The 288358-nt window shown below is 38.5% G+C and overlaps 3 protein-coding genes and 2 pseudogenes across 3 annotated transcripts; 3 read left to right on the forward strand and 2 right to left on the reverse strand.

Annotated features, from left to right (window-relative positions):
• Positions 1-599: 599 nt before the first annotated feature.
• LOC129410753 (5S ribosomal RNA) lies at positions 600-717 on the forward strand (annotated as a pseudogene).
• A 1380-nt stretch (positions 718-2097) lies between these two features.
• Positions 2098-3393, forward strand: LOC129410734 (trichohyalin-like). Its single transcript, XM_055159628.1, has one exon. The coding sequence runs from the start codon at positions 2098-2100 to the stop codon at positions 3391-3393; it is 1296 nt and encodes a 431-aa protein (XP_055015603.1).
• A 39422-nt stretch (positions 3394-42815) lies between these two features.
• Positions 42816-44856, forward strand: phox2bb (paired like homeobox 2Bb). The gene is made up of 3 exons (XM_020917666.2): positions 42816-43056; positions 43575-43762; positions 44425-44856. The coding sequence occupies exons 1-3, from the start codon at positions 42816-42818 to the stop codon at positions 44854-44856; spliced, it is 861 nt and encodes a 286-aa protein (XP_020773325.1).
• Positions 44857-46535: 1679 nt separating this feature from the next.
• On the reverse strand, positions 46536-166301 carry LOC110153694 (LIM and calponin homology domains-containing protein 1-like). Its single transcript, XM_055159514.1, has 27 exons — positions 166214-166301; positions 164981-165263; positions 123403-123473; positions 115001-115070; positions 105781-105887; positions 97653-97683; positions 90872-90982; positions 86358-86556; positions 79653-79911; positions 71423-71458; positions 70180-70294; positions 69406-69563; positions 68710-69172; positions 62937-63242; positions 62426-62492; positions 62277-62335; positions 61791-61893; positions 60877-60905; positions 60256-60366; positions 59181-59273; positions 57853-58014; positions 56855-56943; positions 56623-56769; positions 54469-54570; positions 52740-52848; positions 51578-51680; positions 46536-48284 (listed from the first exon to the last, which is right to left on the reverse strand). The coding sequence occupies exons 2-27, from the start codon at positions 165101-165103 to the stop codon at positions 48259-48261; spliced, it is 3249 nt and encodes a 1082-aa protein (XP_055015489.1). The 5' UTR covers positions 165104-165263; positions 166214-166301; the 3' UTR covers positions 46536-48258.
• Positions 163057-163174, reverse strand: LOC129410775 (5S ribosomal RNA; annotated as a pseudogene).
• Positions 166302-288358: the final 122057 nt, after the last annotated feature.

Below are 288358 nucleotides of genomic sequence, written 5' to 3' on the forward strand. Positions count from 1 at the left end.
CTTCATGGATTAACATAGGTGTACACCAGTTGGCAAGCTTGTATGTGAGCTTGAATATTGAAATATGGAATGAATGTGGCATAGAGAACATGCTATAAAAAGATTCTGAGGAAAACATGAGAAAAACTGATATTAGCGCACAGTTTTGATCATGTTACAGTGTTAAGGTAGTCAATCATCTATAGGCGGAATGGACAGAGGAAACCACAACCTTAGATACAATAATTGTAGTAGTAATTGTAGCATAACATTGTTAAGTTATAATTTTCTGGTTACATGCAAAATCAAATATGAACATGGTTAGTTTTATTTCAAACATTATTCTGTCAACACAGACATTTACATCATCAGTCTGGCGTAATAACAGATTTGCTTCAGGTGCTTTGTGGAGTGGGTAAAACTGTTTTTAGTGTCATTACCATTGACATGCACTAGCCTAGCACCAGCGATCTCTGCAAATACAAGGACTGGATGGAATATTTACATCTCCAACACTCCGGGTAACAAGGAATTGAGTTCCTATGTCCAGAATTCCAGACTGTCCCTTTAACTTTATTAATACACAACTTTTAAAATAAATAAATAAAAGAAATAAAAGAAATTGTGACCATACCGGCTTGTCAAAGCTGGATCCCGTCAGATCTCAGAAGCTAAGCAGGGCCGGGTCTGGTTAGTACTTGGATGGGAGACCTCTGGGAAAATCAGGTGTCACAGTGGGATGCCAGTTGTAAAAACTGTCATTGTATCCTTAGGCAAGGAACTTCACCCCATTGCCTAGTATGAAAGTCCTGGGTGAGTGATGGTGGTGATCGGAGGGGCATGTGGCACAGATTGGCAGCCTTGCTTCTGTCAGTTTGCCCCAGGGCAGCTGTGGCTACAATGTACCACCACCAGGTATGGAGTGAAAGAATAATGCTCTGTAAAAAAGCATCTTTTAGTGTCCAAAAAAGCTCCATATAAAATTGATGCATTATTATTCATTATTATTAAATAAGTCTCAGTGCTTTACAGTGAGCAGTTGGCCAACAAGCTTAAAAAAGTTTGACATCAAGGAGCAGAACACTGAGACCCCTTTGCTGGAGCAGGGGTGTCGTGGATAAGTGCATTGAATGTGAAGTTAAGAATGAATTTAAAAAAAAAAAAAAAAAGAAAAGAAAAGAAATCACCAGGACTGTCACTGAATTTTAAAGTTTTGTTTTCAAAATGTGTCTCTTGAATATATGTAATATCAGTATTATGAGTATTATGAGACTTAAGATAGCTAAGGGCATTCTTTTAATTGGTGAGCCACAACCTTTTATGTTCCATGACACAATATTAACATCAAAATGATTCATGGCCATTGAATACACTATAGTTACAAGAGAACCCTATATCTCCACGTCTACAACTCATCTCACTGGTAGAATGTTCCCCTAAATAACACGAGAGAAAAAAGAAACAGTGCTCCAAAAAAGACCCTGGCAGTGTTAATGTCTATCCAACATAGTCCTCCCCTTCTGTGTGAATCCGGGGGTTGACCTCCTCACTTCTCATCAGCACTGGACAGCTCCTGGTGAGTATGAACAAGATAGGCCGGACAAGATCTGTCGTCAATGTTTTCAGTGGGTCTCCTCTGGCTAAAGTCAGCCTTTTCCTTCAGGGACGGCCAGAGTAAAACGCAAAGTAGAATAAATGCACCAACACTTGGAATAACTTTGAAAGGGGATGCTAAAAACAAACTTAAACCATGATCAGTGACAATTTTGCATAAGTAGTCTGGCAACCATCACATCACATTCTATAGCATGGCTCTGCTGACATCACCATAGCAACAGGTAAACTCTTGTTTGATGCGTCCCCTTTGTATGTAATGTAATGTGGGTAACCATGGCAACAGAATGTGTTTTCTTCAGAATGTTCCGTGGCTTTGATGTTGTCATAAAGCTTGCTTTGCAAAGCTTCTTGCTTTGACTCAGGCATATCAGGGTGTAGAAGACGAAGTGTGTGACACAAGCGAGTTAGCAATTGAGCCGGAAGCAAGCAGGCAAGTTTGTTTGTACCTTTATTAACATACGTCGTAAAACTTCTACATCTACGGTGTTTTACAGGAAGCAAATGGCTAACAAACCTGGTAACAACTGTGAGGTGGAGGAGCAGTGGCCCCCTTTGCTGAGTCGCAAACAGCGACGAACGCAAAGGAGAGCCCTCCTCCAAGAGGAAGAGGATCAGACTACCAACAAGGACAATCTTCTGCAGGTCTCCCAGGAAGATCTGCTGAAAGAAATACAGATGTTGAGAGCTCAATTAAGAGAGGAACAGGAGGAGAATGAAAAAGAGAGAGCTCTCCATCAGGAACAATATGAACGCAAGTATGTCTATGCAGAAAATCTCCAGAAACAAATACACCGCCTGAAAAGGGAGAAGTCCACTGCATATGACAAACAAATGAAAGACGTCAGGGCAGAGGTAAAGGATGAGCTCAAGGGACAAACCACTGCCAACGCTTTACTTCGAGGGCAACTTGGTCAAGTTAAGTTGCAGGAGAAAGAGCTAAAGGACCAGATCGCCACTCTCACCCAGCACCTGGAAAAGGAGCAGGTGGAGAAGCAGGACCTCATGCGTCTTGTGGCCGAACTTCAGTCCTCCCTTAAGGAAAAGGACCAGACCGCCGCAGCAGCTCAGACCAGAGTGGACATTCTGGTCCAAACCGAACTTCAAATCCTACTGGATGAGAAGGTGAGCCTGGAGTCAACTGTGGCAGAGCTTAGGTCCGCTCTCTGTGTGGAGAAACAGTCTGTTGAAGTCCTCCACGGCAGAGAGAAAGAGCAGAGCCAAATAATCCGAGAGGAGAAGGCAAAGTCACAAGCCTTAAATCAGACTCTCGAAACCGAACTTCAAATCCTACTGGATGAGAAGGTGAGCCTGGAGTCAACTGTGGCAGAGCTTAGATCCGCTCTCTGTGTGGAGAAACAGTCTGTTGAAGTCCTCCACGGCAGAGAGAAAGAGCAGAGCCAAATAATCCGAGAGGAGAAGGCAAAGTCACAAGCCTTAAATCAGACTCTCGAAACAGAGAGAAAAACTTTTAGCGCTGTGATTGAGCGGTGCCACACTACTTATGCTTCCCTTCTGCATCTAAAAGACCAGCTCGCCCAGAAACTAAACAACTCCAAGCAGGAGACGGAGCAGCTGAAGGTGCAGCACCAGGATGAGCTCAGTGCTCTGCAGAGCACTGAGGAGAACAAGAGGGCCCTGCTGCAGGACAAGATCCGGGAGCTTTCTGAGGCTCTGACCTCTTCAGAACAGACTAACCAGGAGCTCCAGGACAAGATTATGACCAAGGAGGAATGCAGGGAGAACATCAATCAAAAGAAGAGGCGAGGATGGTTCACGCGGTTCTTCTGTCGCACTTAGACCATCTGGAGAATTTAATGTACTTTGAGAACTAAAAAGTTCTCATCGTCCATTCAACTGAATTGAAAATGTTTTGATGGAACAATTAGCTCACGTATGAATTCTTAAATTTGTATTGGAGCTAAGGCCAAATATTTTCCATTCTTAACTTTTCATTAATGTTTATTATATATATATTATATATATATATATATATATATATATATATATATATATATATATATATATATATATATATATATATATATATATATATATATATATATATATATATATATATATGTTCATGTAATGTTTATATAAAATATCAAATAAAAATATTAACACTATATGTTGGTGTGACTGCACTATTATTTGCCTTTCTTGTAAATGCACATTCACATAATGACACTAAAGAACAACATATTTTCATTTAAATACATTTGAACATTTCCTTCAATGACACTGGAATGACTGCAGCACTGATTCAGCCGTTGACACACTGACTACAGTCTAATAGAGACTTGAGAATACATGGAGAATGAGTCAGAAGATCAGCCATTAAAATTAAAGAAGAAATGTTGAGCACTAGGCAGTAAATATATTTTCTGAGCACCCAAGCCTCAAATGCAGGACAAAACACAGATACAACTTTGAGCAACGACTCACAAGTCCATTTCACATGTGTCTCCATTAAGGTTTGGTTTTTCATCAAATTCAAACTGCATTGTAAAGTAGGACTCCAAGATGTGTTTTTTGAAATACCATAATTTCTTCCAGAAAGAACAAAATAGCAACAATAATAGAATAATTTTATTAAAACCAATCGTCAAAAGTCAAATTGAAAAGCTTTGTCAGGAAAATCACAATCAAACAACCATTTTTAAGTTAATAATTCCATTTGAAAAACAAACAAAATTTGCACAGAAAGGCTTGACTGCTCCGGGAGTTGAACCTGGAACACTCTTGCTGTGAGGTGAGTGTGCTAAATCTTTAGCTGATTAATTAAATGTAGTTATCTTAAAAGTTGATTGTCAACTTTTATTAGAATTTGGAATATTTAAAATTATTTGATGGCTTCTCACTTCTTTGACAAAATAAAAAAACAAGCATATAAACAATTTGTTGCCGTTTGTTTGTTATTACATTTGTGTATAGTATTTCTTGTCCTAACCTGCCAGGGACTACAGATTGAAATGAGCCATTTGACTTCTACTGACATTGGAATATGCACTGTGTCTTTAAAGGGACAGTTCGGAATTTTGGACATAGGGCCTCATTTCCTAGTGAGCCAGAGTGCTGGAAACGTGTGGAGACACTTTTTAAAATATTCCATCATTCTTGTATTTGCAGAGGTCGCTGGTGCTAGGCTAGTGCATGTCAATGGCCATAATTATCCTGCCACTGAAAACAGTCTTACCCACTCCACAAAACACCCGAAGCAAATCTATTTTATGCTGCAAGATTACTTTTATTTCAAATGTTATTCTGTGGATTTTAATGGACAATGCAATCACGTCCCTAGATACAGTAACACTGGTTTGAAATGTAAGACATAACATAGCTCTATATTGTCAGACTTGGTCTTATAGTACCAACAAAATCTATACCCTAATTTTTTAACTAGTTAAGACATTTTGCTCATGTACCGAAAATGCTGGCAATTCAGTCTCCTTCAGCAGAAACTGTTCTTTTGCCTTTGGGTAAGACACGTCATCCAGTATACCTGCAAACATGTGGTGATCAAAGAGGTTGGAGGCAAAGATTAGCAGCTACACCTCTGCAACTTTAATTTCTCAAAACAAAAGGCTGCTGCAGATATCAATGCACAGTTTTGATCATGTTGCAGTGTGAAGGTATTCAATCATCTCTATAGGCATAATGGACAGATGCAATCACAATTGTAGATACAATAACAACGGTTTGAAATGTAAGACATAATGTAGGTTCTCAAGACGAATATCCAATCAGAAAGCAAAACAAACTTCAAATGAGTCTGTGATTTGGCTCTCCAAGCATATTTCCAGCATAAAACGAGTGTCCAATAAGAACTTTTTTTTTTTTCCATCAAATGCATGCGCTACATCCATTTTGATTGGCCCAAAGTTTGCCAAAGAGTGTAGTGAGTCAAAATGGTCGACTGCTCTGAACATCTGTGTTTGTAACAGTTGAAAAATCCAGTCCAAGCGCAAATATTTCTCAAATAAATGGCAAATTATGGATCTTGGTCTGTGAAATTGCGCAGAGGCAATTGCACTTTTTTTGTTTTGAAGGCAATAAGGACCTTTTTAGTTTACTTACAGACTTGATATTTTGCACTTTCATAGCTAAGGCCCTAAACTAAACATTTTTTTTTTTATGTCCAAAAAGTTGTTTATACATGTTTGCTGTGTGTCTTGTATGAAAGAGTGTGAATTTTATTTTCTGTTTTACTTGTCCTATAGCTTTTATTACAGCCATATGACACAACTACAGCATGAAAATTGTGAAATAACAGATTGTACTGAAAAAACTTCACTTCACACACTTCATTAGGGAGTAAAAGGAGGAGTTTTAATAGCAAAATTAAGAAAAAAATCCAGGCGAGGACAAATGTACCAAAATTGTCTGGAAGGGTTAACCAGTTGATTTAGGTTATGGTCCCATTTAGGGCTTTCTGCTGATTTTTTTTGTATGCACCTTTAAGTAAGTGAAGCAATGAGAATGAGAATAAGTAGTTAAAAACAGCACCTGCTAAATAATCAGTATAGGTTTGTGTGGTACAGACTTTAAAAATATGGAGAAGCTTCATAGATTGTCACAGATCTGATCTGAAATTTGGTCTGGTGGTGTCCCCTGTTCGTCTCCATGGAAATATATACGTTTTAATACCATACTCTCGAATATTCTGAGCAAAGCAATAACTCCACGAGAAATGTTCCGCAGTGCAACTTTAATTAAATAAAGCCTACACTACCCTAACTTTTTTTTCCCTTATTCAAATGCTTAGTCAACATTTCCAAACTTACCAGAGAAGTTGCTGCTGCCGCCGTGCCTGTGCGATTGTGTGAGTGACAGTGACAGGTGCAGACAGGTGCAGGATTAGACTTTCAGATGCCCCGTCATGAGGCAGCAGATCCGCAGTGCTTTGCATCCTCTAGCAGATGCTCCAATACTGATGACACGCGGAGTCAGGGAGCGAGGAAGAGACCTTAATCCGATCAACCAACTCCAAACATAAACACACGAGAGCCGTCCCAGAATGCAGTGAGAGGAGGAGCCTGCAGGGGGCTAGGGAGCAGACAGGCAACTGCAGGTCGTGTAAGGAGACTGGATCTGAGGCATGTTTGTGATGGATTTAAAGTGTATTATGTCACTTTTCTCCTGAGAGTCCGCCACCTGTTTGTCTCCATGGAGATGCTTTGCCTTGAATGTTCCAAAGTACAGCGCTTAACGTGTCTATCCTGTTTTTATTCCATTACATTTGTCTTTATTGTCTAAAAACAAACTTAAAAACCATGCATGTGAGCTGTGAGCAGGGTCACCTCTCCATAGATCAGACCTGTAACTTGGCTTGGGGACATAATGTGTTTGACTCTATATGCTTAATGCCATGCTGTGGAACAATCCAGGCAAAGCAATGTCATCTGCATGGAGATAAGAATGTGTCAGTTATACTCCAGAAAAGCTACATAGTCTTCTGAATCCATGTATCAGTCGTTCATTTGTTTTTCAATATAAAACCAAAAATAAGAAAACTAAAAAACATTCATTATTTGTCTCCAAAACCAAAATAAAAAAAAAAAAAAAGATAATGGCTGTTTCCCGTTCACGTGACTTCTGTGACCAGGACTAAACCAGGACTAAACCAGGTCTGGGATCAGACCAGAACTGAGACCAGGATCAGACCAGAACTGAGACCAGGATTGAGACCAAAAACAGGACCAGGATTGAGACCGGGAACAGGACCAGGACTGAGACCGGGACCAGACCAGGACTGAGACTGGGACCAGACCAGGACTGAAAACGGTTTAGTCCTGGTGTAGTCCTGTTTTATTTCTGATTCAGTCCTGGTTCAGTCCGTATGCGGCATGAAAGTCTGCCATCGCATTCATGAAAGTGACGTAAACAGGAAAGGGCAGTTATCAATTTTTTCATTTTGGTTGGAGGCAAATAATGAAGAAAAACTGTTGGTTTTTCATTTTCTTATTTTTGGTTTTATATTGAAAAACGAATGAACGAATGATACACAGATTCTTCTGTCTTTTATCTATTTGTATTGGATTTGGATTAAAGTTGATGTCAGTCCAAGACATTAGTGTAGACTATATCTAAATATTTGTTGTTTTGAAATTTATTATAGAAATAAAAAATATATAGTATCTAAGATAAACAAATCCAAGCATTTTCAATTTATTGATTTTCTCTACCAGTATTTTAGGCCGTGTAGAGACTATTTGTCAAATAAAAGTAACAAACAAAAGCAGTAAGCAAACTCAGAACTAAACATAACTCAAATAATCACTTTTGAGCACCATGGGTTTGTGGTTTACGCAGTGACAAAAAACAAATCAATGTCCATGACCAGAGCTGTGTTTCCAGATTTATTTCCAGTTTTAGGCAAACAACAAGGATACAGTCCCTGACAAAAGTCTTGTCGCTTATCCATTTTGTAGAAACAAAAGCTTATAACCTGACTTTAAATTAATCGATTGGTTTTAGAAATGTCTCATATGAAAGCTAAAACCCTCCCAAATTATGCTCAATAAACTAAAATAAATTAGCTTCACTGAAAAAAGATTGATCATTTAATGAACACAGAAAGGTCAGATTTTGGCAAGACAAAAGTTTTGTCACCTACAGAAAATTGAACAAATAATTTACTTCAAATACAAAAATATGTTGCATAACATCAGTGAATTAAGTAGTGGTGCTGTGAGATCCATATTTAATATCTTGTATGACTTCCATGAGCTTGAAGGACGCATCCATGCGGTTCAACAATGATTCATACAATTTGTTGATGAAGTCATCAGGAATAGCAAAGAAAGCGTCTTACATTCCTCCCAGAGTTCATCAAGATTCTTTGGTTTTGCCTTCCATGCTTCCTCTTTCATTCTACCCCAGACATGCTCAATGATGTTCATGTCTGGTGACTGGGCTGGCCAGTCCTGGAGCACCTTGATCTTCTTCACCTTGAGAAACTTTGATGTCGAGATAGAATTATGCGATGGAGCACCATCCTGCTGCAAAATTTGACCCCTTTTATGGTTGGGAATGTAAGAGGTAGCTAATACTTCTTGATATTTTAGGTTATTGATATTGCCTTCCACCCTGCAAATGTCTTGCACAGCCCCATACTGGATGGAACCCCAGACCATGATTTTTCCGCCACCAAACTTAACTGTTTTCTGGGTGAATCTTGGATCCATGCGGGCTCCAGTAGGTCTCCTGCAATATTTGCGGCGGCTGTGATGTAATTCAACCCAGGATTCATCTGAGAAATCCACCTTCTGCCACTTTTCCAGTGTCCATCCTTTTAGCAGGCTGTGGGCCTTGGCAAATGCCACATGGTTTTTTAATTGCCTTTTGTTTAGTGCTGGTTTCTGTGCACTGATTCGACCATGGAGGCCATTTCGAGACAGAATTCTACAAACTGTTCAGGTTGACACAGGGACTTGAGGTGACCAGGCCTGGTGGAGTCTGCTGCAGTGGAAAAGGGGCTGGCCTTGGATTTTCGAATCAACAAACGATCCTCCCGAGCAGTTGTCTTGCGGGGTCTGCCGGACCTGGGCTTGTCAAAAACATCTCCAGTCATTTCAGATCTTTTTCTTATTCTTTGTACTTGACGCTGAGACACATTGAAGGTGTCACCACCTCAGCAGTGGATCTGGTCTTCAGCCTCTTGATAATTAACGCTTTGGTCTCAGGGTGGATCTTAGGCATGCTGTCAGAGGTCAAGTTGCAGCTGATGTGAAGGTCTGGTGTGCTGGGGTTCTTTTTATACACACCCACTAATTGATTGATCAGTAACTGATCACAGGTGAGGCTGTAATCTAGGATTGGGTGCATCATATGACAAGGCGACAAGACTTTTGTCTTGCCAAAATCTGACCTTTCTGTGTTCATTAAATTATCAGTCTTTTTTCAGTGAAGCAAATTTTTTTTAGTATATTGAGCATAATTTGGGAGGGTTTTAGCTTTCATATGAGACATTTCTAAAACCAATCGATTAATTTAAAGTCAAGTTATAAGCTTTTGTTTCTACAAAATGGATAAGCGACAAGACTTTTGTCAGGGACTGTACATGTTTAAGGCCTACTCTTGCTGTTTCTCCTATCCGCTGGTAAAAAAAACCATAGGCCCACCCAGGTGCACTTTGCTCTACATGTACCACCCTCCTTTATCCCCAAGTGACCCAGATAAAACCAAAAAACAGAAAAGGTACTAACGTAAATAATAAGAATTTAGAGTAAAATTAACAAACATAATATTAACATAGCAAAAATATATTATGCAAATTAACAAAACTAAATTAGTAAACTAATTAACAAACAAAAATAATAAACTAAAGTAAGCAAATAGCTCCGACAGGCAGAACAATATAAAATCCAGATTATTTGCTTTGCATAAATAAATAATTATGAAATGGAAAATTAGGCGTTTTCTTACAGGACCCATATTACACAGTTTTATGATCTATGTTAAAGTAATGTTGTTTTCTCATCACAAATAAAAATGTATTTCCATTGAACTTGTCATTTTGGATTAAAATTTGCATGTGATTCAACTAAACATTTCAGTGGGTTTTGATCTGCAGCTTTAATTCTCCACTAATTATTAAATACTTCTTGTGAATTCCTCATTGCAGCCAGTTTAATCCAGTCACTCACCTTAAAGCTTTGGTGACAGGAAATTAAACCACTAAAATTAACATCACCCTTGTGATTCCATCTTCTCTTGATAAGACAGTCTGTTTAACCTTACGAAAGATTTTCTATTCATGTGGATCCTAGATGAACACTGTTATAAACATTGTGCACAGAGAGTCCCATGACATCTTGGGAGGATGTGCAGATAACATTGGGAGCTTATGGATTCCCCCTGCAGTGGTATTGACAGCTCAGTCAATAAGGCAGCGGGCTAACCTTACTATTCACTTAACATTGACCAGAAGTGCGTTTCCAGGACAACGCAGCGAGAAGAGCAATGGGCATCCCGATACACGCCATAACGTCACATCGTTACAGCTGATTCTGAGGAGGCCAACAAAAGGGAGTCAGTGGTTCAACATCTGCTCCTTTCTAACGCTGTTATGAGCAGAAAAGAATATTTTTAAAAGAACAGTTTCATTTACAAAGTGTTTTTCCATGTTATTGTCGATATTATGCAAAATGTGCTTTTAAAAATGTGTTTAAAACCACTGTTATAGTGTTGTTTGTGTATGTTTTTTAACATACCTGGGTGTGATGTGAAATTTGGAAAGTACTCTTCTGTGTAAAGTCTGCACATCTACATCACAATTGTTCTGATCATTTCAATAAACAACTGCCAAGACTAATACACATCTCATTGTGGAAGTTGACTTATATACTGTATCTGGAAATGTATATCCACGTTTTCAAACATCTTTTTGTTCTCCTTCAGCAACCATGATAACCTGTTTTTATAATTTTACTTTTTTTTTTTACTGTTAACCATAAAACATAGATACTAATGTGTGTTTAATAAAATACTTTAGACTTGTCTATTTAATTATGTGGTGTGGATACATGCTCTCTTAATGATATCTAATAATATCTAATATCTGACTGCATACTCCATTAAAAAAATTATTGAGAAACAAAAACATAGAAATAATTCGAGAGAACCTTTGGAACAACAGGAGTTGAATTAAACAGAAAAAATGCAAGCTTAAAGAAAAGTAAAATCTACAAAAAATATTATGTACAGTAAGTAAATATGACTAGGGCTGGGTATCATTCAGAAGTTGCCGATATGATACATAACCTGATACACAGGACATGATACTATACATATCTCGATACAGTGAGCTTTTGATTCGATACGATATATTTCAAATCGATTCAATAAAAGTAAAGGCTAAAAAGTCTTTGTTAAACCACTTCTTGTGCAAAGTGAATATGAAACCATTTTAATCAAATCAAATCAATTTAATCAAAACTGCAAATATGTCAAATGTGTTGCATGCACTGCAAAAAATAAAATCTAGCCAAGTTAAGATGACTTGAATTAAGAAAGTTTCATCATGATTTGAGTAAATTTCACTTGACAAGTAAAATTATCTATCAGCGGAATAAGACTTTTTGTACTTAAAACATGAAAATACACCTTGCTACACTTTAAATAAGAAAAACAGCAACTCTTTGCCCTTAAAATAAGAAACAAAATCAATATTATACTTATTCCATTGGTAGAATCTACTCAAATAAAGTCAAATGTTCTCAATTTAAGTCATTTAAACTAACCTAGATATCACTTTTTGCAGTGTGAATGAGTTTTCTTCATCTGAACAAGCAACAAAACTGTAGCGCTGTAACAAAATAATTTTGTAAAATATACAAAAAAATACTCTTAGAGATCGAATACAAGTAGCTGATACAGCAGCCCATGATATCGATACTGTATCATCACATTAATATGGCTATGTCTGTACCCACACACACACACGCACACACGCACAAGCACACACACATACACACACACACACACACACACACACACACACACACACACACACACACACACACACACACACACACACACACACACACACACACATACACACATACACACACACACACACACTCATTTTTAGTTTTCAGAACAAACTTATTTATCTCCTTTATCCTTTAAATCTACCCCATAGCCCCTTTACACTCCTCCTATGCCCACCCTTTGAAATCACACTCCACACAGTTAGCTGACACAGGACCTCCTTTCTCTGCAGTCCACCCAAAACACACACACACACACACACACATTGACACACACTGCCTCGCATTCTGTCCACTGCTCCGTGCCAAAGGTTCAAGCACGCCCTGACCTCCTCCTCTGACCAGACCTCCACAGCGCCCCCCATCTCCCCTCTCTCCCCTCTCCATAGTGCTGAGGCATCACCAGGCCCCGCCACACCCCTGACCCGGAGCTGTCCCCCATTACAACAGCGCTCGCAGTCGGAAAGCTTTTAGGGGCTCCGGTAACGCTGAAAGATGGATGGCGTAAAATGGTCGCGGAGGAGAGGGGAGGAGGAGGGGGGAGAGCAGGTGGTTAAGAAGAGAATGTGCTCCTTAATGGGTTGCCAGGAATGTAATTTAATAATTATGAAAAGTGAGTCAGAGGAGTTGGTCGGACGGACGGATGGCGAGCGCGTCTGTGGAGGGAGGGGAGACGAGTGCAGGGTGAAGGGAGAAGAGAGGAGGGGGGTGCGCATGCTCGAGTGCAAGCAGGATCCCTCGCGATGGAGAACAGGTAAACAGAAGCGGCAGAGGCACGCGAGCAAGGTCAATGGGAATAGTCTGAAAATCATATCATTTCTAGCTGCTTATTTATATTAACATGAGATTTTAGATTTTCACTTGTTATGTAGCCACAGTCGCCTTGGGGCAGACTAAGATGTGATGTCCATCAGTTACATAATCACACTATACACTACATAATCAACATATTGACAAAGACAAGTTTGACGAGGTGTCAGGCCGAAGGACACAGGCCTTATGCAATGTCATAGTTGGAATTAAACCACATCCCTTGTGTTATTAGTTAATATAATAATAATTAAATTCAAGTTTATTTATATATAGCACATTTAAAACAACTTCAGCTGACCAAAGTGCTTCACATACAAGTCAACAAAATAGAAGAAACAACCGATATATATATATATATATATATATATATATATATATATATATATATATATATATATATATATATATATATATATATATATATATAATATATATATATATATCTGACAGGAAGAGGAAGGTTGTTCCACAGTCTGGGCGCTGCCACAGAAAAGGCTCTGTCACCTCCCGTCTTGAGCCTAGTTCTGGGCATGACCAACAGGAGCTGGTCAGCTGATCTCAGGGCTCTGGGCAGAGTACAGGGCTCCCTCAAATAGACTGGACCCATAGAGTGCAAACATTTGAAAACAATTAATAACATTTTAAACTGCACCCTATATGAGACAGGGAGGACAGAGGACCAAGCACTCTGAGAACTGTACTACTATCACTTGTATACTATATTTTATGCAATCAATATTTACCATTTATTAAGGTGCACCTCAGTACCTTTATTCAGTCACAATATGTCACAATGTGTAATCTCAAAAATTCAAGGCTCAAAACAGTTCTGTTCAGTTGTGCATATGACTGAAAGATTTTCATTTTCCATTTTGCACTCTTCTCTCTAATTTAATGTCTCTCTCTCTTTTAATTTTATGATGATTATTTATGTTTTGATTTGTTTTTATTGTGATTTTAATGTATTTCTTATTCTGTAAAGCACTTTTTAAAAGATTTACACTCTTATACAATGGAACATATAACATAAGTGAAATCATCATGGAAATGAAAATAACCACAACAAAAAAATTGCCCAAAAAGGAGTGGGAAAAAGAAAACTTATTTAATCCCACCCTTACTCTTCTATTTTAACACAATGAGCTTCCTTTTGCATTTTTCAGACATTTTGCATTAAACTCTATGAACTATTTACAAGTGCGGACAAAGAGTAACAATTATAGCTTGGTAGTGTAACATAAGAAGACCAACAATGGTAATGTTAAGGATACAGACAATGGTAACAGATAACAGATACAAGTAATGTAATGGACTGCACTACAGAAGAAAGTATTATTCTAATATTATGACCCACTCTCAATATACTGTCACCAGACCATATGTTTATATAACAACTTGAATTTATGGATATTTTGGCATTGCTTGAGATGTGTATCCAGACTGTTCCAAAGTTTTACACCACATATAGACACACAGAAACTTTTACGGGTATTATACTTTGAATTACTTTGTGTATGAATTGCGCTAAACTTGCCTTGCCTTAATAGCAAATTATTCAAATAAAATCTAAATTAAAAACATGCGTTCAGGCTTGTCTCTCCACAGATCTGAGCTGTACCTTAGCTTGGTGACATCAGAAAGATTGAACATTGGGGCCATACCGGCTTAACAAAGCCTGATCAAGTCAGATCTCAGAAGCTAGTAGTGGGCCTGGTTAGTACTTGGATGGGAGACCGCAGAGAAAATCAGGTGCCACAGTGGGGTGCCAGTCACAAAACTGTTGTTGTGTCCTTAGGCAAGACACTTCACCCACATTGCCTACTATGAATTTGGTGTGTGAGTGATGGTGGTGGTCGGAGGGATCGATAGCGCCGACTGGCATGGCAGCCGCACTTCCGTCAGCATGCCCCAGGGCAGCTGTGGCTACAATAGTAGCTTATCATCACTGGGTGTGGAGAGAAAAGATTAATGAATCTATAATGCTCTCTAAAGTGTCTTTGTGACATATGTCTGTGAAAAGCGTTATATAAATAAAGACTTAGTTACACTTAGTTACACTGGAAAAACAATATCTAGTTAAGATAAAATGGCTCAAATTAAGAACATTTTACTTTATATAAGTAAATTCAACTTGACAAGTAAAATTATCTACCAATGGAATAAGTGTGTTCTTCTTAATTCAAGCAATATTAGATTTGCAAGTGCAAAAAGTTATTTTTCTTATTTTAAGTATAGCAAGATGTATTTTCACAGTTTAAGTACAAAAAGTCTTGTTCCACTGGAAAATCATTTTACTTGTCAAGTGAAATTTTGTGAAATTATGATAAAACTCTCTTAATTCAAGTCATGTTACCTTTTTTAAGGTGAAGATGTAAGTTCTTCATCGTTAAAAAAATATGTAAAATAATTTTGCCTGTACAATAGTGTCTCCCCTTATATAAAAATGAGTTCTTTTTTTCCTCTTACTGTAGTGTATGCTTTCATAAACACTAGGGCTGCTGGCCTTTAATTATTTAGCCAATTAATCAGTTGATGGTGTCTTAGTTGTACAAAATATGTATTAGTTAAGTAATCATCTTAGTTAGATTCTAAAGATTTATATGGAACAACAGCAGGAAGTAGGTTAGTGAGTGAGTTGGCTGAAGATTTGGTATTTCTTGGTACTAATGATTCACAAGTTTAACCTCTTGTTATATAAATACATAGTTCCCTAGTACGTGTTTTCTGCATAAATGGTTGTTTTTGCATGAACTCCAGTGCAGGTGTAGTGTTGTGAGTGCAGTTTAGGTCATGTCTTTAGTCGATCACAGCCCTAATATAAACCAGTGAATGAGAACACTATAATTCTCCCTCTGTCCTCACACGTTTAGCTTCCTGTATGCTGTGCTTATTGCTGTTGTTGTTGTTGTTGTTGTTGTTTACTGGTGCACAGGCAGATGGAGTGTGGCTCTCTCCTCACAGCAGAGGCTCATTACCTAATGCTCTGCTCCCTGCACAGATCACTCATCCCTGACAGCTCCTGCACAAACTAATACATCTCTGCTCAGAACGCTAAAACTCAGGTAAACACTGGGTTTGATCTGAGCATAAGAACGGTTTGGGTGATGTTTACATGGATTATTTAGGTTCTGTCTAAAAATGTGTTTTAGTTTTTTCCTGTTATATGCAGTGTATATAAATGGACATACCTAACTTACTAGCCATGGTGTTCCAAAAAGAGGGATTATCAAACTATGTCACTTCGCGCATGTCTCCTGCAGAAAGAGCAAGAGACATGCACGAGTCTTGCATGTCCTGTCTGGTATCATGTCAGTGTTTTGTAGGATTTCAGCAGATTTTAGACTCTCCCGGGGGCAGGACTAGACCATAAACTCTTTTAGTGCGCTGACAACAGACCGCGGCGCTTTCTACACTTAAGAACAACACACATAAACAAATAATCAGTCTATGGGAAGTTAGCATGGGCGTGCTTCCAGGTCCATTGACTCCAGTTCCAATTCACTTCGTATGGAAAAAACGCTGCCCCTCTTCCAGTAACTGTTGCAGTGAGCCTCCTCATTTTGGTGTTAAAATCTTTGTATTAGCCCACTCAACACGATCCTGGTGTTTTTATTTCACTATTTTATCTGTTAATAAATTCCATTCCTAATATGGAACACCGCTCCGAATTTACCGTCTAACTGTAGCCTCGTGAGCTTCATTTGACAGGAGCCGAAAGCTCTGGGTGATGACTCAACATCACACTCCATTTGGCCTCTTCTTTATACAGTCTAAACATTTTGAGGACTTTTTCCTATTCAAAAGATATTATATCTTGTTTTAAAAATGTTTTTTTTTAATCATTCTAAACCCCATGGATTGTGAGAAGAGTGGCTTATAAGGTAGTAAGTAAAAAAATCTGTGACATTCTCATAATATTTAGAAATCTTAGAATATTTAGAAATGTAGTGTTGTGGTGTAGTATCAGAAGCAGTTCTTTTGAATTGTATAACTTTTATATGAAAAAGATTTATCTATTTAATAAACAAAGCTAATTCTGAACTGTGGTGTCTGGACAGAGATGCCAGCAACAGAGAAACTAAAACTGCCATATCAGAAAGAGTGAGGTCAGAATTGTATCAAATGAGCAACATTTTTTACTGCTGAAAACTTGTCTTCTAATTTATGAGCTTCATCCTGATGAGAAGGATGTTGCACGACAAAAAAAAAATATATATATATTTTGAATGAGGAAGCGTCCTTACAAAATCCTACAAATCAGAAGTGAATCATTTGCCTGAACCTTCTGAATATCTAGGAGGACATGTTTTCATTGGTAAAAGTGTGATTATTTTATAATGATCTTTGCCTGCAAATTGTTGTACATACACATCAAAAATAGTGTACATTGTTAAAATATCACTCTGACAAATAAGTTTTCAGGTTGGGAGTCTGCCACCATGGAAATGCTATTGCTTTGCTTGTGATGTTCTACTTATATAAATGTCTTTATTTAATTGTGTGTGTTTTTATTGCTCAAAAATACCTTTAAAAACATGCATTCTGACTGTGAGTGGAGTCGCCTCTTCACAGATCTCACCTGTAAATTGGCTTGGTGGCGTCTCCTGCTTGTCTATGGAGATTGATAAGTTTAATATCATATTTTGGAACATTAAAGGCAAAGAAATAACATCTCCAGGGAAACAAGCATTTGGCAGAAACGCTTTAGTTACACAGTGCACCCTCAACTCCTATGGAATAAACCGTTGCTGTGGTGTTTACATTACACTGACATTACTCCCGATTACTGCCCACTCATCTCCATATAAACATAGTTAGCCAAGTAAAGTTTGCATCTAGTCCCGGGGCCGTTCAGTTAGCGCTGACCTTGCAGGACTCTCCTCTCCTCCATCTGCCTCCTACTCACCGGAGAGGCCCTGTGTGTAATGAGGCAACGCCACCTCACCTCCCCTTTAACGTCCTCCTCCCCTTTAACATCCTCCAAATGTGATTAGCGTGCGGGCGGCTAATGGCTCCCCTTCTGCTCCCCCCCAGACACCCGGCCCTCACCAAGGAAAACATACACACGGATATATAGGCCATGTTTTAAATAGTGAGGTGTAGGGATGTGACAATAACTGATATATTGTGATATCGTACCATCAAAAGTCTCACAGTAACATCGTGGGCCATCACAATATATCATTATAAGTTTATTTTCTTTAATTCATTGTTATGGTGCAGGATTTACTAAAAAAACAGAGAGAACTACATTACCCATAATCCTTTGCTTTGTTTCAGTCCAATCTACATGATTAAAAAACTGTTATTAAGCACTTTTAAATCGCACAATCACTGGACTTTGACAGAAAAGTAGCATATTCACAGTTCTGTAAGCCTCCTTAAAATATCGCAATAAACATCGTAGCGTGGCATGCATATTGTAGAAATATCGTATCGAGAGAATTGGACATCGTTACGTCCCTAGTGAGGTATGGAAACAAGAATGATGACAGAGATAAGAAGATGTTACAAATTAAGTGTGTGTGAAAACTGTGTGTGATTTCTGTCTTTGTTTGGCTGAGTTCTGATCGCAAACAAAACACTCCTTGTAATGTCATGTGGTAATACAGGAAGTGCTCCACTGTGTTTTTAAACTCCATACAGCTTCACTAGAATCATTAGGATAAATTGAACCATACCATTTCCAATTACTACTCAATGAAATGTGCAAGATAGCGGTGAACTTGTAAACTACCGCTTCAGGACATCACAAGTAGGGCTGGATATAGTTAAGAAGTTGCTGATATGATACATACCTCAATACATGGGCCACGATACGATACATATCTTGATACAGTGAGTTTTCGATATGATACAATTTGATATGATATATTTGAAATCGATTCAATATGGTTCAATAAAAAATAATGCTAAATTGTGGCTGTGATACTAAAAGTCTTTATTAAACCACTTCTTGGGCAAAGTTAATATGAAACACAAACATTTTACTCATTAAAACAGTGAAAATGTGAAATGTGTTGCATAAATTAGTTTCCTTCCTCTGAACAAGCAACAAAACTGTAGCGCTGTAACAAAATAATTTAGTCAAATTTACCAAAAAATACTCAATATATCAATATATTGCAATATATCGATACAGCAGCGCACAATTTTGATACTATACCATCACATTAAATGATACAATATATTGATATTTGAATATTTTTGCACACCCCTAATCACAAGATGGAACAGAGCATTTTGAGCTTTGGAGATGTAGACAAGACTAATAATAAAAATCATTTATTATTTTCCTTTACACTCAAACATTTGTGACAAAAACCCCCAAAGAAACAAAAAATACATCTCCAGGTTTGTTTTTGACGAGGTGAAAACATTCTAACATGGCTTAAAGCTCAAAACAGACAATTTCAAGTGATATGGGCTCTTAAAAATAAAATAATGTTTACAGTATTCTCCTTTGCTCTCTCTTCCCCTCCTCTTTTTCTCTACATTACTCCTCCATCTGGGCTTTTAGCAGGCTTGAATGTAATCCACCCTCTCTCCTCTTCTCTAATCCTCTTCTTCTTCCATTCACTGCTCCTCCCTCTTCCTCTCCTCCTTTCCTTTGCTCTTCTTCTCTCCTCTCTTCCTATCCTCCTTCACTCTCCCCTCTCCCCTCCTTCACACACTCCAGTTTCGGCTATCAACCCAAAATCTATAAACAATAGGACAAACTCTCCAGTTAAGGTAGTTCTGACCTATAGCCGAACTCAAGATCTGGAGACTGGTCCTCAAGCACTGTATGGCCATAGTCATTGATTTGAAGATTACTTTGAAAATGTATTTAGCTGCAGAAAACAAATACCTGCATTAAAATGTATTTTGTAACGTTTTCTGATACATAGTTCAATCAGAATACTGTATTCTGAATAGTTAGAATACTTTCACATGAAGTTGCATTTAAATTATAGTGTAAAGACACAACATAGAATTAAAAACAGCTTCATATTAGTTTCACTCTTTGTTGACTGATTGGAGAAGGAAGAATAACACATGCACACATTGTAAGAGAGTTTTTTTGATTTTTTTTTTCTATTTTTCTCTCTGATTCTGTGCAGTTTAAAGCCAACATTGTGTGATCAAGTACTGCAATGTATTCCAAAATTTGTGTACACATGTATTCAGTTACTGAGAAGTTCACTTCTCCTGACAGTTTGCTCCAGGGACTTTGGTTGAAAGATGAATCAAATGCAGAGAATTATAATCGCTCACGGGGGATTAGTAAAGCATACCTTAGAACAAAAAATGCAAATTCCACCTTGTGATGTCATGAGGTGATCCAGGAAATGCTCCTTTTGCCAGCAATCATAACATTTGGTATTCTTGGCAACTTGATCTGAATGCCTTTTGCTTGATAATCCTAACATATACATTTAAACTAAGTTATCATGACATGCAGAAGTTATTTCTTGGCAGGTTTGCATATGATACTCCCTTCTCCCTGTCCGCTTCTTTGCTTTTTTCCACTCTCCCTCTCTCCCAGCTTGCCTATGTTTGCAGGTTTGCATGTGAATCTGCGGGCCACGTGGAGGAGCGGCCTGGATTGATGTCATTGTCCCGGCACACTGACCTTTGCTGTAATACCCGCGGCAGACATCACAAACTCTCACATCAATTTGGACCGATTGGATGCGGCATGTCTCGGCTAACTCGATTTGCGGAGAAATGCACCTGTCTCTGCTCTCCCCTCCCTATGGATTTGCACAGGGGAGGGGGGAGGGGGGTCCGTGGAGTGTTTACTTTCTGCTGAAGAGTCCACTCTCTGCCCCTCCCTCCTTTTCTCTCTCCGTACAGTCTTTCAGTCCAAACATATGGACTAGTAAGTAAGCCCTGGCAGAGGAGAGATGGTAGTAGCTGAAAGGTTTACCTAAGCAAGAGACAGACATTTTTATTCAGTCACTTTAAATTATTTTTGTATAGACCAAAATCATAACAGTGGTCACCTCGTCACGTTTAACAAAATTGTTGATTTAACCAACAGAAAATTAAAATCAAACAGTGAAACAGCCATTGGTCAATAGACTTTTTTCACAACGACTGGAAGTGTCAGAGGGTTTGGGTTTGTAGAACTTCTGGTTAATGCTTTTCTATGGCAAATTGTCTGTGGAAATGTCTAATGTATTCTCCATTGGGTACATAAATCTGCCAGCCCCATCACCAAATCTTCAACCAACAAGGTCGACAAAGGATAAACATTCTTCCATGAAAAATTTATCCACAATTATCAAGGTAAGAAAGATGAAAACTTAAAGGTGAACAACGACTAGTATTAGCGAACTATTGAGCAAAACTGTTGTTATGGACATGAATAAAACTTAAATAACTTGTTAACTCAAACTGTTCAAACTAGTTAAAATTAAAATTGATTTCATGATATTGATATTAGCATAAATAGATTTTTTCAAATGCTAGACATTGCTAGTTTAGTTTAGTTTAGTTTCTAGACGTTAGTTTTGCTCAGGAGTAGTTCACTAATGCTAGCCGTTGTTCGCCTTTGAGTTTTCATCTTTCTTACCTTGATAGATGTGGATAAATTCTTCATGGAAGAATATTTAATCTTTCTGGACCTTGTTGGTTGAAGATTTGGTGACGGGGCAGATTTATGAAGCTGGTGGAGAGTAGGCGAAACGTTTCCACAGACATTTTTCCATAGACAACCATTAACTGGAAGTTCCATAAACCTAAAGTGGGGCACTTCTGGCTATTGTGAAAAAGGTCTATAACCAACATTCACAGTAAACAAGCAAATGGATAACGGTAACGACAACAGAGCGCCCCCTGTCCTGCTTCTCGGCAAGGAAAAACAAAAAAAAAGCAAAAAATAAAAAAAAAAATTATATAAAAGAAGCTTACTTGGTCCAATCTTATTGCTCACTTCTTATATTTCACAATGATAAGTTTTTGAGAGCTTTTCATAACTTTCAGGGGACAGAGCAGAGGTTTGCCACCAAGCTAATGACAACAATAAGTAGCATGCTTTCTCCAGCCTTTCTGAAGCCTCTGAATTTCCTTTGGGATCAGTAAAGTATCTATTTATCTTCTGTACAGAGTCTGCATGTTCTTTCCATGTCTGAGTGTGTTTCCTTTGGGCACTCTGGTTCCCCAAAGCATGCACCACAGGTCAGATCCTCTAGTTAAAGAAGTCCTGACCAAGTGCAACTCAAGATCTGAAGATGGGTCCTTGAGTGCTGCACAGCCATAGTTTACCTCCCTGACAGGTTGCCCCAGTGATTGTGTATACCTTAGCCCTAAAAATGCAAATTCCACCTTGCGATGTCATGAGGTGTTCTGGGAAGTGCTCCACGCATCTTCCCTACACTCATTTTGGCGATACAAAACTCAAATTGCATCAGCTTGCAGATCTTACAATTCTTGCACTTTCTGCCAACGATCATTACATTTGGTTTTCTTGGCAATTGGGCTGAATCGCTTTTACTTGCTAATTCTTACATATACATTCAAATCTGGTTGCCTTAAAATACAAAAGTTATTGTGTAAAAGTTTAAAAAGTCTGAATAAATCATAACAGATCATAGATTTTCTGCTCTCTTTGCCAAACTTGTTTATGTTTGCATTGTCCCGATGTTAAGCCTTGAGTAGTTTTTGGCCGGACTGTGCTGACAAAGCGTTCTTTATAAAGATGTCGCACTCAATAAGCACAAGGCTCAAAGGGACGATGATTCAACTAGAAATGGGTTTGGCTTGTGCATTTCACTATAAATCATCAGATGTTTTGGGATGAGCCAATTTCTATCTTTTTGTGAATAAAGTGGAAATTAACATGCATTATTTATATTTGTGCAGTATTTTCTAGAAGATTCAGATGTTTATTATGTAATTGCAAAAAGCAGCAACAAGTAGCGAGTACATGGTCTTTCATTGCCACTGTGTTAAAGGTGCACTGTGTAACTTTTCTGGTGGATTTGGATGTTACTGCTTTGTCTGAAATGTTTCACAGTACAGCTTTAAACTTATCTATGTGCTTGGTAACAAATAGGTGATGCCAAGTTAGTTTTAGAGCAGTACAAACACATAAATTGAATAAATGCAATTGCAGGGAGAATTATGACGTCGCCACGGAGACAAACAGATAGACTATCCACCAGAAAAGTTACACAGAGCACCTTTATTGTGCTAAATGGACTCGTGTGAGCTTTTAGCCATGTTATAATGCTGTTATCCCTTCAAAAACATACCTGGAGTTGTGTTTTGTTTCATTAACAAATGTCTGTCCACATCTCCAAAGCTCAACATGCTCTGTTCCACCTTATGATGTCATGAAGTGGTAGTCATGTCCCTGCGCCTTCGGGTCGGGGACAGGTCTCTCACTGTGGTGTCGGCCTAAGGGCCGAACAGCAGTGCAGAGTACCCGGCCTTCTTGGAGTCCCTGGGAGGGGTACTAGACAGTGCACCGACCGGGGACTCCGTTGTTCTACTGGGGGACTTCAACGCCCACGTGGGCAACGACGGTGAGAGGGGTGATTGGGAGGAACGGCCTCCCTGATCTGAACCCGAGCGGTGTTTTGTTATTGGACTTCTGTGCTAGTCACAGTTCGTCCATAACGAACACCATGTTCGAGCACAAGGGTGTCCATAAGTGCACGTGGCACCAGGACACCCTAGGCCGGAGGTCGATGATCGACTTTGTAGTCGTGTCATCTGACCTCCGGCCGCGTGTCTTGGACACTCGGGTGAAAGAGAGGGCTGCGCTGTCAACTGATCACCACCTGGTTGTGAGTTGGGTTCGCTGGAGGAGGAGGAAGCCGGAAAGACCTGGCAGGCCCAAGCGTGTAGTGAGGGTCTGCTGGGAACGTCTGGCAGAGCCCTCTGTCAGAGGGACTTTCAACTCGCACCTCCGGGAGGACTTCTCCCGGATTCCGGGGGAGGCTGGAGATATGGAGTCCGAGTGGGCTTCATTCTTGGCCTCTATTGTCAATGCGGCTGCTCGTAGCTGTGGGCGTAAGGTCTGTGGTGCCTGTCGCGGCGGCAATCCCTGAACCTGGTGGTGGACACCGGAAGTAAGGGTTGTTGTCAAGCTGAAGAAGGAGTCCTATCGGGTCTTGTTGGCTCATGGGACTCCTGAGGCAGCTGACGGGTACCGGCGGGCCAAGCGTGCTGCAGCTCGTGTGGTTGCGGAGGCAAAAACTCGGAGCTGGGAGGAGTTCGGGGAGGCCATGGAGGAGGACTATCGGACGGCCTCAAAGAGATTCTGGCAAACTGTCCGGCGCCTCAGGAGGGGGAAGCAGTCCTTCACCAACATTGTTTACAGTGCGGGGGGAGAGCTGCTGACCTCGACTGGGGACGTTGTCTGGCGGTGGAAGGAATACTTTGAGGATCTCCTCAATCCCAACGTCACATCTTCCGAGGAGGAAGCCGAGGCTCGGAGGCGGACTCGTCCATCACCCTGGCTGAAGTCACTGAGGTGGTTGGCAAGCTCCTTGGTGGCAAGGTTCCGGGGTGGACGAGATCCGTCCTGGGTACCTTAAATCTCTGGATGTTGCAGGGCTGTCTTGGCTGACACGCCTCTTCAACATCGCGTGGCGGTCGGGGACAGTACCTCTGGACTGGCAAACCGGGGTGGTGGTCCCTCTGTATAAGAAGGGGGACCGGAGGGTGTGTTCCAACTATAGGGGGATCACACTCCTCAGTTTTCCCGGTAAGGTCTTTGCCAGGGTACTGGAGAGGAGAATCCGGCCGATAGTCGAACCTCGGATCCAGGAGGAGCAGTGTGGTTTTCGTCCTGGCCGTGGAACACTGGACCAGCTCTACACTCTCCATCGGGTGCTCGAGGGTTCATGGGAGTTTGCCCAACCAGTCCACATGTGTTTTGTGGACTTGGAGAAGGCATTCGACCGTGTCCCTCATGGTGTCCTGTGGGGGGTGCTCTGGGAGTATGGGGTTCGGGGCCCTTTGCTAAGGGCTGTCCGGTCCCTGTATGACCGGAGCAGGAGCTGTGTTCGCATTGCCGGCAGTAAGTCAGACCTGTTCCCGGTGCATGTTGGACTCCGCCAGGGCTGCCCTTTGTCACCGGTTCTGTTCATTGTATTTATGAACAGAATTTCTAGGCGCAGTCAGGGGCCGGAGGGGGTCCGGTTTGGGGACCACAGGATCTCATCTCTGTTGTTCGCAGATGTTGTCTTGTTGGATCCATCGAACCAGGACCTACAGTGTGCACTGGGGCAGTTTGCAGCCGAGTGTGAAGCTGCTGGGATGAAGATCAGCTTGTCCAAGTCCGAGGCCATGGTTCTCGACCGGAAAAAGGTGGCTTGCCCTCTCCGGGTAGGTGGGGAGTCTTTGCCTCAAGTGGAGGAGTTCAAGTATCTTGGGGTCTTGTTCACGAGTTTGGGAAGGATGGAACGTGAGATTGACAGGCGGATCGGTGCAGCGTCTGCAGTGATGCGGTTGCTGTATCGGACCGTTGTGGTGAAGAGGGAGCTGAGTCGAAAGGCGAAGCTCTCGATTTACTGGTCAGTCTTCTTTCCTACTCTCACCTATGGTCATGAGCTCTGGGTAATGACTGAAAGGACAAGATCGCGGATACAAGTGAAATGAGTTTCCTTCGCAGGGTGGCTGGGCGCTCCCTTAGAGATAGGGTGAGGAGCTCAGTCACATGGGAGGAGCTCGGAGTAGAGCCGCTGCTCCTCCACGTCGAGAGGAGCCAGCTGAGGTGGCTCGGGCATCTGTTCCGGATGCCTCCTGGGCGCCTCCCTCGGGAGGTGTTCCGGGCATGTCCCACCGGGAGGAGGCCCCGGCGAAGACCCAGGACATGCTGGAGGGACTATGTCTCTCGGCTGGCCTGGGAACGCCTCGGGGCTCCCCCGGAGGAGCTGGAAGACGTGTCTGGGGTGAAGGAAGTCTGGGAGTCCCTGCTTAGACTGCTGACCTGGCCCCAGATAAGCGGAAGAAAATGGATGGATGGACAAAGAGAATGTTTGGTGAATTTTAACAAGGGGAAAGACGTTATTGCCCTTCTTCCTACGGGATTTGGGAAAAGCTTAATATACCAGTTAGCCCCGTTAGCAGCGCATTACATACATCACAACCAAATAGCAGAGATTGGTTAAATAAAACAAAGTACCCGTCTACCGTCGAGCGAACGAATTCTAACGCTGCGAGGTCAGACGGTTTCTACGAAGTGAAACTGACTGATGTCCTCCGTTTGGCCACTCAAACAAAAAAAAAACAACAAGTGTAAGTAAATAATTCAGACTTAAATTAACTAAAATGTGTGCATCCAAATTAGAATATAAGTCTAAATAAAGGAATTAAATCATGTTTGCTGTAATTATCTTAATGTAAAGGAAATTAAATGAAATAATACTAACACTGTGTAAGTAAAAATATACGTAGTACAAGTTGTAGTGGTAATGGAAGGCTACGTACAACATATTCTAAGTAATTGTCAGTAGTATTTTCCTTTACCACATTGAAGTGCATTATATAATAGCCCATTTCTATGCCAATACCCAGCCTATATAGTTTATTAATTCATCAAACCTATATGTATTTTACCTCCTTTCTCGTAGCCCAGCTCTCCGGCAGAACCCGATACTCCCTACTACCACTGCAGCTCCTATACCAACCAATGCAATTTTCCCCATGAACATATTGCCTATCAATTTCATATCCAACATGCGAGCGCGAGTGATTAAGGGCTACTTTGCGTCTACGCCGGCAAATCCAATCAAAACTTCATCATGCTGTCACCTCTGCCTCTCCTCCTCCTCCCTCCCTCCCTCCCTCCCTCCTCCTCCTCCTCCTCCTCTCCTCCCTCCTCCTCCTCCATTTTCTTTTGATCACATTAGAGATATTGCTCCTCTTAGGGTTCGCTCAGTCTTCTGTCGACTCTATATCAGCCCGGAGCGATTGGTTTTCACTCCAGCAATATGGGCCGGGATGGGCTTGGCTAGCTCACAGAGGCTAACTCTAACTTATATTGAACCTATATATACGGAGAGCTAACTCTGCAATATACGGCCACGCTACATCAATGCACATCTGATCGGATTGGAAGTTAACCGTCCAGAAATTATGTCATAACACTTTCGATAAAGAAGTCATAGGAGTTGTGTTAAGGCTAGAGGTGCAGTCTGTATGTTTGCACTTTATATGCTTTATTATTAATTATTACTTTTAATCAGGCCTATTCTACTCACTTAATTCTGCTTTAGACTTGCTTTAATTCTGGTTTATCTCTGTGTTTTCCCTGGTTCAGACCCAGGTCAGACTAGACTAAACCTATTTTGAAAGAATGAATGAATGTTTATTTGGGGAGTAATGCATAGAACTTGATTAGAAAACATGAGTACATAGATATGAAACAAAAAATAAATACTTCTTTTCTCTAACAATAAACAAAAATAAATGTCACGCAGATTTTACTTGTGTCCGAAAAGAAGTGGGAGGAAGTAAACCGCTTTTCTACTATCCCAAATTAACAAAGAACATGTAGACTTCTCAAGCTATAATTGCACTGTACACACATTTCATTTCAAAACAAACTAAATGTAAATATACAACAAAATATTTTAATACTGGTTAAGAATTAGGTCACAAAGCTATTCTGATGAAGCCTTCTGTATTTTATTTTCACAAAAATTCTATATGCAACTGGGACTCGAAGAAAAAAAAGTGTATTGCAATATATATTTTGTGTGTGTTGACTTTTTATCTATTTGGAGGTAAATAAATGCCTTAGCATTTAGAGTTTGTTCATTTTAATTTTATTTATAATTTTATAACATGTCCTCTGTAATGGACACTGGGGACATTTTGGTGTTAAATCCATGTGAAGTTAAGAACCTAACAAAAACAACTTTTATCATGACCAACATCTCTGACAAGCCTCTACAGTCGCCTCAAAAAGTTTTTAGACTCCCTTTTGATTTCATCTTCTTTTATCATAGTGCACCCACAAACGAACACCTATTGAGTTTTTTTTATTTTTATCCTGGACATGCCCTATAATCCCCCAGCCCCATTTAGGCAGAGGAGCCTAGTCCCCCCATAAAGAGTCTATCTCAAAACACTTAAAAGATAGACTGATTAACTCAATGTCCACTATAAAGGACACAAATGAATGGGCCAGGTCTCAGGAGGATATTACAGTTGTTGTTATTGTGAAACAGATTTAATGTTGGGGATATTTTGTGTTGAAAGTGGTGATAAGTTGTTCACCTGTCTGGCCCAGTGGACATAGCCTGATTCATCAGCCGGATTCACTTTGTGGAAACTGTCTGTCCTCGCAGCATTAGGATTCTTTCACTCGACGGTAGGCAGGTACTTTTTTAAATTTAACCAATCGCTGCTATTTGGTTGAGACGTATGTAATGCAGCACTAATGGGGCTAACTGGAATATTAAGCTTTTCCCAAATCCCATAAGCAGAAGGGCAATAACGTCCTTCCCGTTGATAAAATTCACCAAACATTCTCTTTATTCCAGCTTTAAATCCTTGATCTCGGGAATTGTTGCCAAAACATGTACGTAAACAAACAAACAATGTATAGCTCTTTGTTGATTGGATGGTGCTCGAACTCGCACTTCCGGGGTTTTTGCGAACTGTCAACTGTATTCCGATTCCTGACCTAGTCGCTGGAGAGAAATGAAATTGAGCTGGTGATGCCAGCCTGGCTACAGCGCAAATTCCTGAATAAGGGCAATAGTGACAGTGGGTAGTGTAGGTGAAGTGATTTTAACCAAGTACATCCTGGATAATGGGCAAAAACTCAACCCACTGCACCGCTGTTGACCAAATGATTGAGCAAAAATGATCGTACTTATTATCGTGCACCCGCTGTCGCTCTGAGCCAGCGTATACAGCAGTGAGCCTTTGCAAAACTTGACAACAATATTCTAGAGGGCGTCACCTTGAAAAACTATCTTCTCACATTATTTATTTCAGTGAAGCTGCAGGTTAAAACAACAAAATGCACAAAGTTGGCTGAATCTAGAAAGCCTACTCCAGGGCCCGACGTGGCAGTTAGGGCCAACTTATCATCCAGTCTCCTTGACAAGATTTCCTGGAACCCAAGGGATCACGGTGCTTCAATTCCTCCCCACAGCCAGGAGGATAGCAGCCCTGAGATTTGTCTGGGAGGCAATTTACTGTCATTTGCAGGAGAGCGCTGGCCTGATGCATAAACATTGGGCCTAATATGCCAATTCATCATGAGGCGGCCGGGGGTTTGTGCGCGTGTTCTGATTGGATTTGCACCCGGCGATGATGAGGGCCGTGTTGCTTTTTTTGCTCCAGAAAAGTGCAGATCCAGCTATTTGTCACGTCAGGCTTCCACGGGGAAGAGAGGAGGGGAGGAGAAGGGAGGAGAGGAGGGAGAAGAGGGGAGGAGCGAAGGGTGGTAGAGGAAGATGGGAGGAAGAAGAAGGGATGGGTGGGTGAGCAGCATAAAAAAAATCATATTACGTTATGTTAAATTTTACATATTCAATTTCCAATCTTTTTTTTTTTTTTTTTTTTTTTTAATAGAATAATTGTAGTTATTTTATTTTATGTATTTTTATTAAATCTGATTTCAAAAAATCTGATGTTGGCACACTAATATGGGGAATGGAAGCAGTATTGTTTACATATCAAATCCATACATAAACAAAAAACAATTGTACACTACAAAAATTATAGATCAATTGTGGATTGAATTAACTTGAATCAGTATTTTGAGTTAGAATGATTAGATTTAGACTTTATTGATCCACAAGGGAAATTATTTGGAAGTTATTTTAAATGAATCCTTGTATCATTCATTAATTCGTTTTTCAAATTAAAACCAAAAATAAGAAAACAATAAAAACAACTGTTTTCTTCATTATTTGTCTCCAAAACCAAAATGAGAAAACAAATAACGATTTGTTTTTTCATTTTTCGATAACAGCCAGAGTTTTGCGCCACATACGGACTGAACCAGGACTGAATCAGGTCCGACCAGACCAGAGCCAGACCGGAACCGAGACCAGGACTTAGACTGGGACCAGATCAAGACTAAGCCTGGGACCAAGACCAGGACTGAGACCAGGACTGAGTCCGGGAGCAGGACCAGGACTGAGACCGGGACTAAGACTGGGACCAGACCAGGACTGAGACCGGGACTAGACCAGTTTTGTATTGAAAAACGAACAAATGAATGATACACAGATTTAAGTGGCCTGCACAGATTTTTTCTCCATATATTTAAACTAAAATTGCCCCAGTGCAGATATATTGTATGAACAGCTCTTGAAGCCGAAATAAACCCATTGTGTACTGTCTGCATCTAATTACAGTGCATTTTATTGTTGGCCTCTGAGACTTGTAAAAAGAGCTTATAAACTCATTGTGGTGAATAAGTAGAATGCTCAAAAATCATAATGTAAGTGAGGGATAACTTTGGACGACTGTAAACGGTTTAAAATGAACTAGTTCTGTTTTCATGTTCTTAAAAATCAGGTATGCCACTTCTAACTTTGTGGATTTTTAATTTCAAGGTAGCTTCAATATTAGTATGTATATTCACCTCTCCATGGAGATTTATATTTATTATAGATTTATTTTTGTGTATCATTTCAGTGTATGTTTCAATCCACTGGTTTAATGAAACAAATAAATACAAAATTATAAAACATTCAAAATTATATATTAAAAAAAACAAAACAACAAGATTAAAGTCGATCATCTGAATCATGTATAGGTGGATTTTGCCCTACAAAGAGGCTGTAACTCATGTTTGGTCAAAAATGAGTTCATGTCATTTTGTTTGTATTTGAGACCTCCTTTATCATGTGAATAAATATTGTGAAAAATTTACCTTTGATCCTTATTTGCCAGTTCCTGTACTCTGCCTTTGTATCATGAGCCAAAAATAAGAAGTGGTGCAAAGACAACAGGCAGTGACTGTGTGTGTTTTGTTTGTGATTTAGGTCATAAATAGATTTTATTTTAAAAACTAACCTCTCGCCTCTTTCTTTTTGTTGCGACCTTGGCACAGGGTCTTAACACATTAAATAAATAAACCTTTTTATTCAATTATACGTAAATTATCTTTAATGTGAAAGTATTTGATGTATTTACTCATACTGTACACACTATACTGCAAAGAAACTCATCTGTCAAACTGTTTAACTGTGTAATTGTCACCGCACGATCCTGATCAGCACTAAATATGAAATCCAAAGGTCTTCTATATCATTTCAAACGAACACCATGATGGCTCGACCTTGGCGAGGTTTTCTTAAAATGGAGAAAAAGTCTGGAGAAAATCAAGCAAATAATGATCATGTCAGTTCCTGCCTTTTGCCTTTTGCACGACTCCTTATTTTTGGCTCATGATACAAAGGCAGAGAACAGGAACTGACAAATAAGGGTCAAAGGTCAATTTTGAGCTGAATATTTTTCGCATACAAATATGGGTGTATTTGAGGAGGCCATGATGGACGAGTACGACAGAGATGTTTGTTACTGTTTATTCTACAGCTTTATTTGCAGGCTGAACAAATTGGACAAGGAAATAATAATGATGTCACTCACAAATTTGTTGTTTGTTGTTTTGTAATGTCACTGTCTTTATCTGTTTTAAACATTTTGGGAGCCTATTATACTTTTGTGTGGACAAAACAGAAACTTTGAAGTCATTTTTCTCAGTTTCACACTCTGACGAGTTAAGGTCTTTTGCTTTTGTAGGGCAGTATGTTATAATGTAAGCTACAAAAACAGTAATAAAGTTGTCTAATCAAGGGAAGGTTGGTCTTTTCTTACTTTCCTATAGCGCAAATAACTGTCAAAACTCTAAATCGCTGAGTTAAAATGTAAAATTGGACACATCTATGGGAAAACTCTCATCACTTCTTTTATACAAGTCAATAAGAAGTATCCTACAGCCCTGAGTGAAAATGAGTCCAGTCTATATGCTCCGGCTCTGGCACAGTCATCCTTCAGAGGTGCAGAGCGGCCTTCTGGGAAACAGGAAGTGAATCACGGACTGCACTGGGGGGCTCTGATGGCTCCCATCTGGCTCTTCTTTAAGATTCACTCCAATTGGATTATGGGTGATTGATCAACAGGCCGGCCCACTGGATGGTCGCCATGGTTACATAAATCACTGCGCGCTGTCGTTGTGGATGAGTGTAGAGGCAGGGCACTGGTGACAGAGTGAGAGGAGGAGAGGAGTTTGCTTTCTGTGTTGACACGATGCAATTTGGCTTATGATGAAGATGAGGATTAACTATATTGTGTGTGTCTATTTAGATTAACATTGTATCTCTTGCTTCAGAATAAGTTTATGTCCTCTTTTTGATCTGCCAAAATCTTGTAGTGTACTAAAGCTGTGTTATGTAACTTTTAGTAGAGATCCACTTACTTGTTGCTTTACTTGGACATTATAGCATTAAATGTGTGTATCTGCATGGACACAAACAGGCCAGGTTACAGGTCAGATCTATGGACAGGCATCATGCAAATGCTTATTTTTCAGAGCAATAAAAACACTGCAATTAACAAATAAAATACTCATAAATTTAATGCCGTTGTGGCCATGCAGACAAGCAGGTTGTCCAAGTTAAAACATTTTCTTTGGAAATATAAGTGTTATGCCATACTGTGCAACATTATAGCTAAAGGTACAACATTTCCATTAAAACAAGCAGCAAGAGGCCCTGCTCCAGGCCAAGTAAGAGTCAGGTTTATGAAAATCCAAGACCAGGCACAGTAAAAATGTAGTACAAATGTACAGGGAAAAAAGAAAGCACTTTCTATTTTTTTTATTTTTTTTTGACTAAGCATCATGATGTGGCCACACTAGCTTGTCAAAGCCTGATCCCGTTAGATCTCAGAAGCTCAGCAGAGCCAGGCCTGGTTAGTTCTTGGATGGCAGATCACTGGGAACACCAGGTGGGGCACCAATCACAAAAACTGTTATTGTGTCCTTAGGCAAGACACTTCACCCACATTGCCTAGTATGAAAGTCGTGGGTAAGTGATGGTGGTGATCGGAGGGACCAGTGGCACAGATTGTCTGCCCCAGGGCAGCTGTGGCTACAATAGTAGCTTACCACCACCAGTGAGGGATGAATGAATAATGCTCTGTGAAGTGCTATATAAAACTGATCCATTATTCTTAACATTTAGGATTAAATTGTATAATACAACAGCCTCTTTGAACATCACCAGTCTCCACACAGTGTTTTCACACAGGCAAAAGTTGGTGAAGTGTCTTGCCCAAGTGCACCACAAGAGTATGAGGTGGGAATGAACCACCAGCCTACTATTAACAAGATGCCCACTGTACCACTATGGGCAGTGTTCAACGTCCTCATTGCTGTTTATTACACATGTATTTAAACATTAAATTGCCCAAAGTTCCTGACAGGTTGACCCAATGACAGAAAAATGGGTCAAATGTAGAAGACAGACCAACTCAGCCAATATGAACACATGCAGAATTATACATAGCAAGTAAAAAAGGCCAACGTGTAACTAAATACAATGAAACCCCGGAAGCATTATGTTTCGTGAAGGCCAGTTTGCAGGTACAGTGTGATATTATTGGACTTGTGTTGACAGAGTGGCTCTTCCTCGTGCTCCTAAATCGCATCAGTGAGCCTGTAACACAGTTAGATGTTGTAAAGACTTTGATCATTAAATACATGACATCTCTCCAATATGAACCTGAATGTAATGAGAGTAAACATGATTAAGAATTAGTGAGATCAAATCAGCAGCATTACGCTTATTATGCATATGGATAATTGCTCTCATTAGTGGATACCTTCTAATTACGGCACATTGTGAAAGCATGTATGTTACAAAGATGATGCGGTTTTGAATTTTTGAGCTATGATTTATATGTATGAAGTTAGTCCAAGTTTGGGTAAAGGGAAAATTGCTAGTTTCTCTATTTTTCTCTGTTGTTTCCTCATCACAAACAGACCTGGAGTTGTGTTTTGTTTCATTCACATATATTTACACATATTTATACTTCTCCTAAAGAGAAAACACTCTGTTCCAACTTGTGATGTCCTGTGGTAATACAGGAAGTGCTCCACTGCGTTGTTAAACTCCACACACCTTCACTAGAATCATCTGGATAATTTGAGCCCCGGAATTGGTGAACTAAAGCTGTTAACTTGAAAGACTGAAAAGAGCATTTTGAGCTTTGGAAATTTAAAAAAAACACACAACCCTGGTTATGTTTTTGAAGAGGTAAGAACATTTTAAGAAAGTTTAAAGGTCACAAGAATCTATTTTGTGTAATATAGGACCTTTAAGTTATAAAGACTGCCCTTGTAAGAAAATAAAGGTGTAACTTTTCTGGTATAGAGAATTTACTCCACTCATTGAGATATTATCACTTTGCATGGAAAGTTTCACAATTAGGCATTAAACTGACATCTCCAGGCAAACTTAGATTTCAGATCTGAGGAAAGGCAAGCCAGTGCACAGTAAAATACATATTTCTCACGGTATTTTGTAAAAACGCTTGAATGTTGAACATGTAAAGCAAACAAAATCATCTCCTCTGCAGCTCCACCTGAAAAGTTGCATAGTTTACCCTTAATCTTGGAGCTCCCAGGTGCTATTATATTGCACCTTTAAGACTACCACGACAGAGGAGTGTTGTTGTTTTTGAGGGAATACATACCTGGTAAGTGCACCCAGTCAGACACATGAAAACACCCTGCCCAACATGGCCCATTCATGAATCAACAATTTTACCACCGTGCTCCATAAAAAAAAATATATATATTTCCGTAAATTCATAACAGGTTTCCTCGCACCGTGCGCAGGACGTCGTCCATTCTGCGCGCACGCTGTGAAGCTCATAACGTCGCATGAATTATTATGTCTGCAGTTTTGCCCTTTCGCACGTGTCTCAGCGTGTTGCATATTATAAACTGGTGCTCCTTTGCTTAAATGTAAATAATCCCTGGTTTGGAACAACAGCGGAGCGCAGACTGGTGCCTTTATGCAGATGGAGGCTGCAGGCGATCACCCTGTGCCACGCGCGTCATAACGCACTCAAAGGAATATGACACTGGGGTTGTGTGAAAAAGCGAGACAAATTAGCAGCTTTAGAAATGTATAGCAGGTGTTTACATGCGTACTTTTGCATATTCTAATGCGCCACTCAACATCACAATGCGTTTCTTAATATATAATAACCATAATAATCAATAACGCGCACAATGACTTTGACGTTTTATGATGGATCGGGGGGACAGGGGATACTGTAATTGCCGCCCACCCTTCTCTTCCTCTCGGAGCTCGCGGACATTAAAAAACGCTCTATCATCCGAAATCCGCGCGCCGCCGTCTTGTCGCCTGCCGCTCACATCGCCATCAATCGCTTCATTCCAGTAACGCCTGGCGCGCACAATGGCCCGCTGTCCGCCGCTTAATGCACGGTGATTAAGCTTTTAGCCCGAGCGCGCCGCGTTATTAGCCAGCAGGTCCTTGTATACAGGGGCCAAATGCCTTCAGGGAGCCCGTGGGTGGGTGGTGGGTGGGTGGATGGGGTAACTTGGGTGCGCTGCCGCAAGAAGAGCAACGAGGGAGGGGGCAGAGTTAATGACACTGACCCTCACTTCCCCAACAGCTATTCAATTCAACAATAATAACGGGTCACGCAGCTGATTTATGAGGCAAGGGGCTAATCATTGTCAATTGCTAATGTGCGCGGTGGTTGTGCGGAGGTGGGGGGAGATAGAGTATAGACTGCTGCATGCTGGGTAAAAAAAAAAAAAAAATATGAGTTGACCCCGCGGGGTGAAAGGCAGGAGGAGGCCGGGCATGGAGCGGAGAGAAGAGGGCAGTCTGACAGATGAGGGCCCGGGCAGTTCACTGGTGTGAGGGTGCGTGAACTTGTGGAAGGGCAGTGGACACGAACTTTTCAGCAGAGTGGGGAAGTATGCCAAAGGTTGCACTGCGCTCTCAGATGAATGGAAGTGCCATGCATGCATAAATATAATAATGACTTGTGTTATGAAGCAGCTAGTCACATTTTGTCTAATGGTACATCGAAATTGCAGTACAGTAGTTTGAGATCAAGGTAAGGTTAAGCATATAGTTTGTTGTCATTGTATGAAACTGAGTCCTCTACATGGAAGAGCAGGTGACGCATGCAACAGTCAGAGGACTCAATATTTTAGGGTCAGGTGGTTGACCAAGTTAAAGTGAAAGCCTACTGTGCATGTTGACCAGTGGGCGCACTGCAAAAAACTACATCTAGTCAAGTTAAGATGACTTGAATTAAGAAAGTTTTATCATTAGTTGACAAATTTTCACGTGACAAGTATAATGATCCGCCGGAACAAGAGTTTTTGTACTTAAAATATGAAAATACATAGTGCTGCACTTAAAATAAGAAAAACAATAACTTTTTGCACCTAAAATAAGAAACAAAATCGAATGTTGCTGGTAGATCATTTGAACTGTCAAGTTGAATCTACTCAAATAAAGTCAAATGTTCTTAATTTAAGTCATTTACTCGAATCATGACAAACCCTTCTTCATTTAAGTTGTCTTTATTTGGCTAGATTTTGCTTTTTGCGGTGATCGGAGTGTCAGTCGGAAATAGACACAAACTGATGACTTTAGCGTCAGATTTCTTGGAGTGAGGAGTGAGCGTCCGTTTGGATTTTTACATAAACGCACTGACAGCGCTTGGATAAATTGCCCATGGTTCTTGACACTTCCACAAATCTGTTACAAAATTCCAATCTAAAATACTAACCTCTGAATTTGTGCGTCTTGTGCCATATCAGCTAATCTGTATGTAAACTCAAGATGCTTATGCAAAATGATAAAATGTTGGTTTATGTTGTTAAGAGGAGGCTGCAATACCCCAGCTCAACAACACTGTATCTTATTATTTCTTGGAAGCACCAAATCATCAAATTGTGTAATATTCTCCCTCCAGATTCAAGGGTCTAAATCCCACCGAAGGGGAAAAAAAAAATGATTTGCACAAAATAAATGTATTGATCAGTTATAAAACACACACATAAGACTAAAGAATCAAAACTGCATAGCCCTTATTCGCCTACATATCCCAGCAGCCTTAGCTTTCCGCCGCAATAAATTAATAACAAGCCAACAATGTGTCGTGGAGAGGCAGATTGAATTACTAAGTTTATTTACAGGGGAAATCTCATGAAGGCCATTGACCAACGTTAAACAGCGCGGGATGAAACGATGACAAGAGCTCCGATAAGAATTTAATTCCATCTCATTTCAGACGATTTTATGAATCAAATTCTTGAACACTGGCAAGAGATTTAATGATCACATCTTTGCGAAATCTTATTTCACGAGCGGTCGATGGCATTTCTCTGCGTTAATGTCGACTTAGAGGTTGAAGTAATTTAGTAATTGATTCCTTGCCTGGCTCGCGCTCGTGCCAAGGCCGCGTTTGAGGGTAATATGTTTCCTAATCTTATCCGCCGGAATAAGATTTTTATGTTAATCCACGGGCTGCTCTTTGGTCACTGGGGAAGAGCAGATAAAGGCAGCGGGCCGCAGTCAAAGCACACTGTACAATTTGTAAATGAATCCTATTATTCCCTAATAGACTAAAGAAAGCTTGTTAAAGTGCCAGCAAAAATCTAACGCTTTAACTTTTGGTAAATTGATGATGGACATATGCTCTGATCATACTTGACCAGAGCAGAAAGTATGGATATGGCTACACGGTCCTGGGCAGCCATTACGCGCCAGGTGAAAGCTGCAGCGGACCGCGTGGAGAGCAAGGCGCGCGCGCACACACACACGTGACCTGTGTGTGGGTTTTCGGGCAGCAGACTGAGAGAGACACCAGTTCATAATTGAATTTCTTTTTTCTCCAGATGTCACTTTCCATCTGCGCGCTGGGGAAAAGCAACTTACCTTTTGACGCAGCGTCCCGGAACAGTGTCTAGATTTACCCAGCTCCCTTTCACCTTAGTTCATATGTTTCAGCTGTTTTGTTTTCTATATGGGGCTTTAAGGACTGTTCTCTACTGGATTTCTACCTACAAATAAAACACAGATAAATATTCAGTTAATACTGGTTACATTTTAGATAGTAGACATTATAAATTGAAGTTTGATTAATTAAAGTTTTCAAGATGTTAATGTAAACAAAAAAAAAAACAAAAAAAAAAAACTTCTTCTCTAACTCAGTTTACAGATTTTTGAATTGTAGCCTATTTTGCAAAAACATATGATACAGAATATGACAATAGTGACAGATATTATGATAACTGTGTGATCTATATGTGCACATTTACAAGTATTGTGTAATGTTTTAACTATCACTGTTGACTTATAGCTGCTGTAATAAGGCAAAGTTACGTTTTCTTTCTACTCCTTTTGACTCAATTATTATCTTTTTAACGTACCAATTTATGATATGGCTGATGACTCTGTGAATTAAATAAAAAATATAAACAAATTAAATAAAAAATAAACATAACATCAGCTACAGTTTGCGCATATAATTACGCTAAATCATATTCTATTCTATGCGCTAAAGTAGAAAATATGAAAATAGCTAATAGTTTTTTGGGGGAAATGGAACAAATAACCACCCAGCATGGAAACTGTGTGCGAATACTAACGCTCCTCCACACGATATAGACTGTTTATGTTGTGATTTGTAAAAACTGAATTGTCGCATGAATTATTAAATTGGAATTGTATTTGAGGTCTCCCGCCAGATTGAGACATCAGACTAACCCGCCACGAGAGCATCCCCTAAAATGAATTTTTGATGCGCTCCCTCCCTCCCTCCTCCCTTCTCTTCTTCTCTCGGCCTTATTAATACCCGTTTTGATAACCGTACTATAGGATTTCCTCGGGCTATACGCAGCGACTGAGAAAGACGTCGGTGTTGAAACGTGACAGCGGGACCCTCCCCATCCATCCTCCTCCTCTCCTCCCCTTTTATACGTCTCTTTTTGGGGGGCAGCGTATTTACCCAATCCATCCAGAGACAATGGCATTTTGTTCCTCCGTTTTGTCCGCGCTGTCGAGCCGCATTCCGACAGCGCCGAGCAACCACAGCGCGGGCTAAATGGAGAGGAGTAGCCGCAGTACCGCGCCTTTTGTGCGGCCACTTGCAAAGGGGAGTCTCGGGGTCTCGCACCGCAGCACATTTGCTCTGATTTATTTAAGTGACTGCGTATGGTTGGAGCCTTTTATTCGCCACATAATTAGGGATTAACAAGCGCTTAAGGTGAATTAGGGGGCCATTATGTTACTGTAAATCACGCCATAGGTGAAGTTTTACGCACAGGAGGAGAGAGCAAAGGCCAGAGCTGAAGTAAAAGCAGAGGTGTCAGGTCGTGAAAAAAAGCAAGAAAATGTCCAATATTATATTTTAGAGTGCGTTTTCCAATTATAGAAGTAGAAAACACAGACTAAATGTTTTTTACTAATTAATAAAAAATAAATAAATAAAGAAACATTTGCAAAAAAAAACACCACTATCCTGTTTTTCTTGTTGTCAATGCTTAAACGCTTTTTATTAATTAGTTTTGTTCATTTATTATTCTTTTTGTATATATATAAAATAGGCTTATTAGAAAACGACTGAGCTATATTATATGAATAATTCATTGTGTCGCTGTAGCCTATTAGGGTTATGCGTAATAATCTTTCTTTCTTGCTATTGGACAATTTCAACCAGAGAACTGATTAATTACAGTGACCTTTAAAAGCATATTTTTTTCTTGATTAAAAAAATCTGCCTCAACTTGCAGCCTATGTATTTTTATAGTGTAAACATACTAACTTGATTCTTCTTGCTTCCCATTGTTTTACAGGCTAAACAAAAAGTCTCCAGATGTGACCAGCTGGATTGCGCCGCAGTATTACGCACGCACACACATGGCACAAACATGACGCAGAGAGCAGGTGAAATGAATAAGATGTAGAGAGTAAAAGGCGCCCGTGTGAATAGCTGGTACGCTTTAGAGAAGACGCTATAGAGCACCAGAACACAGAGTGAAAGAGGCCGGTGGCTAAAAGCTTTAATTGTATTTGCCTCGGCGAAATATCCGAAAAGGCCGCTCGTTCCTTTGAGCGTTATTAGATTATTGGTCAGAGATGTGGCTTTTTTCGCCGCCAGACGCGTGGAGGGAGGACGCTGCGCCATTTGGCTCTTTGGTTTCAATAATCAAATTAAGCATTTGCTACAACTTTTGGGTCCCAGCTCGTGTGTGTGTTTAGAAGAAAACCCCAAAAAGAAAGCATTTACATAATAGGGAGCAGGTTGATCCGTGCGAAGACAATGTACACAGAAAAGAAAGGGAGAGACACACTACGCCACGGCAGCGATTGTGCAGGGAAATTGATGGAGGTTGTGGTTTATTTTAACAAATCATTTAGAGGCGCACCTGACGGCTCCCAGCACAAAACCTATGGGTGTAATAAATGCGTTCGGCCACGTTTTAAATCCGAATGTATCAATCAACTAAATATTTGGCTACAGCATCAAGGTCGATAGCTATGACATGAGAACTGCAATCATACAAGCGTGAGAAAATGGAATAAAGAATACATTTTCCATTTTCAACTTAAAATAATGATCATTTTATAACTGGCTACTGTACTACGTCATTTCTAATGACCTAAGCAACTATTTGTAGATGAATTCGTAAAGAAATGTCTCGAAATTATTAAAATGTAAAATGTAAAATGTAAAAGACATTCTTATTAAAAAAAAAAAAAAAAAAATGTATTAATTACATTTATATAATATAGTAGTTCCAATATGATCGAACTTGGCAACGTGAGTTTTTTGAGCATGGTATTGATTTCTTGCCCAATTCCTGTGAAAATATGACATTATAAAAATTGATAGGGTCTTTCATATTAACATTAATAGGCTAATTAGAGGTATGGAGAAATAAATATATTGCAAAGCCATACACTATCATAATGTAATCGAATTTTTGACCAATAAACAAGGTTTCTGAATTGTGTTGTCGTTAATTCATTTTTAATTATGTAATACTGGACATAGTTTTTGATATGAAAAGAAAATAGTCTAATTACTCTCACCATAACTGCACTTTTATTGAGTGTTATCTTATAATTGTGATAAAATGCCATTAGATCCATCACTCCAGTGGGACAAACAAGGCACAGACATAACTCTGAGCTCTCCTGATAAACGTCATTACGCACTATTATTCCTATTACGCCTTTTCGTGTCGTCTCTAATGGAGGCGGCTCGGAGTGTGCAGGACTTGAACTCGGCGTGTGGAAGTGTGCGAGCGCCCGCGTAAAAAGCCGTGCGCCGCGCTTCACCTGATTACAACCCAAACCGAATTACGCACTGAGCCAATACAGAGCCTGAGAGGTCCGACCAGTGCCTTGCCACTTCGTTACTTTCATTACCGAGATGTTATTTGGCAAATAAACGGAATAATGAACGTAATAAAGAAGATTACGCACTCATTTGAATCATAAAAACACACACACACGAGGAAGTTTGGAGAGGAATGTGCTGGAGCAGGGTGCAGCGTAGGCTGGGTCGTTGGAAAGCTACCACAGTTGGAGAAATACCGCAGTTTGGAATAGTTTAGAAACCCACGCAATAAACCAACAATAGAAGGATTTATTAGTATGCAAATTAGCAATTCAAATCACAAAATTGTCAAAATATAAAATTTATAATAGCATCCCGACTCACTGAATCGAAACATTATTGGGGAATTGGTTTTTACGCACAATAAACTTACGATAAATACAAACATACTGTGCGTAATTATGTCATTTTAAAACGTAAAAAAGCTATTTAGTTTTAACTGTGTAAAAGTGACATTACCAGTCCGTCTGTTTCCGTTATTTGCCCACCAAACCAAATGAAGTGCTGCATTATAACATCTGTGCGTAAAATTGTGTGTGTGTGTGTTATTAAATGCGTATTATTAAATCTCTCTCTGCTTTGGAAAAACACTGCTTTGAAGGCGAAAATCTGACAAGTTGCATCGGTGCCCAAACGTTACTGCCCACATTCTTTACCCACTATTTGTCCGCCATACTGGATTCTCTTTAGCTCCACAGACTATGGGATAAGCGCAGTAATAGCATTGACAAGTCTGTATTTTGATTCAGAGCCGAGTGCGCAGAGCCAAGAAGAAGCGATAGTAGCGGCATAGCATAGTGCACCGTGAACGCATCTGGAGCAGAAAGGGGCAGAGAGCGCACGGCAGCGGGGGGAATACTCTGTGAAACCCTGCCCAAGGTATACGCTCGCTTAAAAGGCTTAAAAGCTCGGAGCAAATTGGATCAGGGAGAATCGTCACCCAACTTTCATTATTTCCAAGTGGTGTGATTGAATTAAAGGGCAAGATGGTGGTTGGAGAGGAGCGGGGTGCGCGGGGGGAGACTGGGAGAGAGGAGAAGGGGGGCTGCGTAATGGCGTGGTATTAAATTCTAATTAGAGATGCAGGGGGATCAATGATAGGGAGGTTGGACAGCCCGAGCCCCCAGTGCCAGCCCAATAGACTGATGAGTTATTGTCATGTAAAAAAGCGCTAGCAATAAGACCAAACGCTTTGCTATTGTCCAAGCGGAAAGAGCCAAGTTTATTATGAGGACTATATGCTCTAGAGACCTCGGGCTAGGCGGCTCTTAGGGGGCTTTTCATAAAACAGGGCTAGGTTCCTATAAAGCAGGCCAGTTTTGGAGCAGGCGCTGAGCAGTGCACATCTCGCCACGGTCCAGCCTCCTTTTCAAAGTCCACAGCAAATACGCCAAAGCTCCTTCCACTTCCGAGGCAGCAGCAGCAGGGAGCGTCCACTCGCGTCTCCTGCTCGTGTTTTTCTCCTCCGAGTCGGGTGTTTTTCTTTCTATTTGTTTTTGAGGTGCAGTTTTCGGTCTCCACTTGGCTTCTCCAATGTATAAGATGGAGTATTCTTACCTGAACTCCTCTGCCTACGAGTCATGTATGGCCGGGATGGACACGTCGAGCCTCGCGTCGGCCTATGCGGACTTCAGCTCGTGCAGCCAGGCCAGCGGCTTCCAGTACAACCCCATCCGGACCACGTTCGGCGCCACCTCGGGCTGCCCCTCGCTCACGCCGGGCTCATGCAGCCTGGGGACCCTGCGAGACCACCAGAGCAGCCCGTACGCCGCAGGTAAGCCACTCCGCAGCAGTATTATAGCGTGCCTTGATTGCATTTGAAAATGGAAATGTGTTTAGTATTTACCAAACGAAATTTGCTTACACAAATGAAAGAATTTATCACGTTAGAAGCGATTGCAGGCAAGAGGTAATTCGGTTACAGGGTTATAGTATCCCAGTCACACCCAAAACCGCCAACAGAATTATCTTAAGCTGCCAAAATGATAGGCGTAATTTATTTACTTTGCGATGAGACATAAAGCTTGGCGAATAATTAGATAACCAAAGACTAAAGCTCATTATTGAATTGGAGTTACAGTAGCGACACACGACAGCAGCATTATGACAAGTTTGCGAAGTTGAGCCCCAGTCTGAGCAACAATTAGTTTAACTTCAACAATTAAACTCATCACGGGTCAACGCTGATCCACTCTACAGCCAATCAGCGCAAAACTCAATCCGGACCTGGTGCATTTTCACACGGATTCACTTAAGCCCCCTGCCCCGCTAAAGCCTCCTCTTTCCCCGCAGTGCCCTACAAGCTCTTCACGGACCACGGGGGCCTCAACGAGAAGCGGAAGCAACGACGCATCCGCACCACGTTCACGAGCGCGCAGCTGAAGGAGCTGGAGCGCGTGTTTGCAGAGACGCACTACCCGGACATTTACACGCGCGAGGAGCTGGCTCTGAAGATCGACCTGACAGAGGCACGAGTCCAGGTACGGCCCACCTCCGGGAGAGACACACACGAATGAGCATGAGATGAAACGACTAATGCCACCAACAGCTGTCGAGGACAGTTTACAGTATTTTCACAATTTTGATTTTACACAAAATAATAAGAATTAAAACAGCAAAGTACATTTTCAGTTTAGATGATGCTGTTTACATGTAATCATAACCAATCAATATCAATCAATATCTACGAACGACAATAACAATTTATTGACTTTGCCTTTCTAGATTTTAAAACTCTTTTAAAACTTTTAAAACCAAAATCTAAATGTGTTTTATCTGGCTTTTGTCACCAAATGTATGCGCATTACAGCTGATATCAAACTTCAAACTAATTTTCACTTTGTGACAGTGGTGTTTTAGGCTTTCAGCCACTGAAATAATCTAATATTTTCATGTTTCATCACTCTGAAACCTTTTATTACAAAGGCCGTTGTACACATAATGCAAAAAAAAAAGGAAAAAAAAAAAAAAAAAAGATTAATCAAACCGAAAGCAAAAGCAGCCTATTATAGCCTGCAAGCTGAACGAATATGTTGAATGCATTTGTTTATTTACTTATTTATTTACAAGTTTACTGTGACACCGCTATCGAATGATTCTTACCTCTTTAATCTAACTTATTGTCATATTTTTATTCGGTCAGGTGTGGTTCCAAAACAGACGCGCTAAGTTCCGTAAGCAAGAGCGCGCTGCTGCTGCAGCTGCCGCAGCGGCCAAGTCCAACTCCGGCAAGAAATCTGACTCCAGAGACGAGGACAGTAAAGACAACAAAGCCACAGACCCGGACAGCACGGGGGGCCCCGGCCCTAACCCTGTGCCCACGTCTAACTGCGGGGGCCCCAGCCCTACCGGTGGACAGGTCAACACGTCCGGCAGCGGGCAGGTGGACCCGGTCAAGACCGTGTCCAGCGGCGGCATGGTTGGGGTGACGGCCCCGAGCCAGGGCTGGGCCACCGCTCCGGGGACCATCACCTCTATCCCGGACTCGTTGGGCGGCCCCTTCGCCAGTGTGCTCTCCTCTTTGCAAAGACAGAACGGAGCCAAAGCCACACTAGTAAAGACCAGCATGTTCTGAAGGCCGTGTCTGGACAATAACTCTACAATATGACTCCCGTGTTCTTTCATTTGTCCACCTATCAGCCGCCTCTGTACACACACCGCTCCTGCACTGACGGGATACGCGTAAGGACCTTGTGTGGAGCAGTGACTGTGACTGGCCCGTCCTGTGCGGGCAGAGGACTGCTGACGCCTGTGGACGCTGTGTTTGTCTCCAGAGTTTAGTTTCTTTCAATTGTCTGTAGATCCTTCATGGCATGTACCCCAAGACACGGTGCGCATTTTTGACCCGTTTCCATATTTCATTTTTGAGAAAAAGACTGCTAAGCCTATACAAAATAGTCGTTGTGGATTTTTACTACTTAACAGTTAGTCATCGATCTGCAATAGTTAGTTTTATAGTTATGCAACATATTACACGCTGTGTTATACTTATTACAGTTCTCCCTCAAATGTGCGCACAGTCGGTGACATGGTCTAATGGAGTACGCAGAAGGACAATGACTTTCTGATAAAAGGCACAAACCCCTGCTGTTCCTGACAGGATTCTCTGTTTTGTGTGTCTTTCTACGGCTGTGTTTCGTGGCTCCGATTGTATAGTGTTAATACGTATTCTCGTCTCTAGTTGATCCATATAGGCCATACCCTGTAGACCCACACCGGAGCCGTCCGTGGATGTTCTGACTCTAGATTCCCTCCGAAGATTTTATTTTGTCTAAAAGAAGGGAATGGATGCAAACATATTGTATTTATTTGGGATATAATTTGCATGTTGTCTTTTTGTCTGATTTGACAACTCCTCATTTCGTGAGCATTATGTAACATGTTTTGTCCAGGATTTGAAAGTTATTTATATGTAGCTAATGAATGCTTATATTTAAGAAGGAAATATTTCTACATGTGCACATAGTTTTCCAGGTGTACCATTCGAATGGTTGTTGATGATAAAAAATGAATAGTACAAAACATGTCTTTTGTCACGTTTTCATTGATGTTTAAGTAAGAGCATAGCAGTAAGGTCATCTAAAAATACAGTACAGGTGGAGCCGTCAAACTGGGAGCGCGTCACGGGCCTAGTTTCAGCACCACGGACAGCGCCAACGAAGATTCTGGTTCTCTCAGGATTTCAATTTTACTATAAACTCACAAAATCTTGATCTCTCCGCGTACGTACTAACTTTGAGTAAAATATGAAGTTAGAAATATTTTTAGTTACATTATTAAATTACATTATTTAAGCTTTTTGTTACTTTTGTTAATATACACATACATTATCCTACAGTCCACGTTATTTTTAATCATTTTTTTTCCCACTACATTATTTTAAAAGCTATAATCGGTTTCATTTACATGGTTAACACCAATTTTCGGCTATATTTCTCTGGTGGAGAGTCTGTCTTGAAAATGTTATTGCTTTCCATGGAATGTTCCACAGTATGGCATTAGCTTTCTATCAGTCATTCAGTAACAGAAGTTATGTTGCCCCAAAAAAAAAAAAAAAAAAAAAGACTGCTAAATTTATGCCATTTTGTGGAACATTCCAGGCAAAACATCTCCAAATAGACTGTCCACCAGAAAAGTTCCACAATCCCTCTTTAAGTTTCAGTTCATCCCTAAGGACATCACCACGATTAAAACAAAGACAAACCCCAATGTTCAATACAATATTTTATTTATAAACAGTACAGTACAGTACATTATGCTATAAATGCCTTTTGCATTTAAACATCAGCCCCATCTATGTTTGGGATAGTGTTCATAACAGTATGGATACAATAAATACAGAAGGAGACCAGCCCAAGTTTATTCTTCTGCCATGAAAAGAAAACTCCAATATAACGCTTTTTTATAGAAGCTAAGTACTGTGGATGAGAGCTATGGGGACTTGCTAGTAGCTTCCATACAGCAAATCATTTGGTTTTCAACATGCATTTTACATCCACAATACGCAAAAATAAAAGCAAGTGAGTCAAATGTCCAGCCACACCGCACATCCGCAGATAAACCCAACAATGCAATGCTGTTTCTTGTTCATAATATGTTTTTTTTTAGCAGTTTATAAAGCAATCTTAATGTTGAGCGGTAAGTTGACCTCATAAGAACAGCATAGCATAGTGCTTAAAACATTCGGGATTCAAACGTTTTCAGGGTTTCCATACCACTGCAAACATGGAATAGGAATTTAAAATCGTAAAAATTAAAAGGTAAGGTAACTTTTTATAATAATGCCTTAATTAGCCTTAATAAAGCATGAACAAAGACTTAATTCATAATGAACAAATAGTTTATTAAGAATAAATTAGGTCTCGGAACTACTTGACACTCTGAATCTTAAAGCTACAGTATGAAGATTTCTGGAAGTGGCATGTCATGATTCCATGTCAACAGAAAGTTAAAACCATACTCTGGAACATTCTCCACAGCCAAAGGAACAACATTTCCACGGAAACAAGCAGGAGGCCAAATAAGAGACAGGTCTGTGGAGATGCAAGCCCGCTTATAGCAAGGAGGCATTGTTTTTTACAAGTGAAGTTGCATTTTTGTCTATTTTTTGGCTTAAAAGTTACCGAGTGTGGCTTTAATAAACAATTTGCTCATTACGAATTAAGTTTTTGTTCATGTTTTAATAAGACTGTAAATGGAGCAGTTATTATAAAGTATTATAACAGTACATGAGCAAGCATCAATGGAGAAATCGCCATATTTCTCCCTCACAGCTAAGCACCACAAAGCCGGTGGTTAGCCTGCAATGTCTCGCTTCTAAGGCACATTACAAACTTTTCTGAGTCATCTTATTGCCCTAAATACTCAACTTTACATCCATATCGTTTACATAATAGAATAAAATAATAATAAAAAAAAAAGAAAAAACAAGAATCTCGTTTGTTGCTGAGGCTCTAAATCATAGTTTTTATAGTGACCATTATTGCACTTCTTTACATAAACATATCAATTTTTTCAAGGGTAAAATATATTTCTAGCCTGTTGAACGATGAACTAATCCAATTCAAGCTGCCTGTTTTTCCAAATTAAAAAGCTAAAAATGTTCCACGTTGATGAATTAAGACTTGGTGACATACTGCATTCCTGTAACATGGAACTGAATGGTGATAAAATTGTTTTCAGCAGTAAAAACACAGGCTCCTTTTATGTATGTCATTGTTTTGGAACACCGTATCCAACATGGCCGACGCTGCGGCAGCCCAGCCTTCCCTCGACGGAGCGATCGACCAATCAAATCCGTCCTGATTGATTTCACGGACAAATCAGATGACATATACATAGAGGATATTATTTTGACTGTCTCCAGAATCTGCACGGCGATGGATCCTGATTGGTTCCCGAGGAGGATGCGGAGATGGTTTGTGGGTAATTGTGTTAAAATGGATGAGAGCTCTTCCGCATGCTTCGCTGTGCTGCATCACAACATGGTGGGCTGTCCGGCCGCTGGAGCACAACAACAAAAAGGGAAAAGGATGCAATTATTTGTTAAGTTGAAAATATTTTCGTATTTCAGATCAAGGTCAGAATTGCAGAATGTCGATATGTTGAATAAAAGATGTTACTGCAGTTGTATATTTCATAAGCATGTTCTCAAATACTTGATTTTATAATAATATAATATACAATAAATATCCTTAAAGGGCCCATATTACGCTATTTTGTGATCTATGTTATATTTCCTCGTCAAAAATATACCTGGAGTTGTGTTGTTTCATTCACGAAAAAATCCTGCACATGTTGGTTCTTCTCTCAAACAGAAAACACTCCGACCCAACTTGGGATGATATATGGTAGTACAGGAAGCGCTCCACTATGTTTTTAAACTCCATACACCTTCACTAGAATCATCTGGACATTATCAGCCCTGGAATTCTCAATACCCAAGCTTTGGAGATGTAGATAGACTAATAATAAAAGAATGGCTCAAACAAGTGTGAATGAGACAAAACACAACTCCAGGTATGTTTTTCATCACGTAACAATGCCTGGTAACTACTTAAATAATACCCAAATCCTAAGTCTAACTCCCAACCCTAACATTAAGTAGTTGCAAAGGCTACGTTTATATGATGATGGTCTGAACAGAAGACGCAAAAGTGGCATTGCGTCTTCACTTTTTATTCCACGTTTAGACGAGCGTTTTCAGGAGGAAATCTGCATGCATACAGTGATGCAAAAGTGTGTGGAATTCGATTGGGTATGCATGCCAGGCGGCTCGGTGGGGACACTAGGTGGTGATGTATGTGATGTAAACGTGTACACAATGTGAGCAGATGTGACCATAGTTTTGCGTCTTAGGCAGTGTAGATGGAAACGCTATGGTGGAGCATATTCAACTTTTCCACTCTGGAGGGTGGTTTCAGATTTTTATGTTTTTAAGCCCCAAAAATGCTGTCACTGTCTAAATGAAAGGTACTTCCGATAAAATATTCTGTCGTTTTTATCCGCAAGCGTTCTTATGTAAACAGGCCCTAAGCTTAAGTCATTCTTAATGAACAATTTGTTCTTTATGAGTTAAGTCTTTCTAAAGGCTGTAAATTGTGTGGTTATTATAGAGTCACTAATGTTGTCTGAAAAAATGCTGGTGGTGATGCTGCCTAAAGTATAGGATTAGAATCCTGAGGGTATAGTACATAAATCAAACGCACAGAATTATACGGTTTATAAAGGAATTGTGTCTGAATCGTGATCCACACATCTATAGTAAAAATGTGTACAATTCGCTTGGTGAGAACAAAATGAAAACGTGTTTGTAATGACAACAAGCAAAAATGCAGTGCTTCTATTTTTGTAGTCTACAAATATCCTGACTGAACTTTCCCCATCTTTTGGCACAAGCAGAGAACAACTTTAGCCATTTTAGCCCAAACAAAACTAAGAGCAACTTCCTCAGCTGCTCGACCAGTCCAGGTCAATCAGTCAAAACAGATTTGACAGAAGGCTGACTCAGTTTACATCTGAACACCTTTTACAGAATTTTAATGTCTTATTACATGTTTTAAAAGAAAAACTGCTGCACACTGTCTCACTCTTGATTTTTCTTTTATTAGTATGACGTTTCAGGTTAAAAAAAGAAAATTCAACAGTGAGACAGTGCGCGGGAGTTTTTCTTTAAAAACAGCTAAGTGTCTCTCCTCCAATGCACCTGTCACCCAGTCAGGTATGCAGAGTCTACACAGAAACGAATATCTTATTACATGTATTATCTAGTGTATAGTAATGTATAGTAATAGATCACAATTGTACTAGTGTCTAAACAAAATTGTTAGTTGAGGTGTGACAGCACATTCCTGATTTCCATTAATATGAAATGATGCACAGTCACTTTGCACATACAATATGTTATGTGACATCTGACAAACCAGTTTTATGTTTTGTTTGGTATAGACACATGTCTGTTATACCCTACAAGTTCAATACCATGGGCTTAAAGTGTATAAATAGAAGAAAAGAAATAGAATTTAAAAATAATAACTTTTATGACAAACACAATCGTTATCTCAGAGTAACTATTGCTCCAAACGTACACTTTGCAATCGAGAAAATCTGTAAAAACATGTGGCTGCTTTTACCGCACCTTAACTTCTTTGAGCTCATAACAGTCTTTTCTTTCTCTCCTCTTCTGTAGCAGACACGTCTTTATTAAAGCAGCACTAGCTTGAGTCTTATATTAAAATCACCAGCTTAGGAGCAGGCCCGCAATAAAGATCGTAACTTCAGAAATGCGCCCTACATCTTTATTACAAAACACTGTCACTGCGCCTTTCACAGCTATAAATCTAACAGACTTTTGTTTTTCGCCAGCATATGCCACCATTAAAAGTGCACTTATTAGCCAAGATATGATAAACGACCAGCATTAGCAGACAATAAGGGATGAAACTGCTCAATACTTTGTCATATTTAAGTCGAGTTTTATGAAAAGTTGTTGTGTTCACATTTTGGGATTTGGAAATGGCTCACTGGTTGGAATTCGCTGACGTAATTGATACGAAGTAGGCCAATAATTTTAAAATATTAGTTTTCGATATGGAATAATAATCTTGAATTTAGCTGAAAAAAAAAAAAATTGAGAAAAATCTAGGAGAAATCTTTTTGTCTGAGCCCTTACTGTTGTAAGGTCCTTGAGCAAGACACTTCGCACAGTGAAGTCATGGTATGTAGCTGGTTGGAAATAAGCAATTACTATGGAAATTTGGACTTTTGCATTTATAAAAAATCTGACATAATATCTAGTGTAATTATTGTTTAAATTAATGTTGGAAATAGATTTGTCTAATTTTGTCATCTTATTTCTGCGAGCAAAATTGCACTTGGAAGCATTTCACTTGACGAAAAAAATAAAAAATAAACAAGCTAATGAAAAGCAAAAAAAAAACCCCAAAACAAACAAAACACCTTATTTTTATAGAAAGAAGAGTTTTTGTTGAAATAAATGACAGAAATATATTTGTTAAAAATAGACAAAGACAAATAACATTCTAGGCTTATATCAATGCTAGCTAAACCTTGACAAATCAAGATTAACTTTCTGAATTTTCCAATTTTTCCACAAATGCAACCATAGCTTGTTTTTTTTTGGTCAGTTATAATGGATTGGGTTCTGGTGATAGATGGACCCTTTAAAGGCACTCAGACACAGGACAGACACAGGGACAGAGACAAGGACAGGAGAACGGAGACAGGAGACAGGAGACAGGAGACAGGACAGGTGCAGATGGTGTGGAGATACCTACAGCGGGAGCGGATGTAGCACTGGTGACAGTTCAACAGGCCGTTCCGGATCCGCACATCTGTCCCGGTTGTGGTGTCTCCCAGCTGGCCCTTACACACCCCACACTGAGGAGCCAAAGAGATACGGTCAGATTTGCACGGTTTAACAAATTGCACATTCAAAATGATCGGAAAATAAAAGAAATCCATAATCTAACTGTGTCCCCAGATATGAAGTAGACATGTTCAAATCAAACAAAGCTTTTACTGAGAACAACTGTAATGCTGATTTAAAACACTGGATGGCCAAGTTGTTTATGTTATAATTTGATGCTTTAGATCTCAAGAGGGGGATCCAATCAGAAAGCAGATTGAGCCTCACATGCGTCTCTCGTTTGGGTTGCCAGTTTTAATGCTCAAATCCAGTTGGTTTAAACCTAAAATGCCTCTCTCTGATCTGACTGGTCACTACCTAAAGCCCAGCACCTGCAACCAAACATGAAGAAGTGCTAGTGCAGCCTGTGCAGCCGCAGTACATGCTCTCCATATACTGAGGGTGAGGAAAACTTGTATGTGTCCTCTATGTGCAGGTTAAGGCACTGGCAAGGTTCAGTTGTAATTGTAGTGCCTTTTAAAAAAAAACTGTTAAAGCTCGGCTGGATTTCATTTTAGGAAGTTTTGTGTAGATACTGAATTATTCTTAATGAAATGCATGTTTATGGAATTGACTAACACACCTCCTGCATCTGTTACTGTGTCACTGTTTACTAGGTATGTAACAATAACGAAAATACTGTACCGTCAATAGTCTCACAGTAATATCATGGCCATCACAATGTATCGAATTACAAGTTTCTTTGCTTAACTTCTTTGTTATGGTGCAGCAACATCTTAAAAACCGACAGAACTACATAGACCATGATCCTTTGCTCTGTTTTAGTCCAATCTACATGACAAAACAACTGTTATTAATCTCTTTTAAATCTTAATTATTTGGATTATGACAGAAAAGGAGCATATTGACAGGTTTGTTAACTTCAGCAAAATATTGTGAACATATCGTATCGAGAGATTTGGATATTGTCACATCCCTACTGTTTACAATTTATTTAACTTTCTTTACAAAAAAGCTAGGTACAAATCCTCACCTGAAGTACTTTATGGTGTTATACTTTGCTTGCCTACCTTAAAGCATTGAATATGGAAGTAGAGGCTGAGTGTCTCTATGATCATGGCGGCTCCTTTCCCCAGAGGCTGTCCACAGCTCGAGCACAGCTTCTTCCCACTCACAGACCTGCAGGGCCACAACAATGAAGACAAAGGATGAGAACACAGTTAACTTTAACAGTCAAAGTTAGTATTGTTATTGCAATGTGAGGGTAAAAGAAAGTTTATGCCATATTCTTTGCTGCATATATGCACTATGTAACTTTTGGGGAGGGTCCGTCACCTGCTCATCCCATGTTTGGCTGAAATGTTCCACAGTATGATATTAAACTCATTTAGCTTTCTTTCAGTCAGTTACATGTGTTTTTATTGCCGGAGCATTTTAATAACAACTAGGGGTGTAATGGTACATGTATTTGCGCCGAACTGTTTCAGTACGGGACGTTCGGTTTGGTGCAGGGCTGTGCATGAGTGACTTTGTGCAATTTGTGTGTGTTTACATTCCGTCAGTACATGTGCAGCTACATGGAAGGCTCAGCTTTTTAATATTTATGAGGGAACTCGTCCATGGGATGGCAGTGTTTCCCACAGTGCTTTATAGTTAGGGTGCCGCCAATTACGCCCCGCCTTGACTATGTCCCTCCAAACCACGTCAATCCAAGTGAAGTTGTAGCGAAAGGGAATTTTCATCTACTGGGGATGTTGTAACTTCCAGCAGATCTACACTTACTGCAGACAATGTGGACAAGTTGTTTTTTCTGGCTACAAATATGAAGATTAAGTAAAAATTCATGCTGAAACTGTTAGTGCTGCACTTTATCTTTTGAAAAGTTTTGTTTACTGTTTACAAGGAATTTATTTTTTATAATATTTCACACATTTGTTGCTTATTTGAGAATATTTTATTTAACTTATTAATGTTACCAAGAAGCACTTTAAATTTATTTAATTTTTCAGTTTGTATAATGTCAAAACAAATTGTTGGTTTATTAAACACACAAATAAACAACAAGCAAATGTTTTGCATTTGTTGATACTGTATCAAAAATGAACTGAACCATAACCTCAAAATAGAGGTACGAACCAAACTGTGATTTTTGTGTAGTGTTACAGCCCAAATACAGACCCTGTTTAGGAGATTGATTTACAAAATGTGTTATGTGTGAGTAACTGTAAAACTAATGCTAGCGAGCTTGTGTATAATTTTATGTATGAGACTTGTTTAGCAGCACAAATCAGCTCTAGTTCTTTATGCTCAGATTTGTTCAAATAAAGCACAGATTAAAGACAGAGCAGAGCCTACATTTAGCGTCACACTCACAGGGAATTTTGATAACATCAGTTGCAAAGTATCAGTAGTAATAAAAAACATTTATGCACCAAATCCCAGAAATGATAAGGTTTCTTCTATGAAATGACCACATGCAACTGTAATAATGCCCTCAACCTTACACCTTTACATTACAATACATCGTCCCTCATGCCGACACTGTAAAAACAAAAACACTGCAGTAACTTTCTAACACTCTGCACTTATTGAAGTCTGTGGATTTGTTTTGCCTGGGATGATTTCATTGCTTACTTATTCTAGTCAGGTTTCTTCTGCAGCGCTGTGAGATGATATGAGATAGGGAGGGGAGAGGGGGAGAGAAGCAGAAAATGACACTGCGTAACCCCCCCACCGCACACCCATCACCCTCCACCACCCTTGGGTGCCTGGGTGGGGGTCTTGTTTGTGATGCGGTACCTGTTTGGGACTGGAGGCGCACTGTCTGATGGGGGGTGGGGTGGTGATGGTGAAGCGGGGGGCTTTGATGAGCTCCTGTTGTTATTATCGAGAGGACCACTCCTGAAAATGGACAGCAACATGCAACAACACAATGAGGACACGGAAACAGCGATCTGATTGGCCGGAAAGTAGCCAATGGGAGCCCCAGAGACAGCGTTGTATGTATGTATAGTGTATGGGGTAATGTTTGGGAAATGCGGTTTTAGTTCGTTTAAAGTGTGGTTTATGTGTTGCTACAGCAAATGTGATTCAGAATGTGATCCATGTGTTAAATGCTTGGGTCCTGTCACTGAATACTAGTGGGTGCCCATTAACACTGGCAACACACGCCCTCTGCTGGTCAAAAAGTGGAACTAAGTAGTGTTATAATTCCACTTTTCTGTAGGGTGACCACCTCAAATTGAACAAAAAGAGGGACAACTTGTTAAATCTGGTTGGACATGGACAGACAGACTTGGTGACTTTAAGTTCATAGATAATTGCAAAAACACTATATGATCTTTATCAATAGTAACTCACAGACAGAAATTGAAATAGCAATAGGTGCAAACTTATAACCCTAAAAGCCAGTACACCTAAAAAGTATTGTTTTCATAATGACAAAAAAAAGTAACATGTGGCATCATTGAAAAAAGGGGTTACCTTACTCATCTACAGTGTTTTTGCATAACACTGGCTGCGGTTACATCCACACTCAAAATAAAATTCAAATCAGATTTTTGGAGTTATAAAGCAGAGGAGTACTGACAATCTATATGTTCTGGAAAAGTTCAGAAGGGCTGTCCGACCATGAGGCCGATTGGGGCCACTGAATGCCCCGTCCTTACTGTTTTCCGTGGGCCGATTTGTCGAGGAAAGTCCAAGGCCGTCCATGTCCGCCCCTGGTTTTAAGACTATTTTTAAAAAAAAGATTTCGTTCTGATCATGGTCCCTCTGATCACCTTTCACATAATTTAAATAATCTTAAACATCCAGAAATGATTACAATCAGATTTTGGCGTCCATGCGAATAAGGCCATTGTGTGTTTTTTTTTTTTTTTAATAAACATTATGGATGGATGGGGATGGTTGATTCATGAAAACTGACAAACAAAAGACTATACAAATGAGGTTGCACATTAGAGCAATTGAAACCCACCCACTCTGAGTTACACATCTTTGAATTTGAAAGGATTTATTTGACCATTTTAGTACTAACTGCCCCTTTATTCAGCCACAGTACACTTAATATAAGATCCAACTTTGCGGTGTTCCCTCATTAGTAACTTAGTCAGAGTTGTATTTCAGTTGATTCATGCATGTTCGTGTAATCCTGTTTCGTCCTGCATTTGAGGCTTGAGTGCTCTAAAGATCTTTTAATAATTTTAACACTAAATACCTGAAAAAAGCATAATATGTCTTCTTTAAGTCTCCCAAAACGACTTGTGGCTTCAGTGTGGAATGCCAATATGAAAAAAGTATGGAGGCGATTTAGGCTGTTGGATGCAGTTTCCAAAGAGGGGGTATAAGGCTTGCAAAACCATTTCAAGATTAAAAAAATAAAATAATAACAATACTAAATAAATGAAGCTATTATAAAGACTGTATTGTATTCAAATACATTTGACTAAAAAAGAAATAAAATGTTTAAGTGATTGAAAGTTATTTCATCAATTATATTTTACAGCAGGGAGTTGTTGGTTATACCTGTGTACTTTTAACATTTTGAAAAGCCCTGGTATAGGCCTGTCACACAATAATTATTGAATATTGATTTATCGATCAATATATGAAAGCTGGAACAACATATTTTGGGGTTCCATACTTATTGTGTGTACATTTTCTTTGCAATAATGATGAGACTTTTATTTTATTTTAGTTGTAATATGAAAAGATTTGAGTTGTAGATGGCTGAATAAGTAACTCTTATGCCCGATTACTGTTTCATTCTGCTATCTGTCTATAAAAAAAAAAAAAAAAAGGATTATTCTGCTTTATTATTATTGTTTCAGTGGCATAAACTAGTTTTAGTGTTACTGTTTACCGTTATATTTCTCTGTAGTGATGTAGTGCTTCGCAATTTGTTATCGTGATAGTGGTTTATTCTTCAGTGTTGTTCTGAAGTTCACTCACCTCCTGCTCTGTCTGCTGCTCTCCGATGGGGCCTCTTGCGCTTTACTGACCGGAGAGGACACTTTGGTTTGCACCGACGAAGACTTCTGACCATTCTGCAAACTGTGAGCATGTGCATCGGCTTGGCTCGTACTGTGACTGAATGAACTGATGACAAAAACAAAACAAAAAATAAAACATTTGGTCTATAAAGTTACGAAATAATACAGAATATATACTAAGACTGACGGACCTTCTTGCAGTTTTCATGCTGTCGTCTGCAGTACTGATGTCACTGGTGCGGTCATTTTCTCTGCGTTTGTGTTCTTCGGGATTCCCTTTCTGTAAAAGCACAATTTTGTGAACCACCCCTACCATTAAAGGGAACTATCAAAATACATGTTATGACCTGGTTTACGGTTAATATCTCAATAACTACTGGGTCAGCATGGAAAAAAAATGGCGTAATGTTCAATGCCTTTTGTCAATGTCTGTGCAACTTTGCTCATAACGGTTTTGCCACCTGTTCATTGAGATGTTATTGCTTTGTGTAGAATATTTCACAGTATGGCATTATCTATCTATACATCTCAATCTTTTTTTTAATATATACTTTTTATCACAAACTTCTTCTCTCTTCTTTTTTAATGTTAATTTTATGATGATTATTTATGGTTTGATTTGTTCCTATTGTGATTTTAATGTCTTTCTTATTTTGTAAAGCACTTTGAATTACTTTATGTGCGAATTGTGCCTTGCCTGGAAAAAAAAAACAGACAATGCCACTAGGAAAAGTTATATGCCTGATCTGCGGAGAGGAAACCCTGTTCACATTAAGAATATTTGTTTTTCAAGGTACTTTTGAGGAGTATAAATACGTGACTGACTGCTAGATAGATAAGTTTAATGCCAAATTGTGGCATTGCTTTTGTCCATGGAGACAAATCGATGGCAGATTCTTGACCAAAAAAGTTACATAATGCACCTTTAAAAAGCAGTGGTATTATTCAAAACAGGTGTTATTGTTGTCAGTAACATAGCAAATTTGTGAATCCATATACTACAAAAATGTAATAAGTTCAGCATTTGTGAAATATGGTTACAGCTTTTAAAAATATTGAACTGCCCATAGAGAAGCACAGGTCACCCAGTGTCATTAACACAAACTATTAATACCTTACTGATATGCGTAAACTCTTATCTCGTTTCTTTTCATCACTGCTATTTCTTCCTCAGGCCCTATGTCTCTACCTGTCTCTCCAGTGCCTCCTGTTTGCGTTCCCAGTCGGCCAGCGAGCGGACGATGGTGTCCTGCGGGGCGGAGCTAGTGGACATGTCCCCTCTACTGGGGGACGGCTGGACAGAGGACAAAGGGGTCAGAGGGGCCACGGTCTCCTCCAGGATCTTCTGCTCCTAGTGGGTTACAAAGATACAGCCCTTTAACCTAAGCAGGGTGCAAGCCATTTGACTGCTTTTCAGTGTTTTTCTAATTATGACTTGGTTTGGTGGGAGAGATAAAGGGTAAATATTTATTGTAGTTTTACATCAGTTAAGTGAAAAGTAAAAGTAAAAATTTGAAAAGAAAAGTACAAAAATACAGGAAGTAGCACTGAGTTCTCAAGCAGAATACCTCTGTCATCAACATGGAAAATTCCTGCCAAACAATGTCATTAATTTTTATTGTCATTCATTTTTATTAGTCTAAATATAAACTATGTATAGTTTAATTTAGACAGGCTTTGACCCATGTTTACATTATGGTTGCTATAATAAACAAATAAACCAATCAGTAAGTAAAAACTAGGCAAGATCTTTAGTGAAAATTACCATTATTGAATTGCTTACAAATTCAGAAGAAATATCCAATATACAAAAATACTAAGAATCATCCTAATGTTCAATGTTGTAATCAGGGTCTGTGGATTGATGGACATGAGGTTGGCTATTTAGCTATAATCTCAAGCTCATAATAAGAACACTCACCCCAACTAAACCTTTTACATTAGTGAAAAGGTCCATTCTAAAACCGCATTTATCCAACCACTATGGATCAGGATACAAGAGAGTCATTTTATACCTCCATAGGGTAGGACTGGGTAATTAATCAAATTTTAATTGTGACTGAAATTCACTTACGTCTAACCATCAATGCTCAGCTTGGGTCTTTTTAATGGAGAGGTCTAAAATAGTTCGAAGCGGTTTGGACTATTTTCTATTAAATGGCAATGATTAAAAGTCTTGATTCTGTTCATACATTGATAATGAAAGCTATATTTAGTTTGGTTTTGAAATGAAAAAAATCATAAATTGAGACACATAATTATGAGTAAAGTCCTGATTCTTATTTTTGGTCATTTTGTGCAGTCCTAGCAAATAGCATTACATTTTTCAAAGACTCGATTCAGAAACATGGTGAGTATTAAATCTAAAATGTTCTTACTGGAAAACAAACTGAAAATATTGAACTATACATTTTTGGCTATGTCACTTGCTGCTAATGTACATGTTGGCACAAGGGCCCGATACCACAACATTAATAAACTAGACCAATGGAACTGTGCCATACAAGTTTGCCCCACCTCCTCGTGGTACTTGCGCTCCTCCTCGGCCACCTCCCTCTGGGCTCGCTCCCACTCCTGCTTCAGCTTCTCCTGCTCCAGACGGTACTTCTCCTGTCGCCATGGCAACAGACACACAACAAGCTACATCAAGTATCAACTATACAAATATTAGACAAGGACTATACCATCTTATCACAATTGTTATTACTTTTTTCTATGGATTCTTTTTAGATTAACATTTAGTTTAGATTTCATTATTACACCAGTTTGCAAGAAAGCAAAGCATCAAACCAGGCATTAACTCAGAGTTGAACATGTAAACAAAAGCTTGTGAATTTCTAGACAAGACCATTATAAATATAGCACCAATGGGACATTTAGTTGCAGTTGTACTAAAGTGGGTCAAGTGTAGAGGCACAAGAACTCAAAGCAAGCAAAAAAGAACTAGCTAGAGACATAAGAGGACAAAGGAAAGAACAGAACAAATCTGAGGAGTGCAGAGAGCATGCACACAAGCACAGACGCACATTTATTTAATGCATTTCAAGTCATCATCCCAGAATACTTCACAACACTGTTGTATAAAAAGTGGGAGTGGACTTGAAATGCACGTGGGCGAGCCTGAGGAGAGACAGGGGGTGTGGGCAGCAGCAGCAGCCTCTGTGGGCACTACAGTCTCATCTGCTGCACAACAGCACCCTCTAGTGGCCACAGAATGTACACATCCCATCTGCAAAAGCAAAGCTCAGTCTTGCAAAAAAGTCTTAATCAAAGTCTTAATCAATTGGACATTAAGCTAAGCATGACACACTGATAAGTGTCCTCTGTACACGCAGAAGTAAACAAGTCAGGGTAGGGATTAACTTCATCACACAGAGTATGTTTACACTAATGTAGAAATCTAAACATCCTGTGCATCCCATAGTTTAAAAAGCTTAAATCATTTTGCTGTGTTCTTGCAGTCATGCTCCATGCTATCCCTCAGTAAGACTGTGTACCTGCAATATGTACCTCAGTATAACTGAGTGTGTACCTGCAGTATACTCTCAGTAGGACTGTGTACCTGCAGTATACTCTCAGTATGACTGTGTACCTGCAGCATGCGCTCTTGCTCTTGCTGCCACCTCTCCTGACGCTGTCGCTCCTCCTCTTGGTCCCAGGACCAGCGGTCGCTCCGCCTGGCCTGGGACGAGCCCGCTGACACCTATGGGACCACACGTACATCAACAACACACATATCATGCCACACCCACACCCATGCACACAGCACAGACAGAGAAGAGGAGGGAAGAGGAGACAGTCGATCTACCACAACAGCACTACTCCAATGCTAGCCAAAGGGCACTACTAAAGAGAAGACAGAGAGACAAAGTTGTTTACAGCACCCTCTGCTGGCATGCCAGCTACACCAACAGCTACTGTGCAAATTATTCAGGAAAACAGCAGAGCAATGCGGTGCAAATGCAAGAATTGCAACTTATTCTCAAATTATGTTTATTGATATGTTATGTAAATGTACCGGTAGACATTTAGCTTATTATTATTTTTTAAATGATCCATATAAAACATAAGCTTCAGTATCAATATGGAATGAAAAGACTTTTTAAAAAATCTACTTTTTACTGAGACAGAAAGCCAAGCCCTGCAGCTTTTGTAGAAGAGGAACAAAAATGTCCTCTGAGAAATGCTCAAATTAAAAGACAAATTTACTTACATTGCCACGAAGATCCTTCTCTGGTTCTTCTGTGGAGAAGAAGAAAATATATATAACACAATTATATTATTGTAAAAAAGCAAACATATACCTATATATTATTGTTTTGAAAATTAAATGCAGCCAGAGATCAAAGAAAATTACAAGAGCTTAAACACTATCTAAAATGTTTTCAATGAAGCAACAGAGCATGAAATTCATTATAGAAATATGGATTTAAGCTCAGAGCTGGAGATGCTTGTTTTTCAAGCATGCATGCAGAGTTTTCTATGCAGTTCTTTATTGCAGTATAGTATACTATGTAGATAATTCTTCAACACTCTGTATAATACTTTGTTTTGACCTATTTTACAGATCCTATTTACAGATGAATAGCTTTACCTGACTGAGCGAAGAACTCCCAGCGTAACTTTGGGTTGCTAGTGGACAGTGCAGGTCTGACACTGTGTGTAAGGTCTAAGTAAAGATGTGTGAGTGGGAATGAGGGAGGGCAGAGGTTTGGAGGGATAAGGGGCCAATGCAATGGGGAAACAATCATATTAGTCTAATTAGTTTAGTGAGGAGAAAATGGCTGAAAAATGTAAATGTTTTAAATAATATAGCCAGGATTTTGTCTTTTTTTAGAATGAGGAATAGAATAGAATTTCTCAATTACACAATTAAATCAATAGAGAATATCATGTGTAAATAATTCTACTGTAACTTGAATATTTGAATCACTATACTAGATTTCAAATGAAATAGTAATTGAAATATTACTTATTCATTTGTCAAGGATATTAGAAAGCCACTATTTGAGCAAAATGCAAATCCATGTTAAACTAATTGCAGAGAATAAGAGGTGCCAGCTCAGGGTTCCCAAACAAAGCCAGAGAAGAGAAACAAGCATTCCTTCTTATACTGCAGACATGTACCTGTGGCATGATCTGTGGAGGCCTGACCTCCAAATGACCCCGGAGCAGACACACTAGTAGGTACACTCTCTCTCTTCCACTCCTGAGATATGGACACACTAGTCTGCAAAAGAAAGGTACAGAATGGGAAGTAGAATATTATTATTGCTACTGTACTACTATTACTTCTTCAAACAATTGCTACTTTAAGTCACAGAGTTAGTCAAACTTGTGATGATGGAAGAATCTAAAAGACACTACAGTTATCCATCTGATAATGACTTGGAAATTTGCCTTACAAAACCCACAATTAAGAAACTGTATGTGATGTCAAAAGCTTTTGTGTTATAAAGAACATGCTTTACATCTGAGGATGTGTGCTGATTCCACAACAATGCAATTGTATTAAAAACCCAAAATGTTATATTTAAAATAAAATATATTTAATATTCAATTAAGTAATTTGAAGCTGCTTATTTATTTTATTTATTATGTTATTTGTCTGACCTCTGACTGGAGTTTGGGTTGACTGGATGACTCCACTACCTCCTGTTCTGTTTTGGCAACTGGATGAAAAAAAACAAAAACATCTCTGTTCATAAAGTGCAATGACAGTCCATAAACATGCGCACATACATAAGAAAAACATCACCAACCTGAGAGAGAAGTTGGTTGAGCTGCATTTAACCATTTATCTGAGCTATCTTCTGGCTTCTGCAATTCCTGTAATCACAAAAAAATGTTAAAGAAGAATTATGTTTCTTTACCAAGTATTTCGGATGAAATATAACATACGTAGATCATCATTGCACCTTCTGTTCACGATAAACTGCAATACTAATCTAAAAAGTCTTAATATTAGGAACAGACTTTTGACTTCCTTCAAATCTCCAGGACCAAGAAGCCCTGTGCCCACATGTATGACCTAGAGTCTAAAGTTTTGATTAATCAGTACAGAAAAGTGACCAAAGATATAGGGTAGGTGAAAACAGACATTTTCTGAGAACTCAAGCCTCAAACTCAGGACAATGCAGGATTACAAAAAATGCATTAATCAATCAAAAAACATAAGTAAGATAATGGGAGGGAACATCTTATTAGCCTCAGTAAACAACCACAACATCCTTCACATTAAAGTTTAGGAGTAATACCCAGCCTAATCCTTACAGTTGGCAGCGAGTTAGGACGAGTTAGCTGCGTCGCGTCCTCATTGGCTTCTTTTTGTTGGACATCTTCAGGTTTGTGGTTTGGCATCTCCTGGTCATTGTTTGGCACTGGGCTGGCTGTCTCCGGTGATATGGGCGTGAGCGGGGGGAGGGGGAGAAACACGGGGGCGGGGGAGCCGCTGGGGGTGTAGGGGGAGGTGGGGGTGCAAGCCTGGAACACCGGAGAGTCAAATCCCAGGCTACTGTCTGGAGTGGAGGGCACACCGTCACTGCCCGCGTCCCCGTTCACTCGCAGCAGACTGTCCACCTGAAAGAGAGAGGACTATACATGAGTTTCAGCTTTCTGTTATATGCAACATTTTCAGGACCCTCTCCCAATCAAAAGAAATAATATTTAGTTTTTAATTGTTTATCACTATAGCTTTCTGTGTAGAGTTTGCATGTTTTCCCCATGTCTGGGTGGGTTTCCTGCGGGCAGTCCGGTTTTCCCCATCAAACCTAAAAAACATGCACCAGGGACGACAGCTGGAAATAATCTCTCGTGTTACAACCTAGCACAATGCATCTCTTCTGATAAGGTTAATGTATATTGTGCACTGTCCCTAGGGCTGGGTATCATTGAGAAGTTACCGATACGATATATGCCTCAGTACATAAGCCCTGATACGATACATATCTTGCACTTTAGATTCGATATGACAAGGCTCAATCACTAAAAGTCTTTGTTAAACAACTTTCTTGTGCAAAGTTAATATGAAGCACGCCCATTTTAATAATCAAAACAGTTAATATGTCAAATGTGTTGCATAAACAAGATTTTTCCTCTGAACAAGCAACAAAACTGTAGCACTGTAGCAACAAAATCAGTTGTAAAATATACCAAACAATACTCTTGGCGATATATCAATACAGCAGCCCACGATACCGATACTGTATCATCACATTAAAAGATTCTATATATTGATATTTCAATATTTTTGCACACCTCTAACTGTTCCTGTCTCATAAATAGACTAAAATAATAATAATAATAATAACAGCAACAGTCTTAATTTTCTCATCATTCTAAAACTACTTGATACTTAGATATGAATGATGTGGCCTTTTAACTTACACTTTTTAACTTTTTTTTAACTTACTTTACACTCACAACACTTTGTACAACACAGCCATTCACCTATTCACAACCTCACACAACCAGAGTACAATGGATTAAGTGTCTTGCTCAAGGACACATAATCAGTAGGTACCGGTGGAAGAGGGGATAGAACTGCCAACCTTCAATTTACTGGGCGAAACTGACCACTGTGACCATATAAAAGAACTGATTATCTTGGTGTGTGAACATTTCTTTTCTCATACCAAATAATTAAAGATGCACTACGTAACATCTATGTTGGCAGGTCCACCATATTGTTGTTATTGCTTTATTATTACTATATTCATGTTATTGTTTTGCCAGGAATGTTCCACTGCATAGAATTCAACTTTTCTATCTCCATGGAGATGACTGGTGACACCTTCAGGCAAAGTTAAAAGTAAAATTTTAATACTTTTTTGCTTTTTGTAATAATAATAATGTTTTTTCAACTTTACTTGAATGAATGCAGGACAAATATGTTTAAGTCATGCTGTGGAACATTCTAGGCAGATCAATAACATCACCATGGAGACAAGCAGGTTGCAGACTCTCCACCAGAAAACTCTTTAAGTAAAAATAATGTAACAAGAAACAGGTGATGAATCCATGGGCACTTATGGCTTCTGTAATGAAAGCAATTGAGTAAAAAAAGTGATAAAAACTCAATTAATAGAAAAATAACATGCATAAAAACACACAGAAAACTCTTTGAACCATGCTAATCAGATTCCTAAATGCACCCGATTAACAAGCTAATTAGAAACCGCGTCAATAATCCCAGAGCGCTCATTTGTGGTCATTACTCTCCACTTCTATCTGTCCATTATACCCCATTCACTTAGGGCCTACACTATACCGGCCAGTGCTTACAAAGAGCCCCAAACCTATACGCTAGCAGCCTTTAGCGGGCGGTAACTTAAGACACTCCAGTCTGCCACTCCTCTGCTCTCCCCTGCAGTCTGTGTGGGCCGTCTTTGTGCGGCCGTAGCCCACTTCTCATTGAGAGCGGCCTACTTGTCAACTTCTTAAGTCAATAGGGAACAGAGGGCTCCATTGAGAAGGCCCGGGCTCCTCTCGGGCTCCTTACAAGGCATTCCAAAAGAGCTCTGCTTCACTTGCTCTGCTATTCTGGGCTGTAGGAAAAGCTCAAGTTTGTCGCTGATACATGTTATAGTCCTAGTTGGGGTATTAGTTTGGTTTGGTTATAGCATCCAACTTAGATCTGATTTGGAGTTGATTTTGTCTGCCATTTTCTGACAAGGTTGGTTATAGTGTTTTTGTTTTGGCTTACTCGATTCAGTCCGTGTTTTCCGGACTTCTGGGGAGTGCCTGATCTAGTTTAGGTCTAGTTCAGGTTTTATTCTGAGTTTAGTCTCAGTTTAGACCCAGTTTAGATGTGGGATATGCGAATGCACCCTTTAGACTCGGAATATGATTTGGAAGGCTCTACATTTTTAGTCAGGCTGGAGCCAAGTAGTGCCTCTGCTCAATTTCATTTCTCTCCAGCAACCAGGTCAGGAATTGGAGTACACTAGACAGTTTGCAAGAACCCCAGAAGATGTAGGCTGTGCGCTGGCCAATCAGCGAAGAGCTGTGAAGCCATGATGTCAAACTCAAGCGCCTGTCTGTGTCCCTTATATTGTATAGCACAACAGTAAACAAAGCGGTCGAGCTGGATGTAGATGAAGCCATACATTCTGTGTTGGCAACGATTCCCGAAATTGAGGATTGAAAGCCGGAACAAAGAGAATGTTTGGTGAATTGTATCAAGGGGAAAGTCATTATTGCCCTTCTTCCTGCAGGATTTGGGAAAAGCTTAATATACCAGTTAGCCCCGTTAGTGGCGCATTACACACGTCACAACCAAATATCAGCGATTGGTTAAATAAAAAAGTACCCGCCTACAGTCGAGCAAACAAATATTAATGCTGCAAGGTGAGACAGTTTCCATGTAGTGATACTGCCTGATCAATCAGGCTACTACATTTTAGCAGGCTTCAGAAAATGAATTTGACTTTGTGGCTGTGCTTTTTTGACCTTGTCCTTATGGTTTTGCTCCTTTTTAATGGATGTGTGTGCTTAATGACCACTTATTGTTTGCACAGATTGTATTTTGTTGCATTGACACACCTCTACAAGCAAGATCTCTCATCGATAACACTTCCTTGAATTATATATGACATCATTGTTTTATTTGTATAAAGTGAAATCTGTGTGGCATGTGTTTTGTCCATTTTAGTTTCCTTCCTGTGAAAATAAACATACCATTTGAACTTCTGTTCCATGTTACTTTAGGTCCAGTTAAGTCTTGTCGTTAGTTTAGTCCTGGTTTAATTTGAGTTCACATTTCATATTGGCTAAAAGTTAATGAGAATTTTAGGACTAAATGAGGTTTAGTTCTCATTTAGTAGTAGTTTTATCAAATGTATTGGCTTAGTCCACATGTCTTTGTCCCTGATTTCATCCTAGTGTAGTTCTTTTAGCCCTGCATCTGTTCTTACATCCCACCCACTCCATGCCAAAACATACAATCACGTCAACCATTTTCCCATTTGTCTAAATTTCCACTGAAGACAGGGCCTTTGGAGAGCACTCAGGGTTAAATTAAACAGTGGTTAAGAGGAAGTCTTATGTCCGGAGTGTAAAGAATCCTACTCATCACCATGGTGTAGAGCAGCATTTGAATGTAAATGCCAGTGAGGAGAGAAGATTTACCCATGAGGTCTGTGAGGGCAGAGAGAGGAGGGAGAGAGTGAGGAAGGAGAGAGTGAGGGAGAGAGAAGGGAGAGAGAAGGGAGAGAGAAGGAAGAGAGTGAGGGAGAGAGTGAGGAAGGCTGCCACAGGGTAGTCCATATGCAAAGTGGACAATGCATCATCATGCCCATGCATCTAGGTTTGATCTACACGTAATAAACACTTGCTAGGGTGTAAGGGCTTTACAATGCATTGTCTTTACATGCATCATAATAGTTTGGCACAGAGGCTGAGTGACTAGCCTCATAGCAAGAAGGTCCCGGGTACTCCTCCTTTGTGTAGTATGTGTGTGATTTCTACCGGGGACTCTGGTTTCCCTCATCAACCATGAACAAGCAAAGCCTAGCTCAAAATCAGGAGATGGGTCCCCGGGCATACCACAGGCATGAGGTCAATTCTAAATTAAGTTCCAGGAAGGTTCCTACAGTGTAAAAAGAGCCTGGCAGTAACAATAGCTGTAATATGACTTTTCTGAAGATGGCTTGGCTGTTAGCAGCCAAAACATGTCAAGGTAAATACATCTCACTAACAAAGTCTGCCTATAAGAAATAAAGATATATCTAATGTGAAGAATGTCTTAAGTCAGTGATTCACGATTTTTAGGACTTGAGACTTGACTTGACAAAATGGACTAAGACTTGGGACTCGACTTGGACTTGAAGCTCAATGGCTTGGGACTTGGACTTGAGCCCTGTGAACTGAGAAGATTTGATGCTTCTACTAAAAAATATATATGCTTTTAGAAAATAGTTGATTCATGTGGTGCTTAATTTTACAGGAACAAACTGGAACATATCCCTCACAGTTCTGTTTTTTACTTTGGATCTAACTGAAGTACTGTGATATGGTATCATTAAATGTACTACAGTACTACAGTAATCTACAGTGCAATATAGTAAAACAGAGGGAACTACATAAAACACGATTCTTCCATTTCAGTGCAGACTACATGGCAAAATAACTTATTAAGCACTTTTAAATCTGAATTAATAATTCAGTAATGATTTACACTAAGATCTTGACAAGACTGTTAAAAAGGAAAAAAAACAGCATTTCTATAACTCATATATAAATAGTCATAAAAATATACCATGACCAAGTATAATTTCATTTAAAATTCATATAAATTGCAAACATTTAAGCTATATTTGGTGCTTTGGTTTAAAGACTTGAAATGACTTGAAGTTCAAAGCAAACGACTTGGACTTGACTTGGACTTATGGGCCAGTGACTCGAGACTTGACTTGGACTTGCCTGTATTTGACTTCAGACTTGACTGGGACTTGAGGTAAAGACTTGAGACTTACTTGAGACTTGCAAAACAATGACTTGGTCCCACCTCTGCTACACACTGTACACTATATGTAAATATTTGGGACAGACATTTTTTTTTCTTCTCACTTCACACTGCGACAACTCTACTAACATGAAAACAATATTCTTCTCAGCTTGAGCTCTGTTCTGGACATTGGATAATAGCCTACTACTTGCACTATTACTGAAAGTGCAGAGATTCTGTAGCGCCAGTGAAATGTTTGTACACTGCGGTGTGAGATCCTGTGTTGTCACCATCAGATGTTTTATTTATTCATTAATGTGTAGAGTCATGAATCTGAGCAATCAGATCATTCAAGCTCTAGTGTGTCCTGTGAGGACCTCTCTCAGATTCACCTCTAAGCTGTGGAGACACTGGCGGTCTTGTCTGTATACATCATAACATGCACTGTATATTTACATTTTTTTATACTATGAACCAGATATTATGTGTTCTTAATAAAGATTGAATAGAATTTGACACCAGTGACACTGAAGAATGGGTGAAATGCAGAACACATTTCCTCAAAATACAACCTTAAACAGAAATAAGAAATCCTCTCACCTTGCCGCTGCATGGGTCAGTGGAGCTCCGCGACTGGAAGTAAGGCTTGGGCGTCAGCAAAGGCACAGGTTTGGGGGACAGTGCTCTGGACAAGGGGGGCTCCGAGGACCGCGACCTGATCTGAGGCGTGTGGGACCAATCTTTGGGATACTCCTCCACCCGGGTCTCCAGTGTGGACGTGAACTTGGGCGTGGGGGCGGACTGTTGGCGCAGGTACCGCAGGGGGCCGTTGGGGTCTGTGTCGGGTGGCTCTGGAGAGGTGGGGGACAGGGAGATGGACAGGGGATAGGGGCAGGTGGGGTCGGCTGATACGCTGCGGTCTAAAAGTTTGGGCAGCTGTAGGCGTTCCAATATGGTCTCACTGATGGAGAAGCGTTGAGCGTATCTCTGTAGGATAGCTGAGGCCTCCTCCTGGGTCCGGGCGTTCTTGTAAGCGATACGTAATTCTTCCTCTCGGCGCTCTCTGGGAAATTCAAATAGAGAATTCACTTATGGAGTTACAATCTTTTTGCAATCACTTTTGGCTGTATATTTGAAAATATCTGTACTGCAAAGACAAACTTTTTTTTTTTTTTTTTAGTTTGACAGTGTGATGTTTCCTTTTAATGCCAAGAACTTTAAATTAGTACAACTATTGCAGATTAAATAATAAATGTGGTATCAGCAGTGACATCATTTTGAACATTTGGCCCTCACTTGTCCTGGACGATCTCCCTGTAGGTCTTGATGCTGCGGCGCCTGTGAGAGATGACCTGGTCTCCGGTCAAAAGATGCTCCATCATCTTCCTCTCCTCCTCTTTCTTGATCAAGTCCTGAGAGATGCTCCTCCTGCGGTTCTTCCATCGTGCAAGGTCCTAACAAGGTAACAACCCCCAGACCATTTCAAAGGTGGCTTTGGGGACATTGTATACATATAATACTGTAATATAAACACTGTTGGTATATCCTTCAAATAATGTATGTGCATAGTATTTTATTTTAATTTCAATATGACACTAACAGCTGCTTCATGCTGAAAGCTATTTAACAAGCAAGAAAAAAACAACAACACAGTAGCACTGGTGTTAACTGCTAACGTAGGGATAATATAGTCCATGAGAAATTACCTCAGCAAACAGGTCTCTAAACCATTTCTTACAGTGTTTAAACAAGAGTGGATTTAAACTTAATCTATGATAAGAAATCTTCAAATTGAAAGCAGAACTGCATAAGATTTTTGAAAATAGAAATCAATTTTGAAATAAAATCTATTTTCTTTATTAGGAGCACACATTTAGTAGAATCCTCGACAAGTAAAGCTGTACAACTTGCAGCACTGCTGTTACAGCAGCATTTTTTCATTCATACAGCACTGCTGTATGAATGAAAAATATGATATAAACAAATGCCATGTATTCAGGTATGTGTTTTGTAATGCACAGCAGTTTAGCAGTTCCCCATTTACATTGATGTTAAAAAGCCATTACTCACGTCCTGCCAGTGGCTCTCGTCCTCCTTGATGCGGTTGTACTGGTTGTGCATGAGCTCATGGCGGGCCTGGCTGTGAGGGTCCTCTCCATCCCGCATGTCAATCATACTCAAGCTCCTGTTGGAAAATACAGAGAGGAAATCACTCTTAGTTTGCATGGGACTGACACAGTATATTTACATGAAATTTACATAGATATACAGGTGTTACTGCAAACAACATGAGACAGATAAGCAAAGCAATACAATACTTGTTTAGAAAGCAATATACAGTTGTGAGTGACAATATACAAATTGATTACACCTTATATTAAGTAAACTTGAACTAGTGTTAATAAAGTATGAGCAAAAACTTAATTCATAATGAACAATTAGGTAAGATAGGATTAGATTAAGAAATTACTTCATTAATCCTAACCTAACCACATAATTAAGCACCGGTTAGTTACTAAACCTCAACGATTCCTAAAAACTATGTCTTCATTATGAATTAGATCTTTGTTCAAGCTTTATTAAGGTGTATATAAAGTATAGTTTTCCAAGTGGCATCTACAGTAGAGTGTTTCATATAGATAGATAGAGTGCAATAGATACAAATACTGTGCCTGAGCTATATTGTGTTCCCGTTTTCCATGCATCATTACAGTTGCGTCATCATATTTTCAGTAGGAATGCAACAATATCCAAATGATGTGTAATATCATGACAGCATTCACCTCACTGTATGGTGTCTATGGCAATATTGTGAGGTGGTTAATCCTATAAATTATACATAAACTCCATATAAAATGCTATAATGAGCCTTTAATGCAATCTTTACAGCCAATTACTTAACTTAATGCAGCAACAGAGCTATGTATTTAAGTATAAGATCTTGAAATATACTGTATGTATGATACATGTTCGGTTGTGAATATTGTAGTATCATCATAGTTATTGTTACATCCCTATATTCACTGTGGCAAAGCATTTCACATCTATGTTAAACAGGTGCTTTTCAAAGATGGCACTCTCATGCAAAGCTACACACAGCATTTTGATTATGGTTAGATGTGATTGCTGCACAGCACGAACAGCTACATCAATACAGCAGTTTGACAATTAAGGTGAGCTACTGGACTAATTTGTTATATTGTATAGCAACATTTTGGTGAGAAATACTGATACAACACTCAAACAATGTTATTAATATCATTATTTTTAAATGTTAAAAACAGGATTGAGCCTTGCAGTTCTGGCAACTTACTGAGGCTCATCTGACACAATGTCTGTGCGGCTGAATCTACAGGAAAAACAAAATGGGGAAAAAGATGGGAAAATGAACAATAACGATAATGCTAAAAATAACATTTGCTTAACTTAAAAGCATACACATTTTAATATTTTAGATACTGCAGATGCATGAAGAGAACAGAAGAGAAAAAAATTAAATAAAAGTATAGTAGCAAATTTAAATGTTTGTTAAAATCACAGTATGTAACTTTTTAGATAAAAGAAGATAAAAGCATGTTCTTTCAATTTGGTTGCGTTTATTTCACCAAAAAAAAAAACCTACAAAAACATGCTTCCTTGCTCTGAGCAGGCTTGCATTTACACAAACCTGACTAACTCTTTTTGCTTGTTTCAACTCAAATGATGTTCCTTTGCATACACTGTGTTATAATGAGTATCTATCACCATGAAGACTGTTCCATAGTATGATTTTAAATTTCTATCTCCATGCAGGTGATGTGCAACCTCCAGAAAGTTACATACTGTACCTTTAATGAACTAAACCAAGTAAAATGTTACAAATATTAATGCATAACAGTGCATTTGTACTCTTTACAACTTAAAATTAAACTTATGATATCATAGGTTTAAGGCACAAAAATGTGATGAAAAACATAAAATAAATTAAAAGATTGTGTATCACATTCCTTATGTTGCTGATGCATGTTAAATTAATTACAAACACTATATTCTAACATTGCTCCTCTTATACACAATGTAGTTCTGCTTTGTCATGCTTCGAATCTCAACACAAGGTGGCAGACTTTCCACAGAGGATCACAGATACTAGGACCTAAAAAGGTTCTATGACTGTGCACTATCTTTATTTGAACCCATGTCTTCTTCCCATCAGGTCTCACAAACATAATTCCAGAGGATAGGAGCATATGGAAGTCATCTCCACAAACTGGCATTAAAATGTGCCTTAAATTAGACCCCACCAAGGCGTTAACATGAAGTGCATGCGGAGGGCTGAACACAGAGGCCTGGCCCTGTGATGTGAGGGGCCCCTGGTCTGCGGTGGCTCCCACATGAAGAGCACATGTCTCTACATAACATACAGTATATAGGTCTTATACGCCTGTTGGCCGTATGCTGTGAGATTGTGGGTGAGATACAGTCAGTTGCGTTACTACTGTTATAACTGGAGGCCACACGCAACTTAAAATAGTTTCTTTAGTGTTAAAGTTAGCAATATGACTACAGAAGCGTGCACACAAGGCACCAATGGAGAATCCTATTCATATGTTATTATATTGTATTAATATAAGCAAGGATGAGTAGCATTTGGCTAAGAATGCCAGGTGTCACAGTAGAGCAATAGGCATACTGTTGTTGTGTCCTTAGGCAAGACACTTCACCCACATGCCTAGTTATTGGCTGAATATCCATTTGGAAATTAATCAACTTTCAGAACTGTATATTGCTCGTCTGCTGCGATGCCAAACATTATTGGGAACACTGAATCTGATTACTTGCTAATAAAATTCACACTGCACTTTTAAATACTTGATAAATAAAAATGTGTTAAGACAACCTTCAATATTAATTTCCATACTAATAAAAAAAAATTGGGATCAAATGTTAAAATCAAACACCAACTTGATAAAGTTAACTTCAGCCAAAACTATTTAAAAAACTAAACAATTTCTCCAGTAATTTCTGAAATCTTCTAGTAATCTTGTAATAAGCAAGTCATCTTTTCTATTTGAATTTCGATTCACTATTACTAAAATAAAATATAATTAGAGATACGAGAATGTGGGGTTAATCAGATATTAATTAATGCTAAAACTACTACTGAAACTAGATACTCATTTGATAAGTAACAACACTAAAAGTCACATTCACAGGGTAGGAATCTTTCCTCAATATCTTTAGAATAATCTTGAGCTGTATCAGAACAAGTATAAGAGCACATAGACTAGTATATGCCCATGGACCACTATGGAATCTGTGGTCTCGAAATCAGTATTGAGTATTGAGTATCAAATCTATTTCTTAGTGTCAAAATCAAATTTTTGTATCATGACAACACTACTAGAGTGTCAGTGTTGACATTTGATGACACAATCTCTCTAGTATACAACATCAGCAGGTTCCAGCTCATGGAAGTAATAACAAAAATCAAACAGCAGCAATTGAAGGAGGGTGGTCTGGCAAATAAATAGAAATGAGCAAATGTAGCCTTGTAGCCTTAGCCTTTTATCATCCAAGCGGTACTATCATGAGTTGCACATTTCATGCAGAATCAGTCCATAATTCTAGCTCTGATGTCTCACGTTGTTGGAAGACTGCTGTCCAACCAAGCAGCAGCTCCTGGCTCACTTTCGCATAGGGCTCTGTTTTTCCCAGGTCCTGGTTCAGCAGATGGAGAGGAGGCCAGGGAGGCAGGCACAGACAGGCTGGTGATGGGGGTAAGCTGGTTCTCCTTAACAGCGATGGGGCTTTGTGGCGTGTCGATAGGTTTTGAGGACATGTTTGGTGAGACTGCTGAACGCTTGAAGAGTTCCTCAGAGCAGGAGCGAGCTGGAGAACTGGAGACGATAAAGCAGACTACAGATTGCTGACTGCTGACAAACCACAATATGGGAAAAATATGTAATTGCAATTTTTCCAACAAGCATTGTGGTTGTGATTAGATTTGAGAGTTACGCTTTAATAATAGGATTCTGTTCAGAGTTCACATTTTAAACACATCCAGGAGAATTGACAAATAAAGACATGAACTAACAAACACATTTTAGAACATGTTTGTGCAGATCTAAACTAAAGGTTACCAGTTTTTAAGCAGAATAAGACAGAATATTTTGTTGTTCACCGAGCAAATTATTGCACTTGCAGTCTTTGTGATTTGTATCAATTCAAATAGCGATTTCTATTATATTGTGATGAATGCAATGCAGCCCTAGACAGCTTTGACTTAACTGTGTCAAAATAAACACCTTATCATACATCGAATACGGAATATAGAAATTACAAACATTCAACCATTCATGCCCTCTTTCACCTGATCTCTGCAGGATAGTTGGGCCTGATTATTGGCTATCTATGTTTTGGTTTGTTTGTATTGTGATTTTATAATGTATTTCTTATTCTGTAAAGCACTTTGAATTACTTTGCATATGAATTGTGCTATATAAATAAACTTGCCTTGCCTTATTACATAGATGGGGAACTGCTGGGAATACCAGGTGCCAGATTGAGGCAGCAGTGGCTCTAGTTCATGCTGTTATGCCCTTAGGCAAGACACTACACCCACTGTACCTATAAATGTGGTGAGTGAGTGATTGGTGGAGGTCTCAAGGGGCTATGGAGCAGATTGGCAAGCTTGGCTGCAATACCATCTTATCACCACAGAGTGTAGAGTGAATGTAAAATAATGCGCTGTCTTGGAAGGTGCTAAATGAATCCGATGAATTATGGAAACACTGCTTGGACAACTAAATGCAAAGCTTCAGATTTTACACTGCAATTTATTTTGAAATGTCACAGGAATTATCCGTAGGTAAACAAAGTCAAATGCGCTTAAACACTAGCGAAAACAGTGGATTTTTATACAACTGGATATTGTCCTACAGAGACTGTGAAAGGAAAATGGCCAATGATGAAAGACTCTTTTCGGTTTTTAAGTTTCTGAGCTTAAGTTTTCAGAAGTTAACCACAAATTATGCAACACTGTGAATAAAAAGACTAAAGTACAGAGTTCTAATTGCTTATTTTATTTCACTTTTATTTAATTAGCAGGTCCCACTGGGATTCAGAATCTCAAACCTGGTGAAGGTAGCAGCCAACACAATCAAAACAAAACCGTAAAACCACAAATGATCATATTATAAAACCATTTGTATCTCTCAAGAAAAACACACGTCTCGATCACCACAAGTTTCACAACAGATTCCAATTGAAGTGCCTTCATGTCTCTTGATGCACTGTGGGTAATTATCCAGCTAGATAAGCCTGAGCAGTATCCTTATTTTTCTGTTCCTGAGGTTGCTATAGTGACACTGAGGAATGGGTCAAGTACAGAGGACTTAAATCTAAACCTTAAATCCTACAATCCCTAAAGCTTCCTGCTTCACTCCCATAGTCTTTACTTTTAGTCATTCAGTGATGAACAGCTATACTTCAACTGTGTTATTAGGGCACTGTAAATCTCTATACATGTAACAAAAGGTTGTCCCAGCATGCCGAGGGTCAGACGAAGGAAGACTTGCTTCTGATATCCTGAGGGCGGGCCGGAAGTTCAATTCCCCCATGAACAATGAATATTTTGATGACTAAAATATTTAATCATCATTTTTGTTGTCATATTTCAAAACTAAATGAAAAGTAATCAAAAAGACTGAAACGATTACTAAAATAGTTTTTGGTGACTAAGACTATGAGTAAAAGTACATATTTTTGCCCACTAAAACTATTATTGCAGTAATTAATAGTATTGAAGTATTTAGTATAATTTTTTGTTGAAAACTAAAAGACAAAATAAAAGCAGAGTGGATCCAGAGCCCAAAACCAGACCATAAACAACCTCAATGCAATACCATTTATCATATAGTTAAAAAAAAAAAATAATAATAATAATAATAATAATAATAATAATAATAAAAATAAATAAATACACTGAAAAAATGACTAAACCTAGAAGTCAGTCAAAAGACTATGACCAAAAGTAAATAAAAAATTCTTCATTTAAAATACACTCCTCAAGGATGTATTTTAAGTCTACATCAATTTTAAATCTTGAGGCTGTAGCAAATTTTGGCGCAAGAAGTTATTTTTTTTAGATGGACTTTTTTATTTATGAGTTTTGAGGCCAGCCTGAGCAACGGACTGTCTAAAATATTATAAATAAAATAAACAGATCCAGTACCTTAACTATAATACTAACTTTTGTACACTTCTGGCAACAAAAACCTGTCAAGAGTCCAGGCTGGGAGAAAGTCAACAGTAACATTTGATCAAAGCCAGTGATGAAGAAATATTTTCCTGGAACAATGCACAAATCTGCTAATAATTTCTTTATCACTGCTGACAACAAAATCAATACTCAATACAACAGTGCCAGAGAAACTTCAGCAAAATATCATTTTTTTCCGGTGCAAGCCTAATTGCAAAAAGTTAGACCAGCGGAGGACAAGCTGAAATAAATTGTATATTTCAAACAGAACATGTTGCCAGAGAATGTCAAATTTTTCAGCAAATAACCCAATTCATTTTGTCATGAAGATGTGCTAATACTGCTATAATACGACTAAGAGAACTGCCAAAAGAAAGTACACAAAAAAACAAAAAATGTAAATGTTTTATCATACTATATAGCGAGTAATGGCGCAAACTGATGGTACCTGTAAGAAATACATTTAAGAATATAACTGAAAATTTTTCCAGATACGAACTAAACCTTCTACAAAAACTCTCCATTCTCTGATCACTTATTTCATGGGAAGTCAAGCCAAGCAAATGTCTAATATTCCAATATAAATGTCTTCATATCCCATCATTCAAGACCCTTTACCTGATTTTCCTCATGTTTTTGAGCTAAATTTGTCTTGCCCTGTACAGATATTTGGTATAAGCAGCTCTTGAGGTATAAATATATCCGCTGTATACTATCTGCATCTAATTAGAAAGCACTTTGTAATCCAATAAGCAGTGTGTGTTAGCATGCAAGTTGTTGTTATCTTTATCTACACTGCAAAACTCCGCTTGAGAGATGTGCTCATTGCAGTGAATATCTAGGATGCTCGGAAGGCATAAGGTAAGTGAGGAATAACTTCAGACCACTGCAAACTGTTAAAAAATTTATGTTTTTCAAGTTTTTAAGGAAGTAAAAATCAGGTACAGTGCCTTTAGATTGTTCCCCTTTCTATAAATAGTTTCACTACTTCAAAACTGATTAATCTACAAACTAATTTCAAATATTGAACTCAACTAAATACTATGATTTTCTATAAGAGATTACCACTAGTCCAGGGTTTCCACCAGAATATAGACCTTGTATCAGAGGTGACAGTCAGATGGATGATAGATGTCTCTCTGGGGGCCTGGGTGTGTGGAGGGGGCACACTGCTCGGTCTAGCCCAGCTCGGCTCATCCTCTCTGGGCATATTGCAGCACTGCTCCCACCCTTTCTGGAGCTTTAGTTTGGAGGGCAGGATAGGGGACGCAGTGGGGCTGTTTCTGAATGGGAATGCTAAACTAGGGGGCTCATATGGACTAAAAGGTAGTATGGAATAGTATGAGATGTTGGGATAGTCAAAAAAGAGAGAAAAATTAACATGTATTGTAAATTGGTCTGACAAAGTAAATTAACAAAACATATGAATGAATACAACATTTTTACATTGAATCTTTTTTATAAACCTCAAAAACCTAATTGAATTTGACAACCTATATAAATTCATTCATATTTTTCCTGTATAAGATGTCAAAATGCATAAACTTTTATTTGTGCAAAAGCAATTCAAGTAAATTATGCATTTTCCAGATAATGTAATGATAATACATACACATAAAAATACATTTTCAACAAACTTTGTGCAGAGAAATATCAGCAAATTGGCATGTTATTATAGGAAAACACATTGCCCCCTTTCTTTTCCAACAGGGTTGCATAACAGGCCAACATCAACAACATCATTTCTACAGAATACTTTTAAATCTCCACCTGGGGCATTAACAATATTTTCTTGATTACTAATTGACTCTGGCTCATAAAATCACAGAATATCTATTGTATATGACTGATCCTTGAAAATCCCCAGGAGCACAGATTTCAAGCTCATGTGGAGGAGGCAGGAGTGCTGAAAGCCCAAACAGAATGATCTTTGACCTCTCTTTATAAATCTGCTTTGTTTTTTTCCTGCTCAGTATATTTCACACGTTGTCTTCCGTCAGTGTGGACTAACATCTGGGCCCCATCAGAGCCTCCCCTGGTACAGTACTGCACTGAGGAGAAGCAGCAGTAGGCTTACTCACTAACAGTGTCTAACTATCTATACACAATGGGCTACTGTAGGGGATATAGACCCAACCTTGAGGCATGGCTTAAAGGACACATGCAAAACTGACTTTTTTGAGCTTTTAATCATGTGGTAATACTAATATAAACTACTAAAAACATAGCTGAAGTTGCATTATTGCTTAATTCATGCTTGTTTTACTCAAATAACACATGCTTTTAAATTTCCTAGGATTGTTATGTCACAGATAAAAATCTGAAGTTCTCCTCCTATGTTTTTAAGTCCATAAATCATCATTAGATTTGTTGTAAGCATTTTTACCATGAAATCACATTTATTACTATTACACACTTCTTTTGACATGTTGGAAAAGGTTGATGGTGTCCCAGAATAGAGAGGACATCTGTAGAAACAAGGTGTAAATTGGCTGAAGATAGCCATTATTTTATGTTCTACAATATGAGATACCAAAGCAAAGGTATTCGACAATACAACTACATAATATTTTTCCTTTTAGTCAAAAAGTTACTGTGGGCAAAAGGGTGACTGATATAACATTAGTATTGTTACATAAATCTGGAGGAGCTCTCATTGAATGGAGAGGTGGGTGAGTACTTGCAGCTGGCATGCTCAGGCAGGATTTTCTTTATCCAATCAAACAAATGTATGTGTAGTTTTGATAACAGAATACATTGTTCCTAAGACAGGAAACAATTACAAGTTATTCCCTTTAGATGGCAACTTAGAAATAACAGTTTGGTTTAAATTATGTATATGTTTGCGGCAATGACCCATGACTCTTTGATAAAATATGGTATCTAAAATGTTATACAGCTATTCACATGAGAAACAAATTGCATTACAGTATTTGTCCATTAATCAGAGCCCCTGATCCATACACCCAAAAATGTTTATCTGAGGCCCATAAAAAAATGGTACACTGATAATGACTCACAATCGCTTTTGACTGAAATTGAAAAACAAACAGTGACCAATCTCCAGGGTATATCCTTGCTCCATATGAGGATAACAGGCTGCGATTGAGGGTGGGTATGTTCGAACAACACTGTAGTACTGAGTAAAATAAAGACTGACCTTCAGCATGTAAATACACAGTCATCAACATTTGCCACTGATTAATTACCAAAAAACTGCTACAACATAAATCATAACAAGGCACAAACCTCATCTCCTAGTAAGTCATGTAAACAGGTTATAACTTGGGATACTGCTTCTCACCTGAGTGGTCTGTCTCCCCCTACAGGTGAGGTGGCGGTACTCCAGCTCTTGCGGCTGCTCTCGCTGCTGTCACTCCTCTTCTTTCGCAGGGGGAGGGGCATGTAGCCGCTTTGGTTGCTCTTATTGGGCAGGTACTGGTTAAAGGGCATAGCGGCTTTGGGCTCACTCACAGAGGTCCGCCGTGCCAACATGTCGTCTTTACGCACGTCCGGCATCTTCCTGTGAAACGGGCCGTCCGACTCTGAGTCACTGCCGCGGCCTGCATGGGAGGAGAGAGACAAACACACTTATAACTCCCAAAAAACATTTCATAACTTCAGTATAACAAGGAAAAATAAGAGGAATAAAAGGCAAGAATGAAAACAAATGACTTTAGCGCTGCAATAACCAAGTCACTTTGCTAAGGATGTAAATAACCTTCTTGCTGTGAGGGCAAAGTCCAGATCAAGTCACACTCTTTGCATCTTGTCTTATATGTTAAAGCCGACCCTTTATTACAGACAAGACTAGGAGTGTGCAAAAATATTGAAATATCGATATATATCGATATATTCACCACCCACATTGCCTAGTATGAAAGTGGTGTTTGCGTGAGTGGTGATGGTGGTCGGAGGGACCGATGGCGCCGATTGGTATGGCAGCTGCGCTTCTGTCAGTCTGCCCCAGGGCAGCTGTGGCTACAACAGTAGCTTACCATCACCAGATATAGAGTGAATGAATAATGCTGAATGAGTAATGCTGAATAATGCTCTGTAAAGCATCTTTGGGGACAAAAAATGTTTGTGAAAAGCGCTATATAAATAAAGACTTACTTACTTATATCTTATCGTTTAATTTAATGATATAGTATCAATGTCGTGGGGTGCTGTATCGACATTTCGCCAAGAGTAATTTTAGGTATATTTTACTAAATTATTTTGTGTAAGACATACAATTGTGCTGACATTTTCACTGTTTTGATGAGTAAAATGGGTGTTTTTCATATTACCTTTGCACAAACTTAGTGACCTTAGTGGACTTTTAGTATCACACCCATGATTTAGCCTTTTTATGTATCGAGGTATGTATCGTATTGGCAACTTCTTAATGATACCCAGCTCTAGTCAAGACAATAAAATAACTTTAAAACATTAAGGCAACATACTTTCCATAAATCATAAAGAGATAATAACTTGATTTTATGGAACAAGTCATAAGTCAGGAGTGGATTTACATTAGGAGGGCGGTCCGGGTAAATTCTAGTCTACAACATGGAGGAATTCGCTGGGGAGGTCACTGTGTCTGTATCAAATCTTCCACACAGTCTGAGCTCTATAACTACAAGAGCAACACCTGGTTCTGCCAAAGTGCACATCTCAAGGACTTTCCCCTCCGTACCTCTTAAATTCCACTGCAGCGCGCTCCCCTTTACAAGACACATTGATATGCTATGTTTATCTCAACATCAATGATCTTCAAGCTATGTTCTTGGCCATATTTTCTCGTCTTGGTTTTCGTCAAGGTCTTTAAAAATTCCTATGCAAGATGGTCCACATGTGTGCTACTGGAATCCCCCTTTCTTTCCTCCACTCAATGTAAATCCAATGAGTTTATGACCTAATGTGTATCTTTCCAAGCGTAACCCACAATTTTAAACAGACCTAAAGCTTTTCCCTAGAAAGAAGCTACAAGATGCAATGGAGGATTTGAACTTTTGAATCCCAAAATAGATACAAAGTGGAAATGACTGTCAGCTGAAGGACTAAACTCAGCCTTGAGGTATAGAATGATGGATCTTTTAACCCATCAATTGAGAACATGAGTGACTGTGGTGCAGAGTGCTCCCAGTGCACATATGGGAGCAGTGAAGTTTAAGACCCCACTTTTCATCAGAGGTCATGGGGAGACTTTATGGTATAGCAAAGTCAAAAGCATCAGCGCACAATTTGACTGTGATTTAAAGTGGTTTAAAAGTGGAGGGATACAAGTCAAAGAGGATCCAGCAAGTTTGAATCAAGTCAACAGAAATGCCATGTTACAGCAAGCATATCAAGTACACTTTTTCAATCCCATATAATTTACGTAGTCTTTCTGTCTATTCTTCTGTATTCATTATTACTACAGTACCAAAACAAACAACAACAAAAGATTAATGTACTACTTAAAAACTTTTACTACGCTATTTGTCACTACAAATCAACTAAATGGCATCAAGTGGAATTAACGAACAATGTCATTTGTTTTTGTTATTAAAAAAAAAACAAACATGTCAGACACAGGCTCGGGGGCCAAATTTTTCAATATTTAGTTTGGCCCACGATTTACTCCCAGTTTTTAATTTTGGTAATTTTGGAGTTTGACACCCCTCTTCTAGACAATGATGAAAAGGTTCTGAAAAGGTACCATTCACGTACAAGTACAAAAAATGAGGTATTATTCAAGTACTGCCTTATCATCCCATTCACCACAATCTGGATTAGACCAGGACTAGAACAGGACCAAACCTAGTCTATATTGGGGCTAAACCTGGCTCAAAACAGGACAAGTGTGTACAAAGCCTATTTATGTTGTAGTAAAAACAAAGCTATCAATAACACTGTGTAGCTTGTAGAGATCAGCACCTTTGACCTAACTCTGAACTGGAACTGTTTATTTCAACCCTTCAGAACAATAATACAATACCACTTTAGTAGCTCAGTTGGTAGACTGTTGTCCATTGATCTGAAGGTTGGATGTTGGAATCCTGCTCTCAACAAAAAGCATCATTGGCCCCTCAGTGTCTGTGTACACTGGTGTATGAATGAGTGATTCTCGATTCTTCAAAGCTCTGTGTGCCTTGAAGGTAGAAAAGCGCTGTATAAAAATGTAACCATATGTTTTCTGCAATGTTTAAACTTCACAAACTTGAAAATTATCTATGGTTGACAGTTAACCATGATACTGGCTTCTACATGCAAAGGTATTTAACTAACAGGTCTTCACCACACCAATTTCAACAAAAACATACATTTTAACCACGGAAAATGTTTGTAAAATGTATTTGCTTCACAGAAAATGCTCGTTAAGTGTTCTGCCATAAAGATGATTGATAAAATCTGTTAAATGTCTCTATTGTGCATTCATGAATTGAATTAACCCAATCTAATGTAAACAGATTTATTTCACGTGGGTGAGTAGCTTACTGAAAAACCAGGAACAAAAACAAAGCCATAATAGTAGTCGGAAATCCTTCAAAGCTGTAGTCCAAATATACCCATGTGTATGATATCATTCTTTCTGGTTTTGGCCCGTAGCCGGTAGTGAGGCGTGGTCCGGGATCTACTGAAAACTGAGAGGACAGGCTTTGTATAGGCTCATTTATCGACACCGTATCTATCTGCAAAACTCAGGCCAAACAAAAGAGCAATGCCGATATTGGGTTTCTTTCTCAGATTGGATTAAACTGCTCCTCTGTCCACTAATTGCGGCCGGGGTGAAGGCGGACAAGGCAGAATAGTGAAAGAGTTTGTTCAAAGGTCAGGGAGGGAGAGTCCAGTTGGCAATGTGCATATTTGTAAATGGAGGTATTGTTCTGGTATTATAAGGAGCAGAGATTGACTGATAACTGCATTGTTGTATGACTCTCACCTCTCTGGACTGTACCACCTGAGGCCCTTGTGAACGCTAATATTGTATTCAAGAGAACAACAAATATCAGATAACTTCCGGAACATATAGTCCATAAAGAGCAATCATTTATTGTATGAAATTAAAGGTCTACACTATAACCCTTTACAAACATGCACGTTCAGATGGTTCAGATGCAGAGCGCTAGACTTTTAGTGCACAGCCACACCCTTTTTTCCCACCTGGAGGTGACACTTTCCTGGCCCTAGTGCTAAGTGCGGGCAGGTCGGCTGCACGAACTCGCTCCTGTTGTGTTCAAAAGCAAAATACAAAAATACCGCAGACTTTATTGACATGTCTGTACTGAATAGAGCAGAAGAAGAGCATCAAGAGGTCACACAGGTGTGTTGTTTGTAAAGTGTTTGAAAAGTTTCCACAGTTTTGGGAAGTGTTATTAGCCACTTGATCGAACATTTAAAGATTTGCTCATTTTCTTATTTAAATATAATGCTAAAAAACAAAAAACAAAACTGCAGTGCCTTGGACTAATGAATTGGACTAGACTGAATTGGACTAGACGTCGCAATGTGTATCACCGATTGAGAAAAATAAAATTGGAAAAACAAAGTAGGTACAAAACAGTGGGCGTATGCCAGTGGCGATGAAAACGGGGGTTGATTGATATGTTGATGATATGGCGTCTTAAAAACAAGTGATTAAAGATCGCTTAAATATGCACAAAACACTCCAAAAACAACTTTAACGAGAGTAAACGAGAAGGGGAAACAATTATAAAACAGTTAAAAGCTCCGAAAAGTAGATTTTGCATCACAGGTCTACTTTCAAATTGACCACTACATGTAATAAAATATCAACAATTTTTCATTTGTCATCAGTTTTTTAACAAATTATAAACATCAAGACCGTGTGCTTTGCATTTGTGGTTTCATTTTGGTTTTGACACTATACAATTGAGAACACACTCATTTACAGTAAACCATGTTACTCAAAATAGCTAGAAAACAAATTGGAATACGTTCCCCAACACATTTCTTCACAACTTGTTTACATCACTTTGTTTACCATAGCTACCGAGGTATTTCGTTTCAGTTACCCTCAAATCAATCAGTGTCAGCTCCGTAACCGCATCATTGTTCAAACAACCACAAAAAGTGTCTTACGTAATGACTTAATCCGCCTCTAGCTGTTGTCAGTCAATTCCATCAACACTACCTTAAAACTCGCTATTAGCTAAAGAACCTTAAAGTATGCCCAGAGCTGCTTTTGTGTGGAAATCCTCATTGAAAAGTTACTACAAACACTATGACGTTGACGCAAGATTTGACATGTGACAAAGTGGTGATACCATCTATTTATATCCGTACAATGCAGAGAGACACATGTGCAATATCGTAAACTTCGTATACAACTCACCAGCGGCATCACAGCACGCAATCTGGAAATAAGTTATATAAGAGAAATTGCGCAATGAAAACAAGAGGTGTGGAAAATATAATGTAGAATTATATGACGTTAGCTAGTGAGAATTGTGGCTCCTATAGACTGGTGATGCAGTAACGGTAGGCTGGTTGCATTATTTGTTATAAATGCATTGGGATTTAAAGGGCACGCGTTTCTGCAGTAGACTTCATGCTTGCTTAGCTCTAAAACACACACAAGTACAGACAAAAAGTGTCCTAAGAATGAACTATGCTTTCAGTGTAGTTTTTGTATTGTGTCGTTTTAAAATGATTTTGTGGTTATGAAGAGGAGCTTGGAGTTGCGCAATATTGAGTAACTGTATTCATAGAGCTATTATGCAATTAACCAAAGAATTCAAGTATGAGAAACAGATAAAATCTAAACAAAATGGTTAGGATCTCATAGGACCAAGGGCCTTTCTGGTGTTGTTTGCATATTCTACTCATGGGATTTTCTAAGTTCTCCAGTTCCTTCATCATCCTAAACCTGCACGATGTTAACACTTCATCACTGGCAAGGGCCATACATTGAAGTGAAGTTGTAGTTAAGTTAAAAACTTTAAGATGGAGTACCCGCTTTTATTTGTGAAAATTATTACATTTAAATCTAATATTCAAGTATTATATCTTTATTGCAAATCCAGAAGAGTCATACACAGACCTAAGACAGACTGCACTCACCGCAGTTTAATTTTGCCTTCTGAAAAAAAGCATTTATAAAGCCATTTTCACACTCCAAAATTCATGTGTGCTAAAGAGTTTGTGAACGCTAGAATTTCATCAGATAGATTTAATACAGGTGCCCTCTTTTTGCGGGTAATGCAGCTTTAAATGTATTTACTCATATATGAGACCATTCATGATATCATCCATACCAACAATAGAACAAAAATGTAGTTAAAGTATAGTATAGTTAAAAAAAAACCCAAAAAAACAAACAAACAAAACAAAAAAAACAATTCCATGGGTGATATAGCTATACCCAGGTCATAGTCTTCATGAGACAGCACAGATATAGTAGAGTGTATTGTGTTTGACAGGCCCTGGGCAGTCTCCTCCACAGCAGCAGCCCTCTGCAGTAGCACTGTCCACAATGTGCCTCTTTCATCTGGATCATGTAACCCACACAAGTGCATGTGTCTGCTAACCTCTCATTTTAACTTTCTCATACTTTAGACTGGAGAAGAAATAGTACTGTGGGATAGAGTAGTGATCAGTAGTTTGACAAAAACAATAATACTGTAGGACAAAAATCATTTAAGTGTGTGTTTGGGGGACATTGTGTAATATGTATATTGCAGGCAAACACTGAAAGAGTGAGCAACCACACAAAACTATGATCATCTTTTCACAGTCAAAACAAGAGTGCACAAGATGCTCATTTCCAAAGAAATTTTGTAATCCATTTATTCTGGGCTGTTTACTGGAAATTCGATACATATTTTATTCTGTTTCAAGACAAATATAGTTCTTTTTGCATGTGTTTTAGAGTGTGTATAGTCAAGGTGATCTAAATACAGATTTTCTTGCCTGGCCCCATCTGAAATAAACATTATATTACGTCATCACCCTTATAGAACATTGTATTGCCTGAAAATCATCAGTACTACCTAAACATTAGTGAGTGTCAAGGCCGTACCATCGCTGTTGGCGCGGGGCCCCAGGGCGTCAGGGGACGGCGTGTGTCTGGAGCGAGAGCCGAGGGAGTCCAGGCTGTCGAGTGAGTCCTCTCGGCCGTGTGCAGGAGGAGAGAGAGAGTCACTGCGCTCCGAGTCCCAGCTGTCGATGTAGCCACTGTCCCTGATGCTGCGTCCGGGGCTGTCAGCCTCCTCTGCCTCCTGTGGACAGACAAACATTTATGACCAAAGCACAGACTTATAAGTTTAGAATGACTTTATTATGCCCCAAACATGTAAAAATCTTAACTGGTGTAAAATTCAATTATGTGTGATGATACTATTCCAAGTTTTATTTTACACTAAAACAAAGCCCCACCACGTAACATTCAAAATAAAGACTAAAAGCACTGGTTCAATTATAAGTGCTTTTATTGCACTGAAAATTAGCTGAGTAGTTGCTTCTTTAGAAGGTTGGCTTGAGCTTCTCTGAGGACACTGTCTAGTTCCTGTTGCCGGACCAGGCCCTCTGCCCACTGGCTCTCGCATTTGCAGAGCTTCTTGTCCACCATGTGCAGCCTGGTCCTAGCTCGCACCATATTTGATTGGCAGTTTGCTATGGAATGCCCCCAGTGGTTCCTCTGCTCTGGTTGCTCCATCTTCCTGATCTGGTAGCCTGCAATGAGCTCCTTATACTTCTCCAGCTGGTCCAGTTCTTCGTCAGCTAAGGTGTAACACTCACGGATGGCTTCGTGAACCTTCAGCTGCATGTCCTCCAGTTCTTTCTTTTTGGCCTGCAGAGCCCTTATCTCCTCCTCCAGAGGCAACATGGGAAGCTTGCGCCACCTCTGCCTACGCTCCATGGTGTCCTGGAGGTCTTCGTGTGGGAGCAGGTGATTCATCATCTCTTGGACTTTAGCTGATTGTCGTAATCTTCACTTTGTCTGTCTGTTAGCGTGTCTCTGTAAGTTGCTTTAAACTTTTGGCCACGGTGTTTACATTTGTTTTGCTTGGTATTCCACAATAATATGAAATGTTTAAGTTTAAATATTAACTTTAAATGAGACTACAACATCACGTCACTAAGGCAACCAAAATCAATGTCAATTGTCTAGCATTTGTTCTGAACTGGACCGTATATTTTAAGGTTATTGCCCCTCTGTGGGGACATTTTAGGGCTTCAGACGATTATTTTGCGATTAACTTAATCTAGCATATTCTTTTGATTAATAAATTTGTTCTTTAGAAAGTGAAAGGCCTCTGAACATAAAAACTTTAGTAAATCTGAATCAGATAAAGCTAAAGTGAAAAAACAAATTTTCAATCAAAGCGACTCAATTTCCAGATTTCTTGCGTAATTGCTCCTCACAGCAAATGGCATGTTTTGAAGTCTGTATACACCATTTACTGATTTTTTTATTACCAAGTTAGTTCAGTTATTTCAATAATCGATTAACTGCACTTAATTGATTAACTTGTAGAGCGCTGTCAACAAAGCAAAGAGTGGCTACTTTAAGGAATTTACTTTAAGGAATTTGAATTAAAAAAAATAATTAAAAATATACTGAGTTAAATTTTGTTCTTTGCTACATAATTCTATCCATCTTGCTTCATATATTTGATGTATTGCCTATGTATAAAATGTAGAAAGTATTAAACATAAAAAAAAAAATAAATGAGAAGGTGTGTCCAAACGTTTGTCTGGTAGTGTACATCTTCTATGAAAGAAGGAGCTCAGTTTTCAAGAGCAGAGTTTATCAAACATGACAAATTTGAACATTAATGAGCGCAGAGCTTTCATCGATCTGAATGGTCTGTGAAGAAAGTAAATGACGCATAAGCACTAAAAAGAGTTAAATAAAGTGGTCAGGCCAAACCTAGCAGTTTGTCTGTCACCAAGACTTAGCTACACCCACAAGTGACAATGAAGGGCCTTTAACCCATTTACCTGAAACAAGTAACCACACAGAAATCATAATTTCTAGGCTTATATTGTAACCAGTTATGCTTTGTCATTGTATATATGTAAATGTAGAAATTAGGCAAGTTTTATGTGTTTCAGCTTTCAGAACACAAAATGATTATTTTTGTTTCCTTGTTCCACATTTATAACATGTTTCCTATAACATAACATACATAGAAGAAAGCACAATTTCCGTTCTGCTTCTCATAACCTATGAAGTGTACTGTTTAGACAGTCCTCTCTCCTCAGGCCATACTTCCAACATATTCAACTCAAAACTTTAAATCTCTCACACACTACCATTCATAACTCCATTCTTAGAAGCCTTCCCCTATAAATCCTATGAAAACAGGCCCCTATGGTAAGATTCATTTTCTGCTCCTTTGACCACACTGACCCTCTCAGTGGATGGAGCACATGCTTATAACTAATACAAGGTGGGGTAAGGTCTTTTCCTGTCTACAGAATAGCTTCCTGAACTAGACCCCACTTATGCAACTAAATCCTTGAAATATTGTTTTGACTCCCGCTTGGCTACAACGAGATTTCCCTGTCAGTATTCATTTTACCTCCATCCAAGCCTACCTGCTCCAGCTTATGTCACACTATCTTCAGTGTATTTTTATATTCAGCTTTTAGTTTCAAGGTTTCAACATGTGGGATTTTATTTATTTTTTTTTTTTTGCTGAGTTTGCAGTAAAATTCATATTAATATAGAGGTGATATCATGGTTAGGCTGGTTGTCATGGGTGGTGTTTGCATGCGTTGGAGAAATGCCAATGCTGACTTTTGCAGTTTGTACAGTGCTGTCTAAAAGGTAGAACAAAGCAGGGATGACAGGGGCATGTGCTGGAAGGTGTCTAGGAGGCAGTGAGAAAAATAAGGATTGCTTCTAGCGACACGGCTTCTTTAATCCACTATTATGTTTTTAATTAAAAGGGACCATATTACGCTTTTCTCTGATCTGTTGTAACGATGTTTCCTCATCAAAAACTTAAGATGGAGTTTAATATACAAATCCTGCGTATTTAGGCTGAGTTCTTTTATCAAACAGAAAACAATTCCACCTTGTGATGTCATGTATTAGTACAGGAAGTGCTCCACTATGTTTTTAAACTTCAACACCTTTACTAGAATCATTTGGAAAATTTCAGCCAATTTCTACTAAACAAAAGGTAAAATGCTTGCCTGGTTCATCAGACAGTTTCACTTTGTTAAAACCGTCTGACCTCGCAGCATTAAGATTCGTTTGCTCAACGGTACGTGGGTACTTTTTTATTTAACCAGTCGCTGCTATTTGGTCATGACGTATATAATGCATCGAATCCTGTAGGAAGAAGGGCAATAACGTCTTTCCCCTTGACAAAATTCACCAAACATTCTCTTTGTTCCGGCTTTAAATTTTCAGTCTTGGGAATCATTGCCAACACAGAATGTCTGGCTTCATGTACATCCATCTCGACCACTTTGTTTACTGTTGTGCTGTACCACAAAAGGGACCCAGACAGGCGCTTGAGTTTGACGTCATGGCTTCCCAGCTCATCGCTGATTGGCGCGGTCTACAACTTCCGGGGTTCTTGAAAACCGTCTAGTGTATTCCAATTCCTGACCTAGTCGCTGGAGAGAAATTAAATTGAGCAAATGCACTAGGTGGGGCCAGCCTAGCTAGTAAAATGTAGCTTTTCACTTGAAAACTACTGCTTCATTACATCACAAGGTGGAGCAGATCATTTGAGCTTTAGAGATGTAGACAGACTAATAAACCAGGATTACTCAAACATGTGTGGATGAAACAAAATACAACTTCAAGGATGTATGATGTTTGATGTTTGATGAGGTAACAACATTCAAACATGGATTAAAGCTCACAAGAGTATGTTTCACGTTGAGCCAGATCATTCAGCAACTGATCCTTGATTTGTCCTTGGTTCTAATTTAAACCCATTTGAGTCTTCGTGAAGATTTAGTTTAATCTTGCTCTAGTCCTGATTTAATCCAGGTTTAGTTCTGTTTTTTTCCCAATGTTTATGTAGCTTCATACAGTTTTTGTTTTGATTGCTTTATCTCAGTATACAAAATGTATTCTGTTCATATATTGATTTTGGAATCTGTAATACAATTTCAGATGTTTTGTAGATTTAAAGATTTACCAGCTCTAAATTCCAACTCAATTTCACAATCTCTCTTTGAAAAACACATGTGAAAGTATTAAGTAGAATATTTTCAGTTTGGCCCTCAGCTATGTCTATTTTAGGTTAATACTTTGAGCAGTAGAGTGCAGAAAGCAATAATCTGTAACAAACAGCCATATTTTTCGCAAGACTAAAGTACTTTTAATCTTGTATCCTCATCATAAACACACCTTTTTTATCACAGTAATCCTTCATATTTAGCTTGATAAAAACCTTTAGAAATGCTTAGCCATGCAGTTGCTTCCAATCTGTTTTTCATACCAACATACTACTATATCATATGGTGACACAAAAGTACCAATACTAATTATTTGATCAGTAATGGCTTAATGTCATTTTATGTGAAGCTCAGTGCAGCTAAGAGAAGATGATATGAGCCAACCTTTCGCATCTGTGACAGCAGGCCTTCAAACTGTGCCAGGTCCAGCGTGGGCCCGTTGTAGGAGGTACAGCAGTTGGCAGCACGACCCAGCCAGTAGAGAGTGATCAGAACCTGCACAAGCAACAAGCAAGGATATTAGGATAGGACCAAATAAATACTCTTGTAAAAAAGTAAGCTAGAAAGTAACATGGTTGATAGCAGAAGTGGCCCCAACCACCACAGTTTCACAGTTATGCCAGCTCATTAAAAAGGTTAGGGCTGGGATTACAGGGTTCTTCAAAATTTGACACGATAAACAATGGCTCAACTTCAGTTCCATACTTGGGATTTTGACTGCAAGTAGAGTAGGAACCAAAGAGCAAATCCAGAGCAAGATTGTTGAAGGTAACACTACTTCCTGCCTGCACTACTGGTTTAACAAGCCTGATTTATGGACAACAGGGCAAAATAAAAACACCAAGATCACGTAAAGCAGGTTAATCTGAACATTTTAAGACCAAAATGACGAGTCTGCCAGGAATGGTTACAGAAAGAGGGACGATGATTTTTCAATGGAAGATGAAATAGAGCCTGAGCTGATGAAGCCGGAAACGTGCCTATGCTCACTTCTTACTTAGAATGTGGTGCCTGGCGGGTTAGCTATGTCTATTTATATATGCAGTCCACGGATCAATCTGAATTTTTGAAAAACTAAATATTTTTTAAGTGTTAAACCAATATCTGCAAATGTATCAAAGTCATCAATATACCAAGAAATAGTTTCTGCAACAAGAGCCTGTGACAGTGATATTGTATCATCAAATTTATCATCACGGTATACTGATATTTTAGCACATCCAGGAATGTCTTGCCCATGGACACAACAACATTATGCCATGCTGACAGAAGGGATCAACCTAACCTTGTTCTTACAAAATGAGCTACTAGAAAAGAAACCTTCGTACAGTGGACTTCATCCCTTGCTTTGGTAAAAATGAACCCCTTGACCTTGATTTCAAACATCTGATGTTATTTCTAATTTGCAAAGCCTGTCTTGAGTACCATAAACCTTTCCTGGAAGTCTTCTCAATTCTTTAATTAGTAAATCTATTCTTATAAGCAGTTGTATAGTCGGAAAGTTACACCACAATAAAAAAACTGTTTTTCCTATCCCCTTAGGCAACATTCAATACATGATACTTTCCTGCCTACTCTAATCCATCCACTATTCTGAAGGGTGACATGTTAGCATTAGGGCCCTGTACAAATAAGACAAGAAGTGGCTATTGTTATGGCCCTACTCTGGGTAGGGCACTTCTACTATCAGCAATAAGGCATCCTGTTCACTACACACTGTGATTGATGGCACTGCATATAAAACCAGGTCAGATCCATTTTAGTGGGGCACATAGAAGACGCTAATATCTGCTGGGGAAAAGTCTGCAACTTCAAGCATTTCTGAACACAATATATTTAAATATTGTGACTTCAGTAATTTGTAGGTGCTTGTTGGAACACAAACTATTCATTGTTAGGCACAAGAGAAAGAGAAAAGCATTATAAACAACATTAGTAGGACAGTAGTCATAAGCCATGTTTTGATTGCTTTTTCTCACTAAACTCTACTTGACCTTGTGATAAACCACCACATTACACACCAGTGATTAGGATAACAAAGCTGGTGAACATTAGTAACAGCAGTTTCCTGTTTATGGGTGCTCGGCACTCAAGATCGCATCAGGATTGTAAATATTACATCTCTAGTGCAGAACCACTAGCCAAAAACAATGGATTGCATAAAGAGAGTTCAAATGTGATACAGAGGTGCAGAGAAGATAAATAAATGAGCTTGTATAGAAAGTTTGGATACTTAGATAGTTTATAATGAAGAGTTGAACAATAAACCAGAAGTAGCTTTGTGTGTATGCAAACTTTAGCCACGTCTCGCAGCACCACAAACTTTGAATTTCTAAACATCATTTTGTGAATCACTGACACCAGAATTATGATTAAAAATGAATAGTAATAGCAATAACTCAAGAATGATTTAGATAGACAATTTGGTTTGAGGCGGCCCCAACAAACTGAGCGTACTGTGTCAATGTAAACATAGCTATAGTAGTAATAGTAGTCATAGTAACACAAGAGATCTAGTACATTTAATAGTACCAATAGGCTGTTGGTACTAGTACTACTGAAAATATGGAGTAATTCAAAGTAAAAGAAAATGTAATGTGTATTCTGATGGAGATGTATTTTTTACTGAAGTCATAACTTTCTCCAGATGATATGCTCCATCAGGCTGAGTTACATGTTAAATGCCTTATCTTCAGATCAATTACATACAGATCATATGGCAGATCAGGTGTAACTACACCTTTAGCAGCACTGCCAACCTGTTCTGCTATATTTACTGTGCCCATGTCAACAGCCTCTCTGGGGGACCGCTGTAGCAGAGCGCAGATTAATGGGTTTATTTCAGACCTCTCAGAACACAGCCTCATTCACAGTCATTCTCCCAAGAGTAGACATGTATTTACACAGAAGGGTATATAGAAAGTATGGTAGTCTAGATTGTATTGTGTTTTGCATGGAAAAAAGTCTAATAAGCCTTGTTTCCAGTGATTCACTTTGAAGCAGACTGGTATCAGAAGTAGTTTTGTGTTTATGATAGCTTTAGCTATGCCTCACAGTGCCGACAAAATAAACTTTTTGTGATTTGTTGAGATCTGGCTTATAATTGCAAGTATTATTCAATATATACTACTTTGATTCTATTTATTAAGAAAACATTGTTAATGTTTTGGTGATGTCAGTGTCAAACAGACACGCTCCAAGGTGGCTCCAAGTGAACCATACCAGAGGAAAAGAGGCTATATGTGACACTGGCCAAATAAATAATGGGATATGAGCTGGAAAAATAACTAAATACTGGAAAAAAAAAAAGCTGGAAAATTTTGCAATAGTTATATTGTCTCAACTTCCCCTTCTAGAGAGACATTATTTAATTCTTTAAACTACAAATTTATTATTATTAAAGATGCTCTATGTAACTTTTCTGCCACTTGCTTTGCCTGTTAAGTTTCACATGTGATATTTAACTTATTTTTGTCGTGTTTATTTAATTACAGGTGTGAGCATTGCTCAAAATAACCGTGGATAACATGCATTCTTACTGTGACCTTCTCATAGATCTGACCATCATGATCATAACTTCATGCCACTGAGACAATTAAAATAAAGCAGAATAATCCCAGGAAACCATTCGTATTATTAAAAAGCATGAGCTACAATAACTAAATTATAGTATGAACAAATAATTAATCCTGCAAATTACTTTTTTTTTTCCCCTCTACAGCTTAAATCTGTAGAAAATAGCAGAAACTTTCCCAGTATCACAACAAAAATACGCACATGATAAATACTGACCCCCACATTGTTCCAGCTATCACATACTGAACAATAAGTCAATATAGTAATTATCGCGGCAGGCCTACCCATTCTTATAGTCTATCTAATCATGAGATCTTTTTCAGTGCCCTTTAAAGTGGGTCAGTACTCTGCACATGCACGTTCACTCTCTGCTACTACTACGATCCTCTCGTATTGACCTCATTGACAGACCGGCCCCCATGGCTTCACACGCAAGATCAGAACAACCACAAACAAACCTCAGAGCCAACCAACTTCGACAAGCCAGTAGCAATTCTCCAAACGAATATTAGACTCCTGACTGATGCCTATGTTTAGGTTATGTGTAGCATTAAGTAACAGGAAAAGTTTGTGCACCGACCAGTTTCGGAAGTTGCACGGTGAAACGACAATCACCTTTTGTCTGCATGACCTAAGCTTAAGGGCATGCGTGTACTACAAACACAGTGCAAAACGTACCTAAAGAACTCCCATGCAGGCACCCACAGCTTTGAAGCGCTAACCCTAAACCACAAATAGGCAATACAATGTGCATATTAGCATTTTTTCTGCATGCAAAAGCTCTCTAGCGTTACTTCAAGTCATCATCGCTTCAGTATGTGATCGTTTAGCGAGATCACCATAGTTACCACATCAGCAGATTCTTCAAGGTGCAGGCTCCCTTGAAAGTGCTGCAGAAAAGGGATGCTAAGGCAGAGCTAATCCAGAGCTAGGTAGCTAGGAAGGAAGGTATAGAGAAGAAGAAGTTGCTTGCTAATTTGGCACGGCTGCTGCATAGGCTATAGTAGTAGTGCTTGTAGAGTCAGCTAAATGATATAGTAGAGTGTTCCATCAGCCGGTACTGTGCAGGCAGCAGCATCAGTGAGAGAGGGAGAGAGAGAGAGAGAGAGAGAGAGAGAAAAGAGAGAGGAGGAAGAGGAGGGAGATAGAGTGAGGAGAGAGTGAAGCCGGAGCTGCAGAGTGGGCAGGGCTAGTCACTGGTCCACTTCTGAGAGGAGGCAGGTTGTTAAAGGGCATTCAATGTGAAGAGAGAAAATAGGAGGTGGTGAAATTAAGTATGAAAGGTTCAAATTAGGTGAAAAATGTGAGAATAAAACAAGAATCAGGCCTATTCCTAAACCTAAACCTCTTTAGGATTGAGATTACAAGTGGTTGGTGGTTGGAAACTTGAAAATATCAGATTTTTTTACCTGATTTTTACCATGGTAAAGGGACAGTGCAGAATTTTGGACATAGGACTTCATTTCTTAGTTAGCCAGAGTGTTGGAGATGTGTGGAGATACTTTTTAAAATATTCCATCCAGTCCTTGTATTTGCAGAGCTCGATGGGGCTAGGTTAGTGCATGTCAATGGCCATAGTTATCCTGCCACTAAAAACAGTCTTACCCACTCCACAAAACACTCAAAGCAAATATGTTATTACTCCACGAGTTTCGATATGAACGTCTGTATCAACAGAATAATTTTACAAGTAAAACCAACTTTGCATTTTAAGGATTTATGTCTGAGCAGCAGCAATGAGTTGTACTTCCTGATAGAAAGTTTGGCAGCGGTGGACTGATATCACCTAGCACCTATCTTACCGACAAAGTAAAATTCTGCCACTGCTGAGAAAATAGTCCCTCAACATGCGATGACTCAGGCGATGCAAGGTTAGTTTTATTTACAACATTATTCTGTCAACACAGACATTTACATCAACAGCCTGGTGTAATAATAGATTTGCTTTGGGTGTTATGTGGAGTGGGTAAGACTGTTTTTAGTGGCAGGATAACTATGACCACTGACGTGCACTAGCCTAGCACCAGCGACCTCTGCAAATACAAGGACTGGATGGAATATTTAAAAAAGTGTCTCCACATGTCTCCAACACTCTCACTAAGAAATTAGGTCCTATGTCCAAAATTCCACACACACACACACACACACACAAAAAAACACCTTTTGTTTACAGTAGACTTGGTTTGGTGAAAATCGCAACTTAATCTCATAAATACAGAAACAGTGCAAACTATTTCATTTTAAAGATACTATATTATGTGAAATTGATTCTATGTTGTGTTTTGTTTCATTCACATATGTTTATAACTCCTGTATTATTAGTCTGTCTACCCAAAGCTCAAAATGCTCTCTTCCACATTGTGATGTCACGTAATGGTATTTTTCAAGTTAACAGCTACCATTTATGTTTAGTTCAGTAAAGATGCGTAATTCCAGGGTTGAAATAATCCAAATGATAGGTGTTGAGAGTTTAAAAACACAGTGTAGCACTTCCTGTATTACGACATGACATCACGAAGTGGAATTGAGTGAGAAGAAGACAGTCTAAATATGCAGAAATTATGTGCTAAACGTGTGAATGAAACAAAACACAACTCTACGTATGTTTCAGACGAGGAAACAACATAATCACAAAGATCAGAAAATAGAGTAATAAGAACTTTAAACTCTATAGGCTGTGACTTTATAATGACAGCTACTCTTCCAGCTTGAACAATCCAGAAATATGTGTCTGTTTAAATTGTACTCGCATGAAGTATATAATGTAACAGACTCCACAATCAACATGTCAACACAATACACAAACAAAAGACTGTAACACTATCCACACACAATCTGTGCCATATTTGACATAATGCTCTCTCCACACACTTGTTTACAAAAGCATGTCTGTCTGAGGGAAGCATTGCAAAACGGTTTTATATATTCTCAAAAATCAAAAATTCTGTCACACTTTTAAGCAAAATTAGTAAAACATTCAATGCAAGTTTAAACACTTTTCTTATCTATGTTATAATGTTGTTTCCTCATCAAAAACAAACTTGGAGTTGTTCGACACACACTTCTCTAAAACAGAAAACACTGTGATCCACCTTGTGAGGTCGTGTCCCCTGAGTTTGTAAACTCCATACATCTTCACTAGAATCATTTGGATAATTTCAGCCCTAAAATTGCCAATCTTTACTAAACAAAAGGTAAAAGGTGGCTGTTAAGTTGAAAACTACCACTTCATGACAGCACAAGGTGGAACAGAGCATTTTGAGCTTTGGGGATGCAGACAGACTAATAATAAAGGATTACGCAAATGTGTGAATGAAACAAAACACAACTATGGGTATGATTTTGATGCAGTAACAACATTTTAACATGACTAAAAGCTCACAAGAGTCAATTTTGCATAATAAAATCTTTAATATGCAAGGTATGCAGTTGAATCAAAGCTATGAAAGCAACATAATATGGTAAGAGTGTGACAGAAGGTGAAGAGAGGTGGGGCGTTAAAGTGACAAACTGCGATATAATAATAGCTTCCGCACTAGCCAGCATGCATTTAGAGTTATCACAGGGCCAATCCAAAAGCTGTACTTACATTCTTGAGTTTTCGGCTGCAGACGCTTCCCCTGGGACAAGAAAGAAGAGTTATACAGTCAGTGAGGGTTTTCTGGTCCTATTTATAAGATAATGCACAATTTAAAATCTTATTTGAACTACAGCTTTGGGAATCACATGCAAATTCTTCATTTGATACAAGGCACAAAGCAAAAACAACAACAAAACAAAAGATTTTAAATTGTCCAAAGTTTAAAAATCGAGCTGGAGGACAGGACACAAACTGGCAAATGTTCAACATCTAATCTGTCAGCACAAACTTCAAATACAATACAATAATATAAATAATATAATAATATAATAATATAAATAAAATATGATATTCTGGAATATTGATTTGCTATTATTAATGACTGAAGTTTCAACAATATTTGTCTTTGGGGGGCAGCTACATAAAACAACTTTATTCCCATGCATTGACCAAAGCCATAGCAGTGTAAGCCAACAGGTTATCATGCCAAGTCCTATGGAAGCTAGTGTGCATTCAAACCACATTGTGACCACTGAGCCGTGTGCAGGCTGCCAAAGTGAAGAGATGTGGAACCTGTGGCTAACCATGGACTTCTATAAAGAGGGAGATGAATGGAACAGCTGTTAGATCTCGCTATTCAGTATGACTTTTAAAGGGATATTAGTTTACACATAAATGTGAGTGCAGATAGTGTGGTGTTTTCAAGATAAGATATTAAATACTAATATTGTATAAACCAGTTTCTTTGTGGTATTTGGGCTCCCCAAGTGGTATATAAGGCCCTCTGCACTGCCCTACAAAGGCAGAACGCTGTAATATCATGTTTGGTCAAAAATTAGTTCATGCCATTTTGTTTGTATTTAAGACCTCCTTTATCATGTGAATAAATATTATGAAACATATTGAGCTCATAATTGACCTTTGACCCTTATTTGGTAGTTCCTGTACTCTGCCTTTGTATCATGTGTCAAAAATACAGAGTCGTGCAAAGAAAAAAGGCAGTGACTGTGTTTGTTTTGTTTGTGATTTAGTTCATAAATAGATTTTATTTTAAAATCCAACCTCTCACCTCCTTCTTTTTGTTGCGGCCTTGGCACAGGGTCTTAACACATTAAATAAATAAACCTTTGCAAAATACTTTTACTATCTTTAACGTAAAAGTATTTTGTGTATTTATTCATACTGTAAACACTATACTGCAAAATAACTCATCTGTCAAAGTGTTTAACTGTGTAAGTGTCGCCGCACGATCCTGATCAGCACTAAATATGAAATCCAAAGGTCTTCTATATCATTTCAAACAAACACCAGGATGACTCGACCTTGGTGAGGTTTTCTTATAATGTATGGAATCTGGAGAAAATTAAGCGAATAATGAAAATGTTACAGTTTCTGCCTTTTGCCTTTGCACGACTTATTTTTGGCACATGATACAGGAATTGACAAATAAGGGTCAAAGGTCAATTTTGAGTTCATAATTTTTTTGGACACACCTATTTCTTCATTATAGCAACTAGTTATCAAATTTTGGGAGCCCTACCTATTTTACTTTTGACTGCACAAAACACAGAAACTATGAAGTAATTTTTCTCAGTTTCTCAGTCTTTTGCCTTTGTAGGGCAGTGCAATTTCAGTATGTTTAATAATGTTTTTGACCTCCTTTGGGTTAATCATTTGAAACTACCTTACCTTCCTGTTTTAATCTCATTCTAGACCTGAGGTAGCCTTGGTAATTAGTGTAATAATGAGAACCATGTGCATAAACAACATTATATAGTGTGTTTAATAGTAGTTGCAAAAATGTGACCAATGTGGAAACTGTCAAAAATAAATGAATAGAGTGTCTGAGTCTCTGCTTTTAATAAAGACTTCAAACACAACAAAACAAGAATTCTGAAGTGCCTGAATGTATTCAAACTAATTAAATGCGCCTAACTACAAACCATTTCTTCCACCTGAGCTTTCACAACAAAATAAAAATGAATCCTATACTAATGCAATGATTAACACTAGTATTGCACATTTGACAATAGAGCAGCATGCAAGCAGACCACAATCAGATCCGATGATGAAAAAGGAATTAGTTTCTAGATGTTGCATAATTCATTAATGGGTGGCAAAGTATTCTTGCTAGTGCTTTTGAGCAAAACCATCTATATCTAACTGAATTTGCATTGGTTGTCTAGATGCAATTTAGGCACAGTGAAAAAATGCATACACTTTTAAGCACTGAATTTGGCAATGTTATAAAACAAAAACAAAAAGAGCTAAAAACACAGATCTCCAGTGAGTAATGTGTGGGAATGCTTTGTGGTTGTGGTGGTGCTGCAAACAGAAGTATAGTCAAGTCTTCAATGTGATGTGAAAGCAGGTTTTTGATTGTTAGGAATGTGTATAAGTATGAAATAATACGTGGGGTTAGTATTGCTGCGTTTTTAACTTCAAACTGTATAAATAGTTTTATTATATGGCTTTGTCAAGTCATCTCTGCTGGAACCAAAGATTTCCTGTTCCCTTTCTCTTCTTTCAATAATTGTCCAAATTTGATCCTTCCAAAATATCATTACTCATCTGTGGGTGCATTTTGGAACCACTGAATGACCATCAATAAACAAACACAGTATTTTTGGCAGTGTTATGGAAGTTGTACTCAAGTAAAAGTACAGTTAAATGCAGTAAATTAAAAGTACTGCCAATTTTGCAAAAGTATAAAAGAATATATGAAGTATGCATGAAACATAGTATATGCATGCACTTGTAGCCTTTTGATAAATATGAGCACAATGAGCTAGGGGTGTAACGATATCCAAGTCTCACGATACGATATCATCACTGTACGAACCTCACAATATGATATTTATTGAGATATCGTGGGAAAGCTCACAATATGGTGGGGAGGCTCACGATTAGTCATGTAATAATATCCAAATCTCTCAGTATGATATTTTCACGATATACATTCATGGTACGATATTTATTGCAATATTTTGTGGAGGCTAAACAGCTACAACTGTTAATATGCGATTTTTTCCTCTTAAAATGCCTTGACCAGACTTAATCCAAAGAACTAAGACTTAAAAGTGCTTAGAACTGTTATGTCTTCTTGTAGTCTGCACTGAAATGAAGCAAAGGATCATGGTCTATGTAGTTCCTTCTGTCTTTTTTTAGCTATTGCCCCACCAGAACTCTTAATTTAAGCAAAGAGACTTGTAATTCGATATATTGTGATGGTCCGCGATATTACTGTGACAACTTTGATGATATGATATCACGATATTTCGGTTATTATTCCATCCCTACAATGAGCTAAAAATGCAATCCGATAATAGTACCGTAAAAAAGAGGATATGTCAGTGTGTATGTCAGCTCTAAGGACCAAGCACTAAATCTGGCATTAGTATCTCTCCTTTGACATTCAAAAATAACTATTGGAAATTACCAATTGTGCTTTTATGTTTCTGTTTATAAAGCTGCTGTATGTAGGAGACACATGAGAGAAACACTTGACCTGACTTGCTCAATTCCCTTCCAAACCCTGGGGTCATCCTTTCTCTCTCTCTTTCCCACACACACGCACACACTAATGACACACAGATCGCAGCAGTGGCTTTAACCTGACAGCTTTTCAATGTGATGAGTTATTAAGTCTCCTGGCTGAGGTGAGGTGGCTGGAGGGGACGCTATGTAAACTGGTCCTCTCTCTTTCTCACTCCTTCTCTTTTTCTCTCTCTTGCTCTGCCTCTAACACTTCCTCTCCCCCTCTCCTCCTCTGTCAGACTGAATAAACACAGCGCTCTTTCCACTGCCCAAACTGACTGACAGATACGGCAGATTCCACCTGCGTTAGATCATATTCAGGGGGCGAATGAGTGGGAATCTGTCAGAACTGTCACCTGTGTTTGTGTAGTCAGGTATATTTGATGTCATTCTGTGCTAAGATTATAATCAACAATTAATAATGGATTCATATCAGTGAACTGATGTGAGTAGGTACTGGCAGTTCGTTTCAAAATGTGGTATTTAAGTTAATAAAAGTTCTGTTATTTCTTTAGCTCTTGGAACATTTGATAAGGTGAATGTGCACTATAAGAATAACCATGCATGCATAGTTTCTAAAAGTACTAGCAATAAAATAAAGTATCAAGTGCCACCTACAGTATGTGAAACAGAAATTAAAACATGCTATTTTAATCTTTATGCAGCCAAATGACTCAAACTGAGTCAAATACATTGAATAACAAAACAAAATAAGAAAAACATGAATGTTCCACCGTATTGTAAAACTTTTCTATTTTTCATTTCTTCAATTCTAGTATTTTTATTGCCAAAAATGTCTTATATATGTCATCTGAGGGTCTCCATTGAGACTGTTACATTTTATTTTGGACCCACCATCTCAAAATTTGCATAGTAGTTTTACTTGCAGAAACGAGATTTGCTGAAAGCAAAGTTTGCGGGTAGATTTATGGCCATATAACCAGACCTACTGATACTTTGCAGTTGATGTCATCAACATTCCCTGAGGGTGTGATGGTAATTGAAGGCTCTGCTCTGTCTGAGGCTTTGTTCAACTTTAATCTGTACTTCATTTTAACAACTCTGACCATGAAGAACTGACTTAGTTAGAACTACAACAGGTGAGCTGCTTTGTGCTTTTACACAAGTCTCTCACACATATAATTACAATCACAAGCTTTCTAGGATTAGCAAACGGTTTTTAAGTTTCTCACTCTCACCTTTTTGTTGAAAATCAAACAACAAAACAGACACATGAACACTTGTATTGATCACAGGCTCCTGTCTTGTATAAATCCATGTTGTATTTTTTCAGACAAAATACTAACTATTTTGACTAGGGTTGTGCAAAAATATTGAAATATCTATGTATTGTATCGATTAATGTAATGATACAGTATGGATATCGTGGGCTGCTGTATCGATATATCGCCAAGAGTATTTTTGATATATTTTACTAAATTATTTTGTTACAGCGCTACAGTTTTGTTGCTTGTTTAGTGGAAGGAAATGCGTGTATGCAACACATTTGACACTTTGCACAAGAAGTGGTTTAACAAACACTTTTAAAATCACAGCCATCATTTAGCCATTATTTTTTATTAAACCGTATCTAATCGATTTGAAATATATCGTATTGAATCGAAAATTCACTGTACCAAGATATGTATCGTATCATGGCCCATGTATTGTAGTATGTATCGTATCGGCAACTTCTTAATGATACCCAGCCCTAATTTTGACATTGTTTTGACATGGAAATACATGCAGAAAACTCCCTCTGTGTGATTCACAGCAAAGTATCACTGAACATGTCTTTTATCCAATAGTGTCCCATTCATTATGTAAATGTGGTCTTGTGGTCTGTTTTTGTAAGAATAATTAGGTGATGTTGTAATTGTGCAATATTGGGCTTTGCAGGGTTAAGCTATGAATTGAAAAAGTTAGTAAAAATGAAAAAATAAAATCTAGATAAAAAAAAAAAAAAAGCTTGTTACTCCATTCCTCCCAAAGGAGTTTACTCTGTTTCAGAAGCTAGAGCCGGTCTAAAGCTGTCATGTGTATGAATGAGCACCTGCCTGAAGTCTTGAGAGGGTGGAGAACCAGTCTATTCACTCCACTCATCTCCAGCACAAGAAAATACCAGACAGATCTTACATAACCACCCGAAATAGTACACAACAATGCAGCCAGTGTTTCCTCTCTGATAACTCTCTGGGCCATTGACCAAAATAAGAATCATTTTTCATATCTGTTATAGCACAATTTCAAATTCAGTCTGGGAAATATTTCATCAGGCAAAGTTTTTTTTTAAGCTATTTAGAAGTATGGTTGGATTTCACATTTTTAAAAAACAACCTCACTGGATTTTAAACATTTCTACTACATTTGAAGTAAAAAAAAAAACCCTCAGCTGAACCATAAACTAAAAAAACATTTGGGTAGTTAAGAGATTACTAGTTATGCAAATTATCAATTTTGAACACATTTTTGCTTAGGTTTATAAAGCAAATTACCTAATGTGCTATTTGGAAGAAAATATTGGAGTAATTGAGAAAAAAATATTTGAGGTATAGTTAATTATTTAGGTTTAGATTGTTACCATAGTTACTAGGGATGTGGCCATATCCAAATCTCACGGTACGATATCACAATATACATGTTACATTACAATAATTATTGGATATTTTGAAGAGGCTGAATTGTAGATAAGATCATGATCTACTAGTATATAGTTCCCTCTGTTTATAACCTGTTATGCTACTACTGTGACTATAAAACAATACACTTAAACAAGAGGTTTGTAAATCGAGCTCACGATATTATTGTGAGACCACTGACGATACGATATCATGATATTTCAGTTATTGTCACATGCCTAATTGTTATGTGTGAACATTTTTAAACATTCACAGTTGGAAATTAGCATTATCCAAGTGAACCTTCTTTGTAAGTTCACTGTTTGTGCAAAGTAAACATTTGGTAGCTCAGATCTTGCAGGAGGCAAACCAAACCAGTCTGTCTAAACATCCTGCAGCTCTCACTCAGGCACGTGGAGGAGCCCAGTGTTCCATCTTTGTATTGTCATGCGTGCTGCAACTTGCCCATGTATGCCATGTATTCTTTCTTTTAGATTTCCATAAGACCTGAATTAAATCAAAGCTGTAACTTGAATTATGAAAATTAGCAAACCACAAAAGCTGCTATTATGCAAGTATTTCTACATAATCATAATCAAATCAATTTTGGATATTAAGGAATACACTCTTTATTTAGACTGTAGAATGTAATTTTCAGCAATAAATAATAGCATTTTCTTTTATATTATGAGGTATTATATCTGTGTAAACCTGCCCTGTCCTGTGAATGTGATTTTTTTTAGTATCAATACTTGCTCAAAGTAATGTCTAGTTTCGATATTAGTTTTAGCGTTGATTAGTATCAGATTTTTAATTTTGACAACCCTAGTCATAATAAAACTATAGCAACTTATTAAACAAAATGATGTTGACTCAAAATTTAAGTTATGTGTCTTTTTATGTGTTTCTTCTACTATAACTGATATTTTCTGCCCTAAAATCACACTTTGGTTATGAATTATTGTGAAAACCTCCCAAAAATTCTTTGTTTGCTTAAGTTTAGCTGTTATTATGAATGATTCAACAAAGCAACCATTCTTTCAGTGCAAAGGATACCACACAGAACTGACTCGTAGACACCCACACATCGATAACAACTATAGTCAATATCAGCTGTTACCAGGCAACAAAGTGGTTGAGTGGCTGAGGCAAGGCTTGGACACAGGCCTGTTGTGTTGGACAAATATGCTATTGTTGCTCTAAGGACTCGGGCCTGTATAAACTTCCATTCAGTTATTTGTATTGGCAGTGAAGTGCACTGATTGTCTGGAGCAGAGAATCACAAGGCTGTCACTCACTGGCACAAGCTTACAGAGTGACGAGCTAACAAAGACACTGTACATGGCTTGTTATTGATAGAATAATTACAATGAATTATCAAAAATACTGTTTATAATACTTCTAAACCTGTTGCATTGGTTAATTATCATATAATTATTGTAACTACTACCACTGTAACTACAACTGTAAATAGTGCAACTAATATGTGTGATCTTCTGCCAGGAAAAAAAAAAAAAGTTCAATAACTCAAGAGTTTCAGGAATTTCATGGGCCATTTATAATTGTGATATTAAAAGTCTTGCATCTGTTCATTTCAAGGTGCACTGTGTCACTTTTTGGGGGTCAGTCATCTTCTTATTTCTATGGATTTGTCATTTTTCTGCTTGGAATATTCCACAATATGACATTAAACAGCTTTACCACACATTTATTCAGTTAGAGGGAGTTTGATTGCTCAAAAATACCTAGAAAAACAGGCATTCTGACTTCTAGAAAGCATCTTTAATCTTTGAAACAATGATAAAAAATAATGATTGAACAGTAGTGGCATTTACAAATTGCTACCCTCCCCACAATATTGTAAAAAACTCATACTGAAACTTCATAATTCATGACATTTTGATTTAGTTACTCTACACTGCTTGACAACCCCTGATAAAAGATGCACATATAAACAGCAGTATAGTATTTTATCATCTTACTTGTTAGTTTGTGGAGTGGAGGTGTCTTGAAGGTCTCCAGGGTCAAACAGCTGAGATCCTTTCAGTCCTAAGTCCTCACAGCCGCGCAGGAAAGCACTCAGGTTGTCCTACACAACACAAAACACAGTACAGTTTAACTACTCCTACTCCTACTACTTTACCTGTCCAATACTTGATCAGTTGCATGGTGTCTTTGACTCCTGATTTGATTCAATTAGTGTTAGTAAATACAAAGTCAAATAACAAGCTCACAAGTACAGTGTAAGTACATATATGATTTTCGTTTCTTAAAAATATAAATAAATACATTATAAGATGTCAAGTTAATGACATTCCAATTGTCTTATAACTGCACTACTGTGTAAGCAAATTATCTGCCTGTAACACAGAGGTTTGATGTTTTGGGAAATAAATAAATAAATAATCGTGTTTTGGTTGCATTCTAAGATCTGATTTCAACATTGTTCCAGATTTGCCATAAACTTCCTCCAATTATTTGCTAATATGTAAAACCATCCAGGCAGCTCCAGGCATTTGTTATCCTATGAAAATCATAGGGCATCATAGGGCAGAATGAAAGATTTAGATTGCATGTTGTGATCAGAGTACTGATCACAACATGCAAGCTGTTTAGTTACTGCAAAATTCCCAAAACAACATCTTATATTTAACATTTTTTTATTATAATGTCATATGGGACCTACTGTGTCCAAATAATTTCCCTTGTGGATCAATAAAGTTTGCCTAAGTCTAAGTCTAAGTCTAAGTTTAACATACAGTCAAATCTGCAAAATATGACAAAAAAAATGATGGTATGAAGTAACTATTCTGACAACAGCAGTAAACAATTTGCACAATCATTCTCACTCACACAATCTGTATCCAAAAAATACCTTCTGAAATGTAACGCCAGCTGGTAATGGGGCTCCAACCTCTCAGACTACTCCACTTGTCACACTGTCACTATATTCCTTTGTATGTATTCCTCCAGAAATCCACCTGTTTTCCCTGTAGTCCGTCTTTCGTCTTGCCTCCTCCTCTACTCTGTGCACACTGCTCTGAGCTGCTCTTTGTCAGATGGAACTTGAGCTTCGGTGAGCTACTGTTCCCAGCCTCGATCGCTCTGATTTTCTCTCTCTCTTTCTCTCTCCTTTCCCGCCCTCTTTCTCTCAATCTCTGCCCTCCTCCTTTTTACATTTATATTCTTGTGAGCCACATTATAATGTTGTCCTCAAAACATACCTGAAGTTGTGTTTTGTTTCATTCACACATGTTTAAGGTTTATTAGTTTGTCTACATTTCCAAAACTCAAAACTCTTAACAGCCACACTTTAGCTTTCGTTCAGAAGAAAATGACAATTCCAGGGCTGAAATTATCCAAATGATTCTAGTGAAGGTGTGTGGAGTTTAACACAGTGGACCACTTCTTGCATTAGCATTTGGCATCACAAGTTGTTTTCAGTTTAAGAGAAGAACTCAGCCTAAATATGCAAGATTTTTGTGTAAAACATGTGCGAATGAAACAAAACACAACTACGGGTATGTTTTTGATGAGAAAACAACATTAAAAATCAGAAAATAGCATAATGGGCCCTTAAATGTATATGAGTATTTAGATTATAAAACAAATGTCTTGGTAAATGCCTACCACCTCTCACATTCACCCACCCACACACACCCACACACACAGAAACACACCCACCCACACACACCCCCTCTCCCTCTCTCTGGTTCACATCGAGTCAACTCCTCTATTTTTTGGGTGTCACCGTTTCCTCTCCACCCTGATTGTCAGAGCAGCACTATCTCTTTCTCTCTCCTTCTCTCTCCAACACTGTGAAATCAAGTATACAAACACAAAGGTATTGTCCAATGTTTTGCCAAGTTACAGGTCAGATCTGTGGAGAGGAGAGTCAACTCAACTCACAGTAACAATGCATGTCTTGGCAGTAACTTAATTTGCAAAAAAACACATAAAAAATGCTACATAGATAAGTCTAATACCTTACTGTAGAACATTCCAGGCAAAACAATATCTCCATAGCCAGGCTGGCCCCACCTAGTGCCTCTGCTCAATTTCATTTCTCTCCAGCGACTAGGTCAGGAATCAAAATACACTAGACGGTTTGCAAAAACCCCAGAAATGCGAGTCCCAGCACCACCCAGTCAGCGAAGAGCCATACATTCTGTGCTGTCAGCGATTCCCGATTTAAAGCCGGAACAAAGAGAATTTTTGGTGAATTTTTTTCAAGGGGGAAGACATTATTGCCCTTTTTCCTACGGGATTTGGTGCATTACATAAGTCACGACCAAATAGCAGCGATTGGTTAAATAAAAAAAGTACCCGCCTACGGTCAAGCGAATGAATCCTAACGCTGCGAGGTCAGACGGTTTCCATGGAGTGAAGCCGGCTGATGAATCGGGCTAATATCTCCACAGAGCCAAGCAGAAAAGTTGCATGACTAAAAGTTAGATTCCAATTTCAGTAAAAAGTACCTCTCACTTTTCCTCTAGGTTCCTCCCAGTGACAGCTCCATTAGTTGTGAAGATATTTTAAGAAACATGTATTCACCCCAGTCTTCTGACAAAATTATTCTTTTTTACATGTTTATATTACAATTCCAGGTTTATTCCAGGTTTATTTATTCATCATTGTTTTTGAGAAGATCCCAAACAACACACTAGCTAGCCATTAATAATCTGTTAGCAAATAGTTGTCAAACCCTGACCACACCTGACATGCCTCTATGGTTATGAGCCATTTTTGGGAGTACCATAGTGCTAATAAAGCTGCTCTTGTATATTTTGTACTGCAAGGTTCATTACAAACAAATAAAAAACTGATCTTTGACTCTCTTGTTCTCACGATTTGGACAAACAGTTACTCAGAACCCTCCCCGTGGCTTCCTGCCTTTTTGGGACACTGCCATGGCGCTCTCCCGGTGAGCCAACCCCACCCACCCTCAACTCCCTGCAGATACACCCACACAAGTTCAACAGCATGAGCACACTCTTCACTACAGTGTACTTATGGAGGTCAGATGTGTCCCGTGTGATAGAGGACTCGAGGGACAGTGGACACTCCTACAGCAGGATTAACTAGACTAGACAGAGGACAGCTATGACATTGCATATCAGGGAGGTTTTCTTTAAAGCAGCTGATAACAGTTTTTATGTGATCTCATCAATGCATGTGAATAGATATTTTGATTTTGTGTCACCTTTGATAATCTAAATATTTAGTTCATCTCGATCTCCAAAACTGTACATTTTAACCTACTGAAAACGTCATCTTGTAGTAAGAGTAAGAGGGTTTTTAAAGTGCACACAATTTTCCCAGACTCTTTTATAGGGGCGCGCAAAAGTATTAAAATATTGATATTACCTTTACAATATACGTTTAACGTGATGACAATGTATCGATATTGTGGGCTGCTGTATCGATATATCACCAAGAGTATTTTTTGGTATATTTTACTAAATTATGTAGTTACAGTGCTAGAGTTTTGTTGGAAGGAAACTTGTTTATGCAAAACATTTGACATTTTCACTGTTTTGATGATTTAAATGTCTGTGTTTCATATCAACTTTGCACAAGTGGTTTAACAAAGACTTTTAGTATCACAGCCATGATTTAGACATAATTTTTTATTGAACCATATTGAATTGATTTGAAATATATATCGTTCAGCAACTTCTTAATGATATCCAGCCCTACTCTTTGTGATCATTTGAGAGCTCCTATTGTCTTCACTATGCAACTAATCAACTTTAGTGATAAGAGAAATAGCCTTTAGTTTAGTTAATGGGGCACTATGTAATTTTCTGATGGAGTCAACTGGCTGAATCTATTTTATTGCTCAAAACGTAGTAAAACATGCATTCTTACAGTCTCCACGGAGATAGACAGGTTTAATGCCATACTCTGGCATATTCAAAGCAAAACAATGTCATCTCCAGAAGGTAGTGCACCTTTAGTTAATTTTTAGGAGGTTTATTTGAAAGGGAAAGATGAACCAAAACAAACTGAACTGCAATCCAATGGTGCATGCGTCATAAGGCTTTGATCCAAACTAACTTGCAGCCAATAACCCAGAAATGTGTTTTTGTGGAGAATATTTTGAGTAGCATGGACATAGATCAAGTGCTTTCAATTCTGAACCAAGCTCATCAATGTCTGGAAAATAACCAGTTTTTAAAAATAGAAATTTGAGTACCTTGGTTTCCTTATAACATGACATTTGGCACAACATCCTCATTTCATTTCAAACTGATTTCACGTGTAATGATTTTTGTAGTTGTTATAAAGAGGATGGAGTATCATGTACTGAATCCAATCCATTTGATTCCAAGCCAAGATGTGGGGTTTCCCTGTTATGTCATAATCTGAAAATACCTGATTTCAATGTGCCATAAGCTTTTTTTTTTCCGTAGACATTTGATATTAGCCCGGAAATCCTTTCAAACCCACCTCTCCACATTCTGACGTATTTAAAACAACGTGAAAAATAATCCTCTAATAACTCCCAGAAGCTAACATTACACTTCTCCTAATAACAAATATGCCAGTCAAAGGTAACACATTCCTCTACCAGTCTCACAAATAACACCAATGAATTACTCTGGTTCAACTTGATCTCGGGGTGTTAAGTTTGCACACTGTAAAACCCCAGCATACCAGTAGACCAGGAGACCAGCTACTTACACAACACACTACTAGAGATACACTGCTGCAATTATTTTCTCATAAGACAGGGCTGTTTCGAGCTTTGTGGGCGCCAGAGGCAAAATGTGTCCTGGGTTCCTTCTTTGAAGACTGCACACATGCTGTATCCAAAACAAAAACACTATCTGGGCAAGCAAGGAGACAATTCCAAAAACATAGGATCAGTAAGAAAATGTAAGAAAAGACATGATGCAGTAAGAAATGTATTTACCTTGTTGACAACCAGACAGCTATTTAAAGTGACACAGTTTAACTCTCTGGAGGTGGCACATCATCTGCATGATTACATGGAAATATATATATAAAAAAAACAAAAAAAACATTCACTATAGAGATAGATAAGTTTTATGGAAGAATATAGCCAAAAGAACACAATTTCAATGGAGATAAGCAGGAAGAGGCCCTCCTCTGAATCACCGGTCACAGTAGAGATGTTTTTCATTAACTATCTTATTATTTTGCCATTATGCTATGCCAACTGCTTACTTTAGCATTCACTCAAAATAATCAATACAGTCAGTCAATCAGTACATATAAATATACATAAATATAAAGTGCTTACTTGACTTTTTGAATAATGACATTTGCCTGCTAAACACAAATGTGCAGATGCCGGAAATTGCATTCCCGTTAGCACCCAAAACAGGAAGAGGAAGTAGGGTGTAGCCTGTAGTGTTTTATTACAATCTAGATAACAACAAATTCCTTGTTTGTGTATTCTCACCTCTTTAATTGCTGCCATGGTGACGCAAAACAACTCTGAGAAGGAAAAGGCAAAATTATGCAACTTGCAACCTTGAAAGGGCAGTATTGTACGTGAAAATGCATGTATTTTTATTACTGTTTACATGCTTCCTCATTATGTAAGAGTCAAGTGTCAAAGTAACTTGTAGTGGTGACTCAGTGCCTCTGCGGACCAGTTAGCAGAGGTCACTTCTTGTTTTGCAGTGGACAAACCCAATCAAAATAACCTCCAGCCAATTACAGCGGGCCTACAGGGTCCATGTTGTGCAAATCAGATCAACAGTTTAAACAGGTTTCACATCAACAAAGATAATAAACAAAGTGTCCCTTGTAATTACACCCAGTGACTAGTCAACATTTTTAGCATTTCCAACAGTGCTTTACAATTACACTAAGAATTTAAAGTGCTTGTAGTACAACATTCTCACCACTGCATTTAAGGTTATAGGGTCATATCTGTCTCAAAATACTGTACTTTTACTGACCACAGTACAGTGAACTATGTTAAAAAGAGACATTCTAATTGCCCATTTCCAATAAAATATTAAGCTGAAATATTTATTGAATTATTAAATGTCTTATTATACAGCCACTGTTTAGTGTTGTCTACAATAAAGTGCAAAAATGGTGTAGCTCAGTAGCTCAATTGTCGGAGATGTGATGAACTTGCTGTGTCTGTGTGGACTGTAGCACAGGCACTTATCACATGTGGAGACTAACATCTGTACTGAAACAGTCACTGCATGGACGTGTCAGGGCTATGGAGACCTTCAATATTACATCAGTGGTTTAAAGTTAAGATGCTATGGGCTGATTTTGGTAAAATACAAGATTTTAGGTTAACGTTAAGCCTGGTGTCCCGTCTTATAAAATGGTTGGATGTCACACTACACAACGTGAGCAATTTAAATCGTACAACAACACACGCCCACCCTCTGCACTGGGGCATGTGATCAGTCTTGGCCAAGTTTGTCTGAGTGAGTATCAGGCTCCAAGCTCTGTGTGGCAACGTGTCTGTAGTTGTACAGGTGAGGGTAGTGCTTCAGACACCAGCACAGACAATCTTTGGCCACACAACAGTTAAAAAATGTTTAGTTTCTTTGTCCTGGCCTCACTCTGAGACCTACAACCCATTATTTTTAGCTACAACCCAAGATTTTCAGGGTTTAGAGAAATAGTTATGGTAATCTCCAGGAAATTAATGTAAGTCAATAAAGCATGGGAACACATTAGTGTAAGTGTGAATTAGTGCATTTCCTTAGTTTTTAATACCAAAAGAATACTACCAGTGCTAACAAATATTTTTTTTTTGCTTGTATGCAAGATTGAACAACTGGGATTTAATATCTACTCCAGAAACCAACTTGTCAGTGTGCTCTAATGATATCCTTAGATACGTCTATTTTTCTGGCCAGCCCACACTTCCTATAGTCAGATAGAATAAGCCTGTGAGCCCTGTATTACCTCCACTCCCTGCAGGCCGGATCTCCGCCTTATCCCCTGCCTCAAAGCCCTGTCCTCCATATTACTCTGTCCTCTCTGCAAAACATCCACCACATATCAAACTCAACATTGTTACATAAAGCAGGGCCCTGAGAGGTGCACTCCAGGAGGAAGGGCTTGTGTTTACATGTAAGCTTAGGGTTCTAAAAGGACTACTTCATTCGCATCACTGTCATCATTTGTCATGAAAGGGCTCCACTGTAGTACACTCCAAATGTATTGCGTAAAACATTTTATAAGCAGGACGTGGATGTATACTTAGAAGAATACAGTCTTTGATGGAGAATTCTTTATAGAATAACAGTTTATTTAGTCATGGGTTGATACTGGAGAAGTATTGAGCTTTATTTCATCAGTTTTCCTATGGCTCCTGACTGTCTTTTTGACCCCTTGAGACTGAAGTCTGAGAATTGCTATCTGCCGCTAGGTGAAATCAAATCCAGTAAACAGGAGGAGCAGACAAAGAGACAATAGTGAAGACATTTTCTGTATAGTTTGACAGGAGTGGCAGTGGCACAGTGCATTCAGCATTCATTCATCGCTTCAACCTCAACCTCATATTCATGTTGTGTCCTTGAGCAAGATACTTTATCCACATTGTCCTTTCCAGCAATCAAATTTAACGTACCAGGGAGGGCACCCCGAGGAATGAATGAATATATAAATACACTGCACTCAGTAATAGCAAGTAACGTTACTTCAAAATAATAGTACTCAAGCAATACAAAGAAATTACTCAAGTAAGATAAAAAAAATTTTTAGGAAAAGTATTACTAAGAATAAGAATAAGAATAAAGAGTAACTGTTGGTGGATGTAACATTTGATTTATAAGCTTATGTAGTGGGAAGAACACAACAAAAATACTATTAATAATGCATAAAGTCTGGTATTTTCAAAGGTTAGACATAAAAATGAGAAAAATTAAAACATATCTGGAGAAGCGGTGCAAGAAACACATGCGACAAATGTTCAAATCATTTAAGATTGTCAACGTAAAGCTTTTGTCACTCGTAGACTTACTCACAGTAATAAGCAAAACCTTTTACTCAAGTAAGAGTACCGTATTTTGCTATAAGCCACACTTTTTTTTTTTCATGATTTGGGTGGTTCTGCGACTTATACTCCAGGGCGACTTATATATTCAAATTTTCACACTGACTGCCGTGAGAGGGCGCTCTAGGCTTGTGTGTCAGTATCTAGTACTATTATTACTCCTGTACAACTGTCATACTGCGCATGTCTCCTGCAGAAAAAGCGGCTGTCCTGCTGCAAGAAGTGAAATTTTCATCTGAAAATGGTAATCGAGTAGCAGCAGAAAGAAAGTTTGGAGTGAGCGAGAAACTTGTGAGGAACTGGCGGAAAGCAGGGATGAAGAACACAGCGTCACAACAACCGGGAAGGTGTGCCGTGCAACTTTCCTGGAAGTCACTGTATGGATCGACAAAGACTGGACCAAAACCATCCTGTCGGGATTCAGAAAGACCGGAATAAGTCTAACTGGAACTGATGCTGAGTCTAACGACAGCTACACAGAAGAGGAAGCGGCGCTCTGTTTACCACATGGAACCATAGTTTACCTCCAGAGGTCGTAAAGTTGCTCAGACCTGACACAGAGGATAAAGAATTCAATGGATTTAGTGATTTGGAGTGAGATTGAGAGTTTGGTAAACTTGTTGTTTGTGCTACAGTTATCTGAATAACTGTTAATATGTTATGTTAACATACCAGACACCTATTCAGCCAGTTGTTCTCTATTCTATTGTTATTACTATAACTTGCCTTTCAAGATGAAATGTCAGTTCCTGGTCTCTGATATTATAAAAAAAATTTCCCCCAAAAAGTGCGACTTATAGTCCGGTGCAACTTATATATTTTTTCTTCTTCATTACGCATCTTTTGACTGGTGCAACTTATACTCCAGAGCGACTTATAGTCCAAAAAATATGTTACTGTTACTTAATTAAAAATAGAATTAGTAGAAAAATTAGAATTTTAAATTTACATGTATGCTGCTGGAAAATTATTTCTTCCAAAGATTATGCATGTAAACATTGTAAATGAGTATTACTCACCTAGCTGATGAAATGTAATGTAGTGGTAATAACAAGTATGGAGCAAAAATAATGCTTAAAATAATGCTTAAGGTGAGCGTAGTGTCAAATAGGAGCAACTATTATGACGCTAAGACCTCCCTCCCTGATAAGATATAGAAGATATGTGAAAAAATAGATAATCTGTGAACTTACCAGACCAGCTATGGGAGTTGGAAGTCTGTTGATTTTCTTCACCAAGCCAGGTTTAATGGAACTCAGCAACCTGCAAAAACACACACAACATCATATGATAACAATGAATCCCAACACATTTCTAATTACACAAATACTCTTGAGTTTGGCAATATATTATACAATTTCATATCCAAGTTCATAAGGATGTCCATGGAATGACAAACTAGCCAAAACAAAGCTACCTCCGGGCCAAATGGATGAGTGTGAGAACAATGTACATTAGCTAAACTTACTGCATGCCTGCGTCTGCATAGTTTACACTGAGAAAAACATTCAGAGACTTTTGCAGCTTCTAGGATTTGTTTACAGCTCAGTGTGAATTTCATGTCAAAACTAAATTCACTGGGCAAGATTGTAAATTGTCTGTCCAAATAAGTTAAACACTGATAAGAACAACTTGCTGAATAAACAATATAACTAGAATAACATCAAGCCTATATTTATCATTGTAAGAACTTAAGCCACACATTTAGAAACACATTGGCTAACATATGAAGGAGTTGTTGTTCAAGAATTTTCAGTTCAAAATTTCAGAGCGTAATTTGTGTGAAAATTCAATCTGCACACAATTGTTGGTCACTTACTATGGCAACATGGACAAACATCTAAAATACTATCCATTTATGTTACTTTTTAAAATATTTTGAGTTAAACATGAGCCCAAACAAAAAAACACAGCCATTTGCTGCTACTAAACCTGAGCACCAGTACTGAGTAACATTTAGGTTAACTTTAGTGTAAAATGTGTTTGGTGATGACAGGTACAAATATTTGAAATGTCTTTGGAACTGAGTGATGGGTCAAATGCAAAGGACACATTTCTCAGTACAAACTTTAAAGCAATATAAACATTCGAAACAGACCGATTTTTCATGGCCAAAGCAGATACTGATTGTTTAGAATTGTGAGGGTCCGAAAAGCTCTGCTGATGTATTTGAGCTGATGTGTGCCAATTTAGATAATTTTCACCAAATTTTGTAATATATTATACAGTTATTACAAATTTTCTTGTCTTGGCTTGGATTCTTGTCTCAGCTCTTGGCGAGGGTGGATGTGTTTTCTCTCCTCTCCTGCCCCTTATCTTCCCAGCTTTGCCTCTCTGTCTCGTCTAGTTTAGTGTCTTATACCTTTGAGAGACTCTCTCCGCTTTGCTCTCCAAACCTAAATTAACTGTGGATTTGATAAGTTGGTCTCTCAGCGCAACTGACACCATTTTTTTCAACAAGAAATGCAGGCTGTTCTTTCTTAAAGGTGCGCCTGAAATAATGGCAATCAATACCTGAATTTCCCCTTGGAGATCTATCTATCTATCTAAACTCATCCACAGCTCCCCATCCCATTAAAAAATTTTTTTTTTTTACAACAAACCTTCAAGAGTGTAGTCACGTGTTGTGCAGTTGCCTTTTTCGCACTGTAGTGTTTTAATAAAGCTTTATGCGTATTCTTTAAACAGCAAACTGGCCAAAGCAAAATATCGGCCTGTGCTGGATACTCTAAAAAACACAAATATCGGCGTCAGTATTTTCATTTCATTTTGAACAAACATCATTGCCATTTCTCTGCTGATAAACCAAGTGGCTCTCACAGCTGAGAACTTTAACACATTCCTTCAGGCTGGGACTGACTGTCAGACGTGAAGCTCCCGCCTCCCTCTTCCTCTCTTCTTCTCTTGTCCTCTCTCTATCTCACTCGCCTCTTTCTCCATCTCTCTCTCTCTCTCTCTATGTCTCTTTAGCACCTCCTCCCCTCTTTCTGTCTGTCTCTGTCTCTCACTCTCATTTCTCTTTACCTCTTTCTCTCCCTTTCTCTTCCCTTCTCCTTTTTCCTTCTCTCACTCACTCTCCTCTCTTCTCTTCCTCTTTCTTCAGTTGTCTCTCTGCTTTCCCCCTAGTTGTCTCTCTACTTCTCTCTCTTCTCACAGTCTCTCTCTATCTTTCTCTATTTCTCACCCTTTCTCTCCCTCTTTCAATTCTTTCTCTTCTTTCTCTCTCCCCATCTGCTCCCCCCCTTCTCCACTTTTCTCTTCCTCTCTCCCCTTCGCGCTCTCTCTCCTTCTCTCTTCTTCGCGCTCTTTCTCCCCCTCTCTCAGCGCCTCTCCAGTTTCATCCTTTGTGCATGTTTTCATCAGAGGAAACAGTGCCGCAGCTTAGCCCTGTAGAGGAAACCCACGCCTGGATACTGTTACAGGGTTGAATATCGGCCGGTCTGTGATCTGCCAGTGCTTCGGACGTTCTTCTATGATAAATAGTCTAAATTAGCCCACTTTCGGTCAAGCCAGGAACTATATTTCTGTTAGACATATATATTAGCCTTGAGGGACGGGTGTTCTGAGCTGTTTTGTGTGTAAAATACTCGTATGGTTCAGTAGAGGGGTAGTAGGCAAAGTATGAAATTGAGTATTTTACACACAAAACAAAGCCAAGGTCAAGCTTCAGGATTTTTGAAAGTGGTTGGGTTACTTTACAGTATCGGCTATTTGAAATCTGCTCTTTAGCTTGTAGCAAGTCAAACGATCACCTGTCAATGTGCAAAAATGTGAAGACAGAAAATATGGGTGGGAAAACTGAAAAAAATGTGTGTTTAACTTCTAGACTTATTTCTATCAGGGCTTAACATCAATCATCAATCCAATATTCATTTACTAAAGTGATTATCAGAGGTGGGGACTTGCAAGTCTTGGACTCGAGTCAGACTTGAGTCACTATTTTTTGGACTTGAGACTTGATTTGATAAAATGGACTAAGACTTGAGACTTGTACTTGAAGATGTATGACTTGGGACTTGACCCTTGTGATTTGAGAAGGCTTAATTCTTCACCTAAAAACTATAGGTTGCTAGAAAATACTTTTCTGTTTACAGTTGTTACATGCGCTGCTTAATTTTACAGGAACAAACTGGAACATGTCCCTGGCTATTTGTCACTTTGGTTGTAACTGAAGTACTGTGATATGGTATCCTCAAACGTACTACAGTAAAAGACAGTACAATACAGTAAATCAGAGGGAACTACAAGGAACATGATCCTTCCATTTCAGTGCAGACTACATGACAAAATAACTGTTATTAAGCACTTTTAAATCTAAATTATTTCTATTCTGGCCATAATGATTCGCACTAAGATCTTCTCAAGACATTTAAAAGCAACTCTTATATAGATACTCGTATACAAATATACCATGGCTTTTAAGTACAATTTAGCTTAAATGTCATATAAATCTAAACTATATTTGTTACTTTGGTTTAAAGACTTGAAATGACTTGAAGCTCAAAGCAAACAACTTGGACTTCAGTTGGACTTATGGGCCAGTGACTCAAGACTCAACTTGGACTTGCCTGTATTTGCCTTGGGACTTGACTCGGAACTTGAGGTCAAAGACTTGAGACTTACTTGAGACTTGCAAAACCACAACTTGGCCCCACCTCTGGTGATTAATTACTCGGGTTACAAAAATTGTCTAACTGAGATTAAAAGTAAAGGGTCCATTATAAACTATTTTCTGATCTATGCTTTAAAGTTGTTTCCTCATCAAAAACATATCCTGAGTTGTGTTTTGTTTCATTCACACATGTTTTAACACACAAATCCTGCATATTTAGGATAAGTTCTTCTTGAACAGAAAACACTCAACGCACTGATGTCATGTGGTATCAAAGCAAGTGCTCAAATGTGTTTTTAAATTCCATACACCTTCGCTAGAATCATTTTGGATGATTTCAGCCCTTGGATTGCCAATCTCTACTGAACTTAAGATAAAAGACAGCTGTTAGTTTGAAAACTACCACTAAGACATTCCATCCCAAGGTAGAACACAGCATTTTGAGCTTTGGAAAAGTAGACAGACTCATAAACCAGGTTTCCTCAAACATATGTAAATGAAACAAAACAATTACAGGTATGTTTTTGTTAAGATCAGTGCTAAAGTCTGTATTTTTTTTTACTATATCAAAAGATGTTGACAGATAAGGCTGTTCCCACATTCCTAATTAATGACACTAAAATTTATGTCAGGCTTGTTATAAAATCCCCCCGAAAAACTAACAAAAAACATCTGAGTCATCAAATACCAACTTAGTATTCTGGCTCAACATGTGAACAGTATAATTCAAAGAGGCCTCAGCAGGCGATCAGCTAAATGAGTTTGATGTCTCCAATGACAATAGAAGCTCTGTCCAAACCAGAACAGAGGAATGCAAAACAAAGACAGTGTTGCAGCTTAATCTGGAACACACTGGACTGCTAATTTCCCCATTAAATCTTCACTGTGGGACAATGTATGTGGTTTATTGAGTGTGGAAGATGGTCATGTGAAGAGGCATATTTACAATACAGTGAGCAATTATGACACATGACCACAGACAGCAACAAACAATGGAGAAAAGAGGAGGCCTAATGAGTGTGATCTGTCTTTTCAATTTTAAGTTATTGTTAACACGGCAACTGGGGTGTAGTGGGCGTGGTACGTGGGGGTACAACATCCACCTACTTCTCCCAATGTGAGATATAAAAAAATAACAAATATAAAATAACTACAACTTAAATGTCAAATGGGAGCTATTGGCAATGGTGAAAACAATCTGCATAGGCTCATGATATCTGCAGTACAGTTCTATAGTGACCTGCCACATGAGGGACCAGGACTGATCCCAGGACTGAACCAGGACTGAACCAGGACTGAACCAGGACTGAACCAGGAGGACTAGACCAGGACTAAACCAGAAATAAATAGGAGTGAACCTGGACTGAGTATCGGGACGGACCGTCGGGTGACCGCAGGCGAAAGGATCGGGGCTAAGCGCAGCCGATCGCACTTTGCAGACACCCTGCTCCATGGGCCTGGAATTCTCTCTCTCCCTCAAGTCCAGGTTTCTCTTAGTTCTGGTTTAGACCTGGTTTAAACCTGGTTTAGACCGGGTTTAGACCTGGTTTAGACCGGGTTTAGACCTGATTTAGACCTGATTTAGTCCTGGTTTTGACCTGGTTTAATCCGGGTTTAGACCTGGTTCAGTCCTGGTTCAGTTTTGGTTCAGTTTTGGTTCAGTCCTGGTTTAGTCCTACTGGTTCAATCCTGGTCCATGTGTCGTTGCCTATGATTTATCTTCTGTTGTGTTTATGAACTGCGTTAATGATAATGTTAACAAGATTCCACATAATTTTGAGTAAAAAACATAAAATATTACAGATTTTTATTGGGCTGGTGCATTTATGTTTGTACTCAAAGTGTTTTTTTTTTTTTTTTTTAAATAAACAAAGAATCTACAGTATATAACACCTGTGTATATTTCGGCATGTCAAGATGAGTGTACGGCTTTTGGGGTGGAGGTGAATTGAGGTGGTGGTGGGGGGACTCATCACATCGATAACGTCACAAATCATGTACCCCCACTTAAAATCTCACATTGATAATATCTGTAAAATAATTTATCAAACCAAAATACAAAATTCTTCTGATATATACACTTCTTATTCATTACTTCTTATTAATTCCAACTAAACATTAGACAGTAAAATAAATAATTTTTCAGTGACTTCCAACCTGGGGTGGCAGTAACTTTAGATTGTTACCAAAAAATATCTCCATGATAAATGTGCTAGAGGCTATGATGGTAAATGGTCACATTTTTCTATAGCGCTTTTCCACCTTCAAGGCACTCAAAGCACTTTACAACAAGGAACCACTCACCCATTCACACACACATTCACACACCAGTGTACGCAGACACTGTGGGCAAGGTGGGTTAAGTGTCTTGCCCAAGGACACAACAGCAGCATTCCTCTGTGGGAGCTGGAATCACACCAGCCAACCTGTGGGTCAGCGGATCTGACTGCTCAACCTATGATGTTTTATGTCGAGAGCTGGATTTGAACCGCCAACCTTCAGATCAGTGGGCGAATGCTCTACCTAACTGAGCTACTGTCACCCACATGATAGGGTACATTTCACAAGATCTAGTTCCATAGGACAATGGGCATGTCCCAGCACGGTAGAAGTGCTTCAGAAATGCTGTCATGGGTAGAAATTTGCATAAATCTGTAAGGTTACCTAGGTTTTATTATACATGTTATTATGAAGGTTTTGTTAAATAAGTAAATAAAAAGTGAATAGTTTTTAGGGTTAGCATTGGGTTACTTGTACATGGCTGGATTGACCTGGCTCTTTTTAGGTCTGTCCTAGTTTTAAGTCTTCCTTGCGACTTACACTTATCTCATGAGAGGCATGAGATAACAAAATGACATTTAGCCCAGAAAAAAATTATGATGCTTTCACCAAAATAGAGAAAAAAAAATATATAAAAATGTTGCCAGTTCGGTTTTGTCAAAAACATGAGGGACTAAAATTCAAAACACAATGGTTCCAAATGGCAGGTTAAGCAGAGTTTCAGGTTAAAATAAAGGTGCAGTGTGTAACTTTCCCGATTGAGAGTCAGCCACCTGCTTGTTTCCATGGAGATCGTCAATGCCTAGAATGTTCCAAAGTATGGCATTAAACATATCTCAATGCAGACAAGCACGGGGAAGTTACAGATCTGTTTTAAGTAGAGCCCGACCGATATGGATTTTGTTGTGGCCGATATGAAACCGATATAATGGGAGTTGGAGCTGCCGATAGCCGATATAATCGCCGATATATTTAGTGATATAAAAAATTCACTGTAAATCTTGAATTGATTAAAAAACATTTGTTGTTATTTTGACTCTTTACATCATATTTACATACAGTAGATTGGCCTAATGGCATTTTTGCATCACATTCTAGCTACTGTTACTGTCACTGCTAGTGATGGGTATTCCAGTTTTTTTTGTTTTTTTTGGAGAACCGGCTCGGCTCACTAAAGCAGCTGGCTCTTTCGGCTCCCAAGCGACTCTTGAGATTGTTTTGTTGCAAGCAGGACTAAACCAGAACTGAACCAGGACTGAGTGTCGGGACTCGGTTTCTATCTTTCTCCTGCACTCGAGCCCAAGATTAGTCCTGGTTTATTCATTTTATGCTGAACTGCAGCCAAATATGCACTTTTTTTTATCCTATGCACACGCAGATTTCTGAAAGTTCAGTTTTCAGCCGCTGCTGCTGTCAAACTACGGGTCTACATGCTGCATGAAGAGAAAAAGTTAGAAAAAGAGAAAACACGGCTCCCAATAAGAAACATGCTCCCGTTGTTCGCTTCAAAGAGCCGGATCTAAGAGCCGCTTCGATCGCGACCGACCCATAACTCCTAGCTAGTAAACTACTGCTATTAGCCTTTAGCCTGTAAAAATGTGCGCACCGCGGTAATTAATTATATGCATAAATGTGGATCATTCACACGTCTGTTCACAGCTCATTTACATATCAATACTGGTCCAGTAGCAAATATACGGCCAATGTAGTCACTTTACAATAGACCAATAGAAAACAGCCTGTTTATGTGCGGGAGCTACAGCAGCTAATTGCTAACAAAACCTAAACTAGCTTCAAAGTCGATGTATTTCCAACACTCACCGCTCTCACAGGCTCCTCCTCACATCACAAGTCTGCACTAATAAATGTCCTTTTAATCCAGACTCAAACGATTGTCCGAAAAAGAATATAATCTCAGTGTTGCGCAACGCTGCGGGTGTAAACAAGAACACGTGAGTGAAGTGATGTCACTCTGGTGGTGTGTTCAGGGACAGTATGGACACAGACACAGACAAATTACACCGTAGATAAATACTGATGCAGAGCCATTAGGACATTTATCTGTCTGTAAATTGGATTAAATGAACATAATGTAGAGAGTCTAAGCTTTATAACGAGATATAACATGCCCACGTGAAATATCGGCCCATATCAACAAGCATATCGGCCGATAGCCGATATGTCTCCAGGTGCCCATATTGGCCGATAATATCGGCCAGCCGATATATCGGTCGGGCTCTAGTTTTAAGTACAAAAGCATTGTTTTTCAATGTATTTATTTGTTAATTAAAATGCAAATAGGGGCTACACATTCAATAAAGCAACGTTAAATAAATCACTTTTGAGTTTGAATATTATCTGAAAATTCAACACTAGTTAAATCTTAGTCAAACACAGGAGGGTTGCTCATAATTTAGAGAAGTAACTTGATTTAGTTAAAAGTGGGTCACAAACTAATAACTCGGGATTGATTCATTTTTTTATTTTGAGTTTGTGGCAAAAGAGAAACAATAATCATACTGCAGAAAAGAAAAGCACATTTCTTGAGAAGGATAAAAGTACTTCTTAGTGTACTTCTGACCAAATGAATAAAGCAAGCTCTAAAGCAGTTCTATTTGACTGACTCTGCCCAGAAAGTCAATGGACCCAGGTTGGCAGCGTTACGTAACAACAATAAAACACAAAATTTATGTTGCCACTTACTCGCATAGGAGTATCCCGTTCTCCAGGCCTCCTCGGAAATCCTTCTCACCAAAGCATCGTCCTGTCACAGCCTACACAAAAGGGAAAAAAAAATTTAAAAACAGCTCTATCTAAAGTCCATTCACATATTGGTGAGGAACGCACAATGATCAGTAGCCTATCCACACCGTGGGCACGTCTCCACTTTAAATCTTGTAGAATGGAAGGTGCCGGTTGTATTCCTGCTCCCCTTGACTCACAGCACTAAACACTAACAAGCTTGCCATAAGCCACCATCATCCCAGAGAGCAGCTGAGCGGGGCTAATGAGACGTGACAGGGGATTTAAGCAGTGGCAGTGGGCAGAGGAGGAAAGGCTGTGGTTTACATGGGTTTGCATGACTACACTGGATTATTAGCATGCGTGCGAGGGTTGTTCAGGTAACAAGTGGGATATGTGCAACTGACTGCTAATAACATTACAGGTATTAAAGTGTTTTTCATTTTTAAAGGAGGAGTCTGGGATTTTGGACATAGGACCTCATTTCCGAGTTAGCCAGAGTGTTGGGGACATATGGAGACACTTTTTTAAATATTCCATCCAGTCCTTGTATTTCCAGAGGTTGCTGGGACTAGGCTAGTGCATGTCTATGACCATAGTTAGCCTGCCACTAAAAACAGTATTACCCACTCCACAAAATACCTGAAGCAAATCTATTCTTATGCCAAACTACTGATGTAAATGTCTGTGTTGATAGAATAATGCTTGAAATAAAACTAACCTGGCATTGGATGAATCGTCGCATGTTGAGGGACTATTTTCTCAGCAGCAGCGGAATTTTACTTTGCTGGTAAGATAGGTGTAGGTGATATCAGTCCACCACTGTCAAGCTTTCTATCAGGAAGTACAACTCACTGCTGCCCAGACATAAATCCTTCAAATGCAAGGTTGGTTTTATTTCTAAAATTATTCTATCAACACAAACATTTACATCGATAGTCTGGCGTAATAATAGATTTGCTTCAGATGCTTTGTGGAGTGGATTTGTGGCAGGGTAACTATGGCCATTGACATGCGCTAGCCTAACACCAGCAAAAAAGTGTCTCCAATACTCTGGTTAATTAGGAAATGAGGTCCTACATCCAAAATTCTGGACTGTTACTTAAATGTCCGAAAACAAGGAAGTGCGTTGATAGCATGCTAGTTGTTCGATATGGATTTTGTTGTCAAGCGACTCTTGAGATTGTTTTTGCAAAGGATAAAATGAACCAGGACTAAAAGGACTAAACCAGGACTAAAACAGATTTAAACATGTGTGAAACAGGACTAAAACTGAGTGTCGGGACTCGGTCTATATCTCTCTCTCAAGACCAAGGTTAGTCTGTTTATTTTATGCTGAACTGCACAAATATGCACTTTTTTTTTTATCCTATGCACACGCATATTTTGAAAGTTTCGTTTTCAGTCGCTGCTGCTGTCAAATACGGGTCTACAAGCGGCTTGAAGAGAAAAAGTGAGAAAAGAGGAAACACGGCTCCCAATAAGAAACATGCTCCAGTTGTTCGCTCTAAGAGCCGCTTCGATCGCGACCGACCCATAACTCCTAGCTAGTAAACTGCTATTAGCCTTTAGCCGTAAAAACGTGCGCACCGCGGTAATTAATTATATGCATAAATGTGGATCATTCACACGTCTATTCACAGCTCATTTACATATCAATGCTGGTCCAGTAGCAAATATACGGACAATACAGTAACTTTACAATAGGCCAATAGAAAACAGCCTGTTTATGTGCGGGAGCTACAGCAGCTAACAGCTAACTAGCTTCAAAGTTAACATATTTCCAACACTCTGCTCACACAGGCTCCTCCTCACATCACAAGTCTGCACTAATAAAAGTCCTTTTATCCAGACTCAAGACGATTGTCCGTAAAAAGAATATAATCTCAGTGTTGCGCACCGCTGCGGGTGTAAACAATAGCACGTGAGTGAAGTGACGTGACTCTGGTGGTGTGTTCAGGGACAGTACGGACACAGACAAATTACACCGCAAATAAATACTGATGCGGAGCCACATAGGACATTTATCTGTCTATAAATTGGATTATATGAACATAATGTAGAGAGTCTAAGATTTAAACGGTAAACATGCCCAGGATAGCCATATGCGTTGATATGTCTCCAGGTGCATATTGGAAGATAATATGCGATATAGTTGTTGTTAGTTTTACTGTGACAGCAAAACTCTGGCTCTGGCAACTGAACGTTGTGAAATGTGCTTATAAACTTTGTGGTGAATAATTCGCATACTCTGAAAACATGAGGAAAAACTTTGGATCATTGCAAACTCTGTTTTGACTTTTTGCATTTAACTAGGAAGATAACAAATCAGGCCACACAAATTAATAGAAATTTCTCAGTATTCATTTTACATTTGGAAAAAGCATGATAATATTAAAATTATGAATATTGATCATAGGTCCTTAAAAGTAAGGCAGTTTTTTTTTCAATTTTTTTTCTACTTTTGATCATACATTTTTAGAAATATAAATTAAATAGTACAAATATTCACTCTGTCATCAAAATCCATCAATTATCAACATGTAACGCAACAAAACCAAAGTAAATAGTTACAAGCAAGCCAACAAAAATATTAAAATAAAACCTAACATACACATTTCGTCACTTTTCCCAAGTTCCAAAAACGTCCACATGACAAATTTGCAGAAGCACCATATGAAACTCTTTACATGGAAATTGTGAGCCCACTGTCTGCTCTGCTGTAGCCATGCCTCCAGACCTGCTCCTCCTTCCCTTTATTCACACAAACACTGGCCCACACTGGAGGGGAATCCCTTTAGACTGCTGCTGGGGAAGCCAAAACAATTAGCAGATTAACTTTCCTTGTACATTTATTTACACAGCTGTGAGGGAGAGAGCTGTGGCTGGGCTGCAGGTTTCTGTCAGCTCCTCGAACCGTTGGGGAGTATGAGTTAATTACACAAGTGAGTGTATATGCTGCTATATGGAGACATGACATGGGCACTGTTTGTAAGTGTATAGGTTACTACAAGGTATAAGCTGAATGCATAAAAGTAATATGCAAAAGGACAGATGCCGGCAAGAACCCAGTGAAAGGTTCAAAAGCGGAAAGTACTACTCACAACGTAGGTAGTTTTTACAGTGCTCCAACTAATCATCTTACATATTGCAAATTGCTGATCTGAAAGAAAATTTAGGAAAAACAAAAAATATATATACACTAAACACTAAAACAAAATCTTTTAGAAAACTATGAAATATCCAAAATTAGAAATCTTACAATGGTAATAAAATAATTACTTACAGTTTAATATTGTTACTGTATTCTGACTCATAATATTACATTGGCCAAATGGATGATCACACTGAAAATATGGAAAAAATATACTAGAACACCAAAACATAATTTTAGATGCCTGAAAATGGCTGTGTATGCATTGAATTCATAGAACCATTATCAATGATTATCAAAAACATGGGGAGAGAGTGCAGAGGTTGAATGAGTGGGGTGTGAAATAGTTTTCCTGGTAGAATTGACCCCTTAGTTTAATATATATCTAAAGTAAAGATCAGCAGATAGGCTATGGGTTTTGCCAATGCCAATATCAATGCCATGTTTTTTCAGAACCCCAGAGCAGTCGAAGGCTAATAAGCTCTGGAGAGATTTTGAGGCCAAATTTTGCTTTTACCAACAGGTACTGGCCCAGTACATTTATACTTTGCAGTGACATAACACTGGAGGTTTTCTACATGGCTGAAAAACACATAATTGATTTAACACATTTTCAGGAGCCTGTGATCAATATGAGCATGTTTACGTTGACATGTGTGAGAAGAACACAAATCACTTCACCTGTTGTAGTTCCAGCTAAGTCAGTTCTTTAGGGTCAGATTGTGTTAAAATAAAGTTCAGATTAAAGTTGAACAAAGCCTCAGACTAAGCAGCGCTTACAGGTAGCATCACACCCCCATGGAATGTCTAATAAGCACTTATTTAACTCTTAATATATTGTTCACATTAATCATAGACAACAACATTAGAGATTAAACAGGAAATATAGCAATATCTCCCAGTCTGCTGACATTTAATCATGCTTATGCCTAAGAATTGCTCGGTGGGACAGCAGTAGTGAAAAGGCCATTGTATTCCTATGCCTGCCATTTCAAAGTGATGATTGAGCCCCTAGACTCCAAACACATGTGTGACCCCCCATACATACACAGTACAATGTGCCCCTACTGTACAGAGGAGCAGACATAACATAGTGCATGAGTGGTGACATAAAGGGTCCAGTCATCAAAGGCAAATATGGAAACTGTTTGACTAGAAAAGCTGATGTCTTGTTTTTTTTAATGCAGGCTGGCTACACGTACACAGATAATCTGATATATTCAAATAATATGTCACCATGGAAGTAGGCAAATCTAAAAATGTCAAACCCTGTTCCTCAATGGTGAAAAATAAACACTGGTGAAACTTAAAATGCAACTAGTTTCCAGTCGGGGGTGTTTTTATTTAGCTCACATCAGATTGATATGTGTAGCACCCTGAATTGAGTTCCACACATCAATCTGGAACGGCTCTTACTGAAAGTGGTCAGGAAAAGACTTGACAATATTTGTGCTAACAGCCGAACAAGTCAATAAGTCAAACTTTTGTTTAATCCATTAGAGAGAAACGCACAGACATCTTTCCCCTGAAAAAGTGCTAATCTGTATTTCCATTAAATAGTACGTCCATCAAAGTTGCCATGTTTGTTTTGGTCTGTTTGAGCACTTTACTTTTGGCTTCCACCCAAACCACAATGCTGTCCTGTGATTGGACTGAACCACAGGTTAACCCAAGCAATCACAACAGCGTGAGTCAGACCAGATGGATTCTTGGGAGTTTGTGAACTAACAAATATCACATGAATTCATCTTGTGCTGACTAGGTTAGCTTTTATTGCCATGAAAGATGTGTGTAATGGTGGCGTCTTGTCTACTTGTCTTCATGGTGGTGATGGTAGTAGTTATAGTAGTTGTCAGAAAAGTCTTTGTAATTTGTATAAACTCAAATTGTAAAACAGCAAGCTTCTTTGATCAAGTTGCATTTCCTGAAAGTAGCATTCCTAGCCATCTTTTTGTTATCTTTTGGCCTGGATACGTTTATAGCTGGTGCTCTAAAAACGTGATGTGTCCCTGATTTTGCGCCTCCTCACTAAATGTGTCAGATGAATGGCTGCACTGTCCCCTCTAAAACTCCAGAGATCCAGATGGAGGTCAGTGTATACCTCCTTCCCATGTCAACTCCAAAACACAAACTGTAAATCTGTTAAATGCAATTGGGCATCTAACTTTCCATTGAAATAGCATGATAAGGTCAAGTATGGCTGTAAATCTGGATCTTGATTCATGGACATCTGTTTAATCTATAACTGAGTCCGAGTAGGAAACAATAGAGGGCTTATGCGATCTGGATAGAGAAGAAAAGCCCCGCCATGGTTCAAAAATGGGTCATTATTCAAGCACCTCAGATGGTCTTATCATAGACTGTGGTTCTGTTAGTGTTGTAAAACTGCCCTGTAAAGGGTGCCTAATATACCCTCCCACCAAACTTCACAAACTATAAAAAACTATGCTGGACAAGAGGGCTGCAAGATTGACCACAAACAAATTCACAATTTGAATGGACACAGTTAACAAACTGAAATAATTTTTTTCCTCAAATTGCCTTACTGGACAAATTGCACCACAACCATAAAGGGTGACTACAGTTTGACAATTAAACTTGGTTTTAGTTAATGTTATTTCACCAACAACCTGTAAGCTTGGCCTGGTGTCACCTGTCTCTATGGAGATAGAAAAGTTCAATGTCATACTGTGGAGCTAGCCTGATTCATCAGAAACTGTCTAACCTCGCAGCATTAAGATTTGATTGCTCAATGGGTTCTTTTTTTATTTAACCAGTTGTTGCTATTTGGTCATAACATATGTAATGCGCCAAATCGCGTAGGAAGAAAGGCAATAATGTTTTTCCCCTTGATAAGATTCACCAAACATTCTCTTTGTTCCGCTTTAAATCCTCGATCTCTGGAATCTTTGCCAACACAGAATGTATGGCTTTGTCTACATCCATCTCGACCACTTTGTTTACTGTTGTGCTGTACCACAAAAGGGACCCAGAAAGGCGCTTGAGTTTGACGTCATGGCTTCACGGCTCTTTGCTGATTGGCCGGTGCGCGGTCTACAACTTCCAGGGTTCTTGCAAACTATCTAGTGTATTCTGATTCCTAACCTAGTCGCTGGAGAGAAATGAAATTGAGTGGAGTCACTAGGTGGCACCAGCCAGGCTACTGTGGAGCATTCCTGGAAAAGCAATAATGTCCCCATGGAGACAAGCAAACGACTGGCCCTCTCCCAGAAAAGGTTCATAGAGTGGCTTTAATAAATAATGCTGAAACTTGTACTGACTGAAATTTTGAATAAAAATACCATGCCTACCTTAAACTTTTGGAATTATCTGGGTGTAGTGTGTAATATAAATAATCCCATTTCTTGGTTTAATAATTCCTACATTTGTAAGACTCGAAAAGAAATCTACACTAAAGAAACTGGAAGCATCTGGATCTGAATAGTTTAAAAGACCCATACAGTACTGGACTACATTAAAAAGAGGAACTCACCTCTTTGTTGTTTGCAGTGGAATGTCATGTGCACAGCCTCACGGACATTCAAACAATAGCAGCTGGATGTCCTCTGTCCTTTCTACTTCCTCCTCTGAAAGTACTCCTGTCCAAACTACAGTCACTGTGGATGATTCATGGCCCCATTACTAAAGTGATACTCCCTCCAAGTCTTAAGATGAATGAATGAATATTGTTGAGGTAAACAAGCATTTTGGCAAAGCAGGTTTTATACTGGAGGTGGAGTGCTCGGTTCTTTTCATCTAGTAAATAATACATGTGAAGTAAAAATAGAACTGTCAAAGGAGTTTTGCTTCAATGTTCTTTTATGAAACTTAGAAAAGTGCACAACATATATCATCATTGGCTTAAGAGTCAACATTTCAACAATGTCATTAGGGCCCATATTATATTACTTATTACACTCTACTGATTAAAGCCTTTGTAACCTATTTATTTACCGCCCTTTTATGTGCAACATTCTGAGGACTTTTTCCCATTCAAAAGATACATTTTTGGTTGAAATTGTTAATCGCTGTGGCGGCGGTTTTAATTCTGTATTCTTCTGAATCCCATGAATTATAGTCCTGTGTCAATGAATGCTATAAATGAATGCTAAAAAAAAAAAAAAGACTCGGACATAAACTCAAGTTGTTACCTCCTCAAAACTAGGGGTATGCAAAAATATAAAAATATCTATATATCGTATCGTTTGATGTGATAATACAGTATTGATAGCATGGGCTGCTGTATTGATAGCTCGCCAAGAGTATTTTTTGGTATATTTTAAATTATTTTATTACAGTGCTACAGTTTTGTTGCTTGTTTTGTGAAAAGAAAATAATTTATGCAACACATCTGACATTTCTACTGTTTTGATGATTAAAATGTTTGTGTTTCATATTAACTTTGCACAAGAAGTGGTTTAACAAAGACTTTTAGTATCATAGCCATGATTTAGCCATTATTTTTTATTGAAACATATTGAATCAACTTGAAATATATAATATCAAACTGGAAGTGCACTATATCAAGATATCTATCGTATCATGGCCTATGCTTTATGGTATGTATCATATCAGCAACTCCTTAATGATACCCAGCCCTACTCAAAACATAATGAGAGTTGCATTTTGTTTCATTCACTGTTCCACCTACTGATGTCATGAAGTGGTAGTTTGAGTTAACAGCTACCTTTTACCTTTTATTCAGTGAAGATTGCCAATTCTAGGGTTAAAATTATCCAAATGATTCTAGTGAAGGTGTATGGAGTTTAAAAACACAATTGAGCACTTCCTATTTTACCACATGACATTACAAGGTGGAACATAGTGTTTTGAGAGAAGAATGCAACCTAAATATGCAGGATGTGTGTGCTAAATTTGTGTGAATGAAACAAAACACAATTCCAGGTATGTGTGAGGAAACAACGTTATAACATAGATCAGACAATAGTGTAATATGGCCCTTTAAAACAGGCATAATAATTCTGAAAGCCTAATGTATCTACAAATCACCCTCACTTCACAGCATGAAAGTAATTTTAAACATTCTGGGTGGGATTCCTTCAGGCACTACAATGTCCCCCCCTTCAACCTATAACATGCACACATAGCTTGAATAAGATCCAAGCCTAGTTCAAAATTTTGAGACAGGATTTCTGAATGGTTGCCTCAGCACCATTGAAGGATGGATCAAATGTAGAGGACGAATTTCCCTACAGGGACAATGCAATCTCTTACAACTGTCAAAATCATCTTACTACATTACCCACAATCCCAAAAGGCCCCCAGTGTACAGCAAAACCACCCTGAGGCAATCTAGTGTACCTGTCCTATATGAACATGCCATAACTCAGCATTGGGAGAGACAGGCCTGCTTCCGTGACTGTTTTGAGGGCCATAAAACACTACTCACATAAGGGCTCCGGGCGAAGTGTGAGGGGCCCTAAAAAAGTTGACAGCTGTTAGAAGGTAAACAGAGACATGTGCTCCCACCCTGACACCCACGCCCACTTAGTACTGTAAAAACTCCACCTAAAGGATGTAGAGGGAAATGCGTTGCATAATCCTCTTCAGTTCACATGTAAACAAAAAAAAACATGTTTTCAGGAGACCAGCCAGAAATTCTGTTGATGCAAATTGGCAAAGTTGTTAATCTGGCTTCTAGTTCTCCACAAAGTGCAGGAAGGTGCCAGTACATTTTTGCAAGCTATAAAAAGTTATTACTGATTTGTCTGAGCTTGTATTAACTGCTGACAATTGACAACACTACCTTGTTTTGTCAATTGTCAGCAGTCAAGATTGATAAAAGAAAATTATGTATTATTATTTATATATTTATTATAATTACACATTTGGAAATATTTTATTTGTTTTCTTTGTTCATTAGTTGGAGACAGTGTATGTTAATGAACATACAGTACATCATATACTGTACATGCTGTCAGCATGTCAGATTGTGGTAGCCATGCAATAATTGTTATCCAGCATTTACTCTCACAAACACCCTCATTCGAACTCCAGTGTACTTTAACACATAAGATGGGTGAAGTGTCTTACCTAAAGACATAACAATAGTATGCACCACAGCCACTGCTGGCTCCTGGTGGATGGTATTCCCAGCAGTCTCCCATCCAATACTAACAAGGCCCAATCCTGCTTAGCTTTGTAGATCAGACGATATCAGACATTCTCAAGAGGGTAATGACCTTACTCAATCATAACAAATTTGAAATGTGTTGGAACTTGCCACCACAGCATTTATAATGTGCCATGGGCACTACAATTGACAAATGGATGCACCTTGATGATCATTGTGAATCATTTTTATGTGATTTCACACTTCTACAATAACTCACTGTATGTTAGAATAAATGTCATCTATCAAAAGTGCAGAGGCTCCATGTGAATGAACTAGGCCCCTGCTTCAGTGAGGGTTCCCCACATCTCACAGAGCTACAGCTGGTTCATCCAGGGGTCAGGAAAGGGATCTGAGCATCATCCATCATCTGGGAGCATTCAGGAGCTGCCCGGGCCTCCACAACAGCCCCAATCTATTGTGAGTGGCACTGTTTACTCTCAGCACCACTTTCACATCACCGTATGGACTGGTGGTAAAGGCTGGGAAAGCAGTGAAGTATATCTGTGTTTTAGAAAAAAATCTCCACAAACATGTTTTGAAATTCTGGTTAATTCATTCATTCAGTTTATTATTTCATAATTCAGTCTTCTCTCACATTTAATGGAATTCTTTACAAAGTTCTCTCTGAACAGAATCCTAGTTGTCTATTGAAAATCTAATGTTAATTGTATAAACAATTGCAGGTAATTTTTTTTTCCAACAGGTAATTGTGCAGCCCTGCTTTCAACTGACAACACTATCACATCTTTGGGATTGAATAATGGGACCATTTTCTAGATTACTGTGGGGAAACAATTCCACTTTTGTTTTATTATATTGACATTGAAGACATTGACTTTTGTGCCGGTTTTTGTTTCTGGTGTAGGGCCAGTAAGTTTGTTTTTATAAATGATGTCAAAATGTATAACCTATAGGTGATTTTGTCTGTCTATCTTGACACCTGTCTGAAAACCACCAATGTCTACAACAGTAACAACAGTCCACATTTACAGGCTAGGAACTATCCCATCTGATTCCTTCACACATGCTTTTAATGCTGTTCTGACATGCTAAATGGCTTTGACAGCAGCTTCATACAAGGGAAATGGTGTCTGATCTGAGGCCTGTCAACTCTGTGATGTCACAGTCAGCCCTGTAACAAAATGACTAATGAGAGAAGTGCTAATTGACTGTAATTACCGTAGTCACCGGCTTTAGAACAAGTCACAGAGTTGACTTCTAAAACACTGGGCATGTACAGACAGTAAGCTGCACAAGCACAATAGATACTGCACTTGCACAATAGAGAAAAAAAAAAAACTTTGAATAAATAAAAGAAGATATCTATAGAATGCAGAGCAAAACTAATCCAAGGCACAACAAAAACAGAACAAAACCAGGATTAATCTGTACATCAAAACACCCAGTATTTGCATTATTCATTCAGCCCACACTGAAGGTAAGCTACTATTAGTGGTAAGCTACTATTGTAACCACAGCTGCCCTGGGGTTGACAGACAGAAGAGAGGCTGCCAATGTGCGCCAATGGCCCCTTTGATCATGATCAACACACACACACACACACACGTAATAGGGAATGTGGGTGAAGTAAAGTGTCGTATGTTATTAGGTTCTTTTCTCAGACCAAGAGTTTGTTTTCATACCTGACAGTTTCGACTGCTAACTAGAGCTCTTCCTCAAAGTGGTCACGTGATGCTGCTGTGAAGTGTCTGGTCAGCTGATTTAAACAGGTTTTGGCGCTGTCTTCCTACCGGTGGAGGCAGGATGACAACACCATCTGCAGTCCCACTTCCTCAAGACAGTATCCCAGGTGTGTGAGAGTAAAAAAGCCCCCTCATCCCAGTTTATAGTCATATTTCCATGTTTCAATGGCCTCTTTAATCCAGCGACGGTGTTTGTTTTTCTCTGTCCCAATGATGTTTGCCTGTCCCAGTCCATAATATAGTTCTCTCTTTGTGACAGAGGTCACAAATGGCGGATTTGAGTTGTTCCTGTTCTGCTCTGTGTTTTGCTGCTGGTGTGCATGCCTATACTGTTTCCTTCTCGCATTCTGTCCTATGTTCCTTTTTTCGTGTACTGAAGGCCCTCCCTGTTTCCCTAATGTATCTTTTATTGCAGGACATGCAGGGTATTTCATATATGACATTACATTTATGCTCTGGTTCTATTTTATCTTTTGCGTGGATGAGTAATTGCCTGAGTTTTCTGTAAGGTAACGTGCCCATGGAACTATAAACCTGGACGAGAGGGCTTTTTTACCCTCACACACCTGGGATACTATCCTGAGGAAGTCAGACTGCAGATGGCGCTGTCGTCCTGCCTCCACCGGAAGCAGACAGCGCCAAAACCTGTATAAATCAGTTGACCAGACACATCACAGCAACATCACGTGACCACTCTGAGGAAGACCACTAGAGAGCAGTCGAAACTGTCAGGTATGAAAACAAACTGTTGGTCTGAAAAAAGAACCTAATAACACAAATTATCGTTAGACCAAATCAACCTCATTGGACTAGTAAAGTGTCTTGCCTAAGGACGTCATGATTACATCAGAGTCACTGCTACCCCAAGTCCGCTTAGCTTCCCAGATCAGAGTTCAGGCATTCTTATCCCCTGCATTTAGGTCTTGATTTGTGTTTTGGACATCTTGCCATTCAGTCGAGGAATATCTGTCTGTTTTCTGTCAATGTGGTCGACCCGGGCATCTGTAGAGAGCCCATTGAAACATAAGGGGTACATCCAAGCTACACCAGAATTGGGAAGTGAACCTGGCTACAATTTTGTTATGAGGTAAGAGTCTTAACATTAATTTCAAAGTTGTATTAAACACAGCTATTTTATTTTCCATTTGTGTTTATTATATAAAATCTAAAACCCAAAGAGAGACAAGTTATAAAATTCAGCATGTTCCCTGTTCCCCTGTACTCCTTGATTTTTTGAGATGTGGTCAAGTGTTTTTGTTTTTTGTTTTGAAACGTGGCTACCATGAGCATGCATGACCCTACCTGGACACTAAATGGTCTATCCAAAATATGACTTTCACTGATTTTTCTCCAGATTATCAGTCATTTTCTTCTGCAAACTGATATCATAGAGTTTAATTTTATTGCAGTATGGCATTTTATACTTTTACATCAATCACTCCAGCAATTCTGACCTCAAATCCAGATCTCATTCACTAGCCTAACCGCATAATTAAACCAGCATCAGTGCAGACGTCTGGTGGTGCCATGTTTAGAAAAACCTGATTGCAAATGACAGGAGATCCAGACCAAACTCTGAACAGGAAGGAATCTAAAAATGTACTGTAAGATTCCCTGCCCGGAGACAATGGACAAGCGCCTATTATGGAACATGGATTATCACACGGAATGAGGGTTAATGCAGAGTAATTGGCAGACTGGAATCAGCAGTGGACCATGACGGGCCAATCCAGAAGCTCAACTCAGATTGGGAAAGGACTTTTTTAAGTAATTTATGATGTCTATGGTAACAAATGAACACATTTCACTATTGTAACTTGTATAATAGAGCTGAACGATACGAGAAAAAATATCTAATTGTGATTCTTCTGACAATCATTTCGAATAGATTTGTGATTTATGCTGAAATAGCAGTATTCCGTTCAAAGTTCAGATTTTAAACAAGTCCAAGAACTTACAAAATGACTCAAATAGGACTGGCAAACTAATACAAGTATTACATGTATTTTAGAACATGTTTGTACAGATTTAAACTACAGGGTTAGCAGTTTTGCAGACTAATACAGGGTACTTTCTCGTCTGTGGAGGAAATTACGGTACTTCAAAAATTGCAGCTAATTTGCCCATTCCAATAGCGCTTTCGGTTCGATTGCCATTAATCTCGCAGCCCTGTATGCCCTTTTTCAGTGACCACCCCTGAAGTCTACATCTACTATGTCTAACTAGAACAAATGGGCTCAATAAAGATGTCATTTGCTATGGAAAATGAGCTAAAATGTGTGGGACTCAGTGTTATGTAAGACCTTTGTACAGAATCTGCTTAGCAGGCACAGTGGGCAGCAGCAATAAATTATCAACATCTGAAGTGCAGGATAATTACATGGAAAGAAAGGCTATAGGATGGCTCTGAATGCCAGTTAGAAGAATTTGGTTTAGCCAAATGTGTGTAGCTTGGTGGAGCTGTTTACTGCATGATGTCGATTTCCAAATTGAATCAGGCAAAGTTATACACTAAAATGTGCAACTCCGTCATATTTCTGTATAATTAATCAACTGCATCCACTCAGCATTTTATTTTGATGATATGAGATTTGTCAATGAAAACGTGTTGTCAACCTTGTTGTCAGCCTGTGTTGATCAAAGCCTGTTTATTTTTTGGTCCCAAAGGATTTCCCTGCCTTATCTGTTGGTTAGGTCAGCTGTGTGCTGTCTGTATGCAATTATAAAGTGTTTTCTTGTTTGAGAATGAGGAATTGCACGATTTGCATGCTAGTTGTTATTAGCTTTACAGTGATCCTGAAACTGGCCTGTAAAAACTGTGAAGTTTGTGAACTGTTATAACAAGATGCATGAGGAGCAATAAAAATTGGTCATCTGGGGCCTGCACTAGGGCAACATGTCGGAGTATGGGGCAACAGCGATGCAACCAAGCCCCCAGGTTCCAAAATGGCCGCCCAATCAAATCAATGGGCCGAGCTCAATGGCACATGATCCCAGATTATCCTAGCCCGGCTAGGTACTTCCGGTGGCTGTGGGTCGACCGAGCATGTGCAGTAGTGCTCTTTTCTCCCACGGGCACACACGAATGCACACAACTGCATGCACGGAGCACGGGCTCGTGTATCACGTGATCGCTTTGACCAATCAGAGCGAGAAGAGCTAGAGCGGAGCAGAGCGGCGCCAGAGCTAACAATTATCAAGTGTTTTTTAAGACAACTGAAGGGTTTTGAGCTGAGAAAAACTTTATGATCTAAAAATAAAAATCGCCAACAAATCCGACATTTTTGAAAGTTGTAGGGGCCCTGTCAGACGAACACAAACAGTTTGTGATTACATTGAGCTCTATGAGAAAAATCTTGTCCCGGCCCATGGGATTTTTTCCGCTGAAGTCCCAGTGAGTGACCACTACGTCAACTGGAGGCAGCTACAAGCTAGCAATACTGTATCCAGTTATTTTAATAGATCCATGGATGCAACACCCAGAGGCTCATTTCCAAATGCCCATTTTGTGCGACTCAGTAGTTGAAGAAAAAATGTATCATGAGAATTTTTCAAAAAGTAAAGTACATATTCATTTTTTTTCTTCACAGCTGAATGACAAAAACAGTCCTCTGCTCTGGCTGTGGGGGTGAGGAAAGCTCCAATATACAGTGAATCTTTAGAGAGGAGTGTGGGAACCCTTACACAACACAGCTGACTCATCCACAGCATACTAACATGTACTCCATACTGTATATCATTTACATTTCATGAAATATTACTCAAAATTAAAACTTACACTCTCAGAACTTCTCCAATAAACCTCCCAGCTGTAAAAACACAGCATGAAATGCACATTGACTGTGAAATAATAAATCATTCATAACATTCTCATATGAATTGGCTATGCTTGGTCCTATAACAGCAGTGGTCCACAGCTGCCCCAGTCTACAGGTGCATTTGTATGGAGAATATGTTTCTAATGTCACACTTCCAGACAGACTGGAGACCACCCTTTAACAAGTGTAAAGGAATGGGCCGGCCTTGAGTCCACAAAAAAATGAACTATTGGTACAGATGCTATGTTAATGTTAAACCAGATGTATAATAATTGAAAGACAGACTTCAAATAACTCTTTCTCTTTAATTTGGGACACACGTTGAAAGACTTAGCAAAAATATTTGGTTATGTTATGATAATAAAAACTTATATACACAGAATCAACCAATCATAAACTTCTTTCTTGAAAACCAACCAACTATTGAAGCAGTTATGAAAATATGCCAAAGTTAATATGTGCCTGCAGTCCTTTATAGTTGGGGTCCCAGATTTTCAAACAAGCTTTACAAAGCTATTATTTAGGTATGGTTTTTATGTCTACAAGCACAGATGCAGACAGCACAGTGGTCTGATTTAGTCACAGTGTAGTGCTATTACAAAACACTTTATGGGTTTCAAGTCCATCTCTCAGTTGTTCTGGTACGCTCCACAAAAGAAAATTTTATTCTGTCAACTGGACACAAGTTTTTAACTGTAACATTTTGCCATTTATTTGAAGAACCTTCTTCAATTCTGACAGGATTCTGAAAGTAACTGCAGTGCAAAACTAGACTGGTGCGACTGAATGCTGTTGTTGTGTCCTTGGCCAAAACACTTGTAGAAAAGCAGTATATAAATGTGACTATTTACCATTTATTTTATTGTAAGCAACTAGGGTCCATTACTGTAGTTAGCTTCTCTCTTCAGACAGATTTAAGGCAGTGACCTACAGTACCCTAGCCAGGCTGGCGCCACCTAGTGCCTCCGTGTAATTTCATTTCTCTCCAGTGACTAGGTCAGGAATTGGAATACACTAGACGGTTTGCAAGATCCCCGGAGGTGCGAGTCTGGGCTCCAGCCAGTCAGTGAAGAGTCATACATTCTGTGTTGTCAACGATTGCCGAGATTGAGGATTTAAAGCCAGAACAAAGAGAATGTTTGGTGAATTTTATTAAGGAGAAAGATGTTATTGCCCTTATTCCTATAGGATTTGGAAAAAGCTTAATATACCAGTTAGCCCCATTAGCAGTGCATTACATATGTCATGACCAAATAGCAGAGATTGATTAAATAAAATTAGAATTTGTTCTAATGCTGCGAGGTCAAATGTTCTTCCCACTGTAAGTTGCTTATAGGGCTTGCACAGAGATAAAAATATTTTCCTCTGCAAGACAAGTTCACAAGGGCACATGTGATCTCTGCTTCTTTAGATTGTTGTCTATGTGCATTATGTCATCCAAACTGGAATAACAGACTACTGTCAAGGCACAAAATATGCCAGTCATCCTCAAAAGCACCTAACATCAGTGAAAGCCTTTGTCGTCCTTGACAGAAGATAATATTGCAACAGCCTCATTTTTGTTCCTTGGCAACAGTTGCTAGTTGCAGAAAGTTCAAGTATTTCAAATTTATAGTTTTCTTTCATCGTTCAACTCACACCACTTTATCTTTGCCTTTCAGACCAAACACTGGGCAGACAGACTAAGTAGCTTGATTGTTTTGTTAAGAGTCTAAAATGTCTAAATTCTAACACCCAGTGCTGTTTCCATGTCTGGGCTTCCCTTGGCTCTTGATAAGCCTGTCTGATTACACATGTCTGAGAACACATTTCCTGGAGGAGAAATGGTCTAGCCCTCTGCTCAATGTTCCAATAGCTCTGCCCTAGTTCCACAAGGGCCAGTGTTTGAGGAGTGGATTAGCCCTTACTATGTGAAAACCCAAATTCACACTGTTCATCAGATTCTCTAAACAAAAATTTGTCCGGTAATATTTTTGGTAGACTTTACATTGGGAACCTTGCAATTTTAAGAATGAATTGTGCAACTTGTCTAAGTAACTTCTACAGTTCTGACAGGATGCTGAAAGTCTGCCTGAAGGGAGGAGCCAACTACACTGAAACTAACACACCAGTAGCTGTTTACAGTAAGCAGTATATGTTATTGGTACAGGCTTTGACTCTAATTAAGTTTGTAATGACAAAAACGGAAATCTGGCAATGTGGAAATAACATTTGTTTCTTTGGCCCTGATCTTAAAGGTGTAGTATTTTCTGGTGGAGTGTCACCAAATATTTATCACTAATATTAAAGAAACAGTGTATTCTAACTTGAGCTGTGACTACTTCTACTAGTACTCCCAACTACTTGTTGTTGCTTCACATGAGCAAATCCCCACTGACTCTGACTCTGTATCAAAACACACATCCTCTGTTTCAGGATTGGCGTCCCACCCTCTCGCTCTCTGCTCTGGACAAAGAGAGTCCATGGCTGCTGGCCCCTGAGTAAGCTTCCTCAAGATCATGGTTTTCTCAGGCCGGGCCCTCTCCTCTAATATCCTGCCTACACACAGAGAGAGAGAGAGAAAGAAAGAGAGAGAGAAAGAAAGAGAGAGCGAGAGAGAGAAAGAAAGAAAGAAAGAGAGAGAGCGAGAAAGAGAGAGAGAGAAAGAAAGAATGAGAGAGAGAGAGAAAGAAAGAATGAGAGAGAGAGAGAGAGAGAGAGAGAGAGAGAAAGAAAGAATGAGAGAGAGAGAGAGAAAGAAAGAAAGAGAGAGAGAGAGAAAGAAAGAGAGAGAGAGAGAGAGAGAGAGAAAGAGAGAGAGAGAGAGGGAGAGAGAGAGAGAGAGACCTGCACTGGGACAGTCAGACGCCCGAGAGCTAACAGTGAGCTCCTGTAGTCAGTTTACAAGAGTTCAGAAGTTCACTGGCATGTCACTACATGTGCACAGCAGTGGATTGAGGAGACTTAACACTTACTGAGTCAATGGGTTAGACATGGATATTTCACACAGTAAAAAAAACACATTTACATCATCCATTTCATACACAGGCTTGCCTCTTCACAAATCAGACCTGTAGCATAGCCTGGTGGCATCACCTGCTTATTTTTTTGGATTGATCAAGCCATTTGCTATTTTGGTTAGTTTATTTATGATAATCGTCTGCCAGAAAAATTAATCAGAATATTTTTACACAGATAAGTAATACAGGTAAAACTAAAATATTTGAATATGGTATCCTGCAGAATACATGGATGGCATGGTTGTTGTGAATAAATATGAAAATATTTCTGTGTCTGAATTATGCTTCTGGAAAGTGACTTTCTGAAGTGCAGTTTCCAGGCAACAGAGGGTTATGGAGGGTTCGGTCTCGAGTTGTAACACTGCAGATTTGCCAGACTTAAAAAGTAGGAGCAGGTGCATACATCACAGTATGGTACTTTTTGTCAGTGGCTTCACTAAGCAACACCCTTCTTTGACATAATGTTTACATGGCTATGCAGCTAATTTTGAATTCACAATGCTTAATTCTTTACAGTTAACATTAGAAAGCAACACCTAATCCATGCATAAATTGTATGTTTTCTAAGATGCAGTCCAGATAATTTAAAGACATAAAAAATGAAATACCAACACTCAAGTCTCTACAAGTATTGTAAAGCTAGACTAAGACACCCTTCTCTTCTACTTGTTCCGGAAATTGGACACATTTTAAGATTACATCTCATTATTCTCTCAGTGTAAAACTACATGTGCATATGTCAGTTCTGTTTAAAGGAAAGTCCAAGTAACACTTAAAAGTTTTCCTCGCCCAAATGCACAGAAATCCTGCCATTGTGTCTCTCCTCAGGGGGTCCTGCTGGGTCCTGAGTCCACCCAGTGTGACTTGTCAGGTCTTGGACCGTATATTTCTGAGTGAAGTAACTCTAGATAGTGCTGTCCAAAAAAACTACAATCTGAAAATGATCACTGCCCCCAACAGTTTCAAATGAAATATAGTACATGTATGTTATTACAAATGGCAACTATACAAAACCTTGATAACAGGATAACAAACACCAAGTATAGGAAGATATAATACAGTTTTGCAAAATGAACCATCAAAATCTGGAAAATCTGCCAATTACATGGAGTGATAGAAATGACAGGATGTTTGCTAGCCTAAGACACAAGATATTTTAAGAGGAATTTTATCATGAAACTGACCCCAGCGGAACTACAATACAGAGCCTCCACTTAGTAACATAGCTCTCCTTGTTATTTGCAAGACCTGCCCACATGGCAGCCCTCTCACTCAGCCACCGGAGAGCTCCAGGCTTTTAAGAGGAACACTGAGCTGCTTTGCTTTCACAACATCTATTAGCACCGCGATCTGGAATGCTACAAAGCTAAGGTATTGTTTCTGTTGCATAATTTACTTAGAAAGACAGAGTAATTATGTCATTGAGAACATTCTAGGCAGTGCACAGTCTTCAGGTGCAGCATGGTGTGAAGTTTAAGGTGACTCTTATGGATTCAAAAAAATTCTGATACATTTTGCGACTCAGTTCACAATTTTGGCCTCACATTTTTTTATTTCATATTTTTGTTTTTACTGTAGTGCTGCTTTTTGGAACTACTACAATGTATCTCACCAGTGCTTAACCCTTTTTTGTTGTTAAAGGATTACTGAATCATGTGTGAATGAAACAAACACAACTCAAGGCATATTTGTGATGACATAACAACATGCTAATACAGCCTAAAACTCACAAGAGTCAATTATGTGTAACAGAATTTTTATGCACTTGTTATGGAAAAAAAATAGAGACAAAGATATCTTTCTATTCCCAGCTACTACTGAATCCTCTCTGCATACTACTGTATTTCAAAGTCCTGCTTATTATGAACCACTGATAAACTAATTTGGCATTCTTCCAAAATAACAATTTCAAAATTCTTGTTTCTATAGACCAGGGGTGGGCAATAATTTTTTCACTGGAGCCACATGAGAAACAGAAAATATTGTGGAGGGCCGGGCCAAAATGCAAAACTCAATTCTGTATAACATTAACTGTATTTCTTTATAAAAAGCAGTAAATAGCATTGTTTTAATGAGCTGGTAAGTCTGGTAAGAGTTTATTTTATGACTAAGCAATGAAACAGTGAGGTTGCCTTACAAAAATGTCATTTTAAAAAAAACACCTTTAAAATAAAAGCAATGCATCTTTAATCCATGCATGAGGTCAAATTATAAAATATGTTTAGTTGTAATTCCAAATTAGTTTAAGTGAGCCGATTAGAGGCAACCAAAGGTCTGCTATAGGCGATCTCCAACAGCTACTCAGTACTTCAGTTTATGAGACAAAACATCCCCACCTCACAATGATATAGTATTCTAAATCCTTCAGCAAGACAGTGGTCCAGTTCCTGGACCATGTGGCCTTGGCACTGAATCCTATATATACGCTACTATTACGAAAGTACTCCGCCTGACTTTTTGAACCCTGGCCTACTGACCGTTTTATTGGACAGTGAATATGGGTAAGCGTGCAGCGTATATGTTTAGAGTCATGCTGTGTGATGTCATGACTCCACCTAATCTGCTTATGCAGATTAGTACCCTCCTATTCGGTCACTAACAGGAAGTAGGGTCATGACCTCTGGTTAAACATCTGTGGGGTAAACATAGAAGTGGAATCATGGATATTGTGGTTTTAGAGTGAAGAAGGAAAAAAAAAACATATCTATATTCAAGGGTTTAAGGACAATTTAAAAATAATCATTGGTGATCAACAGTTTAAAAGGGAAATATTTTATCTTTTGAATGGAAAAAGTCCTCAAAATGTTGCATGGCATATGTCTTAATCTAAATAATCAATCTGGATTACAAAACATAAAATTACTAACACCCTCATACCCTGATTCAGTTGTAATTACAAATCCTAATTTAGAAATAAACACAATATTATCACAATTCATGCAGTTTGTATCTTTTTATATGATATTAAAAACGAAAGCAGCCTCAATTCATCTTTATTGCTGCTTCTGAATCTTCGGTTTACTGTGATTGGTTAAATTTGACTGACACTCAAAAAGAAATGAATTAAATGTAGTCCAAAGCAAATAAGAGCAAAAGAGGAGCTGCCCCACTCGCCCCAGACGTGAGCGCTGCAGCTGGATGCTTAGGCAGGATTAGACTTCCAGTAAGCCTATGGGGATAACCAGTTCTGTTACATGTAGTATTATGGTAAATCTACTAGCTGAATGTTTCTTATACATCTACTGGCTCCCTGGTGTTTTAAACAAACACAATTAAAAATTTAAAATTATTAAATTAGTGCTTTTAGGATACAGTAGGATAGCAATAACATCTCCATGGACACAAGCAGGTCTCCTACCAGAAAAGTTACACAGTGCATCTTTAGCATCATATTAAAAGTATTCATACAGCAAGCTTGCCTCTGTATTGATTTGTGCATTGTGAAGAATTCAACAACTTCTTTTTCCTCAACAGCAGGCAAACCATCAGCCTCATCAGGCTCTCGATCGTAACTCATTTTGTGTCAATACTAGCTGTGTCTTGCCCAAGGACACAAAGACAGCATAAAGTAAAAGATTTATTTTAGATTTTAGGATCAAAAGCTCACATAAATGCAAGAAAGCACCTGTTGAGTTGCAGGATAGCAGTCATGGAAAAAGTACTGAAAATGTGTACTCAAGTACAAGTGTACTGTAAGTACAGTTACATGACTAAAATAAACAATTGCGACCTTTGTATGTAGTACACATGAAGCACACAATTCAAAGTATTTGCTACTTTTTGGTTTCAGTAGTATTTTAGATCAGTATTTAAGATAAAATGTGATAAATGTGTTTAAAGGTGAATTAAGTTATTTTAAAATGGCAAAGTGCATATTCAAAAATGACTAATAAATGGCCATTCATTTATAAAAGAACAGAATCTGTCAGCAACTTTGCTAAAATAATGAAATACTTACCATTTCTCAATTATTCACTTTTTAATATTGATTTTATAGTAGGATTGCATGAAAGTAAGTGGCACTGTGTTGAGTGACACATATTTGCCTAAGTCTCACTTATATTTATCTTGGACACTGTGTATAACTGTGAACAGCATGCCACCATTGTACTGCTTCTGTCTGCTGCTATCCAATAACCTTAATGAATGGGCTCTCTGGAGGTGGTCCAAGTCTGTGCAGGCCGACAGGACCTCTGCTGCTGGCATCTCTGCACTGGGTTGACCTTCTGGTGCTCTGGAGAACAGGACTCTGACTGTACAAGCCAAACATGCGACATTCAGGCGTGCTTTCATCCCTGCACTTAACTGAGAGGGTAAGATTCAGTATGGATGGATGGACAAGCAAAGAGCGAAGCCAAGACCACTCAGAGCAGAGCGAGGGAGGTCTAGGTGAAAACTGTTTGATAAGTGTGCGGAGATTGTTGAGAACAGTCGACAATGTCTAAATCTATACTTTTTGGAGTAAAGTTGTCAAAAGTATCAGACCCTAATCGATACTGGATACTCTTTTGGTGGGTATCAATACTAAAAATGTCACATTCACAGGACAAAAACCTTTCCTAAATAGCTTTAGTATGATATTGAGCTGTTTCAGAACTACTATAAGACCATAAAGGCTACCACAACTACCACCACTTACCACAAATCCCCATACAATTTTTGCTGTTTTGTTGCTTTTTTGGTAGGTTGTAATTCTGTAAATCTGCAGTTTGCCAACCTCATGACATGGGTATGGCAGCCAAATTGTGGTGCCATTTAACTGTAGCAGACCCAATGGACGAATTTGACACTGAAATGTTACAGCAATATAAGATTGGTGCAGTTTGGCAAATCGTTCGTCTGATTCCTGATCTGATTCTTTTAACATTATGGTATTTTGGTGAAATATATAGATGCAGTAATTTGTAGAATGTAACAATAACCTAAATATCGTGATATCGTATTGTCAAAGTTCTCACAATAATATTGTGGGCCATCACAATATATCAAATTACAAGTCTCTTTGATTAAATTAAGAGTTATGGTGCAGCAATAGCTAAAAAAAAAAAAAGATAAAGATAGAGGGAACTACATAGACCATGATCCTTTGCTCCATTTCAGTGTAGACTACAAGAAATAACAGTTCTAAGCACTTTAAGTCATAGTTCTTTGGATTAAGTCTTGTCAAGGCATTTTAAGAGGAACAAGTAGCATATTAACTTCCACAAAATACTGCAATAAATATCGCACTGTGAGATGTATATCGTGAAAATATCATACCGAGATATTTGGGTATTGTTGCATTCCCAATCCTGAGCCTCATGAGTATCGCCATGATCATACCGTGACAATATCGTTTTTTGAGACTTGGATATCATTACACCCCTAGTAATTTTCTCTTTAATGCATCTCTTTGCTCTAATGCACTGTAGTGATTTAACCAATCACCGTGACTAAACTCTCAGAAGAAATGGCTACCTTTTAAAAACTGTAAAAGCCATAAGCTGTAAAATTTATGATAGAAACATTTTAGCATGTCATCCATTTGTGATGGGGTTAGCAAGAAAACATTTATCATATGTCCAGTCAAAAATATACTGTCTAATAATCCCATATCTGGCAAGTTCATCCTATTACTTCTATATAACTGCACACTCTACAGTTGCCAACTTGTGTGGAAACAATAGCATCAAGATAAAACATCCAAGTGAATTTAAATACGTGGAAATTATATGTCCTACCTGTTATGTCTATAGCCAAGTCATAGTCATTACAGTGGCAAAACCAACGCCCCATGATCGCTGCATGATACAGTCGAGTCCAGGCCAATGGCAGACAGTAACAGGATGACCGGTCACTTTCCAGAGGCTCATTGTTGCATGTGGAGCTGACTGTCTGTACATGTGTGTGAATGAGACACTAATGTAATGTGGGGCGGAGGAATGCTGGCCTCCATAACACAATAAAAGCCATCCAACTCTCTGCTCCATTCACCCGGGCCTGAGTCATCTGCTTTCACTTGGCTTCAATGGTAACAGTTATTTATAAAGCTGTTCACAGTGGAAAGAGCCTGCTTCTGTTATCAAAATCAGAGCAATCTTTGATTCAGTGGTGGGAACGAGAAAATAGTGGTCCAGATAGCTCATATTGGAGACAAGAAGACATCAAGTTACTGTTGCTGTAAGACAGTTTCCGGAAACCTCACTGTTTAAAAGGGCCTATATTACTATTATTATTATTTTCTAAAATGTTAAAATAATGTTTCCTCATCAGAAACATACCTCAAGTTTGTATTTCATTCACACATGTTTAACACACAAACCCAGGTGAGTTCTTCCCTCAAAACACTGTTCCACCTTGTGATGTCACGTGGTAACACAGGAAGTAGCTGTTAACATGTAAACTACCACTTCATAAGGTGGAAAAGAGCATTTTGAGCTTTGGAGATGAAAATAATAAAGGATTAAAATAACAAATAAAGGATTGCTCAAATGTGTAAATGAAAGAAAACACAACTCCATGTTTTGACGAGGTAACAACATTATAACATGGCTTAAAGCTCACAAGGTGCATGCAATATGGGACCTTTAATGTTACTACCTTCTGTCCAATTGTATCTCTATGGGATTTTAGCAGAGTTGCAGAAAAATGAATAAGTACTTGAAAAGATCAAGTAGTGGACAACGAGTAGTGGGTGGATGTCAAAAACAATGTGATGCGAATACTTCACTAGAGGTCTATGTTTACAAAGAGACGTATCTGTCTCAGTGTTAACGCTAATACTAATTTTGAGGCATAATAAATATTGAAACAATGCCACAAACTGAACAGGGTTCCCACTCTTTTTCACTGACAAAATTTCAAAACTTTTCCATGACTTTTTCATGACCTAAAGTGAATTTTCCATAACTTTACGGCACCCTACATGTGTAGAATTGATCATACTTTTAGGGCAAAATATGAAATGTTAACATTTTCCAGTCACTTTATGGTTTGGTTTTATAGTTTTTTTAACATTCAAAATACTGTCAGTGCATTTATTGGTGTCTCTTTTAAACAAAAGGCGCATACGTTCGGAAATAATTATAATAGTCTAACGATAACTTAACAGAATGCTGTAATTGCGTGAGAGAGATACTAAAATTCCATGACTTTTCCAAAACTTTCATTGCATTTACAAAATTCCATGACTTTTCTAGGCCTGGAAAATGACATCTTCAATTTCCAAGACTATTCCAGGATTTCCATGACCATGGGAGCCCCGACTGAAGTAAAATACTTATGAAAAATATTGGGCTTAGATTTTTTAAAAATGTTCTTTTTCCTTTAAATTAGATTTATACTTTCTTTAGAAATAAATGCTGTCAGTATTAAATGGAAATAATTGAACTATCTGTAATTATAATTATGAGCCAAATAACAGTGATTAAGATTTTTTTGCCATCCTTGAGCAGCCCTATTAAATATTCTAAGATAGTAGGCATATGTCAAATTAAGATGCAAATAACAGAACATTAAAAACTTTGGTTGTATTTCAAGAGATACTGGCCACAATTTATAATCACTTGAAAATGTTTGTATCTTCTTATACTTCATATATAGTAGCTCTAAAGCATGTCTGTCAGTATGTCGGCCATTTGTACAGATGGCACCAGCTCCCAGGACAACCAAAAAGAGTACAGCTCCCCAAAGAAATCCTAAAACCAGTTCAGCCTTCATGACCCAATTAGAAAGAAACACTCAGATAAGAACCTTCACTCACTGTCATATCCATCCAGCCGTTTATTGAAAGACATGAGCTCACCTATAAGCCATCGCACAAAACCATATGACTAACCTAAATCATGAATCACTGTCACTCAGAAGCTGACCAGTAGGAGTGGGCAGGGAAAATTATGAGTAAGAGTTACATTAAAGGTACACTATATTACTTTTCTAGAGGCGTGTATAAATAATATAATAATAATTAATCGGTTTTATATAGCGCTTTTCACAGTAATACAAAGATGCTTCACAATAAAGTAACACTAAAACAAGGACAGAACAGACAAAACAGTAATGAGGAGCAGTGTGTGGGGGCTGTAGACTGAGGAAAAAGTGTGTTTTGAGCAGTTTTTTGAAGGTGTTTAGTAAGTCTGAGTTTCTGATATGAAGGGGGAGAGAGATCCAGAGGGTGGGGCGGCCGTGGCAAAGGCTCGGTCCCCAAAGGTCCGGTGCTTTGACTTGACTGAGAGAGTGAGAAGGTTAGAGTCGGCTGATCAGAGGCTTCGGGAGGGCCGGTGGGGCTGGACGAGGTCTGTGGGGTATGGAGGGTCCAGGTTATGGAGACCTTTGTAGATGATCAGGAGGATCTTGAAATTGATGCGCTGTTGGATGGGGAGCCAGTGGAGTTGTTGCAGAACGGGGGTGATATGGTCTCGTGAGCGGGTGTGGGTGAGGAGGCGGGCGGCAAAGTTTTGAAAATATTGAAGTTTTTAAGGTCAGTGGAGGAAGGTCTGTAGAGCAGGCTATTGCAATAATCAAGTCTGGAGGTGATGACAGCATGGATGAGAGTGGTAGAAGAAAGGGAGGGGGCAAAGGCGGGGGATGTTTCGAAGGTGGAAGAAGGCAGTCTTGGTGATATGGCGGATGTGTATGCCACCTCCTTGTCTCACAGGGCTTCTGTTGCTTTGCCTGAATGCTACACAGGATGGCATCAAACTGATTTATCTAGCAATGACCCAATTACATGTGTTTTATTGCTCAAAAATACCTTGAAAAGATCTATGTTCAACAATCTACGTTCCTCCCCTAACCTACGGTCATGAGCTCTGGATAATGACCAAAAGGACAAGATCGTGGATACAGATGGCTGAAATAAGTTTCCTCCGCAGGGTGGCTGGGCGCTCCCTTAGAGATAGGGTGAGGAGCTTGCTCACAAGGGTGGAGCTCGGAGTAGAGACGCTGCTCCTCAAAGTCGAGAGGAGCCAGCTGAGGTGGCTCAGGCATCTGTTCCAAATGTCTCTTGGGCACCTTCCTTGGGAGGTGTTCCGGGCATGTCCTACCAGAAAGAGGCCCCGGGGAAGACCCAGGAAACACTGGAGAGACTATGTCTCTCGGCTTGCCTGTGAACGGGGTCCCCCCTGGAGGAGCTGGAGGAAGTGTCTGGAGTGAAGGAAGTCTGGGAGTCCCTGCTTAGACTGCTGCCCCCGCGACCCAGCCCCGGATAAGCCAAAGAAAATGGATAGATGGACCTTGAAAGATGCCATAAGTGGAATATTTAAGGCAAAGTTATTACCACAGAGACAAGTAGGTTGCGGTTTCCATCAAATTACATAACTCTGCTTTAAACAGAGAATCACAGCATTGCATTTCTATCATCATTTACATTATGTATTATTCACTATTTCCATAATCAAGAAGGCAGACAGTGGTTGAACCGAAGTTTGCCATTACTAACTCATATATTAGCATAGTGGACATTTAAATATGCCTATCTCTTCGCTTTAGTCAACACATGTGCTTAGAAACTTGACCCCTGACCTCTGCCTAATAGCCCAATGATGGCTCAGTGTCCCAGGGGTAGCATATAGACACATGTAAAGAGACCCATATGTTTGCGAATGGGACCGATCAATATTCAGGCAGTGTCATGGAGGAGGAGCGGCCTGTCATTATGGGCTCAGATTAGAGACAAACCGAATCTGAATGAGGAGACATTGGACCACTTGGGAAAATCTGCAGAGAGAAAAGTGAAGCATTTGAGTGACTTTAAACAATTACGAAGAGGTTGAGAAAAAGCCCGAGCTGGGTTTGAAATATGTGTCCAAGAAAGGCCATTTCTGGTTTGTGGTCAGAGCAAATTAAAAAGTATCTGTAAAGTTTATAGCATGTTCAAAAGAGCATATGCTATAAAATGAGCAGTGTTTACATTTGGCAAGGATCTTCTCAAACAAACAGCACAGCCGCAACATATGTGGCAAAGCACTTTAAATTAATTTGTTCTTCCATATTTTGTGGTTTCAAAGTAAAAATTCCATAATTATTCCATGTTCATACTAAAATATTGCATATGTGGAAAAACAAAAAAGGTACAGTTGTTCAAATGAGGCTAATGTTGCATTCATTGAATGTCGGGAGTTGATAAATCCAAGTTAGTTCTCCTGACATCTGTTGTAAATGCCTTCCATTGCAACAGTTGGGGAAATATGGATGCCCAAGAAAGTTTAAAGTAACGTCAGGCATCATTAGCTCCTGCTAATAAATACAGTCTTTTAGCCAATGTCAGCTGTCGGTGACTCAATTATGGCAGTTTGACTATTACAGTTCAGAAAAAAAAAACTGTTTACTGTCAAATGATGTGAAAGAAGTCTAAATGTCACTACAGTGTTTTTAGAAGACACTTTCCCTACATATACATAACTTAAATCAAAATGATGAAAAGACAATTCTCCCTGTTTACTGTGTGTGCTGCTACTTTTGCTGTGACGTAAATCCAACCGACTCGGTCCACACCGATCGAGTCTGTGTTTTTCAGAACCCCGATTTGATTGGCCGTCCCATTGCACTTTCTCGAGATGGAGGTCGTTTTTCCCTAGTCCCGAACACAAGATAATGCAGCATAAAGCCTCATAGCCAGCTAGCTTGAAAGTAAACATAAAGCTAAAGAGTCACAACAACATTTTTTAAAAGGGCTGTATCCAATTTTTTATGTAGTAAAGTAAAATTAGTTTTCTCCCAGTATAGATTTTGTAAAACCAGCTCTGGATTAAAAAAAAAAATATATAACAAAATAATGCTGGTGCTCTGTTAGCATTCTAGTTGTTAGCATTACCATCATGGCCAAACTCTGCTCTGGCCAGTGAAAGTTGTAAAATGCGCTTATGAACACATTAGAGAGAATAATTAGGAGAATGCAATAAAGTGAGAAATAACGTTGGTCCACTGCATACTGTTTAAAATGAACTAGTTCTATGTGAAAGTACAGACTAAAGCCTTTAACCCGGAGCACGTGATGACTTCACAAGGTGGAACCAAACCTTTGAGAGAAAGAGACAGCCTAAATACACAATCAAAAATACTAGGAGGTGAATGAAACCAAAACATCAGTACAGTATGTTTTGAGTCAATTTTCTTTCTTTCTTTCTTTCTTTTTTTTCAGTAAGACTACACTTTATCCATTACAACTTTGAAAACAAGACATGTGCGTCTTTTGGACATACATATACAGTGAATAGTCTTTAATTCCAGTTATTTGCCAGACAAACATAAGACACATTACTAACAAAGATTCCTATTGTACAGCGAATTCTTTCTCTGTCCATGTTGATTCTGGTGCCTGGGTTTTTCCTACAGTCTGCCACTTTGTCTTTCAGCAGAAGAAAAGAACAGGCCTGACACTTGTATAATAATGGAACAGTTCACCTTGTCACACACAGACATCCAATGTCACGTCAACAACAAAGAGAAAACCAAAGACCAAAATCAAAGGGACAAAACCAGCTGTATGGCAAGCAGTGCAAAAGAGCATCTATATCTTTGCCTCTTGTTTATCTCAAATCAAAAGTATTAGCTTTCCATAGTTGGTATATTATGAAAGCACAACTTTGGGTCAAATAGGTGTATACCAAAAGCATTTTCCTCCATTCTTGCAACCTGCAGTCTGTTAAATAGTCACCTCCCTCGTTGTTCCTATCAAAGGTTAAATTGTTAATCCACTTTGACTTTATCACCACCGCAATAGCAGGACCATCAGCCTCTTCACCCTTTCAATATTCTATCAGAGTCTATGTCCAGGGGAGACTGACTTAGACAATGAAAAACCACCATCTAAGTCAGAGGTGTCCAAACTTTTTTCACTGATTAAAACATAAAAACATATATGGAGCATTGGGCCACAGACTAAATGACATTAAAGTGAATTATTCAATCATTTATGTTGCATTTGACCAAGCGCACTTTTAAGAAGGCTTAGAACTTTTGTTAGCTCCGTATTATACTGAAATGTTATTATAGCAGTTTTTTAAATTTGCAGTAAAAAGTGCGACTTTGGTCATTTGGGACAATGCATCAGGGAGTGATTCATTTTATCGATTCAATAAACTATTGGTTGAGTTCAGGAGTTTAGAACTGTTTAGTCAATGTAAGTTTTCTATTACTAAGCTGCTTTAAATCAATATTTAAATCAATATTGCAGTTTACAATCACTAAAATGTAAAATGATGATATATTTTATAGTTTCATTTTAAATACCCCCTCAAAAAGCATAGCTGATTTTTCCACCTCTCCACAGTAAATTACACACATAGGTTACCCTTATTGCTAATGCTTGGGTAAGCCAAGTTTCTTTTCTAAAGATAGCTTTTAGCAGGAGCAGACGAGCAATTAACTGGACTGAATCTGTGCCAACAAATTAACTGGTGCATTGGAGAGCTCCGTGTAATGAAGGGCATGGGCAGTATAATGGGAAAGGTGCTTCAGCCACAGTGGAACACAAGCCACGTTTACATTCACTTGCACCAACACTCACTCACTAACAAATACATTATTCCACTGTTATTGTTTAATAAAGAAATGCAATCCCAATCTCACAGTTCCAATGTTTATAGGAAGACCAGCTAATCCCCTATGTCCCGTAATCTACCATATAATCACTTCTCACAGAACTTCCATCCCCAATCAATACTCCATTACATAACACTACACCCCCTGTAATCTGACTGGCCCATCACTCAAACTAACTGAGATGTTAATTATATCAAATTACATGAGTTTAGTCAGAAAATACCGTGTGACAGAGAAGTAAATCCCTACGCTAATGTTAGGCTAATTCTAGTCTGTCAGCACGTTGGGTTGGACTCGTCTTGGAAGAGGCCAGAGGTTCCGTGAGGGATTATGGAGATCATAACCAAAAGATTATCTTACTTTTCTGAGATAAATCATTTGTAAGTGAGAAACATAGTGGTGTATTAAAACTAGCGGCCTATGCAAAGGAAGAAAAGCTATGGTAACTATATTGCTAATAGCATTCTTTGATAGAGCATTTCATTTTGTGCAACTACAAATGGATAAAATATTGTCAATGGATGTGATATCATAAGAAAACAAAATAAAATAACAAAATAATTGTATTGTTGTCGGAAGAAAAAAATAAAACAAAACAAACTTAGTCATAACCACTTGTAACTTTACTCTTATGGGGTTTTTAAACATCTGCATCTGACACAACTGTTTTATGCCAGATGCCATTTCTGATTACATTTTGCTGGACTTTAAAGAGCCCATATTATGGTGTGTTCTCTTTTCAAGTCATGTTACACTGTTGTTTCCTCATCACAAACAAACCTGGAGTTGTGTTTTGTTTCATTCACATGTTCAACACACAAACCCTGGATATTTAAGATGAGTGCTTCTCTCAAACAGAAAACACTCTGTTCCATCTTGTGACGTCATGTGGTAATACACAAAGTGCTCCATTATGTCTTTAAACTCCATACACCTTCATTAGAATCATTTCGATGATTTCACCCCAAATCTGCAAATCTCTACTCAGCAAAAGGTAAAAGGTAGTGGTTAATTTGAAAAGTACCGCTTCATGACAAGGTGGAACAGAGCATTTTGAGCTTTGGAGATGTAAACAGAATAACAATAAAGGATTACTCAAACATGTGAATGAAAGAAAACAGGTATGTTTGTGATGACGTAACAACATCATAACCAGGGCTGGGTGTCATTAAGAAGTTGCCGATACGATACATACCTCGATACAGTGCACTTTCAATTCAATACAATATATATTTTCAAATCAATTCGATACAGTGCAATAAAAATAATAGGTAAATGATGGCTGTTATACTAAAAGTCTTTGTTAAACCACTTCTTGTGCATAGTTAATATGAAACACAACCATTTTAATCACCAAAACAGTGAAAATGTCAAATGTGTCACAAAAATGAGTTTCCTTCCTCTAAACAAGCAACAAAACTGTCGTGCTGAAACTAAATAATTAAGTAAAATATACTAAAACATACTCTATATCGATACAGCAGTCCACGATATTGATACTGTATCATCACATTAAACGATACGATATATAGCTATTTCAGTATGTTTGTAACACAGCTTAAAGCTCACGAGTCAAATTTGCGTAATATGGAACCATGAGCGTTTTAGCTCAATACCTCCAAAATAATAATTCATACTATTTGGTTAGTGATGACAAAAGCAGAACAGCTATTATTTTAACTTTAGTAACTACTGAGACGTGCACAGTCTCTCCTACTTTTCCTGGCTTGTTGTAGTGTCTCTTGGCTGCTATCAAGCTCAATGTTTCCACAGCAAACAATAAGATCTGTCATTGACTCCTCTACTCAGTATAATATAAATGAAATCACAGCAGTTGGACAGCATCACAGTCATTTTAATCAGTCATCTGGAAGAACAGACTGAAAGCTTTTATAGATCTACCATTAAAAATTGTCTTTTTAAAAATAATAAAATGTCACTTTTCTGGTGGAGGGTCTGTGACTAACTTGTCTACTTGTTATTGCTTTGCCTGGAATGTTCCAAAGTATGGCATTAAAGGGTCCATATTAAGGTACACTGTTTTCTGATCTATGCTATAATGTTGTTTCGTCATCAGAAACATACCAAAGTTTTGTTTTGTTTCATTCTCACATGTTTAAGACACACAAACTGCATTCTCTCAAACAGAAAATGCTCTGTTCCACCTTGTGATGTCTTGGAAATACAGGAAGTGCTCCATTGTCTTTTTAAACTCCATACCCTGCCATTAGAATCCCTTGGACAATTTCAGCCCTGGAAGAGCCAGTCTCTACTGAACAAAAGGTAAAAGGAGCTGTTAACTTGAAAACTATCGCTTCATGGCATCACAAGGTGGAACAGAGCATTTTGAGCTTTGAAGTTGTAGACAGGCCGATAATAAAGGGTTACCCAAACATGTGTGAATGCGGCAAAACACAACTTCAGGTATGTTTTTGAGAAGGTAAAAACATTCTAACATGGCATAAAGTTCACAAGAGTCAATTTTGTTTAATATAAAGCCTTTAAATGTGGAAAATTTTAAATACAGTGGAACATTCCAGGAAAAGCAATTACATCTCCATGGAGGAAAAAAATACATAATAGTGCAACATTTATGTGATATAAGTCTTGAAAAGAGTTAAAAAAAAATAAATAAATAAAAAATTTATCCATAGAGAAGATGGTTTGCTGTCATTTTTTCCATGAATGGTTCCACACATCTAGCCAGGCTGGTGTCATCTAGTGCCTCTGTTCAATTTCATTTCTCCCCAGGGACTAGGTCAGGAATCGGAATACACTAGACAGTTTGCAATAACCCCAGAAGTTATAGACTGCGCCAATCAGTGAAGAGCTGTGAAGCCATGACTGGGTCCTTTTTGTGGTACAGCAAAACAGTAAACAAAGCAGTCGAGATGGATGTAGATGATGTCATACATTTTGTGTTGGCAACGATTCCCAAGATCGAGGATTTAAAGCCGGAGCAAAGCGAATGTTTGGTGAATTTTATCAAGGGGAAAGATGTTATTGCCCTTCTTCCTATGGGATTTGGGGAAAGCTTAATATACCAGTTAGCTCCGTTAGCAGCGGAGAGTAGCGATTGGTTAAATAAAAAAGTACCTGCCTACCATCAAGCGAACGAATCCTAATGCTACGAGGTCAGACGGTTTCCATGAAGTGAACCCAGTTGATGAATCAGGCTAACACACATCAAGATAGCAGTAGGGTTTTTTTTTTCAAGCTATTTTAACAACTTTGCGAATCCTTTACAGCTTATGACTGAAAGTTACAGAAACACATTGCAGACTGTAGCTCCAGGTGACTGATTAAACATAGTTGAAAAGCTGAATGCACTTCATAATAGGCCTACACCCTTTAAGTATCATAGTCTGAATAGCACAATGGAGACCTGAATACCCAGTGCGACATGTGCACAAAGTCCAACAACAACATTGTACTGTTACTGCTGCCATGTGCAGTGTCTCCCTCACTCTCCCTTAGAGGCACAGCAGCCTGGGGGTACTTTGTGTCACCTGGGCGAGTGGGGGCTTGCACGAGAAGAAGAAGAGCTGGAGAACTATACAGACAATACAGTGAACAAGATAAAACAGGCTGTGGAAAAAGAAGTGAAAATATGCCATGCAATGTGTAGCAGACGCACGTGTTGTGAGACTGCTGGAGATGAAGGGAAAAAATTAGGATTACTTTGAAATAATTTCAATATATTTTCGATGTAATCCTAATTTGCTTCTGAAGTTAAGTTATGTTAATTATTAATAAAAGGTTTCTTTACCTGATTTGTACCTTTCTAAAAACTAGGACAGTTAATTATAAACTGTTTGTATTAGTCCAGTTCAAACTTATTCCTCACTTGCACATTCACAGCATCCTGATCGTTCACTGTAATGACTTTTTATGCTCTTTTCCCAACTTTGTGAGGCCATGCTGACCACAACTAGCATGCTAACAGCGCACCAGCATTATTTCCTGATTCACGGGTAAGAAAGAGCTGCTGTATATTACTGGAAGGGGAAGAAATACTGATATTGATATTAAGCGAAAAAAGTCATAAAATCTATTTTTAAAAAATGTTTTTGAAGTTCATCTACTTGTGAGGAGTAAAGGTAAGAAGAGAAATTTCAAACTCGATTTCGATAGTAGTATAGGGAAAAGGTTTGATACTCAATATAAATTCTCAAAAAGACATACAAACTTAAACAATATATTGTAATGTTCAGCACAAAATAACAGTGTTTTCTTTAAGTTTTCCTGTGGTTCAGTAGCCACCTAGTCCCTCCACTCAATTTCATTTCTCTCCAGAGACTAGGTCAGGAATCGGAATAGACTAGATGGTTTGCAAGAACCCCAGAAGTGCAAGTTCGGGCACCAGCCAATCAGCGAAGAGCCATACATTCTGTGTTGGCAACGATTCCCGAGATTGAGGATTTAAGGCTGGAGCAATGACAATGTTTGGGTGAATTTTATCAAGGGGAAAGACGTTATTGCCCTTCAACCTGGGATTTGGGAAAAGCTTAATATACAAGTTAGCCCTTTTAGCGGTGCATTGCAGACTTAGCAGCAACTGGTTAAATTTAAAAAAGCACCCGCCTACCGTCGAGCAAACGAATTCTTACACTGCGAGGTCAGACCGTTGATGAATCAGGCTAGTGATTCAGTACTGGTGTTGATAAAGTTCAAGATGACTCCAAAACTGGGCAAATTTTGTAATGTTTATTGTTTTTTTTGTTTTTTTTTTCAGTTTCGATACTGGTTTTAGTTTCTAATTTTCAATACTTTTGACAACCCCAATTCACAATGAACAAACAGTTTACTGAGAATGATTCAGGCTAAGTAATTACCCAAACTCATTACCCTAACCCCTTAATTATCTACCAAGCTTGAGTCATTCTGTGTCAAGCCTTTGTTCATACTTTTTTATTCTCTTTTTTATTAAGGCTAACTAAGGTGTAGTTATTTTAAAGTAGTATTCTCAAAGGAAGACTGAGATGACAGTTATTGGCCTGGTCTTAGCAAACATCACATTTATAAAGCAGTGGAGGAATAGACAGAATATCCCCAAGGATACCAAATAGCCAGTAAAACAATGCGCTAAATCCACTAGTCAATTACAGTCCAGACCAAGCCTAGCTCAAGATATAGAGATGGCAGAAGCTTTGAAGGATGGGTGTATGCAGAGGACACATTTCCCTAGGGACAATAAAGTGTACCTTAAAATGTAATCATGATGAAGCTGAAGTGTTGTCATGATACAAAAGTTTCAAATTTGATTTCGATACTAAGAAATACACTGGATACTTGATGCAGATTATGATACCACAATGATAATAAAACACTCTTTATGTCATTTTGAACATTAAATAATAGTATTTTCTTTTATATTACCATTGCCTTATCTGTGTAATCCTTTGTATGCTAGCGTATTCAGTCTTATACTTGTTCTGATACAGCTCAAGATCATTCTAAAACTGTTCAGGAAAGGTTCAATTCTGTCCTGTGAATGTGACTTTTTAATGTCAATACCTTCTCAAATAAGTTTTAGTATTGATTAGTACCTGTTTTTTGATACTTTTGTCAACCCTGCAGAGAGGTAGCGTAAGGTCCTTTGTTCCTTCACACACACACAAAAACAGCTATATAGTTTGCATACGCTTTCCATATTTGTCCTCCAGCGTTTTCCTTTAATCAACTTAACTTCAAATGCTTCTTGATTAATTCCGCAGTTCCCTCTGCTCCTTCCTGCTCCCCGCGGTGAAAAGAAGTAGAAGAAAGGTGGCTGTGTTCGGTGGGCCGTGCCTGTGACTGCAGCCGTGACACAAATCAATCATGATCTCTGAAGTGAGCCCTCCCTCCTTCCTCCTCACCTCATCAAAGCATGGAGCAGCAGCAGACCAGCAGCAGGCTGCACACAGACAGACAACAGACAACAACCAGCACGCAATGAACGCGAGAAAGGAGTTGTCAGCGCTTAAAGGTGCACTGTGTTCCATGGATATGCCATTGCTCTGCTTGGAATGTTCCACAGTATGACATTAAACAGCTCTACCTTACATTTATTAAATTACAAGTGGCTTTATAGCTCAAAAATACCAAGAAAAATAGGTATTCTGACTGAGAGCAGGGTTGCCTCTCCACAGATCTGACCTGTAACTTGGTCTAGTTTGGTCTCAACGATGACAGAAAGGTTTTAGCATTTGACAGACCCTCCACCAGAAAGTTACACAATGCACTTTTAAAGATGAAAAATGGGAAATGTTGTAACAAAGTATTTCAAAACAACATATTAATAGTTTTACTTTTGTTTCCTCTTCATGTAACATGTTTGGTAATCCTATTTGGTGAGACCATATCACTCTGAATGGTTTATATTCCCATCTCAATTTCAATTTAACCTTACCTTAACCTTAAATTATTGTCCAAATGATTTAAAGCTTTTAATAAACATCTAGCAAAATCAATATATTTTCAATGTAATCATATCTTTGTAGACGTGATTTTTGAAATAAATATTACATTCACTGATTATGTTTTCACATTTTGTGAAAAATTAAGTTGTATTTTAAACTGTTTGCAGCAGTCCAAACTTATTCCTAATTTTTCTAATACATTCCCAGCATTGTAATTATTCATAGATAAGAGTTTATAAGTGTGATTTATAAATTTCAAAGGCCAGAGCTGTGTTTTGCTTTAACAGTACTGCTAGGGTTCCCACGATCATGGAAATCCTGGAAAAGTCATGGAAATTAAAAATATCATTTTCCAGGCTTGGAAAAGTCATGGAGTTTTGTAAATTCAATGAAAGTTTTGGAAAAGTCGTGGAATTTTATTATCTCTATCACGCAACTACAGCGTTCTATTAAGTTATCATTAGGGTATTATGATTATTTCTGAATGTCTGCGCCTTTTGTTTAAAAGAGACGACAATAAATGCACTGACAATATTTTGAATGTTAAAAAACTATAAACCCAAACCATAAGGTGAGTGAAAAGGGTTAACTTTTCATATTCAGCCCTAAAAGTATGATCAATTCTACACATGTAGGTGCAGTCATGGAAAATTCACTTTAGGTCATGAAAAAGTAATGGAAAAGTTATCAAATTTTTTCAGTGAAAAAGAATGAGAACCCTGTGCCAACAAAAACTAGCAAGTTAACAGTGCACCGGCGCTACTTCCTGGGTCACAGATGAAAAACTCTTAACACTCTTGATAATTAGACCTACAGGCAGCATACAGCAGTCTCATTTTGACACTAAAGAGCTGCTTTTACAATACATCCGTAATGGAGCAAAACAAATTTTACTTTATTTTATGAAAATTTATATAATAAACCATGACCTATGGTCATGAGCTCTGGGTAATGACCGAAAGGACAAGATCGCAGATACAAGCAGTCGAAATGAGTTTCCTCCGCAGGGTGGCTGGGCGCTCCCTTAGAGATAGGGTGAGAAGCTCAGTCACACGGGAGGAGCTCGGAGTAGAGCCGCTGCTCCTCCACGTTGAGAGGAGCCAGCTGAGGTGGCTCGGGCATCTGTTTCGGATGCCTCCTGGACGCCTCCCTCGGGAGGTGTTCTGGGCATGTCCCACTGGGAGGAGGCCACGGGGAAGACCCAGGACAAGCTGGAGGGACTATGTCTCTCGGCTGGCCTGGGAACGTCTCGGGATCCCCCTGGAAGAGCTGGAGGAAGTGTGTGGAGAGGGAAGTCTGGGAGGCCCTCCTCAGACTGTTGCCCCCGCGACCCGACCTTGGATAAGCGGAAGAAAATGGATGGATGGATGGATTATATAATAAAAAATGTATGCATTACCAATGATGGATCAAACCAGCACTCTTATGGTTAGCGGGTGAGTGTGTCTACTATATGGCAGATTGGACTCACCAAAAGCGTCATGTTTCAAACTAATGATATTGTCAACAAGCAATTCGCACTTGTGCATTGAATACCACAACACAAGTTTACATACACAATAAAATGTGTTAATGGTTGCAAAAACTTTACTTTCTTACTGCAGTGCAAAACATGTGTGCTTCTATTGGTCTGGGAAGTCTATAAACTATAATGAATTTGTGAATGTAGTCCAAATCTGCACTTTTTATAGCAATTTTTACACACTTTCGTCCAATAAATCCAAAGTTACAGCGGGACCACCGGAGCGTTCAGTCTCACAGGCATACATCACATTTTTAACTGCAGTTTTAGTTTCGCTGTTTCGCTGTCAAGTTATTCCACAGAACACAAGGATCATTAGTTTCACCAATACCCAAACAAACCAAAGTGATGAGGAAAAGCTCCAAACGGTGGTGACAAGAATAAGTGAAAGAGCTTTTTGATGGATTAACGCAGTGGCAAGGTTGAAAGATTTACAAAATGATGGCTTAAATTAAACTAAGAAAAAAAAGTTTGAATTTGAATTTACTGAGATTTATTGGTTCAGTAAAGACACGGGCCGGGCTAAGGGACAGCAATCTGATTCATGCATTGAGATTCAGAAAAGGATAGGGATATGGGAATCAAATATTCTTCTTCAAATAGCTGTAGTGATCTAATATCGTAAATAGGCCTCTGCGATCAATCAAATTCTAATGCCCAATGATTAGCTAAGGTTTTTTTTTTTTAATGGAGAGTCCGCTGTGAATGACAGCATGTGGTCTGGAGCAGAGTTCAGACTAAAGAGGAAGAAATTTGACTACTTTTGTGTTACGGTATGGTAATTAAGAAAATGTTGTATTGTTTATGTTCAGGAAATTAAGCCATTTTACTTGTTTAATAATAAAGTAAATCAATATGATCTATATGAGAAAAAAATAGTAATACATTTTGTTATATGACCCAGCCATAAACATGCTTATTATTAATACTTGCTTATTAATGGCTGATTTCATAAGATCTCAGATGCTAACCAAAGCTGAGCCAAGACTTCGATGGGAGACCACTGGGAATATCAGGTGGGGCACTAGTGGAAACTGTTGTGTTATTAAGCAAGACACTTCACCTACATTATACTGTATGCTGTACATCAGGAGGATATTGATTAAGTAAATAAGTACTTTTTTATTTATATACTGCTTTTCACACATATATGTCACGCTTTTACAGATCATTATTCATTCACCCCATACCCAGTGGTGGTAAACTACTACTGTGGCCACAGCTGCCCTGGGGCAAACTGATGGAAGAATCTGCGCCACTGGCCCCTCCAACCACCAACAACACTCACGCCCACACGACTATCATATTAGGCAATGTGCGTGAAGTGCCTAGCCTTGCTCACGTTTTTGCAACTGGGACCCCACTGTGGCACCTGATTTTCTCAGCGGTCTCCCATCCAAGTACTGACCAGGCCTGGTATTGCTTAGCTTCTGAGATCTGACAGGATCAAGCTTTGACAAGCTAGTATGGCCACAATTATCAGTGTTATTATAGAAACACGGTCTCATTACTTATTTCTTATAGTGCCGTAATATCCTGTCAAATCAGACATTTTTAATTACCCCATTGAAATACAGTATTGAGTTGTGAGTATTTCCAACTATTCTCATAGTCGTAGTTTACTCACAACATATCTGATAGCCGGTAAATGTAAATTAAAGCTCAAGTACCACCAGCATACCTGACACAGCAGCCAGGTATTGTAAAGTCATTGGAACCTTTGTATGTTGTTCATTCATCCACCTGCTCACACTGTTTCTGTCCCCAAGGTCCTTGTCTCCAGGTGAGAGCAGGTAATGGAATCAGTCCCAGTAGACCCTCTCTGATAGACAAACAACAGGAGAGAAGGAGGATTGGAGGAGTGGAGGAGAGGAGGAAAGAAGAAGAGGAGGAATGGAGAAGTGGAGTGGTGTTCCGTTCCTCCTGCCTTCTCAGTTCTCCACTCTTTCACATTTAGGTCAATAGAGCTTTTTAAAGATATGATACAAGACACCAGGGAGTTCAGTGAGGCTAAGTAGGCCTGAGACTATCTTAAAGAAAGTCTGAGTTGTGTAGAGATTTTTTGCAATAAAATTTGAACCATGTAACTTTTTTAGTGGAGGTTACGCTGGCAATCTCCTTCGCTTTGGGTTTCTTACTGCTTTTCCTGGAAAATTGTACAGTACGGTGGTGTTCTTGAGCACTTAACCAACCTTGCCCATGTATGAATGTGATGTGTGATTGAAAGGTGTTATTCATTATGGCTAACAATAACCTAAAACATCCATAATGGGTATAATTGTCCAGTTAAGGTAGCCCCAGATCAGAAGAACTGCTCCCGACAGGTTGTCCCCACAGTATTGAAGGATGGGTCAGATACAGAGGACAAATTCTCCTACATGGACAATTACACAGACCTTTTCAAAAGATTAACACAATACTAGATACAAGTTTCTATTATAGTGGCTAAATGCATTTCAGCAGAGTCCTAAGCAGGTCTTTGGTAATGGTGAGATATAGAGGAGCACTGATTTGATAAGTGGTGTGGCTATTTTTAGAAAATGCTGCGTCAGAAAAATAATGCACTACAAAATAGGGTCTAGGAGGACAAACTTGGTTCCTTTTATCTCCATCCACACTCTTAGCGTCATCACAGACACTAGATACAGACACTAGATACCTCATGAGACTAAACTGGAAACGTTTACAGGAATTGCCCAATGAATCAGCAATATACCCTACAATAAACAAACATTATTTTTATGAATTGTAAAATGTCATACCACTTTAACAGCCTGTTGCAAGCAAACAAGTCATATTGAAACAGGCATCCAAGTGTCATGACTGAAATTCTTGCAGAACAAAACCTTGATTGAGTGCTTATTCACCAACACATTTGCAAAAAAAAAAAAAATCCATTCCACATGATGGTTTTCATTAAGCCTGTCACATAGCTAGCAGCCTGCTTCACAATGGCAATTTTATTCCTTCTCTGTTTACTACGCAAAATATGCCCTGGTTATACATTATTTAATTTATCTTTGAATGGGTAGGCTCTAGTTCTGAATAAGAAGTGATGCCAAAATAGAAAGCAGAAGTCTTTTAAAAGCAAAGTCTATTATTGTATGGCAACACAAGGAATCCAATGCTTGACAATAAATCAAAACGTGCAGAACATGCGCAGACAACATCTTAGACAGTTTCTAGGACCGCACAATGTCAACAAACGCGAGAGCAACAGGAGGCACGGTCGTCTATGAAAAGTCGCTGCAGTAAAAACAAGTGCATCGGTGCCATTCACTCACCTCTATCCATTTGCGCGCCTCCTGGATGGCACTGTCTGCGGCCGTGTCGAGGTGATGCTGCTGATGAGACTGTCCTATGTCTGCCACCGGACTTGCCATTGGCGTAAAACCTGCGCTCTCCATACAGGGAAGCAGTGCGTAAAACCGGTCAGCGCGCACGTATCCGAACCAAACTGTGCCGAAAAGTGCGCCAGGCAGCCCGTAGTCTTCTTCTTGGTGGTGAGCGGGTCTCGCAGCAACAGCACTGGACCAGTTTCTTCACTTCTCCGCGTTGGAGACTTGTCTACAGACAAAAGCAAGGTACAGGTAGTGGCATGCACAACATCCGGTTAGTACTATCAAAATAAAAGCAATAAAAGTGTCGCGCTTAATGTAGTTATGGTACATATATCTATCCAATTTCTGTTTATTTTATCTATAAACATCTTTATCATAAAATATCAGGTTCAGTAATTTAGTATGCAAGCTGGCTACCACACACCACCTAGTAGGCATAACTTTCTGAAAGTAGCATATCTTGAATGGATGGAAACAGTTAAAACCGTACTTTGGACCGCACATGAAGACAGATAAGTTTTATGTCATAGCTTACTGTGAAATATTATACTCAAAGGAACAACATTTGTATGAGGACGAGCACGTGGAGGATCAGGTTTGGGAAGATTCAAGTCCACTTACAGTAAGTTCTTCTACGTTTTTCAGTGCATTAAAACATAAAAAAAAAAAAAATGTAAGCACATGCTTTTACATTTGTTTTGAACAAAAAATAAGTTGACCAGACGTCCCTATTTACCCGAGACAGTCCCAGTTTTGAGTCCCGTGTCCCCTGTCCCAGCAGATTTCTCCAAAACTATTGATCTGTCCAAGTTTTATACAAGAAATGCCCCAAGTGTCCCTATTTTTGACCAATTTGATCCCTGCCAACGGTAAAGAGAGTCATACATTGGCATTTGCTGAGGTAAAATACAGAAAAGCTGCTTAAAAATGACCAAAACACGAAGAAAATTTGACTATACTGACTCACATGTTAGTTGGGAATAAGTCATGAATGGGCCGAGTGCAGAACAAGTCTCCTTAATTACGCACTCGTTTCACAGTTTTATAATTAACAAACACTCCAAACCGAGAAAGTCCCAGTTTTTGATTTTGAAATTCTGGTCAATCTAGCTAAAAAGTTACGTGGTGGAGCTTTAAGTCATTAGCTAGCTTGCGAACTTTTACGCATTATCTTACCTCCTAGCAGGATTATCCACTGCGGTGCCAGGTTACATTTGAGGACAACACGCTTTTTGAAATATAGCATTTTAAACACTTACAATTTCAATTTTTTGAGAGTCAGTATGTGGCAATGTTAAATAAACTGACTTTGTTTCCGGTTGTTGTAGAGCTGTCTGACTTGACCATGGATTCAGGACGCACACGCACTCCAAATGAACGTGCACTCCATCGCAGTAGCTCGTTCTGTAGTTTAATAAAATTGCGCAACACCAGCCAACCAGGGCAGAGCTACACCAGGGAGATCTGTTCTATTTTAATATCTAAGACAATTAAGAAGAGGGAAATTTGTTTAACGTGCCCTATTTTAATGCAAACCCTAGGCGTAAAAGCAAAATGCCTAATGGTTATTATCCAAGACACTGTAAACTACTAGGCCTAAAACCTTTTATTAAGACAAAATCAACTCGGGCTCCTCTAGTTCTGGAAAAGAATAGGAAAAAATAAGAGAAAGTTCTCGCTGTAGCTTTATCTTTGCTGCCCTCTGGTGTGTTAAAGCTGCATTACTACTATGAGATGAAAATATTGAGAGAAGGAGGGAGGAGCACTGAAGGATGCTGGAGTTCCTCAGTTCATGGTTTTATTTCTTCATGCATTCGCTCTGCACCTAACTTTTAAATTGCTTGGCTAAAACAATAAGTTATTCCAAATTTGCCTCAACACATTTTTATTTTAACTTTTGTATTTTTTTCATGTCTGTCTTTTTCACCTGTTGCCTAAGAACTTGCCAGACTGTTGGAGCATCTGTTTCTGACACAGCACCAGGTATGGTTGTGAATATTTTAAATATTTTTATCTAATCTGCTGTGTGTTTTTTTTTTTTTTTTTTTAATATAACACTTGTTTTACATTTTGTTAAATGTGTTTTATATAGTAATTATGTCATGGATTAGTGTAGGTGTATGGAAAAGAGAGGAGAGGTTGCACCAACTTTATTAATACTCCAAAGCATTTATACCTAGAGTGATATTCTCTAACCTGCTTTTTGCTTTGCCACAAATGCTCCACAGTATGGCATTAAACATATGTAGGGCTATCTAGTGTTCAAAAACTGTGATTGGCAAAGCAATAATGTGTCCATGGAGACAAACAAGTGGCAGTACGAAAAGATACATAGTGCACTTTTTTTATTCATGGCATGTTAAGAAGCAGCAACTACCTAGGCAAATTCAGAATGATGAAAAATTAGGAGTGTTGCCATAGCAATTAACATTTAAAAAAGGTTATTTCAGAACATATTTAGATCACAATGTTACCTTTTATTGTCTTTAAAACTATAAACTCCACTTTCAGAGTGCTATCACATTACAATTAGTGTGCATCCTGCTAATGGTTGTGGGCTGAGTTTTGGACAGAATTGTACTGCTAACTGTACAGAGGGTTCAAATAGAGCTGAACACTAAATTACCCAGTGAGGAAACAACATAATGACATGGTAGAAAACTCCAAAAAGTTGATTTTACGTAATACTAAGGATGTAACAGTAACCGAAATATTGTGATTGTATCGTCAAAGTTCTCACAATAATACCGTGGACCATCACAATATATCGAATTACAAGTCTCTTTGCTTAAATTAAGAGTTATGGTGCAGCAATAGACAAAAAAAGACAAAGAGAACTACATAGACCATGATCCTTTTCTCCATTTCAGTGTAGAAATAAGAAAGAAATAACAGAAAGAAAGAAGAAATAACAGTTCTAAGCACTTTTACATCTTAGTTCTTTGGGTTAAGTCTTGTCTCATTTTAAGAGGAAAAAGTAGCATATTCGGTTTTGTTCATAGCCTCCACAAAATATCGCAATAAATATCGTACCGTGAGATGCATATTGTGAAAATATCGTACCGAGGGATTTGGATATTAGATTAGATCCCTAATCATGAGCTTCCCCACTATATCGTGAGCTTTCCCATGATATTGCAAAAAATATCGTACCATGAGGTTCATACTGTGACAATATTGTATCGTAAGACGTGGATATCATTACACCCCTACATAATACCCTCATTTTAACAAAATATTGTTGTTGCTTTTAAATAAGAAGTTGAAACCTATGGATAGCTACTTATAATTACATTCTATTCTGTCTATTTCAGGCTTGTCCGCCTCTCTATCATCCCCAGCATTAGACATGTGGCTGGTGGCTGTATCTGCTTCCCCGATTCTTGCTGTCCTTCTCTTTTCCAAACACTACCGTGGTAAAGTGGTGTCCCTGTGCCAGAGAGCTCAGGCCTGGATACTGTGGCTCATGAGACAAGAGGTGTGTCCACAGAGCGTCCATGCTTTTGTCTTCTGCCAGTGCACTCACGGCAAAGTGGACAGTGTGCTGGAGACCTATGACCTCTACCACAGCATGTACCCCTCTCTCAGCATCGGACCGCAGATTGGTGAGTGCTACAACTGTGACTTCAAAACAGCTCGAGCTCCTGGAGAAAAGAAAATGAAAATTTGAAAAGCTGATATCTACAGACTCTACAGATACTCCCCATTTCTCATATGGGACTTCTCACCTAAATAATAAACACTTTGAGTGACACAAGTTAACATTATTTTGCTAAACAGATGCTTGTGTGTTTTATGGCAGTATGAAAAGGCACCAGAAACTAAAACACTGTGGGTTCATTTGGGTTCATACTTGCACAATGAATATTTCATTACTGTTAGGTCTAAAGTATAGTCGAAAAGAAAAAGAAAAAAAAAGACAATGCATAACTTTACATTCCCCATACAATATATTACTTTAGAATGGACAATGATAGATTAAGATTCACTTTATTGTCCCCTGTTCACCTCTTCTTTTTACCCATCCTTCCATGCCACGAGGGCAACCTGTCAGGAGCAGTGGGTGCCTGGGAACGTATCTCTGGATCTTGAGCTTGGTCAGGACTTCCTTAGCTCAAGGATTTGACCTTTGTGTGGATTTGCAAAACAGACTGCTCCAAATGGGGAGAAAGTTCACACAGAAAGGCCCAGGCCACCCAGAAGTAGAATCCCAAACCTTCTTGCTGTGAAGTGTGAGTGCTAGCCACCATGCCATCTGGTATGAATATTTAAAAAATAAAAGAGCAAAAACACACATACATAGAACCTTAAGTTTGCTACACCCAGTCCCCTCATGCAGTTAGTGATCTGTAATCTGATCTGTTTTAATAAAGACATTATTCTCCCATAGGTGCCCAGTTGGATGAGGTGGTGAGGCGGTTACAGCCCTTCATGGCTCTGGAGCTGGGGATGCACTGTGGCTACAGCTCTGTGCGTATGCTGCGTCTGCTGCCCCCTGGAGGCCGATTGATCACAGTGGAGCAGGACCCTCAAACTGCAGATTATGGAGAGGAGCTCATCCTTGTGGCAGGATTTAAACATCACCAGGTAAACCTTATAAGACGATTCACAGTTAAGATTAATACTGGTTTGGTCTTGGTTTAGTTCTGATGTAGGCTTGGTTTTGTTTAGGTTTAAATCTGAGTTTAATCTCAGTTTAGTCACAATTTAGTCAAGTTTAGTGTTTTGGTTAAGTTACAAATGGTAACTATGGTGTAAGTTAAGGTCTCCAGTAAATGAGTGTCCCCCAAAAGCACCGAAACCCAACCTGTGTAAACAAAGCCTAATACTTTTATATAATTTATCTATTTAAATTTAGGATTTCAGTATATAATGAAATTGTTAGTTAAAATGTATTTGTATTTTGAGTGGGCAAGTTATCTTAATTTTATATTCAAAATTGCATAGTTGTTAGTATAATAAACAATAGTTGTCAACTAATCAGCAATAAGATTAATATAATACAAATAAAGGGTTAACTTGGTAAGAACAAGTACAAGTAAAAATAACAAGAAAAGAGAAGCACAGTAAATTGATAACATTGGCAATTTTGGCAAGTAAAAGGTACAATACAAAATGTGCAGCTGCCACGTGACCCAGTTTAACTTTAAAATCAGTAGAAAAAGTATCAAGGAAAAATTAGTATTCATTAATTTGATCTTTATGAAGGGCAGACGTGCAGATTCATAGCTAAGATAATAAATAGAATAGTAAGAATACTTGACAGTAAGTATTACAGTATAATACCAGAGTCTGTACAATAACATTTTGTGATTTCTGTATTCCACACATGAATTTATAGTAACAATGATGCATGACACATTTTTATATTATGGTCGATAGTTGCTCAGTTGGTAGAGTGTTTATCTGATCTGACGGTTGGCATTTCAATTCCAGCTCCCACAGATGAATGCTGTTGTTGTGTCCTTGGGCAAGACACTTAACCCACCTTGCCCTCATTGTCTGTGTACACTGGTGTATGAGTATGTGTGTGTGAATGGGTGAGTGGATGTTTGATGTAAAAGTTCTTGTAAAAGTGATGTAAAAGTGCCTTGAAGGTGGAAAAGCGATACACAAATTTATGTATTATGGAGTCTTGTTTTGTTTTTTGCAGTTTGAAGTATTAACATCAAGTTCGTCTGATGCCATCCTGTTGCTGCCTGGACGCGTGGGCTCTCATGAGGACGGCTTCAGTCTAGTGCTGATGGACCACGATCAAGGACAGTACCTCACAGATCTGCAGAGCCTGGAGAGAGAGGGACTACTGCGCTTTGAGGGCTGCTCCATAGTGTTCATGTACAGAGAGAGAGGAGCAGGCAGAGACATCAGGGAGTACATACAAACCAGAGGACACTGTTACTGCATCAACATTGACACACGCTTTATGGTGGAGGTGTGCTATCAAAATACAGGGGTAACAAGAGCGCGTGAAAAATAGCTTTGGTCCGCATTGTGTAAATTGAAGTATCTTATTTTAAATATTTGGATATATATTTGGCATGACATTAAAAGTGAATATTTAACTTAAAGGTACTGTACCTGATTTTTACTGTATTAAAAGCATGAAAAACAGAACTAGTTTGCAGTGGTCCGAAGTTATTCCTCACTTACCTTATGCATTATGAGCATCCTAAGTATTCACTGCAATCACTTTATAAGCAGTTTTCACAACTCTCAGAAACCAGAGTGGAGTTTTGCCATGATGGTAAAGCAATCAGCAACTAGCATGCCAATGTGCACACCCTGATTATCAGACAATTGAACACTTTATAATTAAATGCAGACAGCACACAGATGATTTATTTTGACCCCAAGAGATGCTTATACAGTATATCTGTACTTGGGCAAGACATTTGTGGCCATATTTTTTTCCATATTATTTAACATTATATAAATAACATTTGTGCTGTAGGAGTTTGAATAAACATCATTAATTTTGCAAAGATACAGTTTAATTCTCCCAAAATCTGAGTGCGGAAGTGGTTAAGACTTGAATGCTGGCAATATGATCCCAGTTCCACTTAGTGCACAGTGTTGTTTTGTCTTCGGGTAAGACACTTTATCCACTTTGTAAGGTTGAATTTGGCAAGCAATGAGCAGTTATCAGTGTTTCATGTTTGTCTTGAAATTAGAAATAAAAGCCACAAGTTATAAGCTATTACATAACAAGAGTTCACCAAGTCCATCTTCCACACAACACAAAGCTTATAGAATTGTTGAAACCTTACACCAGTAATAATATAATTTATTCAGAATAGAGTTTCTCAAGTTTGACTCTACTAAAGTGGTGCCAAAGACGATTTCAGATTCCACCATACTGCACAAAATAAAACCAAAATGTAAGGTATTTCTAATTATGTGTCACTACAAAAACTTCTCACTAGAGGGAGCCACAGTGCTTCTGAGCATAGGCGTAGGCACTATTCCTGTGTGGCCACACTGTTGTTTCCTGTAAATGAATGTTGAATGTAATACGGTAAAGAGTGTAGACTTGTTTTTTTTGTTTTGGATATGTTATTGCTTTGTCTGGAATGTTCCTCAGTATGCTATTAAACTTCTCTGTCTTGCATTTATTCAGTTACACATATTGTATTGCTCAAAAAAGCTTTGAAAAACATGCATTCTTTCTCTTTACAGACTTGCAATTTAGCCTGGAGGTGTCCCTTTTTTGTTTCCAAGGGGATAGATGAAATGCCACGCTGCAGAACTCTCAGGCTGCAAACAATACAATACTACCTGTCAACTTTATTGTTTATGTCGATAGAAATTTAAAAAAAGCTTGTATTTCTAAGTGACATCACATTGGTTCAAAAGTGCAGAGGTAGATCGCCTACAGTAGTGTTGTCTCCAATAGCCACCCTCTCATTCCAAATGTGATACGATTCCAGCAAACGGCCCCAGCTCGAGCCAAATGGTTTATTTCCCAAGAGTCTATTACGAGCATAGTAGATATACACTATTAGACCAGGAAGCAGAATCGGCGCAATTACCAAGAACAGGCTTCTCAAACCACTCTGTACAATTTAAATAGCCCATTTATTTTTGACTTTAAAGACTATTTCTGAAATGCTAATAGGTTAAAGTGACTTCCACAGCAAAAACACAATCTCGTGTGCTTTTAATAATTATTACAATTGTTCTGCCTAGTTTTAATTCTCTGTAAATGTTTATCTAACAGTATAAATGTAGAATCCGCAATGTGGTTATGGTCATAGTTATTTCAAACTGAGAACATTGTTAAAGTGATTACAGAAACACTCAGAGCTGATGTTGCAATACGCTAGCAGGAGGTATGATTTGCTATGCTTTTTTTTTTTTTTTTTTTTTACTTTATATAACATTATACATTATTTGGGCCTGAAAACTTTGCATGAAAAACATCAAAGGCATACTACGTAACTTTTCTGTATGGGTTTACCACCTGCTTGTCTCCTGTATCCAACATGACTTAAAACATCTCCCATATGACTGAGTTGCCTCTCCACAGATCTGACCTGTAACCTGGGCTAGTGGAGCATGGAGTTGATAAATGAAGATAAAGAATTGGTGAATCCTCTTCTAGGAAAGTCACCTACTGCCCATTAAATATAATATAAGGTTGACATGACTTCAGCTCATGGAGAAGACGTTCTGTACCTACCCATGGGTTTCAGAAGTATGAACTGAACTAGGACTGTTGCGACACTGGAAAAAAAAACTATATCTAGTTAAATTAAAATGAATTAAATTAAGAACATTTTACTTTATGTGAGTAGATTCAACTTGACAAGTAAAATTATCTACCAATGGAATAAGTGTATTTTTCTTAATTCAAGCAATTTTAGGTTTTGTTTCTTATTTTACCTGCAAAAAGTTTTTTTTTTTTTTTTTTTTTTTTTGTATTTTAAGTGTAGCAAGATGTATTTTCATATTTTAAGTACAAAACATCTTATTCCACTGGCAGATAATTTTACTTGTCAAGTGCCATTTACTCAAATCATGTTAAAACCTTCTTAATTCAAGTCATCTTAACTTGGCTAGATTTAGTTTTTTTTTTTTTTTTTTTTTTTTTACAGTTTATGCATAGCAATTAGCAATTTAACGCAAAATATTATATCTTTTGAATGCTGAGAAGTCAAAATGTTGCCTTTAAACAGAAAGCTGAAACCCATGATATGTGATGTTTAGCTGAATGTGTCAAATGGATAATAATATTGATTTTGAGATAGGTTGGTAAAACATCAGCAGATGTGGATGCCAAACAAAAAAAATAGTACATACAATCACTACGTTTACATGCACGCCAGGAAAAACAGATAACTAACCTAGTCTATATTAAACCAAAAATTAAATGTGTTTAAACCCAGGAACTACGATTGAGGTGTTGTGTTTTGGGGATCTTTGAGATTCCATTCATAATTTCATTAACACACATTTAGGTAACCCTTCATTATTATTATTAGTCTGTCCTTATCGCCAATGCTCAAAATGCTCTGTTCCACCTTGTGATGTCACATAGTGCTAGTTTTCAAGGTAACAACAACCTTTTACTTTTTATTTAGTAGAGATCAGAAATTCCAAAGCTTAAATGATCTAAGTTAGAAGTGAAGTGACCTCAACCTAAACATGCAGGATTTGTGTGTTAAACATGTGTGAATGAAACAAAACAAATGCCAGGAACTCCAGCTGGAATTTTGGACATAGGACCTCATTTCCTAGTGAGCCAGAGTGTTGGAGATGTGTGGAGACACTTTTTAAAATATTCCATCCAGTCCTTGTCTTTGCAGAGGTCACTGGTGCTAGGCTAGTGCATGTCAATGGCCATAGTTATCCTGCCACTAAAAACACTCCACAAAACACCTGAAGCAAATTTATTATTACACGAGACTGTCAATGATTTATGTCTGAGCAGCAGCAGTGAGTTGTACTTCCTGATAGAAAGCTTGGCAGCAGCGGACTGATATCACCTAACACCTATTGTACCAGCAAAATAAAATTTCGCTGCTGCTGAGAAAATAGTCCCTCAACCTGCAACGATTCATGTGATGCAAGGTTAGTTTTATTTCAAACATTATTCTGTCAACACAGACATTTACATCAACAGTCTGGCATAATAACAGATTTGCTTCAGGTGTTTTGTGGAGTGGGTTAGACTGTTTTTAGTGGCAGGATAACTATGGCCATTGACATGCACTAGTCTAACACCAGCGACCTCTGCAAATACAAAGACTGGATGGAATATTTTAAAAAGTGTCTCCACACATCTCCAACACTCTGGTTAACTAGGTCCTATGAGATCCTGTGTCCAAAATTCCGGACTGTTCCTTTAAGGTATTTGAGTAACACAGTAAGACAGGTTTTGGGACAAAGACAATTTGAATTTGGTTGTTAAGCACAATCAATGAAATGCAATGAAAACAAGCTGTTACATTTATTTCCACTCATTTACCTCTAGCGTAAACCGTAAACATGCTAACAACGAAACCGATTACTTCTTTTGTATCAGCGCACAGTTTACCAGCGGCAACACATCCTCACATTTCATCCGAGGAGGCCGACAACATGACCCCCTTCCCCACTTTAATAGGACAGACATGGGGAGACGAGGCAGCCCTGCTTGTCATCCAAATGGACTTTTCATTAGAGGAGGGAGTGGGATTGGATCAGATCTCAAACAAAGGCAGGAGCAGCAGCAGCAGCAGCAGCAGGGGCCAGGACTGGGGGCTTTGTTTACTGATGTGGATCCAGGTGTGTAAATCTGGCCCTGTGCCGCCTGCAAGCCCGGGAGGTAATATATCAACTATATTACTCTTCACTTTCATCATGCACTTAATGACCAGGGGAGCACCGCCTGGGCTGTTCTGTGCCTCTGAACGGCAACACGCAATGTTCTTAGCAGCCCAGACCGATGTGACCAAATCAAGGTTAGTGCATGGGTGACTTTGTTGGAATATATTTTTTTTATTAGGAGTTTTGTTTTGAAAATGTAGACATGTTTTAGAGGAATTAAAAGGTTGTTCTGAGACTTTAAAGGTGCTATATTACACAAACTTGACTCATGTGAGTTTTAAGCCATGTTATAATGTTCTTACCTCATCATAAACATACCTGGAGTTGTGTTTCATTTAAACATGTTTGAATTCAGTCTGTCTACATGTCCAAAGGTCAAAATACTCTATTCCTCCTTGTTATGTCATGTAGTGGTAGTTTTCAAGTTAACAGCTATTATTTACTACTACTACTACTACTACTACTACTACTACTAGCTACTATTTTTATTCAGTTGTGATTGGTAATTCCAGGACTGAAATTATCCATATGATTCTAGTGAATGTATATGGAGTTTAAAAACACAGTGGAGCACTTCTTGTATTACCACATGACATGAGTGTTTTCCGTTTGAAAGAAGAACACAGCCTTATTCGAGAGCGTTTGTGTGTTAAAAATGTGAGAATTTTAAACAAAACACAACTCTGGTCATGTTTGTGATGAGGAAACAACATTATAAAATAGGTCAGAAAAGTGGGTGATAATGGGCCCTTTTAAGAAGAGAATCCATCTGTGCGTGGAGCAGATAAATGAAAAGGTAAATTATAAAAAAAAAATTTTTTACTTTCTGTGTTTGTTTTATCATCGCCATTGATATTATTCATAGCTTTTTATTCTTGTTAAGGACACTTACAATTAAATATAATATTTTGTTTCGAATTGTTATTTGCTATTAGCCAGGTTGGCGCCACCTAGTGCCACCACTCAATTTCATTTCTCTCCACCGACTAGGTCAGGAATCAGAATACACTGGACGATTTGCGAGAACCCTGGAAGTGCGAGTTCGGACACCAGCCAATCAGCAAAGAGCCATACAATCAGTGTTGTTAATGATTCCGTAGATCGAGGATTTAAATCTGGAACAAGGAGAATGTTTTGGAAAAGCTTAATATACCAGTTAACCCCATCAGCGGCACATTACATACGTCACGACCAAATAGCAGCAGTTGGTTAAATGATAAAAAGTACCCACCTACCGTTGAGCAAATGCGAGGTCAGACGGTTTCCATGAAGTGAAACTGGCTGATGAATCAGGCTAATTTGCTTTGGCCTTATTTTATCATTGTGAACCAACCCAAGAACTGCCCTGATGAACTGATTAACACTTCAATTAAAATTTACTTAAGTGTAGATTTATATAGCACCTTTCAAGACACCCAAAGTGCTTTACAGTGTATTTTTCACTCACTCCACACTCGGTGGTGGTAAGATACTATTGAAGCCACAGCTGCCCCCTGGGACAGATTGACTGAAGCAAGGCCATCGGCCACTCCAACCACCACCAGCACTCATACTCACCACATTCATATTGTGGATGAAGTGTCTTACCAGCAGTTTTTTTTTTTTTTTTTTTCCCTCTGGCACTCCACTGTGACACCTGGTATTCCCAGTGGTCTCCCATCCAAGTACTAGCCAGGCCTGTCCCTGCTTAGCTTCTGAAATCTGACGAGATCAGCCTTTGACATATATGATTATACAACTATTGTGCACAAGTTTTGGCCCTTGTTAATATTATGGTTGCTAGAGAATAGTTATGGAATTACCTAAAATGTACCATATCCCATGGTCAACAGGGAAGGAAAATAAAAAATGTCACCGAAATGTATTGATTTTACCTATGTTTTAGTGACATGAGTAGCCTAACCTGCACTTTTTTACTTTAACTTTACTCGAGTAACAGCTGATGCATTCTACAGTCCTATTTCCCTGATGTCCTCATACACATCCACACTTGCAACCCATACTGTTTTCACTCCAAATAAGAGTCCAGATTTACTGCAGTTCTTTGATGGAAAAGCTAATGATTTTATGAGCTGGAGGTAGCGCTGGTCCTGTACCCGCGGGCCGCCTGTAAATCTGACACTGATGAAGCCTGTCTGGTGCGGAGCTGTCCATTTGCTCCGAGTGCCAAAGAGAAGTGCTTTTGAGGGATTCTGCTGACAGCCCTTTACATCACCCCAACACCAGAGCGCTGGCTTAGCTTTTATTTTCATTATACTTTAATGGCTACATGGTCCGGAAAAACTTTGGACTCCAAAAGCATTTTAAGACAGATTTTGTTGACCTTTCACAGTACAAAGCAGTAGAATTTGGAGATATACTGAAAAGTGGATAGTAGCATGACTGCAAAATTTTGGAGGCATAACATTTGATTACTGACTATAGTTACATTTACCAAAAACAATGCAAATAGTTTTTAGTCATAAGTCAGTGAGAAACTTGTGAGGGACTGACGGAAAGTGGGGATCGGGAATACAGTGTCACGTCAACCGAAAGGGTGTACCGTGCAACTTTTCTGGAAGTCACTGGATGGATCGACAAAGCCTGGACTTCAGTGACAACTGAATCCATCCTGTTGGGATTCAGAAAGGCCGGAATAATTCTAACTGGAACTGACGCTGAGTCTGACGACAGCTATGCAGAAAAGGAAGCGGTGCTCCGTTTACCTCCGGAGGTCACGGAGTTGCCCAGAAGCGATACCGAGGATGAAGAATTCAATTGGATTTAGTGATTTGTAGTGAGATGGAGAGTTTGCTGAACTTGTTCTGTTGTTTATGCTATAGCTGTCTAAACAACTCTTCATATGTGACGGTAAGAGCCTGTTGTTCTCTATTGTGTTGTTATTACTATAACTTGCCTTTCAATATGAAATGTCGGTTCCTGGTCTCTGATTTTCTAAAATAAATTTCTCCCAAAAAGTGCGACTTATAGTCCTTATAGACTTATATATGTTTTTGCCTTCTTACGTATTTTTTGGCTCATGCGACTTATACTCTGGAGCGACTTATCATCTGAAAAATATGGTAAGCAAAATCTACTATTAAAAGGAAGCCAAAACATGCTAGTTCTGGCACCATTTGGAAATGGGTTTCCACTTCTTCTGACAGCGACATTGAAGGATGGGTCAAATGCAGAAGATGAATTTCCTTACAAGAACAATAAAATGTAACTTAAACTAATATTACTTCATGATTCAGAAAGTTTGATTTCATAAAGAATCAAATATGAGAATGAACGAAATGGTGATGAATGAATGAGAATTGTATGTAAGGCTTTGGAGTTCTGCTTCATGCTTTGGGTCACATTCAATTGTGAAATCCAGTTGGTTTAAACCTAAAATGACTCTCTTTGGTTTCAATGGTCACTACCTAAACCTTAGCATTTGCAGCCAATCATTACCCAGTGCTAGTACAGCCTCTGTAGTTCAGCGAGTAAATTCTGGAGGTTCTGAGCTTTCACATTCAGTATAGCCTGAGAATGAGAAAAACTTGTAGGTATTTTCTATCTGTAGGTTAAGACAACTGCAACCTTGGTTCAGTTGTGATTGTAGTAAACCTTTTTACAGACAGTAAGCACAATAATTGCAACACTACAATATGATTTTGTAACTGCAAAATTACCTGTGGTCTTTCAACTTTATCTGTATTTTGTATACAGACAGAATATTAATTTTAGTCTGACACATTTGTAATCCTTTGTTTTGGTATAACATTGTTCACGCTTTTGCTTTTGTACTCCTATATCAACTTTTAATCTATGCCGTGCTTTTTCTTGTCATGGAAAAGTCAAAGCTGCTAGTTTGGACTAAAATACTTTTCCTCCCATCTCCTTGTGTGTGTGTAGTGTCTATAGTGTGTGTACTTTGCTGCTGGTTCTCCAAGGTCAGAACGCCGGAGCCAAAGAGCCTTAATCATCCCCGGATCAGCAGCAGCAAATGGCCAGCTTAAGTCGTGTTTACAAACAGCCTGTGTACATATACACTATAGGATATCACATATGGGGGACTTTGTATTGATGTGTTTTCCTATATTTATGTCAGCTTAGCATAGAGTGAGTAGATGGTTTGGTGAAAATGTTTAAGAAAGGAAGCTTTTTGCTTGATATGTTTTGACAAAATTTTGTAATCTTCATCAGAGGAAGTGTTGGAGATGTTGTGAAGAGTATGTAGTGCCTTCAATTCTGCTCATGTATTCTTCTCTGTATAAAACTATGGGCTCCTGTATTTTTTGGTCCTGGTTTGGTCCTGTTTTTGTGTTGGGTCTTAGGGTTAATACTATCAGCCTAACCTATATTACACAAAATTGACTCTTGTGAGCGTTTAGGCTTTTTATAATGGTGTTACCTTCTCAAAAACATATTGTACTAGTCAGAAATTACCTTTTCAAGTAGGCGACTAGTCAAACGATTCTTTCTAATGAGACTTTTAAAAAACATTATCAATCAAATAAAGGTTATGAAGAAATAGTTTCTTTTTTGACATTTAGATTTACTGTGCCTCTGTTTTTGTTATAAAAAGGCCTTTTCATATGAGTGTGTATAGTCCAGATAAAGATTAACACAAAGACTGTGATTATTTTTGAAAGTCAACCATTTTTATAGTCATGATTAGTTGATTAATTGTTGCCGCTTTATTTGACATCCACATTTTAGGCACTTGGTCCAAAGTCTTTTGCTTGATATGTTTTGACTAAGTTTTGTAATCTTCATCAGAAAAAATATTGGAGAGATATTGTGAAGAGTACGTAGTGCATTCAATATTTCAATACTGCTCATAGGTTTGTATAAAACTATGAGTTATTAAACTACTTCCTGTATTTTTTGGTCCCAGATTTGTGGTGGATGTTATGGTTGATAGTATCAACCTAACCTATAATACCCAAAATGACTCTTGTGAGCTTTTAGGCTTTTTATAATGGTGTTACCTTCTCAAAACCATATTGTACTAGTCAGCAATTACCTTTTCAAGTACCCAACTAGTCAAACGATTCTTTCTAATGAGACTTTTAAAATACATTATCAATCAAATAAAGGTTATAAAGAAATAGTTTATTTTTTGACATTTAGATTTATTATGCCTCTGTTTTTGTTATAAATAGGCCTTTTCATATGAGTGTGTATAGTCCAGATAAAGATTAACACAAAGACTGTGATTATTTTTCAAAGCCAAAATTTTTTATAGTTATGATTAGTTGATTAATCTTTGCCGCTTTATTTGACATCCACATTTTAGGCACTTTGTCTGGAAATCTTTTGCTTGATATGTTTTGACTAAGTTTTGTAATCTTCATCAGAGGAACTATAGAGGGACAGATAATACTCCCTACAACAGTACAGCAACTCACCCACTGCACCAGACTGTAGAGGGACAGATAATACTCCCTACAACAGTACAACAACTCACCCTTATGTAACAGTGAACTCTATGCCCTGTAAATCACCATATCATTGTGTTTTCTTATCACCTCTTCTATGTAGCTGAGATTTTATATTTTTATTATTTTTCTATTTTATTTTGACTTGTACATTAACATTTATATAATTATTCCTTATTTATTTATATATTTTTTACTCTTTGTTATGATATTATATTGTGATGAGTGAGCTTCTGTGCCCAAATCATTTCCCTTGTGGATCATTAATTGTGTAAGTCTGAGTCTGAGTCTAAATCTGAGTCTAAGTCTGAGTCTAAGTATGAGTCTAAGATAAGTCTACGCAGGTGTATGGAGTTTAAAAATACACGTTACACTGATTTAAGTAAATTTCACATGATAAGTCAGATTATCTACCAAGTCTTTTGTAGTTGAAATAGGAAAATATACCTAGTTACACTGAAGATAAGAAAAGCACTCTTTGTACTTTAAATAAGAAACTAAATCGTACATTGTTTGAATAAAGATAATTTTACTTTTCAACTTACTTGTCAAGTGAAATCTCCTCAGCTCAGGTTAAATCTTCTCAATTCTCAACTGATTTGAACTTACTTAGATATTATTTTTGCACTGAAGCAAGTAAGAACACAAAGATCTATACAGACCGCCATAACAAAAGACAACACAGACTAGACTTAAAAGACGCAGACAAAGGTGCGCACTCTGGATCCTAGTCAAACGGACGATAGCTTTAAACATAACGTGAAAATAAAATAGTATATTCTCAAAGTGCTTTTAAACATAATATAGAGTCAAGGTTCACACAAAATGATGTAACAGGGAAGTCAAACTCAATCTTTTTCATTGTTCCAAAAAGCCACAAGCGAAATGTTAACAATAGCTCTCTCTGATCTCGTAATAGCACTGAGCACACTGGGTTTTGTGTTCGGATCAAGTAGTAACTTTTATTTTCTGGATGTGAGGATAAAGTGAGGATTACATGGAGCCCTTTTCTGACAAGGCAACAATAGAAAGGGCTACTGGAAGAAAGTGAGTGTATTTTTTTTTGTATATCGGCGCAAATGAAAGCGCAAGGACACAAGATGATAATAGCAACAAATGGAAAGAAATTTTCTGGGTATTGTTATGTGGCAGCTTTGGTCCATTACTGATTTTCAATAGTTAAGGTTTGACTTTACAATTTACAATGCTCAGAGAAAATGTTAATATGACAGAATTAATTTAAATAGAGGCTTAATGATAATCAATTGATTCCAAAAATATGTTAGCTGTATTGTTGTGTAGGCGTGTGTTATGCATTTGATTCATCCTTCAGTGCCACTGGGGAAACCTTCAGGAGCCAGGGACACCTCTCCAGTAGACGTGTAACGATATCCAAGTCTCACGATACAATATCGTCACGGTATGAACCTCACGGTACGATATTTATTGAGATATCGTAGAAGAGCTCACGATATGGTGGGGAGGCTCACGACTAGGGATGAAACAATATACAGTAATATTTCCCCAATATATATCTCACGGTACGGTATTTATTGTGATATTTTGCAATAAATATTAAAAGCTAAAACTGTTAATATGCTACTCTTTCCTCTTAAAATGCCTTGACATCACTTAATCCAAAGAACTGAGACTTAAAAGTGCTTAGAACTGTTATTTTTTTCTTGCAGTCTACACTGAAATGGAGCAAAGGATCATGGTCTATACAGTTCCCTCTGTCTTTTTTGTAGGTATTGCTGCACCATAACTCTTAATTTAAGCAAAGAGACTTGTAATTCGATAGGTTGTGATGGTCCATGATATTATTGAGCAAATTTTGATGATACAATATAATATTTCGGTTCAGATCTCCGTAATGATTCACGTCCAGATCTGGAGCTTTTGTGCATGTTTTGGGTTGATGGGGGAAGCCGAACACAGGGAGAACATGCAAACTCCACAAAGAAAGACCTGGTCCAGCCCAGAAGTCAAGAATATACTAGCCAACCAGCAGAATATCGAATTACCATCATGACAGAATTAAATCAGAAACAAGTAAGCCAGAGTTAGACTAGTACTCAACCAGTAATGCACAAATATAGTCTTGACCCAGAATGTAACATTGTGGTGTCATTGAAATAAAAAATTTAGGAGCTTCAAAAAACTACAGTGCAGATCTTTTTCTTCTTTTGCACAATTTTTGCCTTTGGACCCAACACACAGTCACAATCTTTGCTGGATGTGTATGTCTATCAGTACTGAGGTATTGAGAGAACCTTTTTGCTTGATATTGTACTAGTTGACAAGTCAGCAATTACCTTTTCAAGTAGTCGACTAGTCACATGATTATTTATAATGTACATTGACACATTTAAAACATATTATCAATCAAATTAAGGTACAAATATGGTGACACAAGGCTTCTAAATTATAATTTTATTAAAAAAATATTAATTATGAAGAAATAGTTTATTCTTTTTTGACATTTAGATTTAATAATGCCTGTTTTTGTTAGGCATTTAGGCATTTTCATATGCGTGTGTATAGTTCAGATAAAAATTAACACAAAGACTGTAATTATTTTTTTTTAAGTCAATGATTTTTATAGTCACGATTAGTTGATTAATTGTTGCATCCTTATTTGACATCCACAATTTTGGCACTTGGTCTGAAAAGTCATAAAATCATTGTGAACTTAAAGAGATAGACCGTAAGTCTCAGGCCAAATATGAGCATAGAAAATATAAAATAATTTAATACATTCCAGAGGTGGGACCAAATCGTTGTTTTGCAAGTCTCAAGTAAGTCTCAAGTCTTTGACCTCAAGTCCGAGTCAAGTCCCAAGTCAAATACAGGCAAGTCCAAGTTGAGTCTCGAGTCACTGGCCCATAAGTCCAAGTGAAGTCCAAGTCGTCTGCTTTGAGCTTCAGGTCATTTCAAGTCTTTAAACCAAAGTACCAAATATAGCTTAGATTTTTGCAATTTATATGAATTTAAAAAAAAATTGTGCTTTTAAAAAAAAACAAAAAACATAGTATATTTATATATGAGTATATAAGAGTTGCAGAAAAGTAAATTTTTCTTTTTTAAATGTTTTGTCAAGATCTTAGAGTGAATCATTACGGTCAGAATAAACCAGAATAAAATGAATTAAGATTTAAAAGTGCTTCTCAAGTCTTCTCAAGTCACAGGCCTCAAGTCCGAGTTAAGTCCCAAGTCTTAGTCCATTTTATCAAGTCAAGTCCCCACCTCTGATACATTCACTGACATACATTGACCAACTAAAACAAAAGTCCATGTGAAACCCGACCCTTAAGAAACACTTATCTCAAACTTACCAACATCTTAACAACAGCTTCTATGGAGTTCACAATTTTCCCCATCCAACTTTACCAGACACCTCATTAAGAAATACTAAATGTTCCACTGCTCTGCATAATTACTATATGAACATTTCAGTTTGTCCTTGGCCCTGCTCACTGGGCTGCTCGGGGCTATGTTTCAGATGGTACTTCCCTATGCCACGTTTTCCCTGTCTAGTGCAAATTAGCTAAGCTGCTTTGTCTCTACTACCATGTGACTTTAACGCTAAAAAAACACACACACTTTGTAGTAATGCTAGGTTTTTTCTTCCTCCCATATGGCATTCTTTTATAGCTTTAACAGGCAAAGTGGGACGTATAGAGACTCATTTAGTATTCACATAGCAGTTAGTCAAATCGCATCCTGCTGTCATCCATACAATACAGGCTTCGACCTTTCTTTTTCTCTTATCGTCTTCATCGGGGCTCGCTGTAACATGTTTTATTGTTCTTCTGTTTTCAAAGATATTATTAGGGGACATTCAGAGAGACACAGGGCCGCGTAATTGGGCCAGAATATTTTAGCGCGGTGCATTTCGTCTGATTTAAGATGCAAATCCGATGCCGAGAAGCCTTAAGAGCCACCTAACGAAGCTCCTAATGCGTTCTGTGATTGTCATAAAACGTGATTTGGAGGCTCAGTGGTCTACATTAAATCTCCGTAATGATTCAAGACAAAGATGCTATGGCCATTAGTGCAAGGATTACACTTTAATCTGCTGGAGCTCATTATGGCAGGGTGCAAGAAGAGGGAGGTGGTTAGGAGAAGTGTTGTGGTGTTTTATTTGACAATGATCCAATGTGAGAAGCTGACATGAAAAGTTGCAGATCAGTGTAGCTGTATTGTAAAATAATGAAAGAAATACAAAGTGAAAGAGCTAAAAGCTAAAAGATCTGTTGCTTTACTCAGGTCCTAACTTCTGACAGACATTTTTAAAGGTATTATACTTCCATGAGGTATTACCACACAATATTTAGGTCACCATGTTACCTTCTGGCCCAACCTAGTGCCTCCGCTCAATTCCATTTCTCTTCAGCGACTAGGTCAGGAATCGGAATACACGAGACGGGCATCAACCAATCAGCGAAGAGCCATACATTCTCGAGATTTAAAGTCGGAACAAAAAGAATGTCTGGTGAATTTTATCAAGGGGAAAGACGTTATTGCCCTTCTTCATACGGGATTTGGGAAAAGCTTAATATACCAGTTAGCCCCATTAGCAGCGAATTACATACAGCACGACCAAATAGCAGCGACTGGTTAAATAAAACAAATAAACGAATTCTAACACTGCGAGGTCAGATGATTTCTACGAAGTGAAACCGGCTGATGAATCAGGCTAAACTTTTGTGCTATAGAGCCGTTGCACCGCCACGTGTCCCCCATGGCAACGGTACCTATGATACTGGGCACACTATGCCATTGGCTTCAGTAGCATCGGAGAAACATGGGTAGGTTTTGTTGTGCATTTGGTTGTTATAGACGCTCTGAAAGGGATAAAACGAGTAGTTTCTTCACTGTTCCTCTGGAAATTACTCATCAAGGAGCTCAAACAAGGGAATTATTGAAAAAAAGTTGGAAATTATGGCTAGAGAACATAAACCGCAAAGAGATTTCAAATGGTACCATCAAGACACCTGAATTTTCATCAAGGTATTTGCTATTTAAATTGTTTTATGACCTCCTCACTTCTCATCAGCACTGGACAGCTCCTGGTGAGTATGAACAAGATAGACCAGACAAGATCTGTCGTCAATGTTTTCAGTGGGTCTCCTCTGGCTAAAGTCAGCCTTTTCCTTCAGGGACGGCCAGAGTAAAACGCAAAGTAGAATAAATGCACCAACACTTGGAATAACTTTGAAAGGGGATGCTAAAAACAAACTTAAACCATGATCAGTGACAATTTTGCATAAGTAGTCTGGCAACCATCACATCACATTCTATAGCATGGCTCTGCTGACATCACCATAGCAACAGGTAAACTCTTGTTTGATGCGTCCCCTTTGTATGTAATGTAATGTGGGTAACCATGGCAACAGAATGTTTTCTTCAGAATGTTCCGTGGCTTTGATGTTGTCATAAAGCTTGCTTTGCAAAGCTTCTTGCTTTGACTCAGGCATATCAGGGTGTAGAAGACGAAGTGTGTGACACAAGCGAGTTAGCAATTGAGCCGGAAGCAAGCAGGCAAGTTTGTTTGTACCTTTATTAACATACGTCGTAAAACTTCTACATCTACGGTGTTTTACAGGAAGCAAATGGCTAACAAACCTGGTAACAACTGTGAGGTGGAGGAGCAGTGGCCCCCTTTGCTGAGTCGCAAACAGCGACGAACGCAAAGGAGAGCCCTCCTCCAAGAGGAAGAGGATCAGACTACCAACAAGGACAATCTTCTGCAGGTCTCCCAGGAAGATCTGCTGAAAGAAATACAGATGTTGAGAGCTCAATTAAGAGAGGAACAGGAGGAGAATGAAAAAGAGAGAGCTCTCCATCAGGAACAATATGAACGCAAGTATGTCTATGCAGAAAATCTCCAGAAACAAATACACCGCCTGAAAAGGGAGAAGTCCACTGCATATGACAAACAAATGAAAGACGTCAGGGCAGAGGTAAAGGATGAGCTCAAGGGACAAACCACTGCCAACGCTTTACTTCGAGGGCAACTTGGTCAAGTTAAGTTGCAGGAGAAAGAGCTAAAGGACCAGATCGCCACTCTCACCCAGCACCTGGAAAAGGAGCAGGTGGAGAAGCAGGACCTCATGCGTCTTGTGGCCGAACTTCAGTCCTCCCTTAAGGAAAAGGACCAGACCGCCGCAGCAGCTCAGACCAGAGTGGACATTCTGGTCCAAACCGAACTTCAAATCCTACTGGATGAGAAGGTGAGCCTGGAGTCAACTGTGGCAGAGCTTAGGTCCGCTCTCTGTGTGGAGAAACAGTCTGTTGAAGTCCTCCACGGCAGAGAGAAAGAGCAGAGCCAAATAATCCGAGAGGAGAAGGCAAAGTCACAAGCCTTAAATCAGACTCTCGAAACAGAGAGAAAAACTTTTAGCGCTGTGATTGAGCGGTGCCACACTGCTTATGCTTCCCTTCTGCATCTAAAAGACCAGCTCGCCCAGAAACTAAACAACTCCAAGCAGGAGACGGAGCAGCTGAAGGTGCAGCACCAGGATGAGCTCAGTGCTCTGCAGAGCACTGAGGAGAACAAGAGGGCCCTGCTGCAGGACAAGATCCGGGAGCTTTCTGAGGCTCTGACCTCTTCAGAACAGACTAACCAGGAGCTCCAGGACAAGATTATGACCAAGGAGGAATGCAGGGAGAACATCAATCAAAAGAAGAGGCGAGGATGGTTCACGCGGTTCTTCTGTCGCACTTAGACCATCTGGAGAATTTAATGTACTTTGAGAACTAAAAAGTTCTCATCGTCCATTCAACTGAATTGAAAATGTTTTGATGGAACAATTAGCTCACGTATGAATTCTTAAATTTGTATTGGAGCTAAGGCCAAATATTTTCCATTCTTAACTTTTCATTAATGTTTATTAATGTTTATTATATATATATATATATATATATATATATATATATATATATATAATATATATATATATATATATATATTATATATATATATATATATATATATATATATATATATATATATATATATATATATATATATATATATATGTTCATGTAATGTTTATATAAAATATCAAATAAAAATATTAACACTATATGTTGGTGTGACTGCACTATTATTTGCCTTTCTTGTAAATGCACATTCACATAATGACACTAAAGAACAACATATTTTCATTTAAATACATTTGAACATTTCCTTCAATGACACTGGAATGACTGCAGCACTGATTCAGCCGTTGACACACTGACTACAGTCTAATAGAGACTTGAGAATACATGGAGAATGAGTCAGAAGATTAGCCATTAAAATTAAAGAAGCGCTAGGCAGTAAATATATTTTCTGAGCACCCAAGACTCAAATGCAGGACAAAACACAGATGGATCAATTGAAATACAACTTTGAGCAACCACTCGCAAGTCCATTTCACATGTGTCTTCTTTAAGGTTTGGTTTTTCATCAAATTCAAACTGCATTAAGCTGTTTGGAAAATAGAATCAAACATAGCATGTCAAGTTAGAGAATTAGATCGTAAAAACATTGTCAAAAACTCCACTCACCTGCCCAACCTGCTTGTGCCTCCAAAAACGCTTCTGGCGCGACATCCCTTCATGTCCGCTCGTACAAATGTATTTATTTTAGGTAAGGAAAAAGCTAAGCAAGAAATTGTGAAGCTTCCTCCCATTTGCCTTGAATCTTCAAAAGTACCAGAGGCACCCGCAGTGAGCACTACACGGCTCAGACGCATAACCAATGACGAGCTCCAGTGCATTTTGCCGTTGAAGTTCAGGCATCCCCGGATGCCTTGTACCTTCCACTAAATCCCACCCTCCTCCTTGTTCCACCAGACACAAAAACTAGACTTTAGATTATGGTAGCTATACCGTAGTGTAAAGTCTGTAGTGTGCAGGAGAACCATGTACTTCCTGCAGTTTTTGTAAAGAGCTGGACTGACAGTAGACTGGCAGACTGGTGTCTGGTCAACTTGCCCACTGTGTGAGCAAGAGGAGGATCAGAGATGGCAACACACAAAAATCTATTTCATAATAATTTAATAATGCCTGAGCTATTCCATATATGTATTGGAGCTAAGGCCAAATGTTTTCCATTCTTACCTTTTCATTAATGTTGATTCATGTTTATTAATGTTCATATAAAATATCAAATAAAAATATTAACACTGTCAGGAAAATCACAATCAAACAACCATTTTTGAGTTAATAATTCCATTTGAAAAACAAACAAACTTCGTACAGAAAGGCTTGGCTGGTCCGAGAGTTGAACCTGGAACACTCTTGCTGTGAGGTGAGTGCGCTAAATCTTTAGCTGAATAATTAAATAAAACAGTTATCTTAAATGTTCATTCTTAAATTTGATTGGAATTTGGAATATTTAAAATTATTTGATGGCTTCTCACTTTTATGACAAAATAATAATAATAAAACAAAAAGCCTATTAACAATTTGTAATAACAATTCTGTTTGTTATTACATTTGTGTATAGTATTTCTTGTCCTAACCTGCCAGGAACTACAGATCAAAATTAGCCATTTGACTTCTAGTTCCATGTCAAAATACAGACACGTTGAGCAAAGCTTAAGTTTATTTCAAGACATTTCACCATTTGCCTTCATATTATTAAATTTGATGGTTTAACAATAGCTACATCAAAATTTTATGACGACACAATCCCGTTTTCTATAGGCCCCTGCTCTCCATCTGAAATTAGGACATCAAATTTTAGAACGTGACCGCAAAATTTCCAGCCATAGCAACAGAGAAGGAATCAAAATCAGTCTTTTGTTTAAAGTAAATATGTCTTTGAAGCTATTGGCTAGCGCAGAGCTGTCAATCCCGCTCAAATCTCAAACAGTGCGGTCTGACATCTGACACGTCTGACGGGCCCATTATTTAAAGTTTTAACAAATATTGACATGCGCACTGAGACCAGACTACGAGGAGCCAATCTTAGACTTCTCTCAAATAAAAGCTATTGATGTTGAGATCTGATATGAAAGACCGAATAGTTTGCATGTTTTTGTTGTGTGGTAACTTGTACTACATTCAGTGTGTGTGTGTGTTTGTGTGTGTTTTTGCCCTTGACTGGCGGCTCTGGCTGTTCTGTATGTTGTTCACTGTCGTTGTGCTAATGAAGCAGAACCAAACCAATGAGGTGCTACCACCAAGGTCACATCTGGGGACTGGGCTCATACTCTGCCCACATCCTGCTCAGATTATTCACTTAAGAGTCTATAAGTGCTGGGTGACAGTGGTATATATTTTAGTTACAACTCAACTTGAACCAAGTATGTTTCAGCAGAGGTGGGGACTTGCGAGTCATGACTTAGACTCGAGTCAGACTATTTTTAGGACTTGAGACTTGACTTGATAAAATGGACTAAGACTTGGGACTCAACTCGAACTTGAAGGTCAGTGACTTCAGACTTGACTCGGACTTGAGGCCTATGACATGAGAACACTTGAGAAGCACTTCTGAATCTGAATTGTTTCCGTTCTGACCATAATGATTCACACTAAGATCTTGTTAAAACATTTAAAAGGGAAAAATTTGCTTTTCTACAACTCTTATATACTCATATATAATTGTACTATGTTTTTTTTTAAGTACAATTAAGTTTAAAATTCATATAAATTGCAAAAATCTAAGCTATATTTGGTACTTTAATTTAAAGACTTGAAATGATTTGAAGTTCAAAGCAGACGACTTTGACTTGACGTGCCATGGCCAGTGACTCTAGACTCGATTTGTACTTGCCTGTATTTGACTTGGACTTGAGGTCAAAGACTAGAGACTTACTTGAGATTTGCAAAACAATGACTTGGTCCCACCTCTGGGTTTCAGATTACATAACATTTATGTAGGATAATACTATTCAGTACAGATTATTATATTATAGAATATTGTTAAAATGCTAATATTTTTTAGAAATACAGCAAGTTCTGGGTACATTCACTTTTTATTCCGCGTTTAGATGAGCATTTTCGAGAGGATCTGTGTGTGCATAAGGTGATGCAAAAGTGTGTGGAATTTGGTTGGGTATGCATGCCAGGTTTCTGTGTACTGTATGTATGTGACGTAAACGTGTATGTGACGTAAACGTGTATGTGACGTAAACGTGTATGTGACGTGAGCAGATCTGACCAGAGTTTTGCGTCTTGGGCAGTGTAAACGGAAACACTACGGCGGAGCATATTCAACTTTTCCACTCTGGAGGGTGGTTTTTGCATTTCTAAGCCCTGAAAATGCTGTCACTGTCTAAATAAAAGGCACTTCTGATAAAATATTTTGTCATTTTTACCCGCAAGTGTTCTCGTGTAAACAGGCACTTATTTACAGGGTTCTCGCAGTCATGGAAATCCTGGAAAAGTTATGGAATTTTAGTATCATACAACTACAGCGTTCTGTTAAGTTATCATTAGGCTATTATGATCATTTCAGAACATATGCGCCTTTTGTTTAAAAGAGATGACAATCAATACACTGACAGTATTTTGAAAGTAAAAAAAAACAACAAACCATAAGGTGAGTGGGGTTAACATTTCATATTTAGCCCTAAAAGTATGATCAATTCTACACATGTAAAGTACCGTAAAGTCATGGAAAATTCACTTTAGGTCATGAAAAAGTCATGAAAAATTTATGAAATTTTGTCAGTAAAAAAAGTCAGAACCCTGTATTTATTTATTTTTTCAGATTGAAATTAAAGGATTATTACTTTTTAGTTTTTTTATGACTTGACCCTGACCACTTTATGAATCGCTGTTACCTTGAATTCACTTCTTCACGTATTGATGAAATCTGGTCACCGGTGAATCACTGCAAATTCAGATGGGTGTGATTGACAGGCGGATTATCCAATCAGGTAAATCAGGTAAAAAAAAACAAAAAAACAAAAACAGGTTGGCCGACCAGACAGATGAATAGTACTGTCTGTGTGCACTTGTGTATGACTGTATACTAGTATGTAAATGGATGTGTGGCCCCTTGTCCCACTCGAAGGTGTTTTGAGCGTAGAAAAGCACTAGGCATGTGACAGTTTACGTTTTAAGCATTCCAAATACAGTACAACTTTTGACAAATTGCTTCAACTTCAACAGTCTGTAAACTTCCTCTTATACGGACCGATCACTTTACTCCCTCAAACCTTGTATACACTTGGCTGGCTGTCCTCATTGCACCTGCCCACCCCCATTCCACCAGTTCTATGACCCTGGTCCTGGTTTGTCACCCAACACTGTACTCCTCTGTGTTATTCTATAAATACCAGATAAGGGCCACGGTGTCTCATGTGGAGATGTGGGCTTAATTGAGACCTGGGCTGTGTGACCTGTGCTTGTCCAGGCTCTTCCCCCATCCGCTTGTCACTCACGCGGGTAATTGGTTGGAGTGAGGTAAAAAAGTGAAGCTCAGAGGTTGACAATATATTAGTAACAATGCACAGTGAACACCGGGGAGATATGTGGCTGCCTGGAAGGGGCATCCAAAACAAACTGACAGGAATAAATATTACATTATGCTTGTTAGAGTTTATAGACAGATTTTAAACAGGTACACAGTGAGCGGTGATAAAGAGAAGGCTTTGGGAATGATATAATGTCTTGCAAAAATCTACTGGTGGTTAGAAAGAGAAGCAGAGTGAGTGGGTGAGCTGGAATGTGAGGAGGACAAAGAGGAGAGAAAGTGTATTTATCTGAATTGGAAAAAAACAAAATGGTTGAAGTTACACATAACTTATAATGTTTATGTATTCTGTCACATTCTTAAAGGTACAGTATGTAACTTTCTGGAGGTGGCACATCACCAGCTTGATTTAATGGAAATACAAAGTTAAAACCATACTGTGGAACATTCTTCATGATGATAGACACATTTTATGCTGCACTGTGGAAGATTATAGCCATTATTTCCATGGAAACAAGCAGCAGCCTGACAAAATAAGAGTCAAGGTTGAGGTGATGCTAGCCGACTCAGAGTAAGGATGCATGTTTTTATTTTTATCAGTGCAATAAACACAACCAAAATGAGAAAACATGCTTTTACTTACTTTCTTAATTACATACTGTGGTTTTAAAATTACGTTTTATTAAGGGCAGCAGTGGTTCAACAGCAGAGCATTTTAAAGTGGATCAATCCCAAACCAAATTCTAACGTCAACTTTAACCAGCTTAACCTTGTGGCTATCTACATTTAATCATCTGAATCCATCATTTGAAAAATTATTTTATGTTTGACCTTGGATTGGTGTAATCCCTCATTTGTCCAGGAGCGGTCCATTTTAGAAAAAGTTTCAGAGGTCTGAATATCTCCTGATTCTTTTTTTTTTTTTTTTTTAAATCAGCAAGAAATCAGAAGAAGTCAGAACATTTCAAAATCAGTAAATTGTCAAAATCAAAAATCTGCACCTGTGTCCCTGCTATTTGATTACATTTGCATCTATTTATTCATCCTTTTATTAATTACAAACCCAGCAAATGAAGCCAAATGTGGTTTTAATATGCACTATCCCCATAATATAATGTAATAATACATTTTATTTTTCACTGAAATACATATAGATTTAAAGAGTGAATATGTTTTCATGAGAAAAAGTGACTACGACCAATTTCAGACTCGATAGGGTCAGGAAGTTACAAAAACAAACAAAAAACAAAAAAAAAAAAACAAGGTGGAAAATGGTATAAATTATGTAATGCTTAATCAACAAGGAATGTAAAAGAGTAAATTAACAAACCATGCTAAAACATGTACATAAAATAACCTAAACTAAGAAACAAAATAATAGGGTTAACATATAACAAGTTTTGTGCCATAAACAAGTCACATAGGCTTATACAGAAGCGAGTGACTAAACTAAGAGACTCAGAACTATACTAAACTAACCGAGTGTCTCAACACAATCACAAAGTCAGACACATACTAGTACAGACAAAGTGCTGACATGAAAGAGACACAGACACACACAAAATGGCAGATTGCCCACAAAAGTAAAACAATCTCCTTAAATAGGGGGAGGTTTCCTGCAGGTGAGGCCCCCCAGTCAGGGACCAGAATCCAACAGGCAACAAAGACCAGTCAGGAGAGCAGTCCACCAATCAGCTGCAAGGGCTCACACACCAGAAATTAAGAAAAAGAAATTAAAACACAAAAAACAAGGCAGAGAACTGGAGACCTGGGGCCGTAACAATGCCTAAAAAGGCCTAATACATAACATATTTAGATCACCCTGTTGCCTTTTACTGTTTTACAAATGCTGTATTCACCTAAAACAATGTATTAATATCTTTAATAAGTTTCACTTTTGTTTTTGACACTCCTGAGTTTTCCCTCCCTTTTCTCTCCGCGTTAAGTCACTCCCCTTCAGAGCACTATCACATTACAGTTGTGAAGATTCTGCTAATGAAACTACTGCACATTGCATCAGATTTGTGAACTCGTAGTGCACCGTTTTGTAACTTGCTTCTGTATATTTATGTAGAATTGTCATGTATAGATCAGTGTTTCCCAAACTTTTTTTTCCCAGCACCCATATTTTAAAAGTCACAAACCTTTACCACCCAAGTCAACAGACATTATTCGTAAATCACAAAATAAAAGTGGACTGACCATTATTGATCGTGTCTCTCTGAACAATTAGTATTACTCAAGTTTTAAACAATGAAAAACAGTAACTGAACCAGCAATAAAAGGATCCATAAGTCGCCTGTTTGGACATTACATTTCTTTTTCTTTTCAACATCCAATTGAACCACCAATATTGGAACAAAATAGTCAATAAAATAATTACAAAAAGATTAGAAATTGTACAAAGCATGTCTTAACATTTCACCATTATAATGAGATAGGTGGGTCCTGTCTGTGTTTTTGTAGCGTGTTCCAGTTCCAGGAGTGCAGTCTGTTGCTGTGCTTTGTCTTCATTTTTGTGAGCACAGAAAATCCCAATTCACACATATATGTAGTAGTGAAAGGAATAATCATAGAAATACTGGCCCTACTGAGGACAGGATATTCACTGTGTCAGAAGTATATATTGCAGATCTACATGCATATCGTGACAAGGCGACCCCAAGCAAAAATCTCTTGCGACCCATCTGAGGGACCCAGTCGTTGGGAAACAATGGTATAGATGACATAACCGTATGAATAGGGCCTGGGAGAGATCACTAAATTACTCAAACATGCATGCATGGCACATAAAACCACCAACAGGCAAGTTTAAAATGATAGAACAACATTATAACATAGTAGAAAGAACCCTCTCTTCAAAGGTTTTTTATTTATAATTTCATTCTCTTATATGCAAAGGTGCAAAGTTTGTATAGAAGTTTATAAATTGTAAAAATGACACTTAAGGTTAAGTTAAATACTAATCACTGCACATTGTTCCCCATTGTTTTTGTCTGCTTTGTTTGGCATCAATGCTGCAATTAGAACTAGTAATTAAGTTTCATTATCCACCAGGTTATTGTAGCCAAGACGCCCAATTCTGTGTCCAATTCACAACCTTATTATTATTGCAGCTTGGTACAAACGTTGGATAAGATTTCTTTGCCCTCACGCAGACCCAGTTTTATTCTTAAAGCCATGAATTCATAAGTAAAATATGTTAATAAATGCAAGCAATTTTCTTCAATACTGCATAATTAACTTTCACTTAACAAAAACACGTATCGCATTGTGCGTCTTCACAAAATTAGCCGACCATTCAAACGCGTATGAATTAAAAGACGAAAATTTAAGCCTCTGCCGGTAATTACTCCTTTTGGTGCGCCATACCTTCCCATAATCATAAATCAATGTTCGTAATTTCCCACAGAGGATAGAAAATTATATCTGGTTTTAATATAGCTATTTTTTGCATTCAATTAGCGCGACCCTGAAGCCACCTCTGCACATGAACAGAGGCGAAGGATACAGGGGTGACACACGATGTTCTTCCCCAGGTACGGTGAGTCTTTTCTGGCCTCGGGAGGATTGTGAAGTGGGGTGGGTGGGTGGGGGGGTGCGGGGCTGATGTGGTGTCCCCCAAGGGAGAGCTGTGCACAGATCCAAGGGAACAAAAAAACTCCATATTTGGCAGGGCCTTTGTCTCCTCTGACTGCTGAGTGTACCGAGGGGGCCCACTGTAATGAATTGGATTAAATGAGAGGATAGGAGAAAGGCAAAGGCGGATTGGGAGGGGGGAGAGGCAGAGAGGGAATAGGGTTGGGTTCGTAATATGTATAGTTTTGAAAATGAGGTTTTGTAGAAATTAGCAGTACATTGTTTTTGCTTATTAAAGAGCGGGTGTTTTACTTCCATGGGGTATTACTGCTAATCCATAACACAACAACATATTTAGATGTTAGATTTTGTTGAAAATGCCATATTCTGCTATATTAAAACCCTTCCAGAACGACGGTATCTGAAACTGACGGTCATATTTTATATAACTGCGCATAACTTTCCAACCATAAAAGATAGAAACTTATTTTTTTTTCCTTGTAAAGCTGTGAGTTTCGGCTTTCCGAGCGTATTTCCGGGATTGTCCTAAGTCACCTGCAAGCTGCATGACGATGTAGGGAAAACGAGTGTCCAATAGGAGCTTTGTTTTCCGCCAAACACATGTGCTTCATCCATTTTCATTTGCTCAAACTTTGAAAGAGTGTAGTGAATCAAAATGGTCGACAGCTTAAGCGTCTGTGTTCGTAACAAGTGAAAAAGCATCTTTAAGTGCAGTTATTTCTCATTTAAATGGCAAATCTCTGTCTACGTGTTTGCACATCCATTGCTATTTTTATTTGAAAGGTTTGTTTCGCTCAAAATGTACAAATACAAATGTAATAAACACCTTGGAAATACAGGGAGTGCTGTGGCTCTGCGCTCTGGACCTGACACGAGCTGTTTCCATGACTGACATCAGGAAAGTAAAAGGGCGATAAGGATATTTTTTTGTTTACTTACAGACTTGGTATTTAGCAGTTTTGTAGCTAAGGCCCTAAATTAAGGATTTTTTATGCCCCAAAATGTTTGTTTTGTGTTTTGTATGACAGAGTGTGCATTTTATTTAATTATTTTTTTTTTATTTGTATTTCTGGCCCTATATCTTTTATTACTGCCATATGACACAACTACAGCATGCAAATTGTGAAATAACAGGCTGTACTGGAAAAAAAAAAAAAAAAGCATGTATCACACTTCATTAGGGGGTAAAGGGGAGAGTTTTAATAGCAGAATTAAGAAAAAAAAGGACTGATGCACTAAAATAGCCTTTAGGTCTGGAAGGGTTTTAACCATAAACTGTATAAAGAAGTGGACTAAGATGTGTCAAATGAAGCTCACCGAGGCTAGCGATTATAGGGACGAATTTTAAGCAAGTTCCATATTAGGGATTGATTGAGTCATGAACAAAAAAGTGAAATAAAAAACACCAGAGTCATATAGAGTGAATTAATATGGACATTTTAAGACCAAAATGAGGAGTCTGACAGCAGCAGTTACGGAGAGAAGGGAGACATTTTTGAATACAAATTGGAGTCTATGGTTCATTTAGTATGCTGTCCGTAGTATTTACATGTCACTCCCCCTTCAGAGCACTAAAACGACTGTACTAGGTTTCTGAATTTGTTGCTTTAATCCTACTTTTATGGAGAATTGTCATGTGGGGTCATGGATAATGTAGGCTTGGATAGAATCTTACAGCTAACCAGAAGGAGGGTTTGTAGCGCCCGGGAGAGATTGCTAAATTACTAAAACATGCATGGATGACATTTAAAACCTCTTTAAGCATGTTTTTGACGAGGCAACACCTTTACAACATGGTAGAAAGCTAATAAGAATTAGATTTTTGCATAAAACCCCCTCTGTAAATGGAGTATTCATAATTTGCAAACCAGAAAAGTAGTGGTTTTGGGTACTATGGTAATGTGGCCCCGTTCTGTGCAGAGAAAAATAGTCCTTTTATGAGTGTTCTTAATTAGAATTTCCACTAGCTTTCAAATAAACTTCAATCATTCAAAACAAATTGGGATATTACAATGAAATAATTGGTTTGTAGATTCTCTTGTTTTTATTAAATTCCTTGTCTCTTTGTTTTGTCCCTTCTTTTCCTTGTTAATTTTAGACTATTTGCTGTGGTTCAAAGTTATTTCTTACTTATAAAACACATTCCTAGCATCCTAATTAGACACTGCAATGAGTTTATTTAACAACAACAAGCACAAAGCACAAAGCTGACTTATTTTGAGAGCTGCTTATGTACATTTTTGTGCCAGGGTAAAGCAAATTCAATGTGGAACAAATCGACTACGGTAAGAAAAGCGGTGTACTGTCTGTATATCCTGTAAAGCTTATGTTGTCCTAGAATCAGGAAGTGTGAGCTTAGCATGCTTGTTGTTGTTAGTTTTACAGAGAAAGCAAAACTGAAAGTTGTGAAAAGCTTGTATAAACTCATCATGGTAAATAATTAGGATGTTCAGAATGCATAAAGTAAGGCTACGTTCAGACTGCAGGGCTTAATGCTCAATTCGGATTTTTTTGTGAAATCAGATGTTTTTGCGAGGTCGGTCACATTTCCAATTAAATGCGTCTTGTATGTGAGCTCCAGTGTGAACATTAAACGGGCCAAAAGTGTCTCACATGCGCACTGGAGGACACAATGACGTCAACCGCAGCGAGTGTGCTCTGTGTTTACGGAAGTTTTCCAAACATGGACGCGAGAATTGAGCACCTGGCGATTTGAATGTTCCTCTCGTACCGGAGCCAGAATATGAACAACTTACTTGTTTTAAGGAGGAGATTGAGAAGGAGAAGGACGAGGTTTTTGGCCATGGCGTTTTGTTGGACAACAGCAGCAACGTCCGTTGAAAGGAACGTGTGGGTGCGCAGACGTAGCCAAGAGTGGTGAGTGCTGATGTGCTTCGCTTCAGTGACACAGAGTTCATGAAAAATTTTTGCCTATTTCAGCGCAGAATAGTGATGTTTGTGGCTTGTTGATAACGTGTAGGTCGGATGAATGCGCTTTGGCTGTTCACACTGAAGTCGCATGTCAAAAGATCAAATATGTATTGGTTTTAGGCCCACATATCCAAGTGGCCTGGGTCGCATTTGAAAAAATCTGATCTGTGTCGTTCAGACTGTCATTAAAAGATCAGATACAGGTCATATAGGGGCCAAAAAATTGGATTTGGATCACTTCAGGCTGCAGTCTGAATGCAGCCTAGGTGAGGAATAACTTTGGACCACTGCAAACTGTTTAAAATAAAGTAGCACTGTGTAACTTTTTGGTTGGGGAGCAGTTACCTGTTTGATATGTCATTGTTCTGCCTGGAATATTCCACAGTGTGACGGAATGCTTGTAGTTAAAGGAAGTCACATGATCTGGGATTCAAACATTGCGCTCAACTTGTGTGTTTATTTTGTTTTCTTAAGTTTATTAGTTTAATTAAGAATAACCATATGGGGATGTAAACAACAAGAATATAGGAAGATCAACACAGCATTCCGAAACAGGGAAGCTATTAAAATCCATTTATCATTCATTTGTTTTTCAAAATAAAATGAAAAATAAATAAATAAATAAAAAAAAAAAAAAAAACTATTTTCTTCATTATTTGTCTCCAAAACCAAAATGAAAAATGGATAATGATTTGGTTTTATTATTATTATTTATTTTTAAATGAATACTCTCGGTCTGGGTCCTGGTCTGGTCCTGGTCTCAGTTATTTTGATTTCTTAAGTATCTTAGTTTAATTAAGGAGAACCATATGTGGGGTTATTTAAGTCATTAAACATTAAAATTATGTTTGTTTCTAACTTGCTTTATGCTCATGAGTATAGTTTTGGCTCACGAGCTCTTTAAAAACCCTATGTTTTGTTGATTGCTTAGCTCAGGGGGAGGGTCTAAGGAGTATTTAAGGGTCGCTCTGTTCATTTTGTGGTCTCTGGACTTGCTGTGAGTGCTGCTGTAAATATTTTTGTAAATCCTTTTTTTTTTTTTTTTTTGGACTGAGCGTTGCCATTTTCACTGTAAATATTGCACTAAGTGAAGTTTTTTTTTCCGACTGAGCCATCATTTTTTACATTTATTTTGGACGAACCTGTGACACACAGTATAACATTAAATGGCACTTCCTTACATGTATTCAATTACAGTTGGTTTTATAGCTATAGATTGTGAGCGGTGTTGCCTCTCCACAGATCTGACCTGTAATGCAGTCTGGTGTGGTCTCCATGAAGATAGATAGGTTTAAAATCCACACTGTGAAACATTCCAGACAAAGCAATAACATCTCCATGAAAAAAAAAAAAGCATTTCACAGACCAACCTTTCACCAGAAAAGCTACACAATGCGCCTTTAAAAATCAGGTACAACGCCTTTAACATCCATGTCCTTTTATAATGTCTAAAATGCATGCGCAAGAAGCCCTCTCCAGTCTTTCTTCTAATTAGAAAAGATGAGGCGGCCCTGGCACTAAATCACATATAAAAGTGTAAATCTGCCATCAGACTCTGCCCCCTCAGCTGATTAAAATACCTGATAGCAAACAGCAGCGTGCAGCTAATTTAATCGGCCTCATTCTATATTCCATTACACTCCACTCTTTCAACGTGACCTTAAATCTGAACACCAGCCATTAATTGCTGCACTGTTATGTAAAAATGTAAAGAGAGCTGTGCCCTTGCGTTGAACAGTTGTTGAAAAAAAAAAAAAAATCTGATTGGAATTTTTCTGACAAACATTATTAGATTTGTGGTTTATTTTCTGAAATTAAGATTCAAGTCACGGTGAGTAATTGCAAACATATCCAGGGACATAATAGGCCCTGTACCTGATTTGACTTGATTGTAAAAAGCAGTACTAGTACATTTTAAACGGTTTGTGGTGGTCTAAAGCTTTGTTTCCCAAAGACTGGGTCGCAAGAGATTTATTTTTTTTTATTTTTTTTGGGTCGCCTTGTCACGATCTGCATGTAGGTCTGCAATATACAGGTCTGACACATGAGAGAGCTAGTAAATATCCTGTCCTCAGAAGCAGAGGCGGTGCTACCATTAGGCAAAAGTAGGCGGCTGCCTAGGGCCCCCAAACCTGGAGGGGCCCCCAACCAATTGCTCTCAGTGCTCCTAATGAGGCCTCAGTGACAAAATGAGAGAAGTAATAATAATGAAGATAATAATAATGTCATCATCATCATCGGATGTGAAAATTGTACTAGCAAAAAAAAAAGTTCTTTCAAATAAATAAAATGTGTGTGATTTAAACAAATTAAAAAAAAATTGCGTTATAGTGAGGGCCCCAAAGTCAATTTCGCCTAGGGCCGCCAAATTGCAAACTCCGCCACTGCTCTGAAGGACCAGTATTTCTATGCGTATTCCTTTCACTACTACATATATGTGTGAACTGTGATTTTCTGTGCTCACAAAAATAAAGCCAAAGCACAGAAACAAACTGAACACTGCGCCTGATATACGTCTTGCATTTATATCAGGAAAAGCTCTGATAAAGCGCTACAAAAATGCACACAGGCCCCACCTCATCTCATTAAAAATGTTGAAATGTTAAGACATGCTTTGTATAATTTCTAATCTTTTTGTAATTATTTTATTAACTATATTGTTCCAATATTGCTGGTTCAATTGGATGTTGAAAAGAAAAATTTGTTTGAAGTCGAAGTTTGAAGTCACGGTAATGCTAACAAGCAGCATACTAACAGCACACTTGCCGATACTCTTCTTTTGAAACCAACTGCTACTTATACAATATATGTGTAGAAAGATTTCGCTCACATACATGGAAAAAAAATTGGGTACAGCAAGCTCCTTTAATGAGACAAGAGTGAACTGTGACACTAATGCAAGACTTACATCCTTTTCAGAACACGTTTGAGATCTAAAGTACAGCAGGCAAGACCAAACGCAACAGAATAATCTTGTTTGCAGAGGACATAATAATAGCATCATTGTGATTTGCTAATTGGTGACCATTCAAATAGTATTTTCGATTTGATTATGTTGGTTGTTCGTGCAATTTATTTATTTATTTATTCATTTTATTGAGCTCTAGATCCTGGATAATGATGTCTTGAGGGGGCAGTTGTTATTGCGCTGTTAGTTGACCATTATGGCGTAGCTTCTTTGTCTTGGCCATCAGATTTCATACCACATGTGCTGCTTGTTATTGCGATCAGATACATCCACGCCGTGCTAAGCAAACAGTGTACAGTGACCCGCTGTGTGCACCGGTGACAAGTAAACAACAAGGATATAGGAAGATCAACAAAGCATTCCAAAACAAGGAAGCTTTTAAAATCCATGTAGAAAATAAGAAAACGAAAAAACAACAATTTTTCTTCATTATTTGTCTCCAGTGATTTGTTTTTTCAGTTTTAAATTTTGTGTTTAAATGAATAAATTATTTTTTAAAAAAAGGATAACTGCTGTTTCCCGTTTCCATGACTTCAACTGCGATGCTGGACTTTTGTGCCGGTTTCTGTCCTGGTCTCGTTCTTGGTCTGGTCCTGGTCTGGTCCTGGTCTCAGTCCTAGTCTCAGTCCCGGTTTGGTTTAGACCTGATTTAGTCCAGGTTCAGTCCTGCTTTAGACCTGTTTTAGTCCTGGTTTAGTCCTGGTTCAGTCCTGGTTTAGACCTGGTTTAGTCCTGGTTCAGTCATGGTTTAGGCCTGGTTAAGTCCTGTTTTAGCCCTGTTTTAGCTCTGTTTTAGTCCTGTTTTAGTCCTGGTTTAGTCCTGGTTCAGTCCTGGTTTAGACCTGGTTTAGTCCTGGTTCAGTCCATATGCGGTGCAAAAGTCCAGCATTGGGGGACGGGAAAGGGCAGTTATCTTTTTTCTTTCTTTTTTTTTTTTAAACAAAAAATCGGAAACAGAAAAAACAAATCATTATTTATTATCATCCATTTTTTATTTTAGTTTTGGAGACAAATAATGAAGGAAACAGTTGTTTTTTAATTTTCTTATTTTTGGTTTTATTTTGAAAAGCACATGAATGAATGATACATGGAACTGCACATTAGATTATATATGACTATATCACCTTGATGTTGGAAGCTAAGAAGGGCTGGGCCTGATTAGTACTTGGACACGAGTATGAATGTAGTTTGTACATGAGAGTTGGTGGTGGTCAGAGGGGCCAATGATACAGATTAGCAGCCGCACATCTGTCTGGCCACAATATTATCCTACCATGACTAAGTATGGACTAGATAAATAATAAACTAAACTTTAAAATAATAAACAAAATTATAAAACAACTGGAGAAGTGCAATAAGACTAATGCATTTTTATTATTACTGTATATAAAGTAACAGACTCCTGACAGACAGTACAGAGTTCTACTATTTTATTTCTGCATGTTTCATAAGTTAAATTAGAGACCAATTCAGTTGTGGCCCATTATAAGGTCAATTAAAGTTTGAAATAGCTTTTTTCAAGTCACATTATTAAAAAAACTGTATGCACGAATAAACATAGACCTGAACCCCCAGTACACAAAGTAAAACACACACAACATTAAGCACCTGTCAAATAATACACCCCCATATCTTGTCTATGTCAGTTACATGAGTCACTGACTAACATTACAGGTGCTGCTATTATGACACCTGACACTAATGTAAACACAACATGTCAAATAAAGGCAAAAGCTCATTAACTTTACAAAACAACAGAGATTACTGTGGGGAGCCTTTTATACAGAATTGGTATGAATGATCCAGGGGAAATCAAATCCGTGAAGCTGTACTGGACTGTGTTTGTTTATGTGGCCTGCCTGGCTATTATTATCATCCCAATATTTGAACAAGAACAAAACATATGACTGACCCAGTTCCACATTTGTGGCATCATTTGAGCCATACATCATATGATCTGTGTCGGTTCATTTGTAAATCTAGTTTTGTTCTGTTTACTGTGTTGTCTTTCCTTTATCTATCAAGTTCTGGCCTAGTATTTGAAATGTTTAATCACAAGATAAAATACAGCTTACAGTCACACATTTTTTAAGATCTGATGAAAATGTAGTCCTCAGCTCCCTCCCAGAGCAACACCTCATCCCACCTAAATCACTTTGACCTTCAGAGTGTGTAATCCTCTGCTATGCTTAACAGTTAATGCTCATTATGTTAATTAGACCCACTCTTCATTTATGAACCTGATTAATAATCACCATCTACATCGACAATGGGAACTACTTAATATGATCTTGCAACAAAGGAACAGCATTAAGGTCAGGAGAACTTTTCTTTTCCCAGAATTGCATATTCTTGGTTACGTACTTCACAAGTACTCTAAAATAATAAGCTTTTACTTAGAAGGAAAGAAGATTGCTCAAAAGATGTTTTGATTTCACTATGAAAAAAAAAACAAAAAACAACAGATTCATGCCAATTGTAGAAATTCAAAGCTGTTTTTCATTATTCCTTTTTATTAAAAAGCAATGACAAATCCCCCCTATAGGAACATATGCCCTAAATTATCTCTGCAAGATGCTTCTGTAGATTTTTATGACAAAGTCGAAACAATGTCATAAATGTCATATGAAAATCTACAGAAGCATTTTATATATATTTTTTAAAAGTCTGTCTCTTTGTTTGAATCTGAGGCCTTTCTGTGTGGACTTTGCATGTTTCTCCACAATTCTGAGTTGTTTTTCTCAAGTCTGTTTCCCCCTGTTGCCCAAGATCTGGAGGTGGCGTACCTTACCTTAACCTTTACATAAGCTGACCTTATATAATATATGTGTGAATAAGAGGAAGTGTGAGCAAATTGCAGTTGGATGCTTCCTGTAATGAATCATGTGCATTTGTGTAAGGGTGAGTGACAGCTAACAGCCCAGTGTTGGCCGGAAACACTCCACACTCCAGGGATCACAGAACACTACAGCCAGCATATACCACAGACATTATATCAAGGCCAGCCAGTGCACGTTATTTATTGAAATGATGATCCAAGATGGCGTCGGGGTGCCTGGTTCACCGTTTGGCTGTACTCAATTTTATCAGTTTTATGGGTTTTTATGGGATGGGTTTTATGATGTTTTTAAACTTCCTTTTGTGGCTAAAATTTTAGAGAAAAGACTTTTTAATGACCTGTTTTTAATGACTGCTGATTCCACCATTTTAGTGCTTTTACACAGTTTTGAAACAGTTGGACTGGACTGGTTTAGGTCATACCTGTCTGGATGATCTTTCACTGTAAGGCTGGGGGACTTCACCTCATCCTCTGCTCCTCTGGACAGTGGACTTCCCCAGGGTTCAATTCTTGGCCCATTTCTCTTTCCCTTGTACCTCCTCCCGCTTGGTGAGATCTTTAAAAGTCATGGCTTGTCCTATAATTTTTATGGCAATGACTGTCAAATTTATATGAAAATTGTTAAAGATAATCATAGCAGACCCCTGACATCCCTTATTGAGTGCCTACGTGACGTCAAGGCTTGATGGGCTCAAACTTAAAAGAAAAATAAAAGAAGGAAAGACTGAGGTCATATTATTTGGATCTGGTAGGTCCCCGGTCGACTTGAAATCCTTAAAAGCTGATGTACGTCCCGCAGTCACCAGCCTTGGAAGTCACCTTAGACAGTGATTTTAAATTTGATAAGCAGATAAATGGTGTCTTAAAATCATCAAGTTTTTATCACTTTCGGCTTTTATCCAAAGTCAGACATTTAAAAAAAAAGTTTGAATCTTTATTTTGTCATGTCTGGACTACTGCATCACACTTTACATTTCTCAAAACACACTGTATCACATTTGTAGTTAGTCCAGAACTCTATGGCATGACTTTTATCAAAGAAGGAGAAAATATCACACCAATCCTTGCATCTTTGCACTGACTTCCTGTTGATTTGGAATTGATTTTAAGATTGTATTCTTTGTTTTTATAGCTTTGAATGGACTGGCCCCACAGTACATCTTGGATCTCATCCAAATTTACTCCCCTGCAGGCACTCTGAGGTCCAAGGGTCAGCTCCAACTCATGGTGCCTAAGACGATACTTAAACCCAGGGGAACAGGGTCTCTCTGTGGGCCCACAGTAATGTTATATATTTTTTCACGTGATGTTGCTTACATAGAGTTACAAATCACAAAATTATATAAGGTTCTTTTTTCAGACCAAGAGTTAGTTTTCATACCTGATCTGATGTATACAGGTTTTTGTGCTGTCTTCCTAACTTCCTATAGACCAGGACGAGGCATCTTTTTTACTCTCACACCCATGGGATACTGTTCTAAGGAAGTCAGACTACAGATGGCGCTGTCATCCTCTCTCCACCTGTAGGAAAACAATGCCAAAACCTCTATAGATCAGCTGACTGGACACGTCACAGCAACATCACGTGACCACTCAGAGGAAGACCACAGGGAACAGCCAAAACTGTCAGGTATGAAAACAAACTCTTGGTCTGAAAAAAAGAACCTATTAACATAAATTATTGGAAGACCAAATGAACCTCATTGGACTCAAACACAAAATTCTCTTTTACTCTTCTTGAAGAACTACAGTCATACTGCTCTATTCATCAACTACCACTAATCATTGTCGGTAATATGAACATAGCAGTAATAGTACCAACATAAACATTCAGTAGACACTTTTTTGTCATTTTAAAAGACCCGACAACAAATTATCTCTTCTCTCTGCTGCCTCTTGTTTACCACATGTGAATCAGTGCTCTCTTGGGTTTTCACTGGTGGAAGTTTACAGTCTCCTGCCCTCTTAGAATTACATCCCTCTACCTTCCCACTACATTCACACCTCTATCATTCTCAGACAACTGAAATCTCCTCTGTGCACGTGTTTGCTACAGGAACACCGCTTAAGTTGGAGTAATATACAAAATTACCCCTGACAAACCCTCCCCCGGCACGCTTAAACTACCAGGGAATTGCGTGATATTGGCTTGCCTTGCAGCACACTCCGGATGGCCCCTCGGGAAGCCACCCCTCCAGTGTGAATTCTTAAAAGGTCATGATGCTTTCACTCCTCTCCCTCTCTCTCAATACACATCAGCTTTTGCCCAATGGAGAATATTGTTTTTCTTTGAGACAGGAGCCCCCGTAGTGGCCTCGGATATGCATTGAAAGGAGCGACGCAGCATGGCAAAACACATAGAAACAAAAAAACGTACTCTAGTTGATGCCCCTGGTGCCTCTCAATATGCAGATAATAGCTTTCAGTTGACTTCCTCGCAACAATCTTTTGAACAGCCTTGCGCGGTGCTTTGTGCACGAGGCTTTCTCTATAAACAATAAGAGGCGAAACTCGGATATCTAGACTCTAGCAGCGAGCAATCCCCAGAGATGAGGAGAGGGAGGAGGAGGAGGAGGAGGAGGAGGAAGAGAGGAGACAGGCCCCCAATCTTTTCCTATATAAGCAATATGATCATGTATTTTTCAACAGGCAAAACATTGAAGTTCTTTGCCACACCAGATAACAAGCGGGAAAACAGATCCAGCCGACAATGCCTAAAAGGAATAGAAAGGAACAAGGAACAATATTTGCTGCGTGTGTGTGTTGACAGAAAGGAGCAGTGATCATTTACAAGCAGGAAGCTAGCAGATGGCGGCACAATGGGGAAATACAGTTGCACTTGGAGCACAAGACATCTGCTCCTTCTGGCTATAGCCCTGTGTTTGTTTAGGTTGAGCCCAATCAAGTGCTATGTAAGCAGAGCAGTTAGTGAGGACAAATGGAGAAGGATGGTGAAAACTGGAGTATGTTGGTGTGGTGGGCTCAGGAAGGAGGAATGGTAAAAACAGTGGTAGATGTGTGTAACCCCTACTCCCTACTAAGTATTTGTGAACAATGTATGTATGGATGTATTTTTATAAGCAGTTTGTTATATATGGAGTAAGAAGGCTTTCAGAAAAAAATGTGTGCATAGGATAGAAATCTGTGCATATTTGAGAAATCCGTGCATATTTGGCTGTAGTTGAGCATAAAATAAATATTCGTAAATTCTCGAATGAGTCCAGTCGTACATAAAATGTATGTGTGTATTTTATCCATCAGAATATGAATTGAAAAGTTACGACATCAAGAATTACAATCACAGAATGAAAATTTATGATTACACTTTCTTCAGTATGAATACAAATTTTAACCGGGACTGATTCAGAACTAAAACAGGACTAAAACAGGTCTGAACTAGGACTAAAACAGTACTAAACCAGGACTAAACCAGGACTGAGTGTCGGGAGGTGCGCCTGCATAAATTGTTGGGTGACCACAGGCGGAAGGACTGACACAGAGCTCTGCAACCCACAGGGCTAAGCTCGACACCCTTCTCCGTGGGCTTGGGGTTTTCCCTGTCTCTCTCAAGTCCAATATTAGTCCTGGTTTAGACCTGGATTTGACCTAGTTTTGATCTGGTTTTAACCTGGTTCAGTCCATATGTGGCAGAAAAGTCTGACATCTTGAGCGATGTTTCTTCCACTCAATAAATAATGCCTGTGAAGTGATGAGTATTTTTGACAGTAAAGTTGCATCTGCTAATTTGTATTTATGCTGAAGAAAACGTAATTGTAAATTTTCATTTCATGATTGTAATTCTTGATGTCGTCACTTTTCAATTCGTATTCTGATAGATAAAATACCTACAATACATTTTACGTACGAATGGACTCATACAAGAGTTTTTAAATATTTATTTTATGCTCAACTACAGACAAATATGCACAGATTTCTGTCCTATGCACACAAATATTTCTGGAAGCTTTATTAATCCATAGTTATATGAATAATAATACGTTTAGTTTTGTTTTTGGGGACTGTGCATTCACTCCATACTATAGGTGGAGTAGCCACAGGTGTCGTGGATAAATTGATAGAAGCGAAGCTACACAATGTGGATGAAGTGCCTTGCCCAAGGACACAATGACCAATAGCACACCACTATGGCACCAGTAACATGTATATTTTCTTTTCATACGCATAATAATTTCAATACAGTATAAAGTATAGATTCAGTATACTTTTTAGATTCAAGTGTGTATTGATTTTAGAATCCTGCGACCTCTAATGAAATAAACCACAGCCATTGAAAAACATGAATCGTGGCGTTACAGAAATGAGTGTTAAATGGTGCTTTCCATTTCAAACCAGCACACACCTCAGCCCTGTTTTATGTGAGTTTCAAAGAACTGGAGGCTCATAGGGATTACACTCAGCACTTAGAGCCAGCAGGGAGTGAATAATTTATGTGTTCAAGATAAATCAAGACTTTGTTGTTTAAAAATGAGACATGAATTTAAGTCTCTCTCTCGAGGCCTGTGCACTCATTTGTATGTGTTATGGTTTAGCTACCCAATCTTTAGTGGCTCTAACTTAAATGATTCAGCTGAAACGTAATTATAAACGACCGATTGTAACACATTTATAAAACTTGCTGAGTTTAAACTCCCAAATATCTATTGGGTGTTAATGCAAAACTTTAGGAAGGCACATCCACTAGCAGAACATACATTTCTTCTGGTCTCGCACAGGTAGAAGGTGAAATACTAAAAACATTCTTAAAGGCAATGTACCTGATTTTTACAGTCTTAAAACTGAAAAGTGCTTTTCACAACTTTCAGAGACTAAACTGGAGTTTTGCCGTCGTGGTAAAGCTAACAACAACTGGCATGATCATAGCACACTTCCTAAATCTCTGAGAAAAAAAATAAAAAACTACTTTATAATTAGATAACAACAACACGCAGCACACTCATTTCTACATTAAGAACAGATAATACAATATATCTGTGAGTAAAACATATTTTCCAATCTATTTTATTTCTATAGCACATTTTATAAACAAAGACTGTTTCCAAAGTGCTGCACACAGAAAAAAAAAAAAAAAACAAAAAAAACCCAAAAAACAATAAACATGTCAAAACAAAGACAACAAACAACAAAGAAAACAGTAAAAACAGACCCATAAGAATAAATAATATCAATAAAACAAGTAGTTGGGACCAGCAGGATTTATACTCCATAGTCCGTGTATCATTTGGCATTTGTTTTTCAAAATAAAACCAAAAATAAGAAAATGAAAAAACAACAGTTTTCTTCATTATTTGTCTCCAAAACCAAAATGAAAAAATGGATGATTCTTAAACCAGATCTCAGTCCTGGTCTTGTTCTGTCTCAGTCTCAGTCTGGTCCTGGTCTCAGTCCCGGTCTCAGTCCTGGTTCAGTCTGGCATCACAGTTTAAATCATGGAAACGGGAAACGGCCGTTATCCCTTTTTCCGTTATTCATTTAAACACAAAATGGAAAATTGAAAAAAAAAAGTAAATCATTATCAGTTTTTTCATTTTGGTTTTGGAGACAAATAATGAAGAAAATGGCTGCTTTTTCATTTTCTTATTTTTGATTTTATATTGAAAAACGAATGAACGAATGATACATGGATTCTCCATCAGGTGATATCTAGGTAAATTCAAATAACTCATGTTACTTGTCAAAGCAAAGACTGAAAACATGTATTTCCTTCAAACAAAAATAAAATAGGACAGAACTGGTCCAAATGTGTCATGTAGCTGTTATTTATCTCTCAAACAATTACAGAATAGCTTTTTATAAATACAATTTCAAACATTATGAGACTTTCTGGGCTGAAGGTGACCAGTGAAAAATCTTTAATTGATTTATAGTGATATCTGACACCAGTATCGAATCAGTGCATCTATAAATTGAAGATTTTTTGTCTTTTTGCAGTGCATTTGATTGTGCCAGTGCTGTGTTTACAATGTACAACAATATATAAGAACGTTGTGTACCCCAGCTCTAAAAAAAACAAAGTACTTCCTTTTTTTTTAATTGCATTTTTATTGTACATTTATAAAAAGTCCTCAGGTTTATTCATTTTACATTCACCACATGATGCAAAGATTCATAAGATTATAGTTATAGTTATAGTTCATTTCGAGCTTCCTCATTCTCTTTATCATTTACGCAGAGTAATCAAATGTATTTACTTTCCTTCCAGCCTGGAGCTTGGACATGGGGGGCGTGCGCAGAATAAAGCTGTAAATTGGCATGGCAACAGTAGCATGTGATCACAGCTGGGGCTGATGGGAAGTCTTGTTTTACTGCATTGTTTTAGGCTACAGTGGAAAGTGTAAATAATCACAGTATAAACATGTCCTGGGGATGCTTTGTGCTGATAGAATTATTAAAGCACATTTAAGCACACACACTGTTATAGGAGGCCAACACCATTCATTTATCTCCCTGCATGTACTCCAGTAAAGAGGAGGAGGGGGGTGGTGGCTCAGTGGCTGTGTCCTTGGGCAGGACACTTTACGTACCTAACCCAGTGTGGCTGCATGCAGGGGTCAGTAGTGCAGATTGGTAGCCTTGCTTTATTCAGTCTTCTAGGAAAAAGTTTGAGAATGAAAAACATCCACGCTTACCATTTACGGATGACAAAGTTAATAATCCAAACCAGTGAATTAGAAAGTACTGCCTGCCAAATCTTTTAAAATTGCCAGAATTTTTCTTTTTCTTTCTTTCTTTCTTTCTTTAAAAAATGTTCATGAGTACCTTTGCTTTGGCATTTCATATTTTAGAACTTGATGGCTAATTAAAACACATACACACACACACTTTTTTTTCACAGCTTCTGTGATTTGGTGCAGCTCGCTATCTACTGGGAGCAGAGGAAATTGCCATGGGTTGTACAATCGAGCTAGCTAAATAGGAACATGTCCGGACACATGCAATAGGTATGAACACAATTTGAAGGTGGAAATGCTTAAATCTAGTCTGACGATGAGTTATGCACTGAAAAATTGCCCAGGACATTTACCTGTGACATAACAATCCTGGGAAATTTCAAACACCATGTTAGGTAACTGCTCATAGAAAAGGAGTTTTTTTTTTTTGTGTGTGTGTGTGTGTGTTTTTAACAGAGGATTAAATGTGAAATGCAACTCCAGGTGTGTATGAAATGAAAGAGCAACGTTATAACTTGGTTAAAACCTCAAGAAGGTACATTTTGCATAATAAGTGTCGTTTAAGTGAATCTGTGAGTGCTTCTTTATGGCTCTGCATGGAAACCTGTAAATATAATTAAGCTCGCTGTCATTTTCTTGCTTGTCGGCGGATCTTAGCCCACCTCCGCTCTGATGAATAGAAATGAAGACAGGCTGCACACACATTCACGGTTACAGATTCACATTGACTGACAGGGCCTAAATAGCTACTGCCTAAACCATGGCATTCCCACACTACGATGTTGACTAGATGTCTGATTTAAATATTTATCGTATGCATATTGGGACCCCTAAGGGCAACATTTGAAATTACAACAGTCAGTCTGTTAATTGCCCGAAATGCCACATAGGCGTCGGGGTCTGGATGTTCCATTGTGTTATTAATGAGTCCGAGAGAGCGGTTTGACATTTATGTTAGGATAGCATATGCAAATGAGGCTCACTATGGTGGAGTGCACCAAAAAATGAAAACGCATTTGGTTCTAATCTGATTTGTGTTACAAGAGGAGCGCGGGTAGAGGTAGATTAATTCATTTTTTTCCAGACCTCCCGAAGCTCATATTATTTAAATGGAAAGGCTTTAACCTAATGTATAAAGATATAAATGGTAGACTGGTGGAGCAGACAGTAAAATGACCTATACGGAATCACTGGCTAACAATTAATTTTAATAAAGGATTATATATGTACAACATATACCAAAATGAATTCCAAAGTATGGCTGCCTTAAGGGGGTGTATATAAAGTAAATGAATTACACTGAAATACTGAAATACTGAATATAGATTCTTACACACACAGCTAGTAGGGATGAAACGATATCCAAATCTCTCAGTATGATATTATCACAATATGCATCTCATGGTACTATATTTATTGTGATATTTTGAAGAGGCTGATGTAATTGTAGATAGAACACTTTTTTTGCTTTTAAAATACCTTGACAAGATTTTGGTGTGAATTATTTCCATCATAATCTCAAGTATTCAAGTAAAAAACATATTTGTTAATGTTGTCTGCGCTGAAATGAATCATGGGATATGTAGTTTCTGATGTTTCTAAGCTGTTGCTACTATAAAACCATGTATTTAAGCAAAGGAACTTGGGGTTTGATATATTGTGCCAACCCATGATATTATTGAGAGACTTTTGATGATATGATATCACGATATTTCAGTTCTTGTTACATCCCTAACAGCTAGTATAATCAAGCAAGTAGGTGCACTGTTAAGCACTAATGACAAACATGCAAACTATACAAATAATACACCATTGTAACCAGAAGGTGTTGCATAGGCAGTTTAAATATGTCTCAAAACAGTAGCTTTCCCCATGTATTTGTCTTGGCAAAGCAGCTCTTGGGGGCTCTGGATCTAATTATAAGCATTTTATTGCCCGATAATCAGGAAGTGTGCAGCTAGCATGCTAATGGTTGCTTTTACCATCACAGTCTTGTTTCCTAAAGTTGTGAAAAGCACTTATAAAGTGCTATATACTATAAAGTTGCTGCAGTGAATGATTATGTTGCTCATAATGCATACAGTAAATGAGAATTAACTTCACTAAAATGAACTAGTTCTGTTTTTCACATTTTTAAGACAGATAAGGTACAATGACTTTAAACATGTAAGTGAATGAAACAAATGTGCAACTGTGGGTGTGCTTTTGTTCGCAGCTCTGTGAGTCTTGGAAGATCATGATTTGAAAAGTCAATTTCACATAACACGCTGTCTAAACTATTGCAGTCACTGAAAATCTTCTGCTTCGAAATAACTGTATAATTTCTAGCATGATTAACTTAATAATAAATACAACTGGAGTGAATTTTAATTACTTTTTTGACCACTCGTTCCACCTCTGGGAGTGTTTGTGGCAACATTATTTTCAGTGTCATAACCGTTTGTACAATAACACTGAGTGATTTGCTATTGGCTATTGTTTTGCATAAAAAACAGTGAATACAAATCTGTTGAATTTTCTGGAAAACATTAGAATCCACCATCCCAGGGGAAAAGGCATTTATTATTCTCTAAATGATGTTTCATTTTTCAATTGCCACTTTGCTTACAGAGCACAATAGAATGATTTATTGCTGTGCTTTAAAATTGCTAATTTGGTTTGCAAATTCTGCTTTGAATGAGAAATAAATTACTAGACCTTTTAATTTGTAAATGAACAATATTAACTTGTAAGGGTTGCATTTTAGTTGTTGAATAATTAAACATTTTATAATACAGCCAAAGCTGTTACCTTGTATTTTAACGTGGAACTTTATGCACACTTTACTTTGAAATTATGAAAGAGCCCATATTTCACATTTTTTATTTTCTGATCTATATTGTAAAGCTGTTTTCTCATCAAAAACATACCTGGGGTCGTGTTTTGTTTCATTCAGACATGTTTAACACAAACATTTTGCATATTTCGGCCGAGTTCTTCTCTAGACTCCACCTTGTGATGTCATGTGGTTAAACAGGAAGCTTTCAAATGTGTTTATACACTATCAGTACACTTTCAGTTGAATCATTTGGACAATTTCAGCCCTGGAATTGTTTATCTCAGAGTTCCCACAGTCATGGAAATCCTGAAAAAGTCATGGAAATTGAACATGTAATTTTCCAGGCCTGGAAAAGTCATGGAATTTTAACATCTCTTTCACGCAACTACAGGGTTCTGTTAAGTGATCATGAGGCTATTATGATTATTTCCAAAAGTATGCGCATTTTGTTTAAAGGAGACAAGAATAAGTGCCCTGACAGTATTTTGAATGTTAAAAAAACTGTAATACCAAACCACAAGGTGAGTGGAAAGGGATAACATTTCATATTTAGCCCTAAAAGTATGATCAATTCTACACATGTAAGTGCTGTAAAGTCATGGAAAATTCACTTTAGGTCATGAAAAAGTCATGGAAAAGTTTAGAAATTTTGTCAATGAAAAAGAGTAACCCTGTAATCTCAACTAAATAAAAGCTGTTAACGTGAAAACTAACGCCATCACAAGGTGGAACAGAGCATTTTGAGCTTTGGCGATGTACACAGACTAATAATAAAGGATTACTCAAACATGTGTGAATGAAACAAAACAGCTCCAGGTCTGTTTTTGAGGAGCTATCAACAATTAAATATGACTTAAAGCTCACAAGAGTCAATTTTGTGTAATTTAGAACCTTTAAACATTTTATAACATGGCCATTGCTGTTACCTTGTGTTTGAATGTGAAACTTTATTCACATTTTAGTCCAAAATTATGATCTTTGAAAAACATCTGTACACCTTGTTCAACACGTGTTCCACCAAACATACATTTAACACACTGCGAGACACAAAATGCGAGATGTGAAATATACTCTTCTCATTTACCCTCATTTTGAAAGTTCTCCCCGATGACTAGATCAATCGCGGTCTTAATCCATTGTGACTGGCCCCAAACAGGGACACTGCAGGTAAACGTCCCAAATGATGGAATGTAGCACATGTAGAGCTTAAAAGGTCATTTCTAATGCACTCTCTAATGGGCTTTCCATATGTTGTTGCCGCTGCCACCTGAATTCCATCAGGACAGCTAAGTGGGGGAAGTGGGGGTCTTCTATAAACATGTGCCATTAGCCAGGGGGCGGGGCTACATTTGACAAGATAACCCGTAAAAGCTCTGTGGGAGGTCAGAGGTCGCGAGCGTCACATGTGGAGCGCTCCCCCCTGTGAACTGTCGCGTAAAGATGTATAAATCATCTGCTTTTTTCTTGTAGGACCCGAAGAGATAAATCGTGTCTGAACTTTGCTGCGCACTGACGGGAGGAAATGGGGACGGGCTGGTGCTGATGCCATGACAGTGATGAAGGACTCGGAGCCAAGGCCTTAAACCACTAAAATATGGCAAAAGATTGATTATCCAATTAACATCGGGCATGTGGAGGTCCTCACATGGTTTAGAGTAGCACTAACAAGATGCAGCTAAACATGCAATGGCAGCAGAAGATGAATGGTTAGAGCCTGAGTGCGAGTAACTATCATGTCCAAGAGATCGGGTTGGACAGTTGTGTGGAAGATGTAATGTTATATTGGACTGTGTATTATGTAGTAGGCTTTGCAGAGACTCAACATGCTTCAGAATTAAACATATGGTCCAAACGTAAAAGCGGTACCATGCCCCTATTTACATCGTTTACATCGTCATAGCAATACAGGTCCAAATAAGGAACCAAATTCAAGTTGTAATAGATTTTCAACAACTGAACTGTCAATGGCATGTAGTAATGTTATAAAGCAAGTTAAATACCAGTGCCTGTTTAAAGGTGAACTGTGTAACTTTTCTAGTGGAGTGTCAGATTTTTCTCTATGGAAATGTTATTGCTTTGCCTGGAATGTTCCACAGTAAGACATTCAACATATCTTCCATATAAGCATGTATGTAAGTGTTTACTGGAAAACAAAATGTATTCAATAACATAAAAACTAAAGATGTAACAATATCCAAATCTCTCGATATTATCACGATATGCATCTCAAGGTACGATATTTTGGAGTGGTAAATATAATTCTAGATAGGACATTTTTTTTGCTTTTGAAATACCTTGGCAAGATTTTGATGCAAATTATTACTGTCAGAATCTCAAGAATTCAATTACAAAACATATTTCTTCATGTATTCTGTGCTGAAATGAATCATAGGATATGTAGTTCCCTATGTTTCTAAGCTGTTGCTACTATAAAACCATGTATTTAAGCAAAGGAACTTATAATTCGATGTATTGTGACAGCTCTTGATACTATTGTAAGACTTCTGACGATATGATATCACGATATTTCGGTTATTGTAACATCCCTAATAAAAACTTGTGGAACCACAATGGAAATAGATTAATACATAGTTTTTTAGAAGCTGGAAACAAAAAAAACAAAAAAAAAAACAGTTTCAGTTTCATTTTTGAGTTCCTCCTCCCCGTGCTCCCTGCATTAAGTTGCTTCAGAGTGACTTTATAACACCATCCGCAAGCATTCTGGTAATGAAAATATTGCACATCGCATCTGGTTGTGAAGTTTCATGTATTGTTCTGTGCCATGTTTTTATATATTTGTCAAAAATGGCCATACAGGAACTTGTACTACTAACCCAAACAGGGTTCAAATGATGCTTGGGAGAGATCACTACATTGCTCAAACATACATGGATGACATATAAAACCTCTTCATACGTGATTTTAAAATAACATGGAAGTAAATTTTGCTTAATACCCCCTTTAATCCCATGCTCTGGGACATTCTGGGTAAAGGAGTAACATTTCTACAGAGACAAGCAAGTGGCAGACCTTCCACCAGAAAAGTTACATAATACCCTTTTAACATTCTGAATCTTTAGTAAAACAAAGGTGTTAAATGAACTGTTAATTACTATTTCTTTTAATGGGTATAGTTCCCCTCTTCATTGGGTGTTGAAACAGAGCATTAGATGCCCTCCAAGTTTTATTTTACTCTGCATTTATATATCTACTCTCAGTGGGCTTGGATAATTACTCATTTTACTAATTTGTACAAGTTCATCATCATAAACGCAGTATCAAAATACTGATTTGAACTACTGAAGTACGGATACTGAAAAGGAAATCACATAAATTGGACAAAGTTGGACCTGACCTGAATAGTTTTAAAATTAAACTATAACCATAACATCCCATTCAACAAAACTAGTAGGGGTTTCATTTAATTCACGTTAACTGATTTATTGTTTGATTAATGTATAACTCATTGCAGTCTACATACATTAGATTCTGTAAGAAGCCCATAAAGTAAAACTATATATATAAAGCTTATTGTCTATTTTGTCGGCCTTTATCTCCACTATAGCATTGCTTTTCCTGTGTGCCAGTATCAGGACTTGAATTAGCATAGTTAGAGTGAGCAAACCATCATCCACACTGTAAACTGTAAAAGGATTCACTTGAGCCCAAACCACTAGTCCTGACCGTAACCCACAGTGTCTGCGCCACTTCCTGCATGGAAAAAAATAATATGAGCCCTCTTCCCTATTATCCATATTCAAGCTGGTAATAGCATGTTACACAGGTCATTAAACTAGCAGGATAACGAATGATTAGGACAGGACTGCATTTGATCTACAATCTGCCCTATTGTGGGACTAAATTTGTGTCAACTCGACGTCAATAAGTCCTCCCCTGTCCGGTGAAGCATTGGAAAACAGGATTTAGGGTCCATTGTGCTGGCGCGCGCTTGATGTATGAGACGGAATTTGCCTGTGATGTCCCAAATGACTCCCTACGGTGAGTGGCGGTGTGCGCATATCGATTTTATGCCTGCCGTTCTGTGCGTTTCCATAAAAGCTTTTAACAGTCACCACCGCTCATGATATCGACTCGGTGTCAATGTTTCAATTGGACAGAGCAGCAAGGAGCGGCCAAATAAAGGGATGCCGATTGTTGTCTTAAACATGAGTTATTCTTGCAACAATACTGCTTAATATGCAACCTCTTTCACTGAGTTTAATAGATTCTGCCACGCAGGGATTCCGGTGTGGAGGCTGACCAGCAATTAGAGGTGGGCATTGTAACAGAAAATCAGTTTGAACAGTTTGTAATGAGATGTTTGTGTTGGATATTTCAAATCCATTCAGTACAGTGACTTGCGTGTTCATTTACAAACTGATGTATTTAGATAAAAGAGTCAGCAAAACACACAAGAGTTCAGGATTTAATGGCTGGTCTTTCATATGTTAGTGTGTGTCCTAGATCCCTCAACTCTGGGTTTTTGTGGGGGTTCATCCAAGAAGCAACCACCAGCTATGATTGCTTGTACAAAAGATTTACAGATACTCATCAGGACACAGTTTTTGAAATCAAGACCTTTCAACTCTTGGCCAAAAGTCATTTTCAGAATTGAAAATGAAATTTTTTTGACTGATGTTTTGAAACAGTGTCCAAATGACTACCTCTAAAAGCTTTTCTACCTTGGATCACTCCTGGTTGAATAAGTCTTACTCTAACTATGACGGTTATATAAAACAAAACTGGGAATTGTTACTGCATGTATATAAAGCACATACTTGCCTTGTATACAGATACATAATAAGGCACTTATTCATGTCGTAACACAACAGGCACAAGGCTGAGTTTCTTTTTAGGTAATCCAGACCAATATTGTACCTCTAGATCTATAGTCCCTGGACACTGAACTGCAGATGCTAAGTACACTGGCTACTCAGGCTGCATTGGTTGAAAAAGTGTGAACTATTTATTCATAAATTGTTTATAGATTAATTTTACTGGACAAAAGTGGTACTTACCCATAAACCAGAAGGTCAATGGTTCAAACCCTGGAGGGGCTGATGAGGCACACTTTGCTTTGCTTCTGTCAATTACTCCAGCTGTTGGATGTGGCACTATGAAAGGCATCTGAAGATTTAAAGTGCAATACAAAAGTCAAGGATTATTATATTTGAAAACCATTTGCATGATCAGTGACAGAACCATATATTTCCATAACATGAAAATACCAACCGGATTTCAAAGGAACACATAACACAATATTTCTATGCAATACTTGCATAACAATCCTTGCTGTAAATTCCACAGACCTTTGCTGCACATTCCACAAGTCCATATCTCCACCAAAAAGACAAGGAATTTTTCTATAACCAGCTGCCAATATTTTGTATTGAGCTTATTGTAATCCCTTTTACATACAGTCTGTTACTCTTTAGCTGCTCACCTCTTTCTCTGGGAGCAATTAATGACCACAAGCAGTCCCCAACAAAGGAAAAAAGCATAAATATCCTAGAGTGTCGCTTACCACTTCAAAGATTCTGGGTTCTCCCACAACAAAAGGCTCTGGGCTGCACAACACGCAGTCTGCTCCAGTCTTTAGTGTTATGAAAGCGCATTACACCAAACAGCTGAGAAGAAGAATGTGAAATCATCCACTGAATATTGTGCGGGTTTGATATGCATTCACTGTGCCCTAGCCTAGTCCCCCCCAGTGCTTTTAATACATGTGGCTGATGTGTAATTTGGACTAGTTAATGTGCTCAGAGCTGAGGCCTAACATAATAACTCAAAATGCAGGTTTCCTTTTATTGTTTATATTAATATATCTGTAATTGTCAGAAGTATGCACTTGAAAATAAAATAAAGATCAAGGTCTACTCTTTCAGCACAAAAAACTGAGTAATGTATGTTTTTTAATAGAAGTATTCAAGTTGTAGAAACATACAGGTAGACTTCTCGAATCTTAAAAAAAGATTTCAAGACATATATTTTGTGTTTGTTGTACAGGGACAGAATAAAAACAGTTTTAAGTGCAACCGATGCAATGTTCATTGATGATCTAGCTCAGAGCTAATTTGCCGATTGCAACATTAATACAGTACAGTTTTCATCACAATCCCTCAGGGGAGTAGAGGAAAATTCTGTGCCCTAGGTACAAACCATATTGTTGGGACTGCAATACTTGTTCTCAGTGATAAATTCATGTTACAAGCTTTTGTAGGGCACCTTTCCTGCATTGGGCCCTGGGTACAAAACTAGCCTTTATTTACACCCCTGCAACCTCTAATAAAAATGAATAAAATGTGTGGATTGTCTTTTGGACTTTCTTTAAACAGCCTATATTACACAAAATGAACTCTTGTGAATGGTAAGCCATGTTATAATGTTGCTATCTCCTTAAAACCATGCATGGAGTTGTGTTATGTTTCATTCACACATGTCTGAGTAACCTTCACGTTATTAGTCCGTCTACATTAGAGCCCTGCACCCGCGGGACCTGACACAATACAGGGCTGCACGGGACACATTCTGAAAGCTCACTGAGGGCATGAGTGGGAGCAAACTACATATTAGTGTAAAGTAAAATATACAAATGATTAATGTGTGTGTTGATATTTTATTTGGCATTAATAAAAACATTTTAAGCAGCCTAAACTTGCGGATGTGGTCTAATTCTCGCACACATTTTAGACAATTCCTTTCCGCTTCTTTGTGTTTGATAGAGCTTAAAAAAGTGAACTTCTCCATTTTGTGAGATTTGTGGGTGGGAACAGGACAAAATATTACATATATGGGTAGGAGCGAGAACGAAAATTACAATTCTTTCTTTTCGCGCAAACCTCTAGTCTACATCTCCAAAATTCAAAATGCTCTGTTCCACCTTTCAAGTTAAGAGCTACCTTTTTTACCTTTAGTTCAGTTGAGATTGGCAATTGCAGACCTGAAATTATCCACATGATTCTGGTGAAGATGCATGAGGTTTAAAAACACAGTGGAGCCTTTTCTGTATTATCACATGACACCACACAGTGTTTTTGAAAAAAGAACTCAGAAATTCAGGAATGTTTATAATGACGAAACATTATAACATAGATGAGAAAATGGCAGAGCATGGGCCTTCTAAAAAGCTGAGGAATAAATGAAGTTGGCACCTGCCCTCCATCACCTGCAAACAAGTCAATTAAACGTATTGAAAGACTCTTTTTTCCCTATAACAAAAACAAGAAATACATCAAAATGACCAATTATGCTTCCGAGATACCAACACTGAACAAAACCCACCAGCCATATTTCTTTGACCTCCATAGCAGCCCGCACACAGCATGGAATCTCTTTCAATCAGGCTCCCCAGGTAAACAGGCTGACCGGAGAGCCTGGTGTGAAATTACCACCAGGCTGGAGCTGTGGAGTGAGCCGCGGCGCTACCTCATTTTTCTTGTGTGTGTTTGGCAGAGTTCCAGCTCCCATCAGCGCTATCTGGGCTGACCTCTTTGCTAAAAACCACCTGTGGCTGGGAAAATCCGCCGTCAGATTTCACCCATGTATCTACTGGCTGTTGTGGGCTAGATGAAAACATACTGTACATTCTCTTTGTGGGCCCTGGCAACTCTTTTCAGCTCCGGAAGAAGAAAAGAAGAAAAATGGCTTGTAGTCTGTGTTGTTTTTGTGCGTCTCACTGGGGGAACCATGTTTTATCCAGCTTTGGACACACGCTACCGCAGATTAAGCTAGGGTAATATTGTTATCCACGACCCCATTGCTACTATGGGGCTACTTGTTTTTTTTTTTTATAGTTATGCGTAAGATTGGCAGGCTATTAGTGCTGAGAACTTGGATTGTAATGCATGGGACCAAGGGTGGATTTGATTACCATAGAGACAAACAAACCAGCAAGTGCTTTGAGGTATTTGGAGGGTGTTGTTTTGGGAAATTCACATAGTGTAAACAGACTTCTAGGCTAAAATGTAGACTTAAGATGGTGATCTCAAGACTTAGAATCAACTCTGTTAAAAGCATTCAACCATTTAAACCATATTTGTGTTGAAAGCAAATTTGTACCCTACAATGTTGTGTCAAATCTTGACTAGGGAAAACAATGAGCTTCTGGATTAAATATACAAAGTGTACAATCTTACAGTGTACAGTGTTTTTAGGTAGTTGGAATTTTAGTCTTTGGGAAGTTAAATCAAGTTATTTTACTTTATAAAAGGATTTGTCACAACAACTTTACTGTATCATTCAGAAATTTAGATTTCATAAAAATGTCAACTGGTTGACAGTTTTTTGGCAATATGAATGAAAACTACAGAAATAACAATTGTTAAGAATTACGTCATGATGTTTATTTACACAATAAATATAATACTGAAAATGTAATATTATGAGATCCCTGTTTACACAATCCATCAGTGGCGGATTTAGCAATTTGGGGGCCCTAGGTGAACTTGAGTTTGGGGCCCTCACTATAATGCACCGTTTTTCTGTTATGTTGTTTTTTAAAAATATATTTGTTGTCTGGTTTTCCCCATTGTTCTTGAGACATGCACATCTCTGTTTATTTGAATTATGGTGGATTGGAAACATATCTTATTAGTTAGGTAGCCTACTAGATAACTAGAACTGAAAGTAGTTTTATTTTTTGCTAGTACAATTGCATTTTTGTTTACCTCCATTACATATGATTATTATTATTTTCTTATGATTATTGTTTAAAAGTAAATTACTCTCATTTAATGTCATATTGAGAGAAAATCAAATTCCTCTGAGGCCTAGGCCATTAGTAGCTTATTGGTTGGGGGCCTCTCCAGGTTTGGGAGCCCTAGGCTGCTGCCTAATTTTGCCTAATGGTAGCACCGCCACTGCAATCCATCTTTTCCCATCAAACTCTTAACAGCAACCTCTTAAATCCTTGAGCAAGACACTTTGCCTAAGAATGAATGTAGAAGTGATTGGTGGTGGTCCGTGAAGCCTTATAAAACACTTCATAATTAGATGCAGACAGTACACAGCAGACTTATTTGACCTTTGAGTTTTATTGACCTCAAGAGCTGCTTATACAATATATCTATGCTGGGGCAAGATATATAATACATAAAGACATAGCTAACCTGCTCTCCGCTATGTTCCAAATAGGAAGTGAACATGGTGGCGCTTCCGACTCCACTGACTCTGGTTCCAATGGACTTTATATTGAAAAATTGTCACCCCTCTCTCTGTAACTGCTGCTGTGAGCTTCGTCATCTTGGTTTTAAATGCTCGTATTAACCCTCACTACATGATCCTGATGTTTTTATTTTGTCCATAATATAAATTCCTATTCCTAATATGGAACTCTTCTGCAAATTCGCCACTATCACTGTGAGCACTGTGAGCGTCATTTGACTGAAGACGAACACTACGGGTGACATAATTTGCTTAAGTAGATGTGAGAAAACTTTAAAACTAGGGCAATAATTCTGCCTTAATGCTGCCCAATAACTCTGATGTCTCTTGCTGAATGTTACTTGGATAACAATCTTTGCCATTCCATCTTTTAGCCTCTATTATGTACCAATGCGTCCTTGTGTATCTTCTTATTAGCGGCCCCATTAATCCCGGAGCTCTCCCACCCGGCAGGCCAGTGGGGACCGGAGTAATAACCCTAAATCACTGACAGGAGCGGGGGGACTTTATGTGAGGAGATGCGCCCAGGCAGGAACTATAAAGAGTCAAACAAACGCACGGGCTCAATATGTTGGCGGAGCTTATGTCTTTGTTAGCCGATGACACAGGGAGGGTGAGGTGAAGAGCCACTCCAGTAGATTAAACTAGAGGATTGTGCTCGCTAAAAGGCTAATTGTAATAGATTGTGTTGAAGTTCTAGGGTTTGATTGTCATAATTTCATATGGAGAGGTGCCTATCGGAGATTCACTGTGGTTCAATGAAATATCTAAGTTAAGATTGGCTCCACAAACTTGCCTTTTTAATCTTATGGCTATAGAGGTTCTATATTACACAAAATGGATTCTTTTCAACTTTAAAGCCATATTGTGTGTCGAATCCCTCAGTCGTCCATGTAGGATCCATGGCAAAAGAGAAATTCAATTTGTCAACTGGACACATGTTTACTTAGGTCATAAAAGTTTTGCCACTCATCCAAGCTGTGAGAACTGAAGAAGCAGCTTGGGTGAGCTGTGAAATGTTTTCGACCTAAATAAATGTTGAGTAATCCTTTATTATTAGTTTGACTAAATCTCCAAAGCTCAAAATGCTCTGTTCCACCTTGTGATGTCATGGTAGTTTTCAAGTGAACAGCTCTTTTACCTTTTGTTCAGTAGAGAATGGAAATAGAGTCCTGCAAAGAGATGCAAAACAGTACGGCATGGGATACATTTTGAAAACTCATTGTGGACACGGGCGGGAGCTGGACTGCAGAATGCGGGAGCGGGCGAGTGGGATGATAAACCGCAGTCCCGCAAACCAAATATGAGTGTAACGTAAACTATACAAGTGATTAATGTATGCCTATCATAAATCATTTGTGCTGGATATTTTATTTGGTATTAATAAAAGCATTTTAAGCAACCTAAATTTGCGGACATGGTCTCATCTCATGCACATTTTAAACAATTCCTTTCTGCTTCTCTGTGTTTGATAGAGCTTAAGAAAGCGAACATCCCCATCTTGCGGGATTTGCGGGCAAGAGCGGGACAAAATATCGCAGATGCGGGCAGGAGTGAAAGTGAAATTTCAGTCCAGGTATGTTTATCGTGAGGAAACAATGTTAATACTGCATGCATACAACTACAATGCATACTATGGGTCCTTTAAACCATCTGGTGAACAGACATGAAAGCTCTTCTTCTCCCATATTAATTACATATGAGTGGTAGGTAAAAGCTTGTATTATATTTCTCGGAGCCTCCTTTTGTGCACATAAAATACTACATAGCATTGTACATAATAGAAATATATGTCTATGACCTTCCACTAATTGCAGCAAGAACACTGAATTGGAAAAGATGATCAATAAAGCAATCTTGTCACATCCTTGAGGACTGAAAAGCTATTTCTTCCTATGTAAAACATGGGAGCAGTTGATAATTGCGGTGACAGCACTTGGCTATTTTCTCTTTGCTAATTACTTTGTGTCATTAATATACAATAGTGCAAGTCAGTCAGAACATACTAATTGGATTTACAGCCTCGTCCTCTTCTTCTTTTTGCAGAAAGACAAAAGATTGGATTTGCTTCATCAAATATCCCTGTGCAAACATGATGCAATACTGGGGATTAACACTCACGTCTGTCGATGAATCCATAAAACACATTAGAAAGGAAATGCAAAGAGCAGGCTGAAAAGAAGAAGAAGAAGAAGAAGAAGAAGAAGAGAATTCACTGGGCTGTGGTTTCATTGTTGTGTCAGTGTGTTGTTCAATGTTAAGTATTTATTAAATTTAAAGGTCTTATATTAGACAAAATTGACTCTTGTAAGCTTTAAGCCATGTTAGAATGTTGTTACCTCCTCAAAAAAATACTTGGAGTTGTGTTGTGTTTCATGTTGTAGTAATACGTTATTATTATTCGTCTGTCTGTACTCGAAACTCACTATGCTCTGTTCCAGCTTGTGATGTCATGAAGTGATAGTTTTCAAGTTAAGAGCTACACCTTTAGGCTTCATTTATATGATGACGGGCAGAACAGAAGATGCAAAAGTGGCGTTGCGTCTTCACTTTTTATTTCGCGTTTAGGCAAGCGTTTTTGGGAGGAAATCTGTGTGCATACGGTGATGCAAAACTGTGTGGAATTGTGTGTGTATGCATGCCAGGCGACTACGTGGTGATGCTAGGTGGTGATGTATTTGACATAAACACATACGCGACGTGAGCAGATAAGATCAGAATTTTGAGTCTTGGGCTGTGTAGATGGACACTTTTCCACTCTGGAGGGTAGTTTCAGATTTTTGCATTTTTAAGCCCTGAAAATGCTGACACCATCTAAACAAAAGGCACTACCAATAAAATATTTTGTTGTTTTTACCCGCAAGCGTTCTGTGTAAACAGGCCCTTGGTTCAAAAGAGGCGGGAAATCCGAACACAGTGGAGCATTATAAGAGATCAGAAAATAGTGTACAATGGCCCCTTTAAACTTGGGTATATCCAGCAAATAGATTTTAAAGCTCTTCTTCTTCAATATTAATTACGTATGAGTGGTAGATAAAAGCTTCAATTATATTGCTCTGTGCCTCCTTTGTGCACATAATACCATATATAGCATTGTACATAATAGAAATGTATGTTTATGACATTCCACATCCTCCACTAATTGCAGCAAGAACACTGAATTGGAAAAGATTCAATTCCAGGCCCTGTTTGAACCTTCCTCCTCCAAGACTAAAACAAACCAGCTCCTGCACAGCAATTTTACATAATATACAAAAGCATGATGAAACAATACACTACACTACAGAACTACAACTTCACAAACCTGATGAGATGTGCAGTAGTTTCTTTAGTGGAACCATACAAACCCAGTGTTCGTTACTTCATTCTCTTGTCTTTTGCACCTATGGAAAAATGGCTTCCTTAGATTCTAATTACAGTATATAACCAACAAACGTTTAATAAAAAACAATAAACAGTTTTATCATATAGGCTAATCTTGAGCAATCCTTCTGAATTTCAAAATAGCAAGAAACATTTTTGTCAACTTTCTTTGCTCTTTTGTATCAAGGTTGCCAATACGCACGCACCCCATGTAATTACAATTTCTTTTCAACACAAAAAGATTGGTTTCACTTCATCCAATTTCTCTGCACAAACACGATCCAGCGCCGTACGGATTAGCACTCGGCTATGTAGATTACACATTAAAAAGCAGAGGGAGTGGATTTACACTTTGCAGTTCAGTGGGCTGTGGAGAGTGCATCGTAAAGCGCTAGCACAACCTTTCCTCTCTCTCAGCAGGACTCCACTCTCTCCTCAGAACGCCGGGGCGGTAAATGCGCTAGCTGGGACATTGTAGTGGAAGTGGCATTTTCCTCCGCTGCATAAACACTAAAAACAGCCTCCATTGTCAAGGCCGGTGAGTAAAAATGTGCGAGGTTACGACCAGGGCAGTGCCAAAAGCTTTCTACTGCAGAGGTGGAATGGTTAAGAGGACTGTGGCGTTGGAATACACAAGGAACAAGAGGGCACCAACATAATTTCTTGCAAGAGGAAGGTGGTGAATGTAGTAGTTTTTCCTGAATACATTTAAAAGAATCTATGTCAGCTTTTTACCATACTATAGTTGTTTCCCCTTCTCATTTCCCCTCTCAAAGTTGTATTTGGAGTGATTTGTGCATGTTTGAGCAATCTTTATTCACTTATTTTCAAGTATATTGTTGAAAAAAAACAAAAAAAAAAAAAAAAAACTTTTCACCACCACTACCATACAGCCACTGCTCTGTACCGGTAAAATGTGTAGGATCCGTCAGCATCATGTAGTCCTTTTGGCACAAAAAAAAAAAAAAAAAAAAAAAAAAAAAAAAAAAATCCAAGGTGATTCGCGTCTCTTTGTTGTGAATGGACGTCAGCTCTCGTTGGGCACCACAGTTTTCTAACATGAAGGTCAGCAGACTTTATTCCTTTTTTAAGCTGTTTTAGATGAATATTGAGATATTGAGATTGAAGGTGCAAATTATAACATAATGATCCACGGGTGGCATAAATTATAGCTATATAACAAACTGAAGCACAATATATGTTCTTTAAATTTATGGCTAGGAATGCAAATTGACTAGCCAGGCTGGCGCCACCTAGTGCCTCTGCTCAATTTCATTTCTCTCCAGAGACTAGGTCAGGAATCAGAATACACAAGACGGTCTGCAAGAACCCTGGAAGTTGTAGACCGCACACCAGCCAATTAGTGAAGAGCTGTGAAGCCATGACGTGAAACTCAAGCGCCTGTCTGGGTCTCTTTTGTGGTACAGCACAACAGTAAACAAAGCGGTTGAGATGGATGTAGACAAAGCCATACATTCTGTGTTGGCAATGATTCCTGAGATCGAGGATTTAAAGCCAGAACAAAGAGAATGTTTGGTGAATTTTATCAAAGGGAAAGACGTTATTGCCCTTCTTCCTACGGGATTTGGCGCATTACATACGTCACGACCAAACAGCAGCGTTTGGTTAAATAAAAAAAGTACCCACCTACTGTCGAGCGAACGAATGCTAATGCTGCAAGGTCAGATGATTTCCACAAAGTAAATGAAACAGGCTATACATTGACAGCACATACAGAAAAAAATTGGAAGGCTTTGTTAGAACTATCACAATAGCAATCAACTCAGTAAAAGCAAGATTACCTCTCATTTCTGTCAGGGAGATTGTAGTTTAATGATCACCTAGGAAGCTCCACTATGTTTTCAAAGTTCATATCTAGACTTGCTCTGATCATGTCTGAACTCAAACCGCTTCACAATTCAGACATTTTGCTACCATTGTTTTAATCTTTACTTTCTCTACTTTCAACAGTATCCCAGCATGAGTCGACACAGACTTTGCACCTTCTGTTTTACCTGACCAGCCAGAACCACACGCTTTCACAAAACTTTACAAAGACGAGTAGATCTGGAGCCATATCCTGTCTCCCAGCTTTCAGAGGACAGGTGGATTAACTAATCAGAGAGACACATACTCCGTTCATGTCAAAAACAAAGATAACAACTTAAAGGACAACGAAACAGCGTGGATTTTTGCAGAATTTTACCAAATAGTGACATACATTCACACTGAGCGAACACATTTGCATCACAATTTGCTACCTTGTTGCATGAACGGACACATAGCCTACAACTTACACTAAAACCCCACCTTGATCATTACCAGCACTATAAAATTAGCCAATAAACCCCAACCCAATACCTCTTCAGGCTATCCACGACTAACCCCATCCGCTCCTGTTTACTGTCCTCTCACAGCCCTCATAATTAGCTCCAGTACCGGGAGGAGGACCCCTGTTTACGATGCATTTAATCCCATTAGCTGATATACTGTACATGTTTTCCCAGAGCTTTGTGCGTGTCCCTGGGCCTGTATGATGGATGAAGTAGGGTCCCAACGGTCAACGGGTGTTTATTTCACTGGCCCCCTACCCCCCTGACAGCCTTTTCATATCTCGACATGATATAGAGGGCTGACCCGGTTGCGTTGGGCTTCTCGGGTGCAGAGATAGTTCCTTCCTTTTGAAATTCAGCAGACCAGCAAATTCAGGAGGCATGAAGTGACTAACCGTTCAGTCTTAGGTTTCAACTGTGAAAAAAGGGAGGTGTAGATAAAGTGTCATCAAAAGAATGGGAGATTACGCGGGTGCAGATGGGTCAGGCTAGCTTTACCGTAATAGTGCGACGAATACGCATCTCATCCGCAACCGTGAGCGGAGAGAGCTGATTTATGTGACAAAGGGCACGCCGTACACAAAGTTCACAAGAGGAGAGAAAGGGAGAAAGGCAGATTTGGAAAAAGTTCTAGGCTTTGTGTTCATTGTGTATCCAAATGGCTGGCGGTGGATTTTACACAAAGCTCAAGTCATTACCGTACTCGGGATCCCAGGTGGTCGTCCGTGGAGGATGGCTGCTGATGTTTTTTAATGGGCTGCGTGTTTACAAGGGGCTATGTTGCTGTGTTTGGTTCATGGGTTGTTATTTTTATGTATTTTATTTATTTATTTTGTGAAAAAATGGCATGGATTTAAGTCATGGACAAAGCCACCAACTGCTATGATGCACTATAGACTGCCACTGTTAAAAATACATTATGTAACTTCTCTGCTGGATGGTCCACCACCTGCTCTTCTCCATAGAGATGTCATTGCTTTGTCTGAAACCGAGGTGGGACCAAGTCGTTGTTTTGCATGTCTCAAGTAAGTCTCAAGTCTTTAACCTCAAGTCTGAGTCAAGACAGGCAAGTCCAAGTCCAGTCTTGAGTCACTGGTCCAGTAAGTCCAAGTCAAGTCCAAGTCATCTGCTTTGAGCTTCAAATAATTTCAAGTCTTTAAACCAAAATACCCAATATACCTGAGATTTTTTAATTTATATGATTTTTAAGCTAAATTCTACTTAAATGCCATAGTATATTTATATATGAGTATTTATATAATGCAATTTTTTTCTTTTTAAATGTCTTGTCAAGATCTTAGTGTGAATCATTATGATCAGAATAGAAAGAATTCAGATTTAAAAGTGTTTAATAACAGCTATTCTGTCGAGTAGTCTGCACTGAAATGGAAGGGTCATGTTCTCTGTAGTTCTCTCTGTTTCACTATATTGTCCTGTAAACACTGCATTGCACTGTATTGTACTGCACATTACTGTATATTACTGTAGTACATTTGACGACACCATATCACATTACTTCAGTTACATCCAAAGTAACAAACAGAGAAGTGGGAGGGACATGTTCCAGTTTGTTCCTGTAAAATTAAGCACTGCATGTATCAACTGAAAAGAGAAAAGTATTTTCTAAAAGCATGTATTTTTTTTTAGGAGAAGCATCGAGTCTTCTCAAGTTACCGGGCTCAAGTCAAAGTCAAGTCCCAGGTCACTGATCTTCAAGTCCAAGTCGAGTTCTAAGTCTTAGTTCATTTTATCAAGTCAAATCTCAAGTCCTAAAAATAGTGACTCAAGTCTGACTCGAGTCCAATTCATGACTAGCAAGTCCCCACCTCTGGTCTGAGATGTTTCACAGTGTGGCATTAAACATTTCTATCATCATGGAAACAACATCAGACCTCACTCACAGTCAGAATGCCCTTTTTTCTAGGTAATTTTGAGCCATAAAACCACATGTAGTAGAATATATGTTTAATGTCATATTGTGGAACATTTGAAGCAGAGCAACGATCTGTCCATAGAAACAAGAAGGTGACAGATCCCCAACAAAAAAATGTATACATTTGGGCACCTTTAATGCATTCTTTCTTGTCTCAGATTCTTAAAAAAAACTGCATGTGTATTTTGTAGATCTACATAATTTATTGTAATACTTATAGTCAAAATTATACTTTATAATTATACTGAGGTGCACTTTCCACCATCCTCAATTCACTTTGTAGTTGGACTTGGCAGGTGTTAAGTTACTACCATAGCCACACTTGCTCTGGGGCAAACTGGAACAAGTACCAGCAAGTTCTCTGACCATCAAACACACCACCACATTAACAATTAACACATTCTAAACCAGATGTATTGATAAATGTGTCCAAAAATAAACCACAGGAGATGGTGCACAACCTCCCATGAGCCTTTGCTGACCACAACTTACAATTACATAATCTAATTCATTTTAGGTAGTTGATATTTTGTTTAAGAATATTTTTAAAGATAAGCTGTGAAGTCTGTTGCAGGGAATAATATGCACCAAATGAAACAGAAAATGCACACTAAAGTTCTTGTAGAGGTGCAAATGCAAGGAACAGCAATTTAAAAGTGGAAATAAATAAATAAATAAATGCATAGCAGACTCAGATGGCCGATGTCCAAAAGCTTTTTTTTAAATTTTTAAATTATGTTTTGGCAAAAAGCCTTCATCAGATCATTTTTCTTGCTTTGGACCACAGTACTGTATACAAAATGATTGACAGCCCAGGTGCTCATATCTAACAGAATGGGAGGTCCCAAAGTGAGGTCACCTAGTGAGATCAGCCACAGCAAGAAAAAACTCTTAGATATTTACATAAACATATTCTCATAAAATACAAAAAATAGTTTGACCATATCACAAAAAGCATCTTAGGTAAAAGTCCAAAGTAAGTCCGTGAGGAGCAAAAGAGAGTTAAATTGGAGAATCCAGTTTTTGACAGGACCTTTCCAGATTCCCAGTTTTACACGTGGCCATGTAGCTGATTTGTACCACTGGGAATTCCAGATGTCACAGTGGGGCGCCAGTTGCAAAAATTGCCATTGTGTCCTTAGGCAAGATACTTCACCCACATTGCCTAGTATGAAAATTGTGTGTGGGTGACTATTGGTGATGGTCGGAGGGGCTCATGGCGCAGATTGGCAGCCTTGCTTCCACCAGTTTGCCCCAGGGCAGCTGTGGCTACAGTAGTAGCTTACCACCACCAGTGTGGAGTGAATGAATAATGAACTGTAAAGCACTTTGGGTGTCTTGAAAGGTGCTATAAAAATGCAAAGATTAATTAATAATAATAAAAAAAGTTCAATGCCAATATGTCTTAAGGAAGAGATACGATGGTTGAAATCTACAAAAAGAGAATTTGTGCCACCAGGTGTCACTAGGGTTTAAAAGCAGAGTGTTTTGTCTTTTTCGGCTTATGGTCTTACCCACCTTCTGGTCCATGTTTTGTAGCTCTGTTAAGTACAGTGTATGTTGCTTTGGAAAAATTGACTTTGTGCCACTGTGCTATAATAGGTGCTTTTATGTTCGAGCCCAGTAATGTGGTCGTGGCATCGTCATGCTGTCTATGAGGATCTACTCTTCTGCTGAATGTGCACTAGGTAATGGACTGAGCTGGATCGAGAGATGGATTACTTACATAAATATCTATAAAAGAAAGAAAACATAACTCTGAGCATGTGGTGACAAATAGATCATTATATTATAGTTAAACACAATAAAAGACTGCTAGCATTCATGAATAAAAAGGCTGATATGGCTGTAGAAAATAACTCCCATTATATGATTCTGAATCTCTCCACATATACAAGATAATTAAAAGATAATTACAACATGTACATTTCCAAACACTCAGCATGTTAAGGTCCCATCTGACCCACTACTAATTACAGCCATATTACGTTTTACTGTCCACTGCAGACATATTCAAAAATCCATATTGTATCCCCACTCTACCACACTTGTAATCTAACATCCATTCTTGCTGCGGAATGAGAAATAACACGATTAGCAAACAGTTTCTATGAATGGTCTTATGTCGGGCTTTGTGTTTATACGCTTCTTTAAGAGGAAGAAGGCTACGGTCTCCATGGAAACTGTGCTCGGACCAGGGAGAGTATTTTCTGCCTGTGCCTTTCCATATGAAGAGCTGCTGTGAAGATTGGTATTGAAGTTGGCAGCTGGGGCGGCTGGGGTGCTCATGATTTTCGCAGCGGAGAAGGTGGGAATGTGGAAGCGTGTTAGCAGGAAAATTGCTTTACTAAAAAGTATAGCTATAGGGTTCATGTGACTTACCGCGGACTATCCATACTTTGGCAGGAAAAGAAGTAGGCTACTGCTAATGGAGTTCTGTAGCCCATGTATTTTTAATTTCAAAGTTACTGAGTTGAATGAAAATATCACTTTTTACATGAATGATATATACAGCAAGAATGGAATGGTTCATACTACTTCATTTTCTGATCAATGTTACAATGTTGTTTCTTCATCGCAAACACGCCTGGAGTTGTGTTTTGCTTCATTCACACATGTTTATCATACAGATCCTGTATATTGAATTCTTCTCTCAAACTGAAAAGACTCTGTTCCACCTTGTGATGTCAGGCGGGAATACAGGAAGAGCTTCACTGTTTTTTTTTTTTTTTGTTTTTTTTTTAACTCCACACACCTTCACTAGAATCATTTGGATTATTTCAGCCCTTGAATTGCCAATCTCCACTGAACTAAAGGTAAAAGCTAGCTGTTAAGTTCAAAATTATCACTACATGACATCACAAGGTGGGACAAAGTATTTTGAGCTTTGGAGATGTCAGGAGACAGCCTAATGATGCAGGATTATTTAAACGTCTGAATGAAAAAAAAAACACAACTCCTGGGATGTATTTGAGCAGGTAAGAACATTTTAAAATGGCTAAAAGCTTTTTTTTTTAATGGCTAAAGGTTGGCAAGAGTCATTTTTACATTATATAGCAGCTTTAACTTTATGAATTCATTGAGGAAAAAACTTGCATTGAAAGCTACAACTACCTTAAAAAAAATGGCCAAACAAATTTGTTACTGGCATATGAATCAAAAAGCACATTATTGGTCAATATGCCAATCTTCAAAGTTTTTAAAATAAGCTTAGTCACCTTTGACAACTTGCTCAAACCCTTTGAAAAGGAAAAACACCAAAAGTTTGAAAGCAATAGGCTATGTATGTCTATATTTGAAATGAGTCTTTTGAACAAACATAATACCTAGTTTAGTTGAGTGTGTTTTGTGAGATTGCCATATATGCTTGGGTTGATCACATTCTCCTTTGACAATATTAAATGTGTGAATAATACACATCTTTGAGCATGTCTTAAGACAGCTAAATGTTAAAGTTAGGTGCCTGTAGGGAAATTTGTCCTCTGCATTTGACCCATCCTAATGCTGCTGGACCAACTTGTCACAGGCAGTATTCACCGTAGTGCTACACCCGGAAACCCATCTCCAGAGTTTGATCTTGAGCTAAGCTTGGTCAGGACTGCCTTAGCTGGAGGATGTTATCTCTCTATTCTATAAATGTTTTGGATTGATGGGGAAAATCAGAGGAAACCCAGCCAGAGACAAGGAGAAACATGACAGGAATGGTTGACCCAAGAATCACCCTGAACCTTCTTGCTGTGAGCTCTGAGTGCAAGCCACTCAGCCACCGCGCTGTGTTTGCATTAAGCCACATTTCCTCCGACCCATTCAGCCCGACTCTCTAACCCCCTAACCCCACTCAGCCCTACTCCACTCCAGTCCTTGGTTCCACTCGGCATAGTTCATTGTTCAGTGTAATACCTAGTACGAGCAAAGAAGGATGATGTGGAGTGCACCCGCTGTACGGTTCATTACACTTAGACTTATACAAACTTTATTGATTCGCAAAGGAAATTATTTGGACCTCACACATATTATAATTGTACCTAAAAATTGGGAGGGCCGACTTATCACAGAGCAGCATTGAGGTTTGTGTGGAAGCCAAAGGCCAAGTGCCCAAATTGACCAAAACAAACATGGCAACACAACATCAGCCTATTTTAGAGTCAATATGGATTATTTTGTTTGTGAAAAATGTGCAGAAGGTAAGATCTTTGTGCATTTGTGCCCAGGGAAGATGCTTCTGCTTTTTTCTCAACTGGGTGTAACAAAAGTTTGATTTTTTGGCTTGTTCCGTGTTTTCCGATCACTTTCAATGAGAGCCATCCCAGATTGGTAATGTGTGGAACTCAATTCAATGTGAAACTCATATCAATCTGGGAACAACTATGTTAAAAGGAGAGTAGGGCTGGTGGAAACGAGTCTTTAGTCATCATCATGTAAAAACTGATATTAAAAGCTGTGTGATCCATTAATCTATACTCCTTACATCTAGAGTTTAAAAACTAATACCCCTTTGTTATAAGCATCTAATGTGTTGTATTTTTCACTACTAACAAACTACACCTCGGAGCTTAAATCACAGTGAAAACACTTGGTTTTACGGTTGTTCAAAGTGCTGTGGTTGAATCAATGGAATTGGATTTCCATTAACAGGAAAACACATGCATCCATGTTTTCTTCCTTTCGTTTTACATTCTATATCATGGGGGCTTTATTGTCCATGAAGCCATTTGTAACCAGGTTTGGAAGTGCTACACAAATAAGGTTTATTATATAATGTAGCCTGAGCAGATACAGCTGAACCCTCCGGAAAGTGTGCCTCGCTTTCCTTGATCTGGGCGATATGAGCAGCGGCCTTGAAACTACCTGTCCATATAGATCAGTCACGCGGCGGGGCAGGCGGGCAGGCTTTCTCCGTGATGGGGTTAGCAGTTATTAGAGCAAGAGGCTGTTAGATGGAAGAGCGTGTGACGGATCAGGTAGGCCCAAAGGAATAGCGCACCATGCTAGTACACTGGTGTCTAACTAACGGACCTGTTGTGAATAGGCGTGCCACTATGATGTATTGGTGCACTACTGGACCATGCTGTTGAGTGTCGTATCTGAAAGAATGTCATCAAGCCATGCTGTTTTTAGGACCCATGTGAGTGTGAATTTCACAGTCTGTGGTAAAAACTGCATTTTGATGGAACTGCAGCCAAGCATTTTATTGATACTCTTAGTGCTTGTAAAATAAATGTACAAAAAACACACACACAAATCAAATAGTAACCAACTATTAGGTTATTAATTTCTGGTAATAAATATGTTGTGGGTTGATCCCCATGGAAACATTTGTTCTGTGCAATTAACCCATCCCTCAATGTCGAACAGCGACCCATCTGTAAATCTTTGGTATTAAGGGTTTCAACTTTCCCTTATGTATATGCAACTGCAAAAGATAAAATTCTTTAAATTATTAATTGCTATGCTGGGGTAATTTTCATCATCCTATTACCCATAGGTTTAGTCAAGACTACTTTAGCTAAAGGATTTCTGCTCATATCCAATACCAAAATTCTCATTTGGTTTATTTAAAAATGTTCTTTCTCATTCTGTTCAAATGTTATATCTCAAAAAGATAATCAGTGAAACCTTGGTTTTATAATGGACACTTCGAGTATAGTTGAATAAGTAGCCCAGGGCTGAGATCCTAATAATCATACAAATATTTACATCTTGTCTTGTGTAAATGCCACAGAGTCTCAGAGGGCTGCTGTGATTAACGAAGAGGTGGGAAACGCCATGTTTCCTAATCATATTTTATTGTGATTCCAAAGGTTAAGACTTGTTAACGTGGCATGACTGGAATGTGTAATTATTATGACTTTAATTGGAAAACATAAAAGATTTTTCTACAAAATTGTGATGTAGGGATAAGGTGACTGTCGCCCTCATCTGGCAACAGATTGAAGCATTTTGGAAGTCATATTTGAAGCCTGTGCATATAGCTTGACATAATTCTAAAAGATGAGATGGTATGTAGTATATGTACAATATGTCACTGGAATGAGATTTTACAAAGCTGGCAAAATAGTTTCCTGATTTTTAGTGCTTACTGGGGCTGTGTTCACACTTTTGCGTGAAATGCATGGGATTCAGCTTTTCTGTTTTGCATGCATTCAATTACAATGTTTTTATTGCCCAAAAAAAACATGCATGCACTGTGAGCGAGGTCAACGCTCCACAGATCTGACAAGCAACTAGGCCTGTCTTCATGTAACACATGAAGTCAAGCAAGTGATAGACTCTCCACCATAGAAATTACATTGTGCACTAAATTTGTATTTAACATGCATGAAAAAGATACATGTTTAGGGTGAGCAGACATTCATATTTACTCAGGACAATGCCAGTTTTGAGCCCTGTGCTCCCTGTCCCAGCAGATTTATCTGAATACCACTGATTGAAAGTAATTAGGGAGAACACATGGTCATTTGTGTAACTAAAATAAACAAAACCGTGCTTGAAAATGAGGCAGAAAAATGCACCGACAGAGGTCCCTCAGATTATATACTAACCTACATGTGAGTCGAGAATGGACAATGTTACGCATTGACTTATTTATACCAACCATCCACAATCCAAGTGTGTCCCAGTTTAGAATTTTGAAAATCTGGTCACCCTATACATGTTCCAAACAATTCTGCTGTCCGTAAACACTATGTAGCATTTTATCTCGTTTAAAATCCGCCCAAGAGTAAATATACTAAAAATCTCATTAGAACTACTCAATGTGAAAGCTTCAATGCAACATATGTGTTTTTCCTCTCACCTGTCAGTCCCAGTCAAAGCACTTAGAGGTATTTGAACTATTCCCTAATGGCCGCTCAGAAGGTGGCGCACAGCAGTCCCTCCCTGCTTTGTCCACATTTGCCTAAACCCTTTTCAACGACCAAGCTAGCGGCTGCCTTTGGACAGCCCCTGCCCATAGACCGTCCCAGCAGGCAGCACCTCAGTTGGGCTACGAACTGCCAGTGCCGCCCCCATCAGAGGGAGCTGGTTCCAGTCCTGACTCTGTGGCGAGGATTACGGTGGCGCCTGCTTCACAAGGGCTCCTCGGGTGTGCGGAGAACCATGGACTCCAGTCGAGCTCTGTGGGGTTATGATTGACGGTGCTGTTGTGGACTCATGTCTCACTGAATGGGGGTCACATAGTTAGCCTCACAATGCTGTCGTACAGTGCCATACAAAGCGCTGAACTCGTGTTTACCTTTGACATTCAGATTTTTGGATTATGACTTGGTTGCTGTTTGGTTTGATTGGGTTAATGTTAAAGGGCCCATATGCTACGCTATTTTCTGATCAATGCTGTAATACCAGGAGTTGCGTTTTCTTTCATTTACACACATTTAACACACAAACCACACAATTTTGACTGACTTCTTCTCTCAAACAGAAAACACTCACGTTGTAATATCATGTGGTACTACAGGAAAGGCTGCACTGTGTTTTTAAACTCCCAACACCTTCACTAGAATCATTTGGATGATTTCAGCTCTGGAATTGCCAATTAGTGCACTGCACTCGTGAGACCCGATGCAAAACAGTGCGATGTGGGACATATTCTGAAAACTGTGCGGGTGCTGGTGGGAGCGGGACTACACAATGCAAGAGCGGGAGGGGTGGGATGATAAACTGCAGTTCCGCAAACTAAATATGAGTATGCAGTAAAATATACATATGGATATTGCATTTGGCATTAATAAAAACATTTTAAACAACCTAAATTTGCGGATCTGGTCTAATCTCAAGCACATTTTAGACAATTCCTTTCCGCTTATCTATGTTTAACAGAGCTTAAGAAAGCGAACATCCCCATCTTGCGGGATTTGTGAGCAGCAGCCGGACAAAGTATCACAGATGCGGGCGGGAGTGGGACTGAAAATTCTGTCCCACGCAAACCTCTATTGCCAATGTCTACTGAACTAAATGTAAAACAATGAGAACTTCACACATCAGTTACTTGAGATGGGTGCATTGGAGGAGAGGGAGCAGCCCAAGAACATAATTACTTGCAAATTGTGAGATTTATTAGGACAAACCGTGCAACGTTTAGGCACTAGCCCTTCTTCAGGCAAACAGGGACTGAACTAAATGTAAAAGGTAGAAACAGAGCATTCTGAACTTTAGAGATGTAGACAGTAGGGATGTAACAATAACCAAAATATCATAATATCGTATCGTCAAAGTTCTCGCAATAATATTGTGGCCCACACAATCAAAATATATCGAATTACAAGTTTCTCTGCTTAAATTAAGAGTTATGGTGCAGCAAAAGCTAAAACAAGACAGACAGAACTACATAGACCATGATCATTTGGTCCATTTCAGTGTAGAATACAAGAAGAAATAACAGTTCTTTGGTATTTTAAGAGGAAAATTTAGGATATCAATAGTTCTGTTAGCCTCCACAAAATATTGCAATAAATATAGTACCGTGAGATGTATGTCGTGAAAATATAGAGAGATTTGGATATTGTTACATACCTAATCGTGAGCCTCCCCACCATATCGTGAGCTTTCCCATGATATCACAATAAATATCATACTGTGAAGTTTATGATATCGTATCGTGAGACTTGGATTTCGCTACATCCCTAGTAGACAGACTAATAAACTAGAATTGATCAAGCGTGTAAATGAAACTCCAGGTATCTTTTTTGAGGAGGCAACAACATTATGACATGACTTTAACCTCACAAGAATCCATTTTGTGTAATATAGTCCCTTTAAACCAAGCGGATTTCAACATTGAAACTGGCAACCCAAATGACTCATGTGAGGCTTCTTCTTCGCTCCAACTGGATGAATAGACTACGATGCATCTCTGTTAACAGTTACATACGGTTCCTTTAAGTAGCCATAATTTAAGTGTCATAGTAATTCATATGTTTTAAACCAAACAAAAGCAGAGAGAATGCAGGGGAGTACTGTGCACATCTATCACAAAGTCCACTGTTACACGGCTAATCAACTAATCTCAACTCTATAAATTATTGAATTCTGTGTGGCCCTCTCCATCTTAAATCATCAGAGGCAAAATGAACTCTGTGGATGAGTAATCTGAGCCCCACTGGCAGTACATCTGTGGGTAGGCTCACACGCAGTTCGGGGATCATAATGTATTGTTGTGGAGATGAACTTAGAGGAATAAAAAATGGGCGCGTAGGATCTTCTTATATAAATGTGATTTTGTTATGTAAATCCATCTCCATCTGTGCTTTGTTTGTTCTTACCCCACCACCTCTTGTATAAAGTCAAAATATATTTCCAAGATACATATTGGAAAGCAGAGTGTGGGATGGTTGTGTTTTATTTATTTATTTGCTATTTTTGTTTTTGTTTTGGGAAATTTCTGAATTGAAAAAAATAAATTAAAAACAATATATATTTCAAAAACTGGTATAAATAATAGTAGAATAAAAGAATAGTAAATTATTTTATTTCTACTACAATGTTTACACATCTGTATGCTCATGCCTTCTTCTGTTCTTTACTTCTCTACTATTTGCTCCTTAAAGGGCCCATTTTACTCTATTTTCTGATCTGTTCTAATGAGTTGTGTTTTGTTACATTCACACATTTAACATGCAAGCCCTGCATATTTAGGCTGAGTTCTTCTTCAGAACTTTGCTCCACATTGTGATGTCCTGTGGTAATACAGCAGACATGTCAAACTCAGGCCCGGGGGCCAAATTTGGTCCGCAATATAATTATATTTGGCTCACGAGATCATATCAAATATGTATTAGAGCTGACCCGCTGGCTACAGATAGGCTATAGAGACATTATTTATTTAATATGTTGTTATTATTTTATGTTATACTTGTTCTAAATTCATTTTTGTTTAAGCAAAAGTATTATTTATTTTAATAAGAAAAAGTTTAACATTACATATCTCGAAAGAAGAGAAAACATGTAGATGTCCCAGTTTTTAATTTTGGCCCTCTGTGAATTTGAGTCTGACACCCCTGTAATACAGGAAGTGCTCCACTGTATTTTTAAACTCCATACACCTTCACAAAAATCATTTGGATAATTTCAGCCTTGAAATTTTCAGTCTCTATACACTAAACAAGAGGTAAAAGGCAGATGACTACTGCTTCATGACATCACAAGGTGGAACAGAGTCCAATGAGATTCATTTGGTCTTCCAATATTCTATGTTATTAGGTTCTTTTTTTCAGACCTAGAGTGTTATTTCATACCTGACAGTTTTGACTGCTCACTAGCGTCTTCAGGTATGAAATAACACTCTAGGTCTGAAAAAAAGAACCTAATAACATAGGTGGAACAGAGGATTTTAAGCTTTCAAGATGTAGACAGACTTCGTAAAAGGTTACTAAATCATGTGTGAATGAAACAAAAACACAGCAGATATGTTTCTGAGAAGGTAACAACATTCTAACATATCCTAAAGTGCACAAGAGTCCATTTTGCTTAATATAGGACCTTTAATCTGTGCTTTGCAGCACTGAAATTTCCCCATTGTGGGACAAATAAAAGTTCTCTTATAAGGTTGGGGGAATGCCAGGTGCCACAGTGGGGCAACATTAGCTCTACTGCAAACTGTTGTTGCGTCCTTTGGCAATACACTTCCCCCACCTTGCTTAGTATGAATGTGGTGTGTGAGTGAGCGATTGTTGGTGGTTGGAAGGAGGAGATCGTGCAGATTAGCAGCCTCACTTCTGTCACTACAGTAGTAACTTATCACCGCCGTGTATGAAGTGAATGAATAAAAGCACCATAATGAATTATTATCTTTGCATTTGTCAGTTACTCCGCGTCCGTGTAATTCCTCCTGTGGATCAATCAAGTTTCCGAGAGTGCACCACTAGATGGAGTCATGAGTTACATTTGACGCTCTGCTTTTTTGTTTTCTGTATTCCATATGACCTTGTGTTTTCTTTTGACATCACTTTCCCATTGCAGTTTGTTTTTCTCATTGCTTCCTCTGCTATGAGTTTTGTACACATCAAATCTGTCATTAGATGCAGCTTCCACCCAACTTCTTAGGAGATTTTGTGTGCCTGGCCCCCTGTCGCTCTCCTCATCATATTTCTCAGCGTGCAGCAAAATAACATTCTGAAAGAGACATTTTTATGTGTCTCCATGATTTTCCAGCAGCACTGACTCTTAACATATTCACAGTGGAGGAGGATAAACCTAGCACACCAAGGTTGCCAAATAAGTGTTTATAGACGCGGCCTGGAGCATCTGCTGTGCACAACTCAACTCTCTATACATGCGCCCAGCAGGAGGGCGCCAGCCGAGCCACAGTCTGGACTTTTCAAAGGAACTCGGTTATGTTCATTCAAGAAAGGAAAATCTGCACATAATTCATTTTTAATGGCGTCCTGATGGGTTCTATCGATTCTGCACAAGCTTGATTGGGGCAAAGTAAATAGTTGTCAGCTATAGATTATGAAGTGGTATAAATATTCTCTGTGTTGTTTCACTCCAATTGCAGCTGCAGTAAACTATGGCAAAATGGTGTGTTAAAGAGGGGGTATGTAGACTGTGATTTTGTTAGAGAAAGACACTACAATTACCACTGAGCTTTGAGTGCCAGTGCCTTAAAATGCATAGAGAACAAATACCTCACTCTCAGTATTTGTTCCATAGGCTATATATGTATAACTGGACAGGAAATAAGTAGGAGGGAACTTCTGGCTCCATCGACTCTGTTTCCAATTTATATTACATTGAAAATTTGTCACCCCTCTCTCTGTACCTGCTGCAGTGAGCCATGTCATTTTGGTCTTAAAGGGACAGTCCAGAATTTTGGACATAGGACCTTATTTCCTAGAGGGTTGGAGACATGTAGAGACACTATTTTGGTGCTAGGCTAGCGCATGTCAATGGCCATAGTTAGCCTGCCAATAAAAACAGTCTTACCCACTCCACAAAACACCCGAAGCAAAACAATTATAACTCCAGACTGTTGATGTGAATGTCTGTGTCGATAGAATAATTTTAGAAGTAAAACCAAGCTTGCATTTGAAGAATTTATGTCTGAACAGCAGCAGTGAGTTGTACTTCCTGATAGAAAGCTTGGCAGGGGCGGACTGATATCACCTAGCACCTATCTTACTGGCAAAGTAAAATTCTGCTGCTGATAAAATAGTTCCTCAACATGCGACAATTCATGAGATGAAGGTTAGTTTTATTTCAAACATTATTCTATCAACACAGACATTTACATTGACAGTCTGCTGTAAGAATAGATTTGCTTCGGGTGTTTTGTGGCGTGGGTAAAACTGTTTTTAGTGGCAGGATAACTATGACCATTGACATACGCTAGCCTAGCACCAATGACCTCTGCAAAGGACTGGATGGAATATTTAAAACAGTATCTCCACACGTCTCCTACACACTGGCTAACTGGGAAATGAGGTCCTATGTCCAAGATTCCGGACTGTCCCTTTAAAATGTTCATACTAACCCGGTCTACATGAACCTGATGTTTTTATTTTGCTATTTTCTCTGTAAATCAATTCCCATTCCAAATATTGGAACTAGCTCCAAATTCATCCCTATAACTGCAAGCCTCATGAGCTTCATTTGACTGGAGCCGAACACTATGGGTGATGTCACAATTCCTTAGTCCACTTCTTTATACCACCTATAATATGAACATACCTCGTGTGAAAACTCAGGACCACTAAGCTGCAGAAGCTGCACTAGCACTGATTCATGAATGGCTGCTGATGCTGGGGATTTGATAGAGAGAGAGCACTGGGATCACTAGTTGGTTTCTATGGTTTTAGCTGTATGATCTGGCAACCCGAAGTATAGCTTGTCCTGCTTTAGAACCAAAACATAGAATGACAATCGACCATCATAAATATGAATAAAACAACAATACAATATTATCATCACATTTTATATTTGTTCTCATATTGCAATGAACTCAAATCTTACATACTATAGTCCCATATTTGTGTCAGTTCATATTCATATTGAAATATTACAAAGCTGATGAAGGTTTTTGGAAGCTTAAGCTTAGATCTTTTTGTGTATCTCCAAATGCTTCGGTATTTTCCATAAACCACATACATGTTGTTCAATTCTGCATTTACAATTTCCAAAAGAACTAAATATAAACACATTTTGTCAGACTTACAAATGTGGATAACATTGAACATAACTTGAATTTCTCTTTGTACCAACTGTCTCACATCTGGAGAAATTGAGGCCAGGGTGCAGAATAGCAAACCTGCTGCGCACTAACAATTTGATTTATTTTATTTTATTCATATTATGCAAAATTGCCTGTTGTGAGCTCAAAAACATACCTGGAGTTGTGTTTTGTTTCATTCATCTAGGTTTGAGTAATATTTCAAATTAACATCCACTTTTCCCCTTTTGTTCAGTTGAGATTGGCAGTTCCAGGTCTGAAATCATCCAAATGATAGTGAAGGTGTATGGAGTTTAAAAACACAGTGGAGCACTTCTTGAATGACCACATTCAGCACATTCAGATGTCCAAAAGATTTTTTACATTTTTTTTTTTAAACAGTAACACGTGTAATGTGATGCAAAGCAAGAAATATTATCAGATGAAGACTTTTTTTGCTGAAACCTTATTTAAAAAAAAAAAAAAAAAAAAAAAAAAAGCTTCTGGACATCGAATATCTGAGTGTACTATGCATTTTTTCATGTTCATTTTGCTGAGCTTTGCATTTGCACCTCTACAAGAGCTTTGGTGTGCATTTTCTTTTTCATTTGAGAGAAGAACTCAGTCAAAATACGCATGGTTTGTGAGTTAAACATGTGTGAATGAAACAAAACACAATTCTGGGTCTGTTTGTGATGAGGAAACAACACTATAACATAGATCAGAAAACAGCCTAATATAGACCCTTTAAAAACACCAACAGCTCTATTAGACTACCGAGTTACCATGTTGCTCTTATAATGACCTTCACCTTCTCGTCTGACCAAACCACAAGGGGCCACTGAAAGAGTGCCTTGTTTAGCCAGTCCAGTCTAAAGTGCAGCATTTTATGAAGGTCTTAGTCATGTCCTCAATCCACAGGCTGTTAGCGGGCAGTTTTCCTTGGCCAGGACACTCGAAAACAGCATAGAGAGGTCATTGGCTTCTGCTCACTGCTACACTTTGCACCCAAATGATGATAGAGGACGGCTTCTCTGGACACTCCTTAAAATGTTTATAGCTTGTGTATTTCCTTTGGCCAAGAATGAGAGGATCGCATCTATTTGAGTTGGTCAGGCCTGTTGAACGGTTTCCTGGCATGAGTTGGGATGAGAGGGCTGCTGGGGATGTTTGTAATTTAGATGAAGTTCAGTCTGTTTGGCCCCTTGGAGGGTTTTCTAAGTGTTAATGCAGCGTTGACAATACATTCAAATGGATGATCACCAACAATCACTCATTCACACACGTAAACAAGGTCATGAAACAACAATGGTAGTTTCTACAGTGCTAATGTGTACTTCAACACTGGAGGCAAGGTGAAGCTGAATGAAGCGCTTTGCCCATAGATACCACAGATTACCATTTGGCCACTGTTGCTACAGTACGGTAGCTAATGGTCTCTCATCCAGTACTAACCAGGACCAAAGCTAGTCCAATAAGTAGGTATGTAATGATATCCAAATCTCACAGTGCGATATTTTCACGATACACATCTCACAGTACGATATTTATTGCAATATTTTGTGGAGGCTTACAAAATTGTGAATATGCTACTTTTTCCTCTTAAAATTCTTTGACAAGACTTAATTCAAAGAACAGAGGCTACATTCAGACTGCAAGGCGTAATGCTCAATTCGGATTTTTCATGAAATTAGATTTTTTTGCAAGGTTCTTCACATTTGCAATTAAATGCGACTTTATTGTGATCTCCAGTGTGAACTTTAAATGCTCCAAAAGTGTCCTGCATGCGCATTGGAGGACATGACAATGTCACAATCAGCGAGCATGCTCAGTAACCGAAACACTATGCTTGTCTCCCAAAATACAGTCCAGTTCTTTGTAAAACGGAGAGGTTACATGTCCACAGCTGCTTTGTTTTTTTTGAGTCTTTAGCGTCCTTTTATTTGGCTCGCAGGCTCTTTATTTTTTGTTGACATTGGGGTCAGAACCGCCTGTAGCCTCGCTTGGCCATTTCTTTGACAATAATTTCAAAAATACGCCAGGTTCTGATAAGACCCCTCCAATTTGGCCTGAATACAGTGATCCCCCAAATATTAATTAACTCTCTAACCTCGCTTTCCCTCCATTGACTAGACTCAGATCCTGACGTGTAGGTGGGATGAATGCGACCTGGCCGTTCAGACTGAAGTCACATGTCAAAAGATCAGCTATGTATTGGTTTTAGACTGTCAGATCAGATACAGGTCGCATAGGGGCAAAAAAATCTGATTTGAGTCATTTCAGGCTGCAATCTGAACGTAGCCTTAGATTTAAAAGTGCTTAGAACTACTATTTCTTTATGTAGTTTGCACCAAAATGGAGCAAAGGATCATGGTTGATGTAGTTCCCTCTGTTTTTTAGCTATTGCAGCAACATAACAATGAATTTGAGCAAAGCAACTTGTGATTCGATATATTGTGATGGCCCAAGATATTACTGAAACACATTATCATATCATGATATTTTGGTTATTGTTACACCCCTACCCTCTTCTGTATTAATTATACTTTAGATTATTATGTACAGATTTCTATTTGTTTCATTCCATGACAGTTTTGGCTGCACAGATTTTAGTGCTATCTTCTTTGTTGTGTCAGAACTGTATCCCAGGTGTGAGATTGGTATGGTTTCTCATTCTTATTTACAGTCTAGGGAGTGTGTTTCTGCATCTGAGGAAAGTGGCAGAGTGCACCCGAAACTGTCAAGGTATGAAACAAATGTTAAATATAAAACAGTTTATCTTCCAAGACAATTGGGCTTGTACCTGATTTTTATTTCTTCTCATTGAGATAAGTGGCCTTTATATTACGCAGAGTATTGTAAATGCAAATAAGTGAGGGGGAAAACAGTCCAATCCAATCCAACTTTATTTGTACAGCACATTTTACTAACACAAGGTCTCCAAAGTGCTACACAGAGTAGGGGCAATATAAATTAACACATGAAATTAAATAGAGCATAAAATAAATAAATAAGCAAGTCAATAAAAAACATAAAAAAAAAAAAAAAATAGCTAATAAAATTAATAAAAGAAAGTCAGAGGACCACACAATTCTCACACCATTTTAAAAGCCAGTGAGTAAAAGTGTGTTTTTAAACAAGACTTAAAAGAATCGACTGAAGAATGATTGAAAAAATAGACTGAAAATAATCACTAATGACTAAAAATAGACTGAAAAACATAACCTATGCATTTTACAAAGTATTTTTATGCGAAATCTTCAAAACTACTAAGAGGGTCACTTGCTTCTATCCAATTAGGAAGATAGTTTGCTAAGAATCATGAAAGACAACTGCCTGACACTTTACCAGACAGCTGAATCTCTGTCATGTGCATTTTCAAGGGAATAAAATTGAAAACTAAGTGGGTAGAGATTACAGAAACTATCCCAGACAGTTGTTTCTGTGTCATGGTGGTAGAAAAGTGGTAAAAATAAAAATAACAAAAAAGCAGGGCTGCCGTTCACACATGTTCCTAGCTCAAAGGGCCCATATCACACTATTTTCTGATCTATCTTAGATCTTAGAATGTTGTTTTCCTCCTCAAAAACATAACTGGAGTTTTTTTTTTTTTTTCTTCTTACACAAAACCTGCATATTTAGGCTGAGTTCTTCTCTCACACTGTGGGTCAATGGATCAGCCCGCTCAACCAGTGATGTTTATTTTGAGAGCAGGATTCAAACAGCTAACCTTCTGATCTGTGGACAAATGCGCTTACCAACTGAGCTACCGTCGCCCATACGGTCATAGAGGAAGTGCTCCACTGTGTTTTTAAAACTCCACACACCTTCACTAAAATCATTTGGATGATTTCAGACCTGGAATTCAAAATCTCTCCTGAACTAAAGGTAAAACGTAGCGGTTAACTTGAAAACTGCAACTTTAAGACGTCACAAGGTAGAGCAACGCATTTTGAGCTTTGGAGATGTAAATGGACTGATAAAAAAATTGCTCAAACATGTGTGAATAAAACAAAACACAACTCCGGGTATGTCATTGATAAGGGTACAGACATTATAATTTCTCTCACAAGAATCCATTTTGCGTAATATAGGACCATTAAAAATCATGTCCAGGCCCTTTTAAATGGTTCTATAGAAACATACTTGATTCCTCTTTGATTATTCATTGTCTCCAACAGCTATCTGCTATTTATATTTGATCCAGTACGACTCCTTATCAATTCTCATCTAGTGCCCTAACCTCCTTGTTCTTAAAAGGCTTGAAAATACAGCACATTAATACTAATTGCTCCAAGGTCAGGAGTTGCCTCATGTCAACAAGGTCCATATCATACATTATAAATTATACCCCAAACGCTCTTGTTGGACTTGTGAGAGCTTGACCCTTCAATGTCGCCGGTATGTGCATTGCAATTGTCCCAGCCATAAATACATTACGCTAACAAAGCTTACAGAACCTGACCCCTTTTGTTCCGGAGCAACCCGATCTGCATCTCCCCAAAGAGGCCCCAATTAACCGTGGCGTGTATATCAAACCCTGCCTTCCAAAGTCACTGCCTTCCTTCCTGGCCTCATTATCAGCAGCCACCCACCAGAGTGCACTTCACAGCAGTCAAGGGTGCAAAGGAAGTATTGTTTTTCCTCCCAAGAAAGAGACTCTCGGCTTGGGGCTCCGAATTCTGAAGAGGGTAGGGGGGCCGTGTGACATCTCCATTGTGCGAGTTGAAAACACTCACGCCAGGCCAGAGCATACCAGAGTGTGAAAAGTATGCGTTTTGACAGTGAGATATATATCAAAAGGTGGGCCTATGCATATGGCATTGGGTTCACTGCACAGAAACAATGACACTGAGAGGAACATAGTATCAGAGTATCGTAGAGCCCCACTGACTTATTATCATCGTACAGGATTCGTGGCAAAGGTCGGCTGGGTTTTTCTTTCAGCTGGAATTCATAATGAATAAAAATGTTGAATTCAAGCGTGTGGTTCTTTTTATTTTATTTTATTATTATTAAAGGTGCATTGTGTAACTTTTCTGGTGGACGGTCTGTCAATGTTTTCTCCGTACACTGCAAATTTCTCTCATTTGGCCAAGATTTTAGATCTTGTATCAGGTTATTCATTTTGTTTTCAGATGTATTATCTACTTAAAGGGACAGTTCGAAATTTTGAACATAGGGCCTCCTTTCCTAGTTATCTAGAGTGTTGGATATGTGTGGAAACATTTTTAAAAATATTCCATCCATTCATTGTATTTGCAGAGGCCACTGGTGCTAGGCTAGTGCATGTCAATGGCCATAGTTAGCCTGCCACTAAAAACAGTCTTACCCACTCCACAAAGCACCCAAAGCAAAACTATCATTACACCACTAGTGTCGATGTAAATGTCTGTGTTGATAGAATAATGTTTGAAATACAACTAACCTTGTATCGCATGACTTGACGCATGTTGCGGGACTATTTTCTCATATATCAGTCTGCTGCTGCCAAGCTTTCTATCAGAAAGTACAACTCTCTGCTGCTGCACAGACAGAAATCCTTCAAATGCAAGGTTGGTTTTACTTCTAAAATTATTCTATCGACAGACATTCACATCAACAGTCTGAGGTAATATTAGATTTGTTTTGGCTGTTTTATGGAGTGGGTAAGACTGTTTTTAGTGGACAGGCTAACTATGGCCATTGACATGTGCTAGCCTAGCACCAGCGACCTCTACAAATACAAGAACTGGATGGAATATTTTTTAAAAAAGTGTCTCCACACATCTCCAACACTATGGCTAACTAGGAAATGAGGCCCTATGTCCAAAATTCCAAACTGTCCCTTTAATTATCTAGTATGTAGTATCCAGTATCTAGATTGCTTAATTCTAGTCTAGAGGTAGTTTATTTTAAGATAACTTATCAAGTAAAATGATCTTGCTGCATGGACAGATAATTTCACTACTTTTAAGTCATTTTCTGATAGTTTTAAGTGTTTATGTCTTACATTTTGGTTAAGATTTTTTGCAGTGTAGAGAAGTTATTGTGTTGTCTGGAACATTTCACATGGTTTTTAACCTTTCTATCTTCATGGAGACCAAACAAGACCAGGTTACAGGTCAGATCGGTGGAGTGGTAACCCCACAATGCCTGTTTTTCTTGGTATGTTTGAACTATAAAACCACTTGTAATTTAATACATGTAAAGTAGAGCTGTTTTATGTCATACTGTGAAACATTCCAAGCACAGCAATGACATTTCCATGCAAACAAGAAGGTGACAGATCCCCAAATGACAAGTTAAACAGTTCACCTTTAAATGTAGTATGCTTGTAGGGCAGTGGTTCCTCACACTTCTTGTGTCCAGTACCCATTAAGCTTTTTCTCATATTCTATTCACATGATTCTATTTTGTTGTTTTAGTGGTACTGATGTCCAAAATCATCTAAAAATAACTTCCTTCGTTGAAAACCTGAAATTACTCCAAGCACCACCTAGCTGAGAAACAGAAAAACAGAAAAGTAAACAGCCTCTCCTAACCTCACACGCACATTCACACACAAGTTGGAAGAAGTGTCTTGCCAACATACACTGGCCGACGCTCAGTTCAAACCACCAACTTTCTGGTTATGACACGAATTTTACTAATTATGGAATTAGATACAATAAACACATTTTCTTCTGTTTGTCTCCATTTATTAGTGCTTCCAGAGTATGGCTTTACTCACGGCAAAAGGCAACATCTAGCTGAGTTGAAATGACTCAGATTAAGAACATAGACTCAACTTGAGTTGAGTTCAAGTAAAATGATCTACCAATAGAATGCATGTGTTTTTCTTAATTCAAGCAACATTTTGTTTCTTATTTTACGTTCAAAGAGCTGGTTTTCTTAAGTGTAAGCAAGATGTATTTTCATTTAAACTACAAAACTACAAAAAGCTCATCTTACTTGTCAAGTGAAAAGTACTTTTAATTTTTGCAGTGCACTTATATATCTTTCTCAATAAAAAAAACAAACAGGAGACATTACCAGACTAGCTTATGATTCAGGTCTGTGGTGAGGTAGCCAGGCTGGCGCCACCTAGTACCTCCGCTCAATTTCATTTCTCTCCAGTGACTAGGTCAGGAATCAGAATACACTAGATGATTTGCAAGAACCCCTGGAAGTTTTAGACTGTTGTGCACCGTCCAATCAACAAGATCGAGGATTTAAACCTGGAACAAAGAGAATGTTTGGTGAATTTTATCAAGGGGAAAGATGTTATTGCCCTTCTTCCAGCTGCTATCATATTTATGAATACATTTTAATCTATTTATCTATAAATTTTAGAACGTTTGTCTTTATATATTTAATATTTATATTTATTGCGATTTTAGCCAAGTGGTTTTTTTTTTGTTTTGTTTTTTCTAATTGTGTTTTTTTTATGTGTTTATTGTACATAATGTAGATGAGTGAAATGTCGGACCTGCCTCTCAAATCTGCAAAACAATATTACCTATGGGTACAAATAAAGCAACCTAACCTAACCTAAACAACAACAGACCAACAAACCAAATTGCAGTGATTGGTTATATTAAAAAAAGTATCTGCTGAACGACTCCTAATACTGCAAGGTCAGACGGTTTCCACGAAGTGAAACCGGCTGATGAGTTAGGCTAGTGGTGAGCTGACCCTGCTACCAGAATGTAGTAGTAGCTGAATAAATGCATGTTGAAAAAAATGTAATGCCATCCTGCAGAACATTCCAGGCAAAGCTTATCATTGTGCACCTTTTATAATAATGGAAAAATGCTTCAGAGCTGCAGATGTTGCAAATATCCCATTGGAAAAAAAGCTACAGAGTTCTGTGCGAGCCTATTTCCAGCCACAAGCCTCCTGATAAATACTGCAACATGCAATCAATTCTACCTGGAGTTTCTAAACACACTCGCCAAGTCATGCGTTACCACAAACCTATTAATCAGACTCCCTTTTTGTGCTATTTCTCAACATTCCCCCATAATTAATTTCTGTTTACCAGTGAAAATTTTCCAGCCAACACAACTCCCTCTCGCTTCAAACACTGAATGTTTACAAGTACCCGCCCTGCGCTAAAAGGTAAACAAATCATCCGGTTTAAGCAGATGGAAAATGAGGCATCTGGAGTGGTGTTTTTCTCAAATGTTGGTTTTGTGGAGAGAGTGAGCAAGTCCAGATTGAGAGGAACAGAGGTTTTTTTATAGGCCATATCGCAAACATTGAAGTGCTCGCTATCTTTCCTCTGCATTATTTACAACAGCTTTTATTAGGCCAGACCTGACAAGTGTGCCTAGTGATCGATGGTGATGCGTGGGTTTACTGTCTCGCTGAAGGATGCTGCCAAACTGGGCCATGCGCTGGGGTCATCTCCGCTAGAAAAATGTGAAGAAATATAATGATGGGGCCATGGCTTTATCTGGATGTGAAGAAATAGAGAGACAGGCAAAGATGTGGTGGAAGATATTACTGGTATGGTGTGAGAAAACTACTAAAATAGGTGCAGTTTTATTAAAAAGTGAGTAAAGTACATACTAGGGATGTAACAATATCCAAATTTTTCTGTATGATATTTTCAGATATTATGGTATTTTGTAGAGGGTTCAAAACTATGAATATGATACTTTTTGTCCTGAAAAGACTTTGGTTCTGTCATCATCCAAAGAAGTAAGATTTAAAAGTTCTTAATAACAGTTATTTCTTCATGTAGTCTGCATTAAACAGTGCAAAGTATGGTCTATATAGTTTCCTCTGTTTTTTAGCTTATGCTGAACCAAAACTATGAATTTAAAGCAAAGAGACTTTTAATTTACTATATCGTGATGGCCCTCCATAATCGTTAGGACGGTTAATGCTGGTAAGTAAGAAATAACTTTGAACCACAGGAAACACAACATTTGAAGTTTGGAAACCTGATAATATATGATGATAATCATTTGTATATTTTACTTTACACTCAGATTTAGTTTGTGGAACTGTAGTTCCTCATCCCACCCGCCTGTTCCCCCATCATGCAGCCTCGTTCCGCCGGCGCCGCAATGAGCTTTCAAAATGTGTCCTGCATCGCATTGTTTTATGTTGGGTCCCACGGGTGCAGGACTCTAACCTGATGTTTTATTTTATTTGTATTTTATAATTATTTGGAGTTTGATAAAAGAAGACAGTGGAATGTAAATGACTGCATCTGTTAAAGTTTGTTAAACAATAAATTGACTTTATAAAATCACTTTTTTTGTTCTATATCAGTCTTTTGATCTGCCACAATAATGAAATAATGAATTTAAATGCAAATACCTCAAGTTGAGGCTTTTCTCAGAGATTTTTAGACAAGATTAAAAAAGAGATTAATTAGATTAATTAATTACAGATCATAATTAATTATAAATTCTCTAATTTTTTTTATCTCTTGATAGCACTAAATGTATGCAAATGTTTGTCTGCTGTATAATATGTTTCATGATATTGCTGCTCCGCAGCGAAAACAGTTTGTTTCCCTGAGCTCTGAAACCACCTCCACTCACATCACTCGATCCACTGTGTGCGGTGAGTGCAGGATCCTGGAACGCAGGACAGCATTTGGCCTTTTTATATGCTGCCGTCCGTCAGTGGAACATGTTACCAACAAAGCTGATCACATGAACACACTATGGCACATTCTCACGCCTGGCGAAATAGTGACTCCTTTCAAACCAAACTTGCGCGCATAATGTGGACTGAGGAGTGTCTGGAGAGAGTGTGATAATCTTGAGTGATGGTGGTGACGGATGATGTTTTTCAAGATGCTGAGAGGACTGGGTGTGAATGATGATGCAGAATTGTGATGATGCTCCGGTCATTGTAAAGACTTTCTCTTTGAATGTTTGATTTTTATGAACTATAACATCAGCCTGCCCAGGGACGACAGGTGGAAATTAGCACTGGAGCTATAACCTGGTAAAATGCATCTTTCCTGTTAAAGTTAAGGTATATTTGTGCACTGTCCCTGTCTCATTAGATAAATAAACTATAACATGTGATGGCAGTTTTTTGACTATGCATTTATATCCGGTCACATCTGGTCAAAAATGATCAAAATCCACAAAGGTTTTGAAGGACCCTTTCTTTTCACTTACAAAATCATCAAGTCTCAGCTTTAACTATGTTTTATCTGAATCTAATTTAGGAAACATAGAGCCTCTCTCAGCATCTATACTGTCTTTGACTAATTTCTACAGCCAATACACAGCTAAATCCAGAGGCGCTTGGCCAATTAGCATAAATCAATACAATAAACACAGCACAGTACTCAATATTTGTGCTAAACATAGACTAGGAAGAGGCTTTGCTCAGGAATAGCAAACGTTCCACTGGAGTCACCATTTACCACGCTAAGGTTAGACTATTATTGTGCCTGACTGTAAATAAGACAAGAACATGTGTCATGGTGCTTATTGTCTCCATGGGGAAAAGTGCAGCGTATTTGCCACATGCTTCAATGTCACTGGAGTCACCTGACACTGAATCTTGCATAGGAGTAGCTAGCTTTTCTAATAATAGTTAGAAAAGTTCAAAAGTTCAAAGCTTTATTGTCAATTTCTTCACATTTACTAGACATACAAAGAAATTAAAATCACGATTCTCTCTATACCATGCAGAGACAAGACAGGACAAACATTTATGTGCAAAGACAACAAATAACATCATCTCTAACCACTACAGTAAACACAAAAAACAATACAGTACAGTGCAGTTCAAGTCAGATCAAGTATTAGCAGCAGTAATAAAAGGCAGTTTCTTATGTGGGTCTAGTGCAAATATGATCCTTTATCACAAAAGTCCTTTTAAAGAGTCAGCACTGTCAACACTGTTTTGTATTTGCATGTGGTAGCTTATATGATAATATCTGACTGAATTTAGTCACTTTAAATGTGAAAAGGTGGAGTGGGATGTTATTAAAAGAAGGAATGAGAGAGTGCATAGTTTGATTGTAAGTGGATAGATGCTGTACTTGGATGTATTTTAATACGGCAGTAGCTCAGTTGGTAGAGCATTCGCCCACTCATCTGAAGGTTGGCGGTTCGAATCCTGCTCTCAATATAAACATCTCAGGATGAGCGGTCAGATCCACTGACCCACAGGTTGGCTGATGTGATTCCAGCTCCCACAGATGAATGCTGCCGTTGTGTCCTTGGGCAAGACACTTAACCCACCTTGCCCACAGAGTGGTTCCTTGTTGTAAAGCGCTTTGAGTGCCTTGAAGGTGGAAAAGCGCTATAGAAAAATGTGACCATTTACCATTAGAATTATCAGAAGTATTTATTTTATTGGAATGCTCCTTGAGATGTGCCACCTTGTTTTAATGGGGTCCTCAAAACACAAAACATTAGGAATACACAATGCAATGGACAGAATTCAAAAGTTCAAGGTTTGTATTTTAAAACATAATTTACAGACAGACCAGACTCGGGTCCCTCATGTCCTCCTCTGAACTCCTTCAGCAGTACCTGATTCATAAAAAAAAAAAAAAAAAAAAAAAATATATATAATATATATATATATTATAATATATATATATATATATATATATATATAGAGTATACAATATTTAACAATGGAAAAATAATAATACAACAAACTGAAAAATAAAAGGACAAACTAAAAACATAAAGAAGGAGTTTTGAGATATGAAAACAAAGATAATTTAAATGAACTGAAATATGTCAAATATGTTAATTTGTAATTGTTTGTTAACCTGTCCTGGGGTTGCAGATGGAACCTTCAGCTAAATCAGGTGTAGAGTCTCTCTTATTTTATGAGATTTTTTTTTATGTGTTTGCACATGGTCCCTGTTAAAATAAACCATTACTAAACTAAGATAAGACCAAAACTTATGTTTTAGGTACGTAGAAAAAATAGAACTTATCTACCCAGAGGTACGTAGAAAATGCAAACTCCAAAAGATCTTCATTCTAATCGTAAATCGTCACATTTTTATAGCACTTTTCCATCTACAAGCTGTCTTCAAGCCCTTTACATCAAGGAATCACTCTCCCATTCATACACAGACTCATACACCATATGTACTTAGACAGTGGAAGTGAGAGGGGGTTAGGTTACGACAGCAATGACAGCGTTCATCTGTGGGAGCTGGAATCGCAGCTCCGACCAGTGGATTTGAACCGTCAACCTTCAGATTACTGGACAAACACTACTGAGCTACTGTCACCCCAATCTACAGTGAGTGCAGCCCTTCTTAACAATTTATATTTCAATGATTATTACCACCAATCATTTGTGTTTATCTACAGTGAGGCATCAAATTGAAGTGAGCAAACTAATTGGCAAAGATAATTTATTGATAAGTTGTACTGAAGTGTGTTTGAACAGTGCAAACATCAGTTTCATCTTGTAAATCATACACTAAAAGCTGTGAGTGTATCTTTTCTTTGGCATATCATGTTTTCAAATGACAAAATAATGGCTATCTTCAGTCAATAGGTACCTTGTTTTTACAGGCACACTCCAACGCTGGGATCTGGGGTTAGGCCACCATCTACTGCAGTAGAGGGAATTACTATTGAATAAACAAGTCACAGGTTAGGATTTAATGCAACAATGCAACAAAGCAGGACACGTCAGAACTTTTGCCTGTTACATCACAAAACTGGGAAATTTAAAATTGTTTTATGGAACATTGGGGGACTGGACTTACTGCACAAGATACATCAACCAAGCACAAATAAAACGAAATAGAACTCCAGGTATGTTTTTGGTGAGCCAAGAATGTAATGTGGTTAAAAGCTAAAAAAAAAAAAAAAAAGTGCATATGTGTCCTTTAATATGTGCTATTCTGTGAATCATTCTAAGCAAAACAATACAACAGTTGCTCCATCAGAAAACATACACAGTGCACCTAATACCGTATGTCTTTCAGAGTGGTGCCTTTAACATGGCTGTTACAGAGCATTGTACCTTAATAACGCTTGGCACATTAATTTGTTACAATACAATGTGGTGCCTTTGAGTTTAAAGTGGTAGAATTACTTAAATTGGCATCAACTTGCAGTAAAAAGTTCTACTTATGATCATTTGGGCCAATTCAGCAGGAGGCTTAAGGGCCAACACAAATTTTTCACCCTTAATGTAAAATACATGAATGATACAGAAATGATTCAGACATTTACAGTGAAGTAAATTCAGCAGTGTAGTAAGTTACATTGTTAAATTCTATAATAACATATATACAGTACACAGTGTATATCTATCTATCTATCTATCTATCTATCTATATATATATATATATATATGTGTGTGTGTGTGTGTATACAAGTAAAGCAAAGATTTCGGGCCACTTCTAATAGTGATACAACAACTGAAACAGTTCTTTTAGTTATAAGAAAATGAAACTATGCATAACCACACAGTTGAATTGTGTCCACTGCAGTAGCTCTCCAAAGTCCATTATGTACCCGTGTGTTTGGTCCCTCATGATTGACAACTTCAATAGCAAGAGTCAAATGGTGAAAAACCCACTGCAGCTATCCATATTAAAATTAGCTGCTTTCGAAATACCATCCAAATAGATCTGACCTTGCGTCGACTGGGGAGCGAAAATGAATTATATATTACCTACACACTGATTCCACTTGGCAAATAAGCAGGAATAAAACATACGTTCTGAACCGCTGAAGATGCACTTTTCAAGCATGCAGCCAGGGGAAAGTCTGCAGTGCTGAAATGTCAAAGCAAAGGATCCATGGGTGCAATATACCTGCATTTGTAAAGAAATTCTCTTTGAACAGTTGTCGGTGAATATTTATGTTGAGAGAAACTGTGGTTCAGGTGCACTGGCTCAAAGTGGTCATGACAGCACTGAACACCAACTAGAACTGCTCCAGACATACTTATACATCCAAAATATACATATTCGGAGAGGTAAGCTTGGTTTTCAGGAAAGAGTGTTTATGTAAGTGTGATTATTGGTTTGCGAATGGTGTGCAAAAGTCGTTGAAAAAAAGTATTTGATGTTTTTGCTTTTGTACAAAGTTTAGCTTATTTGCTCGTATACAGCTATTTCTCTAGAAAAATGGACAGGGTTGTGGGATTTTGAGTTATTTTCCTAGACTGTATAAAGAAGTGGATATTGTGTGAATTCACCCATAGCATTCAGCTCCAGCCAAATGAAGCTCATGAGGCTAGCAGTTACTGTAGTTTAGGAACTCAGTTCCACATTAGGAATAGGCATTTATTTACAAAGCAGAAAAATAAAAATGCCAGAATCATGTAGAGCAGGTTAATGCAAATGTTTTAAGATCAAAATGAGAAAACTCACTGCAGCTGTTGCAGAGAGAAGGGTGAGAATTTTTAATTGTAAAGAAAATTGTTCACTTCCTATTTAGAACGTAGGAACATTAATATAAACAGTCTAAACCATTTTATTGCAATTACAGTCATAATGTCCTAAAGAATTCACTATGAAGTACATTTTCTTTTTAGAGTAGTACTCGTCAGAGAAATTGCATTACTGCTGCCGGCTCAGTGCTTTTTATCTTGGTCTACTACATCATCAAAGGTATAATACTCCCTACAATAAAAGCATAACCAGACTAGACTAGACTGTGACTGGAGTGCTCTCGACTGGAATGAATAATACTACTACACGTGGCCATACCGACTTGTCAAAACCTGATCCCGTCAGACCTCAGAAGCTTAACAAAGTCGTACCTGGTTAGTACTTGGATGGGAGACCACTGGGAAAATTAGGTTCCACAGGGGGGCGCCAGTCGTAAAAACTGTTGTTGTGTCCTTATGCAAGGCACTTCACCCACGTTGCCCAGTACAAAAGTTGTGTGTGAGTGATGGTGGTGGTCAGAGGGACTGATGGTGCAGATTGGCCGCCGTGCTTCTGTCAGTCTGCCCCGGGGCATCTGTGGTTACAAAAGTAGCTTATCACCACCGAGTGTGGAGTGAAAGAATAATGATCTGTAAAGCGTCTATGAGTATCCAGAAAAGTGCTATGTAAAACTGATGTATTATTATTATTATTATTATTATTATTAATACTGCCACAATTCCCTTGAGGGTTTATTTCTCTGGGTCTTGGGTTTCGTACTGATGAAAAAAAACATCTCCAGCATTAGAAGTCCAGCTCCCGCTCTCTACATAAACATCATTGATAGGGAGGTCAGACACAGACCCACAAGTTGCCAGTGCGATTCCAGCTCCCACAGATGAATGCTGTTGTTGCGTATTTGGGCAAGACACTTAACCTGTCTCGTCCCCAGTGTCTGTGAACACTGGTGTATGAATGTGTGTGAATGGGTAAGTGGTGTAAAGGCCTCTACTTTGATGATGTTTAAATCCAGGATCAAAACCGTGTGTTCTGTTTAGCTGTGCATATTCTGCACTCTTCGATTTTTAATTTTATGATGATTATTTTTGTTTTGATTTCTTTGTATGGTGATTGTAATGGCTTTCTTATTCTGTAAAGCACTTTGAATTACTTTGTGCACAAATTGTACAAAGCTGGAAAAGTGCTGTATTAAAATGTGACCATTTACCTCATGTTAAAGTTTCTAATGTCAACAACTTTCCAAACAAGTGTGACTCATGTAAAGTACTTGTGGTTGACATTTGAGCTTGGCAGTGCTCGGGTAAGAGGATTGCCCACCAGGTTAGAACCATTCCTGCTTCTGTGCGATAAATGTCCATCCAGAGGGGAAAGTCAGTGTGTTGTCTCAGGGACTACTTAAAGGTTGGGACATTTATGAGAAACAAGCTGACATTCTCCATCCAAACTGCAAGATTTGTGTGCTGAAAACAAGGTCATGAAGAATGGATGAGTGCCCTGACAATGCAGATCCAACTCCTCCAACTCCTTTTATAAGACTATGTGAAGGATACATAAAAATAGCCCAAAGGAAAGAATACATTATGGGGTATATAATATCGCAATAAGATGGTCAGAATGGTCCTGGAGTTGTCCAGGTGCTTACAGTCTGTAGGAGGGTGTATCCCAGGGGAAGGTAGACCAAGGCTGGCTGCAGACTTGCAAGATGCCCTAAGTTGTTTGATCACAGTATGAAAACTTTAATGACAATAAAATAATCAGATAAACATTGCTCTTTACAGTATTCACAGTATTTTAAGCAAGTTTGGAATTGAATTTTATGAATCCAAATAAGCTTCTCCAACCACTTCACACATGTGGATAGATGTTTTGATATTGGTTTTGGATCTGTAGCCTGACAAAATTATAATCTAAAATATCTATGGTGTATTCATTGCTAACACATAACACATACTGAAATCACCATGTTAACTTTTATTGCTTTGAAAATGCTATATTCACAGAAGATAACATAATAGTTTTTATTTATTTATTTATTTTTTTTATTGATGCTCCAAGTCCCCCTTCACTTTGCTCTCTTCACTAAGTCACTCCCCCTTCAGAGTGCTATCATATTACAAACAATATACATAACACTAATGTAACTACTGCACATCCTATCAGGTTTGTGAAGCTGTATATTGTTTTGCATCCTGCTTTTTTTTAATATATTTATGGAGAATTGACTTGTGGGAGTATGAGTGACACAAGCAGCAGTAGCTCAGTTGGTAGAGCGTTCACTCATCTGAAGGTTGGTGGTTCGAATCCCAGTCTCTACATAAACATCATAGGTTGAGTGGTGAGATCCACTGACTCACAGGTTGGCTGATGTGATTCCAGCTTCCACAGATGAATGCTGTCGTTGTGTCCTTGGGTAAGACACTTAACCCACCTCTCCCCCAGTGTCTGCATACACTGGTGTGGGAATGTGTGTGTGAATGGGTGAGTGGTTCCTCGTTGTAAAGCGCTTTATGTGTCTTGAAGTGCTGTATAAAAAAGCGACCATTTATTTTTTTTTTTTTTTTTTTTTTTTTTTTTTACCGTGGGCTTGTGGGCTGGGCTGTGGACAGAATCTTACTGCTAACCATAAGGTTTAGTTTAGTTTAGTCCTTATTCGAATGGGCAGTGTACTGAGACATTAAGTTAATCAAAAACAGAGATGTTCCACACCAGATTACTGTTAAATAACTAGTTTTATATCTGCAGTCCCTGAATGTAAGGAGGGTTCAAATAGTATCTGGGAGAGATCTCTAAATTACTCAAACATGCATGGATGTAAATGCAAAAAACGTCAAATATGCTTTGCTTTTTTGTAGTAAGAGCTGAAAGTAAAGATGAAGTAACCCAGATTGTGGTGGCCAGTTTCAAATTACAGTGGTATGCTAATAGTGCCACAAGAGTTGAGTTGTTTTTAACATTCCTAAATAGTGAAAACCTGTGGGTCTAAACTTTTCAAACCAAGAACCCCTAAAGAAAACATGTGGCTTTTCAAGTATTTTCAAAGTATTAAATATACGCAGATAAATGGACTGTACACTAGAAGAGCAGTGGGGTATTCCTTTATGGCGGTCATCTCTAATTCCAAAAGTCATTCCTCAAACATACCGTCACGTAAATTGCCTGAAGACTCTAATCTACAGAGATCGTCTCAACATTGGAACAGCGATTGAATGCAACAGCGATTGAAATAATGGCACTTAGGTATCACTTCTCAACAGTAGTGAAATAGACATGGGCTGCAACTCGGTATAGGACTTTTCTGTGATTTCTCTGAGACAGGGGGGAAAGCTAAAGAAGACCATTTGACGTAATTGCCTCCACATGCGGCAGGGCTGTCCAATATCTCCGGTGCACTTCTCCTGCCTCCCATCAGATAGCAGCGTCTTTACAACATCATTTCAACCCAACCTCCTGTCTCTGTCTCTCTCCCCGCTCTGAACAGGTCACGGTACTGTGGATAATAACGCTAGCATGTGGAGCCGCTTCAGTCTAAAAGTACTTCCATATGTTGCTCCCCTTTCAAGATTTATGAATGAAAATGCTTCAATCGCTCCCGACTCGGAAAGGCATGTCCCAGGCTCATGTTTGGAATCCGACAATGAAATCCATTCGCTCTCCGCGCACTGTTTTTGTTTGCGGTGTAGCCAGAGTTGGTTGTGTAGCCGCTGGTATAGGAAAGTGTAACTGTGGTGCTTCCTCTTAAGTGATTTATGGGCTTGCACGGTGGCATGCCTTTCACTGCAGTCAAAGTTGAAGTAATAAGGAAGAACTGAAAAGGATAACTAGATAAAGATGTGAGTTATTATCCCAGCGCTTTCATCCAACGGGCGGAAAATCTAAAAACCGTGAATGCTAAGACTAGTAGATGAATATAGTTAAAATATGATGCATTAATATGTTTTGTGCATCCATCTTCTGTGGGCATATTTGGATCACCATGTTAGTTCTTATTGTTTTGAAAATGCAGTTTACCAAAAACATGTATTCAAATGTTTCACTATGTTCGACACTCAAAGGCCCTGCTCCCTTTGCTCCCCATGCTAAGTCACTCCCCCCTTCAAAGTGCCATCAAATCACAATCAGCGTGCATCCCACTATTGAAACTACTGCACATCGCACCCGGTTTGTGAAGTTGTGGTGTACTGTTTTGTATTCTGCTTTTGTATATTTGTGACATAGGCTTGTGGGCTGAGTCTTGGACTGGACTGTATGGCTTAACCATAGGGAGAGTTCATATAGGGCTTGGGAGAGATCACTAGATTACTCAAACATACATGGATGACATATTAGACCACTTTAGAAATGTTTATGATGATGGAGCAATGTTATGACCTCCAAGCTCCTTTAAAATATATTTCAAGCAAAGCAACTTTGTCAAGTACTTTTTGTCATTAACAAAAAATACATATTTTTATTTATATTTTTGAGTAATAAACAGTTACATATATATAATTATTTAACATTTTGTTTGTTGTAAACCTTAATATTTATCTAAAATGAATAGAAATGTGTGTTTTATATCCAAAAAAAAGGGCTATGTAAAAGCTTTGAACATTTGTGCATAACCCTGGAGTGTGGATTATTACAGAAGTCACAAGTACATACAGGGTTGTGTGCAGAGATAGGGGATAGGTGAAAACAGAAATTTAACCACTCAAGCCATAGGAGGACACAGGATTAGTCAAACATTAATTCAATTATAACTAGAGCCCGACCGATATGGATTTTGCTGTGGCCGATATGAAACCAATATAATGGAAGTTGGAGCTGCCGATAGCCAATATAATCACCGATATATTTAGTGATGTAAAAATTCACTGTAAATGTTGAATTGTTTAAAAAACTTAGGTTTGGCTCTGGTGGATTTTAAATTGGGTTTATTTAGGCAACATTTATTGTTATTCTGCCTCTTTACATCATATTTGCAGACAGTAGGTTGACTTAATGGCATTTTTGCATCACATTCTAGACACTAGTGATGGGTATTCCAGTTCTTTTTTAGAGAACCGGCTCTTTTGGCTCGGCTCACTAAAAGCTGCTGGTTCTTTTGGCTCCCAAGTGGCTCTTCAGTTTGTTTTGTTGCAAGCAGGACTAAAGCACGTCTAAAGCAGGACTGAATCAGGACTGAACCAGGTCTAAACCAGGTCTAAAAAAGGACTAAACCGGGACTTATTTATTTTATGCTAAACTACAGTCAAATATGCAATTTTTTTTATTATTATTATTTTTTTAATCCTACGTAAACGCAAATTTCTCAAAGTTTCGTTTTTAGCCGCTGCCGCTGTCAAACCACGAATCTGCACGCGGCGTGAAGAGAAAAAAAAGTGAGAGAAAGAGAAACACGGCTCCCAATAAGGATCAGGCTCCCGTCGTTCCCTTCAAAGAGCCGGTTTAAGAGTCATTTCGTTCGTGACGGACCCATAACTAGTAAAGAAAGTAGCGCTATTAGCCTTTAGCCGTAAATACGTGCGCACCGCGGTAATTAATTATATGCGCAAATGTCATAATTCACACCTCTATTCACAGCTCATTTACATATCAGTGCAGGTCCAGTAACAAATATACGGCCAATATAGTCACTTTAGAACAGACCAATAGAAAACAGTCTGTTTATGTGCGGGAGCTACAGCAGCTAAACAAATAACAAATGACAAAAACTAGCTTCAGAGTCGACATATTTCCAACACTCACCGCTCATACAGGCTCCTCCTCACATCACAAATCTGCACTAATAAATGTCCTTTTAATCCAGACTCAAACCGATTGTCCGTAAAAAGAATATAATCTCAGTGTTTGGATCTGTGTGAGTGACGCGACTCTGTGGTGTGTTCAAGGACAGTACGGACACACACAGACAAATGACTCCGTAGATAAATACTGATGTGGAGCCACATATTAGGACATTTATCTGTCTGTAAATTGGATTAAATGAACAGAATGTAGAGAGTCTAAGCTTTATAACGAGGTATAACATGCCCACGTGAAATATCGGCCCCTATCAGCAAGCATATCGGCCGATAGCCGATATGCCTAAAGTTGCCCATATCAGCCGATAATATTGGCCAACCGATATATCGGTCGGGCTCTAATTATAACATGGCCAAATGCACAAAAGTTTGCATAATATGTATCCTCTAATGACATTTGTATATGACTTGTTCAAAAGTGTATTTATTTATTTATTTTCAGATTTGATTTTCGCTAACAAAGACCTAAAACCTCTCCCTTGCTCAGCATACTCTATTTTACTATTTACAACTGGTGCAATTTTCATTAAGAGCCCATTGTGCTGCAAAGTTAAGGTTACTCACAGGGGAGGAGAAGAGTTTTCTCAATGTTGTTTCCAGCAATTTGGCAACCTGTTGTTAACTGATTCTGGCTGTTGCATTACTGCTGTGTTAAAGAGAATAGCTGTAACATGTTTAACATGTTTTGTTAACATTATTATTCGTTTGTATGACCATACCACTTTTGTACTAAGCAACGTTAAGCAACTGTATGTAACTTTCTGTAGGTGGCAAGTCAAAACCATACTTTGCAACATTCTCCGAAGTAAGTCTACATTTATATGATGATGCAAAAGTGGCATCGCGTCTTCACGTCTTCAGTTTTTATTCCGTGTTTAGACGAGCATTTTCATGCGGAAATCTGTGTGCATATGGTGATGCAAAAGTGTGTGGACATACGGAAGTTTCACACCAAGCATTTTCATCAGCTACTCCTTCCACAAAGTTGTCCCACCATGGACTGGTTCTCCAGGTCTCGTCCATAACTGTCTGACTAGCCTGAGACAAACTGGTGCATCGAGAATTTGACAGAGATAATTGCAGATCCTTCTCTGTTCACTAATAGTATCTGCATATTCTGTACATTTGTTGGGATGCCTCCTGTAAGTTTATTAGAAGATCTGACGCCTGGAAATGAGCCGACATGTTTGTTTCTGTGTACTGTATGTATGTGACGTAAATGTGTGATGACGTGAGCAGATCTGACCAGAGTTTTGCGTCTTGAACAGTGTAAACGGAAACGCTACGGCGGAGCGTTTTTCTACTTTTCCACTCTGGAGGGTGGCTTCAGATTTTTGCATTTCTAAGTCCCAAAAACGTCGTCACCGTCTAAACAAAAGGCAAGGTGTAAACAGGCCCTAACATTACATCTAGCCTAAGTAACATTTCCAAGGAAAACAAGCAGGAAGTGGCCCTCGTCAAGGCAAGTAAGAGTTAGGTTTATGGAGATGCAAGCCTGCTCACAGTAACAGTCACAGTTTTTTTTTTTTTTTTTTTTCAAAATTGCAACCAAAGAAAAACCCCAACCAACCAACCAACCAAAAAAAAAAAAAGCTTTTATTTTTGTTTATTTTTTGGAAAAAAGTTACACACCATGGTTTTAAGTTTTAAGTTACAATCTGTTTATATTGTTGCAAAAGTTTCAACTAAACCACATAAGTTAATTAGCAATAGTACTCAACATTCCACAGTCAAGTTTATAAGTAGCGCTGCCCCGTCTGACCTCTGTGACCCTGTTTGTTTGACCTTTGCCCCTGTAGCTAGACAATGCGTGCAGGATCCAGCTGGACCTCATGGGGGCAGTGCAAACAATCCTCTGCACAGCCCCTGTCCTCCATGCCAGAAGCTTACCACCTGTCTCCAGCATTTTTTCTACCTCTTTTTTTCCCCCACCAATTGACATTTCCCATCATACCCCCACACATTTGGCATCAGTATTCGCCGCGACAGAAGAGGAGGCCTCTGGGGAGAGATAGACAGAGTGAGAGAATGGGGGTGGAGGGATAGAGAGAGAGAAGTGAAAGAAAGAAAGAAGAGAGAGACTGAAGAAGAAAATAAAAAAGAGAGAGTGGGATAAAGAGAGAGAAAGAGAGAACGAAAAAGAGTAAGGAAGAAAGGAAGAGAGAAGAAACTTAAAAGAAAGAGGAAGAGAGAGAGAGATAAAGGGAGAGAGTGGGATAGAGAGAGCAGAGGGACAAAAAGAAGAGAAAGAAAGAGAGGGAGGAAGAGAGAATAAGAGAGGGAGAAAGCAGAGAGACAGAAAAAAGGAGAAAACAAGAGAGAATGGGAGAGAGAATGGGATAGAGAGAATAATAGAGAGAGAAAAAAAAGAGAGATAGCAGGGGGAAAGAAATAGAGAGAGCGAGAGGGATAAAGAGAGAAAGAAAAAAAGCATGAGAGAGAAAAAAATGAGAGAGAGAGTGAGGGAAAGAGAAAGGCAGAAAAAATAGTGACAGAAGAGACAGAGAGAAAGGTGAAGGATAGAGAGACAGAAGAGACAGAAAAAGAGACAAAGAAAGACAGCGAGGAAGAGAGAGAGATAAAGGGATAGAAAGAATGACAGAGAGAGCAGAGAGATAAAGAAGAAGAAGAGAAAGAAAGAGAGTGAGGGAGGGAGAGAGAGAGAGAGAGAGAGGGATAAGACAGAAAGAGCAGAGAAAAAGAAAAAAAAAGGAGAGAAGGAGAAAAGAGCATCAGGGAGAAAGGGAGAGAGAAAAAGAGAGAGAGAGAGTGAGGGAAAGAAAGGCAGAAAAATGAAAGAAAGAAGGGAGAGGGAAAGCGAAAGAGAGGGACAGAGAGAGAAAGACAGTGAGGAAGAGAGAGAGAGAGATAAAGGGAGAGAGTGGGATAGAGAGAATGATAGAGAGAGAGCATTAGAGACAAAGAAAGACAGTAAAGAAGAGAGAAAGAGATAAAGGGGCAAAGTGGGATAAAGATAGAGAGATAGAGAATAACAGACAAAGAAAGACAACGAGGAAGAGAGAGAGAGATAAAGGGAGAGAGTGGGATAGAGAGAATGATAGAGAGAGCAGAGAGACAAAAAGAAGAGAAAGAAAGAGAGTGAGTGAGGGAGAGAGAATAAGAGAGAGAGAGAGCAGAGATACAGAAAAAAGGAGAGAACAAAAAGTGAGACTAAGGGAGAAAGAATGAGAGAGAGTGCAGAGAGACAGAAAAAAGGAGAGAAAGAAAGAGAGTGAGGAAGGGAGAGAGAATAAGAGAGAGAAAGCAGAAAGAGAAAAAAAAAGGAGAGAACAAAAGTGAGACTAAGAATAAGAGAGAGACCAGAGAGACTAAAAAAGGAGAGAAGAAGAGGGAGAGAAGAAAAGAGAGAGCAGAGACAGAAAAAAGGAAAGAAAGAAAAAGAGAGACTGCAAGAGAGAGAGAGAACAGACAGTACAGAAATACAGTCTTCAGTTGAGATGGCTCATTGAACACACTATCTCTCCCCTCCCTCCCTCATAGACCCTCTGCTGCTTATCTGGGCACTTTTTTCACAACAGTTAAACAGTAAAAAAGACTGGCCTGAATTATTTAAGAACAAAGATAGAGAAGTGCAGAGGAGAGGAGGTGACCGTGAACGTGGCGTCGATAGAAGTTTATAGAAAGAATGGTGGTTGTCAAAGCCGTAGTCAAGTGGTTTTGCTCAAGACACAGTTAAAGATTTCCTTAATGAATGATGTGTTTTGTTGGCATGCTAGTTGTTGTTATCATTACATTCACATTACATTACAAAAAACACTATAATTATTACTCATTTTGGCCCAAAGAGCTGCTTTTACTGTCTACTATCTGTACTGGGAAGCAAATTTAACTTTATCAGTATACCATATTTCTTGGACTATACGACACACTGGATTATAAGACGCAATATCAATAATGCTGATTTCTCTCATCTATATCTATTTTCATACATAAGGCGCACTGGATTATAAGGCGCATTAAACGAAAAAAACGGATGACAATTGAGACTGATCCCTTAGCCCAGGCGTCCATGATCCATTGGCAGATTGTGGCGTAATTCACCCGGTGTTGCGTCCTTGTCTTGGTGAAAGTGTATTATGAATGTGAATGTGGGTGGATCATTTCATTTTTTTTTTTTTATTTTTTTTTTTCCTACGATGAGGACTCAAATATACATTGAGTAATAATGTGTTTAATGCAGCTTTGTGCACATTTGTTTACATTTTACAGAAACAAACCTTAAAACCATGTGGCTAATTTGCATAAACTATAAGCGCTGAAAAAAAAAAAAAAAAAAAACAGCTCTGATGCTATTCAGCTTCTGTCGGAGTAAAGGACACAAATGTGCGAGGCTCTTGACTACGACAATCCATCAAGCGGTGTGGTTTCGTAGTTTACCAAAGTCGTACTGAAACATTTTGACAGATTTTTGAGCGCTGTGTACCACATAAAATCAATTCAAGTTCAGTAAGTACAAGTAGAATTAATATATAAGGCACACTGAATTATAAGGCACACTGTCAATGTCTGTGAAAATTAAAGGATTTTAAGTGTGCCTTATAGTCCGAAAAATACGGTACACACAAAAAAAATCATGTACAGACCCTTCCAGATTAACGAATCATTTGTTGATGATTGTAAATATAAATAGCCATCATCTTAAGTGTTGTCATGATACTAAAATTTCCAACTTGATTTCGATGCTAAGGAATAGACTCGATACTCAATACCAATTCTGATACCACAATCATAATAAAAGACACACAATAGAATGCAATTTTCAACATTACAACATTGGATCTGAGTACTTTCTGCTATATTACCATGTGGCTTTATATCTGCGTAGTCCCTCAGTTGCCCAGGTAGGTTCCACAGTGGTCTATGGGTGAAAATTTGTCTATGTGGTCTTATATTTCATGATACAGCTCAAGATCATTCTAAAGCTATTCAGGAAAATTTCATTCGTATCCTGTTTCATGTTATTTTTTTAGGGTTGGGGTTATCTGTGAGCACTAGAACAGAACTCGTCAACATTAGTGGAGTTATTCAGACACCTAAGGTCTGGATGAGTCATGAATCAGTCTGGAAAATGGGCATGTGTTTTCATCTCCTAACACAGGGGTTTGTTTCAGTGGTCCAAAAACCACCATGAATCACGAGCTGTAGGCCGCTGCAGTTAGCTGGGTCTTACGGTCAGGAAGTGGACAGCGTTTGCATGTTTAGATGTTAGATTTCACAGACTGGCAAAGGGAAAGAGGCTTCATATGGAACTGAAAACACAACTATGCAAGGAATTGGTAACGTGGGTCAAACTAGCCAGAAAGCAGCTTAAATGTGTGTTTTTTGTTTGTTTTGCTGCAGAAACATATCACCGTCCTCTTCGAAAGGATTAGTGGGTTCCAATTACATTCTGTGTTGTTGTTGTTCAGATGTTGAGATGAGTTTAACCACTCATTGCAAATTTGAAATGGGATAATGTGTTTTGCTCATAAAAAAACTCCAAAATGTAACTCTCTGTTCTCAACAGGGAAATTCAGTATTCACAAATTTGCGAAAGGTACCAGATTTTTACTTGTTCTTTTAAAATAGGTCACAGTGTTCTAAAGTTATAAGTTATCCGTTGAGTTATGCATATAAGTTCATAAGTGTTTTTCATAACTCTTAGAGGTCAGAGCGGTTTTGCAGTCACAGTAATGCTAACAACAACTAGCATGCTAAGCACACACATCCTGATTATTGGACAATAAAATGCGTACTACTTAGATTCAGACAATATACAACAGATTTATTCTGACCTCAAGAGTTACTTACAAGAGATGCACTGACACGATACAGGTGGGGGTGTAACGATATCCAAGTGTTCCGATACGATATTGTCACTCATGGTACGATATTTACTGCAATATCGTGGAAAAGCTCACAATATGATGGGGAGGCTCACGATTAGGGATGTAACAATATCCAAATCTCTCCGTACGACATTTTCACGATATACATCTCACGGTTCAATATTTATTGTGATATTTTGTGGAGGCAATGTGGTACGTTTTCCTCTTAAAATGCCTTAACAAGACTTAATCCAAAAAACTAAGAAGAACTGTTGAGATCATGGTCTATGTAGTTCCCGCTGTCTTTTTTTTTAAACCATAACTCTTAATTTAATAACCACCATAACTCTTAATTTAAGCAGAGACTTGTAATGCAATATATTGTGATGGTCCATGGTCCACGATATTATTGTGAGAACTTTGACGATACGATATCACAATATTGTTTCATCCCTAGATATAGGTATCAAACATCCATATCAATACTGAATACAAAAAAATAGCTGGATCAGATATTGGCATCCAAATATCAGTTCACCCAATATCCATACTGGGTAATCGTAATAAGATTATTTGATGGTTATATTTGGCCCAGAAATCTCATGATGTTTGAACTTGTATTCACATAAAGTTGCTTTCTTATACAATATAGCTGCACTGGGGAAAGACAAATTTTGCTTGAATACACGGAAAAAAAATCAGGTACCTTCAAGAAAAACAACACTTAGAAATGTATGATTTCCATGTTTTCAAAAAGGGAGTGAATATAGCTAAACTTTCACAGTGTGACGCGTTACAGGCATGTGCACGTCAGTCAACACTTGGGTTGGGCTATTATATTTGGGAACTTTTATGCTTCCCATCGCAACATTGTTTTGTTTTAGTTTTTTAAAGGGGGGTATTATACAAAAAAAGACTTTTTGGAACTTTCTACCATTTTACAACATAGTTCCCTCATCAAAAACATGCCTGGAAAGGTTTTAGATGTCATCCATACAATTTAGCGATCTTTAATATCTTTAGCGACCCTCAATATGGTTTGATCCTACCCAAAGCTCAGCTTACATCGCACATGATCCCTCACTGCAATTCTCTATAAATGTACAAAAGTATGAGACAAAACAATACACTGCAACTTCACAAGCCTGATGCGATGTGCATTAGTTTCTTTAACGGAGTGCACGGAGACTATGTTGTGATAGTGCTCTGAAAGGGGAGTGACTTAGCACCGAGAGCAAAGGGAAGGGCTCAGCTCTTCAAAAAAAAAAAAAAAAAAAAAAAAGTACTAAATATGTCAATATATTGTTTTCAGCCAATATAGCATTTTAAAAACAATAAAAGGCAACATGATCTAAATATGTTGGTAGCAACACCTCATAGAAGTGTAATACCCCCTCTTCAAAGATACACTGTGCAACTTCTAAGGTGGAGGGTCCGCAGGTCCCATGGAGATGATGTTTGTTTGCTTGGAATGTTCCACTGTATGGCTTTAAACATATCTCCTTTCCATTTACTCAGTTACAGGTGTTTTATAGCTCAAAAATACAATAAAAATCATGAACAACATCATGAACCTGTCTCCACTGTAATTACAAAGTTAATTTCCGTACTGAAACAAGCCATCTTCCAAAAACAGACAGGTGGTGACAGAAAATTTAACTGAAAATTGCTTGGAATCTTCTATGCTTCCTGACACAAGGTTGTGGGGAAGTCATTAACCCTTTGGCTCTCCATAGACGCCTGGCCATGCACCGTGCACGCGCGAGCCGGAGAGTGGGAGTGCTCCGTGGGCAGACAATCTTTAAGCCTGTTTCCTGGGGCCTTCCTAAAAGTGGGGTCATCGCCCTCTGATCCGAAAATTGAATTCCAATGATCCCGGTCTCCCCTGTGTAAATCCTCGCATCTCAGGACCGCCCACTCTCACACCGCACACCGACGCGTCCATCTGCCGCTTTCTATGGTTTCAGCCAAGATTCAATTGATTTTCATGCAGCCAGATGCTTTTTGGAATTTGTGAAAATACTTTGTTGCAAATTGGAGGATTTGAGGGGGGTCTAATTTAAAACGTTATGGTTGTTTTGGCTGCAGTTCTCGGCACAAATGGTTCCTTGCTGCTTATAATTATCACACAAATTATCCAAAAGATATTCTAAAAGTTAATATGGTCAAGTTTGGTCCAGATGTAGAGTTGGTCAGGTCCCACTCAAGTACAAGGTTAGTTCTGATCAAGTCCAGGTTAAGTTCCAGGTTTTCCAAGTTTTGGCTAAATTTTTGTACGGTAATTAGGCAATGTAAATTTGCATTTACAGATTTGATTTTGCATTTACAGATTTGGATTTTATTTATGTATTTATTTATTTTTAAAGTAATTCCCTTAGTAAATACTAATTTAAAGATGTACTATGTAACTTGAGAACATTTTACTTTACTTTACTTTACTTGATTTGAGTGGATTCAATTTGACAGGTAAAATTATCTACCAATGGAATAAGTGTGTTTTTCTTATTTTAAGAGCAAAAAGTTGTTTTATTTTTCTTATTTTAGGTGTAGTAAGATATAGATAAAGATATTTTAAGTACAAAAAGTCTTGTTCTACCGGACGATATTTTTACTTGTCAAGTGAAATTTACTCAAATCATGATAAAACTTGCATAGTTCAAGTCATCTTAACTTGTCTAGATTTAGTTTTTTGCAGTGCCAGATATAATTTTTGCTTTGCCTAGAATGTTCCACAAAGTTATCTGTTTCCAAGGAGACAAAGAAACTGAAATATCATGATATTGTATCATCAAAAGTCTCACAATAACATCATGGGACATCACAATATATCAAATTAGAGTAATAAGTCTCTTTGCTTAAACCATTGTTTTGGTGTAGCTATAGGAAGTGAACAACATATACTATGATCCTTTGCTCCATGTACTGTAGTGCACACTATATGAAACGTAATACAAATAATAACTAGAAAAGCACTCAGAGAGCGCAGACCTCCGCCAAGGACTACCCCCATTTTTTATATAAATTGCGATAAAATCAGTCTTCTGGATCAGATCCGGATCAGCCTTTGGAATATGAAAGAGGATCCCATTGTCCATCCCTGAGTCAAATTTCATGGGGTTTGGTCAATAATTAACCGAGATATTGAGAAACAAAATTTTTGGCCCCATTTACCACAATGTTAACTAAAATTTCCAAGTGATCCAGAATCCAGGATTTCTTCCGGATCACCCCCAGAATGAAATCAGTTCTTCCTTTTCACATTTCCAACAAATCCTGAAAATGTCATCAAAATCGGTCCATAACTTTTTGAGTTATGTTGCTAACAGACAAACAAACAAACAAACAAACAGACAAACGCCGGCCAAAACATAACCTCCTTGGCGGAGGTAATAATAGTCATAATGTTTGAGCGCGTTTAAATCTTAATTCTTTGGTTTATGACAGAACAAAAGTCTTGTCAAGGCATTTTAAAAGGAAAATGTGTACAAAATATTGCAGTAAATATTGTACCGTGGGATATATATCGTGAAAATACCATGTTATTTTGATCATAAATTTGCAAACGCATACACGAATATGCCCATACTGTGGAGCGTTCCAGACAAAACAAGAAGCATTTCCAGTAAAGTTACATAATGTATCTTTACATCTACTAAATGTAAAGCAATCAATCTCTAAATCCCATTAATAATAAAGATTGTTTGTGCCAAATCTTAATAAATGAATACATGATAAATTATGCCAGATGGTGCAACTGAAGTCAGCTTTTCAATTATCTCAGACTGTATTTTTCTACAACAGATCACATGAGAAATTTCTATAACATCTTCCTTTTCCACTGTTGTTTTTTCAGTTCAAATGTATTCAAGCTTCAAGGCAATTTATTCAATTTACAATCCAGCAGTGGCCAAAACATACCGTCTTGGCGCCTAATTTAGATCTTGGTTTTCGAATGTGCATTTATGTTGGCTGTTGATACATCGTGAAAGGGGGTACAGCAGATGTTTCTCGGGTAAACCTGCCAAACGAGGGAGCGTATGGGCAGTCAGGCGAAAGCAGAAATGCGTACGGGAGCTTGAAGTTCACCGCAGCTCCAAAACACTGTGGATGCCAAGCGTAAAGAAACCACATGCCAACCAGCGCGGGCACAACAAAGAGGAGAGCCCCAGAGCAGAGAACCATGGTCGAGTCTTGAATGAATGCACTGAGACGAGCACGGAGACTTCAGAGGAGAACGAGGGTGAGGAAGAGGAAGAGTAAACTGCTTTTAAACTGACAAACTGACACCTAAAAGCGGAGAGGAGCTGTCAGATGTGTGAGAGGATGGGTCAGTGTTTTTTATCCGGAAAAAAGGCTAAATGCGTGTTAGTGTATATAGGAATGTGGAAGTGTGAATCTGAATAGTTAGAAGTTAGAAGTGAATTATGTAACTAGGGCCCGCTACCAACTTGGCTTCAATGGGATGTTATAGATGTGTAATGTTTCACAGAATGGCATTAAATTATATATGGGGACAAGAATGTGACAGCACAAGGCAAAATTACGGGTCAGATCAGGAAATCGACTCACAGTAAGAACGCATTTTCTTTGTGGAGATGTCATTGTTTTACTTGCTGTATTACACAGTATGGCATTAAATGTATCTATCTCCATAGGTACAAGCATACAGTTGACACCACTACAGTCGTTTGCTCTCCATGACCACCAGAGAAGAATGTTGTGTCAATTGGCAAGAAATTGGCTGTGAACATTTTGTATTAGCAAGTTCATGTGCAATCTTTAATTAGGGGTGTAATGGTCTATGCATTAGTGCCAAACCATTTTGGTATGAGGTGTTTTGTTCGGTGCAGTGAATTTGTGAGTGAATTTGCATAATTTGTGTATGTTTACATTCTGCTACATGTGCACCTAAATGGAAGGCTCTGCTCTTTAATATTCACAAAGGAACTTGTCTGTGATAGGGGTGGCAGTGTTTTCCGCAGCGCTATATAGTTAGGGCGGCCGCCTTGACAGCAATTGCCCCCCGCATTAACTACGTCTCTCTGAACCACGTGAATCCTCGCAAAACTGTGGTCATTACGCGGTCCTCACATTCGCCTTTTACCGGCACCGAATCACCTCTGAACCTTGAGCTCAAAACCGAGGTATGTACTGAACAGTTATTTTTGTGTACCGCTACACCCCTACATAAAATACATCCACTTCTACGGGATATAGATGAATACATATAAAAACTGTCTAAAATAACATATTTAAATCACAATGGTACATTTTATTGTTTTGTAAATGCTATATTCACCTAAACAATGTATTCACATGTTTAAAGTTTCAGTTCTCCCTTTGCTCCTAAAGACCAATTTAGGGTCCAGTGTCAAATTGTCCAATGTCAAATTGTCACATTTTTTATGTTTTACAGAAATTAAATTTAAAACCACATGGCTCATTTGCATAAACTATATGCACTGAAAGAACAGCTCGCTCCTTGTGTGCTGATATGGTCAGCTTCTGTCGGACTAAAGGACACGACTCAGTGAAATATGTGTGTTCTTTCTGTGACAGAAGATGTGCTGCTGATGCTGAGTCTGTTCTCTGCTTCTATCACGTTGGACATGGTTCATGTTAAACTCAGAGATTATACATCTGCAGGTCATATGCACAGATCATGTATATATAAATGGACATATATTCTCTGTAGCATTTAATTGATTTCATAAAGCAACATAATATACTCTTTTATACATGCATATAGGCAAAAAAAAAAAAAAAAAAAGATATGCAGTGTTATCCTCATTTTAGTTTTCAAAATGGTTTAGTGGCTCCGGGTGTTTTCTTTTCTGTAGGAGACGCTCCAAATTACTCTTTAAGTAAATTAGGTTGCCGACCCCTGGTTTACACAAACGGCAGGTTTAAATCATAGCATTGTGGTGATGAATTACTTCACAGCGCCTAGACCTCGATGCAGACCCATAAATCAAAAATGATGGCAACAAGGCGACGGTGGCAGTGTGCATTGAGTCGATGCAGAACTATACTTCAGCCTTAAGTCACAAATCTACATGAATGAATGTTACATGATGTTTACAAGTACAATGAAGTTACGTAAATAGGACAGATGGTTTGTTAAATCGATAGAGGGTCTTAAGTTTGTTTTGTAATATTTCCAAGTATTAGAAACACTACTCTATGTATTGATTTTCCATCACAGCAGGGCTCATTCTCACCTGTATTTACACCCAACAAAACTAGCTCACATAGCTTGCACACAGCTGATGCTCCTATTGGCTTCAGCCCAGAACCCTCTGTGCATACTGATCAGAATACCCAACGGCACCTCAAACCTTCCACCATCATCTCAGTGCTTTTAAGGCTGAGCTTCCGATTTCACCAGAGATTTAGACTTCACCTTTGCCTTTTTGCGCGTCAATACTGCACTCGCCCTCTTTAGCTTTCAGACCATTTCACATCTTACTTTTTTCCTATGTGATAATCCTTTACCTCTCCAAGCAGCTGTCTCACACCCCCACACCATTCCTTCAGGCTCTAGCTTTTCTATTTTTTTCCTTCTTTCCGCAAATGAGTGCACCTGAAGTCAACTGGAATAAGAGGTGAGTCTCCCAGAGTGGTGCTAGAGGGGAATTTGCAGTGCATTGCTTTAGGCGGTGTTTCCTAGGGGCTATTAGGCTCAACCCCCATGGCCTATTCCAAATCTGGATCAAGTATGTTCTCAGTCAGCAGTTTTGCACGCTAGCCTGGTACTGGTGTTTATTTTTGCATTGAATGGCGGCTGGTAAATACGCAGTCCGCAGAGTCACGGAGCACATCTGAGCTTGTCACAACTTGTAACTTAGCCAGTGCAGGAGCTATAAGGGCCAGGGATGGAGCGGTCAGTGGACGCATGGGTGAGCAGGCGATTCGGAAGGCATGCTGGGGTGGGCACTCGGTTAAAATGAGTTGTTTGTTGGTTTGTCATTGATTCGGACAAAAATGGGTAACATTGCAGTACACATATTGCCGCATTAACGCCGACTGTCACAAATATGCAGCGGCTTCCTAGGAACCTTTGGCAAGTACTTGTAGCTGTCACAAATTTGCAACATATCCAAGTTAAAAAAATTTTATAGTCAAATTAATAATCTCAATTTAATATACCATCTACTCTGAGGCAAAAACACACACAGAACATTAATTTTATGTATACATCTATATACATTCAGGCGTTAAAGGGATATCATGCTATATATTTAAAGGAGAATTGTGTAACCTTTCAGTTGGGGGTCCGTCACCTCCTTGTTCCACAATGTGACATTCAACAGATCTACCTTAAATTTATAAAATTACAGGTGATTGTATTGCTCAAAAATACTTAGAAAAAACAGCTAGATAAGATAGATGTGAGGGGGGTTGCCTTTCCACAGATCTGACCCGTAACTTGGTCTGGTTTGGTCTCCATGAAGATAAAAAGGTTTAATGCCATGTCGCGAAAGATTCCAGACAAAACAATAACAATAACGTGAAGAAAAGCATTTCACAGATTATTTGGGACTTGCGATCTATCTTCGGATCTATTTCCAAGTGATTGATTTGCATTAGAGCGCCCTCTGCTGACAGCAATAGCAATGTCAACAACAACAACAACAACAACAACAACAACAACAACAACAACAAGACTTTTAGCAGCTATTTACCACTGGAGCTCTCATGCTGATATATAAATGTATGCATAATTTGAGTGTAGAAATGCTCAGAGTCCAGTAAATACATTTTTGATGAAGAAACAATGGTCACCTGAATTGAAATCAGAATTCACTATTTACATTTTTTTTTTCCCCATTTTTCATTTTCCCATTCTATTTCCAGGGAGACAGTAGCTCAGTTATGTTTGTCCCCTGATCCAAAGGTTGAATGCCGCTTTCCAAATAAATATGATTGGGAGCGAGACCACTGACCCACAACTTGGCAGTGTGATTCCAGCTCCCACAGATGAATGCTGTCGTTGTGTCATTGGGCAAGACACTTAGTCCACCTTGCCCCTAGTGTCTGTGCGTACTGAACTGGTGTACGAATGGGTGTGTGTGTGAATGGGTGAGTGGTTGATGCTTTGAGTGTCTTCAGTGTGGAAAAGTGCTGTATAAAAATGTGTCCATGACCAGGTAAAGTGATCACACAGGTAAAGTGAAATTATTTTTTTTCCCCAGTACATATACTGTAAAAGCAGTTCTCAGAGTGTCCATCTGCATCTAATTATGCTATAGTAGAGTTTTATTCTCAGCAGAAGAGTTAACATGATAAGGTTTGAGGTGGTAAAGTTGTGAAAAGGTAAGTGAGGAATAACTTCAGACCACTGCAAACTGTTTAAAAATGAACTGCTTCCGTTTTTCACATTTTTAAGGCTATAAAAACTCAGATACAGCACTAATGTTACAACTAAGTAATTCTGCATTTCCTCTACATTGATTATTTGATTATTTGATCTGACACAGCTCTTTGCATGCAAGCTTGTAATAGCCTGACTCGATTCTCCATCAAGTAAAACCTCTATCTCAAATGAAACTGTAGCATTTACATTTTATCTCTGTAACACAGCCATTCAAAAGCTGAGCTGCAGATTGGTCCTGTGGGTCTTTTCTTTTTGGCCTTTTTCTCTGCCTCTACAGGTGCTGGAATCCATTTGAACCACAGCAGGATGTGCCGGGGCTATATTTGGAAACATCAAATCCTTAGCAGATGGATTCCACCGCAGCATGGAAGAATTCTCAAATTAGCAGAACTCTGCAACCATTTCTCACACACCGATAAAACACTGTATCTTTCAAAACACGTAAAACTTAATACCATTAGTTACAAATTTTTCATAAAGACGGTGTAGTGAGAGCAGATATTATCAGCAATTTCATATAAGCAAAACAACTGAAAATCATAAGTAGTAAATGGTCGATAATTTTGGTAGTTCATGAGTCTAAAATTGTTTCTCATAAACAGCTACCCACTTCTTTCAAAAACAGCCAGATTCCTCACAGGGTTTACTGGTGCCATGACAGTGCACATCTGGAGTGAACAGATTGTGAACACAGTTTAATTGTTTCCTTGGAATTCCATCCACATTCTGGTAGTTCTGAAAGAACTACAACAATTTTCACCATGTTGTAGTTCATGTTGCTTCCCCTGTTCATTTCCCCTCTCAAAATTTAATTTAGAGTGATTTGTGCATGTATGTGCAATCTTTAATCACTTATTTTAAAGACACCATATTGCTAATCGACCCCTGTTTTCATTGCAACCAGCATATGCCCACTCCTCTGTACTTACTTCACTCTTCAGCAGTGTCTTGTAGTCATTTTGGTACAAATGAAAAGAAAATCTGCTACACACTAGCTTGATCTGCAGCTATAAGTCAGAGATGTTTACGGGGACGTCAGCTCCCATTGGGCACCATAGTTTTTTAAAGAAGTCAGAACTATTATGAAGTCAGTTTAGATGAATACTGTGAATATTTGCATTTAAAATGTGCAAATTGTAACATAATGATCCACAGGTGTCGTAAATTATATCACAAACTCAAGCATAATTTGAACATGAAAGTGAGGTTTCACTCAAAAATCACCATGAATGTGTTGTTGCTCGGAATATTGTACAAAATGGCATTGAACATATCTATTATCTATTAGCAATTATTCAATTACAGTTTCTTATTGCAAAAAATACACTGACCAACAATGTATTATTACTGTGATGGGACTTACCTGTTCACTGATTTGACGTGTAACTTGGTAGCGTCTCCATGGAAACAAGATGGTGGCTGATTTTCCACCACAAAAGTTAGCCTCAGCTGGTGTTTTCTGGGGTTATTAACATTTTATTTTAGAGACAATATACTCTGAACAATTAAGAATTCATTCTCACTTGTACTTCACTAAACATTGTCCTGTGAAGAGTTGCACTAGCTCTTACTATCTTCTGAAGTTAATTAGTAATTTTTAGTTCCCGTTATTTATAATTTATACTTTTTATAGGTAATTTTTTCCATTGCTTTGGATCAACAGTCTGACTTTGTTTTTTTCATTAAAAGGAAATTCCACCATGATTACCAACATAAAAGACAAGATATCCAAAACCACCCAAAAGTCACTCATGTATATTACAACAGTGAAGTGGGCTAGGAGATTACAAGAGTTCCAGTTTGGGCAGTCCATTCTAACATAAAAGGAAGGAACACAGTCTTTGAAACATGAGATGCTTTCAAATTAGGTATATTTAGTCTTTGAGCTGATCACTTGTATTGTTGCTTGTATTGACTTCCCTCTTCCTCTCCATTGGCGTTCTCGGCTTTAACTCATTGCAGAAAATTCCACTGGCGGTTTCATCCGGTGTTAATCTGGGGGAGATTTGCATTAGTGTCCAGAGATCACCTTTGATCTGCCCTAAAGACTTTGATTGGATGTGTGAACGTTGGGGCCACTTTCCCATTGGATTAAAGCGCCAGGGGCCGGTTATTTACCATTTTGGAAGCTGTTTTCAGGTCAGTGCAAGCTTTCACCGGCAATCACACAAACAGGTTTCAGTGGGCAGTGACAGGGGAAAGGGGAGGGGAGGATTCAAACTCAGTGAACTTGTGACGCAGGGTTTGTGTTCAGTGCTGTGTAAACGCTATAGGGATGAGGGAAAGTCACGGATCAGTGTTGGGGTTGGCAGCTGTGGTGGGAAGTGACACAAGTAAAAGTACTGTACTGTAGTGTTGTCATAATACTACAATTTCAAACTTTATTTTGAAAATAAGTAACAGACTCGATACTCAATACTGTTACTGTGATGATAATGAAAAAAAAAAAACTGTGATAGGTGATTTTATAGCTCAAAAATACCTAGAAAAACAGGCATTTTAACTTGGTCTGGTTTGGTCCCCATGAAGATAAAAAGGTTTAATTCCATACTGTGAAACATCCCATTCATTCTTTCTTCATTTCTTTTATATTACCATGTGCTCTTATATTTGTTCTGATACAGCTCAAGATCATTCTAAAGATATTCAGGAAAGGTTCAATTCTGTCCCGTGAATGTGATTTTTTTAGTATCAACCTGTTCAAATGAGTATCTAGTTTTGCCACAGGTTTTAGTATTGATTAATAATATTCATTTTTTTATATTTTTGACAACTCCACTGTGCTGTTAACATTTTAGATATCTGTACTTACTTTCTCTTTTACTTCACTGCATTGCACAGCAGGTTTCTGCACTCCACTACCTTTTTGAACTGAACAAGTCAAGTAAGATTTTTTTTCTTCTAGTTGGAGACCTGCTTAAATATTTAGGAAGTTCATAGTTTGCTCTAACTTCAATAAACAAGTAAAAATGGCTATAAATATGAAACTGATAAAAACAAACAAACAAATAAATAAAATGTGACAGACGATGTCCTATCTTTTCTTGTTTGGCCTTGCCTCCACCCACCTCAGATCTGCCCATCTGATCAGCCTCACCTGGCCTGCTTCATCAGCGCGAATATAAAAGCCCGGAGCTGCCACGAGAAAAGTGGCCAGTGGGTCCACCAATGCAGCGAACCTCAGTTACAATATTAGTTCCTCAGTTACAATATTACAATATTATTTATTTATTGACACCTCACCACGCTTCCCGTTTTTGTTCCACACCTGGTTTCTTTTAACATATTTTTTTAGTTACCGTGTCACCCCCTCGACACCCGTGGCATGTAACATAATAAAATAAAAAAATAAAATAAAAACTGCACACAAAAAATCAAGATCACTACATTTGGTGCTTTAATAGATTAAAAAGGTGTTTTGTTATACTCATGTAACATTCATTTACTTTTGTGTGGCTTTTTTACACTTTACTAACAAAATTGAGTATTCTTCCATCACCGACTTTGCCTAGGAACCACAATACACAATTCTCCGTTTTCAAAAGGATGTGACTGACATGTGGATTAGACAGTCAGGGACACACATGGTCTGTCCGTATCTGTAAAAATAAAGGGAAACGAATTCACAGAGAACCAAAAAACATTGCCAGTGTCTGCATAATCAGTGAGGTGAGATATTGTAAATGATATGTGGCCAGTGAGCTCCTTTGTTTCACATATGTCACTGACAAAAGAAAAATCTGATTGCAAAATCACGTTTGTCCGGGCTTGAGGTGCAGTGGAGGGCGTGGGGAACAGGCTGATATCAATCTGTATAAAAAATACAGAGAGATATTACTCTGCATTTGCCAGGCCACCACCGACTGGCAGCAGCAACGGGAAAACCCACAAAACTCATCTTTCCATCAACGCGTTATATTCACATTTAGGAGATTCGATTACAGCGGTGACCTAAGAGGGAATGAGCGCAAAATGGTTTTCAGAAAAGGGTGGAGAGTGGTCTTTTGTAAGATGAAGCAGGGTTTTGACAAGGCATTACAGCTGTGTTTTATGGCTAAGATATTCTAGACATGAGTCGAGTTTTATATTCTGTCTCAATGGCTCTTTATAATAGCTACACTTTTTATTGTCTACACTAAAGCATGAACAAAGTCTTAAAATATAATAATAATAATAATAATAATAATAATAATAATAATAATGGCTCAGTTTGAATAATTACTTAATTAATATCCTAATCCTAACCCTAACCCCTTAATTAAGCCTGAATCATTTTTACTAAACTATGTTTCCATTATTATATAGTTAGGATTTTGTTCATGCTTTAGTAGTACCAAATACCATAATTTTGTATATTTCCATTGCTGTTTGGACATCTAAGTAAACAAATCTAAAAAATAAAATAAAGTAAATAAATAATTAAATACATGAATTCTCTTGACACTCATTTATTGTCCCTTAACATATCTGATTACTGAAAGAGCACTGTTGGTGTCATGTATTTTTTTAATTTATTTTTTTATATTGTTTTTAATAGCCTTCTAGTATCGGTCATGTTTCCAAATGGGAGCTATTATTAGCAATTGGTCTAAAATAGTATAAAAATAATCCACAACATCAGCTTGTTTCTATAATGGGGTTGATTGATCTTGACACCCTTGATTCTATCTTTTTGTGAACACCAACTCATCTCAAAGTCTGACCACTTTCAAACTGTCACAGGTTACCAGCCAAATCCTTCACAACTACAACTTATATTACCAAGAAATCCAACAGCTCAGAGTAGGAGGACATGGCTCAGCATTTCTGAGAACAGTGCAGGTGGGTTAACACTTGGGTCAACATCAGATTCCTCGGGGCTTTATGGAGACTTTGTCTAGACTCCTGTGCTTTGTTGAGCAAAAACAACATTTACTTGATCTCTGACTACATTAGCACTTTTAAATTGATGACAGTGCATTCCAACAAGACTGAGACACAGGAGCCAGGCTGTGCGCTGTGCACTAACCATATGTTTTTATCCAACAAGTAAAACCAGGATTTGTTCTCATAGGTTATAAAACATAAACTATTTAACATTTTTGCAAGAGCAGTTGGGTGTGACACAGCCATCTGAAGCTGGCTCCAGAGACTGCATGGGACCATATGGGATATTGCAAACTGAAAGGAGATTAAAATGCGAGGCACAAATAGAGTTTTTGGAGTGCATTCATGGAACATTTATCAGCTGAAGAAAAACCCACATTTGGATCTATAAGTGGTGTATATTGTTTGAAGACTTTATTATCTTCAAAGGGAATTGTGTTTCATACATTCTTTAACACTGATAAACCAGTCAGGAGCAGTGGGAGACCACAGAAGCCTTCTTCATATCATGATCCATTAGGCTATTGCTCAGGATCACCAATGGAGGATTACCCTACTGTGCAGGTTTTAGGTGCTCACAGCACACCTCACAACAGGTATTTGTCCAGTTCTGCTGCTGAAATCATCCAAACAATTCTAGTGAAGGTTTATGGAGTCTAAAACCACAATGGAAGACTTCCTGTATAACCACTTGACATCACAAGGTGGAACAGGGTGTTTTCTGTTTGAGAAAAGAACACAGCCTAAATATGCAGGGTTTGTGTGTAGACATATGCGAATGAAATAAAATACAACTAGGCATGTAACAATCATGATATGCATCTCACAGTACAATATTTATAAGTGATATTTTGAAGAGGCTAATATAATTGCAGATGGGACACTTTTTATTGCTTTTAAAATACCTGAGTAAGATTTTGGTGTGAATTATTACTGTCATAATCCCAAGAATTCAAGTAGGAATTTCTTAATTTTGTTTGCACTGAAATGAATCATGGGATATGCAGCTCGATATGTTTATAAAACCATCCATTTAAGCAAAGGAACTTGTGGTTCGATATATTGTGACAGTGATATTACATCCTTAAACTCCTTCATCCTTGATGAAGAAACAGTATAACATAGGTCAGATAACAGTGTAATATGGGCCCTTTAAAAGAACTAAGCTCACAAAAAAAAATCATATTTGGGACCTTCTAGCTATGAACCTGTGTATCTAAAACATACTTCATCAGCAATTTTATGACTGTTTTTTGTGATGCTCAATATATTGGAACAAAATTCTGTCAGTTTTGAGTATCACTATATATTTTCCACCTAAACATACATGGCCAAACCAGATCCACCAATCCCCATAAAACCAGCTTGATTGCACCCCCACCATTAACCACATGTTCTGGGCCAGTCTTCTCACTGGTGTGCTGCAGATCTCATCCTGTGAGTACCATCATTAACCACGGAGCCTCTTTGCTGACTCAAACGCGGTGGGCATGCTTTGACATCTGCTCCCTGCCCCTCCCTCTGTCCACGCTTCACCTTACAGCTCGTAAACAGCCAAGCCTTCATCCAGCCTCTGCTACATACCACATTAAAGCCCCCCCAACCTCCTCTTTTCACCCGGTGTAGCAGCTCCCTCCTCTGCACCCTGACATCAGTGTTGCAGGGTGGATTCTTCATTAATTTGTTGCACCTGACAGTCTGCGCAGTTGGGTGGGAGTGCTTGGTGGCTACGAGGGACAGGCGAGATCCAGGGAGAATAAGGTAGAAATGTGGTTCAGGGAGAAATGGTACAAAACTGGAGCCCAAGGTTGATGTGTTTTATGAGTTATAGGGCAGGCTGAAACTGAAATTGTGGAGTGGATGTCCAGAAGGTAGAGAGTTTGTGGTGTGACTGGTCTGGAGATGTTGCAACTTAGTAATAATATTTCTTTGCATTTGTAGACACCCAAAGCACTTTATTATTCATTATTCATTTACATCATACTCAGTGGTGGTAAGCTGCAACTTCAGCCAGCCTGGGGTCGACTCATAGACAAATAAGTCTCATGATGCCAGTGGTTATAGGAGAGATTTTTAAGCCAAGTTCCATATTAGAAACTGGAATATATTATGGACAAAATAGCTAATTTAAAATAATAATAATAATAATAATAATAATAATAATAATAATAATAATTCTTCACTGTAAAGTCCATTGTTGATGAAGCTAGAAGCTAGCTAGGCTGGCAACCCCTAGTGCCTCCCCTCAATTTCATTTCTTTCCAGCGACTAGGTCAGGAATCAAAATACAGGTCTCCAACCTTTTTTTTTATAAGAGCTGTGGCAAGTCTTAGATGAGAAAGCGTTACATGCTTATAAAACATAAACCCATTACCCATTTGTTAGTGCACCAAGTTAGGCATCAAAATATACATTTACAAAGGTAATTAATCAAATTTTACTTATGTCCACAATACATAGAATTCAGAAATCCCTTGGTGAGCTACTTTAAAGGGGTTGGAGAGCTACTGGTAGCTTCTGAGCTACAGGTTGGAGACCCCTGCACTAGACAATTTGCAAGAAACCTGGAAGTTGTAGACCGTGCACCTGCCAATCAGTAAAGAGCTGTAAAGTGATGACTGGGTCCCTTTTTGTGGTTCAGTACAACAGTAAACAAAATGGTTGAAATGGATGTAGACAAAGCCATACATTGGCAACAACTCCTAAGATCGAGGATCTAAAGCCGGAACAAAGAGAATGTTTGGTGAATTTTATCAAGGGGAAAGAGGTTATTGCCCTTCTTCCAATGGGATTTGGGATCACATGCAGCGATTGGTTAAATACAAAAAAGTACCTTCCTACCGTCGAGCGAACGAATCCTAATGTTGCAAGGTCAGACGGTTTCCACGAAGTGAAACTGGCTGATGAATCAGGCTAACTAGAAGCGCCCCCATGTTCACTTCCTATTTGGAACGCGGCAGCTAGCAGGTTAGCTATGTCCATTTAAATATATAGTCTATAGGTCGACTAATGGAAGAGAAGCAGCATCTGCTTCACTGGCCCCTCAGACCACTACAAATCATTCACACATCACATTCCTACCAGCTAAAGCGGGTAAGGTGCTTCGCCCAAGCACACAATGCCATTGTTTTCTACTAGAGAGGCCATTTCCAGTCTCCTCATGGCCCATCTTCTCATAAAAAGTATGTTTTATATTAACGAGACAAATGTTGTTGTACACAAAGCTGGATTTCTCTTGTGTCGGTGTAGTGGTTTAACAAGCAAATAATGCTTATTACCATGACTGTGTTAGATTGCTGAATGTTTTTCCCCTTTCTCTCCCCATTTCATGCTACAACTGTCCTGTCCAATAAAGCCTACAGGCTAAGAAACACGTAAGACTGGGTTTGTTTTGTATATGACATTTACTATTGATTTACACTTTTACTTTATATTTTTTATTCATTTTATGCAGTAGTATTTATCAATGCAATGTTGATATCCACATTAATTGGATATTGACTGTTTGTGTGAGGTAATGTCTCTATAAGAAATATATGACTGATTGTTAACCTTAAAGAGAAGCTATTATGCAAAATTGACTTTTTTAGGGCTTGATGTTCCCTCATCAAAACATGCCTGAAGTGGTTTGTCATTCATTCATGCTTGAGTAACTCTGCAGTTTTTCCCAGGTTCAGGCCACAAACCTACATACAACCATTTTGCCAAAATACACAAAAGCAGGAAACAAAACAATACACTACAGGAGAAAAATTATATTCTGTCAACTGGACAAAAGTTTTTTTTTTTTTTTTTTTGTGTGTGTGTTTTTTATGCATTTTTGCAACTCACCCAAGCAGCTTCTTCAGTAATCCTACCTGGAAAACTGACAAAACAATACACTACAACTTCACAAACTTGATGCAATATGCAGCAGCGTCATTACCAAGATGCACACAGATTGTGTTGTGATAGCACTCTGAACAGGGACTGAAAGCATCAAAAACAAAACTGAAACTAATCAAACATTTAATACATGGTTTTCAGCAAATGTATAATTTAAAAAAAACAACAAAAGATTGATTGCATTTATATAGCACCTTTCAAGACACCCAAAGTGCTTTACATTTCATTACTCGTTCACTCCACACTCAGTGGTGGTAAGCTACTATTGTAGCCACAGCTGCCCTGGGGCAGACTGTCGGAAGTGAGGCTGCCAATCTGCGCCATCGGCCCCTCAGACCACCACCATCACTCACGCACACACCACTTCCATACTAGGCAATGTGGGTGAAGTGTCTTACCTAAGGACACAACAACAGTTTTTTGCCACTGGAGCCCCCCTGTAGCATCTGGAACTCCTAGTGGTCTCCCATCCCAGTACTTCCCAGGCCCAGCCTGCTTAGCTTCTGAGATCTGACTTTGACAAGCTGGTACAAAAGGTAACATCCCACTCTAAATATGTAATGTGTTAATGATTAATACTCCATAGAAGAGAATACAATAGCCCTTAACGGTCCTATATTACACAAAATGGACTCTTGTGAGGATTAGGCATGTTATAATGTTGTTACTTCATCAAAAACATACCTGTAGTTATGTTTTGTTTCATTCACACATTTGATTAACCATTTATTATTAGTCTGTTTATATCTCCAAAGGTCAGAATGCTCTGTCATGAAGCTGTAATTAATATTTGGTTCAGTAGAGATGGGTAGTCCCAGGGCTGAAATCATCCAAATGATTCTAGTGTTGATGACGGATTTTAAAAACAGAGTGGTGCACTTCCTGTATTACCACATGACATCACAAGGTGGAACAAAGTGTTTTCTGTCTGAGAGAAGAACAGAATTTTTTTTGTATGTTAGACATCTGAATGAAACAAAACACAATGGCAAACCAGAAAATAGCATAATATGGCTGTTTAAACAAATACTTACTCCTTTTGGAGCTGTTTTGTTACTTTCACAAAGCCTTATGTCTGTTCTTTTAGCCTGCTTGTTCACTGACATTCACATCCGTTTCAGGTCAGTGCGGCTGAAGACTCAACATTGCCTCCTCTGACTCTCTTATCCATTTTCTCATTAAAGCACAAATATGTACAGTGGTATTGATGAGACTGACATTTTCCCCAGTAATGTGGCCAGTGTTGAGTTAGCAGAGTTAAAAGCAGCGGAGAGGATGGAATCAATGCTGCTGTCTTTCCAATGTACAGCACTTAGCCCCACCTTTGTTTGG

Source organism: Boleophthalmus pectinirostris, unplaced genomic scaffold (genome assembly GCF_026225935.1).
Source record: "Boleophthalmus pectinirostris isolate CB_2022bp ecotype Guang Dong unplaced genomic scaffold, ASM2622593v1 HiC_scaffold_23, whole genome shotgun sequence".
NCBI classification, from domain to species: Eukaryota; Metazoa; Chordata; class Actinopteri; order Gobiiformes; family Gobiidae; genus Boleophthalmus; species Boleophthalmus pectinirostris.

Coding starts and splice junctions, on each gene's coding strand:
- LOC129410734 (XM_055159628.1), top strand. CDS start 2,098: ATGGCTAACAAACCTGGTAACAACTGTGAGGTGGAGGAGCAGTGGCCC.
- LOC110153694 (XM_055159514.1), bottom strand. CDS start 165,103: ATGGAGAGCGCAGGTTTTACGCCAATGGCAAGTCCGGTGGCAGACATA. Junction 63,243..68,709: donor CTGACCCATGCAGCGGCAAG/GTGAGAGGATTT, acceptor TCTCTCTTTCAG/GTGGACAGTCTGCTGCGAGT. Junction 48,285..51,577: donor GTGCTACATCCGCTCCCGCT/GTAGGTATCTCC, acceptor GTTGTGCTCCAG/CGGCCGGACAGCCCACCATG.
- phox2bb (XM_020917666.2), top strand. CDS start 42,816: ATGTATAAGATGGAGTATTCTTACCTGAACTCCTCTGCCTACGAGTCA. Junction 43,057..43,574: donor GAGCAGCCCGTACGCCGCAG/GTAAGCCACTCC, acceptor CTTTCCCCGCAG/TGCCCTACAAGCTCTTCACG. Junction 43,763..44,424: donor TGACAGAGGCACGAGTCCAG/GTACGGCCCACC, acceptor TTATTCGGTCAG/GTGTGGTTCCAAAACAGACG.